Source organism: Psittacula echo (assembly GCF_963264785.1).
Source record: "Psittacula echo genome assembly, chromosome: 7".
Lineage (NCBI taxonomy): Eukaryota > Metazoa > Chordata > Aves > Psittaciformes > Psittacidae > Psittacula > Psittacula echo.
The window spans coordinates 55,586,234-55,874,591 of record NC_137740.1 but is presented as its reverse complement, the minus strand read 5'-3'; the positions used below and the strand labels follow the sequence as shown (position 1 = coordinate 55,874,591).

Here is a 288,358-nt window from a genome sequence, read left to right as displayed (position 1 = left end):
GTCAAACCTCTAAAACTGCAGAACATCCACGGAAAGGCTATGGTGATGTTTTTTCCTTCTGAAAGCATCATCAGCTCTCAGGACTTCATTTGATGCAGTTGTACCTTGGACAGCTCTTGCTCACATCTGAGCTCAAGGGTCTTCCATTTATTACCCAGTTTAGTTTTTGCAGAATTGAGGATCTAAGACATGTAAATCTGATATGGCCTTTACTTACCAGTGACCAGTTGACTCATAGGATCTTGATACACAGCTAGACTGATCTTGACATTGTCATCACCAATACAACTGATATCCAGCTCAAACCACTATATTCTTCCACACTAACTTCCCACTGCTGTTTGTCCTGGACACAGTAAAGTCTTGTAGAGCTTCAAGCATTTTCAAACTGGCCCATCTCACCTAGAGAAGCACTGAAAATGATACCTTGACAGAGAGACAGTAAAGTCTGATTTATATCAGATTTTGAAAATGTGGCACCACTATCATTAACCGTGTCTGTGCATTTCGAGTCAATAAATTGTAGCCTGGTCCTGGTCAGAGGTAAGACATGGCTAATGTAGGATGATTGCTTTTGTATTTCTAATGCTTTGCCTACAAGCTCACCTTCAGGCATAGCCAGAAATGGCAACCATCTATGGCACCACACTGGCAAAACCATGGTCACCCATTAAAATTACTCCTTGCCAGTACATGACTGCCCTACAGCAGACACTTGGATATATGTGATTGTGCAGCTACTGCCACCAAAGGAAACACTCGACTGTGTGGTGTCTGGAATGCTTCTGGAGGACACAGCTCAGTTCTGCTCCTTCTTTGCCCTTCTCTCCATCCCATGGGATGCAGGGCTGTGCTTCTGCCTTGACCTCAACCCCTCATTCTTGGGGTGACAACATTCAGGTTTGCTCAGCTTGCTGAGGAGCCTTGAGCCAGCTCTGGTTGGCACAGAGTGTCAGAATGTGAGATAAAACTTCAGCCCTGTTCATCTCTGATTCCTGTTTACAAAGATTCCACCACCAGTTGTTTCAACAGAACTCACAGGTCACCAAAACCACCAAATCTTGAAATCAATTACATCTCAACATAAAATAGTCCTCATGCTTCAAATATATGCTTGGAGGCTGCCAGAAAAGCAACATGATCTGAATGTATTATTTACTATTGTGGTTTTCACCAGGAAAGTTCATTCTGTCTTCAGAGGGACAGTAAGAACAATTACTGAACAGGGTACACAGATCTCTAAGTTAGTATTCAATAGCTGACAAGCGAAATGGGAATTGCTGACCACACTAGGTCACACAAAAGTCATTTTGGTAGACTTCTGCTTCCCTCTGACAAGTAATACATTGAATAAGTATGGTCCCACACAATGTCTACCCATGCGAAAACTTGGTTTCTTATTATTGTTGAACACAGCAGAAATCTGCCGGCTCAGTTTGAGCAACTGTTTCTCAATCAATAATTAAGTAACTTTAAGGCCTAGATCTATACAAAGATATTGATATTTTCACTGAAAATGAATCAATATGAACAGGGTAAAGCATCTGAGTAAGCCTGTTTAATGGCAGTGTTTTGGCTGTGAGAAGTAAATTAATTGATTAAAAGAATGACAAATATTGGACAACCAAAGTAAGTCTTTTCACACTTTCACAAACCTTTTAAGCAACTCATCTCAATTCTTTTCTTTGTATCCCATCTTTACTCCAACTTTGTATTTTTTATAGGATTCGCAGGCCTTCCTGTGAGGATGCAAGTTCTATCTTTTTTATTTTACATTAATAAGGTGAATTGTGGCAAAGGAGCGGAGCAGGACGAGACCTATAGAGAGAAGGGTGATAAACTTTAAGGGATCCTGCTGGAAAGGCCATAGTGGGAGAAAGGCGATCTACTGGGACACTGTAAGGGAAAAATCTACTGAGGGATGGGAAATGATAAGGGAGAGGAAAATACATTCATGCTTGTGGCTTGGTGGACAAGGAATAGTTCTAGATAGGTCAATAGGTAATGAGCTAAAACTGAAACAAGGGAAGATCACATTAGATATAAGGAAGAAGTTCTTTACTGGAACAGGTTGCCCAGAGAAGTAGTGAATACTCTCCATCCTTGGCGCTGTTCAAGGCCAGGTTGGACAGAGCTTTGGGCAACATGGTTTAGTGTGAGGTGTCCCTGCCCATGCCAGGGGGGTTGGAACTGGATGATCTCAAGGTCCTTTCCAACCCAAACCATTCTATGATTCTATGATCTTAAGAAACAGACCCAGGATATCCAAAGTAGTTGAACTGGACACAAGGGCAAAAGCAGCTCCCACAGAGATGCCTCTACTTACAAACTAGCTCCCACAAGCCTTCTGGGCTTATAGCACCCTGTTACACGCACACCAATATTGATTCATGTGGAAGCTGTGCTCACACAAAACCAGAGGTGCTCCATCTTCTGTGGGTGAATTTGGAGCTGTTTGCTGAAGTTTTGGCCCTATGGCTCAGCGCTGATTCCCTCCTAGGCTCTGACATCTTTACAGCTCTCACTAGAAACAACAGCAGAAGCTCCTGGCCAACAAGCCCACTCCAATGACTCACATAACACGGTAAGGCCGCAGTAGACACTGGAGCTCCAGGGTTGGCTCTGCTCTTGGTGGCAGCGAGCATTGTGCAATTTCTTGAAGCAGGACTGTGTATCTGGAGGGCCACTGGTCTGAAGAACTCCCCAGCGGTGGGAAACCACTATCAGTGGAGGTCACTGAGGCTAGGGAAGTCGTTCATGACACCAGGAATGGAGAAGCAGGAGGAGCAACAGTGAAGAGGCCAGTGGAAAGTAAAGTAATTCCTTCCTTCCACTCACACTTCTTTCTCATGTTCTGAGCTAACAAACTTGGTTCAAGGCAACGATATTCCAGCTGTTGGAAGCAGGTACAATATAGACTCACCCCCAGAGCAAGAGGGAATAGGCATTAAAGTTAGGGCACCTCTATTCAGTTATATATATATACTGTGCAAAGGGAGAAGAGAAATGTAGATGGTAAGTGGGACATTAGAAATGTATTTGTCCAAACATCTTTCTAGTGGAAGAGAAAGCTAGCTTTCCTAATCTTCCTAGCCTTTCTTCTTCCCTTCTTGTTCCCTTTTACCCTTTTCTCTGTTTTATTAAAGTTCACAGGTTTTTTTACCATAAGCAGCGATTTCTTTTATTGTAAAGAAGCAGGTCAAAGAAACCTAAGCCTTGCACTGGCCCTTTGTGTGTGTGCAGCTATCAAGTGGCAGCACAGGTTCTTGGGCCATTGTTGTTGCTGGTCATAGAGTAATTCTCTGGTGTCTTATACTTCCTGTGAGCTATTGTTGGGACTTCAATTTTCTGACACTATTTTTGAGTTGAGGTGGGTTTTTTTAATATTATTAAATGGACACACATTTTCCTCTGTAAAGATTGAAACTCCACTTTTCCATCTGCCTCTGCCCTTTTTGGAATTGTATGTCCCCTGTGGTGCGCAGCTCAGAAGTGTTCACTTACGTAGAGGTAAGAAGAAAACAAACCAAGAAACAAAAAGAATGGATGTGTGACAGCATGGGAAACACTGAACTACAGAAATGACCTCAAAAGTGCACAAAGAACTTGCATGACACAGGCAGACCCCACTCATAAATAAAGATCAATCTGCCTTGCATGTAAGATTGAAAGTTAATGCTGGAGAGGGCACGCAACCCACTTTTCAGTGTAAAAGTGTTTTCCCCTTTCTTTTTTTAATCAACACTCAGCACTTGGAAATCACATCTCCCATTTTAAGCACTTAAGATGTGACCGGTTTAGTTATTTTTTAAAAAATCCTATTTAATATTTATGTAACAAAATCTGATGATTCCTGATGTGCTTCAGTTTTAATCATAATCGAGTTTTATGAAGCTAGTAACAAAAGTGTGCTTTTTTAGCTGTTCAGCATGGCACGTAGGCTGTCTAGCAGAGTAGATGTGACTTCCCTATCTCCAAAATGGTACAAAAATCACATTGCCTGACACTGATAAAACTTTGTGGCTGGAATATTATTTCACAGACATCCAGATCTCCAAAAACAGCAGAGAAGAAAATAAAACCTCAAAGCATGAAGCAGAGGGAGAAAATCAAGATGAAACATGAGATGGTGCTTCTTAATCCTGGCTGGGGGAATTTTGTCCTGCACAAGGTCTGCTCCTGCACTATGCATGCATCTAACACAGGGTGAGCATGAGATCCTTTCTGCCCCCTTCCTAACATAGAACCTCAGCCTTCAGCTGCAATGCTAAATTCAGAAAGGATGAATGTACAGTTCAGGTTAGGTTCCCTTGGTGACCTGGTGTGAGTCTTGATAGGCAAAAGATGCAACTCCTCCAAGCACATTAGCTCAGCTGAGGAGGCCACATATATTGCAAGAAGCCCTTTGAATGTACTCTGTGGCTGCCTGTATACCACTCTGGTAGGACAGCCTTGGTATCCCTACTGAACCCTTAGGGCAGCCTGAGCTCAGCCTCTGTAGCAGGAAACAACTGTATCCTCCTAGGGACCTCTAAGTCCTCTCTTCTGTTTTCAGTTCTGGAACTGCAGAGGCAGCTAAAATGCTGGAGACTGCATAGGAAAACACACATTGGACAGTTCCTACATGACGTTGGCTCCTAAGCAGGGTGATAATGACATGACATACTAGGTAAATGGCAGTTACATCCTTTTACTATCACAGATAAGCAAGAAAGAAGGAATATGAGTAGACGTAAAAGACATGTTGAGGGGCATGAAAGAAAAAGTATTGCCCTGTATTCTATCTAGACATTCTTGAACTTACCTCCATGGGAGATTTCTGGTCATCTCAGTTATGTCCTTCTCAGCTATACACAAGTCCTTCTCACCACGTGTCCCCCATCCTGTGTGTGAACAGTATTAGAAAGGACAAATGAATTATCTGGTCATTTTTCCCTGTTTTCCTTTTTGGAGAACAGAAAACAGTATGGTATGAGTGAAAAACCAATTCTATAGTTGTTGCAAAACTCATTAAAACAATGCTTCTCCACTGTACTTCAAGCATGGTTCTCACAGTTTTGAAACGCTTTTGTTATTAGTCAAATGAAACACAGTGAAGTAATCCTTTAACTCTCTTGTACCAGATTATCAGTTATTTCAAGCAACTGTTAAAATCTCCATCACTAGCAAAACTGAATTATGTTTGCTTTGTCAAACTTGCCTCAGCATGCCCATCAAGCTGAGCTGGGAAAGACTCTTTAACAGTACAGTGTAGGTGCTGCTGTTTGTGATTGCGAATGCACCTGAATCTATATTTTGAAGCTATAGGGATCTCCCTCTCTCTCTGCAAAGGGTTTCTAATTTTCAGCCAGATTTTTAGAATAGCTTGCCACATCACAAATATGCTCTAAATAAAATGTAGACACTAAATGAAATTTCATACATTTAAGTCCTTTCTTCTCAATTCTGCTAACTAGTAAATCTGAGACAGCAATTTGATAATCATGACTTATCATGTTTTCTATTTACTCTCACTTCTGTGGCTTTCAAAATACTCAAGCAATTACAGCTATACACTAAAGGCTGGAATACAACAAGTAGAGTTCATCCTTTTTGGGGGAAGTAAAGTGGATTAGTTTATATCTTCAGGGGAATTCAGGACTCACTGTGTGATGAGAAAAGGTTTCCTCCATCACCTGCAAAAATACAATAAGACACTGATACAAAGTCCTTAAACATCAGTAATTTCACAAAGCATTTGGGAGAAGCATAGTGACCACTCATGTACTGTTTTCTGCTTTATAAACAAGGAGGACTCATTCCTCTATAGGTTGTAGCTGTTGCTTCAGATGTGGGAAGAGTATTCTAGAAAAGACGGTTCTGCCTATAAATGAGAAAGACCAACTATCAGCAAGATCCTTTACAGGAGCTGGTGTTAATCCTTGCTACAAGAATGTACTTACTTTCAGTAGTCTGTAATGGGCGAAAGAAATGTGGCATTAAGATGTCTCATGTATAGAGATAGATCAAACTCTGTCCGGTTCATTTCTGTCTAACCTAAAGAAATAGACAAGCAAATACATCACATAAATTTCACTGATGAATGTCAGGACTCTGATACAATACAAACCCGTAGAAAGCACTGTAAACAACATCAATCTTTCTGAGGGCAATGCTGAGACAAAATTATTATTACCATATCCAAGGATGGAGACAGTATATGTGCTTAATAACACAGAAGAGCCATCCCAACCCAATTGTAGTGGGAAATCAAAACTCTTCTAAACACTTTTTTTCCAAGGTCCCTAAAGGAAAAACATTAATTAACTACTATTTGGCAAGAGAGAGCATGCTGGCAATCTGGAGGAAAAAGAAGACAGTTTGGGATGACAACTGACCTGAGAGGGAGCTGCATGTGTATAGTGCCCGAGGTGGTGAACAGAGCTTGTTCCCAGAGCTGGATTCCAGTGCTGCTGTGGGAACATCTCAGCTATACCCAGGACAAAGCCTCCACCCCACAGCCAGTGACAAACTGGAGCTGTGGTTTTGTCTCATGGCCCTAATTTATCCAGGTAAATAAAACATTAGCTCAGAACACCTAGAAACATCTCATTTCTGTTTAGTCATTAAAGAAGTACCAGACAAATCCAGACACTGCTCCTGCAATCACAGGTGACTGAATACTTCAGAACCAGAGAAAATGATGTTAAATCAAATGACAACACAACCAGCCATGAGGTCTGGAGAAAAAGGCCAAATCATGGGGAATGATGTAGTGAAATCAGTGCTTTCAAGGTACTCATTGCTATGGAGGCATGAACTCACTCACTTGAACCACGAGGCTTCCGAGAATACTCTGAGCATGGATGAATACAAAGGACTCTGAAATTCATCCTGAAAGATGGTAACAAAACTGTTAGACCAGATTGCCTACTCATCCGCACTAAGACCACAGAGATTTCATGAAGCCAAGCTCAGCTTCTGCCTTGAGATGTTCATATACATCTCAGTTGAAGATATATACATACATACACAGTTGAAGAGTCTTGGACCAAAAAGATCTGTTTAAAACAGCCTGTGGAACACAAATAAATAGAACTATTAAAATCAGGGAAGAAATGTTATGCTGCCTGTTAGAAAATCATAAGGTGGGAATACCAGTTTGCCATTAAGTCATTATTGCTGTAATAATTCCTGAGTTTACTTATAATCATAGCGTGACTCAGACATAAACACATTTCCCCTTTTCAGCTAAATGATGTACTCCATTGTGGTAGACCTTGACAGAGGTATTATTTCATCTAGCTTCCCTGGTATCTGAGTTCTCCCCTGCATGAAGCTCCCACTAATGTGGAATCATGGAATGGCAAAGTGATTTACTTGGGAAAATACAAGGCAAAAATTTACCTGAAGTTTTGAAATAAATGAAGCCCTTCTTTAGAAGATAGAACATGGATGAGAGCTGAGAGTTTAGAAGAACAAGGTCAGAAGCATGTACCCCCTGTACCTTATTTTAAACTTCCAGGCATAGGGTTAAGTGTATCTAGACTGTACATAGTCTCCAGATGCTCTCAGACATTTCACTTTGCTTTTCCATCTCTGTGGACTTCAGTTTTGATCTTCTTTGAAGTGAATGGCAAAACTTCTACTGTATTTTAGCAGAGTAGAATCAGGATGAAGCTTTTATACTGAGCTGCTTGGGACAAAACCTCTGCTAAATCTCCACCACCACCTGCAAACAGGAAACTCTGCTTTTCAAAGTTATTTAATCCAGCTCTGAGGTTTTGGCACAGATTTGAGCCTAACATGCTGTTTGATTTCTCTTAACATGACTAGACCCATGAAGTGAGCATGTGCATCTGTGTGTCCCCTCTTGTACCCATTTCTACTGCGTTTCGCAGCCCTGTCAATATAACGTCCAATATTTGAATCCACTGATAGAACAGATGCAGTAATTGCAAACAGCTGTAAAATATTACTCATCTTGCTAATCAAAATGACTTTCTGCTAAATAAACCATGAAAAAAGCTTTTCCACCATCAGTGAAGTGGAGTGGAAACGATACAGACTGTAAAGCGTCCACCACAGAAGTAAAATCAACAGATCGAGCGCTCCTACAACAATGATTCTCATGTGCTAATGCACAGTTCCAAAATTGGTAGAGAAATTCCTCTATGTTTAGAAAAATGAATTTGTGTAAGGACACAAATGTTCCTTCAGGTATTTTACATGATACTTCCAGATACAGCGTGCCTTGAAGAACTGCTTTATGCTTTCTGAAGAGTCATAAGCCAACAGGATATAATTGCCCCATATGGTTTTGCTGGATGTGCATTACATACTTTCTTTTTCTCCCCCAAAACCAGTATACGTTCACATCAAACATGACAAGATGCTTATGGGAAGCATAGAAGAGGCTGGTGAATCTCCAAAAAAAAAGAGAGTTAAAAAAAACATCATTCCCAAATAAAACTCATGGATGATAACTTTAGTCTTTCATTAGTCTGTCCCCTAATGAGAAAGCTCCTTTTCTAGCTCATTGTGCTTCAGTTATCCTATTTTCTGAGTCATATTCTTTAATTCTTAAAAATGCTATTAGAAAAGATATCATCTCTGGTTATATACTCTTCCTCTATTCCCTTATGCCACTTAAGCACTTATTGCTGTGGGCCACTCCAGTATAAAACACTCCAGAGGAAACAACTTAGCCCTGAGTTATTTCTATCACTTCTTTGGGTCACACTGAATTAGGAAGTAAGCAATCTTCTCCCACAGCTTTCTGGTACCATAAACGATTTGCTGGGACCCTCAGCTCTTCTGCTATGAAATGTAACCAGAAGTTAAAAGGCATATAAATTACAGATGTGCTAATTTTGTGGAGCATGATGAACTCCCTACTACCAAGTTTATGTATCTGCAGAGAGGGGAAGAAGAGGGAAGAGTAAGTGAGATACATACCTGATTATAGCGCAGCAGCAGCCAGAGTAAATCTAACTTCCTCTCTGAAACGCTTTTTGCTCTCCAGTACTGGATGCAGTCTGCACCACAGGACCCAGCCAAGTTCTCTAGATAGTTGCCTTTCTGCCCCAGTTTTTGCTTTGTTTTTCCCTTCACAGGTCTTTTCTTTGCCTTGACTCATCTATTACCACAGTCATCTCTCCACATTCAGTGCCATGGCTGTAGCAGCATGAACCAGTCACACCCTGACACCCCAGGGAAGCACTGCAGAACTTCCAACCACAGAATCGCTGCTGCAGGCAAAAGAGACCATAACGGGGCAGGCAAGGTCACTGGCCAGGGTAGCATAGTCTATAGGGTGACATAATCCTCCGTATTGAAAGGGTCACTGCAAGACTATGACAAAGTTATTTCTCCCACAACATTCTTCTTCTTGAGGTTGAGAGAAAGCATCAGAGAAAGCCCTTCACCAACTCTGTGATTCATTCATTTCTCCCTATTGCTTTGCCCGCCTTCCAGACAGTTCTTGGATTCTTGAGCAAGGAGTGTAAAGGGAGAAAATGGGCTTCTGATAAAGCACATAGTATACAGAGGACATTAAGGAATGTCAGCAGCAACAAACAAGGCTCAGACACCTCCACATCTCCAGCTCCCCTCAAGCTCTTGGTAGCAGCATGCATGATTTTCATTTACACATAGACATTTCCACACTACCAGCACCACTTGTGGGTTTCACAGCTGGTGAGTGCATCTTCCCACAATTGCCCGTAGTAGCAGTATGCCTATTTTACGAATAATCAGAGGCTACAAAGACCTTTCTGGCTGAGTCAATTGCTATTCACTGCAGTCATCCTACAATCCCTTTCAAAGAACTGAAGCTGCACCTTGAATATAATAACTGTTCTTGCCCCTCACTACCCCAACTGGAGGCTGTTCCAGAGCCAACATCACTACTCAGATGCACGCTTCTCATTCCAAGCCTACATTTATTCATGTTTTGTTTAGTCTAAGGGTTAACATTGTATGGCCTATTTTTGCAGGCAGCAATGCAGCAGAGCCAAGCCTAGATCTCAGCCTCTCAAGCAGCAGGTTTCAGAGCATTTTATCATCTGCCCTCATGCAGGCTTTCAAGAAAGCCACACACACCTCTAAGAAGTCAGTGCACACTTTCTAAGTCAGCATGAAGCAGCGTAGGGGTAGAGAATTCCTTTTTTCCCATTTTCTTCCATCTACAACTCTCAAAACAGGCACTGTGGCCCTTCTCTTTCCCCTGCCCATTAAATTATACATCTTTCACTCTGTAGCCTCTAAGCAGTCTCCCATTGCTCAGAAAAAGAATTGCAAACTCCATTTCTCACACCTTACAGCTCCTTTCATGGTAATATCCTTACCATGGGCCTCATTCAGGCTCTGTTCCAAATCCAGCAATTTCCTCCCCAGTATCTCAGAGGCTGGGCTTCTCCTACTGGAAGTTTTCAACATGTAACATCCAACTTAAAGTGTGAGAACTGAATGAACAAGCTCAGACCTTCATGGAGAAGTGTGAGACAGTACTGCCAAGAGAGACTAAAGAGCAGAAATGGAGCTTGCTCCTGAGACAGAACTGGAGAGCAGGAAAAAGAAAGGATTTTCTGGGAAAATATTTCTTTTGGGAAAAAATGGAAGCTATAACACATTTCAAAGTGCTTTTGTCTCCTCTTAGTGACATCGAGAGCCCAAGACTGACTGCAAGAAATACAGGAACAGTCAGAATACGACTGTGGTGGTCGTCATTTAGGAAGAGCTCCCTTACTGGGGGGTAAACAACTAGGAACTTTCCTGAACTGAACAAGAAGTGAAGTGTACACATTGCCAGCGTGGTACCGCACAACAAGAAGATGACACAATATGCCCTTGACAGTCGATTAGCAATATTTGTGCTCATTACCAGTGAGATGTGTTTCATGTAAAAGAACCACTTGGGCAGGAGGAGCACTTGAAGTAATTAAGACTGCATTTACATTTTATAGAGCCATTGATGTCCAAGGAAACCATGTTAAAAGTGTGCTCAGGGTATTTTCCCTATCAATAAATATTCAAATGGTTAGCCTGCACTTGGTCTGCGAGCTGTCTGCCATGGCTGCGAGCTGTTAGCGAGCAGTAGGAGACAGACAAAGGAATGTGTCAGACAAGAAACCAATCTCCCAAAGTTTCCTTTTACTATATTATACATTGTCTTACTCTTATGAATGAAAAATAGAATCCAAGAGAAATGGCAAGAGTCTCAAAATTGTGACGGTAAGAAATAAAAAGAGCTCTTGATTTAAATGCACTTTTTACTAAATAATTAGCTTGGAGTGATCTTTCATTCACTCAGCTCTAGAACATTTCCCTATCCTCCTGAAATCACTCTCAATATTATGTGTCAATTTATTTAAGTTCTGCTTATGCCTATACATATTGCTGTCCCACAGAGTTCCTGCTAGACACAAGCCCAATAAGCAGCAATCTAAACTCATCACAAAATCACCTTAAGAAATGCAGAAAGTAACAAGAAATAATCAGCTGAACAGGCTGTCTTCCATTGCAACCCTTGTTATTTAGACAAGTGCAGCTAACATACACAAGGTAGCCATAAATTATTAAGTAAAATAAATTACAGCCCAACAAAGTCCACATTAAACAGGGCAGGCCTCTCTGAAAGCCATGCGGGACTTACTGTGTGAAGATAAGAGTGAAAAATGAAACAGCACAGCTCGCACGATCTGTTGCTCTGATTTTTAAAGATGATACCTTATCATTGTAGAGACTCTTGCCTAAGAGAGCTGGACCATGCTAGAGCTGATCTGAGTCATGGAACAGTGTGAAAATGAAAAATGAGAAAGAAATGAGCATGTACATTCTGCATCATGTGGTAAAACTCTTATTGTCATGACTCACAAACCCAACAGAAAGAAGAAACTCCACCTAGAGCTGTAAATTCTGGTCAGCTCAATTATTTCACATGTTGCAGCCCGACTTAAGTTATTCAGAGCAAAGAAAGGCAGATCCCTGATGTACCCTTCTGTATTGCTGGACAGAGTGAAAATAATAAATTGGTCATTGGGAAACACTCTTATGTTTCCTGGATAAGGAACTGCATATTTCATATTCTTCTCTCATAGCTGCCTCTTGATGGCAGTAAATGGCTTGGCCATAGCTGTCATACCTCAGCAGAGAAGTCCTGTGAGCAAAGCAAAGTCTACTTCCACTTGCTTTTATGTCACCTGCAACCTCTTCTTCATGGCAGCTGATGTTCCACACCCTTCTGGTTCACAAACAGCAACAAACAGCTCTATGACTTTTCAGTTTTTTAAAGACTACTGACAGCCTTTTGCTGGAAACCATCAGGCCACATTGATGTAGCCCTACTGGCAAGTCAATAGTTTGGAAATCATTCTGTTTTCCCTAGATAACTGCACTGCATCCCAGGAGTGGAGATGTGGTATTTCCAGTGCATCAGAGTGCCTTTCCGGAGAATCACATTAGGTTTTGATGTTGCTGAATGTCTGCTTCTCCCCCAAGCACTTGACAATCTTCAAAAAGCCTTTCGATGCTCATGTTTCTAACCCATCTCCCACTTCTATTAAAAAGAAAAGTCAGCAATATCTAACCAGAATAGGATTTGTGACTAATAGAGTGGCAGAACAAATGACACAGGACTCCTCATTTTTTCCATAGAAAGATCCAACCCCCATATCCTTCAGGTTTGTTTGTCTGTTTGTTTTCACCTTGGATTAGTCTGTTGTAAAGAGTCTGTGTCTTGATCTTCAGAAGTGCAGCTCCTGCTGAAAGCAGGCCCTCTGAAAATCCGAGCATTGATATCTTGGTGCCATGGAAAGGACCTGCATGCGGAGAAGAAAGGAGTAATAATTACCAATCTGCTTTCTAAATTAGAAATTATCACCCAAATTGCAGTAATGGAGCCTGCCTGAACTTCTGCCCAGCTGTCACTTAGCTTACTTCATGGATGGTTGGAGGGAAAAACACCGTTTGCACAACGAACATGGTGCTTTCTGAAGATTCTTCAGTCCAAGTAAATGATCTTGCACCAGTTTTGTCTGATGATAATTCAGGACTGCATTGGGCCCAGGAGGTGCAGTCCATAGTGAAAGGCAAAATGGAGCCAACTCAACCCCTACCAAGAAGACAGGAAAGCATTTCTGAACACACATTCAGCATTGCCCATTTCAGAAGGATGCAGAAAGAATCTTCTTCACGTATCTGCCAGCTCTGCTTGTCAGCAGGGCTGTGTGGAGGCAGCAGGAACGCGCCTTCCAGCACAAATCCTGGCACCTTCTGAAGTTCCTGAAGTTTTGGTCACTCTATGGCCACAGGTAGCAGGAAAGCCCTCCCATATTGCACACATATACCATGTGCACGGAGAGTCCTGCACTTGGGATTACATGAGGAGTTTCCCCAAAGTTTAACGGAATGATCCCTTTAGGATTCCTAACCCACTGCTAGCTGCAAGCATGGCTGGGTCAATACCATGCCCAATGTTTCACATGTCATGACAGTGGATATTGCAAATTATTAACAAAAGAACAGTCATTCCAAAGGATGGAGACTAAGGATTTGTCAAGGGGTAACGATGAACTGGGACTGAAGGTACTAAATAAACAAAGATCAGATCGGGAGAAGACTAGTAGGTGAGGCAGCCATTTTTAGTATGGGTATCTTGATTCATGAATATCTCTTGCTAGAGTTTCTGAAACTTGTTATTCTACCTAATAATTCATCTAATGACATGGGTGAGGAGTTGCACAGGATGTATTTTTGCTAGGTACAGTAAAACTGCCAGCCTATCTGCCAGAATTTATGTCCGATTTGTTTTGAGGTTCAAGAAAACCTACCAACCAAAGATTCAAGCCATAGCTCTGTCAAAAGACATTTACATTACCCCTAAGCATTTCAATTATACGCACCAGACAGAACTGTAAATTGTAAGACACACATAGATAAATCAGCTAATATGTGGCAAATAAGGTGTACAGCAGCAACATTAGCTTGCATATCAGAATATTAAAAGCAGACACAATTAAGAGACAAGGCAAAGAAAGAAATATCCCGTGAACCTTGCAAAAGGCCAACCACATCATGTTCATTTTAATATTGTTTAACGGTAACACTTAATAAAGAGAACATCATGATTGTGTGAACTAAATTTTCAGTCATAATGAATGCTACAAACTTAACCTCCCAAGTTTAAATAGGCTACAATGCCTAAGGAGAGATGCCAGAGAAATTATTTGATAAAGGTGACGGTTTTTCACACCTGAAAATAATGTTTTTCTTCCAGGCTCTCTTGATCAACAGTCTGTGGCCACACATTACAGATATAATCTCCAGACTTATGGTGTATACTTGCCACTACTTGCATAACTTACTAGGGATAGAGGATCACAGAGATTTTGAACATAATTTCCTACACTCCAGGAGATTAAATAGACTACACTTGAAGAAGGCAAGAAGCAGCTATCGCCTCTGGATAACAGAAAGTAAACTTCAACCAGTTTCTTCATCATTTATTCAAGAAGTATAGTCTTGTCTCCCACAAAATTTAGGCATAAGTATCCTGTGCAGGAAGGATGTGTATTTGATTTAAACAATTAATTGCACAGGAGTGGATTTCTGACATGGCTTTCCTGGCACAAGCTAAAATCATTACATAAATCAGCTGGAGAGTGGCAATTTTACCTATATAAAGATTGATCGAACATTCACAGCTAGAGTTTGTACTGTTCCCCATACTCGTCAATATAGAAGCAGCTGTGATGTGAAAGCTTTTCTGGGGTAAAAGGCAATACTAAAGAGCATGCTGGAAGAAAACAATCACCATATCAGAGCTATTCCCCAGACCATTCTTCAGTGCTACGGTTCCTTCTTCATCCATCATACTTTCTCTGATTGCTGTTCATTTCCTTATTTAATTAATATTGCAATGAATACAACACATAAAGATGCAGTGTAGATATTTAAAAAAGAAAAGTATGTTTACCAATATATATTCTGAAAAGGAATACTAGCAGCTCTATTAAATGATGTTTTCTTGTTACCGTGATAAATGTGTATTCAGTGATATGCGAAACTCAGTGTACATAACTTACCAACAAATCTAAATCATACATCATCTATTTGAAAACTGCCATCTTCTTTTAAGAGATAGGAAGTATTTTCCCAGTGAATCTGTTGCTTATTATACTCTGCTTGTCAGAGGTACTAGTGACATGGCAGCATTTCCTATAACAAAAGAAAAACGCAAAGTTAGACCCAAAACTTACCCAAAGAAGGAATATTTTTGTTGGCTTCAGTGGTCATTAATGAAGATATTCAGGCTGCAGAAAATCTAAAGCAGTTGTCACCTTTTAATGATTTAGCTGTTTTGTTTGCTTATTACATACACATATTCTTATGTGAAAGCCCTGAATCCTATGCTGTCAGTATAGGGTCACTGGCACCAACCCTACTTTTAGTGGCAAGTGAGGACTTGTTATAAACATGCTTTCTTTCCCATAGAAGATTTCAGTTTGGCTGCCCCTTTCCAAAGCAGTTATATGGGAAAACCCTGTTTGCCCTGATTTAGCACAGACAGCATGCCATTGGACCCTTATCCAGAGAGGCTGGCTTCCTTAAAGGAACAAAACTGCAGGGGGGGTGTGTGCTGAGGATTCTCCCACCTATTCCCCTGATACAGCACAGGTGATAGATTTGCCTTTAGATCTGGATCTCTCTCATAAGGTCATTTAAGAACCCTGACAGCTTGTCCACTGGGAGCACAAAAACACAGAACTGACTCAAGTTGACCTGGAGTAAGGGTTGATTCATATGTGGCTTTCTTTCCTTGCTGAACACATGAGCATCATACAGCTCCCACAGCCATATTGCAACTTGAAGCACAAAGAATTCCTGGGATAATAAATTATGGAGCAGTATTATGCTACCTACCACTCTTTGCCTACCTCTGCGCTGTAGGAGACAATCTACAACACTTTGCTTTCAGGTACAGTACTCGCTGCCCTTCTGGTATAGGAGCAGGGTGGAAGAAGGGCTGAAAGTGGATCTCTACAAGTGAGGGATGCCCCTGCTTCTGTCCACTGAATTACTGCTCTGTGCCTGGAAGGATCAGGGGATCTTTGGAAAGGTGTGAGGATGTGTGCTGGGCCTCTGTTCCAGACAGCAGATGAGAGGCAGATATGCTCTTTCCCCAAACAACTAGCAAGAGGAAGAAGCTTCTTGGCATGCACAAAGGGAGAGACCTGAATCTTTGAGAGTCTCTTAGTGAATTTATAATGAGAAAATAATGACAAAGATTATAGTGCTGTGCTTTTACACTCAGCCTTCAGTACTTTGTGTCAGAAAGAGATGCAGTCCTGCCCAATAAATGTGTTAATAGTCTCTGTCCAAGATACTCAATGCTAGAGATGCTCCTGATCTCCTGATTTAGTTGAAGACTTAGATTACCAGGACATTTAATTTCCGGCTGTAAATGATACAGTTAGGTCTTTGGCCATTTTTAGTTCTTCGAGTGAAACAAATAATAAACCTAAGATAAAATTCTATGCCTAGTCCCGAGGGCTTGACTCTAGCAGAGCTCCCACAGCCCTCAGTGACTGGAGGGTTACTGTGCATGTAAGACCTTCAGAATCTGCATCAGTACACTTAAGAACACGCAAAACTGGTACAATGAGCCAGCTGATCACAGAGGGTGGAACAGAGATATTTTCATCATTAAGGATCAGGAGCTGCCCTATTTTAATGCTTGCTATACCAGTTATTTTTACATCTCAGCGTCTGGATAAGACACATCTGAAAGAGATGATTTTCAAGCAGTGTGAAATACCTCCTTAAAATTCCTTAACTTGGTGATGTGCACCCTCCAGGCACCTCTGAAAATGTTGGGGAGGAATTTGCTTCTATTGAAGTCAGTGAGAGTTTTACTCAGCTCAATAGTGCTGCATCTTGCAGCTTTCTACTGGCTTCAGTCATTTGGAGTCTCTGGTTGGCTGGTTTATTCAAAAGGTGTGGGAGGAAAAAGACTGTCTGAAAACAGTTTTTCTACCAACAAGATGATTAATAACTTATTTTCCATTTTAGACCATGCAGAAGTGTCACAACTCAGTAAAAAGAGTGAGATCATACTTTATTCCTAACATTCTTCATATTTACAATATATACAACAGATCAGGTTTGTAATTTGACTTCTCTATCATTATTATTTATTCTCTATTAATCTCTATTATTATCAGTTATTCTATCTCATTAAGGAAAAGAATTGATGCAATAAAAGATCCCTCCTATAGGAAGGTGCCTGTAATATTCTACCTTAATAGTACAAATCACCACACCTTATAAGGGTAGCACTCCTGTGTCCAGGTTATATCAACTGCTGAACAAAGAGCTGTATAACGTTGTTTGCATTTTCTTCTGGCTTCACTGAACTTTTCTACAAGACTCATTTCAATACATTAAGAAATGGTAGTTCTATATATGCTTATCATTAAGGTAGCTAGTGCACCAAGTATAAAACGATTAAACTAAGCAATATTTTGTAGAACAGTCAGTCAAGCCCTGAAATGCTGACAAATAAAAGACCTAGTGACAGACAACAAAACTATAAGTCTTTTTGACTCTGTCACATAAAATAATTGGTAAGTGTTATGCTTTCATGGTTGTAGAGGAAATAATATGAAGGGGGAAAAACCAACAGGTACAGGGTCAGTAATAGCAACCTCACAGAAATACTGCAACGCTGCTGACATTAATAATTAAATGTACAAGAAATCTCAATAAATATTAAGTTATTTGCTAGAGAAATCTATGCCAATGGCTTTTGTGTGTGTGTGCAAACTGATTTATATCAGAGAAATGGGGAATCTGTTTTAGTCAAGCTTGCTTTTTTCTCCTCAGAGCTGTAGAATTACGAAGTACAAATCTGCTTAAGTTGGGCTTTTTTACATTTATAAAGGGCCACACTTGATTTAGCAATACTATTTTTATGTGTAATGACATAGACACATTTATTATACATTCTGCTAATCTTCAGACTTGCATTTTGACAGGATTAGGAATTTATATAATATGTAGACTTTAGGCTGCACATTAAGACTGAAGCACTTCAATACATTTGGTTTCTTGCAAGCTAAGGCTGAGTAGTTGAAACAATCATTTTGTGTTTCCTGCTCTCTGAACAATGAACCACAGTAATCCTTCTGATAGTAATCATATTATTTTCTCTTTAAGATTCCATTTTGTTTGTACATTTATAGTGTCACTTAAAATCCAGCAGGTTTTCTTCTTAGGTATCTTTTAAGGGGAGCAGAAGTGAATATTTTAAGAAAATGACATAGAAACTGAGTTTTCTAAAAGGTACATACTTCCCACTATGCATTTTATAAATATTTAAATGAAAGATGTTCAGAAATGTATAAATAACTGTGTTAACACTTTAGGAACTGTTACCGTTTTCTACAGCCCAATTAATAGATTTCCATACTGAAGGGATTAAAGGACTTGCTTAGGCTTGGTGAATGCAGAAACTGTTTTCTTCTTTTTCCCGTAAGGCAAGTTGCATTACTGGTTTTGATACACAGACTAGTTACCCATGTCCAGAAGGGATATAATGAAAATTGACAAAATTATTCCATTAAAATACTAATGCACAAATTCACAACACTGGAAAGGTGCAACAGCTTATTTTCCATCTTAGAGAAACTTGTTATTCATTTGCATGAGAATGGCAATTTAGTGTGGCAATAGAGAGCTCCAAATGCATCCCTGCAGTTTATTGCCTTAGGTTTGCAAACTGCTTTAACAGCCTTCAGCCAAGAAATGTACATGTCATCTGCAAATCACAAATCACAGATCTTGACTCGAGTGATTGCACAGGGAGAAGTGCTGAAGGGTTCATAGTGGCCAGAACAAGACTTAAAAGTGATGTGAAACAGGGAGCAAAAAGGGCTGCAATTGCCTTGGAGCCTAAAATAGACTGAGCTTCAATGCCATGGAAAAAATCACCAGCTTCTCCATCATTTCTTTAAAGGTCAGAATTTTTGTAGGTGGATTGGGAGCGCAGTGGATTGCAGATGCGTTTAACAGCAGGGTATTTTCCGCTGCCATGACCAGTTAAGGAAGATTTTCAAAAACACATCTGCTGGTAAACAGTTTGGCCTTACTCTGGGTCATCTGCCTTATCTGTGCTCATTGCTGCATGAATTCTTACCTGGATAAAGTCCCAAACCTCACATCAGCCAAAGTTAGGCTTTCAGTACAGTCCATTACATTTTTTAGAGAGGTACCTCCATGGCTTTCAGTTGGTTTTATGATGTGGGTCTGCTTCTTCACAAATGTATGAAGCAGTGGAAACACAAAGCTTGCTCTTTCCCACTCCTTCATGTTTCACTCGTCAGAAGGCAGAGCACAAGATGAAAGGATAAATGAAGGGAAAACAGATAACTTGAAGAATAACAAGAACAACTCAGGGAGAGGATTTCTCCATGCTGCAAAAGGAGTCTGATTTCCAACACCATTTTGCATCATTGCAGACCACTATTATGCAGAAATTCATGTAAGAGGAATTCAAATAAATTGCCTGCAAACTGATCTAGAAGGCAGTAAATCCATTTTCCTTTTCAATCTCTCTTACTCTGCAGGTGACTAAATGTCCCTGGCTTAGGATTTCTCTTCCTCCACTCTGTTACAATAGAATTTGAAGTTCTGTTTGGAAGTGGAGAGGTTAAAAAATAATCCTCATTAAATGGGTGAACCAAAATGCAATTACACAGACAAAGACCTTTGCACGTTGGGTTTTATGCTGGGGAGTGTCTACACTTTACACATACTTGTATGATACTTAAATATCTGTAAGTAATTTAACTTTTCTAAATGTTTATTAGTCCATGGTGAGTGCACTGGATCCTCTTCTGGGATCAGGATACGAATTCATAAGAAGTGTAAAGTATTTAGATAGTTTCAAACAGATTTCAGAGCACTTGTAACATCTGGGGAATGATATCTACTTGGCTATTCTACTGTTAAGAGAGAAATGTAGGCAGTTTAACCAGCTGGGATTCTTTGTACCAGTGGTAGCCTGTTTGGTTATTATGAAGAGAGTGATGGTTCCTTTGGAATTCCTTCCCTCTGCCACTCATATTATACCATACAGAAATGAGCTTCTTAATTTGTTTAGGAAAATATCCACCCAAAGCATGTGCCATAAGATGAACTGAAAACATTTCCTGACATATCCTCCTGTTTGAGCTGAGATGTTGGGAGAACCTCAGAAAGCAAAATTAGCTTCAGCAGTGAAATTAAATGAGGCTTTTCATGAAATGCTCTGCTTTCATTCTGAAGACATGTAGCTAGGGCAGCCTACATCTATGCAATCACTACACCTAACTCACATGGCTTCTGGTTATGTCTTCCAAAATAGCTCTCAGTGCGCCCAAAAGGTTTGTCTGCACATGTATTATTTGAAGTTTATGCTGTTCACACCTCAGACTTGAATTTGCAGTTTAAAAAGAACAATGCCATATTTTTGTTCAGTTTTTATCTCACCTTGTGTTCACCTCCAGTGGCAACTGCTTTTTCTACTACAGCCCATCACCAGGTGGCTTATAACACTGGTCAAAGCCAATGGGTACCTCAGAAGACTGAACATTAGTTTTTAACATAACTGGCAAGCACTGCAGTAAAGGGAGAAGGGGAAGAAACCAGAGTCCACAGGCACTGTTATTTCAGCAATTAATAGGAAAACTTTATCCCAACAGACTGAAGCCACCAGCTCTCTGATGCAGTCTGGTTTTTCAGCTCAACTAGGGTTTAAGAGCTCCTCACCAGTTTTAAGTGTTCTGTATTTTTTAACAGATGCTGCTGACACACTGAGGAAGAGCTGTGTCTGCACGTTATTAGATCCCCTCCTTTTATTTTCACTTACCAAACCTAGAGATTTTCTTCCCCTTTTTTCAACTCGTCTGACTTTTAAGACTTAAGAAAAACACATGAAATTGTGTTGCTTTTGGTTTTGCAATAAAGCTAGTTGTCATGATCGTGAGCCAAGGATGACTTTCCCACTTAATTCTTACCAAGACAAATCTCCTTTGCTTTATCTGGCCATACTCACTGGCTCTTCTCCACCAAGCTGTCATGAGTCCTGAGGGGAGCACACAGGATGTTCAATGGGGAGGGACAAGAACTGATGTTCTCTTTGTAGAGGCAGCTTTCCTCACATTCTTTGGTTGTACTGTGGTTATCTTTTCAGCACAGAAAGTTCTCTGCACCTGCACAGGGAAGCAGGAGGAGAGAAAAGAGAGCTGGAAGATCTGGAAACACTGGAAGAGATGAACAAAAAACTGTCACAGACATGGGGTAAGAAATGGAGGTAGGGATGGTTGCATCCCAAAAACTGAGTAGGGATGACGAGCCCTCAGTGACATAGGAAGGCAGGAACATTGTGGTTCCAACTAAGCCAGTGACTGACCGTAGCCTGGTCACTGTGAAAGCTTCCTAAATCTTTTACAGCTCATAGTATTTGCGTGTGTATTTTCCAACTCAGTCAAATGGCTTTCTGAAGAGAGAATAATACAGTGTGAAATCAGTCCCACTGCCATTTGATGGCACTTCTGAACCTTTGACTTGCTTCCCCCTCTTTTTCTCAACCTCTTGTTGGCCCAGCCAGCTAATTTCCTCTCAATGTGTTCATTTGTCAACAAGGGAAGGCAGTTCACTTCATGATTTCTTGTGCCTGGTTTGACCTAGATGGTTCCAAAGGGGTAACAGTACCTCAACAGTATCAACTGGTGACCCCCTGTGTTTGAAGGAGGATAGATGTGAGAGGGCAACCTATAAGAAGGGCTGCAATTACTTGGAAAAATGGATGAAATATCTAAGTTGGCTGCTCTTTTCTTCTTTCCCTTCCAACAATTATCTGAGGCAGCTACTGAGACCTAACTACTAAGGATCCATGCAAATATCTGCTGTGCTTGTCTGATCAATGATTCAATAGGCAAAGAGGGGCCTTTTTTCCATGCTCATCTTTGATTTCTGCACAGAACTATGCTAAGCTTGTGTTTCTCAGATGAAAGCAAGTGATACAGTTTATGCTAAAATGACAAAACAATTTGAAAGTGAATGCATATAACGGAGAGAAGAACTTAAGCACATGGTTGACATTATTACGTTTATTTCTCAGTGAGACCTGTCTTTCCATGACACTAATCAAAAAACTGGGTCACCTCACAATGGTAATTTCCTTGGAATCTTGAAATTCATGAGTCAATTTGATCCCTTTTTAGCTGAACATTCACTAAGCACAGTGAGGCTGGTGGAGCTCAGCTAGCTCATCACACTTGTCATCGACTGTACGTGAAGAGTTTATATCCTTAATGGGATCAAAGGTTTTATCAGTGATCCTTCGTAAATGTAAACAGATGAAATATTTTCCTATCAGCATTGATTCCACACCTGACATTTCTTCTGTTGATCAGTTAATGGTTATTGTCCGCTCTAACATCAGAGACAAGGAAGGTTTATTACTTCCTTAACAGCCAAGAACCATGCTAAACAACAGCCCTCACCCCACCTTGTTTGAATCCATCTTGCAACAACTGAATATTAATCACATCATTTGCCATTGCCAAGGACAGATTTTAAATAATGCTAGTCTGGACAATATAAGGAACTTTCTCAAATGTTGCACTGTGTTTTAACACGCAGATCACCCATTAAAGTGAAATAGAAGTCAGTCAGCTAAAATCCCAGTCATCCTGCAGAAATCTAGACCTAGAAAGGGCTTCAGACAAGGATTTGTGAAACTAAAGCATCAGCAGAGAGTGCCGTGCACCTAGATTTTATTGACAACACAAAATGATGCCTTCTTTAGTGTCCTTTAGTGTTAACTCCCGAAATTCCCCTGCAGATCTATGCAATATTCCTGGGAATATGACACATTCCTGAAACATGCTACAGAAATCAATGAATTAAGGCTCATCATATTATTTGGCTGTGGAATATTACCCTTGTTTGGCATAAGGAGGAACTATGTGATGAAAATGACTTGCCTGTAGTACTTGTCATGGTTTAAGCCAGTCGGCAAGTCAGCCACACAGTTTCTACTCCCCACCCCCCACCCCGCCAAGAGGGATGGGGAGGAGAATCCAAAGAATGTAACTCCCATGGGTTGAAATAAAAACAGTCCAGTAACTAAGGTATAACACAAATCACTGCTGCTACCACCAATAATAATAATGACAAGGGAAATAACAAGGGAAGAGAATACGATACTACCCGCCGGAAATGAGCCCGACAGAGAAGAGGACGTGCCCTTCCGGGGAACTCCCAGTTACATCCCCGGGCATGACATGTTGTGGTATGGAATACCTCTTTGGCTAGCTTGGGTCAGGTGTCCTGTCCCTGCTTCCTCCCGGCTTCCCCTCCTCCCTGGCAGAGCATGAGACTCACAAAGTCCTTGGCCAGAGCAAACATTCTGACCAGCAACTGAAAACATCGGCTTTATCAGTATTATTCCCAGGCCGAAAGCCAAAACCACAGCACTGCACCAGCTACTAAGAAGGAGAAAAACTGACTGCTGCTGCTGCACCCAGGACAGTATGGGATTTTATGAATGTTGTGTTTTATGATGACATTTTTTTTGGAAAATAGAAATACTCTTTATGACCAAGAATTGAATCCTAAGTGAAGTTTTGCCTTATGTGAATGTGTTGCCCTTTGCATCATTTACGCCAAAATTATTAGAAAAAGTTTATCTGTATTTTCCAAATATCCTTTCTAATGATACAAGCAAACTGTTGAGGACCCAATCATGATGCTTCCCCTGTGGAATTGAACAGTCTTAGATTCCTAGATCAAGAGAAGCTGAAATCGTTCCCTACTTGTCGCTGGGGGTGGTGTAGCTGCTGTGCTCGGAGCTGGAGTAGCTGCACTGTCTGTTGCTTTGCCCTCAGATCCAGGGACATTTTTTTCCTTTTGAAGGTGCTGGATAGTGTTGAACAAGGCCCTGTAAGCATAGGCCAAGCCCCAGCACGTTGACATGATTTGTCCCTCTCTGGTATGACCAGGATGATGACACACCTCATTTAAGTGTTTTATTAATTCTTCTGGATTTTGCACTTGTTCAGTGGTGAAATTCCAAAACACTGGAGGGGCCCACTGACCTAGATACTTGCCCATACTATCCCACACACCCTGCCACTCATGGCTGTCCAGCCTCGGGGAAAATCTCTCGGTCCCCCTATATTGTCGTCTAACCCCAGACAAGACTCTGGACAAAACCCTACTCTTGAGATCAGACGTAATGGTTGTGGACAAAACACACTCTGTATGCATGCCAACATGGTGATCCCCATCACAATCAGCAAACAGGTCTCAACAATATTAAAAGGCCATTCAAAAACTTCAAAACTCTCAAACGATGCTGTTAACAGTCTGGAGGGGGCTCTGGGAGGGTAAGAGAATGTCTCCTTCATAGGTTGACCACCCAGGAAGGAGAAAAAAGATGTGTAATTGCTAAGCATTTGTATTATATACTTCCCAAAGCATAAAGGTGGTGACCACACTGGGAACATAAGCCAGATCAGTTTGATGATCGATGATTCTATTGTATTACAAGTCATTACCATAAAATACAATGAGACAATAACCTTAGCCCAAGCCCCACACTTGAAAAACACTAACACAGCAAATACCGGCTCTAAGTAAGCTACGGCATATTGAAACTGAGCACCAGCTACTAAGAAGGAGAAAAACTGACTGCTGCTGCTGAACCAGGACATACTACAAAATTATAGTGATGCAGAAAAACAACCCTATTTCAATGAATTATTTTTACTGGGGGAAACCCCCCCCCACAACAAGAACCAGTCCTAGAAATAATTCATACTATTATAGGATGCAGTTCAATTATATTAAAAGGGAAAAATGTTTCAAATCCTATAAAAATAAAGAAGTATCTTGTTTTATGTTAGAATTTTCCATCTGACCTCAAACAAAGGGGTTTTTAGCAAATTTTGATTTACCTAAGATAAAAAATAAATCACTCTGAACTGCATAAATTACCTGCTGCATGAGTGACCAAACCTGGAAACAGTACCAATTTGATAAGAAGAAAGGACATTTTAACCCAGGTAGGACCAGAGCAGTTTCTCTGGGTGGCTCATGAGTAACTCAGGTTCATGCAAGTCAATCATAGCCACAAATGTAGAATTGAACCTCTGGGCTTAATATGCAAGAGTTGATCCCTTGTCCCTAAATCATTATCAGCACTGATAGCTGGATCACCAGGAGTACATCTGAACAGCACAGTACAGGCTGTACAGACATACTGAAAGAACACTGATCTGGGACTGGGATCTCAGCTGATCAGCCAGGCAGAGCAAGAGACATTCAGAGACACTGGACATCCAGCAGGAGTCCTTCAGAGCTAGCTGTGGTTCTCTGCACAGAAGGATGTTTTGCTGTGAAAACTTTCCTGCAGAGATTACTAGTAATCCTTCATGTTGTATTCCATGATTCCTGAGTCCTGCAAAAGACCACTGCATACTTAGCATACCTCAAACCTGCGTTTTCCTCTGCTCTTCTTTTCCTAAACTAATGTCCATCAAAATCTTCACCCATGTTAGCCTGAAAGCACCCAAACCTGCCTGACCTTGGATGCTAACGTTTCTCCCTGGAAACTGATAGTGTGGTAGGAAGGAGTCAGTGAGTCAATGGAATGAGAAATAAAGCTGTATTGTCCTCACTGAGTGATGATGAGCAATGAAAAATAAAACATAAATCAAAATGAGACTGAGGTCAACATATTATTAGAGATCAGATTATCATTAATGTTAAACTGGAATTCAGAGGAGGTCAATATCTCACAGAGCCGATGTAAAGAAAGTAGCTCTCCCCAAATCTCCAGTCGAGATCCACTACTGACAGCCTGACTGTATAAACACTTACTGCATGCACTGATGACTAATGCAAATAAATATTGAGGACACTGGGAGTGTTTCCCCATTTGATGAGTAAACACGGACTACTGCAGGAACAGGTCTCAGGGCTGCAAGCCTCTCAGAGCAGACTCTGCTTCTTCCTCACACACACTGCACAAGGAACAAACGATGTGAAAGGTTTCACGCTTTGCCTTACCAAGTTGTTAACTGAATGAATGCATCAACATTTCTTCATTAATGGGTACGCTTATGATTCCATGCTTTGGAACTAAAAGCCATTTCCCAGAAGGCCTAAATGAACAATGTTTTTCTCACTTCTGCCTTGCAGGAATGGCAGAAGTAGCTGCCTTGCTTGCAATGCTCACACTGCACAACTCCAGCATATGGCTGGTTCCAGGGGAATTATTGCACCCTTTGTTACAAGATGGGAAATTTCAGTTACTACTTTGGGAACAGTTTCCAAACAGCAACATTTAATCCTGAGTTCCACTATGGGATCTTTTTTACTGAGAAGTTACTGGATATAAAAGCCTGTACTGTTTTCTTCCCCCTCCCACTATGTAGCTTAACTTCTGAGGCAGTCACCCTTCTTTGCTTGCTTTCCTTCTCACTCCATGTCTTTTCTGTTCTTACAACCCAGTTGACTCACTGTCAAGAGAGTGGCCATTAAAATCTCCCTTGACTGCTTTACAAGAAATAGCAGTTTATTTCTTTACCACCTTTACTCCCTCCTGGAGCTACTTCCTGTGAAGGCATGGTTATCTAGTTACCTGCACTGGGAGTACTCCAGGCTCTGTATATAGTGTGTATGGAAGAGACCGATGGGAACACAGGTCATGCAAATGCTCCAGCCCGTTTTTCTCTGAGGTTCATTTCCCTGCCATGTTTCAGTGGTGTATTTCTGTTACATACAATTACTCTGATTGTAAAAGTCTGAGGGGTTAAGGAATTATTTCATTATGCTCAAAAGCGGCTACTGGTCTGTAGCCTTGAAAAGTAGCCTGGTGACTACTTTTCAAGAAGGACACATTACTTTAAGGAAGGAGGAAAATAAAGTTTCCATTGCCACACTTCTGGGTCATACTGTGTCTATGCAGAGTTACTAAAAATGCATCAGGTGCTAGTAATGATCTAGGAAAAAAAATATCTATTTGAAATACAGTTTTTGATGGAGGAAATGATAACAAAATCTCATATCCAGAAAGAGCTAGATGAATTCTGGCTTGAAAAGAAGATGCCTGTTTTAAACAGTGAAGGACATTAGTTTACATTGTACGTTATGTTGAGATGTCTTTGTCACCGAGACAAAGGGGTAGCACAGCAAGATAATTCATTAGAACAACACATCCAACCTACATCTCATTTTCGTGGTGGTCTTTCTCCAGGGATGAGAACATTCCTACTTATGTACTTGTGCTATGAACAGATAAACCAGGTCTTCTGAGAAACTCTGCTTACTACAGCTGATCTTTGCACAGACTGACTGCAGTGGCTCTTTTGCTGTGAGAGGGCGAGACCACGTTGTCACTCTTTGTGACTAGACTGGTTGGTCATTCCAGCCGTGTCTCAAGATCAGACAATCTCTCAGGTACAGTGAATCAAGGCATTGCTGGGCATCAAAAAATTCTGTAGACACTTTTGAGCATAAGGTCTCAGCAATAGAGCACGAGATGCGGATTACACTATTCACCTATTCACCTCACGAAGGGGTTTGAAAATAAATCAGTGTTTGCGATTACTCAGCCACTAACTTTTTCAAGGATTAGTTTTCCTGACTTAAGTTGTTTAATGAGACACAATAAATTACAGAATTCAAGAAAGACAGCCAAAATCCCACCTGAAGTAATGAAAGGATTGAAGTTTCATCTGCAGAAGATTATGTTTGACCTTATGACAAATGTGTTTTTACAAATCTCTTTTTCAGTCCTGCCTCCTCCATGACATTATTCTTCCCTTTTAACCCTCTCCCAGGCTAGGACAAAGCTGTCCTTATGTGAGTCTGGAGCCACATAGGACACTCATTTTTATGCAATTATGAAATTCCAGATAAAACAGAGGAGTCACCATTAACATGAAGACCATAATCACCCAGTACTAGCAGCCACGTATTTCCCATGCTCCACATCTGAAGAGCTAATGGTTCTAACACCACTGCTTTGAGTGACAGCAAGCATAACACATCTTTCATCTCATACATACACCTTATACGACATAGTCACCTCCCAAGGAGCTGCAGATGTGTTTGTGGGGATGCAGTGATACAAAAGGCATGCTGAGGAATGGGGATACCCTGGATGGTCTACTCAGCCGCACATGAGGCCAAACTCACATAGTTCTATATTTGCTAAAATGCTGGTGGCTTGAAGGGGAACAGGAACTGCACTAGAATCTCAAATACCTTGTTCTCCAGGATGCTCCCACGATGAAACCTCCCTAGAGCAATTGAATTCTCACTCCAGGACCCAAGTTCAGAACTGCAGGTTTCTGTATAAAGACAGCCAGGAACATGCTAGGCCTGAAACCCAGCAAGGCAATGAGCAAGCTCAGTTCCAACTTAACGAGATAGTAAAATCCCAGTAATGTGCAGGGATGGGTGTTTTGTCCATTATTAAATCAGGAGACATGTAGTATTTCTAATGATTGATCCTGCTTAGGAAGTAGGTGTTGAAAGTGAGAGTCATCTCTTGCAAGGGCCAACACATCTGTGCGTATGCAGCTAATGGCAAAGGAACATTGCAGATCACTGCCTGACTATGGGACTGAAAGCCTATGAACCCTTGTAATGCTCTAGGGAGTTCACAGATAAGCTCTTCTTTAATACATGTCCCTGTGCTGGCTGGAGAACTGCTTGATCTGAAGCATCAGTTCCCCCACATGATAAAGCTGCACTGGGGAGTTGAGAGAAAAGCAGTGTTCTAAGGCTGCATGCTCACAGACACACCAGAAATTATTTCAACACAGAGGAGAAATGACAGAAAGACTGATATAGCATGCAGAACAAGTGCAAAAACTTCATAATATGGAATAATGAGACTCGCAAACCTTGGCACTGTGAAGGGTGTGGGAGAGAAGATGTCAAGAAGGCTAAGACTACTGCAAATGAAAAAAGGTGCACCTATTAGCAAGGTGAAACCAAAACACCCTAGTTTTGTAATCTAAGCGTTGTGTATTAGGAACTTTCTATGTTGAATTCATTTAACATTAGTTGTAATGTCCATGTTCAAAAACATATACAAACTCGGGGGAAAAGAACTTTTGCTATTGTAATTTGTTCTTCTCAGCTTGTTCCCTCAATTTCTTAATTTGGCAGTATACAGTGAGGGAAGAATCAAGATTAACAGTGTTCTGATGAACAGAAAGATCGAGAGCACACATAGGAAGATAGACAGCACATATAACAGTCACAAAAGGGTGACAGTAATTTCATTAGAGCACTGGAAAACTATACTGAATAGCCAGTAGACTGTTCAATCTACTCTATCAATTTCTCATCAGCATTGATCTCAATAAATTCTTGCAACTCCACATGACTGTTTCTTTTGTGAAGTACAGTCAGCACCTCCTGACCCTTGCTTTAATGTACTTACTTTTGAAGTAGATAAAGAAGCACAAAAATGTACTTTCAAAAAGGCAAAATAAACACATTGAGCATCACCAAATTGAGCACTGGAGACTTGACTGCTTCTTAGCTTCGTGCAAGGAAAGAATGTGATTTACCAAGAAGTCAATAATTTCATAAATGAACTCCCAGAGACAACTTCTTTTTCAAAAACAACAAAAAAAGGCACATGCAAATAAATACCTTTATATTGGCTTAGCATTCCACTTCAGTTCAGATAAACATCTGACTGCAAGCAAAATAGTCTTACCCATAGCTCGCTGCTTTGAAAATCAAGCTGCAAATAACTCAAGAACATTTGCTTTCTAGATGTTTCTCCTAAGATTTCCAATTCTTTCATTGATCTAGGCAAAAACTATTGCCAGTGAGACTCCCACACACACTTTGGGGTTTCTTTTTACTTTCCTTTCTTAGCTGAGATCACAAAGTGTGAATATCGTAAAAAAAAAAAAAAAAAAAAAAAAAATTACAAGTAAAAAAAATATTTTTTAACTGAAAAACTAACCCCCAGTTTCTGCAACCAGCAATTCATTGCTTTTTTGTTACAGGAGCTAGTTTTGTCCTAATAATGATGCTGACTTTTCTGTGAATTCATTTACATCTCACATCATAGAACCATTGAACCACTGAATCATTTAGGTTGGAAATGATCAAGTCCAACCATTAACCCAACACTGCCAAGTCCACCACTAAACCACATCCCTAAATGCCACATATACATCTTTCAAATACCTTCAGGGACAGGGACTCAATGGCTTCCCTGGGCAGCCTGTTCCAATGCCTGATCACCCTTCTGGTGAAGGCATTTTTCCTAATGTCCAATCTAAACCTCCCCTGGAGCAACTTGAGGCCTTTTCCTCCTTTTCTATCATCAGCCCATAGTGGAGACAGAGAATCTCAAAAATACACAAACATAAAACTAAGGCATTTTGGTTAGTTTATCACATAGTCAAATAGAAAACATCTCTGCAGTTAGCATGCAGACATATGACAATTACAGATGTGTGACTCACAGACTTCTGTGCGGTTCACTCAGTCATGGCTGTATTACACAAGATAAAACTCACCCTTTCAGGCAGGGCATGCCAGCTCCATGGGTTTTGACCACCACTGGTGCAACACACAGAATAGGTGGGCCCAGAAGAAGCACTTACTGGAACTTCAGAGACATAGAGATGGTTGGAAGGCAGCTGTCAGATTCTGTGTGTGCAAGGGATGTCAGGAAAAACTAGGTTGGTGTCAGTCAAATTATCTTGTCCATCAGTCTTTCATGAAATACACTGAGAAGCCTAAAACAAGATGTTGAAAGAGATGGTGTTATTTCTTCTGTGAAATGAGGGGTTGTTTTATGTAGCAAATCTGACAATGAATTTCCAACATGAAAGAACCCGCTTACTACATCTTAGCTCCCTTACTTGATCCAAGGTTTTAGAATAACCCGAGAGTGTCAATCAGGAAGAAAACAATACAAAAAGACCTGATAAAATCTCAAGAAGTTGTATCAGGCAAAATCAAGTGAAAGCAACCAAAAGAATCAACACATAAAGTTAACAGTTTTTTGCTTCTTCCATCACCTGCTGCAGATCTTCCTTTAAAGTGGCAGCTCTAATTTGACAAGTAATGAACACCCCCAATCCCTCAGTATTGACTCTTAGGTCTTTGCAGAAACCCACCAGTCCAACTGCGTCCACTGCTTTGTCACATGCAGTAACCAATTAAGTAAAATAGCATCAAAGGGTAACTTCCTTCTCTTGGACACAGTAAGAAGGAGGTAGGAATGGGTATTTACTCCTTTCAGCAGCAAGCATCTCACTTGTCAACCTCTTACTTCTGTCTATTGAGCATGCTCCTAAAAAAGCCAGCCAGCCAAAGTATCTACATTTAAAAGATGTATCACTCCTCTGCAGTAAGCTCATCCTTGAATTACACATGATCTGTCCTCAGTTTCATTGGTAGTAACTTTTACTACTTTTTTTTTAGTGACTCTCCTTCTAGTGTCAGCTGGCATCACACTCGCAGTGCAGGTACAAATGATGCTTACAGCCAATGAGAGACCCTAAATATGGAAACTGACTGATAGTTATGACAGATAAAAATGGAGAACTTCCACATAGGGTATGTTTAAGCTGCTGGAGATACTGATATAACTTGTAACACTTACAATAATGACAGGAGCATAATGTCAGTCTCAATAAGAAGCTAAAAAGTCTATAGAAACAAGAGAATGAATTTCAAGACACCTACTATTTTTTAAATACCCTGTTTTGCCAGCATGCAGGATGCCAGAATAAAAGCTTGGCCACACCAAACGTCTTTCCCAGTAGTTCTACTGAGCTCCTTAACCAGGAGTAGCAGTTTCTCCATTTCCCACTTGGAAAAGGAAGTGAAAGTCAACATTTGGGCCACTCCTTATTTCACCATATTTCCTGCTATTTATAAAATAGCAGTTGTTTTGAACTACTATATATTCCTGGATGACTCTTCGGTTTATTACCATCTCCCATGACTGCACTTCCTTTGTATGTCTCATCCCAAACCTTGAGCATGGCATGAAAAAAACCAAAACATGCTGTTCTTGCTGGGTCTAGTATGCATTTATTCACATCAAACCTCACTTGTAATTGCCAAAGCAACTTTCAGAGCAAGATTCTATTCAGCCCAAGTGAAAGGTGCTGGACTGGTGGTAGTGCAGGAGCTCTCATGAATTGCTGCAGGCAGCAAACATGAAAGAGGTAGGACCTTACTGGTGAGTTTAAAGAGCTAGAATACATTGTCATAGGATAGGATGCTCTCTGACCAGTTTCCTTGTAAAGAATACAGCTCAGAATAACTTTATTTTTCTCATTATACAATAATTCTACCACTTCTACAAAACACTTAAACTTTGATTCTTCAGACCAAAGATCAAACTCTTCTCCAAGCTTTCATTTATATTTGTTGGCTTTGGCAAAGTAAAGCAAATGGCAATAAGGAGGCTCAATTCACTGATTCAGCCAGCAGGCCTCAGTCAATCCAAGTAAAGCCTTATTTAAGTTAACAGAGAAATGTGGCATTTGGATCAGGGGCTTATAAACCTGTTCCTGTTCTTGAATGGTGTGTTTAATTTACAACTTGCCTGTAATCTGCAGAATTATCACCATTAGAAAGGTTAATGTTTAAAATTTAAAAGAACTATTAAATTCAAAAATCCACACAAAAAAAAATCCTTCATCTTTCATTGGATAATAATGTTAAGAGGCAATTAAACCACCATAATGCTACCAGTTATTCCATAAGACTTCTCTCATATTATTCATCCTACACTCATTTTTCAGTCCTTCTTTTGTGCTGGCTAATTGTAATAAGGTCTATCATTCCCCTCATTCAATCTTTATTTTTGACATTTATCTTAACTTTTAACATAAAGCATTATAAGAAGGAACTCTTTAGTCTGCTAACACAAACCCAAACCTTTTTTTCCGTTGAAAATTGCACCGTTTATATCTACATACCTTGCAGTAAACCTGCAGAATAAGGTTTGGGAAAGCAGGTTTCCAAGGTCACAACATAGCATTGGTTAAAAAAATATTATACATGCCTACAAGTACATTAACAACTGTGCCCACTTGCCAACCTGGTAAAGGTTATATGCAAAGAGAAACACAACCATGCTCTTTTACTTTAGCACCACCTTAGAGTTTTAAATCACTGCCAAGGAAAGGCTTCCTGAAGACTTTTCACTTAAGTAGTTGTAACTACAACTGCAAAACACTGTTGACTGGTGGGCTCCAGAGACTTGTTCATTACCTGTCATTAAATGTTTTAACGTTTGCATAATTGATCCAGCCAATAAGTCATCATTGATTTATAGGGGTCTGTGCTGAAGAGTTGCTCGTTAAAAATTCATAACACTGCTATGTGTCTTTACAATCCATTAGCTGTTTACGTACCCACAGTCCTAAGATTGATTGACCTTGGACTGAGATTCTCATGGACTCTGCTTTATTTTTTTAACTTCTTTTTTATTCCATATTTCTTTACACAAGTCCACAGTATAGAAAAGCAATACTTCAGCCTTCTCCCTTGACAGCTAGACTTTGATTTTTTTCCTCTCCATCAAAACTGAAACTTTACTTGAAATGATGAATAAATAAAGCATCCTCCATAAACAGCTTTCCACTATTATTTAAGCTTGCGAGCTGTGCTCTGTTAAGTCTCCTTTCCCCACCATCAGATTCAAGTGTGTAAATGTTCTAAAAGGCTTTGAATGTTTTATGATGATTTCAGGGAATGATGGAGTAATAGCTGAAGAGCGAAGCTATTAGTTTTAATATTTATATTGAGTGCTCTGAAACATTAATGTGACAGGATGTAAGATCAGAGCAGCGGGACATATTTACTTCACAACCATTGCCACGTGGCAAAAATATTTATTTTCCAAAGCTCTGAGGCCAAGTCTTTTTCACAAGAATTTCAAGTTCAGATTGACATATATATTAGCTTCTCCTGAACTTGGTATTTATTTTTAGGCACTAAAGATTGGTCATTGTTTTGGATACAACTTACTTCATTTAGGTAGGACCCAAGCGTAATGATGTTGGCAGTGCAACATGGTCTCTTCACAGAAGTTTTCCAAAGCTGAGATTAGTTTACCAACTCATCTCTCCCTGTCTGCTGTGTCTGCTTCCCAAAGAGCACCTTAAAAAGAAAAGAATAATTTGTTAATAAAGAAATGGAATGGGCTCAAAAGCAGAATCATTGTTAAAGGGTTGTTTCATATTATCTTTCAGTATTTCATGCATGAAGTAAATCAACCCTGTAAATGTCCTAAGTCATTGTGCTTGGTTCTGTTCAAACTAGCAAACATATTAAGGTAAGTGATCTTAATTACCAAGGGTCAACTATGTTCACCCGATTTGTGTGGTTCTCATGGTCTTCAGTGAACAAGTAAAGGAAGCAAGATGAGATCCCTGGGGAGAAATCTTCTGATCAGATTTGCAGAGCAGATCTGATATAAGCGGAACAAATGATGACTTATTGCCGCTACATTATGAAAATGTGATTTCTCCAGATGCTTCCACGCTCTATGTAAGGACTCCACAGGCTGACACCACAGCCAGAAAGCAGCTCACAGATCTCCAGCAGGAGAAACAGTTGGGGCTATTGTGTACAATTTAGCCAGATGTAACAAATGTTATATTGAACTACATCACACAGGAATGACAGAGCTGAATAGAAAAAGGAGCATACACCTCCACGAGGCATAAATAGGTAGCCTTAGCTGAAGAAATTATATTACCAGTGTATTATTACATTGTTCCCCAGAGTCCTCTTTATACACCCTTCTCTAGGGTCATGATGTGCAGGAGGCTTAAATGGACTAGAGGGCTAGGGCAGGGGGAAAGTCATAGAAACACCCAATTGCAAAGTTGACTAGAATGGCTTGTCATGTGCTTTCCCAACCTTACCTTGCCAGGAAGACAAAGAAAGCTATCCAAAGGTCTTAGTTTTCTCTCAAACATTTCACTAGCCTAAATCACTCCTGATGCAGTCTTTGGTGACCTCCCTTCCAAAATATCCCCCAACAGAAGCAGCCAATAGAAATGTCTATCAAAGCTTCTTTCTGTCAGTTCCAACAGGGCAGAACACAAAGCATTTTCTTCTGGAAGTGTATTCCACTGACCTTCACGTCTATTGACAAATAAATATCACTTTACCCTCCACCATTATTTAGAATATCCCACTCATTGAGTCAATCTCTATGTTTTACAGACAAGTTCTGACCCACACCTGGTACAGCTTTTTGAAAGGTAGAAGAAAAATGATGAAGTCCAGGTGTTTGCAGTATATCAGGACCTCCCCCCTTGAATTAAACCACATTATCTACCAAGGCAATTCTTCACCTTGTAACAGAGCAGATATCACCATCACAGTGTACAAAAGGGTAAAGAGCAGGAGCTGCTATTTTACAACTAAGACCAAAACAGGGGTCAAGGGAAAGACAGGTTGTGATGAAATCAGCACCCTATGTCTAGCTTGGAATGTTCCTTGGGATCACAGTATGGCAATGCACAGTCTGTAGCAGCAGCACCCAAAGACTCAGTCTTCAACAGCATGGTCTAAGCGTGATCTGTCCCTGCTCATGGTAGGGGAGTTGGAACTAGGTGATCTTAAGGTCCTTTCCAACCCAAACCATCCTGTGATTCTATGATTCTCCTCCCAAAAGAAGACATTTCCAGCAGAAAAGGATCTGACTTACAGTCTCCTTTGGCAGGGGTTTTCCACACAAGTGCTGGAATCACAAACAATACTGTTTTCTCAGCAGGATGCTCACTGACAACTACTGACTCCAAAGTGCCCATTTTAATTTACAAACTTTATGTTCAGCAACATTTCACACTTGGAACATGGTGAAAAGTGCTCATCACCATATGAAGTCTCTGCCTGGGGTATTAAGGGAAATGAGTGCAAATTTTAGTTAAAATGGGTCAAATTCAATCCCTGCTATTACTCCACTGGTATTGTTTGAGTTACACCAGTGATGACTTTTGTTCAGTGTGGTTAATGGGGTCACTGTCAGAAATCCTGCTTAAAAGAACTTGCTTATTTGCCTTTTTTCATAGAGATGAGCATTACAGAGCCCAAATCAGAAGTAATCTTTTGTTATTTACTACACAGCTAGCTAGCAGTAATGTGCACAACAGAGCACTGGCATGTCCCTAATTATCAGGAGTGTGACTTGGTATAGGCTGCATGACATACAAATTATGACAAGTTTGCTTTCAGAGTGTAAACTTTTAAAAACCACCATAAAGACCCCCATAAAAATGCAACTTTGACTAGAAAAAGATGTAAGCCACGTAATGGCTCCATGGGTATTTTTCCTTAGAGATCAGGAGAAATATGACAAGTATGACTGCTATTATAGTTATATAGCATATTCCATTTAGCAGCAATAGAGCAGAACTGTGAAAGCATATCCTAAGGTATTTTCACTTCATGCATTTGACATTGATATTAGTTATTGCATTTAAGATACATTGGGCTGTTTATTGCTGCCTGTTTCCCCTCACTGCAAACGTTAACCACAGCAAGAGGAATATTTGATGTTACAAATTATTTAGCTTGCTACTCCTCATTTTCCTTTTAGTATGCAATTATTTGTTTGGTTTCAGTGAGCAAATGAAATTTCAAGGGCATTTCAAGGAAAATAAAGTACAACCCAAAAGGGGTTGTTTTTTTTTGTTTGTATTCAGGAACAGTACTGAATCATGCATATGTATGAATCAACAAAATCAGGTTAGCTAAGAAATTGGAAATTGCACTCCACACTAGAGCATTTTTCTTGCTCTAGAGATCTTTGCTATGGATTTGAAGGACTAATAAAAAATCAGCAGCATGACTGGAACAGATGTTTTTTATGGACTCGGCTTGTTAATAGTCTTTTTAGCTTCTCCTAAGGACTTAAACCAAGTTCCTCACTTGTCCTGAATATCTGAGATGATGTTAACATTGTCCAAATGTACACTAACAAGCAGCAGTAAAAAGCTACGGTCTTACACATGGTGATGAATAAAAATTCAAAGCATTGCTGTGAATGTGATAAAACCCCAAAGTGGGCAATGTTACAGAACAAAACCCAAAACTTACTGACCGTATCGAACCCTTATAGTGTCATTTTCCTGAAGGGAAGGTAGGTTGGTAAAAAACTTCCATGCACTGTACTACATATATTGTAAAAACAAGGGCTCATTACAACTGAAATTATCTTCATATTTAAATCATGGTTTGCTTCATTATACAATGAGATCTGCAACAAAATGAGCCAGTTCCTCAACCAGTGTAAAACAGCCAGATTTTATTGGCTCCAGTGGCACTGTGTCGATTTATATTTGCCATACAGACTTTGTGTTCTCATTCTAGTTAGTGAATTTCTGCAGGTAGAAAAGAGAAATGAGAATAGTTGGGCATAAATAGAAAGCAGAGTCTGTGTCACAGATGTTTTACTGGTTAACTAATACTCCATTTACCTTGTTGCTGTTTTATCCACTCCTTTTCCTGCCACCTCCTGTGTTCCCCCACAAATATGTATCTGCCTGATACTATATGAGTTGTTCATTATGCCAGGCTCTGAGAGGGAAGGAATCACCGTAGGACTTGCCATCTTATTACACCTTTTAGCTAAGACTCCAGAACAACGGTGATAAACAATAACACCCAAACACAGGATGGGTCCCTCCAAATCCCACTCACTAGGTTAAGAAACTGTGGAGGTATAACTTACTTCTAAAGCTTAAAGGAGAAGAAGGGGAAGCTCCACATCTTTTAGGAAGCACTTGGTTAAATGGTACTTGTGACATGTCACAGTTGCAGCTTTTATTTATGTATTTATTTTAATACAGATGCACCAAACAATAATTGGCACTGAACCCTGAGTATCCTAATGTCATTGATCTGTCAGCTAAAGAGGTGTACGTACCTTCATTCACTTCAGCCAAGTGATACTTCAGCTCAAGCATATGGGATTTCTTTCAGTAAAGGACTGCCTTTTCTCTGAGAAAATTCACATAGAGGAAAACCCAGCTTTTTACTTGACAAGTGACTTAAGCTCAGGACAAAATAAGGACAACTATGCCCACTCTCTTCCCAAGTTTTATTGTGAACGCTGTTCATATTCTCTTGGAGGTGTTCTTGATGCTCCTGAGAATATTCCCACAGGAAGAACTGGGACTGGCCTGGTTCTTTTCTCATTGAATTATTCTAAAACATATGGCGAACTCGTGCCCCTGGAGGGGTCTATTGAGGCCTGGCTTTAACTTATTTATATTAGTAGCTAGTTTTCTACTGTGCATATCTATCTTCATATGTCTTTGCTTGTTGCCACTGTCATTTATGTTGTTAGAACATTCAGCTTTGGTTTGTAACAGCTTTGGTTTGTAAATAGCTTCAATTTGGAATATTTGACGAAACACTTCCCACAAATAGCTGCACACAAACCTGAAAAACATACCAGTTGCTGCCAGAATGTTCTGATCTGATTCAGTAAACCCAAACTAACCTCATGGACCATGCTGGAACTCACCCAGATTTACCCAATCTAACACAAGAACTTGAGCGCACTCATCCCAGGCTATGGGTTGTTTCCATAGAAAAGGCACTGAAAAAGGAAGAAATGCCCTCATTCATATTCTACCCATTAATTGTCTACTTGCAGGCTCTTTGATACAATTTTTAAACACAGTAACCTGCTGCTTCTATTATCTCCTGACTTGTAACTGCTTGAGTCAGCAACTTGAATACTCTAGTACATAATTCATTAAAAAATCCCCAAACAACCTACACAAGACAAAAACCAATGGAACAGGCATGACAAATGCACATACATTTCCTGAGCCCCTCCATGATTTCAGATTTCTCAGGACAGTGAAAAACGTTTGGAAGAAACAGCTGGATTTTGGGGAAGAAGTTCTGACTGTTGGCTAAAAGGAAACTATCCTATAGAACAGAATCCCTCTTTGGATTCACATTTTAGCAGCATTTAACTGAATGAAAATACTAAATCTTTTCTAGTTTGTGAGTCATAACATGATTTCCTTGGCAGCATCTTTTGTAACCGACCACTATCCTTATGCTGCTTCACTATTCTCAGATCACAGTTACAAGCAACAAACTTGGTCTTATTTCTGCACTACCATGGTTTTCTTCCTGACACTATAATAAAGCTAGGCAGTTGTTCTTGCAGCTCCTTTCCCTGTTAATGTGGAACTTGGAAAAATAGCCTTGACCTGAGCTGGAATAACCTCTTGATAAGATTTTATACCAGACAAAACTTTCTTTTATATCATTTAAATAACAATAAATACTCTGTTTCCTTATAGCTCCCCATGAGAGACCCCAACACATATTTTTCTTTCATAAAATTGAAAGTAAGTGTTAGCAGGATCTGCTGATTATCTGATAAGAACACAATTAATTTGTGCCCAGGTTCATTAATCTTTCTTCATATATGTCAGCCCATTACATTCAACCCATGACCTCTGTCCCCAGTCTTGCATGAAAATTTCTCAGGATCAGAATCACATCATGATTTGGCATGAAGCCACCAGCGCCAGCAGTTGACTGCAAAATGCTTCAAAGCCATCAGCAATGGCAGCTGCTGTATTTATGTGCACACGCCTGAATGAGATGTTCACAGCTCCTCTAAGGCAGACTGAAAGAAGCTGGCTGTTTGAAGGCCTGGATCACATTAGAAATACAGCTCTGTCCCTGTTCAGATCAAATGATTACTCATCTTGACTCTTACTTCTCTTCCCACAGACACAAATGTGATATGGGGTACTGAGGCAGCCTAAGCAAGTGCTTTCACATGGCTTTTGTATATAATATTTAATAAATGTGCAGCAGCGCTTTGAAACCAATTGCCCTTTTGCATACGGACATTCATGGATGGAGGATCTAGTTAAAAATTACTCATTCCAGTATACCTGGCTCCTTCCTGCTTTAAAAACTACCTCAAGATAGGGAGGTGTCATTTTTCTGCCATCTCCTATGCTCCTCCACAAATATGTATCTGCCTGATACTATATGAGTTGTTCATTATGCCAGGCTCTGAAAAGGAAGGAGATTCAGGCATTTAGATTGATGAAATCACATGCCTTGATAGAGACACAAACACAGGCCTTTCAGTGCTTTTTGTCAGCCACCAAGTTACTTAACCATCCACAATTAGCAAGCAAAGTCCAAAGGCTCACATTATTAGTATCCTTAGAAAATAATATGTGCATAAGAACAAGCAGTAAATCTCTGATGGCACATCCATACCCTCCTTATCCTGATATATGCAATATTATTTAACTGAAGCTACCATTTCTAAGCTGAACTCTATAAATTTGCAGCCCAGACTCTTCCTTGTTATGAGCCAATGTTCACTGGCAGGAGAGAGGTAAGCACTGAATCTGAGAAGGACAGAAGTTGAACGATCACAAAAACAACTCTATGCAACTTTTAAATGCCATTTTTGATGCCAAATGTCAAAGTTTTGGTTAATGTGAATTTAAATAAAGTGTTCTTTCTCAGCTACATCTAATTCATGTTTGTCACCAATACAGTTTGTGAAAAACACATAACCATTTACTATACAGCAGTAGTCCAGATTGCATCACTCAAAGGGAACAGGATATCTTTTCCTGGTTAGCTGTTTCATTTGGTGCTTAACATGTGAAAGGCACAATGCTGCCATAGCAATAACATATGCCACCAGTGTCTTCGCTCTGTGTATGGCTTTTTACCTTCTCTTGCCTTTCTTTAATCTATGGAAACAGAAAACCTTGCAATATACCAGCCAAAGACAGATCACAGACATAAAGTATGTGGTATTTCAAATACAAGTAACATTTTCCTAAAGTTTCTAAGGAACAACTTATATAATGTATTGATTTATCTGCAACCACAGTACTTCCTGATCATGTCCTAGCAAGCAAATGCTTGTTTTACTCTTGTTAAAATGTCAAACAGGATCTTAATCTTATCTAAGTGATTATACTACAGCTTTGAATTACTCTGTAAAAAAACCTCAGAACCCATTCATTCATTAATCACTACATGCAATGACGAAGGTGGTGAGATCGTGAGATACTTACCATGCCTGATGGACTAATTGTGAAGGGACACAGCTCAGCTGCTTGCCAGCTGCCCACAGTGGTAACTCTCAAGGGGAAGGAAGGAAAGGAACGTTCTCATCTCTGCTCTTGCCCAACAGCAGACTTTTCACATCTTCTAAGGCCATGTAATCTGTGAAGATGCAGGTTAAGCTGATGCTTTCCCACCTCTCTAGCACAACGATGATCAGAGCTGTCCCTCCCTTCCCTCTCTGTCCATAGGGATCAGATTGTGGTCCATCATCTTTAGATACTTGTTTCTAAGAAAAGAACAAAGCATGAGGGAATACATGTGGTTTTCTTCCCAAGCTTCACAGCAGGCACAGTGGAAATATTGCCCACTCGTCTGCTGGGAGCTTTCTCCAGCTTGAAACAGATCCCCACCATAGAGGCTGCCAGACTAAGAGCATGAGGAAATCTGGTCTTTAAAAGAGCAGAACTCACACAGGGATTGTCACAAATGCCACAGAATAAGCAAATTTGGACTCAACTGTCAACCTTATTGCCAGATTGTCAGAAGATCTGAATCAGGAGAATAACTTAAATGTCAATTCAAGACACTGAAAAAGCAAATTCCTGTGATTTACCGTATTGCTCAGAGATAACATGACCTAAGGGTAAAGAGAAGAGCTGGCTGAAAAAAGGGAGTCTGTTTTTTGGGGAGTTACGGAACTTTCTGTTGGAAATCCACCAAAGAAATTGGAATGTGTAGGTTTTTTCTCAAGCACAATGGTACTATAACAAAGCGTTCTCCAAAGGGGCTTTGGATCTTGTCCAGACATACTTGCCTTGACAGATATTTGCTACTGTGAAAATTCATGAACTTACTTTTTGGAAGTGCTCTGCAATCCTTGGGAAGGGGAAGGTTGAAATGCCAATTATTATTATATTGAAATTCAATGTTTTACATGGAATTACAGACACACCATACATACATACATAATTATGCTTCATACATACATACATGCTGGTATTAGCATGGACTATTGCAACACTTTTGATAAAGATTGCATTGGAAACATGAAGACTAAAAGACAAAGATATATTTATAATGATAAACCTTTCTCAATGGCTATCATTGTGTTGATATTCAAGACTTCAGGGAGGCTTTTGCCTGAATAAGGACTGCAGAATAATCCCCATATTGAGGAAACCATTTGAACTGAACTGGAAAGAAAAAAACCCTGGGTTAGGAGCTGTCATTCTAAAACTCATTTTCCCCACCATGAAGATGAACTCTTATTACCTGTGAATATGGAATTCAAATACTATTTTCAAGTTTTAAATGTAGGTAACACTTTACATTATGTGTCAGTGTGGTACCAATTACAGCATAACTCTGATATTGTAAATCTATTGAGAGCGAGGACTGAGCCAAGAAGTTCCACAGTAGCCCAAACTTTAAGTAAAGTTCAAAAAGATTTCAATTTGCTCTTCTTACACAAGCCCATATTTAATATCGTGGGACACAGGGCCTTGGAAAGCAGAACATTATGCTTTTAATGTAAGAAACATGAACACCTTGCACTTCTTTTTCTTCATCATCCACTTTATGGATGCAAATGAGATTCTCATCTACCCACTTTCACACCTTAGTAGATACCGCATTATTTTCTTTACCCCTAATATGGAAGGTGTGCATCCTCTTTTACAGTGTTCTGCAAAAAAAACAGTCTGGGCAAAGGGAAGTTGAATGTTGTCCTGGTTCCACAAATGAACTGTCTTCTGTCACTGTGTTTGAAGCCAGCATTTTCTCTGGCTGACCTATAGTGCTGTAGCTACACTGACAGCTCTTCAGCTAGCCCTCTTTTGACTAGGATAGCATCTACCCCTCACAAAGAGGAAAAACTAGATATGATGGTATCAGGGAAGCTGCTTTAAAGGAAAGAAAGCAAGGCTGTGATTTAATCCCCGAGAGAAAGATCTTATAGGACTGAATATAGAAGTACAACACTGCTGTAGGTTATCTAACTAGTATTTAGTGGTAAGATACATCACTAATTTAGAAGCTGGTAGCAGGAAGCACCATACTTTTCATGAAAACAGCTGGATTTTATAGTCTTCAGAGTAGCCATCAGGGCACAGAGCCATTTTCAGTGCTCAGTGAGGGCAATGGAGAGATTCTGATACTGAGGGGCTGCTCCTTCCTGCTTACTGAAAGCCCAGGTATGAACCCTGGACCTTGCCTGTAGAGCAATAGGGTGACACATCTGGTCTGCTGCCTTGCTGTGAAAATCTAACAGCCACATAGGTGTAAGCTATTGAATCATACAAGCTATGCTGTTCTTGAAGAAAAAGGAAGCAGTTTACGTTTAAACAATACAGTCAATTTTCCTATTACATATTTCAGCTAGATGTGCAATCTTAAGGTCTGTTTGCAGGACTGTGCTTTTACCCAGAATACTAAACACCAGTGTACAGGAAATATTATCTATGCAAGTGATTCAGTATTAGTTAATTAGGTGTGCTAGGCTTTTCCTCCCAGTGAATGGAGCTTGTATACTGGTATCTGCCATTAACACTAAATGGGGCTTACACATGTAAAATCCCTCTGGCACTGAGGGGGGGAAGAAAGCCTTTCAGTTTCATAAATAATGCATCTGTAGCAAAATTAGCATTTCATGAAAAATGTGAAAAACTAGAATGAAAATAGAATACAGTTCCTATTTGATGTGTCCCAGTTTGCCAGTGAATCATGTGATCCAACACACAGGTCATCTGTACAGCTACTAGAGAATCACATCAAAAACTCTCTCCGTTATCTGCAGACTCAACTACTCACCCGTGACCAGTGTCCTTTGTGGCATTATGATAGTAAAGGTGTCCTTCTACCAGAGCACTGCAGCTCTGGGTTAATTTTCTGGTGTGTGAATATATCTGTGGTGTGTTTTATTGAACGGTAACAAATGCCATGACTTTTCTACTGCGATGTTTCTTTTTCTATGTTATGTGACATGCTTACACACAAATTAATAAAGTTTTCTCTGCAGGTGCAAATATAAGCAGCTCTTGCCTTTCTATTCCAATACCCTTTCATATGGAAAAAGCTATAAGCAGAGGTTATTCACGAGGCACACTGCAGCCTGCGTAGGGTACACTAAGCAAATATGCACCTATGCATGACATCAAACATGTTTACTTCCTACTCAGCTCATTTCATCCCCAATGCTTTCCAGGGTGGCCAAGACATGCAGCAATTTCCACTCATTTTAGCTGTACTCCACACTAAACCTGCATCTGAATAGTCGAGTCCTGCCATGAACCTTGGTGGAACAAGGATCGCAGCTTGTTTCTTTTATAACAACATGCTGAAGATCTCACCTAAGCCAGGACTTCCCTGTGAATTTGCCCATGGCAATTAGGAACAGAGCAAGGAATAGCCCTGCTAACTCCCAGGAAGATCTCCAGGAAGGCCTGTGCATGGTGCTGCGATAAAGAAGGGCAAGAAATAATTCACATGTAAAGACAAGCGGGAAAATTATTGGAGCAGACCCAAACAAAAATGGTAAGACAGTGCCTTTCCGTTCTTTTCAGGATTCTGTATCTCAATCCCATGGCTTTAAAATGTGAAGCAAAACCTATTAACATGGGCTTTGTGTTTCCAATGGAATAGAAGTTGTAATGCCAGCAGGAAATCACATTCCGAGAGTCCTGTTTTGGGGTTTTTCCATACTCTGAGCTTCCTCAGTGTTTGTAAATGCACATTTAGAGCAGGCAAATGCAGGTTAATTCTGCAGCCAGGCATACTTACAGATCAGTATTCTTGGTCAGGCAAAGAACAAACAACAAACTTCTTAATTTATAAGCATAAACTCATCAAGCACACTGAGAAAGAAGGAAGAAGTTACAAATAGACTAACCCATGCTCTTATTCCATAACTCCTATCATTAGGAATTCTGCTCAACTGTTCTTTTACAGGACATGTTTAAAGAATTTAATTTTACCTTGTAAACTGTACTTTTTTCCTATGTTTTTGGTGTTTTGATGCTACAAAAATATCAAACAGGGTTCATGGTTACATTTCTTGATTCTTGATGTTGTTATTGGGTTTATCTTTAAAATGAAAACATGATTTCTGTTTTCCCAATGGACCAAACAAACAAGCTGGGAAGTCAAAAAGAGAAAAATAACATCCTCCCTTAGGCTGAGCAATGTGACTCCTATTTTCCTCCTTCCAGCTCTCTGCCTATGGGAGCATTTGTCAAGGCTGAGTCAGCACCTTCCCCAGGAAACCCTCATAAACATGTTAGAAGACATTTCATTTTGTCATCTACCTAGGCACATTGGATTAGTATGCAAATAAGACAGCGCAAGAACAGACCACAGCAGCAGTGCTAATGCTCTAAGTGATCTTTCAGTGTAATTAGAATTTGTTTCATCACACTAATTTGACATGGCAAATTAGTGAAGCTAAGATAAGGGGGTTTAGTAGAGCCAGGGTGCTGGTATGTACACAGAAACTTGTCAGTAAGTCCATTTGCACATGGGAGTTGTGTAACGTTACAGAGAAGTGACAATTAGTAAAAGCTCTAGAAAATATCAGTTTGTTTTATTTTTAATCTGGTAACCTGATAGGTTATATTTTCCTTCTGCTGCTATCTTGTAATAATGGTTTAGAGATCTTAGCCTCTGCTATTGAGAAATCTTTCAAGACTTAGGATAAGCTACTTGATGCTACAATTATGCAAGTTTAGTCAAGTCTGGCCCAGTGGTACACAACAACATGCTGCGTTATCACATGGGAATTCAAGGGGCATCTTGGTGATTCTGTCTCACAGAAGGAGCTAGCTGAAAGCCATTCCATGGCGACAGCAAAACTGAGGACTGGTTGGCTTCTTTTCTGAGCTCCCCTGCCCCATATCATGCAAGCTCAGGAGGGGTCCTGGACCAGAAATGAAAACTGGTCCCTACTGCTGCAAAGTAGTCCTGAAACTCAGATTTTAATGATGGCTAGAGAAGGCGTATGTCCAGCAGAGGTCTGAGGGGAGGCCTGGTTTTAAGAAAGAGAACTTGTTCAGCTTACAGGGAAATAAAATCTTTAACTTCATGATTAAAATGAAGATTCAAGACTGCTCTGAGTTTTTCTAAAGCACTGATCCCTAATATTAGGGTACATAAGTTACCTGACCTTTTATGCAACACCCTGTTTGGATCTGCTCAGATCAAGAGCCAGGTGAGAGCATCTGGCTACAGCTGTGATGACATCTCTCAGCTGAATCACAAACCATCCCCCCCAGAGATGCAGCTTCCATTTGCATCTCACACTCCTGAAGGGTAAACGGCTGCATAAGCCAAAGAGGGGCTGCCCTGAAATGCAGCCTACAGATTGCAGACAGAATTCTTATTCTGTGCCCTGTTGTGTTTTAACTGATTCTTCAATCTGATTATCCATTCATTGAGAGATTAATGACCTTTTCTTTCAATTACATACTTTGGAATCCCTTTGTAATTTGATACAGTCCTGAGGATAACTTAAGTTGCCTTAGGAAATGCTGAAGGAAACAGTCTATTTGACAGCTAGAAGTTAAAAAAGGTACTCAAACCAAAGCAAGCTCCCAGACAGTGTGGAAATTCTCACTATGGAGTGTGGAGAGCATTCAGAAAGGAACAAGCAGAACAGCCAGAAATGGAAGCTGCCCTTCAAACAAGAGACATATGTTGGTATCTTTGAGTTTTGTATATCTCTAAGCTGTAACATTCAAAGCACCAAAACAAAACAGACCTTAGCAAAAGTCAACCAAGGCTACGTCAGAGACTCTGGATATTGACCTTTTCCTTCCTCTTCAGATCACAGTATCACAGTATCACAGTATGTTAGAGATTGGAAGGGACCTCAAAAGATCATCTAGTCCAATCCCCCTGCCAGAGCAGGAACACCTAGATAAGGTTACACAGGAATGTGTCCAGGCGGGTTTTGAATGCCTCCAGAGAAGGAGACTCCACAACCTCCCTAGGCAGCCTGTTCCAATGTTCTGTCACCCTCACTGAGAAGAAGTTTCTTCTCAAGTTTAAGTGGAACCTCTTGTGTTCCAGTTTATACCCATTACCCCTTGTCTTATCATTGTTTGCCATTGAGAAGAGCCTGGCTCCATCCTCATGACACTCCCCCTTTATATATTTATATACACTAATAAGGTCACCCCTCAGTCTCCTCTTCTCCAAACTATAGAGACCCAGCTCCCTCAGCCTTTCCTCATAAGGGAGATGCTCCACTCCCTTAATCATCTTTGTCGCCCTGCGCTGGACTCTCTCCAGCAGGTCCCTGTCCTTCTTGAACTGAGGGGCCCAGAACTGGACACAATATTCCAGATGCGGTCTCACCAGGGAAGAGTAGAGGGGAAGGAGGACCTCTCTCGACCTACTGACCACCCCCCTTCTAATACACCCCAGGATGCCATTGGCCTTCTTGGCCACAAGGGCACAGTGCTGGCTCATGGTCATCCTGCCATCCACTAGGACCCCCAGGTCCCTCTCCCCTAGATCCTCTTGATCCCCTAGATCCCCTTGATCCCTAGATCAAGATGTATGGTTTTTTGGGGGGAACATCAAGAACACCAAACCCTTCCAAACCCAGTTTTTTTGTGCACAGTTGAGAAGTTGCCTGTAAGTACACTCCGGCAGGAAGGCAAAGGAATTCCCTACAGAGAAAACTTCTTTCTCTCCTTGGAATCATGTTTTGGACCTTTTTGGTTTTGTTAAGAATTGGGTCTTGTGCCCAGTAATTCTGGAAGTTGTAGGACAGGGAATTCCCCAGAACCTGCACAGTAGAATTTCACTCCTAAGATACAGCCAAGCAGAACTGCATTGAGAAAGAAAGGTGCTTTTGTGCTCACTCATACTCTGAGACCCCTTCTTGATTGTAAACGCAGGCTACCTATTAGAAGGATTTTTCAGTGTCTTCTCATTATAGGGATCACTCGCTAAGGAAAAAGATTAGCATTTTGATTCTTTATCCCCAGAGAAACTTGGCCAAGCAGTACTCACACCCAGAGGCAGACAGAATCTCGGTTATTTAGGATAAAAATAAGCTAACATCACCTGCTTCTGAAGGTAATCAGATACTGCTCATATTTCACAGCTCAGAAAGTTAATACTAACGCATGTTCTGAAGATATTTAAAAGAAATCTAATTATAGCTAGAAGTTGTGAAGAGATGATGGGAGAAAACACTATTCATCATCATACGTGCCATAAAAATGCCTTTTTTAAAGACAGAGGAAAAGGCCATACTGTAGGGAATATTTCATGGCTAGTGGGAGGGTTAAATAAACAAATGATAATAACACCAATCAGACCTCTTTGCTTAAAGCCTGCAGAGTCAATCTGCTTCTGACTGTGGAGCTACCAACCAGCAAAGGCAAACTAATTAGACACAGTCAAACACTTAGGCAATCACACCTTGTGAATGTAAGCGTCTTCCTGTCATTTGGCAAGTCTCTCAGCTGCCTCCGAGCGTGAGACAACAAATCCCCTGCAAACAAGTTCCTCACTCTCCCTGTTAGTGAGATCTAACAGAGCACAATGGCTGGAGGTGAAAGGTGGCAGTCTAGTCAGGTAATGACATCGTCTTGAACAGCCCACATTAAAATAGTGGCACTTGTTTAGACTAGCCTATTTGCACCTACCTGCAGAGGGCCTTTTTAATGTAATTATTAGCCTCTGCAGCCCTGCTTAGGATTTGAAAATATCATTCATTTTCATCTTGCTTCAACTACCGCTGCTATCTCCTGTTCAATCCCACTCACCTCATCTCCCCACAAGTAAGTGTAGAAACAGAAGCAGATGAGAAGGGTTGAATTAACAAGAAACAAGTTGGCAGGTGAGCTGTGTGACACAACAATGGAAAAAAGAAAAAGCTAAAAGATATGACAATATATTCTAATCACTACCTGACTGTAGCAGGGCTGCAGGCATCGAAATAGCTTTCTGGGGAAAAGAGAAAAGACAGCAGGAGAATGGTCTAAAACCTCCTCCATGAAACCCAAGGGCAGGATCCAATCCTTATGAGCCTTAGAACAAATATGTAATTACTGTCATTCAAAATTGTCTTAATTTCTCAGGATTTAACTATTCCCTATTGACAACATATAACAAGGCATACAGTCATAAGGAGTGAGGTAAGTAACCACTACCCAGTTCTAGGCTGCGAGACCCATACATACAGCTGACTGCAGAAGACACAGGCACAAAGGAAGGAATTGTACTGCCACAGACCAAAGCTCCTGCCCAGTTTCCTAATGAGAATCCATGTTGCACTGGTGAGGTGAAGTGAGTTGTCTTACCTTCTTATATCATTCACGAAAGCAGAAGCTATGTTGGGGTATCTCAGAGCGTAAGCACAGCATTTCCCAGATCAGCAGGCCAAGATGCATTTGAAGAGTACTCCAGCAGTATGTGGCCACTGACAGTCAGAAAGGATGGGGAAAAGAGGGACTGGTCCAAGCAGAGAAGCTGTAATATACATTTCCTCTTGCCAGCGAAGCACAGACCTGTCCAGCATGAGTCCACTGTTCCGGGGAAGCTCTATAAAAACAAAAACTGGATGAAAGATACATAGAGGAGGAAAAAGAAGAATTTCTGCTTCCTCTGTAAAGAGAGTAATTTCAACCTATTTTAAGGTGATGTCAAGAAGGAATAAATGATTTAGTTCTTGCCTTGTCTAGCATCAGCCTTCTCACAGAAAGGATATCTTGTTTACAAGACCCGTGCTAATTCCTGATAAAGAGAAGTCTCTCAAACAGCCCATATGGAAGGTTTGCTAAGTGTGACGTTTTGCCTTTTGGTATAGTTACTTTGAGTCCTAGTATTTACCTTGCAAATATATCACAAGTTGCATCAGTGAATTTAATTTCTCTATCTTTGTGCTGAAAAGATATTCAGATTAATTTCTCCAGGAAACTGCTGTAGTGTAGGTTACCATCTTAACTGGTGCCACTGCCCAGCTTCTTGTGCTGAAGTAGCACCAGAGTGTCACAGTACGTCCCAGGCATTGCTGATACCTACTTTGTTTGTTTGTGTTTTATTTTTCCCTCCATCTGGCTATGATGGATGAGGGTCCTTTAACTACACTTGTTCTGTAAACTGATATTATGCATCTGACCTAAAATGACAGCTGGAATCAGGGCCACACTTAGAGATGATCATGCCCAACACAAAAATATAAGCGACTTCTGGAGGGTGCCAGCCCTGGGTCAGTCTCAGCTTATTTGTCAATCTGCCAGTTCACTGCTCCTCAGTGCTCTCCCTCCCTGAGTAGCAGAAGGCACTGCTTTCAGGGGTAGTAAACGCAGCATGTTGAGAGACAAGCAGTTGGCAGGAGTCCTTATGACAGGGGTGGCAAAAGCAAGACAGGTAGCCAGATGGATCTGGTGCGGCCCAAGGCAAGCACTGAAGCAAAGGGGCGAATCAAAATCAAAGGGTTACTATACCCTGATGGGAATCTCTGATTATAGTGACACTGCATAGGCAAACTACACATACTGCAAGCTCTTATCTGTGCTCTGGTGCTACAGCAGTGTCTTGGGCAAATCTTGCTCCGTACTGACATTCTAAGTCATTTTATATTGCTACTATTATTGCTACTCACGTCACTTTGTCTCTGATCAGTTCGTCCTCCCTTTTCCACTTGGTCTCACTTTAAGACTTGGGGGGGCTTACTGGAATTCACTGATGCTCTGGGCTCTTTATTAATTTTCACTTAAACATTTGTACCACTTCCATCAGAAATTAGGACCTACAGAAAATAAATGTATTGATTAGAAAAGAAGCACCTCTTGCAGACAGAAGCATGATCATTCATTAGATTAGCTGACCTAAGTGGGGAATGGGCAAGCTCTCCAGCCATTGTAACCTGGAGCTAGCTATGATACCCACATCTACACCACAGCCACTATTACTGCAATATGCTTATTAGAAAAGAACATTGTAAAAGAACTTGAGGAATTCAGTTTAAGATTTTCAAGACTAAGAAGCTGAAAATAATTAATTTGGTCTGGATAAATTATTCAGTGCTATTGCACCACTAATACTTGTTTATTTATACTTATATCCACACATACACAAACACTCCCACCCCGACACACTGTTACTTAGCTAAATATTTTAATTGTATAAAATATTAAGTGATGAATACAGCATTATCTTGCAAATAATATGACCTTATTTTTCAAGTGAAGGTGACAGGGTATTGAAGCATCAGTCTGTGTGTGAATCTCTCTAATGACATGCCACACCATGAGAAGCAGCTGCCTCACGATACTGAGACAGCCTCTGCTCACACAAGCCTGTCAAAATTAGGATGTGACTGATCCCTTTACCTGTAACTATTTTCCTCTAGATATTGCATCTCTTTTTGCAGCATATTTTATACTCACACCTACAGGGTCCTCACTTGCCGGTTTAGCTGGGATTCACAGGACAGGCTAAAGGCCACCTGCCCTTTGGGAAGGCCAGTGACAAAATCATTAAAAGCACAATTATCTGCAAAATGGAAGAGACATTGTCATCCCCTTGGCCACAGGACTGAAGTAGGGGTACTGGAGAAAATGAAGGAACCAGGATTTTGCCACAGTTTTCACCCAGGCTCTTCCCATATTTCCCTTCAGCCATCAGACCTGAAAAAAGATAGAAGAGATGCTCATGGCGCAACTAACTTCCTCAGAAGATAGACATCTCCTGGACCTGGCACCAGCTGTCAGGATGCCCAAACAACAGTATGTGTTCTTTCATTTTCTTGCAAACACTATCTTAAAAAAAAACTCCTTCAGAGAGAGAAGACTTTCCACATTGCTCCCTATGAGCAACCAAGAAGATGGCTCAAAAGAGACCTGAGGCAAATTAAAGCCCAATTTAACTTTTCCTCAATAACTTCACTTTATTTGGATGAATCATTTATGAGGTGAAAAACTTCAGCTTACTACACTAGAAAACTCAATTAATAGCCAAAGTGCTCAGAGAATAGGGAAGAGGGAGCATGGAGGTAAAACTCCAGTTACCGAGTTAAGCAGCAGAAGTAAAAGCCTTTTGACTCGGAGCATTAGAAGTATTGAAGAGCTCCTCCCTCCAGTCCACAGCAGGAAGAATGGTGGCACAGCTGGCTTGGTGAACAATAAAGGATAATAAAGCCGGGTGCAGGACTCAGGTATGACTCGTACCACACTGTGCCATTGCAGGTGAGCCCCAACCAACCAACCAAAGGCCACATGGGAAGCCTACAGCGGAGCAGGGACAAGACTGTCAGAGCCCCATCTGCCCCCCTGGCACAGCCATAGCCCTTGCTGCATCCCCAGATGGATCAGAAATAGGGTTTGCCTGCCTGCTCCTTGGATCATGGAAAGGATGTTTTAGATTGGCTCGCAGAAACACCTTCTTGATTGGCCATTAGCATAGAATTTTTCATGACAGGGCATGCTTCTTAGGGGATGCTCTGTCTCTGCTCTCTAGGCAGAAGGTACCAACAGTATTCAGAACAGCAGCATAAAAGGCAAATTTCAGCCTTGCCTTTGCAAGTAAGAGATGAGAAGACAAAAAACCTTTGCTTTTCTTTTGGATCTTTGTGTAACTAAAATACCTCTTAAATACACAGGAAAGTCACATTTACCACACTATCAGATATCCCTTTTCCTCAGTCTTGAATCCAATCCACCAAAGTGTGATAAGCAAGTTGTGGGCAGGAGCAGTCTGTTTAATTACAGCTATTTCAAAAGGGAATGCAGCGAGCACTTTTGTTCACCAGCAAACACAAACTCATCAGCAGAAACCAAGTCCGTAACTAAATTCTTCTGGATCCCTTGTTTGCTTCCTAAATATAAAGGAAGGAATATTAGGTTCAAGTAGTAGCCACAGGAAAGGGGAAAGTGAGTAGCTGAGACTGAATGATAGCTTGATTGCTGTGGTCTCTAAGGTTTTATCACATTAGAATAGGTTTAACCCTTCAAAATCTGGTCACTTCTCATCTGTGTAGGAAAACTGCTTTGTAGAGAGGGAAAAAAAATGCAGTGGTCCATATGGTATACCATTAATAAGTCTCACACCCCATAATAGGAACATTGGTACACAAATGTGGGACTTGGGATGTAGCCAAGAGCAGAGCACCCTAGTGAATCATAATACACAGCTAATGAGTTATTTTTGGTAAATTTGGCACTTGGAGTTAATAGAACTGATTTGTCCCCCAAAAGCTAAATCACTTATCACTTCTTTGGAGGTGCTAAGTGGATCTAGAACTTTGGGATGTTGTCAATAAAAATGAGGCAAACTCATCAATGCTGCCTGTTAATTTGTGCTCCTCTCTACTTCTGTTCAGAACAAAGGCAACATGTACAAGATGCTATAAGAGACAGACAACAGTTTGTTACAGGAAGCAATGGTACAATTTAACTGTGCTCCAGGGCTGACGGTTGTTGTCTGAGGTGGGTGACCACAAAGAAATTAGACTACTATTTTGGGGAAACATGCAATTAAAATGGCTAGACCTGAAGTGCAAAGCTCAGGGAAGATGTTCAATTACCCAAGTCCTCAGCATTCGGAGATGTGGAGTTTTGGTTCAGTTTCCTCCAGACTGCTTAGAAATTCAGATTTGGAATGGTATTTCACATCTTCTTGAAACAGAAAGGTATTCAATTCAAATCGAAATTGAAGGAGAGGCTGGGAGGTTAATATGAGGGTTTGGTTTGGGAATGTCTCTGGTGGCAGGAAAAAAAGTCTAATTATTTTCCATTTAGAGAGTATTTCTCCAACTCAGAAAGTCACTGCCACAGATACAAGCTGTATTTCCTATGGGAAACTCCCCTTAACTCCTCCCTTTCAGGTGTAAGTTGCTATTAATGCCCTTCCTATGTTGAGCAAAGCAGTTGCATATGGATGTGCAAAAGATATCCACTGAAGTTTCCACTTTAATATCCAATGAAAAATGTATTTGGGTAGGGAACTCTAGTTTTGAGTGTATAGCAATTGTCTGCATTAACCAACCAGTCTAAGTGGAGTGCACAGAATAGGAAATGAGAGTAAAGCAAAAGTTAGAGCTATGCCAAAATACCTGAGTGTAATGTGGATAGCAGTGAACTGTGACTCATGTCATGTTGTGTTATGTAGCATCAAATCACTGTAGAGTGTGACACAACGTAAGCAACATGAGTGGCGTGAATGTGACACAGCACAGGCTTTTCTCCTCTCTCCATCTCTTTCCTTTTTTCATTTTAAAGCATTTTACTTTTAATCAGATAGCTGCTGTCAATTCACATAACAGCTGCCTGACCCAAATTTTCAGCTGACTGAAGTGGACGAATAGTGAAGTGTGGACTTTCTATTAGGAAAAGTTAACATTCCAGACTAGCATCTCTGTGCTAAAAATACTCTTATCTCATTCTCTTCCCCCCCATCCACTTCTTCCTCCCCTAACCCTAGTTATGTTTTTCTTACTGATACTGAATCAATAATTTCATTTCTATATTACAAAACTTAAAACAATACTGGTAAAAAAGTATACTGGAATTTTACTTACTGATGTTTAATTATTGATGCAGGCTTCTTTAAACATATTTGGCTCTCTGAAACAGCTCTTTAGAACTGTGTTCCATTTCTTATTGCTTACCTATTCTGTTTGTTCTCTGCCTCCCTGATCCTTTTCGATTTTCTGCAGGTTAGCAAGTGCTGCATTGTCTGCTTTTGAAATGTGTCTTTAGGCATGCTTTTGTTTGACAAGGAATGCCAAGGCTGAGCTGACAAAGTCTGTTTGAAAATCTTTTTCCAGGTATACAAGATCAGTAAGTCTGTTCAATGTATTCTGTGATTAGTATTTTTCTTCAGATATTTATATCAACATTTCAAGTTTAGTGAAAGATGTTTTCCGAGCATACCTGTCAGTGGGAAACCTACTAAAGGTAAGTAACAGTATCATTTATATATTCAAATGTATAAATATATTTATGGTAAATAGTTGACATCTCTCTCCATATAACTTAAAAGAAAATATACCTTTAACAAGCACTCAGCCACTGTTCTTTTCACAGGTTGAAACAAATATCAACTTAGGAAAGCTGTCTTTTAGGTATTTGGGCTCTTTACAACCAGGATCATTTTAAACATAATATTTAGATTTCTGCACCCTTTCCCCTGCAGGGGCAGGGGCACTGGGGGTAATGTTTGTCCTATAAGGCAAACTCTTAGGTGAAGAAAGCCTTTATGTATTCACACACTGCACTCATGAATTCCAAATAGGATTTTTCCTTTCTTTATAAAACACTGAAGACACATCTTTTGCCTTTTACCTCCCCAATTGAAACACAGATATCATGTCCTTGACAAAACAATGTGGTGAAAGCTGTACATAAAACATGGCTAAAAGAGGCAAACTGAACAAAGGTGGCAGAATTAAAGCACATAGACCCCTCTTTTACCAATGCATCTATTTGCACGGGATACAATGGCCTCAAGAGGCACCGTTACCATGCTAGTGACCAGGAAGAATTGTCTGAATCCTTGGGAAAAAATGTACAACAGCCCCAAACCCTTTACCTTTCCTTGCTACCTTCCACAGAGCTGCCATAAGGTAATTCTGTCGTCACTGACTGTCTCCCAGTAAGGGCTGGAGCCTGATACACTCTTTGTCTTTGCATGGGGACAAGTGAGCAAATGACTGCCATATACCAGGCGGTGCCAGGATCCCAGGCAGCTCCCTCTGATGTGGAAATGAAAGCCTGTATGGAACATCTGACACTAAATGTTGATGAGTTAGCAGGGGTAGGAACTGAAAGCAGAACATGAACCTAGCTGAGGGACAGAAATTTTAGTGTAGAACACAATTTACCTTCTGACAACCACAACAAATGCTCGTTGGAAAGCAGAAGGCAAATAAGGGATTTGGGAATCTCTCCTATGGTGAGATTAAACCTGGTCTCCAACGGTGAGATTAGGTCTGCTCTTATCTGAAAGGCTGAAGAAATTCCTCAACAGGAAAGAATGCTCATTTTCTTGTCACCAAAACTCTGGGTAATAGAAATGCCCAACTCTTAATTCTAAAATAGGCTGCACACTATTTTTTAGGGTGCTTTTTTTTGGTTTGTATCTTTTTTTTTCATAGAGGACAAAACCAAACAGCTGAATTTGAATGTGACAATCAAAATCCAGCCTCCAATTTTGTCACCTTAGCTTAAAACTGCTGTACTGAAATTGCAATTTAAGATTGTCTTCTCTATTAAGAAAGTTCACATTTAAATGTCCTGTATCTCCATTAGGCATTCTCCTTTATCAAGCAACATGGAGCCACAAGATAAGCAAACAGATTCCTGTATCTATCAAGTGTATTAAAATGCCACTGTTTCCTCCATTTTCTTCCATATACCACTAATTCTTAAAGCAACATTCAGATAATAATAGGCAGCCCCAATCCTACCAAAGCATGACCTTGTCAAATCATGATCAGAAGAGATGAGAATGCACACTCCATGGTTTTTTCCCTAAGGGCAAGGTATGGAGCTGAGAAAGACCATTGGAGCCAAGATTGGAAACTTTAAAGATGTGTCACTTTAAAACTGTATTTTACTTCCACTTAATTTCAATTACATTAATGCTAATAGCAAAAAATATCCACAGATGTAAGAATGCATTGCATAGTCCTTGCCCAAAGAAAGAAATAATAGGGAATGTCTGGTTTTATGTAAAAATAAAAACCATAAATATTCTAACAGCTTTCTGCTACAGCAAAAGTACTAATCTAGTGCATTTGAAACTGGAAAAGGCTAACAATTGATCTTAACTTTGAAACATGCAAAAGTATTTTCCTTGTGATCTTTTGCCACAGAAAACGAAACCAGTCAATTCAAACGTACAGAAGTTGATCTTGTTTAAAAGGTGCTTGGCTCTCTAATTACATGAGAAGTACCTTGCTTTAATAATTTATTAGAAATATGGGGCAAGATAAAGACAAAGTCTAAAAATACCCACCATGTAAACTGGTGTTGAACTGCTCTCTTAAAATTAAAAGCTGAAATTCTTTGACCGTCTCATTTTCTAGCAGAATACAAGAAAGGAATATTTTAGTTGGTTCTCACCCTGCAGGCAAAGTAGTATAAAACCTCTGGCCTGATTCCAACCCCATTATCAAAGGACCACTCACCTAATCTAAAAAAGCAGCTCTTCATCAATTTATCATTAACAAGAGCATTACAATATAATGTAGGGAAACGGCTTTTCACCAGGGATTCAGTTAATGGGAGTCTAGAGCCACATAACAAGCATGGCAGAAGATATGCCACAGTAGGTGAAGATAATATACATATATTCTATTCAAAGAATACTGCAAATAACCTCTCTGCTGTTGATGAGCTCTCTGCAATAGTTACTTTTTTTAATATTTAATTTAAAAAGTTGAGGTCTCATTGAATTCTACAGCAACATACACAAGTGCAAAATAATGACTTGCTGACTCCTTGTGAAAATGTTTTATACCATTGATTTAGCATCAGTGAAAGCGTGACTCTGGGAGGGTTTTGTGGGATTTCACAAGTCAGTGTTGATTTCTGCTCACTATCCTATTCCCTCTAACCTCATGAGTTCAAAAATCACAGGTCAAGCATCCAAAATTCAGGAGGTGGTTATTTAAGATATCATAAAATACTATGGAAGTGATCTTGCCTTTTTACTCTCCTGTTTCTCCTCAGTCTAAGCCCATAGCTCCATGGGGTGTAAAAAGGACAATTTTTAAGCAGAAGTTGAATTTGGACACGCTCCTGTGAATGCTGCAGCTGAAGCTTTAAGGCAGATGCTGATTGTAAGGCCAGCCACAAAATCACAACTGCTGAGTCTCTTACACATACCTTGGCGGTGGTTCCGTCCTTGGTCATTAATGGCAAATCACTGCTCTACTGCATCCCCCAGCAGGATAAATTCAAGCCGGACTAAGGCAGGTAAATAATTTCTTTGTCCAGGTCACCAAAGCCTGCAATACAGAGTTATTGACACATTTTTGAGCTGACAGCAGCTGGGAGAGAAAAGATTGTATCTGTTCTAGCCTAAAACTTGCCCATCAGGTTAACCCATCAATGATGCTTGAAGAAAGTGGAACCAGCAGAATAAAGACTGTATCAGATCAACACTTTTCTCCATGAGGCTGCAGGTTCTTGGGGACCTTTGGCAGGAGGCACAAAGCTAACTATACCACTGAAGCATGGCCTCATCTGAACTGATGGATAGAGAGAGCGAATTGGAGCTTCACAAGAACACTAGAAGAAAAATCTCACACCATTTATATCTCTAAAAAAAAATAAATCATCTTAACAGAGACAGTGGTTGATATACTCCTAATATTAAGCTTCCCTAACAGATAGGTAAACCTAGCAGATAGGTTTACTGGGCTCTATGACTCTAAGTAATAGAGTTTAAGTAATAGAGTGTAGTATTGCGGACCTAAACAGTACAAATTAACTACTTTCCACCAGCTCTAAGAAATTCATGCATTACAGGCCAAACAAAAATTTCTTGTACTTAAGTGAAGGTAAAAGAAACGAGAGAGGAAAAAAGAGCCACAAAATACCTTCAGTAAATGAACAGGTCTGATGAAGTAGCAAACTGCATGGTGTTTTACGTCACGTCAGCTCAGATCTAGGAGTGAAGTTCTATATCCCCCAAAACCACCAAGTGTTGCTATAGATAACAGTTCATCTGATCAGCAATGCAGGTCACAGCAAACACTTCACCCCAGCGCTCTGGCTCACCGTGCAGGCTCCCTGCAGAGTGGAGACGAGTTCAAGGTCACTACCCTGAAATTTGAAGTGCTCTGCAGGACTGGCCCTACTTACCTGTGAGACCTCCTTCCTCCTCTCTGATCATCACCTCCCATGCCAGCCGTGTTCCTCCAGACAGAGAATCTGACAGCAAACAGGCAAGGCACTCCTGAGAGAAGGAGACGGCTTTTGGAGGAGCTACATATGGACTACGGACTTTCTTCCCTGAGGAGAGAAAAATAAACTCACTTGTGCACTTCAGTGCAAACCTCATCTTTCCAGCTGAACATCCCTCAATAATTTCTTCAAACAAAGCAAAATCCTATAAAATAATCAAACTCTTCTCCCGACAGGCTATGAAGAGACAGAGGGGAGTGCTTCAGACACAAAGATACACTCACGCACAAACACACACTGCTCTTAGTAACAGAAAGTGTTTTGATATTACACTGCATGAGAGTACACAAGAGCATACTGAGACCAAACAACACAGTTACAGTGATATTTCAGGAACAGGATTAGGAGATGTACTACACTGAATCAAATATGTAATGAAGTACTCACACAGATATTTGATGTTATTGCCGTTGGCCTCTATGCATTGCCAAAAGGAACTGCTATCCTGATACACAGCTTAAACACAAAAGCAATCGTCTGTCTTAAAATACTTTTGAGCATGATTGGACTGGGGATACTCACTGCCTTCCAAAGCTACTGGTGGTCTTTGCTAACAGGTTTTGCTTGACAACAGCTTCACATAACACACCAAATCCTTTGCCACAGAAGGAAGGAAGAACAAGACCAGGATGAGGGTGGTTACCCAAAGCCATATCCTGTCAGTATTGTCAGGATTCTCTGCCCCTGCCCTCCTGACCTGAGAGAAAGCGGCAAAACTGAGTGCTGCCCACCACAACAAATGATGTCAGTAGGAACTCCCTAAATATTCAAACTATTTCATCTTTATTTCAGTTTTTGAAAGACATGTTTAGTAATTCTATTCACGAGATATTTCAAACTAGACAAGTGATTTCTGTCTCGCTTCAGACCTGTCAAATCTGAATGCTGAACCCCCAGGAAAATCTTCCAAGAAGTTATTGGCATTTATTCATTCCTAGTAACTGCTTTAATTTCAAGGAACTGACACCTTCCAGGGAAAAACCCATTTTGCCAGAAAACTCCCAGCCAAACCCAAGGTTGACCTGGAAGGTCTCAAGAAGCAGTTTTCCCTGAGGGATCGTTCTGTTAATGTTAGACATTAATTTCCATGTGTGACGATGTCAGGTCAAACCTGTCAAGAAGGTACACAGAGGACTTCCCTCCACACACCACTGCAGAGCCCCCAGGCTGCATCCCACTCCAGAAAGGTGTGTGGGGGACATAGAGTTTGTGGCACCACCCCAGAAAGAGCCCCATTTCAGAAAGCACAGCATCTGTACCAGTTAGATAAGGTATGTGACCAGCGAAACTGCAAAGAGCAGCAGCAAAGGAGGAAGAACCAGGCTGAGAAGCTGTAGGAGCAGCAGTAGGAGACAGGGATAAAGGTTACTGAAGGTCAAGTACAGCCGGCACATTGCTGCTGGCACAAAATTGCTGCTGCATTCCAGGAAATCATTCCCTCTCATCTTCCTGAGCCTGTCACATCCTATTTCACTTGCTGGTTCCTTTTCAAGGTGTTCGTCTTATTTGTCTCCTTGGGTTTGCTGTTTATCTCCATTTATTCTCAGCATAATTTGAGGCTCGTTGTTTGAATCCTGCGACTGGTGGGCAGGCGGGGGAGAGCTAACCTGTGTAATGATCTGGAGAATCTATGTGGGAAGGAGGGAGAGCAAAATTAGTAGAAGTGATTACAGCAGGAATTGTAATGGGAATATCATTCCTTCAGAGCGAGCAGTGGGGGACTAGCAGGCCTGCCTCTCGTCATCTTTGCAGAAAGAACTGAAGGAGCCACATTACTCTGTGTGAGCCGTGTCCAGGAGCTATAAAATCACCTACAGATGAATAAGCTCCAAAGTTGTCTGAAATAAAGTTTAGGAAGCACAAACGTACCTCATGCAATCCCAGCTTCATGGTAATGTATGTTAGATAATTAGCACCAATGGGTAAGAGACATGAATCCTCATACATTGAAAGCCAAGCATTAGCATATACTTAGCAGATTACAGTTAAATTTATCATGAGCTACCTGTCTCTGCTGAAACAGTTCTTACAGCAGGAAACTCGGTCCTCCTTTGGAAAAGAAAAAGGACTTTACATTTGGCTTGCTGGGGGCTCTTTTGGAGAAACCAAAGCTTGCTACTCACAAATGAACTGTGAAAAAACCCCTATCACCAGCTTGCCCCTGCAGCCAGGGCTGCCCTGTGCCAGACACAGCCACTTTCAACTGACCCACCACAACCATAGCTCAGGCCCATAGCCACCCGTGGGGCACCTCTGGGAAGCATACTGATCGAAAGAAATGGCAGAAGATGCCCATGGAGAGAAAATGAGGGAACCCCAAGGTCGGAGGAAGAGATGCTCCATGGCAGAGCAGATACCCACTGCAGCCCATGGAGGACCCTGCACTGGAGCAGACAGACACTCCTGACAGGACTGCAGCCCTTAGAGAGCTCACTGTGGAGCACAGCAAAGCAGAGAAGAACTGTGATGGACTGATTGCAATGCCCATCCCCGATGCACCATCCAGGATGGGTACAGGCAAATCAGAGGTGAAGCTGAGCATGGGGAAGGGGAGAGGTGTTTTGTCTCAAAGAAGGTGTTTGTCTTTGTTTCCCACTACCCAAGTTAATAATTAAATATTTCTTTAATTGGCAATAAATGCATTTTTCCCCAAGTCAAATATTTCTGTGAGATGGGCTCCTAGCTCCTGCATAGCTTAGGACTCAGTGTCTACACCTCCACTGCAGGACAACCTGCCTTCCCTAGAGGCAAGACACCAAGTCAGCTCATCAGCTGTGCCTTTGGCCTGCAAAGAGGGAGCTGAAGTTCCTTTGAACTACATTCAGCATTCATGTGACAGCTCCCACCTTCTCTTGACATCCTGCCCTGGATGAAGAAGTATCTTCTCCGGCCCTAGGCATGATTGATTACAAGAAATTTTTATTTTAGCATTCTCCTTTGCCAATATTTGCGCTATGCAGGGTTTTAATCCTGATGGTAACAATTTACCAGTTAACCAAGTCAAAGCTGTTCTGTGCTAGGACTTTCCTGAGTAAATGCCTTAATTATAATTAAACCTGTTTCCTGGTTGTCTCAGCCATTGTTATGTGTGTATAACAATTCACATGAAGAGTGCCCTGTGTTTTTACACAGCATGCCTGGTTGGTTGGTTTTTTATTTCTTCATCTGCTTGTTTTGGGCAGTTTAAGGAAATACCTTGAAGTTACCATTGAATTAAGGAGAAAATAATCCCTCTACTTGTTCAAACGAGAAAAACCCAGAACCTTAAACCATGCTTTTTCATCTACACAGTCCTAGAAATAATGCTGTGTATTGCAAAGCCTAAGTAAACGCTGCTTGCACCTTCTGAGAACAAAAACGAGGAGTAAGAAAGTAAAAAACAGAAAAACAAGTGTAAATGGAGGTAAGTTACAGCTCAAGTGGCTGTACTCATGGACGGAAATTGAAGAGGTCACGTATCTGACACTGAGAAGCACATCTTCACCTACATAAAACTTACATACTGGTCACAGCAGGATCTTGCAGAAACAAAATAATGAGGATCAGAGGCAACAAAAGAGTTTCTGAATAAATCCAGACAGAAAGGGCCATCCAAGAATACCGCCTTGCCAAGGTGCTCGGGAAACACAAGGAATAAAGTTGAATCTCCTGTTTTCATACAGATTGAACTACATAAAGCCAAGTGACCAGTGAGAAAGACTGGCACAGATCTAACTCCAGAGTAACTGATAGATTTGAGATAAAAAACCCTAACATGAGACATAGAAAAGGCCCTGGTCCCAATCTGGCAAAATATCTTCTTTCCCCCTCTTAATTCCTTAAGGTTTTGGGACATCAGAAGACAGAACAGGAAATGCATTTGCCATCCAGCTGTTCATGCTACCAGGATGAATCTGTGAGCGCGAGTGCTGTAAAAACACATAATAGAGGTGCCTTGAAGGGAAGGAAAAGGTTGCAGATACAGAGTATGGCAGGAGACAAAGAACAGGATCTTTGCATTAATTTTGCAATTTTCACCCTCCTAGAAAGAAAGACAAGCAAACCAGCATAAAGAATAAGTGTATTTTCTGCATTTAAAACACTATTAACATAGGAATTGAAATGCTCTTTTCTTTCTCTGATTCATCTACTTGCACCTGTTTTAGATAGAAAATGCAAACCAAACATGAACATTCTTACTTGCATGATTATTGGTATGAATGGAGAAAAATCCAGCTCAGTGTTTATATGTAACATCTGTTCTATTTTGCTTGCTTTTTTTCTTACGTTTTTTATCACAACAGAAAAATATTACAGATTTATGAAATTGTTTTCCAAACACCTTCAGTACCCACAGGAACTGAATTTTGCTTACTTAGAAACAAGAGCATGAGATATATACTTCAAGAGCTACAACAGGTACATACAGTACAAGTGACTGTATATGCAGAAGATGCTAGGGATAATGGTTAGGCAAGGTTTGAGTATGAGTTATGATACCAAACTAGAACTAGGATTCAAATACAGGCTTGGTACCAGCAAAGTCTAAGTGAGCCCTGGATAACTTTGGAAAAGAACAGGAACTTGGTTGCTTCTGAATAAGTCGCAATTACATGAAGCTGCAGGAGAACAATAACCATGGAAAAGCTAAGCCCAGCTTACTCCAGATGTAAAACAACTTTAACTTTCATTATCAACATCTGTTTGGTCATGTTGCAGGTTTGGCTGCGAAAGTTTAAACCAAAAAACTACAGCCCCCTCCCTCTAATCTACACTTTGTAATAGAACATAGTCTTTACACATTCAATAAATTATTCATGGAGAAGGCAATATTACTATTAGACCCTGGGGTCTTGGGCTCCCCACATGTAAAAGATCTAACTCTACACAATCAATCCAGTAGGATAACTCTGTTATACTCTACTTAACCCAGATTGCCTAATAGGGTTTGAAAACGGATTAGTGGAGGATGAGCCTGTTTTAAAAGCAATATTATCTCCCAGAAAAGCACAGGATAATTCCTACTAGCAGGTTTAAGAAATAAAATGATCCTAGGTTGGAAAGAAACTTTCCACATGTTCTCTTAACTAGCTAGACACTGACACATGCAATGACTAGAGGCACAGGAGAAACTAAGCATCAAAACAGGCATCAATCAATAACATTCCCACTAAGCAATAGTGTTCTTAGACTCTTAAAGAATAGAAAGAATCTAGACTGACAAGATGGTATCAAAACTGGCTTATTCTTGCAAATTCTCTGCATATGATCTGCAGGAGCAAGCAAGATTTCTGGAATGGCTACAACTCTTCATCATTACAGCAACTCCCACAACTAATACTGATAGGCTGAGGATATCCTAATGTCCTTTTAATTACAGGGAGAGGCATAAAGCTGAAAGCATTTCTAGAGATCAGGAGTTTCATTGCTCTCTATTTTTGGTGACTATGGGACATCCAAAAAAACCCCAGCAGAATTTACCATGCATAATGATGGGTTCAATTTTTATTTATCACAAATCTCTGGTTACTATCAAAGCACTGTGGTATGGTCATTTCTTTTACACTTGTATTTTATTTGTTCATAACATGCCCTTGAAATAGAGAAAATTACTTGAAATAGCTCCAGATTGGATCAGACAGAGAAAAGGAAAAGCACAGGGAGACTGACCTCTACATCACGGGTGTTCACCAAGCAGATCTGAGATGTGCTCTTCTGGGAGGTCTATTCGGAAGCCCAGTTCTCTTTCATGTGCTACCAGCCATGTAGCCTCAACAGAGCCAAGATCTGAGTCAGGAGTATTCTGCAGAAGACAACATAGAAATATTCACTCAAACTGAAAAAAAAAAATCATAAAATAAAAGAAATCACATGCTTTTTGCTTGCTATTGAGAAATGTTCTAGATCTGCACTATGGCAGCTTCCCACCAAAGGGTAGTGTTGAAAGAATGCCCATTGAACTGGAGTTCTGATTGCACAACTGCAAGAGCGTGTCTCAAAATCTGATGCTAAGACTAACAATACTCCATGCAGAGAACAGAGCCGTATTCCAAACTTCCTATGCATCTACCGAAAGCAGCTCACATTTTGAATATCAAATCTTCACAGAAAACCATTCCTAGGCAAGCCCTAGGCTGAAAGATGTCCGCATAAAACATTAGTTGAATACATTCAAGCTAACATATTTCCAGATCCAGTGGAGCAATTTGTAAGAGCGTTACCTACCACTGGCATACGTGTGGTCACTCCAGGGTTCTGTGAAAACAGAACTGCAGAACTTAAAACATTTACACTGGTGTAATCTCTCTTGCTAACAAAATGGCAGCATGACAAATACAAGGTACTGCATAACCCCCTCTGCTGAGCATGTTTTCTCTCCTCTTATTCCTCAGTACTTTTCCTCCCTACATGTAGTTTTGTTTTCTGTGTTGCTACCTGGCTCTTCCCTTTCAGACAGCCTCTTCCTGACAGTTATCAGGGTTTAACATACTGTACCAGGAGGCTCGTGAATATTGCTCTTTGATTTCTAGTGCTTTACGATGAATGGCTGGAAATCATTGCTGTAGAAAAGGGGGAAAAAGAAGGAAAAGGAATAAAAAAAGGAAAGAAAAATAGTTTCTGAAAACCTTTGTGCTGTCGAATTCTGCCTGCAAACTCTCCAGCACTGAATCTCTTTGCTACAGAACTGACACTCTGGATGCATTAAACCTTCCCTCCCCACCCCTCAAAAGAGCAAGGTATAACATGGGAAAAATGCGAGTATGAACCTTGATTTGGATGAGTCCTTTCCTGTATTTTTCCTTCTTGATTTTTACCGTCTTGTTTTCTAGATGCCTTCCCAGACGCGTTTAAATTTGAGGGTTTTTGTCTTGAATCCCTCGTCACGTCTCAACAGACCCCAGAAAAGAGAAGAGTAGCTCTAAAACAGAAAGAGGAAAGTCTGTCCAACTGCAGGCTTCTGGGAGGGATCTGATGAAAGGACTCCTACCTCTGTGTTTCTTTAGGAGTCTCATCTTTGACCCAGAAACTTTCCACCACAAATTCAAGGAATTTATAAGCTTTTCCAGGGTTTCAAGAGCACAGAGGTGAAATACATCCCCAGAGGACTGGGTATAGTCCATCACACCCAGGCAGAACACAAGCAGCAGGCTCCACACCTTCTAGAAGCCTTGGCAACATACTTCTACCTGGGAAATTCCAGGCAGGAGGAGGGCCATGCTTGCTGTGTGCTGCCATCATATCCACTCAGCTGGAAATCCAGCCTGGAATCACTGCTGATGACCCTTCCACAGTACCCTGCAAAGCAGCAAAGATGACGATAGTGAGACTAGCTCTTTATGCTACAGTTGTAGGTGACAGATGCTGCTCTCATTCTCCTATGTGGCAACCCCATGGTCCTCGGTGAGAACTGTGGGTACGAAGTATGCTCGGAAGAGCAGACCACTGACTGCTCCATAGGGAATGAACAAACAACTGCATTTTTTCCCCTCTCCCCCTGAAAAACAAGCTTTCTGGCCTCATTGCTTGCTGAGAAAATAGTCCAGAGTTGTGAGTACAAATACCAGGCAGCAAAGTTCATGTTCTGTATTTTTAACTCTTTTTAAGGCAGTAACTCAAAGCATATACCAGGACATACAGCTAGCTCAAATGTGAAAGCAATTTCCTAAGATCCTCAAGAGAAGTCTAACAAGCACTGCTAATGTCAGGGAAGGAATTAAACCTATTTCCATTAACTGAGAACCACGTTCTTAGAGTTGGGTCTCAGTCTTCTCTATTGTTCCCATGACCTTAAAAATACACTTTTTCCTTGAGTTTCCTCCTTCTTCTGTTTCTAAGTGCCCTAATTTCCCAGCCTGGACTAATGAAAAACACAGAAGCTGATGGTCCCTGCCACAGAGGGCCAACAGCCTACAAGCAGTAACAAAGAACACAGTGACAAGTGCCAACAAGGGAAGGAAAAGAAGCATTTCTGAGTGAATTCACTTTAGGATGAAAAAGTTCTAATTTATCACTTTTACCTTGCTTTGCTTCCATGAATGACAAGATTCAACCCCAGTTCAGGATTCATGTGCTTAAAGCACACATAGCAGTAACTTTACAGCATTCAGCCTTCCCAAACTTCCTCCAGCATGAGGGAAAAATACAGAAAAATACATTTCATAGTATGGCTTAGTGTTTGGCAGCTTCTTGCAATTCTCAGTCTCTGATCCAGCAATGCTTCTGTATCTTTCTTACTAACTGCAACACAGCACAAGCTGCACAACTGCACAAGCTCACACATGCCTAGGAACAAGGAAAGGCTATGAGTTAATCTTGAAGGTATACATGATAAACCATTAAACAGGATAAGAAAAAACCTAAACACTTTTTTACTTTAATAACCAACCACCCTGCCCAGAGAACATAGGTATGGACTAAATGGCTATTTACCAGAGGGAACATGAAGTAATACAGGGAACATACCCAGCCTATTAGAGCACCATGCACCAATTACGTTACAGGACTGTCACCATGCGTCTGTGCACATCTATATTCAGACCAGAGCTTGAACAAGAAGATGAGTATCACTTCCCCCAGTGAAACCTGCTGATTTCCCAGGAAGGCTCATAGGAGAGACCCCCATGGGCCCTGCAGATAGTGCTGCTTGGTCGCAAGGCCTTACACAGCTGAAGCTCCTCTGAGGCTGGGTAGGGGACCAGAAGCAGCCACATCGGTCCACGCTCCTCAGTGATACTGTCTGAATGGATACTTCCAGTTTGGTTTGCCAACTTTCAGTGAAGTGGTTCTTTGCATTTCAGCTGTACCTTTTAACATCATGCAGAGATAGATTCTGTCCTCTCATCTGCTGGCTAACAAGTGGAGAAAGCCATCAAAACCAAACAGAGGAACAGCATTCTGTGTTGCATGACCTCCCAGTAGGCACTCCCAGCACACGTGAGTATAGAACCAGCTATACTTGTCTAGTGTTGTGTTTGTAATGGTGCTGATAAAGAGCAAAAGTTAGCTGGAAGATAGATCAGTACTCTCTACTCCTTACTGACTGGTGTGTTAAAAGGCTTCACAGAGAGACATATCATTGCACTAAGAAGTCACTTTGCCCTGTGAAATTAAAGTGTCAGGGTCTCAGGTGAATATATGTCTCTTGGCTAGGTCACGATTTCTTTCTTGCTAAGTCCAACTTCTTTGCTGCGATGTACCAGATCAGCCTGACGGCTTTGACGGGATTCGTGGGATTTTCATTTTTCCTGAGAGCCTGCTATGTTTATAGGCAAGAAATACTGGCTTGCCTCTTTTTCTCCTGTTTCCCCAACAGTTCTGTAAAATAGCTCCACCTTTTAGGGGGCTACGTTAAATCTTTTATCATTACAGAAAATCCTTGATTTGCAAAGGAATGCTCAGACTAGGAGCAGCTTCCATTGCAACAACCCTCTCCCCTTTGGTAAAGTTTGCTTCACAAAGTTCCAAACCACTGTGTTTTAGAAGCAAAGCAATCAGAAAGTTTAACATTAAGGTAAGCTTTTCCCCCTCCCCTTTGTTCTGGAGTGTGCATTTTGGGGCAGGGTGGTTAAGTGAAAAAATAGCAAAAGATCCTCAGCAGAAAAGGTCATTTTCTGGCAGGAGTTTCAGTTCATACCTATTAAATGCTCACATGGAACTTGTTTTATGGTTTGCTTGCTTTAAAACTAGAACAACATTCGGTTCTACATTCAGAATTTTATGTCATGTTTCAGCCTGGAGCATATTTTTATGGTTAATTTCTAAACCCTGAAATTAAGAATTCATCATAAATACACAACAACTCCCTAGCAATAACATTGCCAACATCATCGCTATAATGATAAAAATGATTAAATGCTATCATTCTGTTCGAGCCATCGCCAACAGATTTTGTGTTAAGTGCCTGCAATTAGAGCTCTGTCTTTTGTAATAACAACATATTAATACGAATGCTGCCAGTACCTTTGCAACTTCCACAGTATTATTAAAATAAATAAGTTCAGGGGAAAAAAAAAGAGTAACACAAACAGGGGAAACAGTTTCACAATTATAAAAGCCCTTGTCAATAGACACTTCAGCTTTAATATAGACCTGAATTTCTTAATACAGGTTACCCAGAGCAGGAGACAAGTTCTGTGCTACCCTGATTTACCATGCCTGCCTGGGAGTACTGAGCATTCAGAACATTATACTCTGTAAACCCTAGGAGCATCCTAACGAGCAGGGGGAGTGAGATTAAATTAGAATAAATACATAACTTGATTTTGGTTAAAGTATAACAGAGGGGCAGCAATAAGATTTGTACTAGCAGCAAGTTGCTTTTTCCCCCCAGCCTCCTTATTACTCATTACAAATAAGGTAGTTAATTGTTAAATAACAAAAAAAGAGACACTAATCAGAGTAGTGGCTTTGACATCTGTGAGTATTCAAAGTTAAAACTTAATTAGAAGTTAAAACTATGTTGTTTTATTGATGCATACTTAGCATTTTTAGCCCTTTAAACATTAAATGGAGGTTCACTTAGGAAGGGACATAACAATGAAACATTTAAATCCAGTGCTAGTTTTCTTCTCTAGCTAGTGATACTCCTGACACAGTCATGATCAAAATGAGAGCAAAACAAGAAACCTGCCAAACATGAGCAAATATTTCCATCTTGTTTCCAGAGTAAATTGCCACTGTTCTTACTCCAGTTTTATTCTTTCTTCACTCATCAGCAAGGGAATTCACAGGCACCAGCCTCCCTTTTCCCTCCCAACAATGATACTCCACTAATAAACTCTTACTGCCTTTTTCTATCTATCAAAGCTACGGCATAAATGGCTGCCTAGGAATCCTGGCCACTCAGACACACATACTGCTGACTCCCCTGGGGAACAGGGAGAAGAACCCTGTGCCAAACAGCAATTATAAGATAATGGCACTAAAATACCTAAACCTGGGAGTTATTCTCTGTCAACCCTTGCAGGACTCTTATGTGCTGAGAATTAAGTCATTAACAGACTAATCTATCGTTCAGTATAAAGGATTTCCATCTCTCTATTCAGGTTTGACATCAACAAAATTGACCGCCTCATCAGAAGATATCAATTCTTCATCCTCATTTCCAAAAGGCAGTGAAATCCATTGCTTCATAGCTTGTTTGCTCTGAAAACCAAAACAAATCACTGTCACAGTTTGAATATTGCCCTCTAATGCAAGCTCATATGCCTGATCTTCTATAGTACCCTTGAGTAAAGAGAGACCTAAAGTCACAAGATCTGGAGAAGCCAAAACATAGTTATATTAAAGTAGGCTGTAGATACATTGATGATCTTCAGAGTACAAAGTGAATGGTGAATCTGATTTTAACCTGATGATTAGTTTTACTGACCATCATGCAGCCTACACAGCATAAGTTAGAACATTTTGCTTACAGAAGCTAGACCATTGCTACTAAGAAAGAGTGAATTTTAGCTACTGGTGACAGTGAACATTGCTGCTTTAGCTTACAGTCCAAGCAATAGCCAAGAGATTAGTGCTCAAACATGGTATTACAAGCTGTGTTTTCCAGCTGATACACAGTATTAAGGACTCATCTGCATTACAAAATACATGTTGTGTTTAAACACGAGGAGGAGAGGTTACATTAGTGGAAGTGATGATTGTGATGTTATAGTAGTCAGCATGGTCAAGGGAAAATTGTGTTCAACTTCATGGATTAAATCCTGGTAGAGAACAACTTTCTGCTTCTGAGCTCTAGGTATTTTCCCTCAGCATAAGGAATTCTGCCTGTTGGTCTTTGCAGACTCTGAAGGAAGGAATCAGACAGATTTGCAATGTGGAAAAGGAAAATAAATCCAAGTCAGTTTAGGGAATAAAGTGTGCATTCGAGATGTGAAATCTTCACTGAAGATTTTTTAAGAACAAATAGGGTAAATACCTGCTGGGAACAAGCCAGATATTCCCATTTCTGTCTCAGTACAGGGTTCTGACTAGCTATCCTCTCAAAACCACTCCAACCCTGATGCTTTCAGGATTTTCTTATTTACAATATTGTTCCTGCATCCCTCTTGGTCCAGTCCCATCACTCCAGTCAGTCTCAGCAGCCAAAGTATAAAACATGGCAAAATGATCCCATGACTGTAGGGCTGTTATGGAGCAGGAGAAAGAGTCAGTAGAATACTGCTGGGACTGAGAGGGCTGCTCAGCCTGCAGGGTGGCAAGGACGGTGTACTTACTGAAGAAGAACCTCCCTGGGAGTCTCTGAAGACTAAGCCATGCTTCCCTGGCTTTGACAGAGAACTTCCTTTACACTTCTTGTTGGAGAAGGCAAAAAGGAGCTTAAAGAATGCTGAGTTTGTTAAATCTAAAAAGAAAAGGTATTAAAAGAGAAATGAAAATGCACAACATCACATCGCTAATAAAAACCTGGCTGAAAAGTTGTACTGAAGGCTAGCGCAAAGAAAAATCACAGTATCAATTCATAATACATCATGTGAGTGTTTTTAATGAACTTTCTTTTTCTAGACCCCAGCTCAAATCCTGACATTTGTTATTTCAACGATTCTGGATGCTCTTTCCAGGATTTCTGTGGAAAAAAAAAAAAAAAAAAAGAAGAAGAAAAAAGAAGCCATTTTCAAACCTTGAAAGAAATTGGCTCCCATATGTAAGTTTAAATTATCCATCACCCTGCAGTGGGATTCAAGCAAAATCGAAGGCCATCTTGATGAATAATCAAGGTAAATTTGTCACATATTTTACTGTGCTGCATACATCCAGAGTTTCATAAAAAGAGCCACATAATTAGTTTAGCTTACCAGGGAAAAAAAAAAACTTGAATGACAAGGTCAGGCTCTTGCCCTTTCAGTAAATTAGAGAAGATTGCCATAAATTGCATAATATAATGAAACACCAATTTGCATATTTGCTGCTATATTAAAAGGGATCAGTTTTAGCTCGCAAAGCAGAACAAATAAAAACATGCATTTTAATAACTCAAATTACTCCCAGGAAGTGACCCTCAGCAGAAAGCCTGATTATCACTACTTAATTAGAAAGCCTTGGAAATCTAAATCCTCCTTTAAATCCTATTCTGTGTACAGTGAAAGATGAAGCCGTGAGTTTTGTCTTAGATTCAATATTTACTCTTTACTAATATGTTTGCAGGGGAGACTTTCCAAAGCATGATGAAGACATGCAAAAAAAATTAATATTCAAAGGGAAGAGTGCATCAAACCTGTGTTGGCTTGCAGGTGCAAAGCAATTAACAAGCTGGCATTTGCAGTGCTTTTAATTAATTAATTGAAAATGCAAAGCTGACTTTCATTTCTTTAAATGTTTGAACATTTTATCCATCAATAATGAACCGCTACTTACTCACTGCAGTGGCTACAACAGCTGGGAAATGAAAAACTTAGTCCTGTAGAAAAAGTGCATAGGAATTTCACATTCACATTTCTCCTTGCCACTGAGGAATGCACTACAGTGTGAAACTCTGGATGATGTGGAGGCGAATCTTGTGTGTGTGCTTAGCTATAAAAATAACCTGTGTTCTGTATTACAGCCCAAGCTAGAACAGGAATTAAAATCAAAAGTTACAGCATAAAATGTAGTGGGGCTTAATTTTTAATTTAACTTAAAAAATTAAATGCTGTTTGCTTTGGGAAGTCAAAGGGTTTTTTTTTTCCCTAAGAATAAAACATTCTTCCCTGATCTTCAAAGGTTAAAATTATACTATAAGAAGAGATTGAGCCATTTCTAAGTGCTTGCAAACAATAAATAGTCAAGAGAAATGTGTTGTGATTAAATTTACAAGTTGGTATCACTTGAATGATAAATGTATTGTTTTCAGCAGGCAGATTTTGGTCGGTATGCATTTAAAAGACACGACCATTAATATACTTTAATTAAAGCATAAATACTACATTGCTACTTCACTAGGCATTCACTCAGCTGGAACTAACTGTATTTGCTTAATCTACAATTTTAGATGTATTAGCAAAAATAAATGTTGGTGAATGTAAGAGCCTGATTACATATCTTGGGTAAATTGGTGATAATGAGTCAAGAGACTTTGTGTTCATTCACATATATTAGAATAAGAATCATTATGAAATTAAAGCCAAGATTAATCCTGCTAATGACACCATGGAGCATCTGGGAATAAGATAACCCAGATGTCAAATTCACTGTGATACTGTGCTGCTATTTGATAGAGTAACCCCTTGAAGTGTTCTTCTAAGGCAGCGAGCTGGTACCCCACAGTCCCAGCACTTGAAATGCAAATGAGTGACAAGATAGACTAATAATGAGAGCAGATTCTAGCAGTAAGGAAAATGAATTAATTAAAAAAAAACCCTGAACCAGTGATAAGAACAAGCAGCAGGCAACCCAATGTCCTCAATTAGGGTGGATGACATCTGCAGTGTATTTCTCTCTAATAAAGCCCTCACTCTGTATTCCAAAGCACACGATTCTAACACTGTTAACATTTTAATGTCTTGGGCGTGCATGGTAACATTAATTACAAGATGATTTGGATGACTTCTGAATCTCTTTTATGTCTTCCACTGAGTAAAAATCTGAGTTGCAGCTTTGATATCATAAATAAAATGTAGAGACCTGCCAAGCATTAAAGCTCTCCTGAAGTAACTCAGATCTGCTAAGTTACATTAAACCTTTATAGCTAAGCAAAGAGCATTCTCTATGAATTTAAAGAGGGTCAGTGTCTATACATTTTAATGGCAAAGCTTTACAGATCTCCAGCATTTTTCTTTAGACTGCAGCTGTTGTTGTTTTTAATTACTAATGAATTTAATCTAATGTTTTGTTGAGCTCAATTTACCTTCTCCATAGCATTTGTTCAGAAACTCACACCAGGATTAAGTGACTTGCTTCCTCACTTCCCCAACCCACGATCTTCTCTTTCTTGCTAACTGCTCTGCTCCTTGTCTGGAATGAGCAATTGTTAGCAAAACCACTCCCAAAACAAGACCAAGAAGAACTGAAATTAATTCACTGCAGCCCAAGGCTCAATGGGTAAACCAAGAGCAACACAGGATCCCTGTGCACTTTTCGGATTCCTGATGAAATGCAGTGGCACCCCATCTTCACTGCAGTTATTAGGCATGCTAACAGCACTGCCATCATCCCTGCATCAACAGTATACACACTCTGTTGGTGGGGGTATGGGGGGGTTTGTGGGGCAATGGGAAATGAAAAAGGGTCAACTTTTGTGGATGGAAAGCACACAGCATTCCTGGTTTTGTTCTGCCCTGAAACTCTCCTTGGGAAGGGCTGAGGCAAGATGCTCAACCTTCTTGCCACTTCATCTCATAGAACTCCACAAGAGGTTACACTACACAGGTCAGTAACAGCTTTGTGAGAAACATCACTGTAGGAAAGGCCCACATACACTTGAAAACTAACATTTCTTTGGGGCAAATAAGCAAATGTAAATAATTTGATCTCTTCTTGACACACAAGTTGACCAGAATCTATGTGCCAAAGCTGTAAGACCACAATTGACTCACTTCCATGCATCACTTACAAGAACAAAGCAACCATAATATGTCAATCCCTAGTTAAGATAGTTAAGATCTGTGGTCATAAGATTTGTGATAAGAAGTTGCTCAAACCATTTCATCTAGTTATAAACCTCGTCCCTCAGAATCTCACATCTGTGGCTATTTCTGATGACATTTCTGGGACACCACCACTAGCCCATCTCCTGCTTTTTTGGGTCCCACAGCACATACACTCTTCTCTGTCTCTCCCAGCTGTATATCTATAAACACACATTTTTTTCTCAGGTTCCTCCCCACCCCCAAATGTATTGATACGAGACATTTACTGCTCCAATTAAATTTTGTACACTCTGATACAAGGTAATTGAAGAGGAACGTAGAGGAAAGCAGACTGGCCTTGGGATCCTTGCCTTCAACTACATTTTCAGGTGCATTTTAGAGGGTAATTTATACAAACTCTCATTTAATGCAGATGTTCTTCCCTTTTTCAGCTTTCACAGCCTCAAGAATTAATGAAGCACTGAGAAATTTCAGAGACTATCTTGATGTTAATAAATTTAAACCCTTCATCTGAAGAGCAAGAGCAATTATTTCTACTCTTATTTTGTTGCAACAGATCTCGTCTTCCAGGCAGAGCCAGTGGCACAGTTGTGCTCACTCTTTATGACAGAAATTGAGGGGGAATTTACTATTTAGAATTTGAAAGGTTTTTGTTGGTATAATCAAAAAAAGGGTACCCCTTTAGATACTTTAGTCCATGATTTGCTCTGTCAGGAAAGTAATTCACATAGATAAAGTTGCATAAAAACTCCTTTTCCCTGAACAAAGATATGACAGCACTCACGTCTTCAGCCTTCAATTACCATCCACAGCCCTGGATTTTAATTTCATTTCATTTCATATAAGCTTTTTAGCTTATATGGCTGTTCTCAGCTCAGCTCCTCCAGATCAGCTGTATGGCAAAACGACTTGTAAAGCTGGAGTAATTCACTCATAGCCTCACTCATTTAGAGCACTGAAAATTTGCTCAAGTATCCCCAAAGCTAAGTTCAAACAAAGAGTTCAGCATGTCTACACCTAAAAGCAAATCTGTACAATCAACTGTAGCTATTGGAATGTATGTGTAGCTAGAAGCATGGGTGTTCCAAATAAAATCTTTTCTTATGGTAGGTTCAAGTAGCTGTAAATCATCATCTGCTGTCCTTGACATACATGCCATGTCTTTGTTGGTGGTCTTTGCTAAGAGACAGAGACTGATCTTATCCCAGCCTCCATCCTTTATCCTATTAATCAGTGTCTTAATTTCAAGTGACTTTTGAGCAGGAGTGACTACTGTCTGAGAGCCTTCCCATTTTCTGGACAAGCTCTCTTCCTAAGGCTGGCCTTGCACTAGCCTCTGCCTTGCTGCTTCCCTCTGCTCACCCCTGCAATTCCCCAGCAGTCTGACCTCCTTTGTTTTCCTTCCTTGGAGTTGGCTTGCTGGGGTGCCTTCACAGAGCATTGCATACCTGCAGTGGTTTCACCTTAACCTGCAGTAAACCAAAAACTTCAGTAGAGTTTTAAAACCCCGTAGCCTGTACCTGAAAATAAGACCAGATTCGTTTCTTTCCTTTTATCTATTGCGACATAGCACAATGCACCTCCTCACAAGAACTCAGAGTAAGTATATAACCACTGAAGGTTGCTTGGGTTTGGGTTTTCTTTTAATTTAATTTTAATAGAAGCTTCATTATGGAAAAAAAAACCCACAACAAACCAAACCTGATTAAATATGCATAAAATGTGGCTTTTTCAATAGCTGCAAAAGCTTATAATATAACCACAGGGACAAACCACAGAGATCCAGAGGGGAAAAATCACTGAAGAGTTAATAAAAATACCCCCTTAAAAAGGTAACTAGGATCTACACACTACAGCTTTCAGCAGGTAAGTTTAGTAAATTGCAAGCCAGCATTTTCCATTCCCAAGGACAACTACACAGGGAATTTCTGAGCCAAAAGTTTAAGTCACAGTTACACAGGTCTTGCCTTTCCTTGCGCTTGGGCAAAATTGCCATTAATATTAATGGCAGACAGGCATGCATGTAAAGGAGAGAAACCCCTAATTAGTGTCGTAGCACATGCAACATTCCTAACAGGGAAACCATTTTGTATGCCCTAATTGCTTGAAATTGGCAACAAGTTACCATATGCATCTGTATCAAAGGCTACAGAAGCTCATGAATTCTCCAGTGGTAGGAAAACGTGCCCATACTGCAGAGTTTGGGTGACAAAAGCGGTCTGTGCCTGTGTTATCCTTACAACCTCTGCTACCTAGCCAAGGGGTTCACTGACCACTGTTCCTGCTGCCATCCCTCATCTCTCAGAGGGGAAGCACAAGCACCCGGGTTTTACACCAAGGTAGAGAGATTTTTCAGCATGTTTAAGCAGATCTGACTGATCAGTCTCTGCTGATACGCAGATTTGCAAAACTGCACTAAAAACACACTGTAGCCTTACAAACCTACTTCTGCTGTAGGTTACTAGCAGAATTGCACTGATGATGTTAGAAAGTAGGGTCTTCTCTCACTTACAGATTTCTTCATCCAAATGACAAGAAAGTCCAGTTTGGCTGCAGAAAGACATTCAAGGTCCAAGTCATGCATGCTACAATTTCTACACTGCTGTAAAAGTATTGCAAAACTCTTCTCACTTTTAAGTCAAAGTTACTATTTTTGTCCTAACTAGAACAATACAGACCAATTTGATCTGTCAGAAAATGTAAGTGGAATTCCATGAGCAGCAATAGCGATAGCAAGTTTTTACAGAGAAAAGCCTTAAATTCTCGTAACAACTAAGCCTTAAATTCTCAGAACAACTACCTTTTTAGATTTCTAAATCTTTAAATATACATTACTTAAGCATTTGTGTTTTCCTCTCTCAAAAACATCAGAGCAAGTAATTCCTCAAGTAACTCAGTTAACTTCTCACTGATGCAACAGACCTTGGTTTTGCTCCAGAGATTCAGAGACAGAGAAATCTCCTATTCACCCTTTTTTTAATGTTTAATCTGGAGGAAGGAAACACTGTGTGGAGCATTTGCACCTAAATACTTCACTGGAAGTCAGCATAAATAGAAAACTGGCATCAACCTACTTCACAAGAACCATGACTAGCTCCACTTGGTATTTTCTTTACTAAAAATGCTTTTTGGAAAGAAATTTCCAAGTTCTTTCCTAGACTTTTTTTATTTTAAGCAGCACTCTTCCTTTTTCTAGAACCAACATCTGAAAGTGACCAAAGAAAAGTCTGAGAATGGAGAAGTTTACTCATATAGGAGCTCAGGCAGTAATAACACATCCACCAGTTACAATAAGACAAACCTGCCATGTTGTATTTGTAGATAGTCTGTTTGGCTCCTAATACTCAACTTGGATGAGTTCAGTGTTTCCCTGGCTGGTTTACTGTCATGCCCATCTGTCAGAGTGGCATAGTGCCCATTCACAAGGTAGAATGCCAGTTTCAACCAGAGTATGGATACTAACCAAAGACCAGTTTAGGAGGAAAGCCTATTGGATGTAGCTAATGACACCTTATTTACAGAGATCTTCCTGGTGTCAAGCAGTGCCAAATTAAGAACACATGCTACATTACAAGGATCACATCTGTTAACAAATATTGGCACTTTGTCACTGGCATCTGCCTCTTTTGTTAATCCACTTTGGTAGTGAAAGGGCTGCCTCAGAAGAAGAGGTGTTCAGCCCTCATCCTACCAGCATAATCACAGATTTACCCACCACGAATTCCCCAATAACAGGTCAAAGTCTGTCAACGTTACCTCTGAGTAAATCTCCTCCCAGGGGTTCGGTGATGCCCTGTAAAAAGCTGTGAAATTATAGAACTATAATACCTATTCAAATGAGCTTTTTCATGTGTTTGAGGGTTTATTAAGCCAATTGTCATCCTGTCAGCAACAAGAGAACATGACTGCAGAAAACACTGACAAGTAATAAAAAGGGGAGAAACGACTGTTGTATATTCTCGGTACAGCTGAGCTTGCAATCTAAGTAAAAGAGTGAATTAAATACCTCAGCCCAAAGGAAAAACCAAACCACAGAGTACCAAACATGATGTTCCTTGGGACTCCTTTGCTCTTGTATGTCATGTTTTGCTTTTTGTTTATTAAAATTGAACAGTATGGATGTATTTCGGCATGGACAACATGGGCCAGTACAGAAAGGCCTCTGTACTGAAGGCATGTGATTACACCAGTCTCCATTTTAAGATTATTTCCAGTTCCGCCATAACAACAAACTGGAACATGCTCATCACTTCTAACTACCACTGTAGTCCCTGCCAGAGTCTGGGCTCACAGTCCTGAGCAAGCAGTTTGCCATGAGTCATGCCATGGATAGTAAATCCAGAAGCTGCCAGTGCCTGGCAGCGGTCTCAGCAGTGCTCTTTGTGGCTGGGAAGGAGGGAGGTGGGCTGGCTCCCCACCCAAGCAGATGGGAACATGAGCACTAGGCACTCCTCCCTTTTGGGAACTGCTGCCACATCTCCCATTTTGCTATTGGAAGGCAATGGGATTTGCACTCCTAGCAAGTGTCTTATTTACCCTTAGTCCAGCAGAAGGAGAGGAAGACATATGGGATGTAACAAGAGGGTGAGACTGAAAGGATGCTACTGCTTCCTGCCTTCTAGGGTACAGAGGCAACCAGTTACCAGGGATCACGAGCATTTATGTAAAGGTATCACCATACATCAGCAGCAAGACACTTTTACTAACCTCCTTTCAGGTATCTCACCTTGGTGAAGACACCAGGACTCTATTCGCTTTGCTTCGTTGATGAAATACAACTGCCTGGCGCTGCAGCACGGCACACCACTATGGGTAATTTACAATAGGACAGGAAGCTCTTGGACTGAGTTATCTGGTAACATGCAGCATACACTGGAGGTAGCTTAAAGGACTAGCTGAGTATTCTCGAACAGACACCAAGAACATCAATCCTGAAGAATCTGTTTTGCATTGGCTCTAAAAAGGAGAAATTCCATTTATATTTTGGTGTCTTTCTAGGACACCAAAAGTCTATGAACAGGACGATGTTATGGTGAGGGAGGGCATAGTGCTCCTCAGGAAGTATTGAGGATAAAACTTCAGTCTTCCTGTGATGTTAAGAACAGCTCTGCCCCATACCTCATCAATAAGCACCGATCACTTTGTAGGTTCAACTTCATGCTTCAGAGTGAGCCAGATGAACCATCTAAAATGAAATGAAGGCACAGTGCTGTGTGCCTGTGCCTTTGGTGTACATGTGTACTACTATCTCCCTGCACCACCAAACAGACATTCATCTATGTTCTTACCAAGATTAAGATGTAAAGCAAATGGTTTCTTTTCTTTCTATAAGCATTGAGTTGACTATGCTCTTCAGTGGCACTGCAGTGGTTCACTGGCCAACCAGCAACAGTTTAGCCAGTCAGGATATACAAATAGGGACTGAAGAGTTTATTGAATGACCCCAAGAAGTTATAGTTACCAGAGCTTTTACAGACGGTTCCTTCCTCTTCCTTTATAGCAGCACATCTTAAGCGAAAGCATCACTTCACTAGATAGAAACATGAAACATATAATGATACAAACATCACTGTCCAGCTTGGCTGGTGAATTTATTTTGCTTAAATAGTCTTGAAGCACCAAGTGACATCTGTGATAATGTCACAGGGGAAAAAGTCTTTAACTGCCTCCTGGATTTACCTGGCATGTGAAAGATGTAATTCTAAAGAGAACGATATTCCTTTTATACATCTCCTGTCATCCAAATTAATCCTGTTTGGCTAACTAAACAGGAATATCCTTAACTGTAAAGCTGCAGTCAGTACTGGAGACTAACAGCTTAAAAGAGAAAATCAGAATTTCACCCACTTGGCAGCAACTACAAGAGGCACAGCACAACTAACCACAGCTCAGCTTCTGAGCTGGGGGGGTCCTAGGCATGTTTGATGCATGCTGAGTACTTGCATCCTCAGGATCCAGCTTTCACCTTGCCTGTGCAGCTAGCAATTCCAGCAAAGATGACATGCACAGAGTGCATCTAAGTCAATGCTGAGAAGTCTCTTAAACCACCAGAGCGCTTCTCAGCACACATAATGGTTCCAGTATAAACCCTGGTCATACCTGCTTCTTGCTCACCAGGGAAATGCATTGGAATCACTGTTAAAGTGCATCTGCAGCTGTGGAGTCCAGGTTATGCCACTTAATTTTAGACACATACGAATTAGACGTCTCATCACTCAAATGCTTTCTCTAGAGGATGTGCAACTCCAGAAGGCATTTCAAGTCTTAGGTCAGTTAAACTGCCCTTTTTAACAATCTCTCCTTCCCCCACAACTAAAGAGAAAGCCAAAGGTGACACAGTCTCCTCAGATAGATCTTTAATGCTTGCTGGCAGGAGTCACTTTTCATTTGATGCACCTAGTTCAGAAAAGCAAAAAGGCATTCCTTGGCTACTGATTAATCAGGAAATACCTGCTTATCTAACCCTAAGTATCAAATCACACCTCTTCAAGGGTTTCTGTCTGGTCTGTCCAGGTACGTTGTCTCCAGCCATCTGCACCCCTAGACCTGAGGAGGCTGTGTGGAGCTGCTAGCCTGTTCAAGAGGGCTGGAAGCCCTGGCAAAACCTTACAAACCAGCTACTATCAGGGAACCAACACCAACACAAGAGAAGATTTTGCCTCTAGTACCACAACAGGACTCCACAGGTGCCTGGCCATAAGACCTACTGAGACTGCGGCAACTGAGCTGAATAAAGTAATGATGCTGCCAGGACAGCTGAAAAGCAGTAGTAACAGAAAAAATTAAAGGGAAGGGCTAATAGAAAAGTGAACCTATTCATGTTTTATTCTTTTACATATAAAAACTTAAAATATTAATTTATGTACATTTAAAAGGCTAAAGATAGAAGATAGAGGCTGCAGGGTGTGATGTCTACGAACCTGAAATAATATATCCATCCAAAACCAATTCATATTTAGTAGTGGAATAAATTCTTATAATTCTTTCAGAAAGTCTCATCATAGATTCATAGGATGGTTTGGGTTGGAAAAGAATCATAGAATCATATAAGTGTTTGGGTTGGAAAGGACCCCAAGATCCCCTAGTTCCAACCCCCCTGCCATGGACAGGGACCCTAGACCATGTTGCCCAAAGCTCTGTCAAGCCAAACAATGTTCCAGGTTCTAGCCCAACAATCAGAACTAGAAACTTATGTCAGAGAACATTATTGTAAGTGTTATTAAAGTGATCTGCATGTATTTCCTTCACTTCTGAGGAAAAAGCCTGCTTCTAAACATTTTATCAAATGCTGCCCTCTAGTGAATAGACGGCTTGCAGAGGAACCCAGAGTACAACAGTTGTACAGGTCTAAATGAGAAACTTCACTAAAATAACTGAAGCACCTCCCAGTTGAGACAAAGGAATCAAATAAGATGTCTGAATCATCAGTAGCAATTCTGACTTTGTTATGTTGCTGCTAGTGATGTTTTTCTCCCTTTCTATTTTATAAGCATTCAGTGTATTTAGCCACTAGAATGTATTCTGTATCCTCCACATTTCCAGCATCTTTTCATACTGTAAACCTCCATCAGACATTTATATTTTGTATGCTCTAATTTTATTGATATGTTTCACTATCAGACTTTCCATCATCATGAAGGTAGCCTGCTTAGAATTACATTACATTAGCCTGCAAGATAACAAGAGCTCAACAGCATTGTATATATACCTGTAAGGGAATAAAAGACCAGCGAAAAATGACTACCACTATTCTTTCTCCTCTCACGGAAGGGATATCTCCCATGCTTCACTTGCTTACAGAAAACTTAAGCTTCTCCTTCTCACCATCTGATGAAAGAATTCCTCTGACAGAGTCAGAAAAAAGCATAGAAGTTCTCATAAACCCCAGGTATAATTAAAAAGCCAACACAAACTAAACCTCTCCAGCTCCCATAATAGTATGCATTTAATAGATTCCAACCTGTTAATGTTTACACTAGCTCAATATTTTAACAGTATTGGTTTTATTTCTCCATCAAGTAGCAATTTCACCCATTAAGGTAGAATTAGTTGCCTTCTAGTTTATGAGTAGCATTCAAGTAGAGGGGTTTGTTTTTCATGGGATAATTTCCTTGTAAGTGCACACTGGTAATACACGGTAATGCTTAGCTTTGCTCCTTTTGCATATTGCATATGCTAAACAAGTTCTTTCAGCAATAAAAGAATAACCCACCACTTAATCACTGCAGTCCAAAGGACTCTGTGTAACGGGGTCATAAGGAAACAGTTCTTCAAGTCTGTGCCTCCCAGTATTTTCTTGAAAAATACACCACTTGTATTTGATTAAAGGTATAGCAAATAAAACATGTAACATTACAGATATCTCTTAGTCACTGCTATCAAATAGACACTCTGCCCACTTTGGCGTGGAGGCAGTCATCTGAGTAAGTTTGACGCCTCATCCTTCAATCTATCTTAATAACGTACCGATTCAGAAGATGGGAGGTATCAGCATTGGAACTAGATGATCTTTAAGGTCTCTTCCAACCCAAACCATTCTATGATTCTATGATCACCATTCTGTGCATGGGAAACAGCCAGATCCTGACAGCTGCTGAGATTTCCTATTTGTCTTTTTATAGTTCCACATTACCAGGAAGATTTTCTCTGCAAAGGAAAACAATGCCAAGGAATGGCAAGACTTCAGAAGACCTGGCAAATCTAACAGCACCCAGTTCTGGGAGGCTGCCCTCATACAGCTTTATCAAGCCTTGCTTTTAGAAGATGTTTGGCACTTACCTCTTCAAGGTCTCCTTTCAAGCTTCTCAAATGGAACACTACACAACAGAGATGCATGGTGCCAAGGCACATCTTTGAAACTGCTGGTCTGACTCCTTTGGTTTTATCTTTATACCTACAGCTGAAAAAAACAGAAATGGTAAATAAAACCAAACCAAAACCAAACAAGAAACAAACTGGGAGAGAGGGAGAAGATAATATTTGGTTCTGAAGATAATATGGTTCAGATTCATTCATGGAGAATATAAATCACTACCACTTCTCTTCTAGGTGCATCAAAATCAGGGCTTTATATCACACAAACAGCTGTTGAAGGTGCTGTGCAGAAACGCTGCACTGACAGTGACTGCTCATTCATAACCTGCATGGGCCATCCAGTCCTTAGACCTCTGACGTGACTCCATTGAGGGAATTTTTCATGGGAGTATGTAGGAACACAGCTACATGACTGGAATTAAAGCCAGCAGGACATAAACAAATAAAAATGGACCAAAATACTATCCAAATACAGAAAATGTTCACAATCTATTTTATGTTTCTATAAGAGTGCAAAGCAAATGCAGGAATCATTTTCAGTTTTGACAGAAGATTGTATTTGCCTTCCTTTCATCCTGCCTTCTGGGCAAAAAGACAGTTTTTAATAACGCTCCTTCCCCAAAATGAGTTTGATCCCTCATGGTCATATACACATTCCCCATCAATATGTATATGACCAGGATTCAAGAGATAAAGATGGCTGGCTGGACCATTACCTCTGCTTGGTAAAGACCTAGTACTGGCAGAGAGAGTGAGGGAAACACTGGTCCATTGCTCCCCGAACACCCACCAAAAGGAATCCAGACTGCACGGTACACTTAGACATAATTATGGCATATGAAGATTAATGAACTCCATAATTTGTTTAACGTGGAAAGTACTGGCATGCTGCACAATGAAGCAAATCTGAATAAACAGGGATTTGCTCTTGATGAAAGACTCTCAATGCTATGGGATGGGATGCAAGCAGCCCTGGCTGCATCCTACCCACCATAGCGGCTACGCACAACTTGAGCAACACAATACAGAAGGCAACTAATCCCTAGTGCCAGTTCTTGTGATTTTGTTCCAAATTATATTGTTTCTAGCTTAATTCTAGCCTGTGATTCTCTATCAACATGTGGGGGTCTTATGGAGACTGAATCAGTGGCAAAACAAGGGCTGTGCTGGAAATTATTCTGGCCACTTTGTGAAGTAGCTGAGTCACATCCCTCTCCAGCAAGCTACAGCCCCCTACCACTGTTACCCTTGCTGTGTGACTTACACCTAACTGCTGCCATTCCCCCTGCCCAGTCAGGCATGGATCTGCCACTACCCATGAAACTCATTGCTGTTAGCTCCACAGCAGGGCTGTGGGTAGACCCATGCACCCAGCTCTAACACTCGCCCTCCTCTGAGAGAGTGGAGAACTGGAGAGCAAGCGCCTCTCATTCCTCTGCCCTTTCCTGCACACTTACTGTTTCCTATCTGACCAGTTAAAATCCCAGTTTGTGCAGGGCTTCTGTGCTAGCAAGACTCCTGCTGATTCATTCCATAATGTCCACAGCAACTTCTCTGGACTTAGAGTTTTCCATCCTGTATGGAACCAATTGGAAGTTACACCACTGATCCCAGAAACACTAGTTAGAAGGCACAGAGGAAGTTCCTGTCCCACAACCAAGCATTCAGGTGCTTTGCATGTTTTGAAACAGCACATCACAACAGTACTGGATGCAGTTTAAGTGACCGGTGTTAATGTCACACCAGCAGCCATAAAATAGATTCATTTGTCTGAACATTTCCTTAAGAAGGGTGTCAAATGGATTGTTTCTTCACCTGCATAAAGACAACTTCCATCTTGACAGCTCTGCAGCACAACTCAGTTGAGGTTGAAAGAACTCATTTCCTTCAAGACCGGCTATGCACTTGAATTGCACATTCCAGACCTTCCAAGTTTCATATCTACACAAGACTCCTTAACTCAGCTGTTTATCCCTGGAGATAAAACTTTCTGATCCACACAAGCCTGAGAAAAGAGAGGCCAAATGACGGGTTAAATGCTATCTCCCAAATATCTGGGCCAGAGATCCAAAGTACATTAAAAATTACTTTTTGTATACTATTTCTATTATGCCATTAACCAGTCAATAAACTATCATCCCTTCTTATACATGGTAGATTTGCAGTAATGGCTCATGTAGGCAGACACCTCACACAGTTCATTGCTGACCTTATGCTTCCCCATCTGCTTGGTTGCTGCCTGTTGCCTACTGTTTACAATGGAAATCCATGATGCACCTCACAACTGGCAGCATGCTGGCAGACATCCTACATACTTGGCATAGTTAAGAGCAGAGCTCCTCCCATCAGTGAGGGTCATATGCTTTTCTTCATCTTAATTTACACAAGAGATGGATCAGCTCTATTCAGACTTGGCTTTGGGTTGCACAGATGAAATGCATCTATATACATGTGCTTGTTTATAACACACAGCTCTTTGAGTCATGTAAAAACCCTGTGTCAAGTCTTTTTTTGCTTACAAAAGGATACCTAAATAATAGTCATGCAAATGTCTATTCTGAGATGGTAAAATCACTGCTGTGAAATAGCTGCCAAGCAGAGCACCCAATCCTGCTTCCCCTTGAAAGAGTGCCAAAACTCTACCTGATTTCAGTAGGAGAAACTGACATCTAAAGAGCCACTGCCTGTCCAATATGTTGTCCTGTTAATATTTTGCAATTAAACCCCCTCCCCCCCAAACCACAAAACCAGCAGCTAAATCTTATTAGAGACTTCTCTTGGCTTTGCTTATTAGTCCCCATTGTTTCCTGAGACCTGTGATGAAAATGGAAGTGTTCAAAGCCCATAGCCATATGTTGACTGTTGTCCCATTTTTAGCAGAGACAAATACAGATTTGTTTGCAATTTCCTTAAAATGTGCTCCCAGGTTAAGACCTTGTATGCCAAGTTTCAGCCCAGAGCGAATTTTTATGGCCGAGTTCTAAACCCTTGAAAATAGGAAACTAATACTGCAAGGATTTAAAATAATAGAAAATGTTTCACATAATATAAATCTATAAGCAGAGTGTTATATTTAAGTCTTAATATCTACATAGTTGGATTATCTTCTATCTTGACAATCATACTAAGTAATCTTGCCTCCTTTCCCCTTCCCTTTGATTCAGTGTTTCATTCTTATGCATTAACAATGCTCTGGGCCATAAAATACTGTATTAATATTAGTTTGTCACAGTAGACTAAATTTAGAACAACTCATTAATATGGCAGAGTAAAAGGCATTCTGCCAGGAGTGTGAGTGACTCTATAAGCTCTTAAGGCTATAAGTTATGCAGATATGCCACTTGAACTAGAGAGCTAGCAATTCTTTTTGGTACTAATAAGAGATTCTGTTCGTTGAAGCCGATTCTATTTCTAATTAAGAAATGTGGAAAAAGGCAATTTTACCATTGGATGTCTCTCTGATGTGTAGCTGGAATAAGCCATACACCATCTTTCTCTGCTTTCTCGTCGGGCAAGATTAGTGGCACATGCACAGAATGAATTTTCCCCTGCAGCATACAGGAAAAAAACCCCAACTCCACCAGCCTATTTTCTTTGGTACAATCATAACCTGGGTATCCAGAAGAAAGCCCAGCAATCAGAGCCATTTCAAAACAAGCCTCGTAATGGTTAGAATTGCCCCAGTGAAGAAAGTTTGCCTTTTTCACCCATTCCCGCTTTCATTCGCACAGTTTCATGCAGTAATGGCTGCTCAAAGGTTGTCAAATATTAATTTTTTTAAATTTAGTCCCTTGCTAAGCTACAAATATTCATGTTTAACACCAAGTAGCAGTTCAGGGGCTGACAACAGTATGTACCTTTTGAATGATGCATAGAAAGCAGCAGTTAGCACAAAGACAAAGCCACCAGATTGGTCTCAGGGAAACCCAGTGTCTGAATTTTTCATGATTCCTCTAGCACTTAAAGAATAAGAAACTGGCTACTACTGTTGGGAGATGAGCATTGTGAAGGTCAGAGCCCAAAAACATGCAAGTGAATCAGGTTTTGCCTGGGGAAAGTGAAAAGGGATTTAAGCTGCTTAAGAGAATTATATAGATTTTTTTTAATGTATTTTACAAACACTGTAGTAGCTAAACAATAGCTATAAAAATGAGGAGAGAATCATATCCACCTACTATTCATTGCTTGTAAGTCTCAAACGGCAGAGAAAAGACCATTTCTTTACGTCTGAGGGCTTAAAACTTCCAGAGATCATTCTTTTTCTTCCACACTTCCCATTATCCTTCTCCTGCCTTTTAAGAACTTCAGCAACTTCAGAAGAAAACTGATAAATGGGAAGTATAAAATGAATTCTGTAATTTCTCTATGCTTACAACAATGCAAGTGCATTAAAGGGATGTCTTAATTACTCCACAGCCCAGTGACTTGTGTATGTGTTTATTTTACACAGCAGACAAACTTTACTTAATCTCATGATTATTTCTAGTGAGTATAAATCAATTCCAAGGGGCAAAAAGGGGAGAAAAATAACAGAAACTGCTTGGAAAAAAACATCACGGTGTTTAAGCAACTGATGACTTCACCTGTCATCATCTAGTTAAGCTCTTAATGAGTTATTTTCTATTCTTGGTCACATCTGATTTCTCTTTTCTGTACTATAAGTCCCTTTGAACAGCTGGGAGTTACAGCAGCCTTTGATCACTGTATTCTGCATTTTCAGTCAAAACGAGGACAATTTTTGTCCTTACTTGGGCTATTTTTACAAGTCTATTTTCTTCCAGTGTGTTTTTTGGGCATCACTTTGCAGGCATACAGAGGAAACGGAACAATTAATGTATACATTTTTACGTAAATGTTTATAAATTTAGTAAAGGGAGAAAGCTTTGCCACAAGAAAGCTCAGCTCTTTTGAAGGCAGTTTTCTAATGATGACCCTTGGCATGCTAGCCCACATGGGATTCCTCGGAGAAGAGTCTGATGAAAATTAGTCTATTCTCATTTCAAACAGAATTTTGCTGAAGTCCTGATCAGAGCATCAGCATGGAGTCCAGGGAGACAACACACGCTACTTGATTCACTCCACAGCCTCCCTCTCCTGGTAATTGTTGCAGGAACACATAGTGACAAGACTATAGGATGTGAGGGGTCTGGATGTACTCAGGCTGTTACTCTCTGTTTAAAGATTTAAACCATCAGGGTATGATAAGGCTTTTTGATGTTCATTGAACATGGAGCTTGGGTACAGAAGAAGGGGAAAGGGCTTCACCGGAAGGCAATCATCTTTCAGAGCCACAGTAAGACTGAGAGAGGTGGGAAAATCTCAGTCTCAGCATAGACATGGAACAAAGGGAGATGAAAGGGCTAGGGTGAAGAAGGGGCCAGATCTGGCTGTGAGGCAGAACTTGCACTAAAAGATAGTTCGATGCCTTAAAAAGCAGAAAAAAAACATTTAGTGTTCTGGCTCCATTAACATACACTTTTGGCTACAATTTAACTATTCTGCACATTTTTTGCAGTTTGTGTTGACACTAGGTTTAAACAATGCCTCTGGCTTATTTTGAAATTATTTAATGAATGTACTTTGTCAGATGAACATCATTTCCTAATTATACAGAAAGTATTAAATGATGAGCTACTTTAAAGAGTGGATACAATCATTTCTTTCCTAAGGGACTAACGAAAAACAGGCTGGTGCCATACGTTGCTGTATAATGTGTATGATGTTGGGGGGGGGTGGCAGGCACAGGCATTTCCCTTGTCTTGACAAAGCAGGATCTATGGCCACACACCTAAAGACAAACACGAAGAGATATCACCATCACCAGGTAAGGCTGATAACGCCACCGCTTCATCCCCAGAAGGGAATGACTATTTCCAAGGATAATTAAGGGCCTAATCTTGCACCATGAATGGTGATGAGGACTTTTGACTCTCATTAGCTTTAAAGGGAGATGAGAGGAATCAGTGGGTCACAGGATCAGGCTCTAAAATGAAAAGAGAGATTTGAAGGAGTCATCTGCACAATTTCATACACGACGAGGAGGAGAAAGACAGTTTGATCTGAGCATCCCTTCTACGCTCTGGGAGTTTCACAGCACCTCCACTGCACAGCACTGTAATTTTGTAGGTCCAAAAGGCATTTGCCAGCATTAGCTGCTCTGAAATAAGAGAGAAGGTAAAGGATTCACACAGAAAGCTGAGTGTTAAGCTGATCAAAGTTAGAGATACAGGGATTTATATGCACCTTTCCAGCAAAGGAACACTATCAGCTTTTTTATACTAATCTCAGTGGGCCAAATTTATCCTGATGTAACTCAAAGCACATCAGAAGAATTACTGCACAGATAAAGTGGACCCAGTCTCCCTGTGATGTTATTTATAATCTGTATGTTTTGCTCTATAATAGCATATACAGTCAGAGGGCTGCCTCACTGCAGTCACTTACAAGGGTGCAAAAGTCTACTGACTTCAGCAAAGTTAATTCTGAGTTTGATGAAGGAGATTCACATCAAAGCAGTAACAAAGGCTACTCCTAAAAATCATTCCTATATGCTCACTGATGTGCTTAACTTAGCATTAAGAGCTCTATTAATACCCACATTAGGCTTTACAGTCTCCTTAAAGGAAGGCTGACTCCCTTTTTCTAACAGCTAAATGCCTTACATGCATCTGTTGTGAAACAACTCAGTCCTGCAGTGTGTACTGTGAACAGCCTGCTTCTGTGACAGTGCTTAACACATATGCTTGGAATTCAAGGTTGGCTTTCAAATCTAAGGTTGGCATTTTCAGAAGCATTTAAGAGACTTAAGCGTGTAAGCCCCACTGAAAGTCAATGAGACTTGTTTTCCTAAATCAGTCAGGTTTTCTGAACATTGGATCCTATTGTGTTTCCGTGAGAGGTGGCTGCCTCCCAGCTGAGGCTTTGAAAAATCTAGCCAACAAAACAACACTGCCACAAAATCAGCACAAACAATAGACACAAGTTGTGTAAATGGAGTCTTTCCATGATCAGCCTACTTAGAAAATGGTGAGGCCTCAAAAAACCATTCCTCTCTGCCCAGGATCCTTTCTAGCTTTCATATGAGGAAAGGGACACACTTCTTATAGCCCAGATAAGCCAGCCTTTACCAGCCACTGTTGTGGCCTATTTCCACTCAGAAAGGAAGGGGGTTTTCTTTACTGCCATTATCCATAGAGGTGTATGTCCAAATCTGTGATCACCCTCAATGGTTTGGTATGAGAATTTTGCTTCATTCTGAGAGATAGAGAGGATGTATGTTCATCTTCTGTCATTATTCTGCAGAGCAAGAACTGAACAGCAAACCTAAGTACCTTGCAAGAAGCTACAGACAAGACCAGAAGTTGCTGCTATGCCATTCAAGTCTCTGTAGGCGCATTTGATGGGGTGTTTCCATAATAGCAGTTGCAGGAAAGGGAAGCTGAAGAACAGTTCGGGAGTGTGTGTGTGTGTGTGTGTGTGTGTGTGTTTGTGTGTGTGTTTCTGTTTGTTTGATCTTGTTTTGTTTTGTTGTTTGGGGTTTTTTTTAAGGGAAAATACATTTCCTTCCTTTCATTCCCTTTAGTTGCTGCCACACAACATATTCATCCACAGCCATCAAGGAAATGAAACACGGAGCTGTAGCTCACCCAACCCTCTGTGGCTTCAGCTGACACTTCAGAAGCTGAGACTCAAAATGCAGTCCCAGACCACTGGTATCCTGGTTTGGCATACAGTGCTCCTTCCTCACGCAAGTTACTGTGCGAACTGAGAATCAGCAGCATTGAAACGGGCCAAAGTTTGCATGATTCATTGCAGTCTCCACAGGTACAGAACATACAGGAACCAGAAAAGCCACAGCAGGATTGACAACTGCAGCCCATGGCTGGAGGAAGCAAGTTCTGGAAACACAAATGTAACCTGATTTCTTGTGACAAAGTCAGTTGTGGAATAAGTGCTGGAATAAACACATACCACAACAAAACAAGCATTGCACCAGTTGCTTTTATGTTATTGTACTTCTGGGTGCTCTCACGAAAACTTTCCCCTGCAAATCAATAAAGCAGATTGTGCCCAGCAGTCACCCATTACAGAATTAAATCCATACGCCAACAGAAAACAATGAAGAAAACAAAACTAACAAGGGATCCATTTGGCTTTGTTTGACTTCGCCTGCCAGAGAATGAGAATGCAAGGTTGGGTGTAATTTAATGCAAACCTTGGCCTATCCTGGTCATGCATATAAGTGACCCCCAGTGCAAGACCATCAATTTTCTATTAAAGATCAGAGAGTTGACATATCAAAGTCAACATCGAGCTGAATAACTGCAGTAACTTGATAATAATTCTTTTGTGGATTTCAGAGTGGCTTTTCGGTAAAGTATCAGAAAGGTAGCAGTTTGCAATCCTGACCCAACAAGATCTGAATATGAAATAAAGGATTTGAGCTTGATCTCCCCATGATGTGAGGATGAATGTTCTGGTAAATGTTAACTTAGTGCTCTGAATAGCTCAGTAATAGATGGGTTTAGGCGGTAATAGGTTTAAAATGTCAACTTATTGAATAATAATTTCATGTTGTACAAATACTACGTGTAAGAAGGGATTTGTTTTGCAAATTTTGAAATAAATGAATGGATTTGTGATGTCCTTCACTGTTCTGGACAGAATGTTACACAAGAACAGAAATGAGTTTTGCTTCAATTATATCCCTGATTGTTTCCCTGCATTATTCTGAGTACGTGGCACAACTCACGAGTCTTGTTTACCCCTTACCGTTGTGTAGCTTGATGGATGTTTTGGCCCCTATGACAAAGAACGGTAACTATTCATTGTGCAAATAAATAATAAGATAGAAAAAAATAAACCTGAAGAGATTTTCCTTAAAATACTGCCACCCAAACTAAGGGGGACGGTGTTAAAACATCATTCCATCGCTGACACCCCAACAATCCCTAATCAAGTCTTACAGAAGCGAGCTCCACACAACCATCAGATTCTGAAGGAACGACGAAGCAATGCTGCCTGACTGCTAACACGTGGATGGAAGCATTCAAGCTGCTTCCTTTCTCATATCATGCTATTTCAGCCCTTGCCTCCTGTCTGGGCACTGATATTAAGCAACCTGTAGAGCACTGCTAGCATATTTGGGAAGATGATGCCAAGCAATTGACCATATGGCATTTTGGAACATAAAGGCGTTCTAGGGGCCTTTTTATTCTTTTTAATTATGTTTTTGTTAACTTATTCTCAGCTTGCTTCCATCCAAACCCTGAACTGATCTGCCATCTAGGTACACTTTCACACTTACGTGAGTCTCATTTTAGCTTACATCAGTTTTAACCCAGTACACTTAAATTGATACCCGCTTACCTGAGGTTGAATCCTAGCAGGTTTGTTTTTCTGTCTGACCCTGAAAGCATAGTTGATCTTAACTTATTAATCAGAAAACAAAGATAGAAACTGAGCCAGAACTGCTCAGAAATTCATTCTTTATGAATCAGAAAGAGATGGGATAATGAAGAGGGTTAGCTAAGCTTAGTTATTCCTTCTACTTCCTCTTGATGAGTGCCAATAGCTACGTGGCTCATTCCTCAGCAAGAACCCATGCAGCTTGAAGCTCTGTTTTCCCGACCTGCTGAAGGACTGGCAGTTGCTCTGCTCAATTATTCCATGGCCTATTTTGTACAAATAGCTTCCCGCATTCAGATTTATTTAAATCTCCCAAAGAAGCACCGGACTTTACATCACTGGGCAAATAACCCTGTCCCAGTTTCAGACAGTGATCCACACGTCAGGCAGTCAAGCGATTAGGGCACCCCTCAGTTAAGCATGATGCTGTTCTTTGCTTCTGGACCTCAAATTACTTAGTAGCATGGCCACAAGGTTATATAAATTTCATGTGTAAGCCCACGATAAGCTGCAATTGTGGGCAAAGGGATTGTATCTAAATTGTCCTATGCTGAAAGAACCAAGAGCCTAAATTCTCAATGAGCAGTGCTCCAACCACTCTCCCGTGGAAGCGGCAGCTAGAAAGGCAAGACCCTGCTGGGAGACAAAGGTTGGGAGCATCAAGCCATTTCTATGGGAACTGGCTGTGATACCATAAAACAAAAGGTGATGATTGCTGTATAAGAGCAGGCACAAAGAGGAGGGGAGAGGCTGGGCTGTGGAAAGCAATTCTTCCCTCTAATACAAATATCTTAGAGAACAATATAGGGATTACAGGAAATCATAAGCCAAGTAAACTGCTTTTTGGATAAGTATTTTCCACTTACAAGGCTGCCCCAAGGCAAAAGTTGCTCTTTAAACAGAATCTGATTTTAAGGGCAAATTTACAATTATAATTAGCTGCAACAAGCAGCTAAACCCAGAGGGCAGGCTGCATTCAGGTCCGAAGTACAGCTCCTCATGGTCTGGCAGCATGTTCCAGAGTCCCTGCCTTGTCTCCTGCCCCAAGTAACACCCTCCAGACAACTTGTGGGTCCCGCTGAATGGGGGCACTCCTGCAGTTCCAGAAGGAAAAGAGAGGGGAGCTGGGGACACTGGCTAGAAACAAGTACATAAATAAGTGTTCTAAAGCTGATCACAGGTGAATAAGCTCCTGAAGAAACCAGCAGCACACAGTAACTTGAAAAGTTACCAGGCTGAACCCCCAACTCTTGCTTCAGCTTCACCTAAAGTCTTCTTAAGTCAATTCATATGTATAAGAGAAAAGAAGAAGTGGAGGGAGCATAATCAAAACCCCAAACAACAACACACAAAAAAAGCAGCCCCAAGAGACTCATGGAGGAGTCAATTCTGAGAAGACAACACAATTTTAGGGTAAGGTGTGCCAAGCTACACTTACATTATGACTTTGCAGAGAACAACAAGGTGATACAGGAGCCCAATAAGTATCTTCAGCATGAACCAAAGACTGGAAAGAAGCTGAATAATTAGTGCCATTGGCACTAGGAACTTCAGCACCAGAACAACTTAAGGGAGTTGTTCCAGGAACCAAGATTCTTACTCTGATATCACACCTTCCCAAAATATTGTGGCTTATTTCTGTTCTGTGGCTACATTAAATGCTAAAAATCTAAGACAGTAAAAACAGAGGCTCCTTCCTGTAGGCTCTACATTGGAGCCCTAGTCAGGACTGTGGCAAGATAACATGGTAAACTGAATACTTTAACCCCATCCTGTAAATGGGCTGATAGTTTAGAGAGTTCAAATGGCAAACACACAGTGAAGATCCACCCCCCAAACAGTATGCATCACACAAAGAGCATGTTGTATTTAGGTCAGGAGGCATCATACCTGAATCCAGCCACCGTAACAGCCAAAAACCGTAACGGTATATACTAAACAGGAACAACAGACAAGCAAGTCAAAATCCTCTGTGCTAGTGGCTATTGGCCTGCATATTCAGGTGAACACTTTCTCCCACACTCCACAAAGGAAAACCCAAAGGTTCAGATCTTCCACAAAAAGAGCACTAAGCTGGTGTCATTGGTGGAAATAAAGTCAGTTTCTCCTTCTTTACTTGAACATAGGAAAGTCAAGCTTTTAGGCAGATACTATTACTGAAGAGTCAGGCCAGTGGAAATACTATGCCACAAGAAGCTGAATAGCTGAAGTTGGAGCAGTTGGTGGGTGAACCTTTGGAGCAGGTGTATGAGACCAACACAATTCTGATGCTTCCTGTAGTGGTCACATTAACCTCTGAAAAAGGCCCAGCAGGCTTCAAATTTGGAAGGAACTCATACTCTAGCCAGTGCTTTCTGAGAGCCCAAGCAAAGGGCAAAAGTGTAGTTAAGTACAAAGACTAACTGATCCCCAGCTTTCTCTATCAGGGTGAAAGTAGGCATGGTGCAGATACCTGAGTGCTAACAGTACTTCCTGAGTGCCTGCAGGAGTACCTTCCCTGAAGTCAAAGGCTGCTCTTGGAACTAATGCTACAGCTTGCATTATTTACAGAAGAGGTGGATCTTAAGGCACAATTCACTGCCATTACTTAAAGACTGCTCAAACAATTATCAGCCAAACTTAGGAAAACCTACCCCCCACTGACAAGAACATCGGATAGTGGGATCTGCCTTAGAATAGTACCTTTGATGTGACAGTCCAGCTACTGTACAAAAAACACAGACCCTAGAAGGAGAAGGGAAATCAAATTCACAACAAATCACATCATTAGCTCTCCACAGAATAGTTTTGGGATTTTTCCCCAGGGTTTTGGCTTTAAGTTTTCCTGTCAGAATGTGATTTTTCTTGTTAGCAAATACTTAATTTTCCAAAGACTAAAAAGGACACCCTCCATGTTAGAACAGACTCAAAACAAAATCTTTTAAGACAGCAGAGAAAAAGCTTTGTATGTAAGACAGCCCCAGTAGCACTGTGATGTTGAATTAGGCCATGGACCCTTCCCTGGCTACTCCTCCAACCTCTACAATGATGTGTTTTGCAACAGAGCAGCCTGCCACTTGAAGGTTAGTAATTAGAATCCAAAGCCCTTCCTGTATTGCTCATATTACATATGCAAGTCTCATCCTTTGGCAGAATCTAACCTTTATGTTTTCCACTCTTGAAAATAAAGCTTATGTCAAGGGGGCAAGGCCTGCGGCATCATCTTCCTCCTCTCTGCCTACCATATGCAGAGCCTAGGGCAGCGCTAGAAAGAGTCAAGGATTTGCCCTTACAATGAGAAGGGCTGAACAGCTACAAGGCTAGCCCCAAGGATGTGCATGTGTTGTTACAAATCTGGGTACATCTGCCTGGGCTCTAGGTCAGTGAAGATACAAGGCTAGGATTTAGCCTGTTTCTTTAAACAATCCATGGTCATTAAACAGCATCCTTGATAGTATATGAAAAGCAGGTACCAAGTAACACAGAATTTATAGAGGATGCCACACAGCTACCAAAAGAACATTCAAGATACAGAGGAACATAAATTGCACAGCTGAAATCAAGCCATATATTTAGCTGCAAACTTGCTAAACTCACATTCATTTGCCTCCACCAAAATATTTCATTCTCTTTGATTAACAAATCTTTCTTAAATGAGGCTCAGTCTTATACAAATGTAAAATGGCTGTGTGTTTTTTAAAGCACTGAAACTGATTTACATTTCAGCACATCTATATACCTATAGGACAAGTTGAATAAAAAGGTTCAGCTCTTCCAGATTACTGGGTCTCATTGTTGGCTTTGTTAGTGCATATGAAACTATCTCAAAGAATGAAAGCAAACCAGGGATCCTATAGGTAATCTGAGCAGCACAACATTTATGCTTGTTTCTATCAGTATTTGCAGCTAGTACATATCCATGATTTATTTGCAAACAAATTAATTAATGTTTCAGCAGCTGTTTGCAGCCAGTCTGTGATCTAGTTTAAACAGAGATGACACTCTTTTTTTATTCCACAGGGCAATTTCAAGTACTCATAGATTATATTCTTACTATCAGTCCAAATGATAAAAGAGTAGTGAATCCTGAAACAGCGCCGCTGACTTTATAAGATCAGTGTGCTTCCACATCTCCAGTTATTCCCTAATGCCATCTTTCCTGTGTTATCTTTTAATTAAGGCTGCATAATGCCAGTTTATAAACAAATCTCTAAGTAAGATCAAAACCTGACATATTTTAAATGGTTTTCATTCTCTAGTTTGTGGTCTCCTGGGGGTGTTATTCTAAAATGTACATCTCGGTATGAAATGACTTCTTCATTGCATTGTGTACAATGAAAAGAAATGTTTGAATATTGCTCTGTAACCTGACAATGAACAAACAACTGAAAGAAATGCTGGGGAGCGTAAAAGAGAAGCACAGGATACAGTGGGTAGATCACTGCAGAAAACATTACTATACTTTGTGATTTGATTTCTCTTGTTAACAAAAAAGACAAGACAAAAAATCCCCAAAGCCTTGCGAGGCTAAATTCTTCCTCCTTCTTTGAACAGACTACCCAGATTTTGTTGACTAATTGAGATCAATCCCAGTTGTAAATCACCCTGCTCTCCTACAGCTTTAATTAAGCTACCAGAGGGAGTTGTTTATCAATTAACACTTGTTACAAATTATTAGTAATTATATGGACTTGGTGTATAGACTCCAGCCAGTGAATCCGAAGCCGTGTTTCCCCGTGACAGAAACTAGACAGAGTGGTGAATATTTGCCTTACAAAAAATCCCGAACAGCACCAAAAAATAGATGGAAATGAGATGGGTGTAGGAAGAACTCAAGTAATCCATGGTATTACTTTTAACTAAATGCAACCAATTTTATCATACCTTGAGCATAAACGTAGGCGATGACACGAAGTGAATTAAGTTAGTCAAACTCTTTTGAAACAATGGTAAGTGTTCTTTAATGGGTTGCATGCATTTCTTTTTTGAGTAACAAACATCTTAAATAAGGAGCATTAGGTAAAAGTTGATAATGTATTCAAACATTAAAGCTACCTATTGCTCTGTGCACTACATTCTGTGATAATTTTAATTGGCTTAATTGAGATGCACAAGTCTGATTAATGTTTAATTCCTTTATATTAAAAAAGGGAGAGTCAAGTAGTTAGACATTTCTTCAATTATGTTAGATCTCTCCATACTTCAAAGGAATGTTAGAGCAGACAGCCAGCTACTGGATGAACTGATTAAAGAATAAAGACTGCTCATTATAATCTAAGAGTACAAAATTGGTTTGTGTAGCCTTTGAAAGTTGAAATTAAGAGCTGTTGAGCTAAAACTCAAGCTACAGTAATTAACCCAATTTATAGCCAGCTTCACTTACCTGGTTGACTAAGATTAGTCACTTGAAATGATCCACTGGATTCACTGCCTCATTTATAATTCATTCTATGACCAATGAGATGCAATTTCACCCTACTGAAACCTTCATTTATGAGACAAAGATTTAGTGCTTCTACTTAATTTGGTTTTAATCACTTCGGATAGAATCTCTCTCATTCACATGAGGGAGTAGAGACCTGTTCACAACCTACTTCCCCCCCCCCCCAATATTCTGCTATGTAAGAAGTAAAAGACTACAAAACCTTTTGGAATAACCTAAGTGTTGCATTATAAAAAATAAGCACCTTACAGTAAATTTTATATCAGTACTGCAGTTGTTCTTTGCTAATACAGTTTATTGTCAAGCAAAAAGGGACACTGTTCCTGTAGGACGTGTGTGAATAAAGCAAAGCTACTGGGCATGAAAGGGATATCTGAGCTATATTAAAAGAAGGACATAGCAAAGTTTCTTTCTTTCTAAACTAGCCTGTGCTGACAAGAGTTTTAAAGTTCATCTCTATTGGCAATAAACACTGAATCAACTGATTTTAAAAGATCTTTGTCTTCTGATAAGAAGCAAAGGCACTGCACTTGACTGAAGACAGATTCACCTAGGTCTCAGTGATTTACTCTCTGATTCATAAAGAGAATGAAAATTATCTAATAAATGTTATAATAATGAACAGGCTTATGAATAGAACTACACTGCTAAGTTTTCCACTGAAAGTAGAGTAGGAGCACTAAGAGAGAAGTCAGAAAATAGCAACCTGTTTTGCCAAATGAAATCAAATATATACGTGACAATCAAAGTAATGATTTGATCAAGATCGTTCTACAGCTGGGCTTGCACGGGAGCAACACACAGCAACTGGCCTATGAGCTAAATGAAAGCACTCCCTTAAATAACCAAATTAAGGGTCTGCAAACCCAAGAGTCATAGTAGGGGAAGAAAAGCTTTTCAAATGGAAGCAGTACAGTGACTCAAGGGCATGCCAGAATGCAGTCAAACCTTTGAATACAATATTTTTTGACAATACCTATTAACTGTAACTGGACAGACTGGAAGGATACCAACATCTGACATTTTCTCATCTGAGAAAAACTCTGAATTTTATTGACATTAGTTGGAGCAAAGATCGTTCTCATATTCCTAGAAGATAAACCCGACTATCTGCACCATCTTACCAGCGCTTCGTAACATTAGAAGTTCAATAGTAGAGAAATGCTGCCCTGTAAACACCTATTCACTATAGGCCAGAGAGATTTTGCTTCTTCCCCTTTTCCATACTGAACCAGAAGCTACTTACTGCCCAGATACTGAAGTGGCCTCTTTCTGTAACCCTGTAAGACCACTTTCTCTGGATTATCGGATTTATAGTTGATTAAGAAAAATTAAATGCAAACCATTACAGCATCAAACCTGCAATCGTCTAAGCTGACATTACAATACTGGACTGAATTTGTACAGGAAGGCAAGTGCCAGCTAATATAACTCTCAAAAAGAAGGCTACCTTCCTTTCTAGAGGAAAATGAATTAGCATTGAGGCAGACTGACAGCCCCAACTCTCAACTATTGCAACAAAAAAAGCTACACCATATGATTACTTAGACAAGATGATCCACCAGAGCCAGAAGGAAATATATTTGACAAATTCCTTCAGGTAAGTTTTCTCTAACTTCCGCAGAAACTATCAAATGGAAAATTACTAGAACCCTGTCTTGTGTGCGTCAATCTATGGCAGCACTGAACAAGGAACAGAGCACATTCAGGAACAACCTGTTCATGCTGGAACACTGTCCAAGGTACCACCGCACACTGCTTGAATCTTTGCCTGGACAGCCTGACAGCTTCCCCTTCAAATTTCCACTGCCTGTCACAGCAATAGCAGATACCACCTAAGATACAATTCCAGGATCCAACGTTATGATACCAGAAAAAGGAGACGCTATCAGAGAAGATGTGCTGATTTTCTCCGTATTTACAGCTCTTTTCACAAGTTAGGATAAGAGGAGATTTCCTGCCCTCTTCAGTAACACTATTATCTCACCCCCTCACTAGGGAGACTATCCCCAGGCTCCCCATATCAACTGATGCTTTACAGATAATAAAAGTAGTGGTCAGACGGTAACCTGGAACACAAAGACTTCTCTTAGACAGTTATGTTTTAACCCTGCACTGTGTAGTTCTGCAAATGGAAGCCAGGAAGGTTCTCAAAATCCTTTTCTCCTAATGCGCTTTCTACATATGCAAGGAAAAGATTTTTGTATACATTTTAATGAGTTGTTCCTATGGCATTAATAGGTTCTTATTAAATGACACATGATGGCAGGGTTCATATTTTTGCATAATACTCATTCCTTTGGAGGAATGTGAGAGTTACTGAGGTACAGCAATCCACATTCGCATTCTTTTGTCCTCTGCTGGCCCAGTCCTTCCTTCCCTTTATGTAAGGGCCAGGATCAGGCCTTCACCTAGACACTTTGCTTCAGGTATTACAAACTGAGAAGACCAAGGGGAGCAGTGTTCACATGAGAGACCTCTGTGTCCCAGGGGATAGTGAAAGAATCATAGAATCATCACCGACTGGTTTGGGTTGGAAAGGACCTTACAGATCATCTAGTTCCAAGCCCCCTGCCATGGGCAGGGTCACCTTCCATTGGACCAGGTTGTGAAAGAAGTTATTTCTTAATCCAGAGAAGGCCATCATCTTTTTGCAACAATGCTGCAAACTGCCTTTTAAGAAATTTCTCGTGAGGTCTTTTGGACATAAAGCAGAGCATAAAGACATAAAGGGTGTTTGCCAATTCAGTAAAATGCTTTATATTCCTAAACCCCGACTATCAGTGTATGCTGTTAGAAAGATACCGTCTTTCACCCTAGAGGCAACTACATTTAATTGATGGGTGATATCCAATGCAGTATATTTTTAAAGCACTGGGTATCCCTTGGAATTTAAGATATGATTTAACAGCATCTAGCCCTTATTTTGTCACTGCCGCATCTGCCAAATCATATGTTGCAAGAACAAAAGCAGCAGACAAACTTAAAGCAACTTCCCACCTATCCTGTATGTTCAGTAGATAACAGAAAGTGCTTGCAGCCATAGGAATACTCACCTAGATATAAGTAGGGAACAAGCAGGCTAGGTTACAAGTTCCACACTCACTCACCTGCGGCAGAGAGCTCTAGCAGACTTCACATCTAATTGTGAAGTTTCCTTATCTGCTCAAAAATGTTCCTGAACTACACAGTACCTTTGAATTTCCATTGTTGGCTGAATCTGACAAAACACTCAGTATCATACCTCTCTCTCACTCATGTTGAGCAGATCTTGTTAGTGCAGATTAGAACTTGTTAAAGATTAATTCTTAAAGCATCCTCAAGCTTTCTTTTCCAACAAAGGAAACATCAATTATAGGCTCACACATAAACTTTGCCCCTGTCTTGAATACTTGCTGCCCTTTATAAATCTTAGATTTCTTTCCCTTGTGTGTGTTCAAAGGAGAGATTTTATTGCCTCCAGGGGTTGTTAAACTGATTGCAATACCACGTATTTAGAGCAGTTCAGTGGGAATTAAGCTGGTTCAATGCTGTCAGACCTAGAATATAGCTGTCAAATAGCATTACAAGTAAAACACCCTTGATAAGAAATAATGACCAAATGTCAATCTGTTTTTTACCAGCAGCACTACAGGCTTCGCTTGCCAATGAAAAATGCAATATTTTGCACATTATACTGGCTATGCTTTTGTCATGCTCCATAGTAAAGGGCGACTCAGTCTTTCAATTTAGCTTATTTTTAGATGATACAATTCCATCACAGAAATGTGTGTCTCAGATCTACCTTGGATTCAAAGCAACAAGGCTTAAAGTCTTGCTTTAACCTCCTTGCTCTCTTCTGTAAAAGAAAAACACCCACCAACACCAAATCCAACAACACATGCATTAAAAATTCATTAATCATACTTCCTAATGTTAGCCATGCAGAAATTAAAACAGCCCATTTGTCTTAGAGCTGCTTTATGCTGCTACAGTATAAAGGTTCAAGTTTCAGGTATCTGTAACTTCATACAATGTAACCCGCTTTGTACTGTTATTTTTCTGATGTATGGATTGTTGGGGTTTAATGATTGCATTATGCACAGTGTTACTACATTTCTTACAATTTATTTTGCAGATCCAAGTATTTGTCATTTATATAAAGAATGAACATACAATAAATGTTTTAATACCTAAATACTCACTATTCCTATTTCAGCACTTAAATACTTAACTGCTCCAACACTTAAATCATCAGGTGACAACACAATGTTTGCAAATGTGCATTCATTTTTTATAATGCTAAAAACCGATATGAAATTGTCCCTATAAATAAACAATGAGACTTTAAAACCTAAAATAAAGACATTACCTAGACAAACTTGCTTCATTTATCCAGATGCGATGGGGTTCAAGGTAACATGCCTGAAAACTTGGTTTAGATAAAGCAGGAGATACTTTAAAATGTCTGCAGTAATTTGCGGTCATCATTTCAGCCAGAATGAGCATTTCAAGATTGTGTCAGGGAGAAATGCAAGAGGAATGATATATAAAGGAAGGACAATGAAAACATCATGTCCTTCAAAAAGGCATTTAAGTACAGTATACAGCTTCCTAGGAGCCACTGGTGAATGAACAAATAACAGAGGGAAAGCAAAACACAACCCAAACTCTAAAGCACAGTAAACCTATGAATGTGGAAGCCAAATTTTCCTTTCTGTAGCATTTAAAGAGGGCACCTGTTGACAGCAGTGAAAGTCCCTGCACATCTGAGATAAAATTAACACAGTAGGTCTAAAACACTATTAAGACATTGACAGAGATACACAAAAAAACCAAACACACAAATTAAGAGGAATCCTAATATTGCCTCCCAATATAAGCCTGCAAAATACTTTCAATGTCTTGAATAAGCAAAGGACAGACAGCATCTTTGTGTTCCTACCTGATTTTTCCACGTAAACTTTTCCCCTGCATTTCACTAATCCACTGCATACAAAAAAGCCAAATTAATAGCTACCTGTGGTGGAACAGAAAGAAACTTGCACACGGCTGAAAGTGTGGGTCTCAAACTATCCCCTAAACTCATTGCATACTCACTGTACATAATAAGCAATGCTAGTTTCAGGCAACTATATTAGCTAAACAGTACAATACAATAATAATTCCAAATGATAAAATATAGTTCCAATATATTTAATGAAATAGATTCCACTTTCTGCATTAATGATCAACATTCATTATTAATGTCTAAATAAAGCTAAAGTACTGCATGGGGTACTTACTCCCTTTCAGGTGAATTCATAAGAATTAACTCACATTTTTGTTTAACATTTTCCCTGTTCCTCTTGTGAAATGTTTACAGCTCACACCCTGATGCTGGGGGAGCAACTGATTTCAAACTCAATGCCATCACTTCATAATTGCACTTAAAGAATCACACAGGAACAGAATGTCACCACTGAATAATATGAATACTTTCACACTGTGAGATAAATGAGGCAAAAATGGGGCTTTTATCCAACAATCAATCCAAAGCCACACGCAAGACTCTCTTTCATCGTTTCTTCCCTAAGTGGGAGATAGCTGTGTGCGATTGTAGCTTGTTTTCATTTCTCCATTTCATCTGTAATTACAGATACTGGCATAAACCAGCACAAGTTTTGCACTAGTGATATTGAAAAGCTGTCCTTCAATTGGCTTTGCAAATGCGCTCCGGTTTTGTTTTCCTGTATTGCAGTTACTACCAGTGAAACCACACTGCAGGCAAGATTCTTTTAAGTTTATTTGTATTTTAGTAAAGATTATTTTGCCTTATTGAAAACGTTATATCAATTTGGAATAATTTAGAAAGACCAGCACATCCAACTGATTCTCATTATCTAGTCTGATAAAAAAACCAGTCACTCAAAAACGATTTGAACTTTCCTTTAAAAAATAGGACTTTGCTGCCCTCTACCTTTCAACTTCCAGATTGTGGGAGAAGACAGAAGCAGCAGAACGATGACCCAAGTCTCAGACTTGGATACTAAGAAGAGCTTGGAATTCAGCTACCATTTAATGATCTACCTTGATCAAGCAGAAAACTAAAGTCACAATTATTTTCCTCATTTACTGAGTTTAAATGAAGGAATGCTATAAAACTATCTGGAATATTAAAAAAAAAAAAAAAAAAAAAAAAGCCAACCAGCTCTTTTGCTTACAATTAAACATGGACAGACACAGCCAGCATGAGAATAATAATTGTTACAGGCTTTTATTTATATGCAGCTGGAAGACACTAACCCAAAATCACTCACTTGTTGAATCATCCATTACTGGGGCTATCAGCACATCTTCCCTCAGGCCAAAGCCACTCCGTTTCTTTAAGTATTGTGTTCAGTGCATGCAGGACAACAGCCGTGTTTTACCTATACTTTCTCTCATAAGGGTACACAGTCCCCTTCCTTCCTTTTAGAGGCTACATTTTTCAGTCTGGATTTGTTTTGCTCTGTTACGAAAGGCAAGACCTGCAAAAGAAAGCAGAAGGAATCAGTCTGAGCCCCTGCTTCAGCAGGTTTTCCTCCTGTTGTACTAAATGCTGCACATCTATGACTGAAATCACTGAAACAGATGAAGAAAACCTCTCTTCCTTACTTTCTTCTCCCATCAGAAATTCAAGTCATGTTTGTGCACACAGTTGCACTCTGCGTGACCACAGAATCTGCACAATCATTCCAGCAATTCAAGTCACATGCTGTTAATTTCAGATGGGAACAGTTTTACTCCTCCTTTTTAAACCTGTGGTTTGTTCATTAGTTTCTCTTAATGCCCACTTAATTGAAACACCAGAAGAAAAACAAACTCTCTTTGAATCCCCAGGTGTATAGCCATCTTTCCCTCTCATTGAAGAGTGGTAAAAGCTTCCAAAGAACACTTCCCATATCCTAGTTATTTCTACAAAACATGGAGACCAAGATAGTGTCCTTAATATCATGATGGTTAAAACCAAGTAGGATAAACCAACTTTTTGTTACATGAAATTAAAAGCTAAGGAGACACTTTCCACCCCGTCACCTCACTTTTTGGTAACCGAAGCCATCAGCCAGAAGGCGGCACACATGGAATACAATGAAGGTCCAGTGCATTTTAATGAACTACCAAAAATAAAGACAGATCACTCAGGTTACTTGTACCACACCCCATAGCACACCAGGTCAGATAGCTAGAGTATGACATTAACTTTAAAACATAATGAAGTGTTCACATGTGGGGCATACAAACACACAAGCAAGATCCACATTGTTAGCTCTCTTTGAAAGCAAGTAGAACGAGAGGAAGAGGCACTGCTTCTGCTTTGGATAGCTTATAAAGATATAAGCAGAGCATACGCTACCCAGAGAGTGACAGGAGCAAGAAGGCCTTTTCCCAATCATGGGCTATAGGCTCTACGCCCTGGCAAAGCTAACAAATCAACACTGCTCATCTCAGGATTACACCAGGCTCAGCTGCCTATCACTGCAGAGGATAAAAAGCCTTGAAGTTCACTTGGGATCTCATTTTATTAACCACACTGCCGCATGGAAACTACACCAGTGGGCTCCACTATAAAGCCTTAAGACAGATAGCCAGACAGATTCAGCAATTCAGACTTTGTCAGGATGGGTTTGAGTTTGTCTTAAACAACAAAACTCCTTTTCATGAACAACCTCCCCAAAAAAAGGAAATTAAAAAAAAGGCTTTCCAGAGGAACTGAAATCCAGGTGAGTTTCACATGCCATAAAATAACAGATTTTCAATGGAAAATATTGAGCGCCACCATAGAAACACAAGGACTGAAACACTGAATGAGCTCATCTTTTCCTCATGGAATAGGAATTAAATTAAAGCATCTTCAACAAAAGAACACAGGTATAAAGTAGGCATTTTATTGAAACAGAAGTCCTGGGTTATTACGTCATGGTAGCAATAAAGTATGTGATTCTGTGGTCGGATCTCTCTCCTGGAAGCTCAAAATACTTTCAGCTGCTTTATGAACTTAGCTCTAAGTTCCTTGTTCACGTGAGAAGTTTAACCATTTCTAAATGAATTTCTGTAAGACATCAGAAGTGCTCAGAAGAGGTAAATACAAGAGAATCCTTGACCCCTATTCAGTTACTTCTAAAGCAATACTTCCCTCTTATGCCACCATTTATTCAAGGAAGTTTTGTGGGGCGGTTCTTCTTTGGTTTTGTTTTGTTAATCATCAGTGCTCCCAAAAAAAAAAAAAAGAAGAAATGAGAAGTACCACAACAAAAACTCTTCGAAGCAATCCTTTCCCAGCCCACAGAAGCTCTCCAAATTGAGAGGTCAACATAATGGACCTAACCCCTGTGATTTTTAAAAAGTATTCTATCTCCACCGATAGAATCAGAGCAACCTGAAGTCTGTTCTGTGAAGGGCTTGTGCTATTTTCTGACCCATGCAGAGGACAGGAACAGATACAAGCAGTTTATGAGCATGGTTAGGGATTTTAGAGTAGTATCGCCACAGCTGTATTCCATCATGCAAATTCAACAAAACTAAAAGCAGAAATGCAACACTGCTAGGGAATATCACTAGAGAAACATCGCACAAACATCCTGCAGTTGTACACTTTTACTGTCATGTCAAAAAAGGCTGATCAACTTGGCTTTCTGAGTCTGCCAATAAAGCAAGTTACAGCCAAGCTCCATTTGGAAAGATAATACCGGTCCCAGGAACTAAACAGCTTGAAGTCTTATATGAAGGGAGTAGAAGCATGAAATGCAAAGAAAGTGCTCATGCAACCTTGCATTCTTGTTTTGCATTCCAAGTGTCTTATTTTAGTCACCTAAAATCTCAGGCACCTTAGTTTCTGTAATATGAAAGATACACTGAAGTTGTATCTGTCTGGACTTGTGTTGCACACTATACTTGCATCTGGGTTAGATATAGTTTCTCCATGAAAAATACTAGAAACAAGTTGAAGAAGATTGAGGAGCTGAAGAATGGATAACTCCTTTTGTGTGTTCCTTCAAAGATTAATACTTGGCTCTCCATTCATACTTATGCTTCCAGCACCATTTACCATTGACTCAAAGGATGGAAAAAATAGTGAATGAACAACTGGGGGGAGAGGGAGAAAAAGAAATGAGTCCTGTATTAAATATCCTTATCACTTTGATGAGAAATTCAAGACCATGAGTGGTAAAACAAATGTGATCAGGGAAGAAGGAATCAGAGAGGCAGAAGGGAAAATAAGTCAATCTTGATTTACAATACTAGTATCAACCTAAGAAGTAACGTGTGGTTAACACAGCTAGTATGCAGAAAGAATGATTATCATGGCACCCTACACAGGCTCCAGACACAAAAGAGTCTGAATAGAACAAAAGAGGAAGTGGAAAGATAATTTCCTAACATATATGTACAATTTTGCTGCCTCTGATTTTGCCGTATTGCCTCAGAGCATTTCCAGGGAAATTAAGTAAATATTTATGGCATGGATGAGCAGTAGCAGTGAAAGGCTACAGCATCCAGAGAAGTATCAAGCAAAACTCACCTTCTGACAGCTACAGCTTCTGTAAAGCAGGAAGTTGTTGGTTTCTGCTTGAAGTAATGCCTCTTTGCAAGAGCAAAGCTTTCAGAAAACACCCTACTGCATTTGTAACTTCCTGTGTTAACTGCTTTTACACTTTAAACATCTTCTCATTACGAAATGCTTGACTCTTTTGAAAACCATTCTGAACCATAAAGAAAAATGTTTAGAACATTATTAAATCAGTTTGATAAAGTCTTTGTGAGCATTTTTGGTACAAAAATTGGAAAGCCGATTGACTGAAAAATATCAGTGAAATGGAAGCAACCTAGGTCTGTTTGCCAAAGGTCTTCCCTTATTTTGGCCATATTTAATGTCCCAAAAATCATATTGTCATGAATCTCCAGCTAAAGAATCCTCTTGAGAGCAGCAAGGATAAAAAAAAAAAAACAACAAACCAATGTTGACTCAAAGCTCATTTTAGCTGCTAAGACTACATTAATTACACCATACACTTACATAAATACATAGTGAACCAAGCAATATCCATCTTCAACAAGCACAGTGCTTGGCTCATGTAAAAGGAATTAGCAAACCACAGTGCTTTGGCACAAAACTTTGCGTGTTCTGAACATTGTGTTATGTATGTGTTCTTACATACATTAGGACTTCGTGCTTGCTGAGTTGTGCTGCAATTAAGCAAGACTAAAGAGACAGCGATTATTTTACGTTTACTTTCAGAGCCTGAAATATCCTTTATTTGGATCATTTGGTAACAAAATCCACCTTAATTCAAACAGCCTACTGCAGTTGAATAATACAAGTCCTAGTTTATTAGGGATGAATTCATATGCCTTCATATTCAATTTGGGCAACCAAATCCTTTGTTTAAAATAAAAAATAGACTCTCTATGGACAGTTAAGCTTTAACAGGAATTTCTCTCAGTCTTCCTGAATTCCCACGTAAGGAAGGCCAGGCTAAAGGCCATAATCTAGAGCTATATTTACAAAGGAGACAAATACACGTCAAATATGACTTCAAATTCCCATAGGTTTGTCCTCTATAAGTAAGTTATTCTTAGTTTTGTCTGACAGACCAGTGTCCCATTACCTCTCTGGAGGGGCTGAAGAGAAGACTATCAGTTCTTTAAAAATAAGCAGAAGAAGCTAATGTGAAATGATGGATAAAAAGTTAAATAGTTCTGTTCCATTAACGTTCTGTCTTTTCTTTATGGATTAGCTTTCACAGCGCATGTACGGACTTGTACTTCTGTAATATCAGAACAACTATGGGTTTTGTAAGAGTAGTGTTGATGAAGTGTCCAACACTTGATCTTACTAAACCAGGCTGGGTGCTGCCCTGGCTGTGTCGCTGTCAATGAAAACTTTGCCATTGGCCTCGATGCACTAGGAGCTTCGCACAGAGCATGAGACTGCCATCAAACATGCCACTGTTGTTGTCCATGTAATGAACGTATTTTTCTGGCAAATAACAAATCACTAAACAGAAGCAGTTTTATCTCCTTTAAAGCTGCTGCAGAACATAAAATTATCCTGACAATTGTGTTCATATTAAAACTGCTTAGATGAGCCAAGCATAATCAAAGACTGACAGCATGTGTGAAACACCTATTTAAAAACAGCCCTTTACACTTCATTAATCTCAATGTTTAAAACAGATGATGGAGGTTTATGAGAAAATGAGTACTAGCTTTCAAGCAGATCTTTTCTAAATAATTTATAGTTAAAATATGTATCAGTGCTGCTATACAGACATGAAAGTTGCAAAAATAGTATAGCTGAAGTGAAGGTAACTAGAGATTAGGAGGAGATTGCAAAGGCTGCAGGCCAGGGATCATCCTCTGTCTGTACTCTGAAACGCCTGCCAGGCTTTTGGGTGGTGTGAAAACAGCCAGTATAAAGTAACATTTTCATGAGGCATGTGTAGCATAAAGGTCAGTCAATCAATCACATTTTTCAAACTATATCTCTTTCTGTTACAAGATGAATGTTGCTATTTCACAAGAGTATTTCAAAAACAGCTGTTATTTGAAAAAGTCAGTGTTGTGCTCTCATCATATTCAATAAAAAGCCAGGAAATCCTTGGCATTAGAAAACCTATACAGCTGTCCTCCTTACCTCTTATCCATGTGACATAGAAATGCAGATTGTGACTGCATTGTGCAGATCTCAGCAGTGAATGCAGCCTTACAAGGTGCTTAGATCCAGTCTATTTCTTCTCACTTAAAGTTACATTATGCTAGACTTAAGGCATGCTTTATTTACATGCATTCAATCTCTAGTGGGAGTTTATATACTGTGCACTGGATAATTCTCTAAGTGAACAACAGTCCAGCATTAAGAAGAGTTTCATGCAGAATACAAATAGAGAGCATTAAACGACTACCTCCCAGGGACAGCGAGTTCCCCAGGCTTACGTTGGGGATGAGGATTGGTCAATCTGTTCACCCTCAGGGGCTGTCTGGAATTATAGATCAGGGACCTTATTGTCATACCCCAGCTGCTGAACAAAGACACTAGAAGAAAGGAGATTTACGAGTATTTCAGCAACACTGAACAAGGGATACAGAAGCCATACAACTGGGAGTACAGTGGCTCTAAATCTGTAGGCATTATGCAAAAAGAAAATGCAGAGTTGGGCATCAAGGGAGCTCTCCCAGAGCAATAGGACATCTTTGTAAATTCTCTAAAGAATAAATTTAACAGTTATTAAAGAACAACACCCTGTTATTGCAGTCACTGAACTTTACATCACAAGGGAAGATGCAAGGGATTTTCAGAAAGACATCTGTCATTTAACAGTGACAGTGACCTCAGCACTGATGAGCAATTCAAATCCCCAGTGATGGAAACAACTTAACTCCTTGGTATACAGCGGGTTGAGAACACAAGCATTAGGACTGCTATGCACTACTACTGTACAGCCTACAGAAGGTTTTACCTTCAGACAAGCAGTAGATGGAATGAGGTATAATTTTGCAAATTATAAATGCTATACATAAATAGCACTTGTGACATCATTTAACATTATGATATTGGCAGTCTTAGAATCCTAGGATTGTTTAGGTTGGAAAAGACCCTTAGGGTTATCAAGTCCAACTGTTAACCCAGCACTGCCAAACCCACCACTAAATCCTGTCCCTGAGTGCCACATCTGCACATCTTTTAAATACCTCCAGGATGTTTAAACAGTACACCCATTCAAAACATGAGCAGCTAGTTTCTCCAGCAGAATGCTGGAGGACAGTGTCTGAGGTTTTACTAAAGTCAAAGTAGGAAACATCCACAGCCTTTTCCTTGTCCACTAAGTCATCACCTTGTCATAAGAAGGTCAGGTTAGTAAAGCACGACCAGCCTTTCATAAACCCATGCTGACTGGGCCTGATCCCCTGCCTGTCCTGTACGTATCATGTGATGGCACTCAAGAGGATCTGCTCCACATCCTTCACCAGCAGCAAGGTCAAACTGACAGGTACTTCCCCAGATGCTCCTTTTGGCCCTTCCTGCAGATGGGCATCACATTTGCCTGTCACCAGTCAGCTGAGACCTCCCTGGTTAGCCAGGACTGCTGATAAGTGATGGAAAGGGGCTTAGTGAGCACTTCCACCAGGTCCCTCAGTACCCTTGGGTAGATCATATCTGGCCTCATAAACCTGTGTGTGTCTAAATGGTGTAGCAGGTCACTGACTGTTTCCCTTCGGATTCTGGCAGCTTCATTCTGCTCCCTGTCTCCATTTTCCAGGTCAAAGGCTGGGTATCTGTAGAACAACTGGTCTTACTATTAAGGACTGAAGCAAAGAAGGCATGAAGTACTTCAGCCTTCTCCTCACCATTTGTCACTATTTCCCCCTTCTCCCCACATCCAATAAAGAATGAAAATTCTCCTTAGCTCTCCTTTCATTGCTAGTGTATTTGCTGATGTGTATATATATAATCATTTAGATAGAAACATTCATAGTCTTCAAAAGGTAAGAAGGAATTTCAGTGGCAATAAACCACTCACTGAAAAAAACATTTATAATACAGTATTTAAGGACTGAGCACACAAGTAGGAATGCTAACATTCTTTATAGATACCCATTTCACACGATAGTCATGTTTTACCAAGAGGGTGTTCAATCAGTCAGATTCAGAACTGTGACACTAGAGATCCCGCATAGTCTTTTCACTAGGAACTGCTACAGCATTGACCTGGAAACTGATCTGGCCCTAACTCCTATACACAGTCCTAAGGAAAGACAGGGAAAAATACAGAATCTGCCCATATGTTCTAGATACTCAGCAGATGCCTGCAAGGCAAGAAGAGGGGCAGGCCATAGATTACTCCATGCCAATTACTCTAGTAGCCCCCATGATACTTATGGAGAGTAGGAATGGACAAGAAGCTCTAAGAAGCAATACAGTAAGACCTTCAAGCCCAGCTTGACACCACCTCACATTATGCGCACTGCCGCGTGGGGAACTAAGAGAACACAAGACAAAGTATCCCCCCTTCTGGGAAGGACACCATACCCATTACCAGACAAACCTTCTCAACTAAGGAAGGCAACTACATCTGTCCAATACTGAACTCTAATCAATAGTACTAATAATTGGAACGCTCTTTCCCTCCACAGTCAGCTGCACTTCTTGAACACTGATGAAGACTCACAGCGCCTGAACTGACTATTCACTTTATCCAAAGGAAAACACGAGACACACATGGTGGGAAGCCTATGGTTGAGCCTGGCAGAGAACTCCACACTCATAACTTCTGCCAATCTTTTAGCAGGGAGATGCCCATGTACCACCACAGACTGCTTAGTAGTCAAAAAGGGAGAGGGAGGAACAAACCAATTAAGTTGTTTACTATAGCATGTAACAAGTGTGTTATTTATCACCAAGAGAAGCAAAAAATTACAGCAACAATGCCATATGGAACCCCACACTATACTGAAATCAGTTTTAGGCTTTTAAAATAAAATGTGGTAGAAATTGTGTAAGATTCACCCTTGTCTGAATTATGACACTTAAATTAGCTTTCTAAAATCTATATTCTAGTCTAACAAAGACATTTGATCAGCAAGCAGAACACAGCTGACATTAGCTAGGATGGCTACACAACAGCGCTCCTCTCCAGCCTTATAAATCTATGGCCTCAACAGAGTGTGCCACTGTACTCCCCCGAAACAGTGACTGCATGCTAAACGAACTGCTGATCTGCTATCACAGTACCCTTCCTCAGAGTACTCTGCCTCCAGATGGATGCCTTTAACACACAGTAAAGTACCCACACAACATAAAGCACATTTAGATCTCAAGGCAACTGTAAACTGTCCACTGTCACATGTAGCAGCTACACACTTACCTTAACAACATTCCACGAAACTCAAACAGGCCTCAACATACTCCAGTCACCTCAGTGTGAAGATGAAGAGTGATTCATAGGTACTCTTGAAAGAACCTTATTTGACTGACGGTTTAATGATACAGCAACCTTACAGACTGATAACAAGAGGAAATAAAAGGATCTGGACCACTATAATAACAATTAATATTATAACATTTTATATCACTATATAAATATTAATATTAAATGATAGTAAATTTAATATATAATTATTTAGTATCTTAAATATTATTATAAATGTTACTGATCATTTTTATTATTAATAATATTATTAGCTGTTCATGAAGGATATCTATCTTACGACATTCTGAAGGGAGAAGACTGAAAAGGCTTGTACATTAACCAAGATTCTCTTTTTTAAATAGAGCACATCGCCACTCATGGCTCTTTCCTGAAGTCCATACAGCTGTTCTGCTCTTCATCTTTGACAAATAATTCACTTAAATATGCAGTAGGTTGTGCTTAGTCACAGTAATGAATAAGGAATATATGTATTCCTCCTGCCCCTGTATTATCCATTTTTAGCTTTTTTGGTACCCAACAAAAGCTCCCAACATTCTTGACTTACCTTCACACTTTGGGTATATATAGAACCTTACAAATACACAAAAAGTTTGGAATACACATGGAATACATGTTCTAGAGTCCACGAGGAAGATGTATGGGCTTAAAAGAGGAGTGAGGATGGCAAGTCTCCATAAAAAGCACAGGCACATCTGGTGTGAAGACTCAAATGTCTGACCTGCAGGAGACCACAAAGGCAAGCAGGTTATTTATTCCATGTTCTCCAGTAACAGCTGGTATTCTTGAATCCTGAAAAAAACACAAACCCCAACCACACTTCTGCATACAGGCAGAACTCTGTTTTAAATCAGTATCACAGGGTAGTAGGGGGTCTTGAGGTCTTGTTAAGAAGCCTTCTCTTTTATGTTTTTGCCTCAGCAGGTTTTGATGCACCAGTTCACCCTCCAGGTATTTATTCCTTCTCTTGTGAGCATCAGCTTTGAAGTACCAAAGGATGGGATGAGGAAAGCTTAGATTTGTAGAGTAAGATCAGAAGCTCTTTTGTTTTAGATGTTGGACTTCAGTTTATACACATTTTTATTTATACAGAAAGACTTAGTCATTGGTTAGCTGTATATAAAACTAGTCAAATCTGTTTAAAGGCAGCTGAATTGAGCTGCAGGACTTAGTTACAGGTATTTTAAAAGCAAGCACAATAAAGTAAACCTAAAAACTTGAGACAATTTTTGAAATTAATTTAAAAACAAAATAAAGATATATTACTAATTTTTATGCTTGACTCAGAACAAACTTTCATTGCTAACCTGGTGCCAAATTTCAATCCTTTCACATAATTTGAGGAACACCATTGAAGGCTTTAGACCCAAGAGTATGTGGGACTTGCCAAGCTCTTCCTTGCTTTAAGTTAGGTCTCTAGGGGAGAGATTTTGTCCATTACAATCAGCAGCTGCCCCTTCACCCCCAAATCTAAGTTTAAGCTATCACTGAACACATTTCATGGGTGAGAACTGTCAGTACACAGAAGTCAATTATAGGTTAGATTACCAGTCACGAGTATGAAGTCACAAATGCTTAGAGTCCAAAGCTCCTGAGGTCATAGTGGATAAAACGACCACAGCAATGGAAAAGAAGTACTGAGATCTTAGGTAGAAAACCTTATCTTAGCTGCCTAGAGGCAACTTAATTCTCTCCAACCAGTAAAGGAGCCATAGACAAAGATGAAAAACCCACCACTCGCAGACATTCATGCAGCATCTCAGTTCTCATAACTACTGCAAAAAAGTTCTCATGCTAAAGCTCTTGCCAGTTCCTAGAACACTGATACAGTTCCTGATAAGTTGTCTGGGAAGAGACGAGCATCTTCCTCTTGTAGGGCAAGAGATCTAAGAATAGAACATAAATAGTTGAGTGATCAGCTTGTAAGACAGAAGGGGATATTACACCTTAAACATAATGAAAATATGAATCTTAATCCTAGCCTTAATATGGAGAACAGGAGAATGAGTGTTTACAGATGTAGGGAATACTTTGTTATTTTAAGCTTACATATCCAAAGGAGATACTGTTCAATCAGCTGCAGGCTTAACACATCTTTCTACCAACCCATGCTTTTAAGTCCAAGCTAACACTTACAGGTATAATAATCAAGCCTACATCATGCTGATTTTTTAAAAAGGAAAAATGCAAGCCACAGAGAAAACAAGAGGTCAAAGCACTTAACTCAGTTTCCTCTCTTTCCTCACAATGTTGTATTTTCTACTCTCCAAGTTATATTAAAAGCAATAGATAAATAAGTACAATGCACAGCATTCTTCAGAGCTGACTGCTCCTAGACTTCCTGGTAGCCTAATATCCAAATCAAGTATTCCCCCTTAATACTTGCATTTACCCAATACTTACCCAATTCTACAGCAGACCACTGAAAAAGCAAACTGGTTTACATTTGAGGTTAGAAGTATTTTAATTATACCTAACTTCTCTTCACTCTCTGCTTATATCACCTGTATACAGCAATGGCTGCAAATTAACACAAAGGCTCTCCTACAGAAAGGTGCACAAGCTACATATATGATGAGATTTTGAGCAAACTTGCCCGTAACGACCACAAGAGATTGTACAGTTACTTCTGTTAAGTTACCACATTTAGGGAAAACAGACATTTCCAGTTCTTTTTAGTCAAAAGCTAGATTAGAGGGAACTGTGGAGAAAAACCAAGTGTACTTATACATCATTTCTAAGAAAGACAACAGTGCACAGCATGTAAATATACTGAAAGTATGCTTCCCCTAGGCACACTATGAAGGCTCAAGTCCTTATCTGGCTTGGTAGATGGAGTCTGTATATGTAGGAAAAGTCAGCAATAAATACCACGTGCCACTAGGATGCAATGACAAACTTTAACTCACTTCAATCATAGCATCAATCAAGATTTGATTTCAAAACTAATTTGGTAGTCAGCAGGGAAACATTTAAAGCAGTGAACTATGGACACTTTAAACAGTAACCTTTCTTAAGTGTTTTATTGCTACAAATTGGTACATCGTATCACAAAAAAAGCTACAAGGCATATTATAACACATACTCTATTATACAGAGTGCAATGCAGTCCCCAAAACAGCCACACTCAACAGCACAATTTCTGAAGTTACTCATTCTGTACTAAGAGGTAAATAATGAGCTTATGCCACAGGGCATGTAAGATATTTACCCCACAGACCCGCCTTTCTCGTCAACTGATTAGACCAAAAATTATTATTATATCCAACTTTCAATACACACACAGAAAAAAATAGGATGCTTAAAAAAATATACAACACAGGGTTTTAATCAGCTTTAACAGTCAGTTTTCTACAAAAAGCTCAATTAAAATAATCTTGATTTTGTTTGAAACAAAATCAGAAATACAGAGGAATTACATAAACAAGTTCTCCATGGAATGGAATGCATGCATATGGCGGGGAATCTTCAACAACTTCATTTGAGACTATTAAAAAGTCTGAGCCCTCTTAGAGCAGAAATAAAAAGCTGTTTTGCCCCCCTAATATAGTTTCATTTTCTTGCACTTAGTTATCTTCAGTGTGGTCTAAAGTGAAGTCAGTTTGTTCTTCGTTTTCTTCTTCCTCTTCTTCCTCCTCTTCTTCTTCAGCCTCAGCTGGTTCATCGGCTTTCTCCTCTTCTTCCGTCTGCTGCTCTGGAGCCTGATCATTCACTTCAAAAGGATTTTCACCCTGAAGCAGAAGATGGAAAACAAATACTTTCATATTTATTTGAAACATAAAATACTACTCATTGTTTCAATGAATGAAAAGGTCAGCCACTAAGAAATGCTGTGGTATTTTATACAGCTTTTCAAGAGTTTCCTTTTGGGTGTTTTGGTTGGTTGGTTTTGAGGTTTTTTCCCTCCAAGAAAATAAAAACAGATTTGATTTAAAATAAGCAACACTTCATTGGGTTCCCAATAAACTGTTGTAATGAAAGCAGAAATGGCATTGAGAAAAAGCCGAAGTATGCTACACACAAACTCCAGTCTAACTTGAACATTCAGCCAATTAAAATTACATGGTTAAGTTTCAACATGTTTTTATGAAGAACTGTAACGGCTTCCTTTTTCTCCCCAATTCAAATCAAATCTGAAGAGTTTCATTCTGCTTTTCCTTTTTGATAATCTTTAGTCACTCTGAATAATTCTATCAAAAAAGGCAAACTTCAGCAAACAGAAATCCAGAATTAACTACACCGACTAGCCTGAGATTCATTCCATTGCTGATCTAGACAAATTATCAAGCAGATTTCTCAGAAAGTATTTTAAATACTCTATTTTCATATTTTCTCCATTTCCTACAATAATTCAGTTCAAGACATACCTCAGCTTACCCTTGTTTCAGATATTTAAGAACTATGATTTATCAATAAACAATAAAGAATTACTACATGAAGTATAGAAGAGATCCTTTGCTAAAGCTCCTTTCACATTTAAACAGCTTACAGAGCAAGTCTGATCTGAACAGATCACACCAGCTACACGAGGCTTGGGATTTCAAGAATATCATTTAAAGGAGGATCCAAAAGGAAAAATTGAGTACTAGGCCCTTTGTCCTTTGCTTGCTTTAAATATTTCTGCTTCAGTTACATTTTACAGTTGTTGAGCCCAGTTAACTAATAGCCTAATCAAAGACATAGCTGCCACATGTAAACCTCATGAATAAGGTAGTATTTAAACTTCTCTAAGATGCTAAACTTGGCTTTTGTAGATCCAGATCCTCAGAGATTAGAAGTAGACTCTCACAGGTAAAGGTCAAGTACACAGAAAGCTGGTATCATAACTTGTATGAGCCCCATGAAAAAAAGAAAAGCCCCATCTCATTTAAAACTCATGGTGCTTTTAGATGATCCACTCTGACTGTCTAGCACCATGTGTCTATAGAACAGCAAGGACTATTTCACTGCATAGCTACAGACTCCAACACTGAAATACCAAAAATATTTGCTAGCTCTGTAAACCATTTCATGAAAAAAACACATGAAAAAAAATGATGTTGTAGTTGAAGTGGTTTAGGCACTCAATAGAAAGCATTGTGAAATAACAAAAAGACAGCATCCAAACCTTAATTCAGTAACGATTAGCGCAACTCCCCAAAAATGTACTTTTGTTTTTGGACAGAAGTGTGAAAGACCCCTGACTGCAAAGCTTGTGGTGCCATTTCTATGAGGTTTAGCCAAATACTGTAAATCCCATTCGGGTACTGAAACAAGGATTTCAGAAGCCAGACAGAAATAAGCTAACTACTGAATTAAGATTACTTCACCTGGTCAGCTTCAAAGATGTGTTCACCAGTAGACCTTACAGAGGGAAGACAGGCATATTAAGAGCAAAAGAAAACAAAAAGGTGGCCTTTCTCTATAAACAATACACAAAGAGATCAGAAATCCTTTTACAGGTCTAATACAAAAGGAAAGATTCAAATCCTCTCACGTCTAAATTAGACACAATGATGAACTCTAGCTAAAGAACGCAATTTTAAAAGGACTACTTCCACACTCCTACAGATGACTTCTGATTGTTCCTGATTCTTGGGGACAAACTACAGGAAACTGCTATATTTCACTCCTGCGAAGACAGTATGACTAACCTAGCAGAACTGGATTCAGCACACTACTTCTGCCTGAACATATCTCTACACAATAATAACAAAAAGAATAAGGTTGCTCTCCCCAGCTATTTTTTTCTGAGAAAAAATGCATGTTTCAAGTACTCAAACTAAGGAAAAAGTTACTGTCCTCAAGGGGAAGATCCTAACGACTGCGCTCTTTTCCAGTGATGTACCAGAGGCATCCAGCACAGGATGCAGAGTCAATTTTGATGGTAGTTGATTCTGACAGTCACACTGGTCCCATCTTCCCAGATGGCTTTAAAAAAACAAAACGAAACAGAAGCCAAGAACACAGGCAGATCACTGAACTGCTGCAGAAAGACTTTATGATGCCTACAAAGCATAAGAACAGAAGCAGATAAGTAGTTTACTCCCCAGAGATGCATTCTTTGGGTTCCTTGTCTCTAGATTATTTAAACTGCACACAAAGCTTAAGACTGTGAACTGGTATTTACAGCCAAAGCTTTGGAATTTGTATGTCCTCAGAAACCACTCTATATCTATTTATAAAAGGTCTGATAACTTGACCCAAAAAGATTCCAAAGTCCACCTACCTAACTGGCAAACTTCTGAATAGTTTCACTAATATACTATATCCCAGGACTAGCTGATCATGTGTTAGAAAACGTCAAACTTCATGACGCTTTTCTTGAGCAACATCCAAGCAGCTTTTAATCACAGACATCAATCTATCTAGGAAGTTCTAAATGGTCCAGAATTAGAGACAGTCAGGACTTCATCAAGCAATAACGTTTTGACTGAGAAACAAGATGATTTTTTTTTCCTCCTTACTATAAATGGAGTTGCTACAGGTTCATAGATCTTCTAAGATGACTGTTTCAGACTGGCTAGCAGGTGGGTTGTAGTACATTTCCGCCACTCTTTACAGCATGGATGGAAGAGAATAAGAAGTGAAGAACTTCAAAAACATCTAACCATACAGAGAGTACACTGGAAGCATAAAAGGGTACCATACAAGACCAACACTAGGGAAACAGAGGGCTCTTTAATAGAATGGCCAAGGTAAGAGAAACCTTTCAAAGTTCTTTGATTAAAATACCTGATGAAGAAGATACCAAAGAAGAGATTAAGAGTAAAGGTTCCTTTCATGCAAAGAACACGATGCAAACAATATGCTGTTAACTGAAGCACTGAATTGGACTTTCAAATACAGGAATTGGAAAAAAAAATCATGGACTAACTGTAAAAGATGGTCACCATACAGATCATAAAGATCATGCGCAAGGTTTGACAACTGGAATCCTCAGCTCTGGCACAGTAGTTTTCAGGAAACTTTGTTTTTTTCCTTTCTGTTCCTAACTCTAGTCATTGACTGTAAGCGTAACAAATATCACAATCTTTATAAAAGACCAGGAGCTCCACTAAAGCCACATCATCAAATTTACTAATGCTGTCATCCATGGAGGTTAGACATAAACTGTAACTGACTTGAAACAAACAAAACCCAAGTGATTATCTTAGGCTAATTCCATATAAATCCTTCCATTTTCATTGAACATGACAGGCACCTTTACCGTATTTAAAAACTTCATAATTAAGTGGTAAAAAATGAAAATATTTCATATCTCCGCTTTCCTTCTCACAGTGCAAACTAGAAGCATGTAGTTAAAGAAAAAACATTAGTCAAGTGTTTCTAGAAAACTACATTCCAAGCTGTAAGTTCGTTGAAAATGGCTGCATCTATCTACTTGCTTTCCTTTTGCACAGACAACCACCACCATGTGGAGCAAACAACCTGTGGAACAGGGACGATTAAATAAAAGAGCTAAAAAGGTTTTCCATTAAGCATTGAGTAGAGGAATAAACAACAGGTAGAATGGCATTTTATTCAAATGAAGTGGAAAGGGTGTCCCAAGGAAAACAGCAGCTGTTACTGCTTATCAATTGGCTTACTTCAGACCAGAAGTCATGATCTGCTCCTTCCTTTTCAAACATAAGCCAGACCCTTCAACGTTGAGAAGTCTTATGCAACACTACGCACAGCACATATCCTCAAAATTGACAGTCAGCCAGCCTAAATTACATTCATTAGTCATTCTCCAAGCAGTTACTTGGCAGATTTGTGGGGCAAGTGAAATTACTTAAGCAGAATTTTTCACACAAAACCACAATGGGGGAAGGTGGGTTCAAAATACTGATTGTGGTAGAGATGAAGGACTACTAACTCTCAGCAGAGTGTGGTTCTAAAAGACAGGGCTTCTGCCTCAACAGAAACAGAGCTTTCCCTAATTCAACTTCATCTGGGATACGCACCTCTTCTAGGCCACACAATAAAATAACAAACTTCCCAATACGCACAGAGAAATTTTCAGCAGAAAAATCTTTTATCTTATTTGCTCATGTGAAACTATGTTAATACAGATGCATAAAAAAAATCAGGAGTTACTGACCTGCAATTTTGTTCTCCTTTTCTCAAAGACATTTCTGATGTTGATGACCTGCTCCTGCAATCTGGTACAACTCTATGCAACAGCCTCACAGGTCTTCCCTGCTCTGAATTTCCTCCTTCCATGCTACATATGCAGGATAGACAACACTTTACAAACAAATGTTGGGTTTGGGTGAGTTTGGGTTTGTTTTGGGGGTGGCTGTTTTGTTTGGGTTTGGTTGGGAGGTAGGGAGCCTTTGTTTCCCCAAGCTAGTCTGCCCTTTACCTCAAAGCAAGCTATTTTCAGCTGTAACAAGGATTCCCTACTCTCCTCAAAGACTGCAGGCACCAAATGCATGCACCACATGCTCCTTTTCATCATATGCTGTATAATAAAACTGGACTCCTTCAGTCTGCATTTGATTACACATTTGGATAAGGATGACAGGGATTTGCATAACCAGAAGCCAGATATGTCGTGCTGAGCAGATGCTGCTGAAAGTGCATTAAAAGTCAAGAATCAGCTTCTCCAGGGAATACCAGTTCTGGCAGTGGTCTCCTTGTGAAGGCAATCACAAATTTTATCTGTCCCAGTTTTCCAACTGAAGAATGGCCATTTCCATTCCCCATTTACCAGTCCCCCACTAGGGGGCTGTACGGGATAGCGCACACGCATACCAGGCCATAAGGAACACCAGAAGGGATGGCTGAAAGCATCACACACATGCCAGGCTGTGCTATCTGGTCATTTGCTACCTTTTCTGAATAGATACAGAATAGTTGTTGGGTGTGTGAATCAGTTTCAGATCATACATAATTTTGCAGGACATGACTAATCTGGTATTTTAAGCCACAACTGACTTCCGCACTGGCTCGCACCTTGTCATATTTCTGCAACACAGTTACTGCTTTGTCTGAAAGAGTCTATTGTTTGGGAACAGGCAAAATTATAAATCTATTAATAGTAACTACCAGAAATAGCTAACAATGGTACTACAGAAAAAGTCACTTTGCTGGCCCAACAAGAAACCCACATTTTGATAAAATTAATTCACATTTTTTTCTCAGGCCATGTACCTGCAACATAGGCTGCCATGCCTTTTAAATTCTCTGATCACGACAAACGGCTGTAAGCTTTCATCTTTCGTATGCTCCCACAAATCCTAGAAATTCTACAGAATACAAAGTAGCTGAGTAGTGTGTGCACTGTTCTTTAGTACAAAACCACATGCTGGAGCCTTTGCTTCTAAATATAAAGACTGACTCACCTGTAAAGTGGCTTGTGCTCCACAGCTAGTATTATGTACACAGTTATAGATACTGCTGACGCTTTCTTTAAGCTTGATTTTCTTAATAAGAGCATCGAATTAAAAAATGACTAGATATAAATACAAATGTTAAACCGAAAGTTGTTAAATCCAATCTTGGCTGCAAACAATCTGAAATTACCTGAGTCAACAATCTGAGACTGGCAAAATAAGTTACAAGTATATTTGATCTGTGAGCTACCTAGTAGGCAAAAACAGAAGACAGAGCACTGAGGTTAAACTCTTACCAGGATGGAAGAAATAGTGGTATAGCAAACATTACTGATTACGTTTTTTCCTGTTGGGGTCTTACCTTCACATACAGCTCGTATCGTGCCTTGACTATAGGATTATTCAAGATGCTAGTGGCAGTAAGGACACTCTCTCTTTTTATTTGTTCTCTGTAGGCCTAGGAAACAATTTTTACAGTGAATAATTATCATACCCCTATTACAACTGTCACACAAATTTGAATTCATGGTCATTATGTTTACAAAGTGTAACAAGGACATTCTACCTTTCTAGAGAACAATATCAACAAGAACTTAGAAGTTACTTGCACTGAGTTCCATTAACACTTCTCACCTACTGTTAGATTATGCTTGCCTTTAAAAAGCGTCATATCTTACTTGTTTTCCTTTTGTGTGATCAGGAGATTTTAAGTGCTGCTGAACAGAACTGTGTAATGCAGGAACATACACACTGCAAGCACTGCAGTGAACAGTCTCAACTTTCATCATATGGTCATCAGCAGTAACCCCTGCCAAAGAAGATTCAACAAATTAACACAAAATGTGTTGTTATTCTAGGTAAGCAGAGGAGGTTTTGTACTATAAAACCAGAGCTCTCAGTTGTTAATCACGTCAAACTGAACCACATGAGAATGTTCATCTAAATTCAGGCATCAAAACTAGGCTCTCTGAAAGCAATGCTAAAGGAGGAAGTTTTGCGCTTGGATACTCCAACCCCTCTCCACAGACTACATATGAGACTCAGGCATTATGTTTGCTGTCTGTGATTATATGAACTCCTAACTGTCCAAAGAGGGAAATTAAAATCATACAACAATCAGATTGAACTATTTAAACTACAAAAATGCCATCTATTAAAAAAATCAACAATAACTATTATCCTTAGTAATACACATCTTGACACAAGAAACAATCAGAGGTTCACCAAAGCAGCTGGATTTACTTTCCCTTTGTAAGAGCTAACTTAATTCCTTGCCTCCCCTCACCACCAGGAGGTGCATGAATCCAATTCCTCTCGCAAAGAGTATTGCCATGCCAACAAAACAGTCTGATCATGAAAGCAAACAGGCCCTCCAGTTCTTAAGGAAACTACTGTACCAAAAGGAGTGTAACCAGCAGGTCAAAGGAGGTGATCCTCCCCCTCTACTCTGCTCTCATGCAACCTCACTTGGAGTATTGTGCATAGTTCCGATGTCCTCTACATAAAAAGGACATGGAACTGTCGAAACAAGTCCAGAGGAGGCCATGAGGCTGATCTCCCGTATGAAGATAGGCTGAGAAAGTTGGGGCTGTTCAGCCTGGAGAAGAGAAGGCTGCATGGAGACCTCATAGCACCTTTCCAGTATCTGAAGGGGGTCTATAAGGATGCTGGGGAGGGACTCTTCATTAGGGACTGTAGTGATAGGACAAGGGTTAATGGGTTAAAACTTAGGCAGGGGAAGTTTAGATTGGATATAAGGAGGAAGTTCTTCACTGTGAGGGTGGTGAGGCACTGGAATGGGTTGCCCAAGGAAGTGGTGAATGCTCCATCCCTGACAGTGCTCAAGGCCAGGCTGGACAGAGACTGGGGTGGCATGGTTTAGTGGGACGTGTCCCTGCCCATGGCAGGGGGGTTGGAACTAGACGATCTTAAGGTCCTTCCCAACCCTAACTATTCTATGATTCTACTCAAAAAGGATTTGAAAGTTTGTTAAGATATAGACTATACCATTTTTTAAGTAGCTTTTAGAATTCAAATTCCAATTAAAGTAATATCCAAACACAGTTATTGCCTAAAGTAAAGTACTCAAACAGTGTCCCCTATGGCACTAGCACATCTTTTAAAATCCTCAAAGCAAAGGATTAGGCGGAATGACACGGCATAGAAAGGCAGGGACATACAAAATGCTCTAGAAAACTGCCTGTAGGGCAAGCAAGGGGGAGGAAAAAAAAAAAAAAATCAGGCCAAGATGCATCTCGGGTAGCCAAGAAATTAATCAAGCTCCTTTTTTTGTCAGTGTCCCTCAAAACCACTATTGTACTTACACTATTCAGATTCCTGCCATCATATTTGACTATTATGACCTTACTGCTTTATTACACTCTCTCACAATCTATCTGCATTCACCTGTTGCCACTCCTCATGCATTATACTGAGTAAGATGATGGCAAAGTCCACATAATTTTGTTTGCCAAGTACTTAGTACATTGTCTTACCTTCTGACATCACTACCTGGACAGCAAATATAAATGAGGTTTGCCATCTCCCATTGTGCTGACATTCCACATTGTATCACAAACAAAGCAAGGAATCCCCACCAGGTAACAGGAAAGGTGCGAAAACTCATCATTTTGATTTTCTCAAAGAAGAATGGAAGGACAAAAGGACAAGCAGAGCTCCACAGTATGCATTTTCACATAAAAACCATTACTCACCTTCCATTATATCTTTCTCAGCAGCTTGAGCATTTTCTGTTTGGTTACTTGTCTGCTGCTTACGCAGAGCTGTCTTCTTGAATTTATTCACCATACACTCCTACAAGAGTTGGATAAAAAAAACTTTAGCATGTTTCATGTATGATGGTTTATATTCCAGTAGGAATCTATACTTAAAACAGAATAGCTCTGTAATAAATAGCAATTAATCGCTTTAACTTCTTAAGGCATTACTTTTAATTGTCAAAGTAACACTATTTTACAGACTGAATTTGCTTCAGTTTTTAATAATGTGTGTTGTGCCAAAAGTCATCTGCAATGATAAATTAAGCACTGGTAAATTTTAAGGACATTCTAATGAAGAAGTATTATATAGATCAAAAAGCAGTTGTCTTACATGAAGAAATTCCATCACAACTTTGTCAAATTTGGTTTGCTTCTGGATATGATCCAATGTTTCCTGGTGGGCTGCACTCTCCAGATGTGCCTCAATTTCTTTCTCCTCAAACGTTCGAAACTTGCAAAACGAGCAAGTAAATGCCATTCTAGGAAGAGGAAAACAGCAAACGGTATTACTATTACAGAAACATCCCTTCCTCTTTCAGCAAAACTATGAAGATTTGACAAACCTAATCAGAAAAGGGAAGGGAAAACGTTCATTAAAGAAGCCTAAGTGAAAAAGCAAAACTGCAGTATTTCACACAAAGGGTAACTGCTACAAGAACCAAACATAAATGAGGCTAGTCTCAGATGAATTATCTATGCAGAAGATGAAAACTGCTGAAATCAGAAACTAACCATTTAAAAGCCACATTATTATGTGAGTTTATCTATCACAGCTCTCTAGTTTGTGTCACCTTTCGCAGGACTTCACAGAGCCAAGCCCAGTCCACAAGTTCTTAACTACAAATAATAAAAATAATTCACTTAAAGCTCATTTTAAAATTAAAAAATATATAATCTATTTTAAAGAAATATGGCCACCTTAGTACGATGGCACTAACACTATGATCATACACTGAACTGATACAGAAGACTTTTGTACAGTGCTGACCATTAGCCTGCTTGGCTGTGGAAAGACTAAGAAAAGTTAACAGAACAATCTACTTATTTTTGCTAGACAATAGCTCACCTTACATAGGAAACCAGAATAAAGTCAATTTTTAACAGCTTATTAAATCAGCATGAATTTATATTTGACTGAAATACATACTTCAAAAGCAGTATCATTCTAATCTGCTTCTCAAGTGTGCACTGATGCATATTTTGTATTTTCTGATACAGCAGAGGTCTAGTGAAACATCCAGTCTTCTAAGTTGCAGGATTTGGGTGCTGGGTTTTGGTTCAAGATATTTTTCTTTGTTTAGGTTAGTTTCTGGATTTTGTTTTGGGGTGGCGACTTTGGGGGGGGGGTTTTTTGCTCTTCATTTCATTTTGATAAAATCAGTCCAAAGGGGCCTTGAGGAAATAAGACATATGCTAACAGAAAGATAAAGGGGAAGAAAAACACTGCCCACAAGACAGAAGTGTAGGGATTGGCGCACGGAAGATCACGTGATGTGACAGGAAGTTGCCAGGAGGGACAGGAACCAGCTGACTCTGGGGAGGTGCTTAAGCAACATATATAAGGAATTGTAACTGCGCAATAAATCGTTGTTGACCCGCATTCCGTGAATGCTCTATGTCTCAGCCCTAGTTCGGAGGGAACTAGCGCTTCCATCCCTCACCACACGAGTAGCGAGAAACTACAAGTGGTGACCCCGACGTGAGAGCGATGGATGTGAGCCACGTGGTACAGGTACTGAAGGCCCTTGCACAGCAAGCTGGGTTGCCGAAGGCGATACATTCCGGGCCAGTGGGCCACTGCATCCAATGGCTGCAAGGCCGGGGGGCGGTGGAGGCTCCCGTGGACGTATTAGACACCTCCTGATGGGGACGAATCCACCAAGAGCTTTTGGAAGCGGTCTTGGCTGGGGAAAAGAAAGCAGGAGATCTAGGGGAGACATGGGGTGCCATCGAAAATATTGTCTCCAAGAGTCATGAAGAACATGAGGCCGTTTTTGCGGCTCGTATAGCATTGTATGGTACACCACACACTGACGCCGCTGGACTGGCGGCGGCGGAAGGTTGCCGGACCGGCAGCGGTGGAAGGTTGCCGGACCGGCACCTCCCTTCTCGGCGAATCGAACTGGCCACCCGTGGGGGAGATGCCCGACACTGCCTGCAATTCCGGTAGGGGAGGAAAGTTTGGTATGCCCGTTAAGGGAACCGGTGGAGGGGGGGGAGAGGGGGGCGCTACACAGAAGGTAACACCAACCTGTATCCATCACCATATTTTTCACTGTTCTTTTCCCTTCTACGCCTTTGCTTCTCTCTTCTGGCCTCAATTCGGCGCTTTTCTTCCTCCTCACTTTTAGCTTCTCCTTTGCCATCTTAACATACAGCAGAAGGATTTAAAAGTTTTATGTTAAAAAAAAAACAAACCAAAACAACAACATACAAAATAACCGCACACCAAAAAAACCCCAAACAGTAAAAGTCTCCATCTTCCCTGTCTCCTCCAGAAACACATTAGAATGCAGAGAAAGATCCTATACTGACATGGTTCAATGGCATATTTAGATGCCATAGAAGCTTCAGTTTGGTTTCCTCCTCTAAAGACAAACAATTTAAACTTAACTTAGTAGTTAAGGGGTGACACTATAGATTGCACTCATGAAATTAAGGGAATTCAGAGTTAAAGCAAAACCTACCCTCTTGTGCCTAGTTATTAGAGGCCTCTTCAAGGAAGTGACCAGAAAAGGATACTTGGGGATGAATGGTGAGAAACACATCATTTAAAACTCTCCATGATTTTAGAGCACCATTGCTACAATCCCCTTACATAAAAAGAAAGTATCTAAAGCCATTCTCTTCTGCTGAAAAGGCAGTTTCCAAAAACAAAAGCAAAGGTTCTCATAAAGAAGACGAGGCGGTGTTTAATTAAGGTATGGTACCCAACCTGAACTTCAGCAACTTTATTATGTTTCCCCACTAGACTTCACAGAAAAACGTTCCAAAGATTTTGAGTTGAAGAAATAAACCAGTGAAGAAAGAGCCAGAGGAGGTGAAAACAAATAAGGACATTGACTTTTGCCTAAGTGTACTTATGCCTTTCCTATGTCTGCTTTAAAAGCCTATGGATAAAGGGAAACAATCAGAACATTACTCAGATAGTAGTTTTAGAGCGGGAAACAGAGGGTGCAGTTCTACCTTAGGAGAGAGGTCAGCCTCCATCCAAATAGTGACAGAAAGGAACATATAGCATCATAATGCAAAAAAAGCCTCGCAAAAAGCTCTGTGGCTTTAGAAGTGTCACCGAGTACTGAGAACGTTTCCACTGACTGACAGCTTTTGCTCCATTCCTGATTACCCCAAGGTTTTTCATTTTGTACAGAGTTTCAAAAACTATTCTAATCCGGAGAGGAGGAAAAACTCCTATCCCAAAGACAGAGCCAATTCCCACTACCGATTTCAGGCTTTAAGTTTCACTTAGTGTCTTACCACCATTCATGGAAATATGCAAAGGATCTCATTTTACTGCTGTAAAAAGCATCTGTATGACATTCAGTGGAGCGAAATGGCCTATATGCCTTGCCCCTCAAGCTCACAATTCCAAGTGCCCATTCTGTTACAAGCTGAGAAATGGATGGCCTGAATCTACAGGTAAATTAGGACTCCACAGTGGGGCTCCCACTTCAGTATTTCAGGAAGAGAGACTCTGATCAGCTGGCTGCAAACTTCCAGCAGTCTTCAGCATCAGATTAGACTACACGTGCAATAGGGCAGCTCACAAAGGGAAAGGGGACTAAAGATAGTTTCAGCATTAACACTAGGTTTCTTTGTATACTTGTTTGAGATTGCTACAGTTAACACACTTCCAACTGATTTCATGTAAACTAAATAGATACTTCAACTGATTTTATGCAGACTAATAACTAACCTGTTTCATTAAGACAGCACATGAAACAGACCAGGTGTTCCTGAGAGCAGCTCTCCAAGTTAACTAATCCACTTATAAAAATGACTCACCTACAATTTAAGGGTGAGGTTGATCAGCTAGTGGGATAAATAATAGGATATGGGTGAAGAACTGGTGGGATTAACAACATTTAAGCAATAGAATGGCAGTAAGTATGGAAGACCATTACATTAATTTAAGAAAAAACAAATCGAACAATGATATATAGAGATGATCAGAAAACAGAGAAAATAAGCATGTAAGAAACAAAAAAAGTGATGGATGGAGGGATGGATGGTACAAACAGTCATCTTCTCCATGGCCTACATGTATAAACTCTTAAAAAAAGAAAGTAATGCTATTTAGCAACAATTAGAGGACATACATACAGGCTTACCAAATCTAATCAGTCACACAAATACAATACCTATCATACTTTACTGGACAAAGCAAACTGACTTACCTCCAAAAGTCTGATATCCAAGATCATAAGCATCTCTTGTAAAGTCTTCATATATAACAACTGCACCACTTGTGTCCACTTCAATTTCCTAATAAAGTCAAATCCATAAACTTGTTAAGAAAAAAACCCCAACAAAACAATGCAATTCTAAATCCAGAAAAAGACAGTGCTAATTGTTTCCAGTAATCTCCTACTTGATTTTTATTATCAAATGAAACAATGGAAGAAACAGAACTGATTATCTAGTTACTCAATGTATAAACACTTCAAGCTATGCATTTCTCCATAACACCTTAAAGTCTTAGAGGATTAGTTTCACAATCAAAAATCTGTCTTCCACATAAATACTTTGACTTCCAATTCAGACATTCACATACTTGGCTGAGAATACATTAATACCTCCACGCAAAAGGGAAAATATCATCCCAGTCTTTCAGCATGGAACTAGGATGTATATCCACACACTTAGCTTACTGATCACATTCCTAGATATCACTGCAACTGATCTTTCTGTATGTAGGAACTAATCTTTGTACTTTATCAAAGAACATCTGTTAACACTGGTTCCTTTTTCATTCACCCCCTCTCCTTGATGTGTCTTATGTCTTACTGTAAGTATTCATGTGACAGCTCTTTGTGCATTACAAGAACAGGTAGGGTCTACAAATAGACATTAAAATTCCTTTTCCAGGCTATGTGCACAAGTTGTATCTTTCACTAGAAATCAGTAAGGATTTCAGACTGACACCGAAATAAGACACGTTTAAAAACAGTGAAGAAAAAGTTTAGAACACACTTATATAGTTACGTGCTCAATTCTTATAACTGTAGTTTAATGATTATTCATCCTTAGGTATATTGTGAAAACTGCTGAAACAATAACAAACATTTTCCAACTCTGTGAACCTTTACCTCTATCGTAGAGTCCTGGAAAGATGACTTCCTGCCTATAAGCAAAGCAAGGAAGAAATAAATAATGCGATAGTGCTGTCACTGTCAGTTCATTTTAAGGCAATAAGATACTTCGGAAAAAGAACAGGTCTACATCTACAATTTATCATATTTTAGTAATAATACTAAACATATACTCAGTTATCCTCAGGCATATAAACTAATCAATCTTCTAGAAGCAATCATCTATATCTAACATCACAAAACAAGAAAGCCATGACAGAAAGGACAATATAATTTTGAGATATATTTTCACACATATATTGTATAGAAATTGTATCCAATTTTCTGTTAGTTGTCACCCACTTAGTTTTCACATACACAACACTGCTTAGAGCATCTTCCAGTTCAAGTTCCAAAAAACTGTGTAAAGCCACCCAACAGTTTCTTCCTCCCAGCCTCCACAGGACAGGCTGATTAAAAGTGCACCATCTAGTGGGTACCATCTACTCTACTTCTTAAAGGTAACTTCAATATTAAATAGTACATTGGTCCCTGGATTGTGGAAATCGGTGACAGGAAGCATAATAAACTAGAACTGCTCTGTCTGAAGGTAGTTCAGAAAAGGAGAAAGTACAAAAGTACTGAAAGAAGAAGAGCTACAAGGGAGAATTCTGAGATGCCCATCTTTGATATACCTGGATGTGTATTTTACAGACCCATTTAATCACAACAAAGCCGGCAAGTCCAGCAATATTATTCCCTATATAAAAACCAGAGGAACATGTTCTACACACCTAGTGCCTGGAACTTTTACAGTAGTCTTGAAATTAAAGAGAACAGTTTTGTAATACACAGTAGTGTAACTACAATTTTCACATAGAAGTTTCTGCCCAGTCTGTACCTTTACCATGTAAGCTCCAAGCTAAAGTAATTTTGAACATGTTTCATGTGTGATTCGAAACCAAATTATATAAAACACTTCAGATCCAAATAACTGAGGATATTAGAAGCCCCTCCCCCCAAAAAAAATCTGACTGCTGTACATGCCATTCATAATATTTAAGACTCAAGTTGAAATTCCCTCAAATCAAGTAATTTATTCCAATCTCAGTGATACTCTTCTCCCTCTTTGCCTGCTACATGAAAATTATTAGATCTGTAGAACACCTTTAGGGAAGCTAAACAAACCAAGCACTACTAATACTTTGCAATTTGTATTTCCAGTGTATCCATCATATTTCCAGTTCTTCTTGTCATTATGGCATTTCATTTACAAGAAGGAACAATCTCCCTTTACCATTCAGAAATCATTCTGCAGCAGTTTTCACTGTGTTCTCAGTTTGTCTCCCTTCCCCTCTCCTCCACATCCACAGCTTATACTTTTATTTTAGCTGCATTGCAGTTGATGCACTACATTTTACATCGAAGTATTTGGGCAGCAGGGCCCAGCCTCATGCAAAGGCACGTGTTAATATTTGTCAGGCATCATCACTTCAGGCAACTTGAGATCTGAAATTATTTTCTGTAGTGAATGTATGTCTACAGGAAGCATTATTAAATCTGAATTAAATAGTCTTCAGCAGTACATACATAAACACATCAAAATATTATATTTCATTCAGCAAATTATCTTTGCAGTAGAAGAGTAAACTCATAGAATTACCAACCAGCACATATAAGAATTTTGGCATTTGTTACTTACTTGGTGATTTTTTCTGGCTCAGCTTCAAAATAGGTTTTGTCATTTTGGGCTTCTTGACAAATGTCCCAGCAGGTTTGTTATATGACTGCGGTACCATTTTTCTTTTTACTCCTCTTGCAGCAACTGCTGCAGGACTGGGTTTGTTGTGATAGTCAACAACAATTCCAGGTCTGTGCATTCCTCCAAAGTCTCCCATATGCTGAAAGTTTGTGAAATCAAGAGAAAGGTATTAGTATATTAAATCAATAGAAATATAACATTTACTCGGTACAATAAAACCATGAACAACGTAAAATCTGCATTCTAGAGCAAAATGCAGGGGAAATAAAGCTCCCAGCTCAATGTTGTGTTGAGTAATGGCTTTGTGGATGTTTGTCCAGTAGAATGAATACAGATGTATAAACTGCGTTTCTGCTTATTCAGAACCATTGTCCAGACAATGAACATGTCTAACAGGGTTCGTATCTCAGCCTAATACCTTGGCTCTTCTCTTCAGATTCCCTAGATGATAAACGACCTCTCTTTGGGGAAAAAAGCAGAGCTAACCAACCTACTTCAGAGAGCAGCCATTAAAAATAAAGTTCCAAAAAAAAGGAAGAAAAAGCTTCTTTATGCCAAATGATTGGCAGTGATTAAAAAATGAAGTAAAGAAGATTGGCCAGTGTGGAACAGTGATTAATTGACAGAAGCTCATTCTTTCTTTTACTTATCTTTCCACTGAATTCAGTAAATTCATAGTGTAAAAGCTTGGCCTGGAGGGAGCGATACAAAAACATGGCAGCAGTAGAAATGAAAATTCAGTTGAAAGACAAAACCTTTCTACTATTCCTAGTAGAATTCCTGTGGACTTTTCTAAAAGTGCTGTGGATGCCTGTTTATGAAAGTTATCTCTCTGAAAGCACGGAATAACTGCGCAATCTGAAGAGGGAGAATATAGCTGGCTGCAGTGTTTACAAAAGCTCTAACATACTACTTAATTTTAACAATTATTGAATTAATAAAGGGCAGAAGAGCGCCTGCTGACTGGATGGGTGACTTGGATAAGCAGAAATATTTCTACTGACATGAAAAGAGAATTAGTATTACACTATCAAAGTTAAAAGAACATAAAAATAACTTCAACATACTTTGTGAAAATCATGACTTGTTTTTTTAAGCAAATTTTAAATGACAGAATGTACCAAACCGGAAGCTTTTCTTAATGAGTCCATGCACAAGATCGCCATGTTAATTTATTTAGTTGAGATAGTTACAGAACTACCTAACATGTACACTTACACTGTATGCATAAATTTGACATGAAGTATGCACTTGGATAATTTCAATTTCAATCCCTGTTTTTTAACAGTCTATCTTTTAAAGGTGCAATGCATTTTACATCTGGCAAGTAGTTTAGCCTTTACATTCTATTACATAAAAGACTAAAGAGATACATTTCAAAAGCAGAACGAAAAAGAAATAAGGCTACTTGGTTGTAACCGCACAAAACTTTCAGATCTAAATGAGTTCTGAAAGGACGGCATTCAAGCTTAAGAACCTAATGCTTTCAGCTTCACCAGCAGAGAAACATAAAGGTTAGAATCTATTTCTCATACCATGCTACATGCTAGCTAGCAGCCATGTGCAAATCTGAGCTAAAATTTTCATATGGCAACTAGAGTACTCAAGAATGCTGTGTATAAGACTTTCTGGAACAAAACCACCACACAATTAGGCACTTAAAGGACCCAGTGAAAATAACCTTCCTCTACACTTCAAGCTACAAACAAGTTGCATGGCTGAACATTAAAGAATTGCTTCCCAAAGAAATATGGTACGCTTAAGAGTTTAAAAGATAAGTTACACCTAGAGGCACAGGCAGAAAAGTGTTCACTGAACATTTTGTGCTTGAAACAATCATAATTGGGATTATAAAACCAAGATAAAGGGACACCATCAACTTAAAGTTAGTACTTCTGTCCGGATTTCTTTTATTCTCTTCTGTTGTATTCTCCCCCATCTCCCCAGCCCATTTCACATCAAACATTACTACTCCAAACTGTGACCCACTATTTTGTGTACAGTTAATCTTCCTGTTTCTTGGTCATAAAGGTTTTACATCCTACACTGGAAAGGAATCCACTGAAAAGGAGTTAGAACATAAGTCTTCAAAACAAAATGAATACAACTAACACGACTAGGCACATTATTTGGAAATTAATCTTAATTCTGTGAAAGGACCTGATTTCAAGTTGATGGTGTCCCTTTAACCATGCTTTAGTTTTGAGAAAGAACCACTGTATCTGCTAACCACCCACCTTTGCCATTTCCTTCCCATCACCCTTCCAACACACAAGTCAGTGTAAGAATTAAGTTAAAAAGAAGACTTGATGTTTGATAAAGCACATGTTCAACATTAAAGAATTAACTAAGATTTTCCTTTACAGGAAGCAAAAACTACTCTAGCATTCACAACTTCGGTTTTATTTTTTGCTTATACATTGCACCTTTAACCTACTCAAAACTTCAACAGACTTTGAATTAAACTTTTACAATATCCAAGAATTTCCCCACCAGCAGCAAAGATGCTAGTGTTTACAAGGAAAAATGCAAGTCCTTTTAATCCCTTTTAGACCAAACCTATTATCTTCACCTTTCAAACAAAAGGAGAGATTTAACAAACCTTATCAACTAGTCTTCTATTACTCATTACTTTCAACAGAAAGAGGGACTGGGTTCTACTTGAAGACAGCTTCAAGGGGTAAACAACATTGTCAACCATGACAGTTTGCTTAGACAAAAAAACCCCACACTGTACCGAACAGTGCATTCATTTTAAAGCAGTGGTCTTGAAAGGGTTTAAAAGAGTGTCTAGTGAAAAGAATCTGAAAAGATTCTGTACTTACTCCTCGGCCTCGGCCTCTGCCTGTTGATGGTCCTCCAAAAGCATCATAGTTTCTGCTTCCAAATCCACTTTCAGGATAAGCAGGCGTTCCTCTCCCCCGAGAGCCTACAGGTGCAGGCTTCATATGGGGTGAAGAAAAACTGCTGTAGGAAGAGTAACTCTCTCTTCCTCTGTCCTCCATAAACCCAGGCCTCAATTTTGAACGGGAGTAAGGTGCTTCCCAGCTAGACCCGCCCTGGTTTCTACCTCCGAAAGAGTCAAGGCTATTCCGGTAGGAGTTGTCAAATCGACCACCATAACTACCTCCGAAGCGGCTTTGTTCGGGTTCATTATAACCATAGCCAGATCTGTACAGATCTCGCCCACCCAGAGAAGACCCGGAGTCGTAAGACTCATAAGGTCCAAACCTGGAAAAGTTGCACAGTGAGGAGAAAAAAAAGTAAGCTTACTAATGTTATACATTTCAAAAGACAAGTTATCAGTTGGCATTTATCAACTAAAATCAATTTATTACTATACTGGTCCGTACAATTGTGTTATTGTTTAAATCTTGATTAGGGCTGGGCAAATCACACTATGACCAGATAGAAAGCTATCTGAGCCATTTTTGCTAGGAACAATTCTAAAGTTCAGTATGCCTGAACTTTGTTGACTTAAAATTTTCAGCAACATTCATATACTAAAACATTAGAGCCCAGCCCTAGTCTCACAAAAATAATCACCTGCAGACATTCATAGGCTAGTCAAGCTCTCCTTTCTTCAAAATCATGCCCTTGTATTCTAACAGTTAAACAGCAGTTAAAAGGCGGCTTAGCTCTGAACTGAGAAAGAAAAGAATATGTTTTTAGTGGTACAGACGTGAGTCTTAAACACCCCACAGTTCTAGTTTTAAAGGAAAAATACACATGCTCTCCCATTCATAGCTGTACTTTTTGGAAATCTTCCCTATAAAATTCAGTCTCCCAGTCAAAAGAGCTCATGACCGTCAGTGTATCCTTCTTTCACTTACAGCCCATTAGCAACTCAGGATTTTGAAAGTCTACCAATGCATGCACAGTGGATGTGAAAACAGTTCTTGGAATTTCGGAGTAGAGTAACAAGGAGCTGAAATCTTTAGCTACTGACCCAGAGTTTGCTTTGCCTGGTGAAGAAGGGGAGAATTGTCAGGCTAGAAATCATCAGTATTTGTAACAACTGGGAAGGGAAACACATTAGTGTCCCTGCAGCGTTAAAATAGAGTGATTCATTAGGAGCTGGGAAAGACAACCCCTTGACTGATAAAATATAAACTAGAAGAGACTCAAATTAATAACGGTATCTACAGTAAACTGAACGTTTTCACTTTAGAACATGTTAGTCTCAGAAGACCCAAAGCTACACAGAAAATTACACTATCTACAAATACGGCCCATGCACAATATTAAAGTTACACGGCAAGAAACGTTTTGGTGTTCAAATAGTCATTCAACCTCAATCATATGCAGATTACTATATGGTAGGTACAGCTCATTCCTGAATCTCTGCTCAGACTTTTAAGTTGATCTTGTTGTTCATCATTAAACAAATTATACTTAACTAGAAAGTTTAACAGAACCGTGCAGCAAAACAACACTTCTTGAGCCTCCCTACTTAGTACTGTCCTTGCCCAGTGGCACCACAGTGACTACAGACAAGAACCATATGGTAGTCTGGCTACAGCCAAACAAGCATTCAAGGGCGCACACAAGAAAACCATCAGATTGTCTAAGTTTTCTTCACATTTTATTTCCTCCAAGATAGAATCACTACTCTGAAAAGCATGCTTCTTGAAATACAATATTAAGACCTAAATCAAATCAGCTGCTCCCTACTGTTTTTATCTGAAAGAGCAACAGTAGTAGTATCCTAGAATTAAATACGCAACTTTAAAACCACTGCATCAGAATTTACGAGACCAATCCATCTTACAAAGCAGCCTAGAACATGCACACTGTTTTGAGTATAATCAGTACCTTCCAATGAAATAATCTGGACATGACTTTCAGATTCAATACCAAGAACATTTGAGCACTGCACATTCAAACCAAAGAACATATACCCTAAATGTTCCTTGAAAACGGAATGTTGATAGATTCAGTCTAAGGCACTAAACCAGATAGGTCTAGTTGGCTATGTCAGAAATGGTATGTGAGGCCAATCAGTTACTAATTGCCAGCCATTACTGAAAACGAACACTTTTTCCATTTTCATTCAAAGACGCATTGTTTCACTGTCAAACTTTTCCACAAGATGCTGATTATGACAAGAATCTAGCTCTTATACTTTAGTGTTTGCCAGTATTTACTGAAGATGAAGACTCAGAACGGAAGTGTTCATACAAAATCGTAACAACATGCCTCAGGAACACTTAAGTTAGAAGACAACGGTTTCAACTTAAATTGGATTTGATCAATTCTTGGGACAATCGAGGGATTATTTTACCTGTTACCACCACCACCACCTCCTCCGCCTCCACCTCCATGACTCTCCATCCCATAGGATTGGTTAAGGTAAGAGTCCATGGATCGTGGGCCACCATAGCCTCCATGCCCATAATCACGGTCCATGTCTAAAAAAAGAGCAGAAAAATGTTTATAAAGAAAGAAAGCAAGAAGTCTTATTAAGTAAATTAGTTTAAATTCTTCACAATGCTTACAAACAAAATACAAAACTGCCAGTTGCAAACCAATTTTGACACTGTGCTTAGGGAAGCTGTGCGTCTGTCATAATCTGAGCACCTCTTAAATGAAATCAAGTTCGTATTTTTTTTCCCAGTAGTGGGTAACTCATGATTATTGTTCTATCAGCTGGAATTCAGACACAAGTTAATTTAAGAGAATTAAATGAAGCAGCACAACATAGATTATGTCAGAAGTTAGTGGAGAATTAACACCATTCCCACCCTTTAACAATACACACAGCTCACAGGCATCTGCTTTCACTGTCCAATATCACAAGAAACCTTCACCTGCACTGAGAGAGACCCTGGGTCAAGGTTACAAGATGTCATGCTGCAGTGCAGACTGTATATAGGCTACAGCCAAACAAAAGAATTTTCTCCACGTAGCACAAACAAAAATCCACCCAAATCAGCACTGAGTCGTAGCTCACTAACTGCACTAAGATGTTGGTATTTCGTAGCTGAACTGATGTCACTGCATGACACCATTATATCTGGTAATGAAGCCTGGTAAAAGAACCAACTTCTTTCTCAACACTGGAAGCCCTATGTAGAAGTTCTGGTTAACTAACCACAATTCAAAACACTGAAACAGTGCCACAGATATGCATAATGATTATTATCCACTGTCTTCCTTAACAAACACAATTTGCACTTCACTGGCATACAAGTAACCAAAACTGCTTCCCAGTACCAACCAACAATAACTTTTAGATAACACAAAGAAAGCCTGGCAAGTCAAGCCTCACAGTAAAGGGGTAACACAGAGAAGGAAAACACAGTGAACACAGGAAGAATAAAAACAAAACCACACACACTTGTCCACTCTAACCAGAGAGTATTTATATATTTCAAAATCTCCAACTGTAAACCACTGACTTTTCCAGAAGACAACAGGCCAAGAAGCTCACTTGAAGTCAGAAGAAAATGTTCCCGTTTAAAGAAACACAGTCATTCCCTGCATATCATTCCATGAAAATCACTGTACTGATGAAAATAAGTACACATTCTAGTTCCTGTTTGTACCAGCTTCTTGTCAGCACCAGGTAGCCATTGTAATTTACTTTCTTACATCTGTCAACAAGAATTCTGCACATTCTGTATTGGAGCTGACTGTATCACTTTTACACAGATGTCCTTAGCATGTCTGAATGCTATGAAACTCCAGCAAAGTAAGATCTGCTGACTTTTTTTTTTTTCCTTCTAATGATTATAGATACTTTCTAAAACCATCTAAAATATTTCTAGAAACCTTTGAATATATGGAAGTCACATCACAACTTTGCATATTCTGAACATACAATAAAGACTCTGCAGCAAAGTAAGGTAATCAATAAAATTCAGTTTCACAGAAACTAAGGCTGGATGATCCCATGGTCAATCTCTGATCCAAAGAGGGTTTTGTTTGATTGTTTGAGTTTGTTTTGTTGGTTGTTTTTTGTTTTGTTTTAATGATACAGTATATATATTCAAAAGACACTGACATTCTGAAAACTGAAATATCTGACCTGCAAGCACCCAATAGTTTACCCTTTGTTTCACCTGCTCTATTTCTTTACTAGTTTGCTCTTTGTTTCACCTGCTCTTTATTATCTACAGACCCTGAGATGAAACAAAAGTAACTAGGTTAAGTGCTGAAAAGGTGAAACAAATCATTCAACAAGGAAGAACATGACATACTGTCAAGATCCCTGCCACTGCAACCCAATTCTATTACAGTGTAGTAAACTACACTGCAATAGAACAGCGACAAGTACTCTTCATATGCTAGAAGTTCACCAGTGGGGAAAAACCAAAAACATTCACACACAAAGAACTCTTCCAAAGACAGATTTGAAGCACAGCTTTGAAATTAATTGTTAGTCTAAAAGTTTTAGCATGACAGCAATACTAAAATATGTTTTACAATCACAGGCTAACTTCCGACATCCAACATCCACTTTTGCTCAACATTCTCCTTACTCATCCATGTTCATGTTATTCAACACCAGCAGTCTTGCTGTAAAGCTATGCCAGCCCCCAAATCCTTAAACCACTGCCTTTAGAACACCACCACTACCACCACAGAGGGTCCTTTCCAGACCCACTGCGCTACATTTAACCAAATTATAATACACTCACATTTGAAAAGGTTTAACAGGGACACAAAAGATACTGAGAAATGAAGAGGGTGGATCACTTGCATCATTTTCTGTTACAAGAAACTGGAACAAATGAAACTTAATAAGCTAAAAACTTAATTGGATCCTTTTTCACAGAACAGATACTAAGCCCTGAAACTGCTCTGTGACAAGAAGTTACTAAAAATTTACATGTATTCAAGAGAAATTGGATAAATCCACTGACAACAAATTCAGAGGATGTTGAACACAGACTACAACTCTGGTTCAGAAAGTCTCCAAGCTGCAAACTAGTGAAGGCACATAAATATACCAAAGGGGTACTTGTACTATTCCTTCCACATGTACAGACAGCAACATACAGGATATTGGTGAGGTGGGACAGACACAACTTTGACCTGACTTAACAAAGGTGATGTTATGAACTCCTCGTGACTATTGCATTAATTGTTCCAGATTGCTGAACAGTTAACCTATCATTCCAACCACTGGTCTCCTGGTTCAGTAATTCTGTCAGCTGTAAACTTGGCTGAAGATTTATAAATTTTATACTTCATGCCCAGAGCTTGACGAAGATACTACATTCAAATAAAGAAGTACAGCACTTCTTTGGGAATTAAGCTTTTCTTTGCTCTACAGTCTGTTCTCCAGATAGGCTTTATCCTAAAAAGGGGGGAAACATAAAAGCAGACAGTAAATATTCACCTAGGTGAACCAAAATAAAAGTATTTCTATTTTCAAATGTGGTAGCTGAATAATAATCATTCACACAGCTTTAATTATTACAATCTCAAGGTAAACAGCTTATTAGTTGACAAACCTCCCAACCACAGACCTCAAAATCCATTCATACTGGCATCTTTCACACTTGATTTTTATTCTACTAACTAAAGCAAGACAGATAGACATTAAAAAAGCTTTATCTGCACTGAACAATTTCCTCTGCTTGTAGCCTGCTCCCTGCACACTCTTATGTTAGCTCTGGCAGTTACCATCAGTGGAGATACAGAGAAGCTGCCTGTCTGCGCAAACTACTCAGAGTAAACGTGAAACTGTTTCACATGCTAACAGAACATGTGCTTAAGCACTAGAGAAAAAGCACTAGGAATTGTACTACAATGTCTCAAACAAAAAATTCAGAAGTGTAGTACTTAAGTTTAAACAGCAAATACGTATCAAAGAAAACTTTGATGAAATATTGTATCTGCGTATCTATGAATGCTACAGAGGGAAAAAGAAGAAAATAAAGAAGTGGTTCATATTTACCCCTGAACTGATATTTATTTCTGAACTGATGAAGGCACTGACAAAGTTTCTGAAAAAAATAGTTTGCTGAATGAATAGACCAGGCTTTGGTATCTGTAGCTCTTGCATAAATAGTGTGGATGAACAAGCTGCTAAAGTACAGAAACAGAACTGTAAAGAATGATTTCATTTTTCATTTCAAGACCATACTTAAAAGTACTGGGGTAAGGGAGAGGGGATAAGAGTTGTGTCAAAGAGGAAAAAAAATGTATTACTTCTAAAATAAAAAAAAGAACAGGACACTAAAAGACAAGTTCAATTTACATATTAAAACATTAATATGAACATATTCCTTCAGGGAAAGAAAAAAAAAAAAAAAAGCCAGCCATATCTAGTAAAGAGATCCTTTAAATTTTTCCTTAGGAAGACTACTAGGAAGTTAAACATGTAGCAGGTAAGACTCAGAATCCTTTGGTACAAAGAACTCTATTCAAAAGATTCAGATCAGAAAATGTTGAAATAATACTAACAGCACAAAGCAACAAAATCATTTTCAACAGTGTTCTCCATGTGGAGCATATGAAAAGGCTAAGAAGAAATGAAGAACATCTTGCATCTTTAACTTAATAAATATTAACTTAAAAAAGAAACTTTAATAAAATAAAAATAACATTGAAACAATAAAAAAAACAGAAGTACCAGCTTGAAACAAGCTGTATTTCCTATATTTTGTAACCATAATCCACAATGACCACAACAAGCTTAAGGATCCATTGTGTAATAGGAAGCAACATTTTTTCCAGGCATATTGCATTTTTCAGAACACCATGCCTGCTTTAGAATCACCACCTCATCATTAGTTAGAAAAGTTTTAACACATCATTGAATCCTATGCAAAACAAGGAAGCAATCCAACAAAGCAGATGAATTTTAGGAATAGCAGCAAAAGCCCTTTCCCCTTCCAGATTAAAAGGACAACAGTTACAGTAATCAAAATATTAACATGCTATTAACAGAATTTATTCTACAGGCCATGTCATCTCTGTCTCAAACCAAGTCATCCACCAGCAAGGAACAGTGGAACTACAGCAGTCATCATCCATCCAATAAAAAGCGCTTCACACTGGCTAGAAGTTTCCAACAGGAAGAACCGTGCCAACAACTCAAAAACAGGCAAAGATGAAAACTCAACATCCATCCTCTATTGCCATCTAATGGACCCCTGCAAAACAGCCTTTAGCCCACTGTACAGAATGGAAGCAAGACAAAGCTTTATGCATGCCTTACTGACATACATACAATGCATAAACATTAACGTGAGACATTAAGCGGCATACATCATAATTAAACTGGTTTAATAGTTATGAATAATAGAAAGCTTAATTATCACAATGAAAACTATTATTACAGAGGTGCGCAAAAAGAACAATCTAACTGTACAACATGCATTTGATTGGTTACTTCCCATAGGATGAGCCAGGATTCAGTTTAATACTATTGTCATCAGATCTCAGAAAAGCAGGTTCTGTTTAACGGCTACAGTGAATATTCCAATAAGATAATTAGACTGCAACTTAAGGAAAATCTTTTCTACTAAAAAGCTAGAGGATATTTAAGTAGGAATCAATACAGAAGATTAAAAAAGCAGGGCCACAGCATTCATTTCTTTATTTTACTACGAAGAAAAGTAAATGCAAAATAACATGATCGGCAAAAAAAAAAGCAGCAAGCTAAGACTCAAGGAATGTATCATCAAAATGATCATACTGCAATCAAAGGTGCATCTGTAATCCAATTTGTTATTTCTGTGTAACAGTCAGCAAGAGTATCAAGAGATACAACAGCAAACACTTATTTGATGACATGAGTAAATGAAGCTTATGATCAAGTTTTTATATTAACATTCTTTTAGTATCTGCTTGCATCCTAGCAGGAGATGTCAAAGCATTTCTTGAGTCTTACTAACTCATAACCTTAATAAACCTTACAAATATATATGCATTTGTTTTTGTTGGATCTATGTGGTATTTTTGTTAGTATAAAAATAAGAGCTAGCATCTGCTGTATCACATTTCATATGAAATATTAAAATAGTTCATATTCATGTAAAAATATTTCATATATGAAATATGAACATTTCGTGTTCATATGCTATGTTAAACTTAACAAAAATGGCAAAAAAACCCCAAACCACATATCAAGCAGCTTCAAGTTCTGCTTTTCCACATCTGTATGAACAGAAACAATAAAAATCAAATGCAGTAGTCTGTAAGACTTGCTTTTCTTTTTCCACAAAAAAACAAAACACTGATTTATGCAAAAAGCATAATCATGAGAAAAGTCTGTATTCCCCCTCCCATCCCCACTCCTTGATATCACTATTTTGATTTGGAATGCGCAGGAGTTCATGTTGACATGCCCAAGATGAAAATCAAGTCTCGCTCCCAGCCAGTTATAACTCCTCCAGAAAACAACATGTTCAGTCAAACCACATTACGTACTTTTAATAACCCGTTTGATTATTTTTTTATTATTATTATTATTTTTTAATTTTTTTTTTTTATTTTAGTTTTGCTTTTGTCAACACTGACTGTTTAGCCCCAACTCTTTTTACAGGTTAGACGTATTTATAGCTCATACCTGAGACTGACCCACTGGGCATGTTCACACCACAATGCATGGGGGTATCTGGGAATCTCCAATCTCTGTCTTCAGCTGGAGAGGATGGGTCAGTGAGAATGACTTAGTTCTTAGCAAGAGCCGGAGGGGAGAGACAGGGAGCCGCACCAAGAGGCGGCTCTCTCTCCTGTCGGATCTCCAGTCTCCTGACACGACCCCCTCACGGAGCTCGCCCCTACCTCCCCCCGCCCGCCTCCGGCCCTCTCCCGCCGCTCGCCCCGCCGAGGGCCACCCACTCCCGCGCAGCCCATCCCGCCCGCGCCGCCCCCCGGGAGGGCCCTCGTCCCGCGCAGCCCTCCCGCCGCCGGCCGCCACTCTCCCGAACCCGGGAGGGGCGGCGAGGAGGAGGGTGGATGAAGGGGGGGTCCTGCGCGGAACAAAGCGGCCGCTGCCATTTTGAGACACGGCCAGGCCCCGCGGCAGCAGCAGGGGCAGCGGCCGGGCACTACCCTTGCTCTGACGAGTGCGCCCTCACCTTCCCCGTAGTCCATGGCGGCGGCGGGCCTGGCTCTCCCAGACGGCTAACAACGACGACAGCGGCGGCGGCACCAGCCCCAGCTTCCCTCAATGGCGCCTTCCACCACACTGAGGAGAGGCGGAACCGGCGTGCGACACAGAAGCCACGGCGGGCGGCGATTGGCCTGGGGCCACGTCACGTGAGCAGGTCGACCAATGAGGAGACGGGACCGGCGGCAACGCCACGTGAGGCGCGGGGTGCCTGCATCGTCCCGGTCACGAGGGGCGGCCTGCGTGGCGGCCATCTTGGGACCTGGCAGCCGCCATTTTGCGTTCTGGCAGCGGGGCCTGTCAGACGTGACCCGGGATTATTAGTGGCGAAACATCCAAACCTTTATCCTTACACTCACACCCCGTTGCGCCCTGGTGAAGTAACCACTGCAGAAAACACTCCCCTCTTTGCACAAGGACTAAAATCCGCCCTTGGGCAGAGCTAAGAGTCAGGTAGTGCCTGGCGGGAGTGAGCATGAGGTGGTTCCCTGCATCCCCACAGCCCTGGGTGTGAGAAGTCCTTGACAGCTCCCAAGGCGTGCTGCTGCGCTGTGCAAGCCGGGTTATGAAATAAAACACTTATTTAAGCAATGCCACCCTTGTACTGTCCCCCTTCAGTGAACCTAAAACGTGTGTGTAACGGCGGTTTATCTGTCACTCCTAAGACAAAATGTTTCAGCACCTGTAACAGGCTGCATTGAAACACTGAAACAGGCTAAGGGTAAACACAGACTTGCATTTAAACTTGTGAGGTAACACTGCGCTCCTTTGTGCAGCCAGGGATTTGAGGGCAAAACTGACTTTGCCCCTGACACCGCTGGGGGGGGGGGGGTGGGTGGAAGGGAGGAAGAAGCAAAGCCCTGCATGAAGATTGCATGCAGAGTATTTATTTCCTTATAGTTTTAAGCTGGGAACATGTCTCTGACAACAAGCTGCAGGTGAACTTTCAGGTTGTAAGGGTGGGCAAAGCCACTGTCTGCTGGGGTTTGATTTTGTTGTTAAAACAGGGCTTCTGTTGGTCTTGGGTGGCATCAAAACCCTCCTATTTCCGACCACCTGAAAAGTAATAAAATCCCCATGGCAGGACAGGAAGATTGCACTACTCCTCTGGAGTCGTAGTTCTGTATTAAGGGAAAAGCTAGCTGAGGGAGAGCAGCCAGTTTCCCTCCCCGAGCTCTGGATGGCAGCAGACGCGAATGTACTCGAGCCTCAGGCTCGCTATCAGCGAGGGGAGAGCCCGGCAGCCGGCAGTGTTCGCTCCTGGTCCCTCTCCTTTGGGAGCTCTGCTGCCTTCTCTCCCCCAGCATTGCGGAGAAATACATGCAGAGAAGTTTATTCCTTGCCAAAGGGAATCTTCCCTTCAGCTTTACCACTGGTACGTCATGCTCTCCAAGTCTAAACAGCCCTCATGGAGACCTGTTTGTGACCCATCCCTTTACACGTGCACCTTTCCAAGGGCCAGACAAGTTTCTTGCGTTGAAAGTGAGATTTATACAACAGACATTCCCCTATACGTTCAGGGCTGTATGCCTCATGTTTGCAGTGTAGCAGCCTTTTTTGCATTGCTTGGTGTAGCTGTACCCTTCTTGTGAACCAGAACACATTTTGCTGCATGCAAAATAAAAGATACATGGAATTAAAAGAAATAGCATATACATGCACAGTATCCAAAGGCTATCCTAGGTAGCCACTCAGTACAAATGTACTGGGAATAAACTGGCTTTCCCAAGTAGCCTGAAAGACGCAGCAGTCAGAACTGTAAAGTTCATCTCAATGCACACTGCAGGATAAGTTGCTGAGGAACGCACTAAAGTGGATTCTCACCCCTTTCCAATGCATTTGGCTGGGCCAAATGAGATGGCTAACGACAATGCTATTGAATAAGCAGTTCTGAAGGGAGGAAATCATGCAGAATGGATAGATAGATTTGTGATCACGGTAAGAATATCTGGCTAATCGTTTTTCAAAATAAACACAAAGACCCAGGATACGTGATTCATCTGAATCAGCTGCCAAGGGGACTATCAGAAGTGAAGATCTGCAAACCCTATGGAAGGAACCAACAGATGAAACTCTCTGGTGCAACCTGAGGGGACTATTGAATAAAGGAAACAGGATTTATAATGCAGTGTCTGAGAGGGAAACACCGAGGTTGAACAGGAGGCTGCTAAGATGATACAGGATTATTGTGAAATCTTTGGGAGAAAGGCCAAAGACAAGGAAGGGAAGAACAAAACAGACTGAAGTGGACCGGAGAAGGGGAATAAAAACAACTGCTTTGCATATAAGCAGGCTGCTGGTCAATATGCTTGTGTGGCTGAGCCCTGTGACTTACTGCCACTGCCTGTCTCGTGTTTTTAAGTTCAGGGTTTAGCTGTTTTCCATGTGACCATGTTCACAGTTCCGTGTCTGTGCATGTGATCTGCTCGTGAACTCTACCCAGCCTAGCTGGTGAGTTGAATGAGCAGTCTGGCAAACAGGTACTGGAGACACTTGAAGGGGGGGTTCCCTGAGCTCTCACCCATAGAACAAAGATCAAGCTGTGCATGCTGCCTGCATGTGCAGTGTGGGTCTTTAAAGACAGGGCAGAAGCAGGACCAAGGCACCTCACACTCGTAGGGTAAAGGACTTGATGCCAAAAAGTCATCTTTTTTTTTGTGTGTGTGAATCTCCTGTTCTCCTAAACCACATTCATTTTGTGACTAATTCATCAGAATATCTACTTCTTAAAGCATACTAGACTACCGAGAGGTTAAGCCTTTATGTTTTGTCATATTAAAACTCTCACTGCAAAAGGTTGGAAGCAGCCCCTGAAGAAACCAATGACAGTTTAAATCAGCGGAGAGGTTCAGACAGCATTCAGGAAGCTCCTAACTGGGCCCGCGCACAACATGGAACGGTTACTTACAATTCGTATGTCATGATGAGAATTATTGCTATCCTGTGTGTCGTTTCCCCAATCTGACAAAGTTACTGACAGCAGAGGTGGCTGTTACGGGGACAGCAGTCTGTCAAAGAGAAGAGGGTATGTGACAAAGAGAACAACCAGTTATGAAGAATTTGCTGTCATACCAACACACACTTCAGGCACCAGACAGAAGAGGAAGTGCTTTCACATGCAGCCTTGCAAACACACAGAGCATTTTTGGGCTTTTAAAGTATACTGTCCCAGAATCATAAACTCAGGGAGAAGAAACTGGATCCTGGAGGCAGACCAGGGCTCTAGCAGGTACAATATACCATTTTTTGGATTCAATACAAACAGGTCAGCTAAACGTATTATTTTAGACTTAATTATGATCAATGGGCCACTGTTGGTTTCAGGCTTTTTAAAACAAAGGCTCCTTCTTTCCTCCCTGCAGGGCTCCTAAAAGGAAAAAAAAACTAAGCTAAGCAAAGCAAAACAAAATGGAGACATAAGAAGAGAAAGGGAACAACCAGTATTGTACCTCATTTGTTCTCGATGATCCAAAACATGGATGTTTCCCCTTAGTGTAGAATCACGCTGTGCAATCCAGTTCTGCTCTTGAATGCACCTTCTGCTGCTTCCTTGGGCTTGTTTTCTTCTTTTTGTAAATCCTTCAGGGCAGTACAGGGATAAGAGAACAATCAGTGATTTCTCTGAGCACACATTTCACATTGTGAAATACAGCTCTTCTGTAGTTCGGTACCGTAACTACTCACACCCTCTCCTCCTCTTTCCAAGTGCTGCGTTTTCTGCTACTCTTTCATTTAAAACATTGTCTAAAACCTGAAGAAATTCTGTAAAATGACTCTCAATTGCTGCTAATGGTGGTTAGCAACCAGGTAATAGCAACTGCAGAGGCCTAACACTAACAAATCCTGTGTATTTCATCGCATTAGAGGTGATTTATCTCATTGACAGTAAGAGGGAAAGGGGATCTTCTGGCCTTTGATGAAATCTCTCTGTCCCTTAACTCTGTTTAGAGCAGCAGTGATTGACATAATATTTAAATCTATAGGAACCCACTTCTCCAACAGCACATCTCTCCACTGCCATTAAAACAGCAATCACAGCAGTGGTATATATAATTTTTAACATACATCTCCACTGACACTTGACGTTTTCAGGACGTAACTTTCTTTGCATTTTAGGATGATGGAGAGCAGGGCAGGAACATGAAAACTGCATGGATTCTTTCTAGAATATGGATTCTAATTCCTTTTGTTTCTTCTTAGATATTAACACAGGAGCAGATCATTCCCGCTGAGACTCGCAGAAGAACCATGGTAACCACCAAGAGCCATGCTGATTTCAGTGGGCTCTTATGTCTGTCATATCAGCATAAATCAGAGCTGTCACAAGGGATTTCCACATCTGAAGTGTTATGGCCTTTGGATATATATATTGTACAACACAAATAAAAAATGCCTTAAAATTCAGCACAAGGGAGTGGAAACATCCTAATGCAGAAACATACTAATCACATTATCCTTTCCTGCAGGGAAAAAACCCCAAAACAAACCAAACCAACCACCACCCCCCAACAACACTGAGAATACAGATTGAGTCAATCAAACTTGACAAACTTCTTCATATAGCTCCTTTACAGGAAAGACCAGGAGCTTTCAGATGTGCCATAGCACAGACTTGCTGGAGATTGTGTGTTGCTATGGCCCTGCTGGAGCCCCATCAGCATCAAGCATCATGACAAGCAGCAGTGGGCTCTTGCTGGACAGAGTAATTGCTGTGACTTTTGGGTCACCATGGAACACAGAAGTGAGAGTAGCAGAACTCATTTCAGGCTTTGGCCTGGGTTTTGGCATGATTTTTAACTGCTGTTTGGTTGGGAATAGAGAGAGAATATCAGCTTCAGTATTACACAACCTTAGAGCGAAAAGGATCTTTGCAGAGCAATTTATTGGTAATTGGCAAATTATCAGTGAAGTGTCTCACTTTTCATGCATGCAAACACTTATGAGCAATTATGCTTATTGCTTTTTAGCTTTACAACTTATTTTTACTTTACAATCCTTGGAGGCCAGGTGCAGGGACGATGTGATCTTGCAGGGAAGTGCTGCTGGAGGTGTGTAGGGCTGTTTGCCTCCACACTGGGCGAGTCAGAGCTGTGCAGGTGCCCTGAACAAAGACTGAACTAGACTTACTGCTCATTGCCCTTCTGCTGTCAATCAGCTCACCGATGTCCTGGAGCACTTCCTCTAGCTGTTTATTACGTGCCCATTTGCTTCCATGTTAGAGATGTCTGTGCCAAACCCCTGCCTAACCTTCACTGTCCTTAAAGACAAAAAGCCAAACGACGTGTAACACAAACATACGTATTCATTGCCAATATTTTTCAACCCTTCTGTATAGGTGCTTAGAAAAGGAAAGAAAAAAAAAAAGGCATAAACCCAGAAACTTGGTATTTAAGTAGATTTTATGCGGATGCCGTCTCTCATGCAGACAAAGTAGCTGAAATAGCAACATGCTGCTCAGAGCAAGGGTCTATTCACACTATTTTCCTAGAAAGTTTGGCCAGTGCATGTACGTCTGAAACACTTTTTAGATAGAAGCAGCATGTCTGAGAAACTGTGAGGTTCCATGATAAAAACCCATGAAGATAAACAACACTTGCCGCACACAGCAGTAGTCAGGCAACTTATCTCAGAGTATAGAGTCATGTTCGTATACGTGCCCCTTGAAAATAAAAGTCACCATTAACGAGGATACTGTTACTGTGACTGAAAACAAGAAGGTCCAACCAGAGACATGTGAAAAAGCATTCCATCTTCTAGGGAAAAAATAACTAACTGGGTGATTTACTTCATACAGCTCAAGTGACTGAGGACTTCTAAGGCCAAAGATCTTGGTCTCTAGTCCTCCTTGTGACTATGGTTTGTACAGATAAATCCATGGGGTTGATACAGAAAGAGAAGCCTGAAAAGGAGAGCCCCAGATGGGAGAGGATCTACTCCAGGCAATCCCTTCAGAAACAGAACATTCATCCCTGCCATAGGAGCAGAAAAATACACACAGCAGGCTGCCACGTCCACTCTGACATGGGGCCACCTCTCTCTGTACAGTTAGTGGGACATAGCAGCACATTTGTTAACGCTTTCCTAGAGAAAACGGTAGAAGAGGGCACATCTCCTTTTGCTCCAGTAAGCTTTAGAAGAGTTTCGGATGTGAGCTTCATATGAGAACTGTTTAGAAAGGCAGGAATTCTGCCCATGCTTCTCTGCTCCATCTTCAAAGCTACTGTGAGCTCACACAGAATTCAAGTGAAAAGAGGGGGGAAAAATAAAGTTGAGGGTATATTTATTTGCATTTGCAGGCCCCTTTCTGAGCCTTTTCTCTTGGCCTTTAGTCTTGAACTTTTCAGTGTGACCCTGAGCAATGCTTTTTCTAATTTGTAACTTACTGTTATTTAAAGCTCAGGTTTCCATGCTCTCGAGTCAGACTGCAGAGGTGTAGAGCAAACACTGCTACAAGTTGTGTGATAGAATCACCAGAAGGTCAACATATGGTTTGACATAACATTGCACATATTTTTTTTACTATGTTTCCAAAGTAGTTCATTCCGGGAACAAATTCCACATGGCCCAATACATCCTGCCATGAGAGTGCCCTGCATTTTCCCCCTTACTTTGTGGTATGCTGGTGAATATTACATCTGCAGAAGGCATTTTCCCATAGTGCAGGAAGGGAAAATCGTCATCTGATGTTGCTGGGTCTATGATGTAGTGTGTACGCCATGGCACACAATCAAACTTCCATGCAACAGCTTATTTCCAGGTTACTGACATTTTATAGGGGAATCACTGCATAGTTTTGTGAAGGAACATATGCAGGATCCTTTAAATTGTATAAGAGAAGAAAATAGCTACATTCCCTTTCTCAGTCTGCATGCATGCTACTTCCCATGCACTTCAAGGGGTTCAGAAGTCTCAGCAAACATTTTAGGATTCCAGACTCATCAAACCTGCACATGCTGCATGTTTCTGAATCAGGTTTGTGCATGCAGTGTGTGCTTTGTACAATCTGAAAACATAATGCTGCAATTAATGCTTCTCTGTGCTTTCCATTTGTTGTGCTTTCCATTTGTTGTGCTTTGATTTAATCCTCACTGAGGGGCCTCACATCCAAACATTCCAGTTTCTGTGAAGCATGTGATAATTACACACACTGTTAGCTCAGTAATTGCAGTGTTAAACCTGCTTTAGAGCCTTGGTCTGGAGTCAGGGGTAGGTTTATGCACTGCAAAAGGCGAGTGCCACAGAGAGACAAGTGGCTTGGCATTGGAGATCTCGCAGCCCTCCAGCTCTGCCCTGGGAAGCTCACTCCAGGGTCAGAAAAGTGACTTCTTGCCCTGGTAACTGCCTGCTCTGCTCCTCTGCCCTACCAGGAGAGAGCTGCTTCTGCTGAGCCCAACGCAGCTCACCCAGAAAATGACAGAAAGCATCTGCTCAGTATCAGCTTTTGCCTCCTCCTCCTCCTCCTTTTCCATTACACTTGTTACTCCAGGTCTCGCGTTCTGGCATGAAAGTGGAGATGCTCTCCACATCTTGAGCACATTCATCAGTGTGAGGATCGCAGCGTCTGTCAACATCTCCTCTGCTATACTTGAAAGCACTTTGAAACCCACACTGGCTGCCTCTCAAAAATCCCACTGAAACACAGATTCACTCAATTCCATGCTCCAGGGTCAGGCACCTCTGGGCACGCAGTTCCAGCACACCTCATTGTCTGTGGTCCCAATCCAGGACCACTTTAAGTGCAGATAACCTCATCTAACCACAACTATAGATCTTAATAGAGATGCACAACACAGGTTTTCTGCACAGGGTGAACAATCCCCCCCACCTTTTAAGGGCTTTTTAAAATCTCATTCTTTCATCCAGTTCATGTGCAGCCACGCAGATGTCTGAATCAGGGCAGAAATGAGCATTGGGGCATGATGGGGACTTCGAAGGCAGCTTTTCTCACCTATTTTTGCTACCAAGGGACACGTAACCTCAGCTCCTGCCAGGTTAATGGATTCACCCCCTGCACTGCTGAGACTCCCCTGCACAAAGCCCAGGAGTATCTGGGGTAGCTACAGGAGTAAGATAGGAAGATTTGTATTCTTCCCTTCTAAGTGATATATGTTCAGCATTCTGGGACGGAAAGGTCAGAATCAGGATTCAAACTCAACAAATTCATACATTTCCCCTTTTTTGCTGACATTTACCACTCAGCTCAGTCACCTCCAGCCTTGGACACTGGCAAACTGGCTTTGTTACAGGCTCTGATCCAGATCTTCCCTGTGGCTGAGATATATCTCTCTTCCTTTTTCTCTCTCTTCTCCCAATTACATCTCCAGCAGCTACAGAGAGCTACAGCATGAGGGACATGTGCTTATGTATTTTAATATGAGAGGCAAAAATCAAATACAAACATGCATCTGGCATTATGTTATGCCCACATACACAGGGCCAGCTTCTGAGTGCCAGGATTAGTGTTCCACAAAGCCATCGGTCTGCCTTGCCTCCTGTCACATTCCTGCATGCAAAACACTGGGGTCTGGAAACGGATACACCATAGATAAAGCCTGAACCTGGCTCTAGCTTTCTCCTTGTATTACGTACAGTGAATTTCTCCTGCGCTGTGCTTGCTCAGTGGAATTCAGATATGGAGCCAAAGGTTGCTCCACAACCACCCCAGAAGAGCATGATTCATCTGATGGCATTTGCAAGGGGCCACCCCAGTGCCTGTCCCCTGGAAAACCCCCGGCTACACCAGAACTCTCTCTGGGTCCCACTCAGGTGGGTCTTCCTAGCAGACACTCATACACTTATGTTGTCTTTTCAGCGTATGACTGCAAATAATTCCAATTTACTCACCTAGAACAGACTTTCTGGGCTACAGACAAAAATAAGATGGTTTCCATGTTATTTCTGGAAGCTGATGTATTTTTTTCCCCCTCACTTTCTCCTTTCCTTTGGGCAACGCCTCCCCTTCGCATAATTTGATTAAGATGTATGAACTCTCCAAGATACATACCAGCAAAAGGAGAAGGAAAGCAGCAATCACAGAAAAATCTACCAAAATACCACTTTCCATCCAATTTAAGCAAGAAAAAAAACCAGGGCAAAATTCCTCAGCACTGGAAGCATAGGGAGTCAGAGCGCCCTACCAGCAAGTGAAGGTGGGGATCTGTGTGTGCAGAGCAACATTAGGAAAGGTATTGCTGCAGACACTTGAAGCAGAGGGTCTCAACACCCCTCGCTGACATCTGTGTCACTACCAGTCAGGCCAGCCAAAGCCAAGGCTGCACTGGAACATCAGCCTGTGCTGCGATCGTACCCTCCTTTGGCACATACATCACCTCAAGTGAAAAGGTCAGAGATCCCCACGTATTTAAAACGTAAAAACCAGAGTGCTGGTAAACAGGATGTGGGGTTTGAATCAGAGTTTCACAGCTGCTCAGACTGTGTTCACCTGAGGATCTGAGGAAGGACAGGGAAAAGGAGAATGACAGCTGTTGAAAATGACCCTGTCAGGCCTGATTTCTTCAGCAAGTTAAACAGATCTATAAACTGATCACAACAACCAAGGTAACATCCCATCTGCCCAGGATCCCATGAGCCTAGCAAGGGCTGCACCACAGCAACTGTCTCTCCATGGAGCTTCACCATCTCCTTCCTTGAGGACAACACTCAAGCTATCCATTTAAAGCCACTTCCCAGGTGCTTCCAGTCACAAGAAAAGCAAAGCTATATATCAGCAACCGTTAATATGGCTCTGTCAATTCTAGCTCTCTGCTTAAATCAATACTCTGGCCATCTAACTGATGTACAGGGAATGAAAATTAATTGATGGTCTTGGATCTTTTCCCAGCAGGCTACTGTGTGCTTCTCAGTGCCACTAGAATGAGTGTCACCGGCTGGTTCTCCTCTACGGAGAGCTTCAGCAAAGCACTCAGAGCAGACACAAGGAGCAACCTGCCTCCTCAGCCTTACACCCTCTCCCTGCCTACTTCTGGATCTGGGCACACTCACTGCTATTCCCTGGCTGAACCACATGGACAAAGACAGAAACAACATAAAGCTTGGGAATTTTTCAGCCACAAGCATGTTCCTTTGCCTGTTACTCATGTCCTCGTATACATTAATCCCCAAATGGCACCTGAAGAGCCACATTCTATACTGGATTTGTATTTGCTCTTGTGTATGCCTCTCAGACAGTGAAAGTAAAGGCAGTTTCACTTGCAGGAGTCTGAAGCTATGGCACTGGCCCAGTAAACATCCCATACACACAGTCCTTCACGGCTACAGAGAACAGCACCAAAGTGAAATGTCACAGATACTTCTCCTGATCTTAGAGCTTGTAAAGGGATATTCCTAGAGGAGCTGAAGAGCTGGATTGTGCAACCCTCACAGCTCTGAGCACCTACCTGCACAAGCAGCCCATTGAGAAGCTCTGGCATGGAAATGTTCCCACAAGTCTGTGGTTTCAGTAAACCACCAAATTAATGAAGATGGCAGCATCTCCAAAACAGCCCTGAGCTTTAGAGGGTGCCTTTTTTTGCTAAAGTTAGCATAAACTGACAGTAAACTCCTTTCAGGAAGAAAACAGTCCCCACATACTGATAGGGTACCGCAGTAGAGTGATTCCTCCAAGGGAGTGGAAGTTTTGCACCAGATTTTGTTAGGGAGGAAGGATTTAGCCAGACATCTTACAGTTTCAAACTGGCAGCACTTCACCCCCAGTGATTCATTTCAGCAGCTCCAGGACAGGCTGTAGTTTCTTACAGGGAAATAACTGGGATTCAGAAACACAGAAAAGACCGCTCCGAATGCCATATGCCTGTTATGCCTACAAGTGATGTTGTAGGCCTCTGTCAGCCTGACTGTGACAAAGAAGCTTCTGCTAGGAAAAAAACACTCAAACCCTAAGCCCAGGGAAGAGAAAGACTGCAGAGATTGTTGTCAACCTTTCAGCAGGTTGAAACCAGAGCTGCCGGGCACAATGGCTCAAGTGTTCTGCTCTCAAAGGAGGCATCTAGAAAAACAAGCTTCAAATCACTTTGGATGTGAAGCCAAAGGAATCAAAACTAACCTTTCCTTCTGGTAACAGAAAGAAGGCCATGAAGAGGGGTCAGGGCAGAAACAGTTCAACTCTACCCCAGCTAGTGAGCATACTCGGAGATGTATCATCAGCTTTCTGGAGGATGGTTTCACTGCAGTTCATATAACTTTATATAACCCTTTATATGAGAGAGCTTTGAAAGCTGAGCCTTGCAGAGGCACAACAGCCCTGCGAACAGTCAGCACGTTCAACTGCAGGATTTCTTTGCTCTTTGTGATGTGTTAGGACCAGTTCCAACCTCCTCCTAATCATCACATTCATCTCACAAGCTGTGTCTGACTGCAATGTTAGGAACAGATTTCCTCCAACCCAGCCTTTGACAGCTACTTAGCCACTGCCTTTGCACATGAACTCATAGAAGGGAACAAGACCCACATCTCCAAACGTGGCAAATGCAGGAGAGAGCAAGAGCTGCTCCGCTTAAGCTAGAAACACCTTTGCAAAGCTCCAGAGAGCTCCAAACTGCTCATCTCACTCTGGCTGAAAAGGCAGCACAACCCCAGCACGCAGGCAGTGGAGGAGCACCATCTGTGTCCTTTTGCACCAGTGCTCTGGAGACACAAGATCAGCAAAAGCAAGGCAGAGGAAGACAGAGGAGCTATCTATCACAGAATCTATCCAGCAGCCTGTAATAAGGCTGTCTCGATGGAGGACTCACAGCCGTGCCCGTGGCTAGCTGCTGTGCTCCAGGGCAGGAGCAGATGCTGCTGTTGCAGTGCATCCCAAGGGGAGGAAGGAGGCCTCCACAGCACACAGCAGCCCTTCGCTCTCCACCAGACCATTCTGTGGGAGAGCCTACTGTTTTGACAGCAGAGGAGGTGCTGCAGAACATAGGAAAAGCAGGGCAAAAGGCAGGGCCATGCCATGGCAGAGGTGGTTTCCATGTATTCAGTAATGCTCCTTGGAGCTCTCTCCCGTGAACTTCCTTTGCATCCTCTTGAGACCATGAAATCTCATCGCATCCCTAAGATCCTGTACTGAGGAGTTCCAGCCCCACTGCACATCCCAGTGCCTCCCAGCCACCCTTGGCCTGCTCCACTCTCATGCACCAAGGAGCAGTAACTTAGTAACAGAGGCCAGTTAGCTGCCATGCATAGTGAGGTAAGAAAGGGAAAACCAGCATCTACACACCTTGTCCGACATCACATAGGACTGCCATAGGTTTATGATGCTTAAGTCCAGTCTCCATCTGTTCATCCTTTAAGCTTCTTTGAACTGAAGTCTTGCACAGAGCTAATCATACTGCCAACGTTTTGCTAATAATAGCAGCAGCTTTCAGGCTTTCAGAGCACTGATTACAGCCTAACCAAACTGGATCTCCGAGGTCTCCTCCAAGCCAGCCGTTTCGCACCCTGGTGAGGAGGGAGCAGCAGACTGTAAAGCTGCAATGCTCACTTTGGGACACTGCGAGTCCCACCCAGGCTGTTCACTGGTGTTTCACACCCCACATCATCTGCTGCCAAGCTCCTCTGGGGAAGTCCGCAATTAACAGCCTCATAATGAATGCTAAAAGCATTTAATTAAATGAATATATTCAGAGTTAAACATGTTGCTAAGGCTGATCAGTGCAAGCAGAAAGATAAACAAAGCCCTACAGGCACAAGGACTTGGTCTATGTGCACTTAACCTTTCACAGTGGATGTAACTCCCACAGTGACATCCATTGGGATCCTACCTGCTCTGCCCAGGAAGAGGAGGCCAAGCTTACCTGACTGCCTGGTGAGGAGGAGCAAGGCGGGTTTCCAACCATGGCGCAGCACTGCTGTCTATACGATCATTTTGCAGTTTTTTAATTACTTCAGAAAAGTGATTTAATTAAGGCCTCTTCAGTGCATTTCTAGTTCCAAACTGCAGCCTGGCAGCTCTACTGGTCCTAAACTGGAAGCAGAATGGTCCCCAAGAGAGGACGTGCTAAGGCTCCTTATGTGATGCCAGTGTGGACTCCTGGAGCTGACCTGTCCAGCAAGGGTGGCACTGGATCACTGTGGTTCCAGATCACCAGCACCCAGGGAGAACACCCATGCCCTGAGTGAAGGCTGATGTTTGCAGTGAGAGGGGTACACACCCAGCCATAAACAGCCCTGAAGGTCTGAGGAACTTTCCCAAGTACTAAGAGTATTAACTCACCTACACTAATGCTGCTCACAGGGACACTGCCACCTCACACCCATTGCACACATCCCATTTTAAAGCCCATCTACTTCAGTAGATTTTAGTATGAAAGTAGCTAGAAACATCTCATCCTCCTGGGTCAGATCACGCTGGCATTCTCTTAGGTCTCAAATACACATAAACATCAACACTGACAGCAACCAACTTGCAACCCAGCTGGCCTTTGCCTTTTGTTAAGCATGCTTCCCAGTTTTAATAGGTTAATACTTGAGGTCCTGAGAGGCATCTGTTTCCTGCTCTATTGTGTATTACAGCCCTCCAGACCTGGTTGTATACTTGGAGCCTCCAGTTGCCCAGCATTTCACATCCATAGGACATCCTTGTAGCTACCCTGCAGCATGGGAAGAAGTCCATGGCAAACCTCTCATGATAACAGTTCAGAGGGCTGGAGACCAACCACTGCCTTCAGATACATCCCCTGGACCTCAGAGATGCTGAACAGCAACCAAGGGCAGCAGAGTTGCCTGCCCTTGCGACTCAAGAGCAGAGGCACTCTGAGGCCATGCCTGAGTTCGGATCCCACATCCCATTACAGACACCACTAATGCTACCACACTTGAGAGGATTGAGAGCAACAGGAGTTACAAACCAAACACACCCAAACACCACATGATGAAAGGCTGAAGGAAGGGGTTTAATCTAGGGCAGAGACAAAAATACAGGGGCCATGAAGAAGCACTCACTGCAGAGGGGGATGTGACAATCCTCAGGTGCCCTCTGCATCCTTTATGAACAGGGCAAGAAACACATAGCCCCACTCCCACCAGAGATAAGGGAGGCTGTAAAGACACAGGAGCTGCAGGGATGCCTATGGAAACTGCAATTTAAGGATGCTGTGGAAACCCTCTCCTCAGAGCACAGCAGGAAGTATGTAGTTCCCCCAAGCTTTGTGAGAGCTGCAGGTGAACCAGTCCCAGCATCACTCCCATATGGCTGCCCTGGAATGGGAGGTCAAGAGCCAGGATGGAGCGTCAGCCTCCACTGGGGTATCAGCTGCCAGCTGGAGAAGGGAGAATCCCATCACAAGGGGAAGCTGCAGCCCCAAGATTAGACTCTGACCCTGATAGCGCCTGGGGTTTCCCTGCAGAGCTTTGCCAAGCACACAGCCAGGACAGGGGCTGCCCTGGGTATGTCTGTGCTGGGATAAGGGGTAACGGTGCTGCAGGGACCAGCTTATCACAGATACTTGCACGAGAGCAGGAGGAGAGCACACAGCAGCCACACAGGCACCCTGAGGCCTGTCTGAGACAGGAGGACAGCAGCATAGAAATGAGCAAGAGTCAGGGTGCTCCAAGGAGTTGAGCTTGGCTCTAGGCAGGAGCAGCTGTAACTCGCACTCCACATTCTACACCATCTTTCTGTAACTTCTGACATTTCAAGCTGGGGATGCGGGTTCCACCTCCTTTTAGCACCCTCAACACCCCACCCCCCACCCCCTTATTCTGCATTTCCTCCCATTATCATGGTCCCCATCTTTCAGACATATTGCTTGGCAATAGGTCATATTCAACCACGCTCCCTTTATTTTGCAGCTATGTAACCTCATGTGACATCTCCCATAGGTGATGCCTCAGGAGGAGCAGGATAAATCCAGTCACTCCAGCAGATGGGGGCCTCCATGGGGTGCTGACAGCAGGAGCCAGGCCTTCTCCCACCCCAGCTCTGCTCTGCTGTCTGGGGCAAACCAGCCACGCTGCAGGATGGTGTTAGGGAAAAGGTCTTAAATCTGCCTTTACAATCACCCGGAGCACCAAAACTACCCAGAACTGGCTGGCAGAACAGCAACGTGTTCATGCATTTGCTCTTAATGGCCTGGGCAACCCAGTCCCAACTCAAGATAGTGCTGCTTATGGGCACAGCATGTTCGTTTTATGGGAACAGACCTGCTCAGTGCTGGAAGACATTCTGCAAGCCACTGTGGTGATAATTTAGAAGATGGCATTCTTCCCAAACAGCCATCATTAAACCAATAACCCCACATTACCTCCAGCATCAAGGGGCAACGTGCTGTTGGAGGCAAGACAGAACAAAGGTCCTACTGGTAGTAATTGCAAAAGGGCTTAGGGGCTGTTCTCTTCAGGGAAGGCAGAGAGATGCAGCCTGGCCCCACTCCAGTGCGTGTGGTTTGAAAGCTCCTCACTGGAGTCATATTGTGTTGATGTGCAGTGCTGAAGAGCTGCCACTTTTGCACCCATGCGTGGATGAGTTACAGGCACTGTTTTCAGAATCTCTGCCAGAAACACGCCATCTCTCATGACTTTTATCGTGGAATGGGTTGCGTGTTTGTAATCAGCTCAGAAAATCTGCTTCCGAGCTTAATTCTAAAGCTTCATCTTTGCTACAGAAACAACTGTATTCAGTAACGCAGCTTTCCCCCCCTTCAGCAGCATGGGGAATGATTTGCTGGCCTGGGAAACTGGTCACAGCATAAGCCCTCAGGGCTTTGCAACATCAGTGTTGGATGCATTTGGTTTAAGTGCTGAACACATTGTACAAGCACAAGTGGAGTGCCTGAACTGAGAACTCTTCTCTAGTGCTAAAATGAGCAATCGTTAGGAGAACCCTGTCAATTCAGCAGCAGTTCATGCAGCAACTCCATCAGTTCACAGCTGGAGGCAAGGGGCTGATGCCAAGATTGAAGACACTGAGAATGTCTCAGTTCTTTCAGTTCTGGTAACCTTTAGGATCACCTTGCATGTTCCTAAAGCTAACTTGCTTGAAAAGCTTTCATTTAAATGCCTTCACAAAATGCTCTCCTGAACATGCCGAACACCCAGGCTTTGCAAGGCCAAGGATGCCAACCACCAGCCTACAATGAGACAGAGCAGCCCCTTGGCTGCAAATGGCCATCACTAGAATATGCAGCTTTTTGCCCCTGTCTGTAACCAAACTGATGCTAGCTTTCCCTTAGAGCTCTTTTCAAAGGAATCCCAAACCTGAGTCACCTCAAGCAATGCATCCACACAGAAGTCTGTATCCATCTGTACTTCTGCAAGCAAATAGATTAATACCTTTCTAGTCATTTGGCTTGGCCTAAACAGAGCATCAGCAGCTGTTGTTTGACTAAGATTCCAGCTGCACACATTGATAGGGCTCTGCCATGCAGCTAATGATGAGACTGCCTCTGTGCCTCTTGCATCTTTCTACGAGACCTCAATTCTACAGGCTTTGTGTTTTTCACAGTCATTCATGCATTTAACTTCCATTAAAGAATCCCCAGCTTAGAGACAGGAAATGTGAATCTTAAATGTCCTTTCCCCCTGTTCTCACCTTTAGCACCTCACATCCCACAGACCCGACAGCGGCCTCATTTTTCATGTGGAAGGGTTACACTCGGGACTGTCAACCTCCTGCACAACTCCCTGTCTAGAGAACTGAGAACTCTGAAAGCCAAAGTCTGCTCCTGCAAGAAATCAGATTGATGGTCAACACCACAGCTATAGGAGCGCCTCATCTGCTTAACATGACTTTGAAGTAAAGGAAACACAGTCCAGCCCCTTGTCTTCACATGGCCGTACACCACTGATCTCTGTGCACATCCATGGAAGCAAAATATATAGAACAGCTATTTCTATAAGGTTTTGATTAAAAATACAGGCCACAAAGCAGGTCCCCTGTAACCAGACACGATACACCGGTGTCTGGGCATCCCTCTTTGCTATGAGAGAGGGCAGCTCAGAGCTTCAAAGCCACTTATTTAGCAGCAAAGAGCCTTTCATGAGTGTCAGCATCCTCCCCCACACCAAGAAGCCTGATGCCTGCTCAGGACAGGCACAGCACCACAGGAAGCATCTTCCAAAAGGACAAGCTATTGGAAAACGGAAGGATCTTCACAGAAATGCGTTACAGTGGCAGGAGCAAACAGAATGAGCAATTTCCTACTTCCTCTCATTTGAATGAGCAGAGTCATTTTTCTTCCACGGCCATACATGTATTCTGCTAAACTCCACTAGCCAAATCAAAGTGTTAGGTCATTTAGATTATGTACATGGAAGAGAATAAAAACGCTATCCTGAAGTATTATAGTTAGAAACCACACCTACAGAATTTATTAGGAGCAGCAACTCATACCTCTTCCTTCTTAGATCATAGTTCTTAGTATAAGATACGTGAAATCAGAGATTTTACTATGCCAACACACTTTTTCCCCATTAAAAGAATAGATTAGAGGAAGATATAAACATCTTATTTATTAAATCACATAAGAAATGCAAAATATATTTCACATGCCTTACACGGAAAGGAGATGAACTTCCAAAACTTTAAAGCAAGACTGTGTCAGTTGACACACAGCAAATGGGAACATTATGAACAGTCACAACAAGGAGGAAGGACTGGGGGGAGGCAGCGTGGGGATGATGGGCAGTTCTTCCCCACGCTGAGAAAGCTCTCCTGAAAACAAGAATGGAGTTTATGCTGAGCAAGCACTGCAAGCCTGAAATTAACTTTAACACATACTTGTTTTGGAGGAAGTTGTCCAGAGAAGTACAATTGACTAATAACTAGTTGGAACAGTGGTGTCAATCATGTGTACCACACTTCTATGAAGTTGAGATGGGCTTAGTTTTGAACATCAGTAGGAGAATGTGAAAACACCAAAGCTGGGTCAATGCACGGCCACATTCTGTGCGACTCCACTATCAAAATAAGGGGAAAAGGATGAAAAATAAAACTATTTTTGTAAATATTTTAATTACTTTGTCATCCTCCAACTCTTCCTCCCTCTACACACAACGTCTTGGAAGCTGAAATGACACTCAACAGCAAATACAAAGCGCACACCAATGGTATGTTCCACAGGTTTTCTAAAGGGTCAATAGTCCAGCAATTTTAAAGTGATCTATGTGCAAGAAATAAACACATGAAAGAGGGTCTTAATAAAGGAAAAGGGAAAGAAAAGAGTCCACAGCAGCCTCAGCTTCTGCTTGAAACACAGACTCTGAGGATCAGTTAGCAGTGGATTCCCCAGTGGATCAGTAACTCCAAGTATGCTGCCAAACCCATAATTTGATGTTGCAGGACTGTCAACATCTCAGGTTTACTACCTGCTGGCAAGTGGAAAACAGGCTGTATCCCCAAAAGAAGTGAGAAAACCACTATTCATAAATGAGTCTTCTGATATACACAAACATACAGTGCAGGTGTGTATTCATACATACATAGGGACTGCTACCTACAGCTTAGAACAGTCATCCCAGCATAACTAACAGTAAATGATTAACAACAAGCCTCGTAAGAGCAGTATTTGAAGTGCTCCTGACTGCTCAATGCCCTCAGGCCCAAACTATCCCCTCATTAACAGTGGTGTAAGTCAGGGCAGCTCAGGGGATGGTACAGTAGAAATCACTGTGCATGAGGATTTCTGTGTGAGAACAGTCCCTTGAATCACAGACTAGTTCAGTCCTGACCGCACCACAATAGGGAATTGTGTTTAAACCATGAGTAATCACGTAATCATCTCCCAGCATAGTACTTCTTTTCTGCACGCATGGAATGTAAATGGGCAAGATTTACAACTGATGATTTTGCAGATTTAATGGATTATATTTCTTTAATGTTCTGGCAATGCAAACTCAGTTATAAACCAAAAACATACCACCACCAAAGAAAACAGCCAAAGAGAAATCCCACGCTCACTGCTGTCTGCTTTTTCCTTTATTTGATGACTTATGTGGCACACAGTTAGGCTTTTCTAACAGTACTTCAGTGTTCAAAATCATCAAACTACTTGGGATGGGGTGGGGGAGAAAGGTGGTCCTATGGTGGTGGTCCTACGGTTGAAGTCCAGGTGTGGGAGACACACCACAATAGGTGGTAAAGCTAAATCATGTTTGGGTAAATCACAACTCTAATGCCTCTGTCACTGGTCTAGGAAATGGAGCAGACACCCCAGTTCCTAAGCAAGGCCTGTGAAACAACAATCACCAACTCATAAAATGCCTTGAGTTGAAAACTCAGAAGAGGAGCAAACCGTAAGCAGTAAAGTGGTGTTTGACAGCTTTGGAGTTGCCTTGCAAACCAGTTCAAATACCAAAACTATCCCCAACTTGGAAGCCAAGTGTCAGTATTCTCCCTTTTACCACCCACTGATAGTGGGACAGAGGAGCCTTATGGAAACTGAGGGAGAGACCAGTGGCAGGAATGTGACCAGTCTTTGCCACTGTAAAGGAACAGACACTGGACCACAGCAGAAATCTTACCCAACAACATGAGGTGTTGAGGATGAAGGCGGCAAACACACTTGGCCTGATGCAAGCCACATACCTTAATGCAGGTAAATGGTGGTTCTGGTGCAGCTCAAAGCACAGCCAAGCTGGTTTAACTGGAGGATGGCTAAACACTGACAATACACATCAACATGTGTTTTGAGTGCTGTTAGGACCATACCGTATACAGGTATCATTGTGTTTTCCATCCCATAATGCACTAAAGTAAATCCAGACCTTAAGGAACAACTTGCATAGTAAGAAAAGGTCATCAATTTAATCATTTACTTTAAGCAGGCAAGCAAATCTGTAAACATTCAAAAGCGGCAGCATCCATGTTACAAACAATTTAAGGGGAGAGAAAAAAAAAAAGAAGGAATTGAGATTTCAGGTTCGTTATCCTCTCCAAAATCTTGGAAATAATCTTTCAAAACACTGCAAACATTGAACACTCGGTTACACCTCTTCTAACCCTGCTAGAGTAGTCCTGCCTCCGCATGGTCTTGCAATCGCCATACTGTTTAGCATGTGCCATTTGTAAGTCAGCTACCAGAGAGCACTTCACCTCTGCCTAGATCCCGTTAGCAAAGGGAATGCTTGTGTCTTGGTTCAACACCTCTTTAACTTCCAAGGGCAGCGCATCAAAGAGGTGATCCTCCACCACGAGCCCGCTTTTCCTGAGAAGCTGACACTGCCCCAGCGTGGCTGGCAGGCGGTCCAAGCAGTTTCCCTTCAGTTCCAGGTGAGTCAGCTGCAGCAGTTGACTGACTTTATCTGGGATTGAGGTAATGCAGTTCTGTCCCAGACTCAAAGTCCTCAACTTAACACATTTAAACAACTGTTTAGGCAAAACATCGACTTTGTTGCCCGTGATGTGGAAATGCTGCAGGTTTTGAAGCAAACCTATTTCCACTGGAATCGACGCGATGGAGTTGTAGCTCACGTCTAAACACCTTAGTTTCTGTAAACTGAACACTGCAGCTGGTAAGGATTCGAGTTTGTTATTGGAGAGATAAAGAGACTCCAAATTCTTTATGTGGGTAATGGAGGAAGGAATGTTGACTATTTTGTTGTGCCACAGCTTTAAACAAGTCAATCTTTTTAAGTGCTGGAAACTGATGATTTCTTCAATTGTGCGTATGCTGTTTGACTTTAAATCCAGTTCCTGTAAGTTAGAGAGGCTGAAGATGGCATGGGGAATTCTCTCCAGTTCACAGTTCTGCAGTTCCAACTCTGCGACATTAGTCATTTTCTTAAGGCTATTGAGTACCACGAGCTTAGTGCCATCATTATGAATGACTAGCTTTGTCAGATGTGGGGCCACGTCTGTGATGTTGGGGGGGATTTTGGTCAGATTGCTCTTCACGTGAAGAATCTTCAGGTGCCTCAACTCTCTGAGGGATTCGAGCCCTATCATTTTGTTATTTTCAGAGTTCAAGTTGCCTATCAAGTACAGCTCCCGGAGGTTTTTGAGCAGATACACCCATGCAGGAATCTCTGCAACATCTGTGAATTTCACGTGAAGGCATCTCAAGTGGTCCCGCAGGAAGCTGAAGGCAGTCTGCTCGACCTTGGCAGGGCAGTGGCACAGGTGAAGCTCCTGGAGATTCGTCATCTGGGAGATTTTTGCTGGGATTTTAGCCTCAGGAATCAGCTCCAGTTTCAACACATCCAGATCCGTCAGGTCAAACACGGCATCGGGGACCCCCGACAGCATGAAGAGGTGCAACTCCTGCTTGTCCTGGGCGTTGCGGGAAACGTGCTGCCGTAGCTTCTCAAAAGTCCACTCATGGTTTAAACTGATTTCCCGTAGCTTATTCTCACTTACCTCTGACAGAAAGACACCAAAGCGCTTGGAATACAACTGGTCGTACTGATCTACCATGTGCAAGAGAAATGCAAAGTCGTTCTTGACATCAGGGATGTCACTGAAGCTACTCTCTTCTCGGACCTTCTCAAAGGAATATTCTTTCAAAGGTATTCGGAACAGCCAGAAAAGGGTGTAGAGGCAGATAAAGCCATAGACACAAATGAGGGAAATATAGCTGATGAGCAGCTTCTTCAACATGTAAGCCATGTTGTGTGTGCACTCAAACTGGGTGTAACCAATCAGGTGTTCCACTTTCGGGTTGCAGATGTGTTCAAAGCTGATGGTGTTGACAAAGTTTGCAGTATAGCAAAGAATAAATATGAACTTGACAGTCTTGATGACAGTCTGGCCAACATAGAGCTTGTAAATCAGATCACTGTCCTCCACGTGAGCCCGGAACTTACGCACTTTCTCAAACAGTGCTTTGGCTTGCTCGCCGTCTTTCTTATCTAAGATAGTGACGCTGGGAACCTCAATCATTGGCTTGTCAGCTGAAAACTTGAAGCCAGACTTTGTTATCATGGGAGTGCTGGCACTCGGGCTTCCTTCATCACTGCTAGTGGAAACATACTTGGGTAGGGACTGGGCACCAGTTAACCGCTGTTTGTTCTCCTCTGAGTCCTCACATGCTGTTTCAGACAAGGCTTTGGTAGTCCAAGGGGACTCAAAGCACTTCCCTAATATAGACACAAAATGCTCAATTTTTGAGCAAGTCTTGGGATACTTGAACCAAAAGTTGCTACTGACTATTAAAATGATAGTATGGATGAGAACAAGATAGGGAAAATACTTGGAATACCAAGGAAGAGCCAAATGATAGCACATCTGGTTAATAAATACGTATTGCTGAAAATCCAAATTGGTTTTACGGCCTGAGGAATCTTTCTGCTCCTTTTTCAGCTCCTGGCCTGATTCAGTGGGTTGATACTGAGAAGAGGTAGCTCTGCTCAGAAGTACATCAGGTGTTACAGTAGGGGCACTTCCAAAGGAAACCGTTCCCATTGATGTTACTTCTCCTTGGCCAGTGGTTGTTTCAACAGTGGTGAAGTCAGCCTTCCCTGACATGCCGGGTTGTGGCTTTGTATTTACAGTAGACTGCAGAACTGGCAAGCAGACCACCTGGTCTTTGGTCAGCTGCATGGTTCCAGCAAAAATGGCAACCATTAACATGACAACAGCTAGATAATCCATAAATACATCCCACCATGGTTTCAGGATCCGGTAAGTTGGCTGGATGTCATTGAGCGATGCAACTTCTGCAAGGGTGAACATTCCTACAAGGGAACAGAGACAAAAAAATCAGGATGGTTGACTGGTGAGTGGGTTATTTCACCATGGAATAACAATCACACCGTGACACACAGACCCTCAGAAGGTTCCCACTTCTTGGTACTGAGCATCCACATTGCTTACCAGATTGATTAGCTCCTTTCCCTTCAGTACCACTGCACAAGTCTTGTAGCTACTACATGAATATTTGGCATAACTTTTAATGTGGAAGCTTTACAGTGAGAAAAAGTTATCAATTCATTGGGCCTGTATCATTTTTTCCCTATTTAATTAAGAAATACTCCTTCCTTAGAAAGATCCATCCCAGCCAACCAACAAAAAAAAACCTCCCACAACTTTCTATTAACGTAATGGAGGAAAATTGATACAGTACCACTAAAAGAATTCTTTTTTTCAGGTTACCATCACTGCCTGGTGATTACAGGAAGCTGGTTATTCCAGGTAACACAGGAGCAGGTTGCAAGGGTTTCACTTTAAGTTAATGCACTATAATTCCCTTGAAGTTAATTCACTTTAAGCATGTACTGTAAGACAAAGTGGCAAAGCGATCATGTGACAATCCAATAGCTTCATTTGCTCCTTGTTTTGACAAAATCTAGAGGATTCAACTTATCAGCTTTTTAAGAAAGCAGCTTCCTGTGCAAGCAGGATGTGGTAAAATCATCATTTAGCTGCTGAACTTGTGACCCAAATTTGCCATTTCTAAAGTAAAATATGCAGCTTGTGTGTATACATGGAGAGGGGAGGAGACAGGATGTACATGATCACACAAAGCCTGACTCCCTTTGGCTGGGAGAAGACCGGCTTAGCAGAGCACAAGGAGATCAAAGCAGGCTGTATAAAGATGTATCAGATCCATGCACCATACCGACTGGTACAGACCAGCACCTTACAAACCCTAAAGGACAGTGTCACAGGCAAGGAATACACAACATGATAGATTACTTCTAGCCTATTTTCTCTGAAGATATCAGACATTTCTACATGCAGAACTCAAGTATCAGCCACTGCCCCTATGGTCAGAGGCACACATCAGCCTCTCTCCTGCCCTGCAGCAGCTCCCATGGCATTGGTGTGCAGGAAAGGCCAGCAGTCACTGCTGGAGAGCCCAGCATGGAGTTCAGGACGAAGGCATCTCCTCCACCACAGGGAGGAATCCAGCCCTGGCTTCCCAAGATCCCCCCCCCCCCCCAGCTTTCACAGGGAGGATACTGCATACCTAGCCCAGGATTTGGGAAAGACAACCAGAGACAGAGGGTTTACCTCACTGCATCACTCATCCCAACTTGTACTTTGGGCAGAGTTACCAAAATGTGAAAGTTCAGGCTCAGTTCCTCAGGGAATGGGCAGAAGGAACTCCCACCTCTCTATTTTCCAGTGAACATCAAATCCTCCTCCCTCATCAGTAACACAAGCTGTCAGGGTCCTACAGCACTCCCAGCTCCACAAGAGCAGTCTCCTAGCAGCATGGTTCCCAAGCCTTTCCCCACACACCACCCCAGGGCTGTAGTGGGTACAGGAGGTGCTAAAGGACACAGAGCAGTAACACACCCCACAGCTACCAAAGCCAGACAGTGCTTCACTCCAAGTTAGCTACAAACTCCCATGTTCTTTACCAGTCCCAGTGCTTACCTAGGCTGCGTCACAGCATGACTGCTTGCCCTAGAATTAACATTTAAATAACATCCATGTGAAGAAGAATAGCATTAGTCATTTGTACTAATGTGAACAGACAGATCCCTCCTTAGTCCTAAGGCACAACCACCACTGGCCCAGGGCAGGAGAACCACACAACCAGATGATCTTAAGGTCCTTTCCAATCCAAACCATTCTATGATTCTGTAACAGCAGCAGAGGTGGAAGTTTTTCCCGCATGGATGGGAAGGAGGAATAAGATCACTGCTGGACAAAGATGGGTAGCTGCTACTGCTATTTCTTCTGGGGCCAGCCTTTCCCTCAATTTTGTACTAGCTGATTACATAGGAAGTTACTTCACTGTGGCTTGGGGCACAACCTGCAGAATTCCTTCACAGTCTGAAGGTGATGGTGCCTTTTTGCTTCTGCCACCAGAACACATGGATAAAGCACAGAAACCCAAGGGCGGCAGACGTGGCTATTCTAAGCAACTGAAATAGTGGAAAAGAAATGAGAGAGCACAAAGTGGTTCCAGGTAGAGACTTAGAAATATCAGTAGAAAATCTAAAGCTAAAAATCACCTCTATGAGACCTCTTGTCTTTTACAGACACAGAATGATTTCAAAGAGGTTAGGAGGCACAACAGAGCCCATGTAATCCTCTTTGTGAGAGCTGTAGGCAGGGTGGTGTAACAGGAGCTTTACACCGAGAAGTACCACATTCAATGCTCTAAACACGTCTTTTCTTTCAAGTTACTGATACTCACAGAAGAGCTGCTGTTTTGGCAGAGATTAGCAGTTACAAAACACAAAAACCCCTCTGTGGTATTACTAACACTTTGTCTCACAAAACAGAGGCAGACTCTTTTTTCTAGCTAGTGAAAATCAATTCCAGGAGCTGAAAACAGGTTTCTGTCCTCACATGTCTAAAACATTTAACTGCTCTGAGTCTTAAGAAACAAAGGGCAAGAATGTAAGCCTACACACAGTATAAGACATCCTGACTGATGGGCTGCAAATGGATGTGCTATTTTGTGTCTTAAATCCATTGTTACATGTATTGATGTTTGATTTTACTAAATTAATAATCATAGAAGTTAACTTACTTTGGTTTTGCCAATGCTTAGAACTCAAACTATTAAGGATTACTCAGAACAACAGTATTGTAGTGGGTTTGGGTTTTCTTTATTCCATAGTTAAATTTAAGCTATTTAAAGGTAGTAAGGAAAAGGAATAAAAAGAAAAATAGATGAAATAAAAAGAATGTTTTCTTATGGTGAAGACATACATTTTCAGCCCTTTTCAGGGCTTACAGGGCACTGCAAGGACCTTGATAAGGCTCACTAGAACATGGGGTTTTGCTAGTTTAGATCTCAGTGTGTCAAACTGTGGTTCTTGAACAGAAGTGAGTTTTAATTCCCAATATGGAATTTCAGGACACAGTCTCCTTCTTAAACCAGCATATTTTAGTTTAGTTTTAATAAGCACAGATTTTAATTCAAGCCTGTTGCAGTATGATCTTTTGGGCTTTTCCCTCCCAAAACCCTTTGTCTCCAGTTCTGTAACTTGGTAACATTAACCTTTCCCAGCTCTATCCATTACTTCCAGCAGTCTACTGGGTGCAGTCTGTCTTCTAGGGAAAAGTAGATAATTCTTTAACCTAGACAAATAAACTGTTCTAAGCACAACTGCTTCTTTCTTAGATTTTAGGTAGAAAAACTTGACATTCTGAAAGCAGTGTAGTACCACCTCCCTTTTCATTGCTATTTGATATGGAGCTGTAGAACTAAAACCACTTTATTTTGCACTCATGTAAGTTACAATGAAAACAGAATCTAAGAAGAAAACACTGACATCGACAATACAATTGTTCTAAGTTACAGCCCCACATTAAAACATCAAGGGTTAACAACCAATTTCAGAAGTCATACTTAGCGAAATGTAATCCTCTCATTAGTCTCAAAGAAAAGCTATAATGGGAAGAGCTCAGAATGTGACTAACCTAGTGAATTCTCCTGACATATTTCAGGCTATAAATGCTGAGATACAGAGTGGACATACTGGGGTTATTTCCTAAGAAACTAGCTTAAATACAGAAGTTAGAGGAAAAGGAAGCAGCAGATTGGTATGTCACTAATGTTTATTTACATCCCACTTCTTCCTGTACTTACTGATAAAACATGTCTGCCCCTGTAACTCGCTGGCCCCTCCTGTTTTAAAAGCATATTTCAACTTAAAGCAAATCCAAAGTTAGAACAAACAAATAAAACCGGAACTGTAGCACATAAACCTCTCATTTCACTTGCAGGTTCCCAAGACTCGGAACAAGCCCACTTTGTTTCAGGAAACAAAAAGATTCTTGCATCAGCCTTGTCACCACAACTGGTCAAGAATTTCCTAATAATAGAGAAAACATTTCTAGTTAAAAAGAAAAAGTGTTGCCGTGGACAAAATGGTTTTCTCCCTTCCCACAGGAAAGTAAGGAGAAAAGAAGTTTTCCCATAACTAAAAGGCTTTGCTAGCTTGCTTTTGATCAAGTGACCATAGGTTTATTTCCACTATATAGTCTACTCTCTTCTTTCCACCAACCATTTATGCTTCCTTTGTTTTTCTACTTCTGCACCATCCCTATTAAGGCAGGCAATTAGACCTTAATGTGATAAGAACGGATTATGAGATTCCTCTTAGCCAGGATGCTGCAAACATCAATTGTTCCACAAACAATCTGCAAAGATCAAAGAGATGGCACCATCCCTTTTTCTTTCTTCCCCACAGAACCACATGTAAGGAGCCCCAGAGCCCTTGTCAAATAATGCATAAAGACATTCAGAGAAAAGCCTATGAATGGATTTATGCATTCTGAGCATACAGACATATTCGTCGCCTGCTTTGGTTATTCAGTTTCTGAGATTAAGTTTAAGACAAGCTGAAGGTGGTTTAACCAGGACACCAGTAGGTTTCAGGATCTAGTAATAGAGGGAAATTGTCCTTGCTAATAAGGCTGGAAATACTACCATTATTCCTAGCCCAGTTTGCAGCTCCTATTGTGTTGGCTGAGGCACTGCCCCTGGATAGCTGTCAAGAAGCAGCAGCCCATGCACCAAGAGCCTGAAAAGCCCAGGAAACATTTCACAGTAACACACAACGCAGGTATAGTGTTGCTGTACTATATGAAATGTTTTGCTGCTTCTTCAGCAGCAGAAGGTACTGCAGAACATTAACTACCATCAGAACACAAGGACTATGTGTACTTAGTACAGCTTACAGTATCGGAAACTTCCTGATTAGTGCTTTTTTCTAGGAAGATCCAAACCAGATTCAACATAAGGACCTGCATGACAATTCCCATTCACTGTTTCTTCCCTGAATATGTGACAGCGACCAAATCTGCCAGTCTTAGACCAATCTGCAAGATCTGAGTAAGTTTAATTTTGCCTGGCTCCCCTTGACTGAGCAAATTGTTATTTGTTTGGCCTATTTGATATTCCAGGCTAAGCAAATGCCTATGGGATGGGATATTTATCTGCATGATTTGACTTAAAATTAATTGTGTGTCACCCAGAAGGGAGCATTCTAATGATGGTGTGAGTGTAATGGATAAGTGAAACTAAATAAGGAGAAAGCAACAAACGCAAAACTGAAAGGAGATTTCCTATAGAGAAAAACATTTCAACTAAGGAACAACAGTTCCACAATAGCTTTTCATTTTAACTAAATATCATTATATAAATATATATGGAAACTACGAAGCTATTATTTGATATCACACTTAAATGATTAAGGAGGGTTCATTAACACCACTCACATACTCATTATTTAGGAAACAAAACCAAAACCAAACAAAAAACAAAACCCCCAAAACCTCCAAACTAAAACCCCCACAACTAACGCATCTCCCCAGTTCATCCATCCCACTGCCCAAATGCACAGCTATGATTTTGGACCCCCCCTTAAAGGGAATACATAATCTCTGATAGAGACTGTAAATCAACTCCCCAGCTAAGGGATCACCATCTGGATGAACAACATTAATCTGACTGACAGTAATTGGGTAAACAAAAAAGTATTAAAATCTGATTTCTCTTAGACTGCATACAGAAGTATTAGGCTTCTGTAAGTTAGAGAAGGAAATACAAATCTTGATTTCTATGATCAATGTCAGATTAGAATCCAGTTACAAAAATTCAATCTATTTTTATTATTATTATTATTTTATTTTCAAAAATTCTGCCCTTCCAAGGTGGGCTTTTCCAGGTTGTGTAACAAACACTCTAACCTACTTTGGGATGCTGCTATTTAAGTGTTTACACTGATTCTTCCCTTGTTTACCAGCTCTTTGAAGGTCTAGTGCTATCTGCCACTCCTACGCAGATGGTTTTGTAATCGATGTGATGCGTAAAAAGCAGTGTTAGTGACCATAATTTCCCTAACAATAAACTCCAAACCATACCTCATTCGTGCCCTGCTGTAAGTGACCAGCGAGGTCTGTTTAAAGATGACTTTCAAAACAGGAGCCCAATGTTGTACTGACTAGCTCCCCAAAGCACCCAAAGATTAATACCACCATTAACTCCGTGTTCACCACATGAGAGTTCTGAGCCTGCAGAGCACAAAAAATGAGCAACTGCAGTACTGCTGAGCCATGCTCTTACAAGAAGGCTGCTTTGACTGAAAGTACAAGCTTCAGGTTTTATTCACATTTATCCCCAGGCACTCAGCATCTTTCAGAATATAACTTGTCAGCTTTTGACCTTGAAGACCTCAAAGAGATTCTATGCTGAATGTTCAGCAGTGCTGCTCCGTGCTCACTTCACACAAGATGGTAGCACTGGCGATTATAAACAGCATGAGAGAAGAGACGGTAGAGGGAAGCAAGAGTGGAGAGGAGAGTGGTCCTTCAGCATCCCTCTGCATGGGTCTCTGAAGAGGTCAGTGTTATAAAATTGTATGTGTCACAGTTCACCACATGTGATTTTACAGTTATAAAACACGCCAGGTAGCAAGGCAACATGTAAGAAACCAGAAGAGATGACTAATGAGGCCAGAGCTCAGCAGGGGAGGATACTAAACTTATGTTTGTAAGAGTCCATGAATGCCCAGGCATTTGACTGGCAATTTCTCTGGTGAAGAACATGAGTCTTGCACAGCACAGCTGCCTGAAGAGAAGCCCTACAGTAGAGTACCATGGATCTTTCAGATGAAGGCAAAGAACATGCCTTGGTCTGCCCCAGCACATGCACTCCAAACCTTACACCGCTGGTACCACCACCACCATGTACACAATACCTTCTTTAACCCAAGGCAGCACATCACCAGTGATCAAAGCAGTGACTCTAAGGCTGAACGATCAGATTTCCAACAGCATTTTCTGGTTTACTAGCCAGACTAGAGTAAAACCAGTGAGCAAACACTTGGTATCTCATGTCACAGAACTCCCAAAATATTACCACACCAGAACTCTTGAATAGACAGCCCAACTTGTGTGTGCAAGACCCCCAGCTTAACACTAAGTACTTTTACCCAAGTACAAACACAACCGAGTTACTGCAGTTGATTTAACCTGTGCTGCCAGAGACGTACAATGCAATTAGTTTATTGGATGGCGTAAGTCTCAGCAGCTGCTTGCATCCAAGTGTTAAACATTTAATCCCCTTGCCATTTCCAAATCTGCAGTTCCCCATCCTTTAGCCAGTGATGTTTCTGCAGTGTTTTCATGACCGCTATCAGAAATACAGGAACACACAGTAAACATCTGGTGCTTCTACTGACCAGAGCACTTTGGGAATTTATCGAGACGCGAAAGCAAGCTGCACCAGAATAAAAGCACATCTGGTAACCCTAGTCCCTACAGGCTGCTTTTTATCACTAAAAAAAAATATCCCAGTGATGCAATATAAATTAAAAAGTAATTAAAAGGATTGGAAGAGAAAAAAAAATAAATAATATTTCCCTTTCAGTTTAGAAATCTGAAAAACATAACAGTTAAAAATGCTTTAGACCTTGAGATGTTGTGTTTAAATTTGCTTCTACATGAGAAAGAATCATAGAATCAACCAGGTTGGAAAAGACCTGTGAAGTCTGCATGGCTGCAAGGTTTGTTACATGAAATAGCTTGATCTCAGGTAGAGATGGCACTTAGCAACTCACGCAATTCCTCCAAGTCCTCCTTCCTGATCCACAGCCACACACGCTGCCAGTCTCTGTCTCATCTTGTTCTGGATTCACTTGGAACTGGGGCAACTTCAAAAGCGGCAAGAAATTGAATTTGGCACAGAGCTGCCAGTTGAGTGATTTTAAGCCACAGAATGTAAAGATAGAAATCTTATTAGAGGATATATTAGTACTTTTAACTACACACCCTAAACACACCTAAAGAATAGGAAGGAGTACCTACCAAAGACAAAGAAACACGTTGCTGAAGTTCATATTACTGTAGATTTCAATATAGCCTCTCCTAAGGGCAAAATGACCTCTCCACTGTAACTCGTGGTGCTAAAGTTTAGGTTTACTTAATTTCTAAACTGTATCCCCATCAGAATGGGAGCAGGTTTACTGAGTAACTAAAGTAAGTTGTTTTCAATGCATACTTTCCTTCTTTGTATTTTTAATGGATATGCCAGCAACCTTGCACTGGAACATTTACAGCATCCTCGTGGAGATGTAGAGCCAAGAACAGACAACATTCCTTTAACTAAAGAACAGGCTCCATTGTTCCCTACCTGAGCTGGTTCATTCCTTTAGACAGAAGAGCAAACACTGACTCTCACTAGGTTACATGTTCAACAGAAGTTTCCTATACCAGATTTGCACACATACAAGGTGCTGTATTTCCAAGTACCCGCAGTGACAGTTCCATTATATCCATTAGCTAAAAGCCATCTAGGAAAGGTCACACAAATCCAAAAGTTAAAACAACAAAAGCAAATTAAACACACATATTAAAACACAACAAAAAGCACCCAGCAACACATGAAGCTATATGTAAGCACCTGCACATCACAGCTCCTCTATTTCTGCCAAGACCTTTTCTGTGGCAAGAGCAGTAGGAAGGCTCATCAAGCTCAGCCAAGAATCAGGATATGGAAAAGCACACTTTAATTCCACCTTTCCTTTTGCCCACGATGCCAACACAGAGCTACCCTGGTAAAAATAAAAAGTAAATACAAAAGGGTAAGTTTACAGCCCAACAAATAGGCTGCACCCTCAGTTTTCAAACACATGGTCTCTCCAACTCTTTACAGACAATAGTCAAACTATGTTCCTACTTAAATGTCACCCAGCTTCTTTGCTCCCCAGGGAGAAAAGGACACTTCCTCACTCAAGCCAAGGATTAGCTCTAAAGCCATGTAACAAAAACCACTTGAGGTAAGTGCTAAGCAGCTTCCAACACCCCTGTCACCATCCTGTGTCCCCACACCCTGGGTAGACACTGCACAACACACAGCCTGCTCCCGACCTGCTACCTACCTGCTCTATAGCAAGCAAAGATATCTTCTATGCTTCAGACATCCTGCCCGATGGGTAACAATGAGGACTTCTCAGGTAAAGCTCTGATCAACAGATGAAGTATGACTTATTAATGTTACCGCATTCCTGCCAAGCTTCCACTAGCAGAATCTCCACTGGTCTCATGCCAGGAAAAATGCCTGCAGCTGAAGCGTTTATCCTGAAAGGGATTTATTGAAGTTTAACTGCATTTCTTTTTCCTTTTCCAAACTTAAGCTGTTTTCTGTAAGAGGTAAGCTATTTACTTAGTCCATCTAGTCTCCTAATTGTTCAGTTCAGGGTGTGTACTTCAATCTCAGTACTTCAGCATAAAGAGGAATTATGCCACAATGCATGTTTTGCAGGCTGCTGTGTTGAAATCCTGCTGATGGCTTCACATCACCTCCTTCCTTTTCAGGCTTTATTTTCTCAAAACTGCATTCAAAATCCTGCCTTAAGAATAACGTCCCAAAAGACTTGAGACCACAGCATTCCTGCTCTAACAAGCAAACTTCCAGCTCTGCCAAAAGGTTCGGAGAGGCTCAGCTGTGTTGTTTGCTGCCATTCACCAACACATCTATACAGCCCCCACTATAAGTATTTACTATTGCTAAATTTGTATCACAATTTGACCCAAATGCTCCAGCTGGAATTGTAACCTCTGCACCGAGGGCTCTCTCCAGCCAGACAACCCTTGCCCCTGAAGGCTTGCAATCTCAAAGTGATTATTTATTAGACAATGACAAGCATGTTTGTGGCTGTAAAATTCAAAGCAAAACACCAAAACCCATCAGGCTTCCAGAAGGAAAATGGGATCACAGTGTGATTAAAAGTATAATCAAACTTAACATGTTGATGCACCGCTATCTTTGAAAAGGCTTAACATTATGTCCAGATAAACCTATTTGCAGTTACAGCATCCCTATATACTGAGCCATACTCCTTCCCACTGGTTTGGGCATGATGATATCTTAAAAGTAAGGCACTAAATATTAACAGCTCTTGAAGCCTTTCTTTCCAGTGAAACACACAATGAAGCTTCCCTTTCCAGCCAGATATGTTTTGAAATAGACAATGAAACCTTCTGAGTATGTACTTCAACCCAAAGGAAATAAAAACCAGTAAGGAGACATCTTATTCTATCTCATCAATGGACAAGATGCCACTCCAGCAATTACCACCTCACCACCATTACTACAGCCTTCCCCATGCACTCGCAACAACACTTTTAGCAGCCACATTCATAGACATGCAGTCATGTACCATGTCACTGTCTGACTTTTGCAGCCAACGTGCTATCTGTTTGGATGGCCAAATGGGGAAATAGGGCCAGAGGCACCTTTTCTTATCCAGCAGGCAGCCTCCCCTTGCCCCAGGTGCTTGCCATTTGAGCTTGCTTTGGCAAGTTACTCATCACTTAGAGCAGCACAAACACCACTCCTCAGCTGCTACAGAAATAAGAGTTGCCCTCTAACTGCAGGAAAACAAAGCAGTCAGGTTTCCTTGTTGCCACTGCTTCACACAAGTAATGTTCACATCCTCCAGCAGGCCACAGCCAGGTCTCCAGGAGGTTCTGTGTAAGCACAGGTAACCAGCAAGGAGAGTTCAGGATGCAGCACTAGGTTCACACTGATCTGAGAGAAGGGTCCTTTCCTGATAAATCATCTTCTATCCCTTCCAACAGCATGCCAAAAACCTCAGGGGAAACAAAGTGTGAGCTTGTGCAAGTACACACCACTGATTTCAGAGTCCTGGCTCTTATTGTAGCTCCTCCAGGTAAGGCTTTAATAGGTGCAGTCCAGCTCCCTTTGCTGCCCTGGTGTCCTGTGCAGAACAAGGTGAAGATGCAGGACTTGTCCTAAGGCAAACTGTCCTTTACCTTCATTTCCAGCAGTCTTTCTACGGGCACATGTGATGGACGGGGCATTGCTTACACAAGATGAAACAGAACAAGGGAGCAACTGTTGCTTTCATCTTGTAACAGCACCAGAAAACACCAGTTCCAGTGCAGTGGTGGTGGTCTCCCACAGGCATGTGAAGACCTCATCATGCTCCAGAGAATCAAGTCCTATGTGTCTGCAAACACCCCTCTCCTGGAACAGGGTAGTCTGGAGGCAACCTGCAGCTCTCAGAGGACAGCAGGGATTACTTCAGCTCTCAGTTTGCGTTTCAAACTGTTGACTCAACACCAAACAACAACACAGGATGGCCACAAAATGCCCCCACGCAGTGACCTGTATCACGTCATAGCTGAATGCGACTAATCTCTGATACACCAGATCTATTCATAAGTTTGACTGGCACTGTTTTAACAAGGATCTACTCAACAACCTCAGGACAACTAGCCAACCACTTTATTTATATGTTCCTGCTATCTCATCTGCACACTTGGACTACTGCCTGTGCATGTGGGTGTACAGCAATAATATACATATGACTACATTCCCATAAGAGTTCAGGATTTGTCATGGCCAGACCAAAACATGAACGAAACCAGCCATTTAATTCATTACAAAGATTTGTAACAGCCTGTCTCTGACCAAGCATTCTGCTTGCCAAATTATGCCTTGAGTACATTTTCTAAACTAAAAAGTTATGAAAGCCCCAAAATCCATAATACCTTTTGTTCCCCTTTAGGCTAAACAGCAATTCTAATCTCCATTTCAAGTTCCTCAAAGGCTAACAGTAAAAACCCTTCCTCTTAGATATAAAACCACCAAGCAATTTTGGATTAACAAAATTTAACTAAATCATTCCTTTAATCCTTCACTGGTTGCAGTTTCCCCAGAACAGACTTGCTTCAGAAAACCAAATGGAAAGCCCATTCTCTATCCCTGTCACAAAGCTTGGGACCAATTAACCTTGCAGAACAGACCCAAAATGGTGACTTTAGGGAAGCAGGTGATGTGCTCTAAGCTCTTGCTCTAAGCTCTTGCCCATGGACACAGCCACATCCACAGCAAAGCAGCCCTGGATCACAAGGACTCCCCAGAAATAGGGTCAGATCCTTGCTCATCACGCATAAACAGGCATGAGATGGCTGTTATGAGAGGTTTGAAGGGAAGGGCCAGCCAGACATCATTCTTTAGGCTCCATGGAAAGTTGCAGCCTTCTCACAAAATGAGGCTAAAGGCTTACTGTGCTGCCTGCTCTGTCATGAGAGGCAGAGCTACTCTTGGGTTAAAACATTCTTTATGTGACAGACCATTGTGGCAATCCTGCTCCTGACTCATCCTTTCTCTGCCTCATCATGCCATGCATCAAATACCATTATGCTTCACAATACTTGCATTATATGCTCTCTGCTACTTGTATAGCGCTGAGTTCCTGGGTCTTGGTCAGAGTTCCTTCATATTCAAACAAAGAAAGTGATTTTTTGGACAAAAAGCTAGATTCTGCTAGCACTTAATATTTATATTGCATAAAAGGTTCCATTTCCTACTTTATATCAAAGCCTTACAGCCTTATACATTATACATCGTGTAATCCTGTCTCAAAAAGATTACAGCCCAAAAAACCCCAGCTGAATTGCATAGGATTTCATACTGTATAACACAGCAGAGTGTTTGAGGAAGGCAAAGATTTGAGCTTGACCAGTTATACAAGTAAGAACCTTTAAGTCTATGCCATGGGCTAAACCAGTAATATATCTCCTTCTATCTTTTACATTAGCAACACTACGACCACAGCAAAAGTCACAGAGTAAAGGCATCCTAAAAAAGTCTGCAAGTATTAGTAGTGTGTTGGAATTATTCCTTAATCTGGGCCTCTATTCTGAAAAGTGATTTAACAAAGATATCATTGAAAGATATGTTAGCAGGAAATTTTGCTATTTCCATATGGGTGCACAATTCACAAATAAGATTATTTCTCTCTTTATATTAGAACTTTTCCTTAGGGAGTGTAGCTGAGGTTTCCACATAGAGTTAATCTGCAGATAACACTTCTTAATGCTCTGCATAGGCTTACTTGCTGAAGCTCGACATATTCACCGATACTTGCTTTGTCAAGTCAAGAGAAGCAAGTTGTAATAAAACTTTACTTCCATGCCTAAAGGGAGAAGATACAACCAGCTGTATATGTACAAGAAAAACAAAATGAATAATCATTAAGTGGCTTTAAAACAAAACCAAAAACCCCATCAAGAATTGAAACACGGAGGTAAAGGCCAACAGGCTTAGACAAGATCTCAAGTTGTATAAATCCAAGCAATAATGCTATTGTGACTCATTTATTAGGGAATCTTTACTGCCTTCAGTTAATAAAACACAAAACACAATTGTGTGATGATGGCACACTTGAAGTTTTCCTGTTACATAAAATAACTTCTTATTTTCTGGATTGCTGTTTGTAAGTAGCTGCAATTTGAACAGAAATCTGAATAAAGATCCTTCTACTCCCTCACTGTAACACGGACTCAAAAGTTTACTAGCAATGAGCAAAAGCATAAGCAAGTGAATATGAAATAGTCAAGCTTTCCAGGTTTGACTTACCTTTTAAGCTTTTTAATTAGGAACTCTACACCTCTATAGTCCAAGGCAAAGGTGAGCAAGGGACAACCAATCAGCTTATGTCACCACCAGCTATTAGTCTTCTCCAGTCCTCCTCTGAGGCAGCCGTCACTGTTAAAGCCACAACAGACTACAGGCCTGATTCTCCTAGAAAAGGTTCCCCTGTCAACTGTAGCACCATCTCACCAGCCACTTCAGGACAAACTGTTTCTTCTTAGTAATTTAAGTCACTGAAAACCCACAGGATATGAACCTCTAAACTACCACAACCAAACACGGCCAAAACATAGCAGCAAAGCACAGTTATTTCTCTATAGACATAAGCCAAGGGATTTTCTACTGTTTTCTTTATCCTCTAATGCACAAAACCAAAATGCCACCAGCATGTTCCTTGGTAGAAGCCCAAAGACCACTTAAAAGTCTCCATTTTCAAAATGTCTTATTTCATTACTTCCCCCCCTTCAAACGAAGTACAAAAGCAGCTTTAGTTTCCTCTATGATCCCTTCTGACTCTCGGAACTCCTGCGGGCAGACAAGAACACCAAGAGCTTGTATCTGGCATTAACTAAACGTATTTAACTTATGATTTACAGTTAACATTACAAAACACATATAACACAAACACATCTTACAGATCAAGCCATCTTTCCACAGTTAGCAGATGATGCAATTTACTCAGTCACCACAGTCCAGATCAGACCAGTGACACAAGCAATACAATAGCATGTACTGAAGAACTACTGAAAACTCCCTAAGCAAATAAAATCAGTCTCATAAAAAATTCCAAAGAAGTCTTTTGCTGCAATATATCATCTGTATTTCAGACTCTGCAGTCCAAAATATTTAGCTTCTTCTACAACAAAGTATTTAACTTGTGTTGGAATGACTGCATGCAGGTGAGAACATGGCATTCACACAAGAGCCACACTTAACATTGCTTCTTGATGCCATTCTTATATGAGCTAATTCATAGCACCTATGATTTTAACGCTGTGTTTAACTCTGTTCAAAGATCCAGTATCCCTACTTGATGCTTTGCTAGATTAGTGCTGTATTAAGCCAGACAGGCAGTCCGGAAGGTACAACTGAGCTGTTACTTTTATCCTTGCTCAGAGCTTCAAAGGAAGTCCACTCACTGGTCCCATCTTAGGGCCATGAATGGCTTGACCACAAAATAACCATTCCCACCTACAAAGACAAAGATGCTAAAATGCTTGATCTTTTGCTCAAGTTTTATAACTTTTATTGCATTACATTGTGATGCTCTTGTAAAAAGAGGGAGAGAGAAGTCTTAAAACAATTCTGCAGATGCCTTTCCACCAAAACTCTTGGACAATGCAAAGACATGGGTCACAAGACACATTCAGGAGCTGACTGGTTTTCTTTGAGCACATACACGTGTTTTTGCGTGGACACAAACAGTGACAAACACAGAAGAGCTCTGCTCTTCAAGTGACATCTCAGGAGCATACTCAAGTAGACACAGCTGAGCAGCTATCCCAGTGCCTGGAGACAATGAAAGGGAAGCAGCAGTGAAACAACCCTCACAGTCATGCATGTACCTATACCTCTTCCTCTGTCCATCAGTATCCATCCAATACAACTGTCATACACACACAGAAGCTGTGAGCGTGCCTGTGTATGTAAAGCAATGGAGATTGAAACATTTGTAACTCTCAGTTTGAGAACACAGAGAAGCTTTCTCCAAAAGGAGTGCCAGGAGGTAGTTAATAAAGAAAATTGGAGACTTTTGCTTGATAAAGAACACAGCTAGGCTTTCTTCCTCCCACATCTTCCATCTTGCTCCATTCCATTCCTCTCCCCACTTCTGACGACATCAACCCTCAGATAAAGACCATACATTTTCTCTGCAGATCAATTCAAGGAGAGAAAACACTCAAGTACGAACACTGAAAAGCTGAATGCTCAAAACCAGTTTGTTACTGATCCGTGTTTATTCTGTTAGCAGATCAGCTTGTATGCCCTGCAATCAGAGGCACAATGGCACATTTTAGCATGCAGGGTGCATTCTCCCTTTATCACCACCTCCATTTCGTATACACCCTCTCAGTGTTCCTTCAGCCGGCACTACGCTCCTTCTCACATTAAATATAGAAACAGATCTCTGAATCACCAGTTCCTGTTGTTGAAAGTAGCTAGAAACAGATGTTACAGCAAAAGAAGTTTCCTAGTAAACAATTATAGAACCATCTGCCCACCATGTTAGACCCCATTGCTACAAAATGTATTTAAATCCTAGAACCAGAGGTTTTATAGATTTATATGGAGCTACTCTGATTCCCTGGGTATCCTAGAAACACATTAATTCTTACCCATAATGGTATCATGCAGCAGCAAGTTCCAGAGATTAACTGTCCACTACAAGAAAACCCCCCACAAAGTGATGCTCAGAAACTCCTTGCTTGTGAGCCTCCTGCTGCACGTAGTCCATTCCACTCTGCTTTTCCTTGACATTTCCTTAGATGCTCCTTCAAGAAGAGGAACAGAAAGATCTGAGCTTTGCAAGAGAAGAGCAGCACAAAGACTCCAAAACTGATTAGAGGCAAGAAAGATCAGTTCCAGACAGAGGAGAGCAGAGTTCAGACAAGCTAATCCACCCTGCAGGGAGGAATCACTTCCTAACATAAGCAGAGTGGAAATGCACCCATGTTTTCCAGTTTGAGACCATGCATGGTTGAGAAACTCTCAGCAGCCACTTGCTGACTCCAATTTCTTCTGTTGCTCTCAAAATACTTAAGAGAGGAGATACATATCTCACACCAAGAGGCAACATCCATATATATGTCTCACATGTATGTATGTATATATATACATGCAATATATACTTTCTATCAGAGAGGCCAGTTAGTGCTCAATAAGTCAGCACCTGAGGAACACTTTGATCTGCAGGTTTATATAGCCCCATGTATGAATCACTGAAGCCAGAGGGATGCTACAGACCACTCTACTCAATTATTCCTGTATTCAGCCCAGAGGATCACATAAAACTATAAGCCAAACCTTTGTTTGCCTAACATAACACTTTCAGACCAGCTTTCAGCCCTGGGAACATTCTGTGTGGAATCTACCACTTTCCTTTGTAATTTATTTGTTCCAGCACTTATGCTCTCTCACCGTTACAAATGAATGTCTTATTTCCAATTGCCTGATTTCAGCTCCCAGCCATCAGGGCTGTGCTACGCCTGTTTCTGTCAGCCTTACAGCCCCAAAATTCTCTCCTTCAGAAGGTGCTTCCCACCAATTATCAAGTCACATCATTTATCTATCAAGAAACAACAGATCCAGCAACAGAATGAGCTTTTCAGACTCTCCTTGTGCTACCTGAACACCACCCTGCCTTCAGCTATCTCCTCTGACTCTTTTTTGAGCCCACATTTTCAACAGGCTGTTCAACACCCCACAATCATACACAATTCACCTTCTTTTGCCTACTGCCCCTCTTTACACACCCAGACTTACGCACCCTTGCTGTCCTGTGAGAGAGGAGTCCAACTGATTCCTCAAGGTATCCCCAAAACAGTCTTTTCCCTAATTCTGTCAACTACATTGAAGTACAATGCCTGCAGGCACCATGATCTTGCACCAGCCTGGATGCAAGTGCACTTTGGGTTGATACCAGCTCAACAGGATACTCGGATTTCCCTGCACAAGCTGCCTTATCCTTGCTTACCATTGCTGCTTAGCATGATATGGCCTGCTAACTGTATCAGCACAGACCCTGCCCTTGTCTCCAGGCACTTGATGAAAAGGTCCAATGGAATCCAGCCTCACTTCAACCCTTAAACCAGATTTCTAGAAGCATTCCCATTTGATAATGATTCACCATCAGTGACTAACTCTTAAATATCAGTTAGTCAGTTCTTAATGCATTTACTTTTGCAATACCACATAGCACTTACGTGTCAGTACATGAGACCCAAAGGGGTATTGTCAAAGTCCTAACTGACTGCCTCTGCTCTTGCCAACAAAGGGAACTATAGGCAATATGTGAAAGGAGATAGATAGCAGTAGGTGTCTGCAACGGTTGGACTGTCTCCCTGCCCCTGCACCAAATGCCATTTGAAGACACAGCTTTACTACATCTCATGCAGGTCCTTTGCTCAAGTAAAACTTCCAGCATGTCACCATGTTTGCTATGACACATCTCTCTTGAAGTGATACAGACTGATATTAGTGTCTAATGTTTTATCAATTGAATATTGCATTAAGTTGTCTAGTGTTTTGATGAGGATTGTCAAGCTAGCTGGAATATGATTAAATCAGTTATCCCACCCCTGTCTACTCTGGCACAGTTAGTTTTAAGACCCTCAATACCAACAGTTACTAAAAACTGCCTGCAAGCCTGCAGACTTGTCAGCAAGCTCTTTAAAACAATCCAGTCATAACACTGCTGATTTACACAGGTCTAGCCCTAGAAGGTAATAAACCTTTATTCATTAAGATGGATTTAATTCTCTGTTGGAAGGGCATTCATGGTATCACATTCTGCACCTCCACTAACAGTGAACGGTATTAACAACTATTTCTACTTTTCCTGCATGAGCTACTTTATAATCTCCATCTAGTAACTGGAACTCTTTGTTTCCCAACATACTTCAGCTGTAGAGAGTTAACTGCATATTTTCTAACTTACTTCTTAACTTCACGTGTTCTAATTCTCAGGTATTCACTGTCCCCTTAATCACTGTTTTTTGCTTTGAAATGTCTACATGTGTCCTGAAGCCAAAGGGCTGTTAGTGTACTTGTCTCTTTAAACCAGAATTTCAGCTTTTGGGCTATTTGGTATCTTCAGCATATCCATTTCCCATTCACATTTTTCTTCCTATAGTAACATTGAGCTCTTTGTGACAACAAAGAAGCTCTTTTGAAGCATCAAGTATAATTTTCTTTGGAGCTCTTCTCTGTTTGTCCATCCTGTATGTAACTGGGTCACAATCAATAGTCCCATGGCAACCACCAGCTGTGTGATACCAAAGTCCATAGTAGCTGTCTCAGCTGAAGAGCTAAAACAAAAGCTGATCTGCAATGGGCTGAATTTCCAAGACTTTGAACAACCTACCAATGATGCCAACAGCATTTTCAGCACCTCAGAAGCAACAGAACAATGGGAAACAGACCCATATGTTTGCTGATCAGCCATTCCGGACATTTCCAACAGGCATTTAAACAAAAATCTGTATTAATTCCTCCTATTCCTTAACTGTAAAAGTAAGGCATTTACAAAGTCACCAAAACTTGGTGAGTCAACCAGGCTGGACAACCAACACATTCAGGCTCCTCCTCATCAGCCTGACCCTCACCCAGGTAAACAGCTTCTGCAACTACCAGCCATCTACTGCTTGTTTGATGAACAAGGCAAAATAAACTGACCTCAGTCCTATCCCAGTGCGGCACTACTACAGAAACTGCAGGGCTCCTCAGCAGTACGAAGCACATGCACTCCAAGCATAGACACAACTTAGACATAGACATAGACATTCCTTATCTGCCCAAGGTGGAAGCACCTATGCTCTACCTGGATTTGCACATGCAGTCGATTAAACTTTAGTACAGAATCAATCTGAGACAGATTCTTTCACAGGGCAATAAAACTTACATATTCAGCAAGAAAAACACATTTGTCTTGGTAACTGCCCCAATAGTAGGAAAAACATCCAGAAACTTCCAGCTTCACAACTTCAATAAATATGCTAACTATTTACACACGGTGACCTTTTAAGTATCCTAGAAGCATGGTGGTAGCAGTCTAGGGATGCAATTCTGCAGTTCAACACACATGGACTTTCCCACGTAACCAGGAGTCCCACATGGCTCCTGAAGCATATACCTGCATGCATTCAGTTAGAGTAGAAACTCCTTATACTAAGCCTAAATTCAGTAGGTGAAAAGGAAATAACCCAGATTCTTGCTGTACATTAAGCCACTGCGACTTATTTTGCACAACCAAAAATGACTAAGGGAAAACACATGCAGTGGTTCAGTCATTCTTCCTTATTTAAACAGCAAAGTGGGAACTGAAGCAGTACATTAAGAAGCAAAACGCAGAGCCCTACCCATACCTTCTACAAATTCCCCCTAAATTAGGCAGCAAATATTCAAAACCACCACTCTTCACAGACAGTTCAGCCTCAAGTGTATACTCCCCATGCTGGATTGCTCTGTCCCCTCCTCTCAGGGTTGAGGTAAACATTAACTATGCAGGCTGCCAAAAGCCTCAGGTACTAAAACATTCTGCCTTTTCCTACTACCCAGATTTTACCCAAATTCTACCTTTCGTGCACATACACCTAAAAAAGCTTTGTATGGGATGGGAAGAATCTCAGTTTGGGCTGAAAGCCCAAGATTTGCTGGGAGGGCTCTTACTCCTCTAACTTCTTTGATCCTTCCCCCCATCACCTTAGACATATCTCACAAGAAATCACAGTTTTATCCACCTAAGTGCATTCCATCCACTACAAAAGATTAAATATGTGAACTAGAAGTTTCTTAGTCATCACACAGTTAATGACAGCTTTAAGATGCCACAGCAGTGTTTCAAAGGTCTACTGCAAAGACCAAAGTCAGTTCACATTCCTCTAGTAACTTCTGCTTAAGGTTAGCAGAGTTTGAATATTAAATTCAGATGAAAGTACAAAGTGACTTTAAAATGCAAGTGCTATTCCTGACAAGTAATATATCTGCAGCCACATAAACCCTCCCAAATCCTTAAGAACCGCTTTCCTATATAACATAATCCACTTTGAGGCTTTGTCTGCATAAGGCCCTTTGGATTGCTCTTTAAGAGACAAAACCCATACAAATTAAAGAATTGATTGATTAAACTGCTTGAGACCCTCTTCAGACACTATTTGCCAAAACCAGAGTGACTCTCAATTACTCTGCCTCACAGACATAAGGCAATTGAAGCAATCCACTTTAAAGTCATATCTTTATGACTCAAATAATTTCTCAATGACATGTGAAGACAAGCCCTTAACTCCAGAACCACACAGAGGATTTACTCAGGAATAACTGTCCAAAATATCTCCCTCAAGAGACAGGCCCAGGCAACACAACAAATCAGGATGCTGGTTCAGCACCAAACCATCCCAAGAAGAATGCAAGAAACCACACAATCAGAAAAGCTTGAATGCTGGTAAATAAATTCAGGATTGTGTATTTGCCAGGCTTGTTTTAGAGAAGGATTTTCAACAGGCACCTCAGCATCAGGTTGAAAAGCCTCTTATTCTGACACAGTTTTCCAAGACTCCTCTCCATTCCCGCCCTCCCTGTCCCTACCATTTCTCCTCAAGCTCTTTCCCAAACCCCAACCTGCTGACACGGGGCACAGTCTAACATAAAGTGTGAAAGTCTCTTGCTGTAAGAGTTCAAGCATCACCTGAATACAACACAAAGCAGCCTGGAACAGGAATGACAGGTTCAGATCCAGCAGAGAGATGCCTTACTGTGGATAAGCTCGGCTCTCATTGTTTTTTCCTGGGGATACATTTTCGTATCAGAGCCACGGCCTGCTGCAGATACAGATCTGCTTTGCTCATCCCACAGTTTTGTCACTGACAAAAAATAGCTCTGGAGGGAGAGGAGGAGGTTTTCAGCTGTTTTCTTCTCCAGTCCTCTCTAGCTGTTTCCTCTCTCTTTGTCCTTCCAGCTTTTATACCTTGCAATTAGAGATAAGTCATTTTCTCATGTGCATAGCTTGATGTTGGAGTAACTGATTTCTTATTCTGTGGAGCCACTAAATCCCTCAATTCCCAAATTTAATAGTAGCCACAATGCTCCTGCAGCACCCTTCAACAATATGATCACCAGGCTTTCCATGGAAGAGCTGAAAGAAGCTGGCATCTTGTTTCTCTACCAAAGGCATCCCAGAGAAGCAGCTGGAGCCAAACAGGACTGGTCTGGATAGATGCTTCTACTCGGCATCACTGATACTCTAGGATTCAGAATAACCACAGGAGAGTGACATTTTCCTAGACATGATCAGAAATAGATGGCTTTAAGATGGCTGGAAAGCATGTAATTTACTATTCTCCAATTTTCTCATAAACAGTAACTTTATTCTTCCTGAAACATTGATTGACATTTGATCCTGTTATGAACAATTTCAAGGCCTCCCCCACAGAGCATCTAAGCTGCATCACATTAAAGCTGTTCCTTTCTCCTTGCCTCTAGCATATTCCTAACATGTAAACAACTCTGCTGTGCACACAAGCAAAGGCACAGCTAGCTAGTGAAAGCTGCAGCACTGAGGGCACTGTAGGAATCCATCCAATCCTTATAACCCATTATTTTCATAGGGCACTGTATTTATTAACTAGAAGACAACTGCTATTAATGCAAGTGTACACATGCAAAATGACCCCATTAGAAAAGCTGGAAGAATACTGCAGAGCATTCTTTTTCATGGATAGTCATGTTTCACAGGCTTTGTTACTCCCCATAACCAAAACGTACAAGAGAAGTCAGTCTAATGATGGAAGGACTGTGACAAGATTAGGAGAAAGGCAAGTGTCAGAAAAGCCAAGCAGGCTTACTGACTAAAGAGCCCTCAGCTGATGTGACACCACATGACAAGTAATGTTCTTGTGGCCAAGCCTGAAAACCTAGAGTGATTACTTCCAGTTCAGCTTAACAGAAAGGGAAAAACACCTCCAAACAATCTCACATCTCAGCTATCCAGCAGTCAAGCCATTAGCAGCAGATATACACTCTTACAAAGTTTAATACAAAAGCATTGCCTAGCCACATACTTTGTGTATGCTAACTCTTGCTTTACACACTCTGGACCAAGGATAGGAGGTTAGCCCTGCTCCTTGGGGTAAGTTTCAAACAACCAGATCCACCCACTTTGCCACAGAATCCCCTTACAGCATCAATGCTCACCCCACAAGTCTTCCTCTACAGGCAAGTCCATGAGTAGGCAGAACTAACTCCTGCAGGAAACAGGTCATCTCTGACCCCTATCTCACCCATCCAGGGCTTCTGCAGTGATCCCACAGGAAAAGCAAATGTAACTGCAACTATTTCTGGTTAGGCCCTTCTCTACGTTAGGAGGTTTCCTTCCAATGGCAGGAATTCAGAGCAGCAGTTCTGGAGCTGTGAACTGAATACAGCGACACTGCCAGGACACAGAATAAGGCCAGGGTGCCTTGGGACATTTCCCTCTGACCAGTACAGCTGCACAATTTTTTTCCTGTCATGTTAAACCAGAGCCCAATGATTTTTTGCTGTCTTTCTGTCCACACCTACTCTACAAACTAGAGCAAATCAGTCATGTCTCAACACCCACCAGCTTCCTTTGGCTCACTTCACACATCCAAAAATGTCAGGACTATGAATTCCAGACCCTGCTTCTTCCTTCCACAACGTGAAGGATCACCCTAGTCGCATGTATCTTTCTCCCCTCCCACTTCTTGACAAATTCCACTGCCCATACTGCCACCAGAGCAAGTTTCATCTACTTGAAGCCATGAAATCATCCACTTCTTCCCAGCACTCCTCTAGAGCTTGCCTGTTGTCCTTTCTCTACCACCCAGCAGGTGAACACCCACTCCTGCAAATTACATTTACCCAAGGAGGTCTGACTGGAGTAAGACAAGCATTCAGGGAGGTCTAGTTTAACAAACAACATTGCATATCCTTCCCTGCAGTGAGAGTTTCTTCATCATCTCCACACTGCCTACTTTCAATCCTTTTAACACAAATTAAAGAGAAAAAGCATTCCCCTTCCATATTCTGTGCCAAGAGGATTGTTTTATTACAAAGGTCAAGCAATCTTTTTCCCCTCTAAAAGCCCTACTCATAACTCTGCACCACATGGTAAATGTTAAAGAATTTATACAGCAGTTTTAGTGCAACTAAATCTTAACTTCTGAGTAATTAAAGCTCACAGTTAAAGTAGGCCAAAGTGTATCGCTATCTGCAAGCTGGGAAAGTTAGAGAACTCTTCACACGCTCAGGCCTTGAGAAGTGCAAGGTTCAGCTGCTGCACCCTACGCATCTAACAAAACATAGTGTCACAAACACCAACACCAGAAGGTTGTAGCTACAGCTCAGTGCCAAATAGCTGACAGCCATCTCCTTTTCAGAGGAGCCTGATTAGAACACTATAGCCAAGCCATAATTCAGGATTTAATGACTAAGATGACCATCGAGCTGAAAATGTGATGCATTCCAGGTTTAAATTATAAATGATAGTGACAGCTCAAGATAAATTATACATATTCATTCACCCTTCATGCTTATGAATAAATAAGAATGAAAGAAAGGTTAGTGGCTTTTTGCACACTGTCAGCAAACAAATGCTGTGACATATATTCACAATGCACTGAACAGTCAAGATTCAGCACAAAAAAAATGCACAGGGCTGCACGTAGCATGGTTTTAAATAACAAAAAGACAAAACTGTTTATTACCTCTTCTAGGATCAGAGCCACAGGACCTACCTTGTATCAAAGATCTGCCCCAGAGAGGAGAACTCAGAGGGTAGCTATTTACATATTAAAGGATTTCAAAAGGTTGCTGAAGCTTCCATGTCTTTCATGAGCTGGTTTTGATTGATCTCCTGTCTTGGGCCTACTGCAGTTGAAAAACTCCTCAAACAGAGATCATTTATGCTAATTTAACTGAATTCAGAGGGCCGGTTTTGAGTCATCACTTCAGAGCCACACTGCAGTCTGCAGCATTCTTCACTTCCAACACTACCCCAGCATAAAGGCAAAAAGGTACCACGGACCTCGCGGTTCCAGTTGGACACCCAGCTCAAACACAGACCTGTAGAAATAAAAGGCCTTGACTGCCAAACACCTATTGAGGAAAAGCAAATGAACATGCACGCACCAGCACACAAACACTGGAAAACTGGAATACTTTTACCCATGAAGCATCTAGTAAACCAGTACAACTCAAAAAGGTTACGAAGCAACTATAATTACCACTAACACCCACACCAAAATAATGGGAACATTTGGCTCTTTCCAAGTGCTGTAACCTCATCAAAACGCTTGAGCCAAATTTGACATTTATATCTCTATAAATAACATGTAAGCAAAAGCAAAGCGGGGGGGGGGGAAGGCAACATTTGCAGTTCAGGGAAAGATATCAAAACAAACATGTCCATAGTACTAAAATGCTACGCTACATGTGGGAATCTGATGATCTTTTGAATGGCTGTAAGCTGGGGCACAGAGGATAGGCCTTCTTGTTTTCAAATTAATTATTAATCAATCTTTTCAGCCATCAACCCCCTGCAATGACTCATCCACTTTCTTTACCAAAGTCTAAATTGTTATGAGAAGACTACAATTCCACTGGAACATCACACTCCTGAGTGCAATACTTAACCCTGCCTATGAGAAAGGATTTAGTAGGGGTTCATTTCTCTCTCCCACCAGATCATGTCTCACTGAGCCTGAAAGAAAATCACAAAACCAACCCCACTTAAGGCAAAACAGTATTTAGAACTTTTACACTGAGAGAAACAAAAGGTAAAGCCCACCCCAGTTACTCTTAGCAAAGCCAGTATTTTCCTAGTGACATACACACTGCAAGCAAATGAGAGAATTCACATCATCAATCCTCAATAATCATGCCATCAAACAGTCAAATTCTGTTATAACGATACAGACAGTTCCTATGGTCTATAAGGTACTGACAGTAACGGAATTTAGTTTTATGGAAGCATGGCTTGCTTTGTAAGCTTACAAAATTAAGAACTTGATCCTATACCCCACATCCCTGTAAACCTCTTCCCAGAGTTAACAGCTCTATTAAAGCACCTAAGCTGCAAGACTGGAGCTCGGCTGGCAATACCCATGTACAGAGCTTGCTCTTTTCCTGCGCTAAAATTATATCAGAACATTACAACACATTTACATATCTCCCACACATGCAGCTTTCTGCCAGCAGTAACAAGAGGACGACATCAAGGCTTAGAACACGTACCAGACTGAGATAGAACAAGAGGGTGGAGTTTCCTGCAGGAACACCCAGGCTGAAGTCCAGCAGCTCCCAGGGAAGGTGCTGCCTTTCTACCAACCCCATGCCTTCCTATCAGGCTCCCACTTAACCAGTGTCATATGTGAAACTCCACCTAGGAAAGCTTCCTATTGTTTCTCTCCTTTCCACAACCTCCTGGCTACTGTCACAAAAAGTGGGATCATTCCACCTTTTCCCATGAAAACGGTGTCCATTTTCCCATATGTTCAGCCTTAGACCTACAGTGGAATAGGAAGAACAGGGAAAAAACAAACAAACAAACAAAAAAACCCCCAGTCTTCACTGGGTTGTCTCTCCCATATGGTTTTCATGGGAATATTTCTAGCGGCAGCCCACACTGCTGCCCTTGATTTTAATCACGCAGAAGTAACATGAAATTCACATGACTCTTGTCAGTTTTCCAGCCACAGGGGTGTTGCAAAAGCATCAATTAAAACAACCAGACCTTCCAACTTTAACCTGGCAGAGCCATAAAGAAATGCCAGGTAAGCCTCTCGGAAGAGTTTGATTTACACATTGGTTTCACAGTTATTTTCAGCAAAGCTTTTAGTTAGAAAATAAGAACGACGACAGTGCTGGATTTCTGGCACTTCACCTCCTCCTAAGCTGCCAGTTAGAAAAACATGAAGTAAAAATGGATCCAAGTCAAAGAAAGTAATTAAAAGTTACTCTCAATCGCAGGGAAATGCCTGACCTGCCACAACTAAAACGTTACTAAGGTGTGAGAGTAAGTTTAAGTGATTCTGAAAGTCAGCTGTGGAATACGGCGTCAGTATTCAAGGTGTGCTGCATATTAGGAAGTTGAATGCTCAAGTTGTATGGAGCTGTGGCCTTCCCTCTGATCATTTCCAGCGGGCCATTCTTCCCAGTCCTACCCTACCATGGCATTCCAATAGCAAAGCTCAGTTAAAACGCAAATAGAACAAGTAAATTAATCCGGAACTCAGGAAAGTCTCAAATATTGTGTAGGAAAAGAACTGAAAACAAGCCCATACAAGTGAGACAGTAAAACAAGACTAAATACAATACCTCAAATAACCATTTATTAACGCTCGTGTTACACAGCTGCATGGAAAGTGCCTTTGTGCCATAATTCAATGAAAACCCAACTAGAAAAAAATGAAACTGTCAAAAATGATGTTTGCTAGTGTCAAATCAAGCCAAGTACGCACCATGCACATGGGAGTAAGATACTACTCAAGGAAGCAGGCTTTCTGACACCAGCATACTTGGGATCTAAATTACCATGGATTAGGGAACGGAAAAATGCAGAACCGCATGAAAGGAAGGCAAACCCAGCTTACAAAATAGCAGTGAGTCAGCTCCTGAGGACTGGTCTGTGATTGCTCTGAAAACAAGATGCACATTCCTCATGTGCCCTCCGGTTGTTCAGAATGAAAACATGCCCATCTCCTAACTATGCTTTTAATATGGGAGACGATAGTCCAAAAGAAAGTGCCAAGAAACATCAGTTTAACCCATTCAAACTTCAGAAAACATTCTCAACCAGTGCTAATCCACATAACCTTTTAACCCTACCCACATCTATCTAATGTTTGGTGCAAGAATAAGCAAGAAACACTCATATCTCTGGCCTCTCTGATCACTCAGAAACAGCTTATCTTGGGGGTACCTCCAACACTAAAAGGTCATTGAGTTATTTTTAAGAGAACCTTTCTAAAACACCATGACCCTTTAGCCTGCCTAGTTCCATCATCTGTCATCAGACTAACCAGAAAGCCAAGAATAAGCTCCAAGGCCTTTTGTGACAAGCTGTGAAACTCAGCCATTTAATATTATAAGGAATACTAAGTAACTACACTCAGCATTTACTTGGAGAACACAATATTTGTCCTCATTCAAAAAAATCAAAGATCACTGTCAGGTTTTCAGAACCCTTCTTCCCCTTACCAAGCACATTGGCTGCAAGCATTTCAATCCTTGTCCACAATATAGCTCATTTTGTTGCTGTTTAGAGACTATCTTTCTGGTCTGCTCTTTTTTTGTTGTTTTCAGATGTTAGAGGTGAGTGCGGCTTTTCCTGCTATATTGACTATTTCTGAAAACAAAAAGATAAATAATACATATACCCAAAGAATTACTGCAGCACACATACAGTGAAAAGCAGGTCAAATAAATCAGCTCTATCAATATCACTTTGCTGATGAGTATTAAAACAAAGTGCTGGCCACCGACTAGCATGCCAGCATACACTGACCAGAAGCACCATGTCAACCCCTCCCAAAAGTACAGAAACCTTGACACTGGCTCATTTTAGGGAAAGGATTAAAAGTTCCTATTTTCAGGTGTTGCTCTTGCATGCTGAAGCCAGACACTGCAGTTTATCATTGTCAACACTTACATTACAGAAATACCTAGAGGCCTCAAGTAGGTCAGGGCTTCAGTATGCAAGGTAGAGGATATATCCATAATACTTGACAGCCTTTGACTCATCATATTTTTCTATTTCAAGTGTTTGTCTTCCCACTGAAACAGCTATGTGAGCAACCCACACAAGCAAAAGAAACTCAATGACACTGCAGAAAAATCCCACCCGAGTTCTACCAGTGATGTGCTTGGATACAAGGAAAACAGAAGTAGCTCTACCTCATTAAAATATTACATGTAAAAATCTAGCTGAAGTCAAAGCAAAGCAAGTTCGGGGCTTTTCAGTCTGGCACAGCTTCAGCTATTATAACAAAGACAAAAGTGACTGTTGAAATAAGCTTTAGTGAGTGGTTATGGATGAGCGCTCCATTTCTCATTTTCCCATCCCCTACAACCTAGACATACCCTTTTAGTGAAAGAGTATGTTTCTCAGTTGTTGCCTTCAGACTGAAGCCTGGTTGAGACAGCAGGAACGCAAAACCAAACCAAACCCATTTACATGAGCTGTAGGGAGAGAGACTACAGGCAGAGTGCTAAAAAGCATGTTTGCATACCTTAAATTAGCCACATTAAAGGTGGAAAAATGTGTCATAAATCTGAAATGATCTTTAGATGATGGAGTTCTTGGCAACCTAATCATTTTACCAAGCTCACAGCCAGTTAGGCCAGACTGTCTCAGTCTAAATACACATACCAAGACAGCACAATCCAGGAGTGGACCAATACATTCCCATAACATTAACCCATTAACCATGCTTTTTGTTCCTCACTGCTGTCCCTTCCAATATCTCTCTGCTCCACCATCACCCACTTCTGCCTTCCCAAACACTCATCCACGCCCTGCAGAGCTTCTCTGCAACTTCTCATCCCGTTCCCTCAGCTGGAAAAGGAAATATCAGTGTTGCTGTGGATCTTGACTATAAGTTATCACCAATCAACATTTTTTTTTTTCCCCAGATCCTGCAGAACATAAGAGTTAAGGGAACAGGAATGAGACTGATGCCTTATTGATCAAATCAATTCTAATTACACACAGAAAACTTTTCCACAGTTTCCAATAATACACTGAGCAAGAGCTACTTCATGAAATGCAAAGTCAGATAAGTAGAAAGTTTGGGAGCTCAGCAACAAAGGCCAGAATTTTATATATTCAGTCACCAGAGGAAGCGGAATGTTATAATTGCAAGCAAACTCTAACACTTGATATAATAAATACAACTAGAGAAATGTATTATTTATTGAAATTCAAAATTTTTGTAGGAGAGGCTCATAAAAAGCTGAGGACAGAGTAACACAATATTACAGCTAAACCACAGCAGCACTAAAATAATTGGGCAACAAAGAGCTATTTGTTCGTTTTTTCCTTCCAAATCTCACTCTTCCACACATACACAGACACACACCCATCTTGACTGTCTGAGGCATCGGGCAATAATGTCACCTACTTCTTAGGGTATGTTCTTTTCATACTGTGGTACAAATACTAGACAATGTTAGGCCTATCTACACAAGGAAAACCAGGTCTTGGAATGGTGAACTTATCCTAATTCAAGCCTAATCCCTTCTGTGGTTCCCAATTGCTGGAAGTGTTTCATCTCCCTGTGAAACCAAATCAGGTACGGTCAAGGATGGGCATACCTTACCCTTTAATGCTGAACCTCACTATGCTGATCCGGTGCTCTGGCATTCACAGCCAGGCTCTAAGAGAACAAGTACACTGTGACGGTGCTACTTTATTCAAGAGGGCATCACCTACTGAAGACAATGTACAAAGCTTGAGGGAGTGACCATACACTGAGAATCAATTCCCATGTATCCAAAACATACTTTGAGATTTCAGTCAAGAACTGAGCACAGGTAAATAGTTCAAAACAACATCATATTGTGTCAAAACACATAGCTAAGATTACCACAGCCTACTGAATTTGGTACACATCCAGTAGGAAACAGGTCTATACACATGGAAACGTGCCCTGTGCCATTACTCCACTGACGGCTCAAAGAGAGCACTGAATTTTGACTGGGGTCAGGCTCACAGGAGGACAAGCTGGCTAGAAGCAACGATGCTCATGGACATGTGAATGTGGGGATTGGCTTTTGGGACAAGTCTCCTGTCCAGGCAATGAAATATCGGAGCAAAAACAGTGGAGAAATATAACACCAAAGTAGGGCTGTTTTCCAGCTTCTGTATCTAAAGTTAACACTAAAAATTCTGCTGGGAGGACAGGAAGGAAGGGAAGATAGGCTGACATTAAAACTGTAACACTGGAGCGAGGCACACAGAAGTCCTTTTCGTTGCGAAAGAGTAGTCAAAATGCCATCTATGCCTACATCTAAGCAAAAACCTATTTCTGCCTTGAGGCAGCCTTGGCAATAACACTGTTGCAAGCAAAAAAATAACTGGTTTATTGGTTTGGGGAGGATTGAAATGAATTTTAATTTATTGTCAATTAATAAACTTCTAATTACTGTGCCTGGCATTGGAACGCACAGGGGTGAGCCAGCCCTTGCTCTCCAACCCCACCACCATACGTGGCATCCCATTGCTGCTTATTATGTGCACATAGTAAGCAAATAGCTTATACAGACAAGTTGCTCTTAAAACAAACCAAAAGCACATCAGTGAAACATGATCTAAAATAAACCAGCTCTGTTTGAGGATATCACTATTTCCCCTGGCGCTTCAGGGTTCTGCAGCTGCAGAAATTCCTCTAAACAAATCAAAAGAGCTTAAAGCTTATGCTCCCACAAAAAAGGTTTCCAGGCAAATATTATATACATACACATGCATATACACACACACACACACACACACACACACACACACACATACACTCACTCCATCACAGCAACCAGGCCAGAACACTTGCCTGGGAAAGCCCCTATCCACACTTTTAACATTTTGCTGATATAGCTGCATCAGCCAAGATCAGTGTGTTTTCTTGTTTCCAAACCACACCAGCAGAAAACTCACTGCAGAAGCCCTTTGAGTGGCTGCTAAATCTTTGTGCCTGCATAAAATGTTTCTTTCTTAGAACCCAGTTTAAGCAGCACCAAGCAGAAAAATTCCTGCTGTAGTTGTAGCAGCACCCCAGAAGGAATTGGTGAGACTGGGCAACTGGGCATACAGGAGGAGTGAAGGCAAAGCAGAGCATTGCATCAGTCTAGCTTACGTCTACAGCAAAAAGGAGGAAGCAGTAACTGCCATCACACCAGATTTGTGCCAGCAGAAACTAAACTGCAAAGTCACAATCCTATTACAAGAAGTAACAGCAGTAGAATTCAGTGGTAGGACTGACCAGATGTAGTTGGACGCATGTGGCATAGCATCTTCTGTTTGAGTTTTTACACATTGTTTTGTGTGTGATGTATAATCTTAAGAAACAGACTGCCTGAAAACATTATGTGCTGGCAATGCCATTTATATCAACTAGATACTAATCCTATTCCCCCCACAAGAGATGACTGTCAGCCAGGTTAACTGTTTCACTACTGATAAGATAGGTTTTAGCAAAGAAATGGTGATACCTATCTCTCAACTACAAAACATCTGTAAAAGCCTCTCTGAGTAAAACCACTCATGTATTTCCCCATCTAGAAGTAAACAACCCCTCCACTCTTCTTGGTGAGTCTGCATTATAAGGATGCTCATCCTGACTACATGAAAAGTATACAAGAATAGCAAAATGTGGGTAGAAAACAACAAAAAAAAGATTAAGAAAGAGTCAGTACAGTTATAAAGACTGCCCAGTCTGTGCTTCTACTCAAATATGAATTTTCTCTGTCCCATCCAACAAAGCAAAACAGATCTGGCTGCAGGTTATCTGGCCTGCCACATCACATCAATGCAGAAACCAGTAAGGTCTGGCTGCAGAATTTAGGTCAGCTTGTCTGTGGAGTCCATAAGGTCTTGCACACAGCCATGAATTTCCTAGTAATGCTTCATTAATCCCTCTTCATCCTACTGTGCTGTATTTTACTAGCAGCTGCTAGCTTTCCTTTAATTCCCCAGCAAACACTCTCCACAGGAGGGATGTTTGCAGGTGAATGAGCCACTATCTCTTCCCTGGGAAGCAGGAAGCTAGTTGTTCAATCAAATAAATGCCAATTCCTATTTCTAAAGACAAAGAAGTGAAGGGTTCTCAATCCAAGCTAGAAAAAGACTTCCCTTTTATAACCACACAAGGAAAGGTCGAATCAGAGCTGGAAATTTCCCCTATAATGTAAGGAATATTTTTCTGAACATATCATGTGCACAAACCCCCACTGTTTCCACCTGGGTCAGTAAATAAAAAATAACATAAATATGTGACTAATAAACTCAGACAGATGCTGGTACTTCTGGAGAGAAAGCATCACTTGAGGTGAAAGATACTGTGCCTCTTCAAAGAATGCTTTCCTCTAGAAATGAACTGTGGGCCACTACCAACCCCAGTGTTACATGAGCACTCAACGTAAGTAGTAGCCCTGTTTTCATTAATGTATCAAAGTGCATAAAAGTCTTCTCAAGACATGGTCCTTGGAGCAGGAGTTCCACATAAACTGGAAAGTATAGTTATGTAGGAAAAAAAACCCCAATAAATCAAATACAGTAAAGCAAAACCTTGAACTTGTCTGAGTGTCTTCATACAACCAGACTAAGTAAGTCTTCTTAAGTATGACAACCTGAAAGATGTGAGTGCAAGAATAAATACCTGTTTCTAGGAAGAGGCTATGGAAATCTCAGCAAACAAAAACATAGCTACTAAGCTGACAGCTGGTTTTGTCTTAAAACCCATTAGTCTGTTACTTCTCTGTGCTCTTACGGTTGCCACATAAGAACGTGCCCCTCAAAAGCTGGCACTTATATCTCCCTGCTAGAAGAAACAATAAAGCTGAGGAAAAACTCTTTCCTCAAGACATCAAATTGCTCTTTGATATTGAAACATTTGTTAAGAGTATTCCTAGTCCATTCCTTCCAACTCACATGGAGCCTGGATACAGGTATTAGCAAACACAGACTCAGCTGTACTGCACATTACATGTGTAAATCAAATACCCTAGAAAACACAGAACTGCATGTATGTTTACCTCAGATAAGTCACGTAACTCAACCATACAGTATGCACCCATACCAGGCCACAGATGATGCTGTTGTCATTACTGGCCCACCATCCTATCACACATGCTAGCAAGGCCCTGTAAGGAACAGAACCCTATTTTTATAACTAATTTACAGCTTCCCATCAACTCTGCATCAGACAATCCCCACTCCTGGCTCAGTACCTGATCAGGCTGTGCTTCTCTTCCTTCCTCCTCCGGCTTCAGCTGGGCTGAGTGCTGGCTCCAGGTGGCTCTGGAATACCAAGCCAGGCGCTGATGGTCACTTTCTCATTTTGACAAGCACCATGCACTCTTCCTGTATAAAAACAAACTGCTGTGAGTCAAAGCAGCCAAATAAAATGTTGATGCTAGCGGGGTGTGAGAGAAATGCCACTCTGCGACATAGAAGCAGAATGTCAGTCCTCTTTTCGCCACTGATCTCTGAGGAGGGCTGAGCACACCCTGATTTTAGTAGTTTCAGAAACACTCTAAATGAGCTGCCCTGTTCTTGAAGAGCAGAGATTCCTCAAACTACCAATTTGCCATTTCCCACATATTTTCTTAAATATACTGGCTCATCCAAACTTAACGAAGGGCACTGCTATTTCTATGCTACTGCTCCCCTGTTATCACCATGAAAGGTAGATCAGATCCCAATGACGTGGTAGCTGCACATTGTGCGTGCTCCACATAACCACTTTGACGACACTTGAATTGCTGCATTACAGCAGTATGCCAGGCAAGCAGCCCACTTTGACTCACTGAGCTGCCTGGAAAACCTCTGGAACACACCTCTACCCCGAGGATGGACAAAATGGGGAAGAACTGGGATTCCTCCCCCTCCTCCTTTAGCCTAACACTTCCACCAGCCAAGACCACAGCGTGGCTGCCTTCACCTCCAGTGACTCAAAGGCTCCAGGGCAGAGCAGAGCTCAAAGATGCAAAGCAACCACTCAGCAAAAGGAACAGCCAGACTCCAGCAGGTAATTCACGAGTATTTATTTTAGTTTGCTGCTTATTAAGTATGCCTCCTTACAGATCAAGTATTCCACAGTAATTGCCTCCAATCAACAAACACCCAGAAAGCCACTATGTAGACCAGTGCTGCTTCATAGCTGAAACTAGTCCCCTAGCAACAGGCATGACTCCACAGGACTCTTCTGTGCACAGCAGCCTGGCCAGCACTGCCTCACTGCCCTTTCCATGCCTCTCCTGCCCTGGCTGTGCCCCAAGCCATTCCTAGCATCACCAAGGAACCGCTGCACGCTGCTGCCAGCGTGGGGATGCTCCACAGCCAAGGCTCAAAGCAGCAACAACGGGCTGCATCCCCTGCTTAGCACCAGCACATTGCCTCCACACCAGCATCGAGCTGCTCTGCCATAATGGTCAGTGCCTAGTGCCAAGCACCACCTGAGCTGCTCTCAAAGCACTCCACAATAAAAGGCAAATGGACTGCCCCAGCACATACAGACAATTCCCTCCTAATTTATTTCCCAAGGCTTTTTCAGGGCTGGCCCCTGCTGGCATTCAGAAGCCCACAGAAGCAAGCCCTGTGTCATGCTTTCCACTGAGAACACTTTAAAGGTCAGCAGGAACCTGCTGTGCCAGGTTTCTTATCCTGGGTGTCTACTGCTAAAAGGAAGATAGGGAAGACACTGACTAATACACAGATAAAACATGTATCTTAAAGAATTTCTGCCTTCAAACGGGTTGGGGTGGTCAAGTATTCAAGAAAACTAAATCTCTTTTTGCAGCATGTATCACCAGAGCTGTAGTTTTCAGAGTCTGTTGTCTTTTAAATACACAAGAAGGGGGAAAAAAACCTTCTGCCCAGGTATTTTACATAGGTCTATCGCACACAGGTTTCAAACAGACCTTTGGATGTTCCAGACCCTGACAGAAAACACACTCAATAGCCACAGGGCCAATCACCCTGGGTGTTTCTGTAATCATTATCCACGAGGTCAGAGACCCAGGTAAGAAGGGCTTAAGCAGAGGTCACCATGCCCTCCAAGCCCTCCTTTGGCAGCCACCCCAAAGGCAACAAGCAGCTTTTAAAAGCAGAAGGCAAAGGCAGCTCCCACCTCCAGAGGAGGAGGACTGTGCTTTTTGAAAATGCATCAGCATTTAAGGAAAGGTGTCTGCAGAGGCCAAACAGCACCACCACCACGCTTGGTAAGGCATAAAAGAACAGGAGAACCTGTTTCCAAGAGTTGTATCACAGTCTGAAGGACTGATGACGTTCATCACCACCACCCTTCCCTTCCCAGAACAGACTGACCACATGAGTTGGCTCATACCTGGAGGAGAGATGGAGGGAAACAAACAAACTCGCAAGATACTGGTTAAAAACAACCCAAACCAACCCACAAATAAACAAACAAAACCCTACCTAAAGCAGAGATTCTCATATAAAACATAATAGCGCACAAGTAGGTTCTTGGGCAGAGCGAAGACCGGTGAAGGTATCCTCCCCACAGCTCTTGCTACTGAAACGTTCCTGGATTATGTTCCAAATCCCGTTTGGATTCTCTTTATGCTTCATCCTTCAGCTCTCCCTCCCATTTCTGAAGTGACAACCTCAATTTATTAAAACAAAGCAATGTCTCCAGAAACATCTGCTCTGACACAAGAATACACACTCACTGTTACAGAGCCAGTGTGGGGCACAGAGGGTACAAAGGAGATTAAATAAGGAGCACATGTACTGCTTCTCCTATAACCTTGTCCCTCCTGGCACTCATTCCCTTTCATCCTCTATTTTTGAGGCCACTTCAGCATAAGGAAAGATTTACACCCCATTTACACTGGGGTGTTGGCATCACCCAGCTCCAATTTTATGTGAATCACAGCCAGGCACTTGGCACATAACACGTGCAACCTCCAAATGCCACGTCCTATATGCTGTAGCCTACATGTGGTCATCTTCATTTGTACAGTCACTTGACCAAACGTCTTTTCCATTAAGGAAAGCGCTATTTCTGCTGTGCTTAACTGAGGCTGCATTTAACATGGAAACAATCATTGGTCACAGAGTGAAAAAAATCAGATGATGCACTAACAGAGCAAATTATTATAAAGAATGGAGGAAGGAAATCACAGTATTTTGGGGAAGAAGTGGAGATTTTGGAAAAAAACTTCATGTAATAAGTGAGGCAGTTCCAATCATTAGAGGTTTAGCATAACTCAGTTTTACATGTATCTCCAAGTACCCAGCCAACAGTAGACTTTTGACAATCACTTTGGTTAAATGCCTTTTTGCTGCATAACAACAACAAACCACCACACGGGGAAAATGTCATGCTATCAAAAGAGAAGAAAAACCCCAAACCAGCCCAGAAACCTACTGCAGAAGCATTGTCAAGAGTAGCAATGTAACATAACCATATAAACACCAGATTTTGCTGCTATCTGAGTGAGGTTTTGCAATCAGCTTAAGCTGATTTGTGGCCACCCTGCTGCTTAACACTCCCACTCTGTCCCCTGGTGTGTGCTTGGGAGAAGCCTCCTGCCTGACAAAGGCAGAGGCGGGTGGGCAGGGAGGCAGAACTTCCCCTTTCATCAGTAGGGTGAGCTCAAATCTGCTCCAGCTGGTCTTAAAACCACACTCCCTTTGGAAAGCACCTTAGGCATTGCTCCTACTCCATGGGAGCCCACAGGATCCCACTGGTGCTCCCTGCAGAGCTCATTGTCCATGCTAAAGCCTCACTGCAGCTTTTCACATGCTACCCAACAAGCCCTTTATTTCAGCAGCTCCCTGTAATTCTTTCCTTCCCTTTGTGGCCACCTCCTCTTCTCCCCTCCTCTCCATGAGCTATTTGCAAGCTTCTCCCCACTTCCTCTCTTCTGTTGCAGACAGCAAGAATCTAACCAGGACATTAACAACTTGAACCTTGCTGGGCAAGCAGGCACAATTTCCCAGTGCTATAGGTAACCTGTTGTTTGATCCACAAGCAATAAGAGGGGGGACTACTGCTGGTAGCATTGGTATTGCATTCCTTAGCAGATAGCAAGCCAAAAATGCAAAATCTTACAAGCTCAGACAGCAAGCAGGTAAATAATCAGACATTAACATGGAGAAGGTGACCGAAGTCAGTAGTTATCAGAGCATTGAAGGCCACCACCCTCTCTTCACTCACAAGAGACAGCAGAAGAGCACTGTGCTCCTCACATTGCCCAGCTACATACCGGTTGTGACCAGGCTGCTGTGCACGTGGACAGACCGTGGTTTTTACAACGCAAATTAGACAGGTGCAAAACCATGTGGCTAAAACCACACTTGTACCAGTTCAACCTGTAAAGTTTATAGGTGCCTGTAATGCATACTTAAGTTCACACAGGGGTCTATATTTGCAACATGCATTCAAGCTGACTGCAAACCTGGCCATTCATCTATAACCATTATAGCCCTGCTTCTGGAGATGTCAAACAAAGAAAATTCATACCCTTTCCACATGCAGAACAGTACATACAGCTTCATGCTTTTAAGATTTTCTTCTGTATTTACTCACACTTATCTCCATCTTGTTACCTCCTTTCCTCTGCCACACTGTTATTCTCTTCTTTTGCACTGTTGCATGCCTCTCATGGTTTTATTTTCTGGCTTTTCTACATGTTCTACTACTTTTGTTCTCCTGCAACTCTGGCCCCAGCAGCTCCTTTCTTTAAAGTCTGCTCTGGTTACTCTGATTGAAAGGTGAATTTAAGACTGTCCTTGTTAACGCCAATCTAGGTACATCTTAAATCAAATTACACAATAAATAAACAAACTGTAACCACAAATTTTAACCACTAGAAATAGTCTTGTCCAAACCACTGCATTATTCATTTTTGTGATTTATTATTAGTACAATTCTGTCTCATTCTCAGTCCACTCTTCTCTCATTCTCCTGTTAAGACTCTTTCCTACCCACTTTCCAGGGGGGCACTAGCACTGACCCAACTCAATTTCTGCAGCACCCACGAGCATTTGTGTATTTGCATTCCTTCACTTCCTTGTTTCAAGAGCCAACAGATTTGTTGTCAGAGACATAAGGACTGAAGCAAAAATCACCAAGCCAGTCTTCCCTTTCTGCCTGCTTATAACACTAATGAGGTAAAAACAGCAAAGAAATTAGTATGGGTTATGAAACAGCAAACATGAAACTTTAAAAGAATTAAGTATATGAAAAGTTTCATTTCCCTTTGTCAGTTCCTCTTCTAAGCTAGGTAGTTTAGGCTTTATTTCTTAATTTAATTAGACAGAAAGCAAGTCCATGAAAGTTTCTGGATGGCAGCCACTGAGAGGAATCCTGTATGGAGACTTCTCAGTTTGTATTTTTAAGCACCAGTCAGATTAAGCATGAAGTCTGGTTCCACTGTGCATCTCTGATGAAGGCAATTGTTAATGCATGCGGAAAGTGTCTGTAACCATAGTTGTGCTTAAACAACAAAGCAAGCTAGTGCACTGCCTTTCACACTTCTCACTACAAGTTTCAATGAACAGGCTGCCAGACCAAAGTAATTCCAATCCTCCCTCTCCACAAAGCGTACACAAACCACTATGTACAAATATGCAAGATAGACATTTTTGAATCATTCACTGACATTTGCATTGGTTTAGTGGACAAAGTTATACTGAACAATCCAAATGACATCAGCTTAACTCCATGTTCCTCTGTGCAGGACTGCAAAGGCGACAAAACGCCTATTGCATAATACTTCTGTAAAAAGTATTCATATTCACAGAGGAAGCTTTTGCACTGAAAGGTTATTTTCAGTCATTAGCAAATCAGCACTGTATAAGCGTGGGTTTTCAATCAGAGCATTTGAAACAGGCAACAGGCTATATTTTCTGTTGACAAAATAGGACAAAATCAACTTTGCATGTGCGCTCACCAAGACATAAGAAAGATCTCCCCAGGGTTACCAGCTTTTCTCTTGACCTTAAGGTACTGCAAGGTTATAGAACTGCCTCCATCTCCAGCACACACAGCTTCAGCAAGCCTGCACTAAGGTAGCTCTTTATGCAAGTTCTCACACCAGCTCAAAGTGCGTAAGTTTTCTCTCCTTCATACCCTGCAATAGCCAAAGAACAGGCAGATATTCAGGCTTCATACCCACACACATATCCTATGCACTTGTTTTCTACTTAAAAGCCAAATTTGAAAAATCATTGCAGCAAGAGTAAAGTGCTTCAAACAAAGTCCACCAAAAAAACAATGCTGCTTTTAGCAGGCATGTTGGTAGCTGTGGCATTGGCCAGACTTGAAAACACTAGAGGCGTGGCAGCACTGGCTCCTGTAGAACCCAAGGGCAATCAGGAACACCTTTTATAGAGAAACTTATCTCAGTGCTGACTTGTAAAGAATGAAGTCCAAGTGAGAAAGAAACCCAAACAAAAAAAAAAAAAAAAACCAACCCTGCACCTTGGCTGTGGCTTTGAAGCCACTGGGCTGCATGGAGGCGGGTAGGAGCCTGCCTCACTGCTTCACTGCAAGTGCCATAAAAAGCCTTTGTGCTTGGCTTTTTTTTTTGTTCCTGTGCGTATCCTTACATAATGAATCTAGGGAAGGGGTCCTGTTGCTGTAGGTCTCATCCTATTTACTAGCTCCATGTCAGATAAGACACCTAGAAAAGCAATAGACACCTGCATTTAGGCAGCCTCACACATGGTCTCGACATACAGGGGAAATCATCAGGAGATGGGACTCAGACAAATACCGCGCTAGTGAACAGAGAGGGATTTTAAAACTCTTAACAAGTAGCAAGGCAGGTCACAAGAACCAGGCAATTTCTTTGCTATTGATCACACAATACAAAATGCAGGACCATGGTGAATGAAGGTGATTGCTATTCTCACCCACTGCTGGCTGCCAGACGCTTTCAGCCTGGTTATTATTTCTGCTTCTTAACCAGTTACCTTCACCAAGAAAAGGATCTCTGAAACAAAAAAATCTGAGCAACAGACAACTTTCCTCTTCCTCTAACAGTGGCTGTATTTTACACCATCACTGTTCCTGAAGTCTCGAGTATCGCCAACTCCTTCAGTCTTGGAACAAATCACTTCTGAGGAAAGAGCTCAAGTGGAAAGAAGTAAAATTATAGGTAGCAACATTTTTGAGACTACATGAACAGCGTGTTGTCATATCCTGATTTATACTTGAGGGGGAGGAAGAAGGGAAGGTATTTCTTCTAAAACAGTGCCAACAAACAGGTCCTTGGTGCAGCCACACTCTTCTCCCACACCACTGCTTGCCTTCAAGTGTTGGGCAAAAGTGGCATTTTGCTGGCTTGATCCCAAGAACACAAACTTCCTCCTCCCAAGGATATCTCCCTGAACACTCTGGCAGCTGCTACATGAAGGTCTTTGAGCTTCTCTTCCTATCCATTTCCTGAAGGGGGACAGGAACCTGTTCTTGCAAGACTGGAAGAACGGAGCTGAAGAAAATACAGAAGTAAGTGAAGAGAGCTTCAATTCTTTTAATTACAGATATTTGTGGTGAGACAAAGATTGAAGCAGCGTCAGTTAAAATTGATGATGTGGAAATTAGTATTACTGATGGTACTAGAAAGTGCCAACTAGTGACGCACTTTCCTTTTTTACATGCCAAAACCCAAGATGATTCTCAAGAAGTCAAGCACTAGAAATACCGGCTTTGTTCTTTCCTAAATTTGTTTGGAATCTCTGAGGGGAAAAAGTGTTTGGCAAGCAATCAGTACCTATTCTTTGTTACACGGTTAAAAGAAAATTGCACTCAATTTGCTTAGACTAAGAGATTTTGGGCCAACCTATCCCCAATACAAGCCAGTCAAACTTCAGGGAAAAAAACGGTAGCTCAAAGTGTTCTCAAGGTAAGAGGCACAGAAGCTTTGAAACACTAATTTTACACACTTATACAGATGATATTTACACACTTTTACAAATGTAATGCTGGTAGCTGCTAGAAAACTGCATTTCACAAACATCCTTCTCCATATTTCAGTCCTTGTTTGGCAAAATACATGTTTAGGCCCACAGCACCTCAACATCACAGCCAAGAATAAACCCTTTCAAGACTGAGCAGCTTTACTGTGACACCAGAGAGCCTTATGCATGGCGTGCACACTCATGAGACTATACATGTGAGGAAAATCAGTCATGTACACAAGTCTTCGCATGGTGAAGTCCACAGACTTTTCACTGCTTGTAATAAAAAAGCATTTTAAATGTCAGTTATGCAATAGAACACACAAGTCTTAAAGTATAAGGTTTCTGGGGGAAATTATCTCCATTTTTCTTAATAGCTTTTTGGGGGTTTATTTGGTTTTGTTGGTTTGGTTTTTCTCCTAGGATATAATCTTTCCAGCACCAAGAGACAAGAAATAAAAAAAATAAAATAGTAAGAAAGGAAAAAAACAAACTGAACCAAAACCAACTGTGTAGTCTCATTTCAACTAGCAAGAAAGGGAGAATTCTAAACAACAGGAACTGAAACAATGCATTTTGTTTTTTCCTCTTTACGGAGGAAGGTTTGAGTATCATGTAAATACTGCTAGTTATGTTTTGTGAATATTTAGGGATCTACAGCGATTTTATGAATTAATTGGAAGACATAGATTGCTTTTTTTGAAAACAAATGAAAAACATTTTGAGCTTATTATTTTGTAAAATACTAACTCTGGAACTCCCTTTTGTTTGCATCCAGTTGAGAAACTACTTTACTGGGTTCCCTGCATGACATTTATGACTCAAACTACTTCTCAGTATAACAGCCATCACCAGCCCCACACTGATTAAAAGCCTCAGGACACTGATTCATCCCCAGTGATTGCAGTGCCCATGTACCTCTACCAAAACTTCCCTCTGACTCTTAGCGGTGCAGGAAAAAGCAAAGGGACAAAGGGAGACTTTGGGCTGAGGCACCGAGTCAGCATTCTGTCTGCAAAACATCCCAAGCAGTGAAAGGGAGAACTGACACAGCAACCAGTGCCATCAGAAAAACACAAGGAGGGGAAGAAACTCAGCCACGGGTACAGGACCCGATTCAAAATCCACTTACTACATGGGCTGCAGCAGACTCTGAATGGCACCTTAATACACAGAAGGAACAGGAAGACCTGGAGAAATTAAAACAGCTGACTTCGAGATGGGATATTTCAGCACAAAACTGCACCAAGCCACAACACACATGGTTGCAAGTGCTTTTGACCACAGGGATGTACATACCCTTTATTTTCCTATCCTCCTGTCGCTGGCAGGACCTATTACAAGCATATCACCAACAGCATCGTTTTTTTTCCTCACTCTTCAGACATACAATCAAGGAAGCTGTCCACATACAGGACACTGTGGAATCTCCATACCACCAGCCACCCACTGCTACTGAAGAGTGACTTGTCAGAGGTAACAGGAACACAGGATTAGGAAAGAACTGGAACACAAGAACTCTGTTTCAGGCGTGCAGCTATGTGTGTTCATGCAATGTACGCTTGGTGATCTTTCCACAGCAAGTATCCAAGTGCTTTCGTTCTCTTTGCATTGTTATCACACAGGTCTGTTCCCATTAATAATTACCTTCCTGTGATGGCAGCGTGCAGACTTTCTCCATTGCTGGTGCTGCTGCTTCAGAATTCCTCCTCCAGGTCTGAACAGCTGGACAGATTACTGTCCCCCCCAGGATGTCAGGACTGGTATGGATATCTATTGTGCATATCTGCATCTTACATTAGTGCTTAATGCTGCTCGCTTCCCCACGTTACCTCATTTAGCCTTTGTAAACTTTGGATCTTTATCAAAGTGATCTTGATTACAAATAACAGTACCTATTTAAATATTCCCTGCTTATATATGTGCAAGAAATTAGATAAAGCAAACATAACAGACAAGTGTTGTTCACATTAAGCAAGATACAGGCAAAGCACCTAATGAGTTTACTATACACGTAATGCTTGCTCAGAAACACAGGAGAAAATGGTGTGGAGCACCAAAAAAATAGCCACAGTAGCATATTCCTAGATCAGGACCTCATAAATCAGTTTCAACTAACAATAAAAGGGTTTATAGGGGATTTGTAAATCACAAAGAATGAATAGGATCCTGGCTTCTGAGGAAGGCTTGGTGAATTAATTTAAGATGGCAATCAAGAGCAAATAACATAACACCAACCTTCTATACTACCAATCCTTGCCCTAAGCTGGAAGAAAGGGGGTTTCTTCTGCCACCACAAAAAGGGGAGGGGAAAAAAATGAAAGGAAGGAAAAAAAGACACAGAGAAAGGGACTTTGCTATCCCATCTGGGATGAGAGTGGGTTTTTTGATAGCTCAGAGCCGTGGGACTGAAATCTCAGCGCTATTCCTGCAAATTTCTCACATCCTAAAGCCCTCTCCCCCAGACAAGGGGGCATGGCTATTCCCCATCTCCATTTTTAGAGGCAGAAAAGATGATCCTTTCCCATCACGGCTGACAGACATCATGTTGAAAAAGAAAACCAACAAATACTTCCCTACACTGTTTCTTTTTCTTAAAGCTGAAACTGACAATGCTTATGAGCAGCAGGTACCCCAAAGCCAGCACTGAAGATGCTCCACTCTCCACCCCAGCAGCTAAGCCAAGTAAGACATCACTTTCAGCACCACCATTACAGGAAGCACTGCTGAGACTTATTCCACCAAACAACAGGCTGGTTACCACTACCGTCCTCCATTTTCAAGTCTGAGTAACCTACCTCATGGCTCTTACACACTGAAAGCGCCCAAAAGGAGAAGCTGCCACGGGCTGCTGGTGTGCTGCGAATGCACAGCCTGCATCCCCCCACTGACCACAGACCAGCTTCCCTAAAGGATGCTGGGCAAGACATAAGCTTTCTGTGCCTCAAATCGTGTTAAATATCAGTGGCAGCACTTGTAACAGGGGAAATGGAGGCTGCAAGACAGAAGAGCTGCTGTGCCAAACTCAGGAATCCTCGAGGAGCAGGAGTCGGTGTTGCCACGTCCTGGGGAGCAGGGGGAAGGGAAAAGACGTGCCTCCCTGAACCACACATGATTCTCTGTGACAACGGTTGTTTTCCTCCTGAAGATGTGGTTTATTTACCGCTTCAGGCCCTCCGATCTGCGTGTGGTGCAGCGCCAGAGCAGTTGACCCCATACAAAAGGCACACAGCCGGCGGTCCCAACATGCATTTAATACCACCGGCCTCGGAAGGGGGGCTCGGCGCCGGCCTTTCCCGATAGCACACCTCACTCCCGGCCCCGCAGCCGTGGCTGGCCGCTCGCCCCGCACACCGGGCGCGTTCGGACACCCCGAAGAGGAGACACCGCGACCGGCTACTATCGCTACACGGGGCCCGCCTGCAGCTCCGCCGGGCACACCGGCGCGGTAGCAACGCAGCGAACCAACCGTTTCTGAGGTCAAGAAAGGGGGTAAAAGAAAGCCAAAAGCGCACGAAGGGAGAAACGGTGGTGCCGGTGTTGGTGTCGATGCCACCCCTTCCCCGGCCGCCGGCCCCTCGCCCGCCTCACCTCACCTCAGGGACGGCCTCATGGGCTGAGAGACCCCGAGCGCCGCCCGTCCAAGGGACGCGGACCTTCTCCGAGACGGTCACCGCCGCAGCACTGCCATGCGGGCGTGGAGGGGAGCGGAGGGGGAGGCCGGGCCGGGCGGGCTCGGCTCCTAGCAGCGCCCTGCAGCACACACCCGCATGGCTCGGCACACGGACAGCACCGGCTGCCGGCGGCGAGGCCCAGCCCCGCGACCCACAGCACCGCCCGCAGCCCGGCAGCGCCCAATGGCTCCCGCGGCGACGCGCATGTGAGGGCCGGGCCTGACCCCGCCCGCTCGCCCCCCACGCAGCCGTCGCTCTCAGGTGCCCCCGGGAGAGGGGGGGTCCTGCGGGTTGCCGCCAGTACGGTGCTGGGCCTCAGGCTGTGCGGAGCGCCGGGCTATGGTGCCAAGGCCACCCCTTCGCGCTGAGGGCCTCGTCTATACGGTGTGTGAACACTTCCAGGGACGGTGACTGCAGCACTGCCCTCGGCAGCCTGTTCCAATGCCTGAGCAGACATTAGGAAGGAATTGTGCTTAATCTTCATTTAAACCTCCCCTGGTGCGGCTTGAGGCCGTTTCCTCTTGTCCTATACTAGTTCGCCGGGAGCTGAGCCCAGTCCCCTCCTGGCTCCACCCTCCTGTCAGACAGCCGTAGGGAGCGATCATGTGCCCCCTGAGCCTTCTCTTCTCCAGACTAAACCCCACAGGTCCCTCAGCCGTTCCTCATCACACTTGGGCTCCAGGCCCTGCCCCAGCACCTCAGTGTCTCTCTTGCAGTGAGGGGCCCAGAACTGAACGCAGGATTCGAGGTGCAGCCTCACCGCTGCCCTGGCCTTGCTGTACAGGGGGAAGATCACTGCCCTGGCCCTGCTGCCACGCTATTGCTGATAGAGGCCAGGATGCTGGTGGCTGCTTGGCTGCCTTGGCACAAGCTGCTCATGTTCAGCTCCATCAATCAGCATGCCCAGGTCCTTTTCCATGAGCAGCTTTCCAGCCACTCTTCCCCAAGCCTGGAGCATTCAATGGGGTTATTGGGGCCCACGTGCAGGACCTGGCGCTTTGCCTTGTTGAACCTCATCCCATTGGCCAGGGCTCATGGTATGTCCAGATCCCTCTGCAGAGCCTCCGTGTCCTTCAGCAGATCAACACTCCCACCCATGTGGTGTCATCCACAAGTTTACTGAGGGTGCACACAATCCCCTCATCCAGATCATCCATAAAGATATTAAACAGCACTGGCCCTAATATGGAAACATCTGGTAGCAAAGCCGTGGCTTGTTCACTTTGTGTGGGTAAATGAACTGTAGTACATGAGGTAAATAAAACAGCGACAAGTTCAAACTCTGTGTTTTGATTATTCAAGTGTTATCTGAGAAAAGAAAGGGAAAAGTTAGTTTTATTGTTTTATTGCATCTGTACTGAGCCCTTGAGGGAACTGGGACATCGGGTTTTCCTTCTGTAAGTGAAAAGGCACCGATATCCCGAAGTCCTTGTTGAACAATGACCTGGCAAGTGGGTCATCCTCCTAATTTTGCTTCATTCCCATGATTTCTAGGAACAGGAGAACTTGGGAAGTGATCTGAGGTGCTTATTCAGATTAGCTTTATGGCCCTTTAAAAGCTCAAGAATCTCCCCTTTGTATTTTTAGATGCATTTTTAATCAGACCTTCTGGTCTAAATGACTGTAAGATGTATCTAAGGTTACAAATGAAAGCACTTAGCAGCAATTCAGGTTCTGAGACCAGAGGAAATCAGGCCAGCTTGTCCTGCTCTCAGCTGTTCAGCACTGTTTTCATACCAGAGTTGTCATCTGGTGGAGAATTTTAGCAGAGTTCAGATTTAGTCTAATGAGCTGTCAGTTATTTTAAGCTTTGATTTTTTAATACCTTCATTTGGCCTTTTAGTTATTTTCTTCCCTGAGATCACCAACACTTGTGTTATTTTTGGCCAGCATTTTAGACATCGCTCTTTCCTCAAGAAGGTGAATTTATTGTCTGTTTATTTACTTGTGCTCTGACCCAGTGGCCAAGCCGCACAGGGGTGTGCAACACTGGAGCAGTGATGTAGGGTTAATAGAGGTAAAAGCAGTCCAATCTGGTAAGCATCAAGGCAACTGAAAACAGATAATAACAAGAGCTGCTGGCTGGGAACTCCTGACTCACAGGCAGCTGGCAGAGAGATTCAAGCAGAAGAAAAGAGATCTTTTCAGATGCCAGAGCTGGTCAGAGCTAGCTGAATCCACATTCACTTGGCAATCAAGACACCTTGCCAAGCTGAGGCACTCCAGCAAATAGCTCTGGAGGACCCGAGGCAGAAGACACCTGGAACTGGGTAGATCCAGATCCAATTAGAGTCCCTTTCTGATTGGGCAAACACAAGTGTGAAAGACTTACTTCCTATAGAACTTATGCTGGGTTGCTTGGTTTGCCTTCCCTCCCTTTGCCTTGTTGTGATGTATATTTAAAAGTAATTCAAATAGTCTTAATTTAATACCCTTTGCATTCCTTCCTTTAAAGCTTCTCTAGCAGAGACCTCTGCTACTTTTTCAGGCTTGGTCTTCTCTGGGTTCACATCTCGGTGCTTGGCAGCTCTTTCTAGACCACTGTTTCTGGCTCTGGCCACCCAGGAGATGCTGAGGTGAGATAAGACAGGAGGAGAGCTAAAAACCTGACACAGCTCTGTTTGGGGCAGATATGCTTCCCAGCTGTTCTGTTGTTCTGCTATAGGGTTGTTTCAGAAGCACAAGTCAGCCAGCCCCAAGTTACTCCATGTGATAGAAGAGGTGCCAGAAAAATGGGGACAGCAGAGAAAAAATGGCTTCTTTCCACTTGCACTGTTTTGATGTTGGCCCTTTATAATTAAAATAAATGAGTATTGTCAATTTAATCTGTGGCTTAGAGGCCTGAATTAGTGATTACATTGACAAGCAATAGCGATGCATCCATGTGCCTCATAGGATGAATTCAGCCTATTTGGTTTTATGACTGATTTTTAGCTTACATCTTTCAAATTCCCTTGACCAAACAAAAGAGGTCAGACTTTTCCACCTTAACATCAACCCCATCCTTATAACATTACAAATACCTGGTAAATACCTGTCCTCCAAGAGAGTTATGGTTTTGGCCAGATTGAAAAGCTGACAATTTATTCCAGGATGTTTTCTAATTCTTTCTTTCTTTCACTCAAATGGCCATCCTGTGCATTCCCAGATATGCCTGCCTGACATTGTCCAGCAGATCTCCAAGCTCAGTTCAAGGAAATCAGGTGCAGGAAGGACACCAGCAGAAGGTGAACATAAGGAAGAGTTGGTGCCAAAACCAGCAAGTACCAGTGGTTCCTCAGAAGAGCCTACTGAAAAGTATTTCTGTCCTGGCTTTTCTCTCAAGCGAATTTAAGATGAAGAAGAATATTAAGAGGTAGATGAGGTAGTTACTTGGGAAGAAGTACAGATGTTAACATCAAAGAGAGATACAGGCAGGGAATTGGCTTTCCCCTCTCCTGAAACACAGCAATTTGGCTCCATGGAATGGGCAAAGCTTGAAAGGGAAGACTCCAATTTAAATAAGGATAAGGATCCATATGAGTCACTTCACTTGAATACTGGCCACCTCTTCCCAAGAAATCAGTTTCTATGTGCTGAACAGTTCAGCCACTGGTGCTCACACAGGACACGTGGGCAGGAAGGTGAGGTTCGGGATGCAGTCACCCTCCTCAGTCCTCATCCACCACCACTTGCCACTCACCTACCCATTAGTACCACCTCTACCCCATGCTTTCCGCAGCAGCTTCCCAGGCAGAATTAAGCAATGTGCTGGCGGCTCTTCTATAGCCCTGCAATCAGATGATGTTGGCAAGGGCCCACTTTTGCTTGTGCCTGCAGCTGGCTGTGGAGATGCCGTTGCTTGGAGAGCCAGCCCAGGGGTGATGGACTCCAGAGAGGAGAGGGAAACCTGTCACCCATGGGCTGCACTTCTGCACTGAGCTGTAGCTCAGTGTGCCACATGACCAGGACACCATGGCGAAGCCTTCAGAAAGTCTAACTAGATTATGTCAGACAATCCTCCATTAGCTACAGTCTTACTGACAACCCCAACAAAACCAAAGCAGCACATTTTCTCACTGTAAAAAGCATTGCAAAACATTGTCCCTACCATGCTAGTTTCATATATCATTCCTTTTTGATTTAAATTCCTGCCAACCAACTTTCTTTACTGCTTTATAACTCTGTCTTAAATAATTATCCAGACCAACATTACCATGGTTTTCTGAAGACGCTTCACTATTCTTCTTGTCTTCAAACACGCGGCACAGCAGCCTCTATGTTAAAAGACCTATGGAAGCCTTGTGAGCCAGTCTGTTCTGCTCCAGAGCCACAACTCTTTCCCAGTCTCTGAACTTCCTGGTTGGAAAAAATCCCTCTCTCCTTATCTTGTCCTTGTGCTGAAAAAAAGGAGGAGTGTCTCTGTCTTACCACATCAAAATGACTGTTGTAGATAAAAAGCACTTCTAATTATATCCAGAGCTCCACAATGTGCTCACCAATTCTTTTATTCTGTTTGCTATAATGCAAAGTCAGTCACTCAACATGCAATGAAGCCATCTAAAATTGGAATGGAGATTTGGGGGATGAGGCCAAATTCTTAGCAAGTAACTTTGTATTATGAAACAAGAAGAGGAGCAGCCATCATGGCGAGTACAGTAAGCAGCGTGTGTTGTCACACTGCAGCTTAGCACAGTTTTCAAGTGATGGCAGGAACATCAGAACAACTCCTGCTGGCTGCTTCTGATTATACAGGAGGTCTAGTTTTCATGAGATATCACTTTTCATCCAATGGATATATCAGCAGATGGCCAGCCTGTTTCATTCTGTACTTATCAATAAAGGACTATAAATTCCCAAAGCACACAGCATCATCTGAGGTGGAAGGGTTGGCAGAAAGACAGGAAGCTCTGCTGCAGGCAAACATCATCACCTGCCCTTCACCCTGGCTGCTTGCCTGACCGGGGCTTTAATTTGGCAGAAACAGGGATAAGCTTGCACGTTGCTTTGTCAACCTGAGATAGAGCCTTTGTCAGTCCAATGTAGAGCCTGGTAACATGGCATCTTCATACTCGGATCCCAGCTCAGCAGCACATCAGGTGATGTGGATGATTTTCTGGCAAAGAACGGCCATGTGCCCAGATCAGCAAGTGCTTACGTGAAGGTCGACATGAACCAAGGAACAACAAAAGATGAAGGAGGATGGGAGCGAAACATTGGGAGTGAGAATCCCAGCAAGATAAGAAGGAGCTGGAATTTACTGAGTTGCTAATTGAGGACTGTTGGAAAACTTTGAAGGTCAGGTTCTCACACCTGTGCTTAACCAATTATATGTTAGTTGTTAAGGGCCTCACAGATATGTATCCAATCACAATGTGCCAAGTTAGTGAAAACAACTTTAAGAAATAGTATATAAAGAGTTAGTTTTTGATAATAAAGGGCTTTGTCTGATCACATTGATCTCCGACTGAGTCCATTCCGTGACAAGGTACTACTTTCAGATCTTTAAAACCAGAGAGCTGGGGGCAGTCTGGAACTGAGTTAGTCCATTTCATCTACTTAGCTCTTCTCATTTTCTTGCACTTTGCTACTTCTGTAATCTCCACCTCTTATGCTTACCCTGCTTTCCACAAGTACTAAGCATGCTAAGCCTGGAGGCTGAATAGGAAATAAAGATTAAACACCTGTCATAGCCAGAATTAGCAGAGTAAGACAAAAAGAAGCTTTCAGCCATCATGGTTTGTCCAGCCCAGCTCCCTGGAATGATTTCTCTGCCTCCCCCCGGGACATTTGGTCTGTTATCTCCTCATTCAAACCAAGCCTGAAAGCCCTTGTTGCCTTTTCAAGTCTTGATTGGCTTCTTAGTGAAATGGCTCTCGGAGCATGACACAAGCCCTAAGTGCCCTACCTGAACCTATAAATGGTGGTCTTTAAAGAAATGGCAAGCCAGTTACCTTGAGAGTGCTTAGCTGTACCTGTGCTAGCACTCAACCTTCACTTCCCCAATCCCACAGTTACAACAGTTAGAGCTTGCTGATTTTGTTACTCCTTTAGAAGAAGTTCCCTTAAAATAGCCTAGCCACGAGGGCATAATGAGGTGCACAGCTGGACAGAGCTTTCTGAGCAGCAAAAGGGAAAAGAAAGAACATATGTGGGACCAGAATGCTCCAAGCCTGGAAATGGCTGATCCTCGGTCATTCAACTGGCTGAAGATTAAGGACTTGCACAGCTGGACCATTAAAAATAAAATAAAAATAAAATAAAATTGAGGCAGACCAGCAAAAACAGCAGAAAAAGGGGGCAAGGGACTAATATATCATTTATTTTTTACAAGCTGCATCTTCTCTCTGCTTTCCTGTTTTCCCATGGAACAAAGAAAGCACCAGTCGTTCTGTAGGAGAGTAGAGAAAGCTTGTTTTAAAATGCGGATCCTTAATAAGAGACTTGGAGCTCTTTTCCTACCTCAAAACTGCAACAGGGCTGCTGTGTTTGTGCCTGGGAGCCTACAGAACCTGGGCTTGCCCACACAGCACTAAGGGGATTTGATTTTGCTTGAAATGGCTTGATTAATCTTTACACTTTAACTGCAGCACCTTTTTTACGTGCACATATTATAGACAAACCAAAATCAATTGCTCCATTCTAGAAACTCTACCCAAGGGAAAACATACCAACAACATGATAAAACTCCACCTCTGAGGTCCTCATCCCAGTGCTTTTTCAAATACAATGACAATAAACCAAAGCATTCCATTCCCTTGAGCTTCTACAGTCTGATATCTACCATCAGTTTAGCATCACACTACCCACACAGCTACACATGACACACCTGAAAGATCCCAAGTATCCCTACCCACAACCAGCATGCTCACTTGAAACCTGCTTCATCTCCTGCTCCAAAGACATACAAGGGAGGAGTATTGCACATATATGCAGCAGTAGAGAAGCAGGTTGCCGTAATCTCCAAATCGTTCCATTTTCTCTGTGCTTACCTCAAATGGAAATTAACTGGAGAAAGCACTGGAGCTATTTTTATGTATTACACAGCAGTGAATTCACTGCCAACACTGTATAGACACAACTAAACCTATACCTCCCCCAGGTCTCCCAAACACCTCCAAACTTATTGCCACACAGAAACAGGTAGCAGGAGAAGGAAGGTCTGATCATGCCTTAGCCCAAAATAACGTTTTACTTTGTCAGGTTAATTATACGTTCTGACATCAGGAACTGAAATTAGCAGGCAGTTTCCCCTTGGGTTGCACAGAGACCGTAGGATGAATCATGCCTGCTCTTGTGCTGCACCTCGGACCACAAGGAATGAGGGATGGGAAAACCAGGATCTTTATTTTCCTGCTCAGATGTCTGTGGCTAGAGAGTCATAGCCAAGCTCTGGCTTTGTAGGCACTGTGATGTGGCTGGTTGGCATTGCTGTCATCCCACATGTGGCAGAAATGGCCATCATCTTCTAATGGCTGCATTTACGCAGCCACAAAAGGATATTCACCACGGGGCTTTGATCCTGATGGGAATTGATGGCACTGTAACTTCTCAAAACTACTGAAACTTGCTGAAATTCCTGTGACCTGAGAACAGTGCTCAACACAGAGCAGTCTCGTCAGAAAAAAACCCCATAAGTGTAACCAGACCTTTTCAACATTTAAATACAGAGAAAACACTCCCTGAGTTACCAAGATACCCTCCTCTCCCTTATAGCTATTTAGCGCCAGACACCCTGAAGTTAGCAGAAGTCTTAAATCTTGCAAGAGAAATTGCACCCAGACACTTCTTTTGCTTGCCTCTTGCATGTCTTTACATACCTAAAGTCCTTCTGGCGTTTTGTTTCCATGGTCGTTGCTTTCCAACCACTTCTCCCTCTCTCAGGCCCCTTTTTTTTCTCATTCCTTTACACTGTTTAAATGGTCCCTACCTGACGCAGCAAAGCTGCCTGCAGTTGCCCTGCCAACCCCTGCCTGCCTCCATCCTTCCCAGGGCTTCCTGTGCTCCTCTTCCTCTCCCAGAGCTCCCTCTGCTGCTGGATGCAGCTGCGCTTGGAAACGCTGCTCTAAATCAGTGGAACCCCCAAGCATCTCTTGATGCTTGAGTGATTGATGCTTGATGCAAAGCTGATGCAGCCCACGCAGGAGCAGGGCTGCTCTGGGGTGCCTGAGCAAGGCCAAGGTGCCTCCTGAAGGCAAAAAGAACAGCATCCCTGCTCAGCACCCTGCAGGTATGTCCTGTCTGTTGGGGGTGTCGGTGCTTTGGGAAACACTGCTTCTCTGCACAGAAAAACTGGCTTTTGTGCTCTGCTTCCAGCTATTTAGTGTAGAACATCAGCATATGAGGTGTAGCTGCACACCTAAAGCGCTGGTTGGTTACAGGAGATACAGTGGGAGAGGAAGGCAAAAATCTGCAAAAATTACTGAGGAGGGAAGAATAAGGCCCCAGCCTGTGAAATACTTACAGGAGGCAGGAACAGGGTACTACTTCTGCCTTCTGTAAGCACACTATGGCACTGCACTGGAAGGCAGCTACCCAGTGTAGGTGCCTGGAGGTATGTGCCATTGCAGTAGGGCACTGGAGATGGTGCATGGTCATGAGGGACCTGCCGGAGGGATGGATGCTCACCGTTCCCTTGCCCTCTCCAGGAGTATTGAGCTGCAGAGCTGCCTCCTCGCCTTACAGCACACACACGCTGTTGACAAGATGCTCAGCAGCTCTCACTGTGCTGGGCTTCTGGGTGCCAGGCCTGAGGAGAAAGAACACAAGAAATCTGTTTCTCAGCAGTGAGGGGGACTGGCCTCAAAACATGCCTGTATCTTGTGCTGGTTTGCAGAGTGGCAGCATCCTGGTACTCAGGGATGGCACCCGGCTCTGCTCCCACCCGGAGAAGCGCGACATGGGAACGTGCCAAGCTGTGCCCTGCTCACACCACCATGTTTGCACACTTGTTGCTCACACTCACCTGCACATGTTGCCATAGGAACTGCAGCCCCAGCATCCCCTGTGCCCAGCATGCTCACCCATCTCTGCTTACGCCTCCTCAGTCACCAGCTCCACGCCTCATCCTCTCAGTTTGGGTGACAATCAGATTGCTGCTGTAGCAGCTAATTATTGCATTAGTTATAATTAACCTGTCCATTTGTCTCTCCCCCTCCCTCCTACCTTGGAATATTTCCACATCTCCATCCTTTTCCACCTTCATGCTAGCTCTGCTCTCTGACTCCCATCCCCTTTTCTTTTGCACTCCTCAGCCTCACAAAGCCTTGTTTGCACTGCTGTACCCTTTGCTTCCTCTTCACCTCACTGCTACTCACATCTCCTGTGCTCTTACCTGTGCCTCTTCCTCCACTGTCACTCTTGATCATTCTTCTCCAGTTTCTTTCTCCTTAGACCCACTGTCCACTACATCAGCCTACTCCTTCACACAGTCCTCCTTTCTTCTACCCCTGTGCCAGCTTCTCTGAGGTCTGAGCCAGGCTTGCTTCTCTCCTGCACTCTCTCTGGTTCTTATACAGCATTTCTCATTCTCTGCTCTTGTCTATCCAATACCCCAGAAACAGAATCTCCTCTCACTTCCTAATAGCTTGTACCTCTAGCCTTACTCCACCTTTTACCCCTTGGAATCCTCACTTTCCTCCAGGGTCCTTCATCAAGCCCACCAAGGTAAGCACATTATAATCTCTTATTGTCCCCAAATTCCTCCCTGACCCATCTTTCTTCTTTGTTGTCCTCTGAATGGGAAATTCCAGCCAGCACCACAGCCAACTCCACCTTCACCCGAGCACTACACCTTTATTCCAGCGCTCATGCCATCAAGTTTCACAGCCTCTCATTCCTCCATCCCCATTCCCCTGGCTGTCTTCCCAATTTTGATGCCATTGACTGCAAATTCCCTTTGAAGTCCTATTCCTTCCCTAGGAGTCGCTTTTCCTCTTTGCCACCTTCTCCCTTTCCACATAGCCCGCTGGATCAGGACCCCAGTGTCTTCCCTCCATCACCACCTCAGGCACACTTTGTGCCCTGCCCAGTGAACCTGGGATTCTCCAGCACCCATGCCCTCTCCTTTCTCTCACGTGAAGGACACAGATGTCTCCTGGGTCTCCTTCTGGAGACCATCTCATCTGCCTAGAGGGCTTCTGCTGCCATCTATAGCTGTGCTGGTCCCCACTCCCAATGGCTGTCTCCCCATCTTGCACTTCAGCCAACCTCTACCCCTTCCTAGATATGCTGAGTGCTGCTACCACCACCTTCACTGATCCCTTGCTTTTCCTTGCAAGTCCCTTGCATTTCCACACTCCATTTTCATACTGGGAACACCACTCTTTCTTGCTTGGTTTCTTCTTCTTCTTCCACTTCTCCAGCCTTGCGTCACCTCCACTGGGGAAGAAATCATTACATTTAGACTTGCTGCGGGACACGCAGAAGGTGTGCATGTGAGAGAGCACATAAGGATGCTCCAAGTCAGACAAGGAATTTTCTACTTGTGTTCTATTTTCATACATACTTCAGACCATCTGTGGAAAGCTGACAAATGACTAGCTGGAAACATATTATAAAATCTTGCTATTTGACTTAAAACATTAATTTAGCAGGCTCGGATCTGAGAACTCAGCAAAACGCTAACACTTTCCTTGTGCTTCCCCATTTTGCTCTCTTGTTTTACAACAAGAAGGTCTCACAGCTGAACATGGCCTGGAGTCTTCCCCCAGCCCTGCTACCCTTGAGCCCATTTGGCTCCTAGCTTGGCATGTGTTATGCATTGTTGGAGTCTCGGGTCCACATGTGCTTGTTAATACAGCCTGGAGTAATTTGCGTGTGTGTTCTCAAGTCAGCAGAAGTGAGACAGCACTTCATTATTTCATAGTGGCACCTCTGGACCCGAGATCAGCACATTTCTTAAGCCTGTTTGCAGTGTTCTTTTAGGTGCTTTTGTACACTGCATCGTCCTGTTATTCATAGAATCCTTAGGGTTGGAAAGGACCTCAAGATCACCCAGTTCTAACTCCCCTGCCATGGGCAGGGACGCCTCACAGTAAATCATGTCACCCAAGGCTCTGTCCATCCTGAACTTGAACACTGCCGGGGATGGAGCATTCACAACTTCCTTGGGCAACCCATTCCAGTGCCTCACCACCCTCACAGGATGTGAACTCCAAGTTTCCAGCTGTGTATCCTCAATGTCCCTTTGAGCAGCATCCTGGATACAACTGGTATGTGTCTAGTTTCCAAATACCAAATGTGATGATATTGGCCTGGAAGAGACTGGCAGCACTATACTCCTGGATTTCCCTTTATCATATTTCTATTTTAGTTCCAAACCTCTGGAAAAATACCTCTTTCTGTGCTGCCTTTTATACTCTCAGCTCCCCTGTATAGAACAGCTTGTCTCAGCTGTGCTTACTGCAGAATTTCTTCTTCACATCTGAACACCTGTTGTTGAACCCACCTTTAATCTGTCCTTGCACTCCCATTCTAGCGTGTTTGTGCCTTTGTTATCATACTATCAACTAGTTCTTCTGTCTTTCCTCTTCAAAAACAGCCACACAGATGTATCCTGTATGCATTCCTCTGCAAAACAAATTCAAGTCAGTGCAACAGAGGGCTGGAGACAAGTACCCACACTTCTAACTCGTGTAAACCTGTGCTTGTTGCTGCTGGGATGAAGCTCTGGCCGGTCTTTCATACCTTGTCCTCCTCATCTGCAGTTGATTCCATTGCAAACACCTTTGCTTGGATGACTGACTGGTAATTCTGAATACATATAAAATAACAATTACTAAATCTACAGTAAATGCACTAAAACCAAGGTGACTTTTCCAATTTACACCCACCGACCATGGAACATTCTGGAGGCTTCCTGCACTAACAGTGGTCCATCACAATACTTTTAGGAGATGTAACCTTCACATACACTGAATCAGTGACTGGTACCCTGCCCTACCTGAGCCCAAAACCCCTTCAGCTTTAGGGGTGGGAATTTACTCAGAAAGGCTGATTCCAAACAGAACTGGAGCATGCACCAAAGGAGCAGGTAGGTCCTTAAAAGCACAGGTCTAATCCCTGCCATTTTCCATCCTAAGTTCAATATTTCTATGTGTGTTGGCCAGCCCTTTGCAGTAACATCAGACATCAGGCAAATGTTTTCTTCTGTTGTCTCTGCATCTCCCCAAAGACCTTTGGCTTGAGTGTCTTTGACAACACGTAAGAGGCAGCAAAAGCAGTTGACAGATGGAGATGGGTGATGATGGTAGGAACGAGCTGCCTGTGATGCTGGTTGCTGTTTATTCTTCCAAACAAAGTACAACCAGCTTGCACAGGGCTGCTTGAACAGAAAGGAAGAACTGATCTCTGCTCTGCCTGGCTAAGCATGTAATGATCTGGGATGAAATCCCAGCTTGAGCAACCTGGGATTGGGGGAAGCTGAAGAACCCTTTATTTCAACCCCGTTTCACCCTTTTTGTATTATCTATTGTGTGGAGTTCCTAAATCTGAACGAGCAGAAAGTGGCTCAGAAATATTGGCTTATTTGCTGGGTTTGTGGAGGGAGAAAGGGTGAGCTTCACACTGCTGGGGCCATGGCCATGTGAGACGTAAGCAGGAGAGTGGTCTCCTCCCCTTTTCGCTTGCCTTTACACAGGAGATGGGCTATGCCCTCACCTCCTCCTCTTGGGCCTGGAGAGAGCAAGAGGAGTAGAAGCAGAGGGGTGATGGTCTTTCCACTCAACTTAATTAGCAGAGCCATTAAGTACAAGTCCCCAAATTCCTAAGCTCACATTGATGTGGGACCCTTATATTTTTCTTTCCCAGAGCTGGACCATTTGGAAAAGAGCTACAAGCAACCTTACCCATAGAGCTCTTCGTGTTCTCAGGAACAGACCTGTGGCTGGATTATAGTTTGTCTCAAATCCAAACTGTGCTGCTGAAGTGCAGTGTGTGGACTTCTGGGATGCCAACCCACCAGGTATCACCTGGTTTGGACACCACAGCCGTGTCTTTGCTCAATGCAGTTTTAGGACTACTCCAAGATAGCGTGGTTGATAGCACATGGAAAAGGCAGAATGGATCAGACACATTTCATGGATCTCCACTTTGCTCTTCCAAGATATTTCCCCAGTCCCTTCATCCGAGTTTGATGGATGTTCTCTTTCTGTTCCCATTCAAGTGTGTGCAGGCTTGGAAAAATGCTGATGCAGGACTTGGAAATCCCTGAATGCAGCCAATGGAGAGGACTGAGCTCTCCCATCTACACAGGCAAGTTTGTGTGTTGACACCTGCAGGCCAAAGCTTATGAATTAGCTTTCTGTCTTTAGGAATTTTAAGGTAAGATGCAGCATTTTACTGCACCTTTCTGATAAAGCAGTGCCTGGCACAACTTCACAAAGGGCAGGGTTCCACAGCCAGAAGGGCCTGCAGATGTGACATAGGACCATGAGAGACCTCTTCATTGCTGGGATAGCAATGGGAGGTGAAGCTGGATATTGTCAACAGCAAGACTTTCACAACCTCTGTGGAAGTGGAGCAGACCTCGACAACGTTGTTTATGAACTGCATTTGCAGAAGCTCTACCTTTAAAAACACAACAATACTTTTATTACTAGCCTGTAAAACCTGGTGCTCTGAAAGAATAGCTCCTTCTATGTCAAGAAAGCAGGAAACTCTTACTTCACTCAGTGGGTAGCTGTATACAAAAGAACCACGGAAACCTGCATGGGTACACAATCCAGATAGATCACATGCGGAGTGCCAAAGGGAAATGTAGGCCTCCCTTTCTTCCCATCATTGTGTTAGGAATATGTTTCCAATTGCCCTAGGCACAAAGCAATCAAAGAAACTTGTCCACATTGGCAATTTGAAGATGTCCTATCAGATCACATTACAGGGAGCTACACACTACTAAATCCTTAGTTACATCAACAAAACCAACATCCACATGGCTGCAGGACACAATGCAGTCAATTTCCATATGCCTTAGCAGAAAAGGGAGACCAGATCCTTAAAGAAAATGAACTTGGTCTTTGGAAGATGCCCACTAATATGTTCTTTCCCTACCCAGCATCCCACCTTCCCTCACAGCACCCAGGAGGCAGTGAGCTCATCCAGCCTGGCACCCTCAGCACATCCCAGGCTCCCCAGCACCCCCACCCCATCCATTACCTGTGCTAGTGGTGTTCCCAGGGCACAGGGATAAGCAAGTGCCCTGCTGCTTTGCTTGTCGGGTTTTGATTGTGCCACGTGTTGCATTCCCAGCCTTGTCTCCTGCTCACCTGACACCATCTTCTGCTTTTAACAGCCCTACAAAGGAAGACAAAACAAAGTTGAACACCCCTGTCATGGCCACATGGCAATACAATAGTTGGGACTGGCCACTGTTACAGGGAGCAGCCTGAACTAAGCAGGCTCAGGGCTGAGTTATAGATAACTTTGCTGGAAGAGCAAAGAGAACCAGCAAGAGCCTTTCTGTTGTGCTCTGAAACACTCAGAGATAACTGCAGCCTTTGACTGGTATCTTCCAATAGTTGTTATAAAACCACTGCTTTATTCTAGCCCTAAGAAAGCTTTCTTGTTTCATAAGGCCACTGAATTGGAATAAATAGAATCACAGAATGGTTTGGGTTGGAAAGGACATTAAGATCATCCAGTTCCAACCTCCTGCCATGGGCAGGGATGCCTCACACTAGACTAAGTTGCTTCATGCCCCATCCAGCCTGGCCTTGAACACTGTCAAAGATGGAGCATTTACCACTTCTTTGGGCAGCCTGTTCCCATGCTTCACCATCCTCACAGTAAAGAACTTCTTCCTCATTTTCAACCTAAATCCCCCCTGTTTAAGCTTGAACCCGTTACCCCTTGTCCTATTGCTACAGTCCCTGATGAAGAGTCCCTCTCTGGCATCCTTGTAGCCCCCTTCAGACACTGGAAGGCTGCTATGAGGTCTCTACGCAGCCTTCTCTTCTCCAGGCTGAACAGCCCCAGCTTTCTCAGCCTATCTTCATACAGGAGGTGCTCCAACCCCTGATCATCCTCATGGCCTCCTCTGGACTTGCTCCGTCAGCTCCATGTCCTTCTTATGTTGTGGAAGTAAAAACTGCAAAGCAGAAATACTTACTTTGATTATCACTGCAGAGATACTTTGGAGATGCTTTGGAAGCAAACTCTTCTCAAGCTACAACTGTTTTCTGATGTGGGTCAGGGCTCCATGCAAAGCATCCCAGTGATCTGTTGCCATCCATCAAATGTGTGTGGTAAGAAGGTGTTTCTGCATCCATTTGACCCTTCAATTAATGGTTCAGATCCTCAGGCAGGCAAAACTCCGACTGAAACCAAGGAATTCGGTCGGAAACCCAGCCTGAAACCTGCAGCATCTGCAGGGAGGAGCGAACCAAACCGGTCCCTGTCAGTGCAAAGGGGTTACAAAGGAGGTGCCGAGCAGAGCAGTGGCACTGCCGGTCCCCGACAGTAGGTGACACCGCGACACCAGCCACTGCTGGGACTGCGGTGCTATCCCAGTGAGCTACAGCTCCTGGATCCTGTGCTCTCTTTCTATAGCATCTCTCCATACGGATGCCTTCCCAAGCTCCAGGTGAAAGCTGGGTGCTATCAAAGGCAGGTTTGCTGTGACTCAATAGCCTTACCTGCTCTGGTGCTGTGTGAAGGATCCAAGAGGCAGCACTCGCCTGCTTAGCAGGAGCATTTGGGGATGGAGCGCTACCTGCCTACAGCTTTTTATCACGGTGTTTTATTAACAGCACTCTGTGCTGCTGGCCTGGTCTCCCCAAGGGCATTGCTGTGCCTGGGCTGTCACTCACCTCAGCTGTGTTTTCTGCCCATCAGTGACAGTACATCCTGTACTTCTGGATGTCTTCCTTGGGGTTGCACAAGGCTCCAGTGTCAGTATCACCGGGTGCTCTCAATAAAGGGAGCAGCACAAGCAGCCTCCACTGGACACACATAACCAGGAGTCCCTTCACTTTCCCCAGCACCCAGCCTGGGGAAACAAGCCCCACATCCCCCCAGATTCCCATCAGCTTGTCAGCTCCCCTCTCTATACAAGGGGCCGACGGCAGCACTGCTTCATAAAAGGCCTTTGCTCTGAGCAGCACAATCTGCTAGCAGGAGACACAAGAAATCTGGCCTCAAAGTACTGCTTTAAGCCAGCTAACTCTGAACCTGATGTGTACTGAATCCAGGTAACATTAACTGGGTTTAACTTGCTCCTTACATCCATGAAGACAAGCTAAATAGATGGGAATCTCTGCAGCTGATGCAAGCGCATCCACATGAGGGTTTGCATCAGTAAACCATAGAGCTCTGACAGAGTGCTGCAGCATAAGCCTCCTGTGGGCCTTCCAGTCATTCAGATGCTTTGTCTCCAGGCCTTCCTGGACATCACCAACATACACACACGCTCTCCAGAGCAAGTGGGTTTTTCCTTTGTAGAGCTCTAACCTGATTTACAAGCACTGCTGCTGGAAAGCCATACATCTCTCTGTATCAAGAGTTTCACCTCACACTAGTTTCTTCTTAGCAGCAATGAAAACCAATAGAAGATGCCCATATGATATAATTGTATGCCATAAAAGATGCCCATATGATATGCCTGTATGTACTAATGACATGTAACTACTCAATGACACAGCTCCCACTTACTGAAGCTGCACAGCCTTAGTAACATAGGAGGAGCAGCCACAGTTAGGGGACAACTGCCTTGTCCCTTGTTCTTCCAGGGCAGTATAACTATCTCTGCCTGCCTTGGCCACATGTTAGGTTTGCCCTCCGGGATCTGCTCATGTACATTACCCAGCTGAGAGACTTTCTGCTGGCGCTGGTTCAACCAGATTCCTCTCACTGCTTTGGAAGGCCTCTGAGGTCAAGCTGAGCAAGAGCAAAGTTGTTTTCTCAGACAGTTCTGTCTTTGTCCTCCTTCCAGAAAGGTTTGCTGCTGGTGAAATGCTTCCAGTTTCCCATCGGGCTCACATTAGAATTCCTACTGTTCTCTGCTGACTGCTCAGTTACACTCCAAGTCTTCCTGCAATTCAGCTATCTGAGAACCCAGGTCACTGTTTCGGTCAGAGCTGCTTCCTCCTCCACCTTCACCTCTCAGCTCTTCTTCCTCTGTGCTTCTCAGGCTGCAGGCTCAGTACATCCCTCCTGCTCCATGCACCCTATCTCAGCTCCTGTCATGGTTTTCCTCCCTGCATTACAGACAACAGCCACGACCCGGGGTTAAGTCACACAGTTCCTGCCAGAAGCTTTTCCTTGCTGCCTACAGTTCAGAAAAGCATCTCAGTGTCCTGGCTCTCCAGGTCATGGAGCCATGGGAGCTTCATGGGGTGGCAGGGCAGGACCCAGCAAGCAGGATGTGTCCCACCACCCCAGACAGGGAGCAGGGCAGGCCAGAAGGCACCAGGCACCTTCCCAGGGCTGGGCCAGGACATCAGGAATCACTGTGACCATAAGTGGAGGCTTTGTGGATTGGTGGGATCACTTCCCATCCTGCTTCCTCCACTGTGGCAGCAAAGCAGCCCTGACATCTCTCCTGGGTCCTTAAACAGCAGTTGTTGACAAGTTCTGTGCATGGACGGGAAAAGCCACCCAGCACATCTCATCCATTCACACACATTCCACGTAACAGACTGATTCTTTACACCATCCCTCCTGCTGCTTGTGTCAAGGTTGGTGATGCACCCAGAGTCATCACTGCCTCACCACCCACCCCAAACACACAGCTTCTGGGTGCTTTGCTAGTCCACTAACACGCTGCTCCTCAGGGTCGGTGCCCCCACCTCAAGCATTGTCAGCAGCAACGTCCATTGGATTGCCTTCTGCCACCACAGCACCAGTGCCCCATCACAGCACCTATACTGCACTGGGACAGCTGCTGCACACTTACATCTACCCCGTTCTATATAAGCCTTCACATCTTCAACCTCCCTGCATTTCCAAGGGCAGGAAGGACCTTACCTCTCGCAATTCATCTGTTGAGTGCTGTGTAATAAAAGCCAGTTCCTCAAGGAGTCTGCTCTACAGGCCTGCCCATGCAGAGATCTCCTTTAATAATTCCTCAGGCTGTCAGATTTGTGTTGTGTTGGTTCTACCTACAGAATGTTTCTGTGTCTTTCCTCCTCCTCTCTGGTTTTAATGTGATGGCACACACAGGCTGTGCTGTGAACAAGTGAAAATGCATGTTCAGACTTCGATAGGAACCACTGACAGGCTCTGGGTTTTATGATTCAAAGGTATTTATAATTCAGCAGGAGGCTTTCAAAGTGCATACATATGTACATACATCCTCCTTTTCCTTTGATTTAGTACTTTCCCTGCTTTTCAGAGAAAGTAGCTGCTCATCACACACCTGAACCATCACTTTCAAAGAACTGGGAGCCTGGTAATATTTGCATTGCTGTTCCCTTTTCCTACTCGCCTGTTTTCCACGTCACATTCCAAGGAGTCTGTTTTGAATTCCTTCTTCTATTCTTTAAAGACTCCTGGACATCTTTCTTTCGCTCCTGCTGCATTACCTGTATCCCCTTACTGATGTCTGGAGTCCTACTCTCTCTTTCCATAGTCCAAAGTCACTGTAAACTAGGTCTGACCTCTCTGTTCTTTAATCGCATTAGAGACATCTGATCCGTCTTTATAGATGTAGGTAACTGCACTGTGCTGCCATCCTAACTACCCCTTTTCCATATGCCTTTTCTAATAAAGGCTTGCAGTAATGCACCTGAAAAAGAACTGTCCACTAGACCTCATTCCCTGCCATTTACAGACAATTCCCATTAGCCTCTTTTTCCCTTGTGTCCCAAAAAACTCCATCAGGAGGACTTTTCTGGGCTTGCTCTCCTTACAGGTGGGCATCTCAACAGGCCTGAAGAAAGTCATTCCCAGTGTCCAACAGCAACAGGACAAAGGAAAAAACCCAAACCCATATTTGCCTTTCATAAAGCAAAACAAACCCATAAACACAGCAACTCCAATCACTTGATCTGGCTTCCATCACCTCATCTATTCCACTCCTGCCTGCGGGAGTCCAGCTCACTCCTGACCACCTTTGCTTCCCCACTGGGTGCCCAAAGCCCATGATGTCCCACAACTTTCTCATTCCAAAGGGTCTTTCCCAGATCTCAAAACCAGCCTGTTGCTCTGGAATGATACCCTGTCCCTGAGCAGGCCCCAGGCCAACCCTGATGCTACATTGCCTGGCAAGGCAAGGGGAATCTTGGGCACCCTTCGCTGTACCATGGACAAATCCAGCACACAGGGTGGAGGGAAGGCTGAGGATGGTCTAAAAACCTCTGCAGCTTCCTGTATTCCAGTTCCCAGTGTAAGAAGCTGGCATGGTCTGGGACTGCCTGGGATGCTTGCGTCAATAACACAGCCCCTGGCTGCCTCTGTACTTGCCATTGTTCCAGTGGACTTGCCATGAATCCATAGGGAGGGGAAGGAACTGTCCTGAGCCACACTTACACCATGGGTGTGCCTTGTGGGCTGTGGGTTTCCAGGAGCTGTAATCCTCATGCCATGATAGCTGCCACATTAGGACTCCTGTTCCAGCCAGGGAGAGCTGCTCAGGAAGAAGGTTTCCCCATGCCGAGCCCTCACTATCTCTCCTCCTGGCCTCTCACACATAGCACTGGAGCCCATCACACTGAGCCTCAATGGCTGAGCTGAGCGATTGCCCTGGAGAAGGGGCCAGAAAGAGCACAGAATGGATTTCATTCTGCAGCCAAGGACATCCCATTATCTCCAGAGCACAGCACCACTCCATCCTTTTTCTTCTAAGTATATAACCAAAAGCAGTGCACTGCGGAAAACTTGGTTGCTGCTTTTATAATCATCAAGATAAAGAGAAAAATGTGCAGGACTGTTCTTATAGCAGGGCTGCTCGAACGACTGCTCATCCAGGGCTGCTTTTGAGCCACATTATTTGAGGAGTCCCTTTACCCCATGCTGCCAGCACTTGGAAGGGTGGTTCTGATAGCCTGCAGGTACCCGTTTTTGTCACTTTGGCCAAGCACAAACCTCATCAGAGGAGAGCAGCATTTCTCCCTGCTGAAACACTCTTCACTATGTGCAGAGCTGCAGCACAGCAGCTGGAACCTCGAGCAGCTGGATAAAGCCACATGCCACTTGATAAAGCCACATGCTTTCTGTGTGCTCACTGCTGTCACTTGGGCTGCACCTGGCATCCCTCTGTGGGATGTCTCCAGTCCATTCCCTGGCTTGAGGGCAGCTGGGGAGTCCCAGTTGACAGCACCATAGGCCTGTGTAAGCATAGTGCTCTTAGGAACTGCCCTAAGCAGTTAGGAAAGGGATGTCTAGCCTTAAAAACCAGATGTGGACTCTTACATCTACATGTGGGAGGCATCAGAGCTGCCTCACAGACCTTCTAGGAGGAGCAGCGATGTGGCTTCTCACAGCCACATCCCTGCTCCACAGCACAGGCAGATGGAACACAAGCACCCAGGATACAGCCCTGGGATTAGAGACACTGCTGGCACCATGCATGGGTCCTAGTGGCAGCTCCCAAACCACCATGAGTGAGTCTGACATGCTTTACCATTGCATTACTATTGCAACCACTGTGTCTTCCTGTTCTGAGCCTACCTACATCCTCGAGATGAGAAAGGAAAATGCCACTCAACAGTCAGATATCCATTTCCTTGGATCCTGTCTCTGCTTCCAGACTTACATGTGCCCAAGTAATTCGCAGTCATGTCTAGGTTTTGCATTGCCACTAACTCCATTAGTAAATGGATTTCTCCTCCCACGGAGTTACTGCAGCTGCTGATGTCTTGCCAGTTAATTTCTCATATATTTCCTTTCAGATCTGAATCTAATTAGTGAGCAAACGTAATGAGGCACAGTAGGAACTAAAAAGGCAGATAAAAGCTGACACAGATCAGATGCCTCTTTCAGCCACTGCAACACCAACAGAGTGTGTGGGTAAACATCAGATGGATGAGAGAAGCCAGGACATGGACCAACAATTCACCAGGATTTGATCATCAGCTACTTACACGGGGGGCTTGAAACCCCCTGCCCTCAGGGCATCAGCATTTCTCTGAGCTTCCCAGTGTTGTGCAGCCCAAGGAAGACATTGAGAAGGAAAGCATAGGATAGTGTGGGGAGCAATGGTTGAAGGAAGACCAGCAGCAATGACCATCCTAAGGGAGCATGCACACGCACACACAGAGTTCCCCTTCACCTCCAGTCAGACACTGTGTCTATCTCCGAGGCTGCTCAATCTGTTACACACACCTTCATCCGTTAGTGCCTCTCAGCACTGCAGCACACACACCCCAAGCACACTGTGCCCAAGAGATGCTAACTTTCTTCATCAACACCACCACAAGCTTATAACTGTTCCCTCCATTTTCTGCTCAGGCTCCCTATAAGAAATGAAAGCCAAAGCCCTTATACTCAATGCAGCCAGTGGCAGGGACTCAGGGACTGCAGAAAGCAATGAAAGGCTATAGGAAAGAGCCTGTGAATGAGAGGTGGGATCCACAGATAGGGGAAGAAAGTGTCCAGCAGCAAGGACGTGAGATCCAGAAGAAGATGGAGACCTAAAGCTCACCATGAGAGCACAACTACCTCCACAGAAACACTCACCAGACACTAAGGGACCATGTACATGGGCTACACCATGTCCTGCAGGACAGAGAGCTTGATGCCCAGCTGCAGTGAAGCCATTTGAACACAGCACTGATCTGAAGCCAATGCCTTACACCTGCCCCTTTGGCTTTCTGATTGAACCTGCATCAACACAGCTGGTCCTATATCTTGCCCTAGTACAGAATAAGCAATACCACAGCCCCCAATGCCTTTAGTGCAAAATCCCTTGTTCCTTGTAAGACTTATTGTGGAGTATATGAGAAGGAAAATGTGTGCACTACTCATGTTCATGGTAGAAGCATATAGCACTTCAAACCCTACTCGTCCTCTTCCTTGCTTCTAAGGCTCAAAGTCCTGCATACATTTCACATATTACATTTCAATATACATTTTCAATATACATTTCAAGGCCAGGTTGGATGGACATAGGTGACACGGTTTAGTGTGTGGTGTTCCTGCCCATGACGGGGGGCTGGAACTGAATGATCTTGAGGTCCTTTCCTACCCAAACTATTCTCTGATTGTAAATCACAGAATGTGCACGTAAATACACGTAAATGTGCACATAAATAAATGCACGTCTTTATCCCAGGTGGTTTTCCCTAAGGAGTGCACTGCAGCAGGTGCTCCAGTGGGCACAGGTCCCTTTGTGCAACCCAGAGGTGATGAAGGACAATTAAGTGATGACAGTCACCCCACTGCCGACCTGCTGCCTGCAAACCATGCTCCTGCCCCTTATGCCTTGCACTGCCAGGCTACCAGCACGGCTGGACCTCTTGGGTACCGTCAGCTGTGGTTTAATGACAGGAAATAAGGCATAAAATGTTTATTCACAGAGGTTTTATTTGTGTGTTTTCAACTCTCCCTTGCTGGTCTCCAGGGTGAGCGGAGCCTGCAGTTTACGTCTTGCTAAAGAAGTGAAAACATGCATTTTTTTACACAAGTGGTTTTATTACCTCAGTTTGCCAGATATTTTAGTAAGTGTTAGGAAAATAAGCAAATGAAACCTCCCACTGGTTGTGTTATAAATAGACCAGACTCTCAGAGCCCTTCGGTCACTTGCAATTTGTTTCGCAAAAAAACCAAGCTGCCTTTCAGTTCTGATGCTCTTCCTGAGTAATGAAGGAGGAGGAAGGCACAACCCTTTGGTCCTGATTTGTACTTTGCTATTTAGATTCCCCTTCTTCCTTCTGTGTGACTTTGGCAGCTGACAGAGATATCTTCTTCTCTGTGCACCAAGGGAGAGGCTTGCGTGAGATGTCCCCAGCATCCCTTGGTCCCCATGGCCAAGCCCTCCTCCGGCTGCCGCCCGTGTCCCTGGTCCCTCTGTGCATTGTTTCACACCTGTGCTATCCCCAGCCTCATCCAAGCTGAATTTCCTACAAGCACTGTGTACTGTAGGCTTTGCAGGAGGCTTTTCTTTCCAGCTCAGGGGTGGAGGGAAGATGATGCTGTCAATCCCATTTGCCTTCAAGGCTTTCTCACAGTCCCTCAGGGAGCTAAAAGGAAACGACTGTTTATTAACAGAGGACCCAAACACAGAAGAGCTGCAGGAAGCAATCAGAGTGAGGCGTTCACTGGGTGAGCCATGGTAATCCTGCCTAAAGTACTGGTTTTGCAGGAAAAAGAAGCTGAAAGCAGGAAAAAGCACCGAGGAACTGCCAGGGAAAGAGAGCACTTCCTCATCTGACCTGAGAACTGCTCACTTTTATCAGCCTATGGATTCAACACACCCATTAAGGTGATGTGATCCTGGGCTGCTTTTATGGCATTGTCTTTGGGTGCTCTGATTTGCTGAACGTTTGGATTACTGCTCGTGTACTTCTCATGTACTGTGCTCGCATGAGGCTTTCCTTTGTGCTCCTGCTCATGTACTCTGCTCACATGAGTTTTCCCTGGTCTTTGCCTTGTAACAGCAGCAATAATCCCCCTTTCTCCATTTCCTGGAGGAAGCACCTTGACCAGTGGAGGAGGCAGCAAGGTGAGGGTGCCCCTGGTACCCTTGGCACCATAACCCTATCTCCAACCCTGACCCTAAGCCCTCCAGATGTGCCTCTGGATGGACCCGAGCCTGGAGGTGGATGGCAGAAAACAGTGGCCATTGAAGGAACCAGAAATAAAGCTGGAGAGAGGAAGTTCAAAACTAGCCCAGCTTTTCCTGTACGTCTGGGTTATTTATTTAGCTCATTGCTGCTGTTTGTGGATTGAGGAATTATCCTTTTTTCCCCTCAATGACAGAGGGATGAGGAAAGGGAGAAGCTTTGGGGAACAGGCAAGGGGATAAAAATCTCTTTCAATCCAAATGGAGGGGAGAAAGAGAAGGATTTAAGAGGAATGATGGCAAGGATAAGAGCTTCCCCTGGGTACTTGTCAGATTTTAACTCTGAACAAAGAGCAGAAACAGAGAACAGCAGAAAAACCCCCTTCCTCTTCCACCCTGGCTGTCATCTCTGGTGTTTACAGTGGGTCCCTGTAGCTCTCCCCAGTTCACACCCTGGCACTGGGATTGTTGTGCTCCCCATAGCCAGGTGTCCTGGGTTCAGCAGTAGCAGTCAGTTTTTCTCCTTCTTAGTAGCTGTTGCAGCACTGTGTTTTTGACTTTCGGCCTGGGAACGGAGCTGATAACAGTGATGTTTAGACTGACCAAGGACTTTGTGAGTCTCATGCTCTGCCAGGGAGGAGGGGAAGCCGGGAGGAAGCAGAGACAGGACACCTGACCCAAACTAGCCAAAGAGGTATTCCATACCACAGCACGTCATGCCCAGGATGTAGAACTGAGAGTTCCCGGAAGGGCTGGAACTCTGCTGGGGTGGGGTCAAGGTACCGGTTGGTGAGCGGTTGTGTTCTCTTCCTTGTTATTTCCTTTATCATTATTATTATTGGTGGTAGTGATTTGTGTTATACCTTAGTTATTAAACTGTTCTTATCTCAACCCGTGGGAGTTGCATTCTTTTGATTCTCCTCCCCGTCCTTCCAGAAGCGGAGGTAAGAAAGGTGGGGGGGGAAGTGGACTGCGTGGTTCTGATTTACAGCCGGGGCTTAAACCACGACACCAGGGACAACCAGAAACCACACATCTGCTGCCTTGGAACTCACTCAGTGCCCTGTTCAGCCTGGGGAGCCAGGGGAGCCTGTCTCCCATCACTGAGATGAGCCACCACAGTGTGAACACATCATCTGTGCTGCTGTTAATGTATAAAGAGTAGAGAAGGAGCTGAGGTTATCTTTACACCAGGAATGGAACTACATTTCCTAACACAGTGTGTCAGATTAGTTACTATCTGGTGTATACGCAACTACCACTTGGATCAGATCAGGATCTGTCACACGTAGGAGGTGGAAAGACCCCCTTACCAATACTGCTTTCTGCATTACTGCACATGGAGTTGAGAGAGGGATTTTCAGGGACTTCTGCTGAGACACAGAGCTAGAACAGGCTATTCCAGCATTGGGCTTCACCTGAGGATCTCGGAGTGTTGTATATCAGCTTGATAAACTCATTTAAATGCCCCCCCATGTCAAAAGTGGGGATGGAGATGGCAGAGAGTCATAAGGTGTAATAAATCTGGCATCTATTGAGTTACCTGTGCACCCATGGCAAGTAATACATCACAGACCCAAAAACAAAGTGCTGGGGGACACCATGTTATTAAACCCCAGGGAATCAGTCCCGATGGTTGGAAGGCAGCCAAAGCATCCAAGGCACATGTACAGATGGGATCAAAACCCAGCGGGAGAGCTGCAGGACCAGTAGCAGCACAGCATCTATGGAATTCACTTCAAAGGCTCCTAAAGTTGGAAACACCCTTTATCCAATGAGAGATGGTTTAATGCGGGATGCCCTCGGAGGCCTGAAGCACAACCCTGCACTTCAGAGCATCAGAAGAGGGACAAACAGCAGTAAATGAGGTTGCAGATCCCATCAGCACTGATCCTGATTATATTTACTCCTGGCACATCAGCTTCCCGAAGTTACTCTTTGCAGGGGGAACTGCTTTGCCCTGTTCTGGACTTGTAAGAATCTCTTTTAGGCTCTAGCTGTAGCCAACCACTTGTTCCTAAGGCTAACCTCGCACTGAAATTCTGTGCCTCTTTAAGTACTCTCTTCTCTCTGCTTACAGCAAAGAAACAGGATGCTTTGCCAAAATATGTTACTAAATAAATAGAGCTGCAGGCAGTCTCCACATGACCCCACTGGCAAAAGGCACTTGAATTCCATTTTAACTCAGCAAAATATCATCACTTATTTACCGCAGCCCGTAAAATTTATGTGACAAAATACCTCTGACAGACAGCTCAGCAGCCCTCTTATTCCAGCAATGTAAGAGCACAGCAGACAAGTCAGCCCTAAATCAGCTCAGTGCATGTGGCAGCCCTACATTCCCTTGCCTGCTCTATCTGGTTCCAGCTGCCTGAAGTAGCTCAGGGTTCACCTTGAGCATAAGCTAATTGCCACACTGTAAAGGGACATGGCCTGTTTGGCCTGTCGACATTGGTTTAGAAGGAAGCACAATCTTGCCATTACTATTCTCAATGTCACTGCCACCTTGCTACATCAAAGGTGCTGCTGGATGTGCTACCCAGACCCCCCAGTTTAGGTGCAACTTCATAAGGCTTGGCAGCAGAGGAAACGGTGGGCTGATAAAATAGTGCTTTATAACAGGATGGTTTGAGCTTGCCTGCAGTGTAGGTGTTTCACTCCATGCCCTGGGATCCCACACCTTGCCAGAGCTGGGAATCTGGCCCTGGCCAAAAGCCACCACTGGCCATGGTGATTGCACTCCTTGTATTTGTTTTCCCATTGGAAGCACAGCCTCTGGCACACTCAGTCTTTTCTCAGCCTGGGACACATGGAGGAAGCTCTGCTCTGTAAACCAGCCCCATTTCAGCCTGTTCACCTGCAGACAGCCCATGTTTACCTGCCTGAGCCAAAGCCATGAGCCACAGCCCAGTCACAACACAGCTTATTTCATATCCAGACAGCGACAAAAACACAGCTTCTCTGCCAGCACAAGCCTTTGCCTGTGGGCCATTGCTCCCATGTGGCTCATGGGGATGGAGGCAGCAGTGGGGAAGACCTGCACCCTTGGCATGAAAAAGAAGAGAAACAGAAACTGCTTCATCTTCATCTGAATCTTTAGAGCTTCATGTTCTCGTTCCAAAGGAGGACAGACATGCAGTTGTCTTCCCATCGCCCACACTATCAAATGCAATATATGAAGTCATACAAGCAAACCGTCACAGTCATTGAGAATTCCCGGTAGCTATTTGAAGGACAAACTGGCCCTGGCTTACTGGCAAGCAGATGATATAGCTGCTGGCACTTGGAGACCCCAGGGAGGGGTTTCTCAGGACATGGTCAACTCCTGCTCCCCAGCACACATATTTGGGAATCTGACAGGTTTGTTGGAGCTCACTTTACTGGGACCATGAACTTCTCCTGCCACCAGCGCACTCATAGAATCATAGACTGGTTTGGCTTGGAAAGGACCTTAAGATCATCCAGTTCCAACCCCCTGCTATGGGCAGGGACACTTCTCACTAGACCACGACGCCCAAGGCTCTGTCCAACCTGGCGTTGAGCAGTGTCAGGGATGGAGCAGCCACAGCTTCTCTGGGCAACCTGTGCCAGCGCCTCAGCACCTTCACAGTAAAGAGCATCTTCCTTATATCTAACCTGAACTTCCCCTGTTTCAGTTTGAACCCATCACCCCGTGTCCTATCTCTACAGCCCCTGATGAAGAGTTCCTCTCCAGCATCCAATCCGCTCCATAAACAGGTCGCATCTGCTCCAGCTCCGTGTTCTCATTGCCCCGGGGATTGCTGCGGCAGCGTTGCCCGCTCCTCCACCCCGGTGGTCTCTCCGGAGAGGCTGGTGGGAAGGAGCGGGGCTGCGAGGGGTGGCCCAGCTGCATCTTCGCAGGGAGCAGCCTGGGGTCCAAGAGCAGGCGCTGTCAGCACGGCTCCCTCTGCTCCTGCCTGAAGCCTGCCGTGCCCCAGGGGCAGCGTGTCCCTGGTGCCAGCTCCCTGCCAGGGCTCATCCAGAGGCAAAGCTGCCTCCGGCTGCTGTGCTTATTGCTCCCCTCTCGAACACAGTGACCAGAGAGGAGCATTGCTCTGTCTCATCAGGACAGCGTTGTCTTGGTATAAAAACCCTAAACTGAAACATATGATAGCTTCCAACTTATATAGGGAAACAAGGAACAATTCTTGTGCCAGATGCAGGCAGCACATGCCCATTGCCTTTGGTTGGGAGATTTATAGGGGGTTACGTCAGATGCAAGGGCTAACATCATTAATTCGCTTAGCAGTGCAGGGTAAGGCAACCCCCGCGAGCCCTGGCACAGCACAGGGATCAGAGCAGGGGAGCTGCTCCCACTGGGACAGCTTCTTTTTTGGCTGCTGGAGCACAGGAAGCGAGACTATGCAGCTATAAATCCTGTCGAGTCTCATGATCTTGTTTCAAGTATATTTTCTTGATTTCCCTCCCAAGGGAATCAAACCCAAAAGATGGTTATGTCTGATCTTCAGGTAACCCAGGAACAAAACGCTCCCCAAACAAATAATCACATTGCAGCCTGACAACGTTCGTTATTACAAAAGAGCATTTTATTTCCATTTCTTCTGGGTGTACTATATTGCAGCGTAATACTACACAGGTCTATCAGATCAAGAGTCTTGCGATAGAATTAAGGAGTTTGTTCACTTGGTCAAATTCCAAAGGTTTTCCTTGGCATTCTTACAGGATTCATCACCACTTAAGCACATGAATTATTGGAAGTGCTAGAAATGTGGCATGAGACTTGGAGCAGGTGCTTTCCAATCAGAATTTGCGTTAGCTGCTGGGCTGGCTGGATGCAAAAATACCCATCCTAACTCTGACAAAAGGGGAGATGCATATCTCCATATTTTGATCACAAAGCAGATTTGGTTTTCAGGCTTAATGTACTATTTAAGGTTGCCTTCTTATTTTTTGATGCACTCTTTGTCGTCTCTTCTTCCATTACCAAGGAAGATTTGTGTTATTTTTGAGCAATTATGTAAAATGCCTTGCTTATATCCTGGAATTGCACTTGTTAGGCACCAGCTTAATGTACGTAGTTACATAAACCCTGTTTATATATAAACCGTGCCTAAAGTATTATCCAGAAAATGCCCCAAGTCAAATACTGTAGGTGACAGAAAAGTCCAGTATGTGTTGCATGTGACTGTACATATAAGCAGTAAATGAATCACTGAGTAAATATGGCAGTTGCACATATTTTCCTGGATGTCATACAGAGCTAGGAAACAATTTCTGAGCTGACACACCTCTAAAACACTGCAGCATGGGTTTGGAAAATACACCCCACAGACCAGACAGGAAGAAGTGTAGAAAAGTCAGCAGCGCAGCTACCTGAGTTGGTTTCATTAAGTTGAAGCAATCAACAGTAATGTGATAGTTTATCATTCGCTGCAAGCCTGAGGGCTGTCTGCCCACAGAAGCCATGCTGCCCAGCCCTGCAGAAGATAAAGCAGCACAGCCTTCCAAGCACATGGCTTGGCAAGATGATAGGGCTGACCTTGCAGCTCAGCACCTCCAGAGTGACTTGTCTCACCTTCTCCTTGGCCAGACCCTGGCTGCAGAGTCCTGTTCCTTTGCTTCTCGCAGCCTTGTGTCCATCTGATCCTTTGGAGAGCTGATCAAGCAGAAAAAGAGTCCCTTTCTTAAACCAGCTTAGTTTTCCCACTGGATTCACAAGATATTTATCCTGTGGAGGGATCAGACCAGCACCAGACCAGTAAAGGTAAAAAAAGAAGCAGCTGGAACATACTGGCAGGAATAGGGAGCATGGGAGGAGGAAAAACCTGCCCCTTTTGGTGGCAGTGAGCTGTTAGTTCAACGAAGCTGTCTCAGTAGACCAACCATTGGAGATGATAGTTATTCCTGTGAAAGTGCTTAGACCGGTATAGTTTATTCCTTTCAATGTGAATAAAGATATGCCAGCACAAGGCACTTCATACTCACCTGTGTCCACAGGAGGGGTTGTACTGGTATGACTATAATCAGTAACAACCAAACCCCCCCACACCCCCTAAGTGGTGTATTTACAAAAATGGCATAGAACAGGTCTCCAACCTTCAGTTTTGCGGTGTGCATAACTTCCATTCAGAAAACAGACCACAAATTACACGTGAAACAACATTAGACACAAAATAAATCAGGGACTTAAAATGCTGCATCTAGGAATAGAAAGATTTCTTTAAAAAACCTTTAAATGTAATCCCATATTTCAAACGTAAGTCAGAGAACTATGCAGCTCCACTGATTACTTGGACATTTTAAACAGTTCACATTCATCAGGGACAAGCACTTTGGTTTACATAATTAGGTTAACATGAGCAATGGATCATTTCTCTTCCTCACATTACATCAAAGTGAAATATATTTGGAATACACATACTGCCGTGCTGTTCCAATACGTGCATTGCATACACAAGTAAGAGTAGCTCTCCTAACAGCTACAGCAGCTTTAGGTCTTTAAGAGAACTAAATCAAACCCCTTTAAAAAAGCTCGCTTTGATTCCTTCATGCCTGACCCATTTCTGGTTAATCAGGTGGATCTTCTCCAGAACGTAGCCAAGCACAGAAAATCAGGCTGACTCGGTCGTGTGGCAAGCCCTCATACCAGATTGCATAGCACACCCTGGATTAATGAGGAAACTCTCATTTCAGTCTGTCTCCCCACCTTTATAAGTCAGACTCTTAAAACAACAGCGTGCTTTTGTAGCAAGCTCAAGAACTCAGTTCAACTGTAGCCTCTGTTTTCTTGAGCTGTTGACTCTAAGGTGTTCTGCATGAAGCAGAAGGTTCAGCCAATATTCTCCAGATGGGACTGCCAGGCTTGAATCAGGGTTGGGTTGGTTTATCCTCTCTCTCAGTACAGTAATGAACCTCTGTGCTAAGCTGCCTTTTCAAGTGTCTGAAGGAGCTGTATTCCCATAACATGTTCCTTCAAGGTCTTCTGAAAACAACTGCCTTCAGTCACTAGTAGCCAGAGCGGCTTCCTGCGACGCAGCTGTAACTCTGCTGTGCTGTGTCAGTGACTGTTGTGAGCCTCTGGTCTCCCCTGTCAGCACAGAGCTCTTGTTTGCAGGCAGCCAGAGACAAAGTGCAAGGGCACGACCTCTCCATCTCTCCCACGTGCCATGAGGAAGAGTGTCCTGCATGGAAATCAGCCTTCCGCACTGCAGGTCACCTCCCCACCAGGTCCTATCCAGTTGTAGTTACACTGAACAGGAAGCAGAAACGCAGCACAGCCCAAATGCTGCTCCAGGCCCTGCTGCTGTCTGTCTGCAGCATCTGAGCCCTGGGAAGGTTGGGTCTGCAGGGCCCTGGCACTGCTCCACAAATCTAGAAGACCGTCCTTGCTGTGGCAGGGTGGAAGCCCACCAGAGAACGCAAGAGAAGAGATTCCAAGAGATTCTAAGAGATTCCAAGAGATTTTAAGATATTTTAAGAGAATCTAAGATAAGAGAATGTAAGAGAATACAAGAGAAAAGAATCTAAGAGAATCAAAGAAAAGAGAAGAGAAATTACAAGAGAAGAGGTTCTAAGAGAGTCTAAGAGATTCTAAGAGAAGAGCATTTAAGAGAATACAAGAGAAGAGATTCTGAGAGAATCTAAGAAATTCTAAGAGAATCTAAGAAAGGAGACTGTAAGAGAATACAAGAGAAGAGAAGAGAATCAAAGAGAATATAAGAGACTATAACAGTAGAGAAGAGAATCTAAGCGAAGAGAACATAGGAAAAGAGAATATCAGAGAATTGAAGAGATGAAAATATAGGGGATGTGAATATCAGAGAACATAAAAGAACAGAATCTAAGAGATTATAATAGTAGATAAGAGAATGTAAGAGAAAAGAATGCAATAGAAGGGAAGGGAATATAAGAAAAGAAAAGGGAAGAGACTAAGAGGAGACTCTAAGAGAATACAGGAGAATATAAGAGAAGAGAATGTAAGAGAAGGGAAGGGAATACAAAAGAAGAAAAGTGAAAAGACTAAGAGACTAAGAATATAAGAGAATACAGGAGAATATAAAAGAAGAGGAGAGAATGTAAGAGAAGAGAAGAGGAAAGAATGTAAGAGAAGAGGAGAGAATGTAAGAAAGGAGAAGAGAATGTAAGAGAAGGGAGAGGAATACAAAGAAAGAAAAGGACTCTAAATATAGAATCATAGAATAGTTAGGGTTCGAAAGGACCTTAAGATCATCTAGTCCCAACATCCCTGCCATGGACAGGGACACAATATAAGAGAATATAGGAGAATATAAAAGATCCTGGGCATCAGCCATGCAAGAAAAGACATGTGCCTCATGCAGTTAGAGCATAACGATGTGGCAGCTGCAGCCTCTGATGTAAGCTATTTCCCTACTGCTGCTTCCTGTAGTTCAGAGAGGTTTTCCTCAGGTGACAATTTCCTTCCAGGGTGCAGGCAGCGAGCAGTGAGCCTCTGTTGGGAAATCCAGACCTGAGCACACAAGAATTGGAGAGAGCTCTCAGCAGGAGTCACGTTAGTGCCTGTGAGTGCCCAAGATGCTTACATATCCCCCAGCAATTGTGTGTTTATCAGTTACTGACATCTAATATTGCAGGCTGTGCTCTTACCAACTGACCACAGGGAGGTTTGTGTTGCTTGCAGAGGCAAATAACTGCTTAACGAGGCATGTTCAGTTATGGTGTCCCTTCTGAAATCTCTGAAAGCTGCAGGGTTTCACCATTTCAGTCTCCTGTAAGAATGGCAAAAAACCATATTTCAAACTAAAAGGTTAAATTCTTTCCAAAGGGCATTGAAATTCAGTGACGTATACACAGAATCACCAGCTGAGAACTGTTCCTTCTGCAGGCCACATAGAGCCACTGTACACAGGATGGGGTCTGATAAAAGCTGATTTTTATCAGCCCATGAACTCACACTCTTCACATAACCAATTTCTTGCAGAACAGCCTGCAGCCAGTGTGACACAGACTCAGTAGCTACTACTTACATCTGATGGACCTCGCAGGGTGGCAGAATGCCTGCCCTGAGCAGGAGCCATCTCATGCAGCCCTTAATGGCAAGTACCTTGTTTTGCACTGGTGTTCCCTCTTTCAGGTGTGTCTGTCTGCTTTACATCCACAGAATCGTACTCTCTCCTGGAATGCACGAGCTTAAAATCAGGTTAATCCTTCCACCCCAAATTCCCCTTCCATGGAGGTGGACAGCTACATGCCTCACCCACTCACTTAGGATTTAAAACCTGCCTTTGGGATGCAGGAACTCAGAGTCAGCTCTTTTCCTCAGCTTTGAGCAGGAGCTCCAGGTTTGCAAGGCAGCTTAAAGGCTCAGAAACCTGCCCAGTTAGAACCAGAGCACGAGCATGTCCACCAAGTGACATCTGCTATGCCCTTTCAGGCCTTCACACCACTCCTCTGTCTCCCAAGCCAGCAGACCTGACAGAAGAACTTTTGCTCATGGGTTGTGCAGAGCTTTAGGTTTGGTTGCTGCAATCCCTGCCTAGCTCATAATCAAGCTAAGCGTAATCTTACCTCATTTGCACAGCGGGGCTTAAGGAATCCCACTGTCACAGGATGCCCTCACTATCTATGGGGGCTCTTCTCAGTGCTACTCCACCCCTCCATTCAAGATACCACAATTTAATAAAGACTGTCTGCCATGTCCTATTGGAAGTGTGCTTTGAGACATTTACACCTAAACTGGCGGAAGTCATTGCTAGACCACTCTCCATCATCTTTACCAAGTCTTGGGAAACGGGAGAGGTGCCTGAGGACTGGAGGAAAGCAAATGTCACTCCAGTCTTCAAAAAGGGCAAGAAGGAGGACCCGGGTAACTATAAACTGGTCAGCCTCACCTCCATCCCTGGGAAAGTGATGGAACACCTTATCCTTGGTGCCATCTTAAGGCATGTCAAGGATAGGAGGGTTATGAGGGGCAGTCAACATGGCTTTACCAAGGGGAAGTCATGCTTGACCAACCTCATAGCCTTTTATGAGGAAATAACACGGTGGATGGATGATGGCAGAGCGGTGGACGTGGTCTACCTTGACTTCAGCAAAGCATTTAACACAGTCTCCCACAGCATCCTCATAGCTAAATTGAGGAAGTGTGGCCTGGATGATCAGGTAGTGAGGTGGACCACGAACTGGCTGAAGGACAGAAGCCAGAGAGTTGTAGTCTATGGGGCGGAGTCCAGTTGGAGGCCTGTATCTAGTGGAGTGCCTCAAGGGTCAGTACTGGGACCAGTATTATTTAATATCTTCATCAATGATTTAGATGAGGGAATTGAGTGTACTGTCAGCAAGTTTGCTGATGACACTAAGCTGGGAGGAGTGGCTGACACGCCAGAAGGCTGTGCTGCCATCCAGCGAGACCTGGACAGGCTGGAGAGTTGGGCAGGGAATAACTTGATGAAATATAACAAGGGAAAGTGTAGAGTCCTGCATCTGGGCAGGAACAACCCCAGGTTCCAGTATAGGTTGGGGAACGACCTGTTAGAGAGCAGTGTAGGGGAGAGGGACCTGGGGGTCCTAGTGGACAGCAGGATGACCATGAGCCAACACTGTGCCCTTGTGGCCAAGAAGGCCAATGGCATCCTGGGGTGTATTAGAAGGGGGGTGGTCAGTAGGTCGAGAGAGGTCCTCCTTCCCCTCTACTCTGCCCTGGTGAGACCGCATCTGGGATATTGTGTCCAGTTCTGGGCCCCTCAGTTCAAGGACAGGGACCTGCTGGAGAGAGTCCAGCGCAGGGCAACGAAGATGATTAAGGGAGTGGAGCATCTCCCTTATGAGGAAAGGCTGAGGGAGCTGGGTCTCTATAGTTTGGAGAAGAGGAGACTGAGGGGTGACCTTATTAGTGTATATAAATATATAAAGGAGGAGTGTCATGAGGATGGAGCCAGGCTCTTCTCAATGGCAAATAATGGTAAGACAAGGGGTAATGGGTACAAACTGGAACACAAGAGGTTCCACTTAAACTTGAGAAGAAACTTCTTCTCAGTGAGGGTGACAGAACACTGGAACAGGCTGCCCAGGGGGGTTGTGGAGTCTCCTTCTCTGGAGACATTCAAAACCCACCTGGACACATTCCTATGTAACCTTATTTAGGTGTTCCTGCTCTGGCAGGGGGATTGGACTAGATGATCTTTTGAGGTCCCTTCCAATCTCTAACATACTGTGATACTGTGATACTGAGTAAACATAAAGCTTGACAAAGGCTGCATCCCAGTTAGAGGCTGGCTGAGAAGGCCAGCTTTGTAGACTCAAATTCACATTTGTGATGGGCAAAGTACATAGTTACTTAAAAACCCTTTTTTTTTTTTTTATAGGACATTCATCTATTAAGAGGTAGCATGTCTTTTCCTATTTCAGGTCTCAGAACATCACACAACATCTACACAACAGGACAAGGAATGTGCCCAGCAATTGCAGTATCACAAGTCTAGAACTTTATCACGATGTCTGCCTCATTCAATTTGCTCTGTATAATTTCATTTTCTTTTCTGGAGCGTTATTTAATGCCCTTGCCCTCTGGGTGTTCTTCTGCAAGATAAAGAAGTGGACAGAAACAAGGGTGTATGTAATCAGCTTAGTCTTTGCAGACTGTTTTGTCATCTGCACCTTGCCTTTCATGGCTTATTTGCTCTGGAATAAGTCAACCCAAGGTGAACTCTGCCAGTTTATAGAAACAATCTATTTCATCAACATGTTAGTGAGCATCTACATAATTTCATTCATCTCTATTGATTGATACATTGCTATAAAGCACCCCTTGAAAGCCAGGACCTTCAGGTCTCCATCAAAGGCAGCCCTTCTCTATGGGCTTCTGTGGGTCTCCATTATAACTAGTGCCACTGTACAGATTTGGCAGAGCCAACCCACCCTCTGCTTCCAGAAGGATACCACCATGCCTGCTGCTCTGAGCCTGCTTTTCATGTTCTTTTTTATTCTTCCATTAGTAATTCTGACTTCTTGCTTCACAGAAGTGATCAGGAGCTTCAAGAGATGCCTGAACAGCAATTCACCAGAGGAGAAATCAATCAAGAAAGCTGTTCACGTTATTTATGCTAATCTGATTGTATTTCTAGTATGTTTTCTGCCAGACTTCTTTGGGTTACTTGCCAGGTTCGTAATGGATAACATTGGAGATACCTGTTTCATGCTCCAGGTTATGAAGCACATCTCCTCCATGACAAGCTGTGGTGCAATATTTAACTGCTGCCTGGATAGTGTCTGCTACTACTTTGTGACCAGATTGTTCCATGAAGCCCTTCTACCACCCAAAACCAGCAGTGAAAAAACAGATCAAACCCACCCCTTGCAGACACACACTTGCTAAAGGAAAGAGCGATGTGGAAGGAGGGAGGCAAGAGGGATGAAAAACAGCACCCCTCAACATCAAGAGAAGACACATCTTCAGTGTTACTGGGATAACTGTTGCTCTTTCTCTCTGGAGAGATGATAGAATCATAGAATGGTTTGGGTTGGAAAGGACCTTCAAAGCTCATCCAGTCCAACTCCCCTGCAATGAGCAGAGAAATCTTAAACCAGATTTCAAGGCTCAGAAGCCTGGCCTTGAATGTCTCCAGGGATGGTGCAAGATCTTTGTTAGGTTTAGCATTTCTAAGTTAATCGCAATTTAAACCCTACGCTTCTATTAATTTCACAGAGCCCTGTAAAAGGGTGTATGAAATCACTGGTCATTAACATGTCTCCATTCCACCCTCTAGTTACTCTTACAAGAATTACTTCTAACAAGAAGTTACTCTTACAAGAGACCCATGTATGTCTCCCTGTTTTAGCTCATTTTGCAGCTAAAGTCTATTGATCCTTATTGTCAACACATACAAAAGAATACATCGTGTTTACCTCATTGTGTGTTTCAGGTTATTTGCATTATTAAAATAATACAGTTTATTTCTTTCATATTCCTTTGGAGGGCAGCAGGAGGGTTCAGGCAGTAACAGCATATTATTAAGTACCTGGCCCTACAAAACAGCCTAGACTCTGGTGACTGCCCTTCACCTTCAAGTCAATGCATCATATAGATGTGAAGGATGACAGCAGGACTTACCCAGTGCCATAAAGGCTCAAAGTCCAGGAGGTATCAGGTCTGAGCCCTGGCACAGACACCTCCCCAATGGGCTACTGCTCCCACCCCTGAGGAAGCCCTTTCAACTCTGTCTAGACCTTTGCCACCCATGCATGTGATCTGCATCTGCCTTCAGGGAGTCCATGGCTGCTGCTCAATCTGCTATTGTCACCTATGGAACTGTGAGTTCAGAAGACACAAACTAATGGCACATCCTAAGGAAGCTAGAACCTGGCTCTCACAGATAGGATTGCAACTGCTGCAGCCAACAGACAACAAAACGCATCAAAATGACTGCAAGGTCCCACTGGAGCATGCTCTTAAACAAGTTTCTAAAGGTCCCAATAGTGTGCTCACTCCCTCACCAGTATCTCTGACCAGTGACTGTCATTTCCAGCTCAGGCTTTGCAGTGATGCTGATGAGCAGTGTTAGATGCCTTCACAGAGGGTGACCCAGCCCATAACGTCTGTCACCCTTCTTGTAAAGACACTGAAGAGAAGCACGCTGGGACCTCTCACCCTGGGCTCACTGCACAAGCACTGATGTGTCCCCTCAGAAAGGCTGTCAGCCCCCCACTGCAGACACTCTGCAACCACACCGGAGGCTGCCCAGCCTGCTGTGCCCCCTTTTGCTGCCAGAAGGACAATTTGCAACCATTATGGGTTGTATTTCAGAAATTATTTGTTTTTCCACGACGGAAAACATTAAATTTTAATTGCTGGGGTTTGTGTGAGGCGAGCGGGGGAGCACAGGCTGGGTGGGTAAGGATGATGGTGAAGCATCCAGCTGATGCGAGCAGAACAACAGAGGGCACCAAAGACTCGACTGTCCCAAAACCTAAGTGATAAATGAAGCACTTCGGGGGAACAAGAGCTCATTGCTGTGTTTCAGCTGCCGGCAGCAGGCTCTTGGGCAGCTGTGCCCTGCATGGAGTAGCATGCTGCACTGGTACCCACAGCCCTGGCACATCCTCTCTCCTGCCACAACGCCTGCATCCTCGCTGCAGCCTTTCTGAGGATTAAACCACCCTGACAGCCCCACAAGCAGCAGGTAATGGCTTTTACTTCTTCCCACACCGGTGTGTGCTCTGCTCAATACATACTTTGGGGTGTGCTTTCTCACCTCATAATAGAAGCGCTAGTCTGATTGTTCACATACATGCATGAGACCAAAGATTATTGTAACAAACCTCTCCTATGAAGACCGGCTGAGAGAATCAGCCTGGAGAAGAGAGGGCTCCAGGGAAACCTTAGAGCAGCTTTCTAGTACCTACAAGAAATCGGGAGAGGGGCTTTTGGCAAGGCCATGTAGTGACAGGACAGGGGGGGAATGACTTTAACCTGACAGAGGGGAGATTTAGATTAGATATTAGGCAGAAGTTCTTCCCTGTGAGGGTGCTGAGGTCCTGGCACAGGGTGCCCAGAGAAGCTGTGGCTGCCGCATCCCTGGCAATGTTCAAGGTCAGGCTGGACAGGGCTTGGAGCAACCTGGTCTAGTGGAAGGTGTCCATGCCCGTGGCAGGGGTTGGAACTGGGTGAGCTTTAATGTCCCCTCCAACTCAAACCATTCTAATTCAGTCCTCACCTGCACACAGATGCTTTGGTGTCCTCCCTCTTTGCAGCCGCCTGTGTTGTTCCGGGGGTCTTCATCCCTAGCTTTGCTTTCACACCAGTTCCTCTTCCATGCGCACGGAGATACCCAGCTCCAGGCACGCTGCAGCACAGAACATGGGGAACTTCCGCTGGCTCTGTGCTTACATAGGGGGTTTGATGGGGCTGGGATGCCCAGCCCCAGCCCCATAGGGCTCAGCTGCTCCTCAAAGCAGTGCTATGCATGCAGAAAGTGGCTTTTTCACTACGGGATGACCACAGTTGGCTGGCAGGGAACGGCTGCAAGGTAGGTGGTACCACAATGCAGCCAAGGACCTATGAGGCTGGAAGCCCAAAAGAGCCAGGACACCCGCTGTATATTAGTTCCTCCATAAATTCCACCCTAAAAATGACTGCATCCCTGTGGTTCAGTAATGACACATCAGTTCTGGTGCTAGTGCAGGTGCTGTGCTTTCCTCTGTGGCTGCCAGATCCATCTCCCAGTCTCCAACACTAAACCCAGTTCACTTAGTTCATGCAATTGGGCGTTTTCACTGCAGTTTAACTTCTAAGTTGATGCTTACAAGCTGCTGACTTATAAGGCAATCTATTTGTAAGAGATTGTAAGAATCTGGGTGCTTTCTCTACCTGCCTCAATGTAAACGCTTCCTTTACAAACTGCAGACTAAATGTGATTCATTTTCCACAGCCTCCTTGATGGTAGCAGATGCCCTGAATATCTAAAGGAATACCAGGAGATAGTCTACGTTCTTGGATTTGTGCTTTCTGCTCTAGCAACATTTTGGTTTCCTGTCTTCGAAGGTTGAGATCAGACATGTGCACACATTCCCTTCTCTCTTTGGAGATCCGTTATCTGCTGGGGCTGGTGGTACTTTTGCTGAGCAATTCCTCCCCAGCATCCTGCAGAGAGAGGAGTGGGTTCGTGACAGCATGATATGAGCCAGCTTGTGCCTAGGCAGCCAAGAAGGGCAACAGCATCTTGGCCTGTATCAGCAACATGTCCGGCAGAGCCAGGGCAGTGATCACCCGCACTGGTGAGGCTGCACCTCGAATCCTGTGTTCAGTTCTGGGCCTCTCACTACAAGAGAGACACTGAGGTGCTGGAGCAGGGCCAGAGAAGGCCAACAGAGCTGGTGCAGGGCCTGGAGCACAAGCGTGGCGGGGAATGGCTGAGGGACCTGGGGGGATTCAGTCTGGAGAAGGCTCAGGGGGGACCTTATCACTCTCTACAACTACCTGAAAGGAGGATGAAGCCAGGAGGGGCTGGGCTGTGCTCCCAAGGAACAAGCAATAGGTCAAGAGGAAACAGCCTCAAGCTGCACCAGGGGAGGTTTAGACTGGAGATCAGGAACAATTCCTTCCCCAAAGGGTGCTCAGGCATTGGAAGAGGCTGCCCAGGGCAGGGCTGGAGTCACCGTCCCTGGAAGTGTTCACAAACCGTGTAGACAAGGCCCTCAGAGCCATGGGTTAGTGGTGGCCTTGGCAGTGCTGGGGAATGGCTGGACTTGATCTTAATGGTCTTTTCCAACCAGGCTGATTCTCTGCTTCCATGGTTGGACACAGCCTGCCCACAGCACTCACCTGTCTCCACCCAGCAGCCTGCAGCAGCATTCCTACCACCCCAGGGATATATAAAGCCACCTGAGCTACCCCCACACCTGGAAGGACTCAAGTCTGTGGAGTTTCACAAGCCTGGCAACAGCCAGAGCAAAGGGTGGCTTCAGCAACAAAGCGGGAATGATGCCCAGCTCTGCTTTGAGCTGCCTTAAAGCCAGTGGCTCTCAGATAACTACAGCAGCTGCAAAGATAAGGGACCACTGAAATGATCATTCTGCTTTGCAGACCCTTTGCTATTAGTCAAGCTGTGCAAACTAGGACTGGATGAAGGACAAGGCAGGGCTAACCCTGTAATAGCTGCAAGAGACAATTGCCTTTGTGGCTTTGTGTTAGCTGCTGGCAAGTTGCTTTGACAGCTGAGGGATAGACAGTGCTGATGAGCCTACATCTGCAGTGCAGGGGCATGAGCAGACGCAGAGCCATGAGAGCGAGGCACTGCAGCAGGACCCAGCCCAGACAACCTGTCCCCAAGCTCAGTCTCATGCCTGCCCCCTTTTCTTGCAGAGACAACCTAACATGGAGAACTGCACCGAAGATGACGACATGCAGAATGGCATTGCACTGTTCCAACTTACAGTCTACATCCCAGTGCTCTCTTTGGGGATCCCACTGAACATGATTGCCTTCTGGGTCTTCTGTTTCAAACTCAAGAGATGGACCGAGACCAGGGTGTACATGATCAACCTCATAGTCGCAGTTTCCTGCTCTTTGCCCTGCCTTTCTTGATGTATTTTACCAGGTACGAGCATCCCATAGACAACCTGTGTTTCACCATACAGAATATCTGCTTTACAAATATGCCTATGAGCATCCTGATCATCACCCTGATTGTAACTGATCGATACATTGCAATCAAGTTCCCCCTAAAAGCAAAGATTCTTCAATCCCCACTGAGATCAGCTTCTATCTGTGGGGTTCTTTGGATAATACTAATCATTTATTCCTACTTTCATCCACAATTTCTTGACAAAAAGGAAAAATTCTGCTTTCGGAAGCTACCCACTCAACCTGATTATCCATTGTTAGTGTCCATCATTTTTGGCTATTTTATTCCCTTAGTGATTGTGACTTTTTGCTCAGTACAAGTTATCAGATGTCTCAAGAAGAAGATGGTCATGAAACAAAATTAATCCAGAAAGCAATCTGCATTATTTCTGTGAACCTGTGCATGTTTGTTGTATGTTTTTCACCCTTCTTCATTGCCTTGCTCTTGCGGTTTGCAGTAGATGTTGCTGGAGCTTGTTCTCTGCTCTTGAAAGTTACAGCCTGTGTTCAGATCTGTGCATGCTTAGCAAACTCTAACTGCTGTTTGGATGCATTTTGCTATTACTTTGTAGCTAAGGAATTCCAAGAATTTCCTTCTCTGTTCCCCACCTGTATGTCAATGAGGTCCAAGAAAAACCAAAGCCAAGAATCCCACCCAGCCAGACATCAAGTCATGATATAACCAAGGTGTAGCACACTACATGTGTTAAGAGCCACCAATGCTGCTAAAGTGTGGAGGCAGAAGGAATGGGACCTTCTACAGTATTTGCAATCCTTGTAGCTATAGGTATACTGCAAAAGGGGCAACCGTCTCCAAGGGGTCTGATATTAACTTGAATTTTGTCCTTCTGTCCTCAGTGACTTGACTCCAGCTTTGACCATAGTCTTAGACTATTGTATCACAGCTTCAAGAGGGAGAACCATGTGGGGTGGAGAATAGACGATAAGGCCACTGTTTCCACCATGCACCTCTTGGTACATAACATGCAACTAAACATAGGAAACTCATCACCCATACAGCAGTACACAAATCCACTTCTGGTACTGCTATATATGTGGTCACCTAACACCAAGAAAAAACCCACGTACTACAATGCCAAACCTAATACATCTGTGCTGCTCACACCAAACCATATGCTGGTAGTGCCCTGCCAACATATATAATTTCAAAGCTTGCAGTTATCACCAAGACACAGTTATTGCTGTTCATGGAGTAAAGGCAGTGGCCTGAGACTATTGCCTCATTTCTGTCATGTAACACTTGTATGAGCCTGTGGCAACACCCTGGCATTTGTGAGAGTAAAATCATTGTGGGTATAAATAAAGCCATTACTGCATGGAAAAACAGAGCCACGCAAAAGATTGTAGGCCTCAGAACAGAGCTTTAGCATTGTGTCTATCAGGTACAAATCTGTGAAGATCTGATCTCACCCAAGCGACTGCTGTAAGCCCTGGTGACAGGTCTGCTGTACTTCAATGGGATCAACTCTTCAGTGGGTGTCCTGTCTGGTGAGAAGTGACTGCATCTGTGCAAGTGGTCACAGCCCCACGCTGAGCGAGCGCTGATGCCCAGAAAACAGCAGTGAGCAACATGAAGCAGACACAGCCCTAATCCCTCTCTTGCAATCCATGAGCAGTTTTCAGTGGAGGTTTGATGAGAGTGAGGCATGTGAAGCCCTTCTGCACAGATAGGGCAGACCCACAGCTGAGGACTTCTCGGCATTGCCCTGTGTGATGAAGCACTGCTTTGGATTTGGCACTTTTTCTCTTCCAGGTGCTTGACAATGCACAGTGGGGGTTCAACAGCTTTCCTGCACTTCATTTTGAGACATTTAACCCTGAAGGTGTCCTTGCTCATGGCAGGAAGGTTGGAAATAGATGATCTTTATCTATTTTTACCTGTAAGGTTTTTGTTCTGAACAGCAAGGTGTGTGTGTGGGGCCTCTGTCCACCCCCTTTCCCACCCTGCCACCCCCCCTCACCCCCCTTTCCATCCCACTCCCCCAAACCCTCCCACCTACCCTAACTCCTCCTACCCCTATGTTCCCTGTCTCTATGGACATGTCCCACCCCCACAAACCCTCCCTCCTATCCTAACTCTTCTTACCCCTATGTTACCATGTCTCTATGAGTGCCATTTATGATACTCAACCTAACACCTATGGTTCCCTAAGTACCACTCATGATACCCAAGCTAACACCTGTGGTAATCAAAGTGTCACCTATGATACGCAACCTAACACCTATGGTTACCTAAGTGCCACCTATGATAGCCAAACTAACACCTATAGTAGGCTAAGAACCACTTATGATATCCAACCTAACAGCTATGGTACCCAAAGTCTCACCTATGATAACCAGCCTACACCTATGGTCCCTAAGTGCCACCTATGATATCCAACCTAACACGTATTGTTCCCTAAGTACCACTTATGATAGGCAACCTAACACCTACAGTATGCAAAGTGCCACCTCTGATACCCACCTAACACCTACACTTCCCAAAGTGCCACCTATGCTACCCAACCTAACACCTATGGTTACCTAAGTGCCACCTATGATAGCCAACCTAACACCTATGGTACCCAAAGTGCCACCTATGATACCCAAATTAACACCTATGGTTCCCTAAGTGCCACCTATGATGCCCAACATAACACCTATGGTCCCTAACTGCAACCTATGATACCCACCTAACACCTATGGTTCCCTAAGTGCCATCTATGATACCCAACCTAATACCAATGATACCCAAAGTGCCACCTATGATACCCAAATTAACACCTATGGTTCCCTAAGTGCCACCTATGATGCCTAACCTAACACCTATGGTCCCTAACTGCAACCTATGATACCCACCTAACACCTATGGTTCCCTAAGTGTCACCTATGATGCCCAACCTAACACCTATAGTATGCAAAGTGCTCCCTATGGTACCCAACCTTACACCTATGGTCCCTAAATGCCACCTATGATATGCAACCTAACATCTATGGTACGCAAAGTGCCACCTATGATGCCCAACCTAACACCTATGGTTCTCTAAGTACCTCTTATGATACCTAACTTAACACCTGCGCTTCCCAAAGTAACACTGAGACTACCCAACCTAACACCTCTGATATCCAACCTAACGCCAGCTCAAGTGCCACCAACATTATCTAAAGCGCCACCTCCGCTACCAGGCCTGACTCCTACAATACCTCAAGTGCCACCTACACCACCCAGCCGGACACCTGTGATACCCAACTTGACACCTACACCGCTTGACACCTACACTTCCCAACCTGCCACTGCCTGTGCCCCTTAACTACTGCCTGTACCCCTCTCAATAGGACAACCTGCAAATACCCTACACTGTGTCCCCAGAGCGTAGCCTTACCTGCATGGGGCCTCTCCTCGGGCCTGTGTTCCAACGATGTTCTGTCTGTCTCTTCACCGTCCGCTGCTCATCCCTAAACACCCAAGGTGACCGCCACCGCCCACTGCCAAGCAGTGCCCTCCTGCATGGGCCAAGGCAGGTCTCCTCCTCATCCTCTGGTGTATCCTCACCACTCAGAGCTCGTGCTGTTTGGCACCTTGCTGGGTTGGCATCACTAAATAAAACCCACACCCTTCCATCGCTGGCCACTCATCATCATCCTCTTCATCCTCCTCTTCTCCTTCTTCCTGGCACCTTGCTGGGTTGGCATCACTAAATAAAACCCACACCCTTCCATCGCTGGCCACTCATCATCATCCTCTTCATCCTCCTCTTCTCCTTCTTCCTCCTCCTCACTTCACCTTGCTGCAAAAAGAAACCAGGGCACCTACTGTACAGGATGATGCTGGCATTGGTGTTGCGCAGCTTGTTCGTGGCCACACACCAGTGTAGCTGCCACATTCCTTCTCTGAGACAGATGGCCCTTGTTCTCCATCTGCACACCCTTCAGCCCGTGGGTAACCTGCAGGGTTCAAAGACACATGATGATGCTTAGAGTGCAATATGCTGTGGTCCCTGCCCTTCCCAACAGCCATGTCCCACACATCCCCATGTCCCTCCAAGACAAGCCCTGACACACTCGCCATTCCTTAACCAGTCTCCCCGCCTGACCTACGTGGTCCACATCAACCCTGCCAGCCATTGCCATTGTCTCTGAGAGAAACAAAACACTTAGACTCAGCACAAGGCGTTAACCAACTCTTCCTCCACACAAGGCCCTTGACCGCCTTGGCTCTCAATCTGTGTCCTCACTGAACCACTGAAACTCCCCCACACGAATAGGGAGGAGAATTACAGAAGTATAATACCCACAGGTAGAGATAAGAACCTTGTAATAACTACTGCATAATCACAGGACCACAGCACCAACCAGCTTGGAAAAGACCTTTAACATCAGCTAGCCCAGCCATTCCCCAGCATTCTCCGCTGACCCACAAAGCAGCTCCCTAAACCGCAAACATCCAGACCTTGCTCCTAAGCCCAAAGTGTTAGGACAGAAACCAGGAGCTGGGCATTTACTACACGGGGTGCCCTCCAGAACAGTGCCACCAATATGGATGTGCTCAATTACTTACACACCTAAAACTCCATCTGTGTAAAGCCTCACTGGACAGCACTCTCAGGTAACAGAGACACCAGCTCCCTATGTGCAAATGTCCAGACCACGCTCCAAAGAAAAATGGTTTAGGTCAAACCATGATTTTGGCACGTCCTACACACGGTGCCCTCTGGAACAGTGCCACCAACATGGATATCATCACTTACTTACACAACTAAAACTCCATCTGTGTAAACCTCACTGGAACACACACTTTGCTGACGCACAAACCACCTTTCTAGATTCCAGTGTCCAGACCCTGGTGCTAAGCCTAAGTTGCCAGGAAAAAGCTGGTGCTGGGCTTTGCAATCCACCCTTTAAATCACCCTTAGTGACATAAAACTCCGTCTGTGTATGAGCTCACAGGGCAGTGCTCTCAGGCACCCCATAAACCAGCTCCGTAAGTGTGAATGTCCGGACTCTGCGCCTAAAGCTAATGTGTAAAGGACCTAAGCAATTAACTGGTCAGGTTCTACACAGGGTACCCTCCAGAAGGGTGCCACCAACAGGTATATCCTCACTTACTTACACACCTAAACCTCCATCTGTGTCAAGCCTCACTGGACAGCACTCTCAGGTAACAGAGATACTAACAAGTGCGAATGTCCAAATCCTGATGCTAAGCCTGCGGTGCCAGGACATAAAGCTTGTGCTGGCCATCACCTACACGTGGTGCCCTCCGCAACACTGACGCCAAGAAGGAAATCCACCCTTGCTTAGCCACGTAAATCTCCATCTGTGTACAACTTTGCAGGGCAGCGCTCTCAGACACCCCATAAACCAGCTCCCTACGTGTGAATGTCCAAACCCTGTACCTAAACCTAATGTGCAAGGACAAACACAAACAGCTGGCCAGGTTCTACACAGGGTGCCCTCCAGAATGGTGCCAACAATACGGATATCCTCACTTACTTACACACCTAAATCTCCATCTGTGTAAAGCCTCACAGGAAAGCACTCTCTGGTGAATCACAAACCAGCTCCCTAAGTGCGTATGTCCAGAAGCTACTCCTAAGCCTAATGTGTTAGGCCAAAAACAAATAGTTGGGCATTTCCTACACATGCTCCCTTCCAGAACAGTCCCATTAATATGGATGTCCTCACTTACAAACCTAAAGCTCCATGTGTTTAAAGCCTCACTGGACAGCACTCTCCACTCACTCACAAACCAGCTCCCTAAGTGACAGTATCCACACCCTGCTCCTAAGCCTAATGTGTTAGAACAGAAAGCTGGTGCTGGCCATCACCTACACGTGGTGCTCTCCAACACCGTGCCACCAACACGGCAATCCACCCTTGCTTAGCCACGTAAAACTCCATCTGTGTATGACCTTGCAGGGCAGCGCTCTCAGACACCCCATAAACCAGCTCCGTAAGTGTGAGTGTCCAGACACTGTGCCTAAACCTAATGTGTAAGGACAAAAGCAAATAGCTGGTCAGGTTCTACACAGGGTGCCCTCCAGAAGGGTGCCGACACCGTGGATATCCTCACTTACTTACACACCTAAAACTGCCCCTGTGTAAAGCCTCACTGGAAAGCATTCTCCCGTGAATCATAAACCAGCTCCCTAAATGCAAACGGCCTGACTCTCCTCCTAAGCCTAAGGTGTTAGGACAGAAAGCAGGAGCTGGGCATTTCCTACACTTTACCCTCCAGAACAGTCCCACCAATATGGGGATCCTCACTTACTTACACCCCTAAAACTACTTCTGTGTAAAGCCTCACTGGAAAGCACTCTCTGCTCACCCACAAACCAGCTCTCTAAATGCAAACGGCCAAATCCTCATGGCTAAGCCTAAGGTGTCAGGTCAGAAAGCTGGGGCTGGCCATCAGCTACACAGGGTGTCCTCCGTAACAGTGACACCAACACGGCAATCCACCCTTGCTTAGTCACGGAAAACTCCCCCTGTGTCAAGCCTCACTGGACAGCACTTTCCGGTAACAGAGACACCAGCTCCCTAAGTGCAAATTTCCAGACCCTCCTCCTAAGACCAATGTGTTGGGTCAGAAACCATGATTTGGGCATGCCCTACGCATGGTACCCTACAGAACAGTCCCACCCATATGGATGTGCCCACTTACTTGCACACCTAAAACTGCCCCTGTGTAAAGCCTCACTGGACAGCACTCTGGGGTGACCCACAAACCAGCTCCTCAAGTGTGAACTTCAAGCGAAGCACAAAGTTCAGCCATGGCATCCGCTAAGAGTACTCCGTGCCCAGTGCTCATTGCTATGCTAGGAGATTGCTGTAACTGGGGGCTGCCCTATGCCCTGCCACCACCCCAACCAGAGCTGCTCCAGTTGGAGGGGACTGTAACGGGTTCACACTCGGGGTATGGACATTGAGGAATAATTTGGGGCTCGCTTAATGCAAAGGGGTTGACTTGGGGTTGCACGGACCTGGCACATCAAGCAGTCCCAGCACTCTCTTGATCACGGTGTTATTTCCACATCCAGCCTATGGTGCTGCAATTACTTCCATCTAACTGGTCCATCCTTGCCTGTTTTACTGTCATTATACCAGACCAGATGCTACGTTATTCCCCCTAATCCCAGTTCTGACATCCACAAATGAAACTGATGGCAAGAAACAAGATGCCAGCCTGAAAATCATTTCACTTTATTCACCTTTTTATAATTTTTCACCCCATATGCTCATATTCTATAGATTTCCATGTTGCTGGTTAATAGCCAGAGGTAATGGGGGGCGGGGGGGGGAATAACTCTGAAGCATTTGCTTCCATGCGCTTTTCCCCCTTTCCTCAGCGCTGCACAGATGTGTCACGCCTCAGGGTCTCTTGACAAAAGTGGCCTTTTTCCGCTGGGGAAAAGCTGCTGGGAAGGAAACCTTCCTCCGAGCTCTAATCCCAAATTTCTTCAGGCTTCCCACAGCTCTTTCCGTGCTAGAGCACAAGAGAGAGGGTGTTCTCCAGGCTATCCCAGCACGCCGGTCTGCCTTGAGCAGTCACCCAGCCTTGCACATCTACAAAAATGGCACAGTAATGGAAATTGCCATTAAAAGGAGGAAATAACTCGCAGTGACTGCAAAAGCAAATGTCCTGTGAGGTGGAAGAAGCCCACAGTTAAAGCCAAAATGCAGCATTAGACCTAGGGGAGGATGTAACCCTGCTAAAACACTGTGGGCAAACCACACGTAGACTCCATGGAAGGCACAAAACCTGAAGTGCCAGGGATCACAGACCATTAGCTCCTGGACACAGGGCAAGGAGAAAGGAGCTACCTTCAGCCATCACCTCAAAGAGGCATCCCAGCCAAAACAGCACAAGCCCAGGACTCAGCACTAGGATATGTGGCTATTTTTTGGCTCTCTGTGCTTGTTTTCTCCCTGGGCCTCAACTGATACATGTGAGAAATGGGGATGATAATAGCCACCTGACAGCAGCAGTCTCAGAACTATTAGCTCTGCTCAAGCAGGTGAGCTGTCTCAAGCTTACAGAAGCAGCCCTGCTGCCATTTCTTGCGCCTGAGGTCTGTTTGTCTGCCCTTAACACTGAATCCCCAGCTTGTTTCTGCTCTCTGACAGTCAGGGAGCCAGGGGAGCAGTCAGCTAGCAAATGCCCCCTCAAGCATCAACTGCAGCGCTGGGAGAGGAGGAGAGGTCTAGGGCTGGCTCTGCCACCTCAGGACAGGAAACTGGTGCTTGGAATCACCTCCACACGGTGAGCTCCACTACAGTGCCACCACCATCGTGGCAATCCGCCCTTGCTCTGCCACCTAACACCCCCATCTGCGTCCTTCCCCTCTGCCCAGGGCACTTGGGTGTCCTGGAGCACAGCTCCGGAGCGCAAACATCCAGAACCTGCTCCCAGACCCAATGTGCCAGGACAGAAAATTGGTGCTGGGCAGCACCTGCACACGGAGACCTTCAGAACAGTGCCACCAACACGGCAATCTGCCCTTCCTTTGCCACCTTAAACCCCATCTGACTACTGCCCCTCTGCTCAGTGCCCTCCGCCGTCCTAGAGCACAGCTACAGGACGCAAACGTCCAGCCGTTGTTTCCCACGCCCATAGCGCCAGGACAGAAAGCTATGGCTGACCTGCCTGGGTCAGTGCCACCAGCATGGCCATGCGCCCTTGTTTGCCACTTAAAACACCGCATGCGACCTGCCCCTCTGTTCAACAGAGCACATGACAAGACTGAATTCGGGGTCCAGAGCTCCCTAAATGGTCAGTCTGTGGGAGCCTTTTAATGCTCTTCTACACTTCCCACACTGAAAGACTACGGAGAAGAAATCAAGCGCTGAGATTTTAAACACCCCAATGAGAAACTCTCACCAAACCACGGAGAACCTGTATGCAAAACACCACTGCGCTGCAAACACAAAGCCCCAGAGCTAACTAAATGAGTAAAGAACAGCTCAGATTGAAGCCAGGCAGCATCCCAGATGCTAGCTAGTGAGGTGACACTTGATCATCTTTCATACCCTTCTAAAACACACCCGGCTGAAGTCTCTGCTAACCTAAAGGGGATCATGGCCTTGCAACAAAGCAGACAGCTGGAACAGCTACAAAATCACCCTGCTTCTCTGCCCCAGATCAGCTCCTCACCAGTCAGTTTTTCCACCCCTTTTTGTTAACTCTCATGTTAACGCTTTCCACCACAAGAAGGGCTCCCACTCACTGAGAAACCTCAACTTACACCCTTGGTTTTAATGACCTCTGTTGCCATGCGAGCACATGCGCCTCCTCCCTGGACTGCAGCCCCATCGCTCTGCCAGGAAGGCTCAATTACAGTTTGCTCTTTCATTCTTACTTTTAACAATTAAATTGCTTCCATTTCAAGGGAAACGCTCTGGAAACTCCCACAACCAACAGGGTACAGTCACACACTCAACCAGTGTATTGCAGGGTTACAGACACCTCAACCCCAGCTGATTCTCCCTCTCCACACCACCACACCACAGCATCCACACCCATTCCCATCATCCGCCACTTGCTTATTCCTTTTCATCTTTGCAAAACTGACTATGGCATTTGGATAGTGCTGTCAAATTTCAAGCTCTGGGAGGAATTCTAAGGGTGTTTAAGTTCTTTTCTCTTTTTGAAGGGTGGGGGAAGAACAAGAAAGCCCTAACTTCCTTCCCCAGTGCATCCATTTAATTGCTCTGTTCAAAACTGCGCTGGTTTTCATCTCACAGCTTGACTACTCCAGAGAAGTACATTCCTTCCCAATCTGTTCCATTCCCCCTCACGATGTGTCTCCAATCCTGACATGCTCAGTAAAATCCAGTGTTAAGTCAGTCATTTAAACAGTTTAGGAAAGAGCATAATCCTTCCTGTTTCATTACCCTGCATGTGCTGTGGAAACAGCATGACACAAACTGCTACAACTACAGCAGAGGAAGCCTCAAAAAAGTACAGCATCAAACCCAAAGCAACACAACAGGCTGCCATCAATAGCACCCCAACATTCCTCAGCTTGTCTGCAACATCTTTAACAGCAGATATTATCAGCCCTTTCCTTGCTCACAAGTAATCAATCATCCATTTGCCTCCTCCCAACTCAGCCTCCAACTGACCTGGACAAAATGCATCTTGCCAAGGCAACCCTTAGAACCTGCAGTGGCCTCTCCTCTGCATGTCCAGTTTAGAGAGAAACCACGGCAAGGCAGACTGGGCATTTCTGGACATCACTCGCAAATCCCAGGATAAAGCCTGACCGCAACAAACAGATTAACTGCTAGGAAAGGGAAGGCAGACAGGGGCCACGCTTCAAACCACTGCCTTGCCAGCTCATATTTAGAAATGCTTTTCCCAGGCCAGCAGAAACCTGCCTTTTAACCAAAGAGAGCAACGACACTTCCTTCATAACACACTTTAAGCACTCAAAGTTACTAAGCACCTATCTCACTCGCTTCAGCTCATGCAACTACATGACTGCTTCTTTCTTGTTTTCCTTCCATCACAAGCTTTCAAGTGCCAGGAAACATCAGCAAAGCCCTTTACACCTCCCATCAGATTCCCAGCACACTGGTGTGCTGCTTCAGAAGCCTTCCCAGCCAATAAAAAGGGCCCAAACTAATAATCCTTGTTATTTAGACAGAGCCACCCTTGCTTGGGATCTCTTCCAAACAGACTTCAGCAGGAGCATAAGGAACAACATCTTCTCCAGATAGATTTGAGTCTCATCTAAACACAGGTATTTTCTACAGAAAGACATGCTTTAGATTCCTCATCTGTACCTGTGTACAAAGCTAACTCCAAATTTCTCAGTTGCTTCTGGGTAATATCCGATGGTAACTTGGAAACAAAGCAGTTTTACAGGTTGTGTACAATGTACAAAAGCACACAGACATTACTTACTGTCGGATGATCCAGCTTCTGGTACGCAGGGAGCAGATGGAAGGCATCCCAGCAGTCTTCCTCGGATTTCCCCTGGTCTTGGTCTGGATGATCACATGAAGACAAGAGCAGTGACAAGGCTGAAGAAAAACAAACAAGAACTGACAATGTTAGCCCAGCAAAAGCATTACTGGAGTGCTCTGAGCCTATTTGCTAATATAATCCAGCAGCATCAGAGCTCTGCAAAATATCAGGGAGTGCCAAAAGATGCAACCACTTTGGAGAAGGTGCTGGAACCCTGAAAAATGGCTTTAGGCTTTTCTGTTCCCCCTGTTTTCCTTTGAACCCTTTGCTTACTGCCCATGGAGGGCTGATGCCACCAGCACACTCTTTTTGCTGCAGCACAGTATGGTCAATACCTGTGTAACTGACTCAAACCTGAGGCCAACAAGAACTATTTAGTGCTTACTGGTGGCAGCTGCCTTCCAAAGCAACATAGAGGAGGATTAAATAAAAACAGCAATCTGGAAAACGCAGAGCAGCAGGGGAAAATCGCTGTTCTTCCTGGTTTACAGGTGGGGAAACTGAGCCACAGACCACTGAAATCTGTCCAGAGAAGCTCTAAGAGGAGAGGTGGAGAGCTTGAAAAAGACCCGGAGCAGGGCTTTACAAAGACACAACCTGAACCTGCCTTCGATCTAAAGACCTCGCTGTGCCACCTAAAGCTCCACTGACATTGAAAACATGACTCCTGCTGCCACCTCCTTGTCACTGCTCCACTTTGGGTCTCCTAGCGATAACAATTTCAGCTAACAGCCCAATGCAGAACACAAGTGGTAAAAAGCAGCCTCTAAACTCTGCTCCCTGTAAAGAAAACATCCAGAGTCCAATAAAAAAACCAGCAGAACGCACCAAGAAGTGACCTTAGGAAACCTAAACCCCTCCTACAAATATAACACCTCTGAAATCAAAACCTTACAGAAACACTTGTTAATGCACACACTGGGAAACCTGGACTCGTCCTGGAGCTCTTCACTCAGCTGATTCCATTGCAGCAAACATCAAAACACACCAGCACAAAGCACCGCAAGACTCCAAAGCGACAAAAGACAAAACAAACCCCGGAGAACTCACCCAGCCGAAGCCCGAGAGCAGAATGAGCTCCTCCCTTCAGCACTGTGCCTTTATATCCCAGGCAGCACCCACAGCCCCTCCCTCAATGCCCTGGGGCAGGGGTGGGGCAAACCACCACCTGGGATAAAAGAGGTAGGATGAGCAGTGCTTGGCTTTTGGGCTGGTGTCTGTAGCTCAGAAGGGGACCCAGAGAGAAAAGGGCTCTTCAATAGGGCAAATCCCGGTGTGCTTTCTCCAGGAGCACATCCCCGCTCCTAGATGCCGGAGAGGGGGCACCAGAGAGGCCGTGCGCGGACGGAGCTTTAGGTAGCGAAGCGAGGGCAGGAGCTCTGTGTGTGTAGGTGATGCCTGCGAGAGAATCGCTGTTGGGTTTCCAAAAACACAAAAACTGCTCCAAGGAGCGCTCCCTGGAGCATGGAGACTCGGCAGGGAGCAACAGTTTCGGAGCCCGTTGCCTGTGCAGCCCAGAAGAAGTGAGCGTGTGCTGCCACCGTGTGTCCAAACGTCGGTACTGCAGGTGGTGGGGAACGCGAGAGAGAAGCAGCTCCGGGCGCCGCTCGCTGCTGCCATCATGTGTCGGAATCTCGGTGCTGATGGGAGGGGGGCGCCGCGCTATGGCCCCGGGCACCGCCCGCTGCTCCCATTTTCTGTCGAAAATTCAGTATAGCAGTGGGTGGGGAAGGGGGAAAGCGGCTAAGAGCCGCTTTCCGGTGCTACCGTGTGTCCAAAACGCGGCACGGCAGGCGGGGAAACAGAAGTATGGCGGCATGAAACGAATGCTGCTGCCATCATGTGGCCAATATTCGGTACTTCACCCGGTGTAGAAAGGCGGCTGCCCGTGTGGGACTGAACCAATCACAGCGGAGGGAGGGCCGGGCTACGAGTGATAGACAAGCGCAGCAGCCAATGGAGAAGGAGGAGAGCGGGGATATAGGAGAACGCAGGGGGCGGTGCTAGGAGTGATTGACAGGCACCTCAGCCAATGGCGGCCGCGTGGGGCGGTCTGCTCGGGGGTCTCACTAGGGTCTCATTTGTGATCGTAGGGTCTGCTTGGAGGACTTTGTGTATTATTTGTCATCTTAGGGTGTGCTTGGAGGGCTTAGTGTCTGGGCTGTGATCTTAGTGTCTGAGCTGTGGACTTAGTGTCTAATTTGTTTTCTTAGAGTCTAATTTGTGTTCTTAGGGTCTGCTTGGAGGACTTACTGTAAAATTTGTGATCTCAGTGTGTTCATGGTGGACTTTGTGTCTAATTTGTGAGCTTAGTGTCTGTTTGAAGGACTTAGTGTCTAATTTGTGATCTTAGGGTTTGCTTGGAGGACTTAGTGTCTAATTTGTTTTCTTAGGGTCTAATTTGTGTTCTTAGGGTCTGCTTGGAGGACTTAGGGTCTAATTTGTGACCTTAGTGTCTAATTTGTGACCTTAGAGGCTAATTTGTGACCTTAGTTTCTGCTTGGAGGACTTGGTGTTTAAGTTGTGGACTTGGTTTCTAATTTGTGATGTTAGTGTCTGCTTGGAGCACTTAGTGTCTAATTTGTGATCTTAGTGTCTTCATGGTGGATTTAGGGTCTAAGTTGTGATCTTAGGGTCTAAGTTGTGATCTTAGTGTCTGCTTGGAGGTCTTAGTGTCTCATTTGAGATCTTAGGGTCTGCTTGGAGGACTTAGGGTCTAAGTTGTGATCTTAGTGTCTACTTGGATGACTTAGTCTCTAATTTGTGTGCTTAGAGTCTAATTCTTGAGCTTAAGTTCTAATTTGTGAGCTTGGTGTCTCATTCGTGTTCTTAGGGTCTAAGTTGTGACCTTAGGGTCTAATTTGTGACCTGGGGTTTAAGATGTAATCTCAGGGTCTGCTTGGAGGACTTAAGGTCTAATGTGTGAGCTTAGGGTCTGCTTGGAGTACTTAGTGTCTAATTTGTGATCTCAGGGTCTGCTTAGAGGGCTTCTTGTCTAGTGTATGATCTCAGGGTTTGCTAGGAGGACTTGGCATCTAATTTGTGACATTAGTGTCTGCTTGGAGGACTTAGTGTATAATTTGTGAGGTTAGGGTCTGTTTGGAGGTCTAAGGATCCAATATGTGAGCTCAGGGTCAAATATGTGAGCTTAGGGTTTAATTTGTGAGCTCAGGGTCTGCTTGGTGGACTGAGTGTCTAATTTGTGAGGTTAGGGTATCCTTGGAGGACTTAGTGTCTAATTTGTGATCTTAGGACCAGCTTGGAGGTCTTAGTGTGTAATTTGTGATCTTAGTGTCTGCTTGGAGGACTTAGTGTCTAATTTGTGTTCTTAGGGTCTAATTTGTCATCTTAGGGTCTGCTTGGAGGACTTAGGATCTGATTTGTGAGCTCAGGGTCTGGTTTGTGCTCTTAGTGCCTAATTGGTGGCCTTAGTGCCTAATTGGTGGCCTTAGTGCCTAATTGGTGGCCTTAGTGCCTGCTGGGAGGACTTGGTGTCAAATTTGTTATCTTAGGTCTAATTTGTGATCTTAGAGTCATTGTTTGTCATGTTAGAGTCATTGTGATCTTTGTCATGTTAGGGTCTGCTGGGAGGAATTAGGGTCTGCTGGGAGGACTTAGGGTCTGCTTGGTGATCTTAGGGTCTGCTTGGAGGTCTTAGTGTCTAATTTTTGATCATAGTTTCTGCTTGGAGGACTTAGTGTCTAATTGGTGATCTTACCGTCTCCTTGGAGGACTTAGGGTCTCATTTGTGATCTTAGGGTCTCATTTGTCATCTTAGGGTATGCTTGGAGGTTTTTGTGTCTTATTTGTGATCTTAGGGTCTGCTTGGAGGACTTTGTGTATTATTTGTCATCTTAGGGTGTGCTTGGAGGGCTCTGAGCTGTGATCTTAGTGTCTGAGCTGTGGGCTTAGTGTTTAATTTGTGATCTTAGGGTCTTATTTGTGATCTTAGGGTTTGCTTGGAGGACTTAGGGTCTAAGTGGCGATCTTAGTGTCTACTTGGATGACTTAGTCTCTAATTTGTGTGCTTAGTGTCTAATTTTTGAGCTTAAGTTCTAATTTGTGAGCTTGGTGTCTCATTTGTGTTCTTAGTGTCTGCTTGGAGGACTTAGGGTCTAAATTGTGATCTTAGGGTCTGCTTGGAGGACTTAGGGTCTAAATTGTGATCTTAGGGTCTAAGTTGTGATCTTAGGGTCTGCTTGCCCTTGCAGGTCTTAGTGTCTCATTTGAGATCTTAAGGTGTGCTTGGAGGACTTAGGGTCTAATTTGTGTTCTCAGGGTCTAATTTGGGATCTTCGGGTCTGCTTGGCGCACTTGGTGTGCGCTTGGCGTGCTTGGTGAGGGTGCAGCTTTGAGCCCTCTCTGAGCATGTATTTGTTTCTGTTTATTTTTCAGTTGGTGCAGCCAAGCCGGGAGAGGTGATGGCGCAAACTGCGGAGAGCTGTGAGGAGGTAAGGGGTGTGTGTGTGTGTGTGTGTGGTGGCTGGGTGTTGAGGAGAACGTGGCAAAGGGGCTCAGTATTTGTGTTTGGGATTGCAGGGCCTGCCCTCTACCTTTGGAGTCAGATGAGCGCTGGAGGTGAGTCAGTGAGGTAAGGAGAAGGATGGTGGAGTCGGTCCCTTTTTGCAAACACTGTGGTCATTTCCCTCTGTTGTACTCCTAAGGCACGGAGGGCAGGGGAGGCCCGGTGTCACACTCTGGAACCGGTTTGGGATAGGCAAGGCGAGCACAATGTTGAGGAGCTTTGGAGGAGGCAGAAGGTTTTCATGGGACAGGCCGGTGTGGTCAGGTGGAGTGATGGTGATTGCGGCCAGCATGGCGAGTTCCAGTTTGTTTGTTTGTTTGTTTGTTTTCTGGCAGATGATGAAGAGGAACTTGGCAACGGCCGCAACATGACTGGAGTCTGCTGCAGGAGTTCTGAGCAGTGAGGCTGCCTCGGGACCCATGGCACTCTGCATGCTAAGTAGAGGGACTCCTTTACAGAGTGGGGGGGTGGGGGACAATGTCAGAATGGCGGGAATTGAAATGTAGCGGTCCGATGTAGTATCTGAGCCGGAATGTCAGAACATCGGAGAACGCCCTAGGAGGTGCCTGGGAGGGGAAGGGTCAGCTCTAGAGAAGGTAGTGACTCAGAGTGAAATGCCAGGATGAAAAGGTGACGTTTGTGGGGCTTAAGTCCGGGGTGTTGCGTGAGGGACAATAGGTAAGGGTCCGTGGCGAAACACACAAAGCTGGGAAAGTACCGTTGGTCCCCTTTGGCTCCTCCCGGAGCGTTCTGCTTTGGCTGCTTCCTGAGAAGTCCAGCTTTGGTTCCTACCCAGAAAGTTCTGCTTTAGAAGTGCCTGGAAAAGTTCTGACCCTTGGAGACCTTCCCAGCTCTCGGTAGCCGCTCCTTCCAACGTGGGCTGGCCCCCTGCGTCGCAATGAGTGTGCATTTTTGTGAGTCTGGAAGCCTGAGCCTCATGCTATGTGAGGGAAGCAGAAGCTCATCCCACCGAGGTGAACGTTGCCTGCGCGGGGACGCCCGCTGAGGTTGAGCCTGCCGCCTCGCACTGCCGTGATGATGATTCTTGGAGCTGGTTTGCTGATGGTCTTCACAGGGTCCTTGGGGTTGGGAAGATAAGCAAACATGTTGAGAAGTAGCCTTTACTATCTCTGTAGTTTCCACTATTAGTAAACTAGTTGAGAGTTGTATGTTTGTCTCTGGTTTTCTCTCCCCTGGATTTCTTGAACTCTGGAATATATGTGGTGGGGTTTTATCATCCCAGTGTAGCTCTCTACTCTTGATGATCTGTGTGAATGGCCAAAAGAGCTCTGGGAAGAAGCTTGTAATGAATGAGTCAGGGCCCAAGAGTCTGCTTGGGAGTGTGTGTGGGATTGTATTTAGAGTTAGTGTCTGAGGCAGAGCATCTGAGTATCTGTGTTCAGAGTGTCTGCATGTCAGTCTGCGTATGGTTGTCAACCTAAGTCTCAGAGCGAGTCTGGCCTGAGACTTAGAGGCAGAAGCAGCTTTTGTTTGGGGTTGTGGTGAATCATGCCAGGTTGTTCTTGCAGATGGCAAGATGGTTAGCCACATGTCAGAGGCTGATGTAGGAGGCTTGAGAGGAGTGATGGTACCAGGTGGGTGAACTTGTTGTGTCGGAAGGAAGTTCCAGCTTATTCTCCTGGCTGGCTTAGGACTTGCTGTATGTTTTTCATTTGCAGGTGCGGAGCGAGGAGCAAAGGGAGATGGGTGCCCCGGGGCTGACTTGGGCCACGTGAGCTCTGCTTAGCTGACTGAAGCAGCAAGTGATTCTGTGTCTTGTAATTTTTCGTGGAATTTGAAACATCCCTTTTGTTGTGTTTTGTAGGCGATCCACGATCTCAAAGCGGAGAACTGAAGACCTGCAAAGGCCAGCAAAGGAGCAGTAGAGTGATGGGAGAGGGAGATGTCACTTTGTGAGGGAAGGGTGCAGCTTTGAGTCCTCTCTGAGTGTTTGTCTGCTTTTGTTTCTTTTCCAGGTGCCACAGCTGAGTCGGGAGAGCTGATATGGTGCAAACCGGACGGCTGTGAGGAGGTAACGGGGCCCTGTGTCTGCATGGTGATAGAGAATGTGAGCCGGAGGGTCTCAGCAAGAATGTCTCAGTCATAGTGTCTTAGGCAGAGTTTGAGTCAATGTGTTTGAGCCAGAGACTCTGAAGACACAGATTCTCATCCACAGTCTGAGCCATAGTCTGAGGCGGAGAGTTGAAGTCAGACAGTCTGAATCAGATAGAGTCTGTGTGTATCTAATGTGAGATTTCAGTCCATCTGTGAACCAATCTCTACGCAAGTGAGCCCGAGTGAGTCTCTTTCGTAGTGTCTGCATGGGGTGAATGTAAGCCTGAGTGTGAGCCGATCTGTTTGCGAGTGAGATTGCATGCTCTCTGAGATTTGAATGTGGGTCTGAGCCAGCAAATGAGAGCCAGAAAATGAAAGGCAGAGAGCGAGAGGCAGATAGGCAAAAGAGCAGGTTGTGGCTTATCAGGCTGCTTCTGTCCCAGCTGGTGGTGTGCCCCACCTGGACCCAGGGCATTGAGGGAGGAGTTGTGGGTGGGGCGTGGGGTATATGAAGGCCAGCCATCCACCAGGGAGCTCATTTAGTGACTGGCTTTCATCAGGGTAAGTTTTGTAGTGGTGTTTTGGGTTTTGTGGCTTTAGGGCTTTATGGTTTATTTCTGTTGTTGGGGTTTTTTGGGGGTTTTTTGAAAGGGTCTGGTCTGAATTAAGACCTTGAGGCTATGTCAAGACTTACTAGGGCATACGTTAGTAAATGTCTTTGTGTAGTGGTTTTTTTTGTTGTTGTTTTTTGTTTTGTTTTTTACCTTTTCTCTTTGTTGATGGTGATGAGCTAAGTGGAAGCCTGTGGCTGTTCTCAGGAGGAGGAGTTGTGGCAAAGGCCAAGTGTGGTCAAGGTACTGATAAGCTATGTAGTGTTCCTGTTTGATTTTGCAGATGAGGAAGAGGAATGTGGCTACTGAAGGAATATCCCAGTTAGGTGAGAAGAGGTTTTTCTCAAGGATGGCTTTGGACCTCTGCCCCTCTGAAAGCTAAGGTAGAAGACTGGGCTTGGGGAGGGGCTGGAAAGAGATGTAAGGTGGGTGTGGGAGAGAAGCTCTTCAAGACCTGGTCTCTGGGCAGGGAAGGGGAGCAGGTTACTGTTCAGCTTGAGCTTTTCTTGCTTTAGAAATCTGAAGTGTAGATGAGGCTTGTGGCTCAGAGTCTTCAGGTCAGTTGTCTTTTGAGGCATGGCTCCAGATTGCCTCTGCAGCTCTGTTGTCTCTGTCCATTTGCACAGACCTGACTCTTGTGTGCCCAACTTGCTGATTACTGGGAGAACTGACTAGGTGGCTGAAGCGGGAGCTGTATGTGAAAAGGCTTTAAGTAGCCGAAGGCAACATTTGTTTGTGTTTTCCAGGTGCTATCCAGGCCTGGTTGTAGCTAGCAGAAATGTGGGAGGCCTGGCGATTGAGCAGCCAATGTCTTGAAGTGGGAGATGGGTATTGCACAGGTTGGGAAGATAAGGAAACAGCAGAAGTATCCTTAAGTGCATCCTGTACTATCTCTATGGTTTCCTGTATGAATCAACTGGTGGAGAGTTCTCTGTTTGTCTTTGGTTTTCTCCCACCTGGAATCCTCAAAGCCTGGAACAGCTGTGATGGGTTTTTATCATCCCAGTGTAACTCTCTACTCTTGGTGATCTGTGTGAATGGATAGAAGAGCTCTGGAAATCAGCTTGCATGTAATGTGTCAAGGCCAGAGAGTCTGCTTGGGAGTGGGTGTGATAGTTTATCTAGAGTAAATGGAGTCATGCTATTTAAGGGAGGCAGAAGCTCATCCCACCCAGGTGAACATTGCCTGCGAGGGGACACCTGCTGAGGTTGAGCCTGCCGCCTTGCACTGCTGTGATGATTATTCTTGGAGCTGGTTTGCTGATGGTCTTCACAGGGTCCTTGAGGCTGGGAAGATAAGCAAACATTATGAGAAATAGCTTTTACTGTCTCCATAGTTTCCGATATTAGTAAACTACTTGAGAGTTGTACGTTTGTCTCTGGTTTTCTCTCCCATGCGGTTCTTGAACTCGTGTGGTGGGATTTTACGATCCCAGTGTAGCCCTCTGCTCTTGATGATGTGTGTGACAGATGCCTTTTGTCATCACCTTTGTTTGACTAACAGTTGGTGCAGGGACGGAGTTTTGGCGGCCAGGGCGTTTAAGAAGTTCTCGGGAACACGTTTGCCGCGGATTTATTCGCAGTGATTCAAGGGTAGGTGCAGGCAGGGACGAGCGGAGGCGGTGTTTTGGCCCGCGTGGCAGGTGGCAGAGGGATGTGTTTGGTTCCCGTGTGAGCATATATAGATGCGTGGAAGTGTGTGTGGGCAGTGGTAGGCTTAAGGCTTGTGTCTATGCGTGGGACGTGGGTTGTAGATTTCAAATATTTTTCATTTTCAGGGTTTTAGATGTTTAGAAACAAAAGTTGCAGATGGTGGTGGTTTTTTTTTTGTTGTTGTTTTGTTTTATTTTCCTCCCCTGGTTGACATTTTTTTCCCCGGTCCAGGCCTGTCCGCGAGGTGACATTCGTCAATGTCTACGTTTGAGCAGTGGTGGGTGCAGGGATGAGGTTTTCAGGCCGGGCAATTTGGAAGCTTCAGGGAATTTCGTTCCTGAGGATTCCTGAAGCCTGCCTAGGGTGATGTTGCTGTGTATTAGGAAAGAAAATGGGAGAGTTGGTATGGCAGCCCTTAAGTTGCTGTCTCATCGATGGGTGTAGGTAGTTGGTAAGTATGTTTAGGTCTAGTGAGTGTTGTCTGTTGGGTGCAATTAGTTAGCTTTGCAGACATAGAAAAAATTAAAGCGAGGGGAGGATGTTTGGAGTTCATATTGTAAGGATATCGATTGGAAAGTATTTTTGTCTGCAGGTTAGTATGCAGAGAACCTGTGGAGTCAAGAAGAGCTCCGTCTGTTTCTGGATGGCGATACCCAGGATGTAGAAGATTTCAGTCAGGCGCGTGAAAGCGGTCCATGTCACGTGGAAGGCTGCGTTGCCGTATGTAAAAGGATGTCTGATGATGGTGACGTGAGCAAGCGTGCGACCTGTCGAGCGTCTTGTGTAAGTAGTGAAGTGTTATTGGATTGCTAAGGAAGAATTGTAAATTGTGAAGAATGTCATTTATGTATGTAAATGCATTTAAATGAAATGCATGATGTTAGTAATATATGAAGTTTATGCAAAGTAAATGTTAGTGGTATTGGTCTTAGAAGGCTACTGGTGGTGTTCGAATGTAGGTCTTAGGCTTGGAATGCTGGTGTTAGTTTTGGAATGTTGCTGTTCGCCTTAAAATGCATGTCAGTCTTCGAATGCTGGTATTAGTCTTAAAATGAGCGTGTGAGTCTTAAAACGCCAGTGTTAGTCTTAAAGTGCACGTCAGTCTTAGAATGCATGACTTAGTGTTAGAATGCTGCTCTTAGTCTCAGAATGGTGGTGTTCGTTTTACAATGCACGTCAAAGTGAGTGTGTGGATGGCTGCAGGCTTAGGCCTTGTCTGTATGCGTGGGACGTGGGTTGTCGATTTAAAAGGTTTTTAGAACTTGGGTGTTTCTGGAACTTAGATGTTTTTAGAACGAAAATGGTTTAGAAATAAGTGTCTGCTTGGAAAACGTAGCGTTTAAAAGGCGACCGTAGCGTTTCAAAGGCGACCGTAGCATTTCAATTCAGGTGTATGTTTTTCGTTGGCGACCGTAGCGTTTCAATTCAGGTGTATGTTTTTCATTGGCGACCGTAGCGTTTCAGTTCAGGTGTATGTTTTTCATTGGCGACCGTAGGGTTTCAATTCAGGTGTATGTTTTTCATTGGCGACCGTAGCGTTTCGAAGGAGAATTTCGTGTTTCAATGAGAACTTAGCTTTTAAATTTAGATCTATGTTGTTCAATTCAAGAACTTAGCTTTTAAATTTAGATCTATGTTGTTCAATTGAAGAACTTAGCTTTTAAATTTAGATCTATGTTGTTCAATTGAAGAACTTAGCTTTTAAATTTAGATCTGTGTTGTTCAAGGGATTGCTCAGCGTGTCAGCGGAGAGCTCAGCGCTTCAATTTAGATCTTTGTTTTTCAGTGGAGAGCTCAGCATGTCTGTGGGGAGCTCAGTGTTTCAATATAGAACTTACCTTTTCAATTTAGATCTTTGTTTTTCAGTGGAGAGCTGAGCGTTTCAGTGGAGAGCTGAGCGTTTCAGTGGAGAGCTGAGCGTTTCAGTGGAGAGCTGAGCGTTTCAGTGGAGAGCTGAGCGTTTCAGTGGAGAGCTGAGCGTTTCAGTGGAGAGCTGAGCGTTTCAGTGGAGAGCTGAGCGTTTCAGTGGAGAGCTGAGCGTTTCAGTGGAGAGCTGAGCGTTTCAGTGGAGAGCTGAGCGTTTCAGTGGAGAGCTGAGCGTTTCAGTGGAGAGCTGAGCGTTTCAGTGGAGAGCTGAGCGTTTCAGTGGAGAGCTGAGCGTTTCAGTGGAGAGCTGAGCGTTTCAGTGGAGAGCTGAGCGTTTCAGTGGAGAGCTGAGCGTTTCAGTGGAGAGCTGAGCGTTTCAGTGGAGAGCTGAGCGTTTCAGTGGAGAGCTGAGCGTTTCAGTGGAGAGCTGAGCGTTTCAATTTAGATCTCTGTTTCTCGGTGGAGAGCTGAGTGTGTCGGTGGAGAGCTCAGCGTTTCAATATAGAACTTACCTTTTCAATTTAGGTCTTTGTTTTTCGGTGGAGAGCTGAGTGTCGGTGGAGAGCTGAGCATTTCAATTTAGATCTTTGTTTCTCGGTGGAGAGCTGAGCGTGTCGGGGGAGAGCTGAGCGTTTCAATATTGAACTTAGAGTTTCAATTTAAATCTCTGTATTTCGGTGGGGAGCTGGGCGTCGCGGTGGGGAGCTGGGCGTCGCGGTGGGGAGCTGGGCGTCGCGGTGGGGAGCTGGGCGTCGCGGTGGGGAGCTGGGCGTCGCGGTGGGGAGCTGGGCGTCGCGGTGGGGAGCTGGGCGTCGCGGTGGGGAGCTGGGCGTCGCGGTGGGGAGCTGGGCGTCGCGGTGGGGAGCTGGGCGTTGCAATTTAGATCTTTGTTTTTCAGTGGAGGAGTTAGCGTTTCAGTGGAGGAGTTAGGGTTTCAATTCAGATCTGTGTTTTTCGTTGGAGAACTTAGCAATTCAGTGCAACAGTTAGGGTTTCAGTGAAGAACTTAGCGTTTCAATTCAGATCTATGTTTTCATTGGAGAACTTACCGTTTGAGTGGAGATCTTTGCGGTTCAATGACAACTTAGCATTTCAATTTTTATCTATGTTGTTCAATTGACAGCTTTTAAGATTAGATCTAGAATTTTTAGGGGAGAGCTCAGGGTTTCAGTGGAGAGGTTAGCGTTTCTGTGGAGAGCTCAGCTTTTCAATACAGAGCTTGTCGTTTCAATGCAGAATTAACATTTCAATATAGAACTTAGCTTTTCAATTTAGATGTCTGTTTTTCAGTGGAGAGCCTAGCATTTCAGTGGTAAAGTTAGTGTTCCAGTACAGAAGTTAACGTTTCAATGGAGAGCTGGGCGTTTCAATGCAGAGTTAACGTTTCAATATAGATCTGAGCTTTTCAATTTAGACCTCTGTTTTTCGGGGGAGAGCTGAGCGCGTCGGGGGAGAGCTGAGCGCGTCGGGGGAGAGCTGAGCGCGTCGGGGGAGAGCTGAGCGCGTCGGGGGAGAGCTTATCTCTTTTTTGGGTACCTTAGCGTTTCAGCGGCGAGCTTAGCGTTTCAGCGGCGAGCTTAGCGTTTCAGCGGCGAGCTTAGCGTTTCAGCGGCGAGCTTAGCGTTTCAGCGGCGAGCTTAGCGTTTCAGCGGCGAGCTTAGCGTTTCAGCGGCGAGCTTAGCGTTTCAGCGGCGAGCTTAGCGTTTCAGCGGCGAGCTTAGCGTTTCAGCGGCGAGCTTAGCGTTTCAGCGGCGAGCTTAGCGTTTCAGCGGCGAGCTTAGCGTTTCAGCGCAGAATTAAGGTTTCATTATAGAACTTAGCATTTCAATATGTACCTCTGTTTTTCAATGTAGTTCTTAGCGTTTCAGCGGGGAGCTTAGCGTTTCAGCAGGGAGCTTAGCGTTTTAGCGGGGAGCTTAGCGTTTCAGCGCAGAATTAAGGTTTCAATATAGAACTTAGCATTTCAATATGTACCTCTGTTTTTCAATGTAGTTCTTAGCGTTTCAGTGGAGAGCTCAGCTTTTCAATGGAGAGCTTAGTGTTTCACTGGCGAGCTTAGCATTTCAGTGGAGGGCTTATTGTTTCAGTGGAGAGCTCTGAATTTCAATATAGAACTTAGCTTTTCAATTTAGATATCTGTTTTTCGGAGGAGAGCTTGGCGTTGCGGTGGAGAGCTTGGCGTTGCGGTGGAGAGCTTGGCGTTGCGGTGGAGAGCTTGGCGTTGCGGTGGAGAGCTTGGCGTTGCGGTGGAGAGCTTGGCGTTGCGGTGGAGAGCTTGGCGTTGCGGTGGAGAGCTTGGCGTTGCGGTGGAGAGCTTGGCGTTGCGGTGGAGAGCTTGGCGTTGCGGTGGAGAGCTTGGCGTTGCGGTGGAGAGCTTGGCGTTGCGGTGGAGAGCTTGGCGTTGCGGTGGAGAGCTTGGCGTTGCGGTGGAGAGCTTGGCGTTGCGGTGGAGAGCTTGGCGTTGCGGTGGAGAGCTTGGCGTTGCGGTGGAGAGCTTGGCGTTGCGGTGGAGAGCTTGGCGTTGCGGTGGAGAGCTTGGCGTTGCGGTGGAGAGCTTGGCGTTGCGGTGGAGAGCTTGGCGTTGCGGTGGAGAGCTTGGCGTTGCGGTGGAGAGCTTGGCGTTGCGGTGGAGAGCTTGGCGTTGCGGTGGAGAGCTTGGCGTTGCGGTGGAGAGCTTGGCGTTGCGGTGGAGAGCTTGGCGTTGCGGTGGAGAGCTTGGCGTTGCGGTGGAGAGCTTGGCGTTGCGGTGGAGAGCTTGGCGTTGCGGTGGAGAGCTTGGCGTTGCGGTGGAGAGCTTGGCGTTGCGGTGGAGAGCTTGGCGTTGCGGTGGAGAGCTTGGCGTTGCGGTGGAGAGCTTGGCGTTGCGGTGGAGAGCTTGGCGTTGCGGTGGAGAGCTTGGCGTTGCGGTGGAGAGCTTGGCGTTGCGGTGGAGAGCTTGGCGTTGCGGTGGAGAGCTTGGCGTTGCGGTGGAGAGCTTGGCGTTGCGGTGGAGAGCTTGGCGTTGCAATTTAGATCTATGTCTTTCAGTGGAGGAGTTAGCGTTTCAGTGGAGGAGTTAGCGTTTCAATTCAGATCTGTGTTTTTCGTTGGAGAACTTAGCCTTTCAGTGGAACAGTTAGGATTTCAGTGACCAACATAGCGTTTCAATTCAGATCTATGTTTTCATTGGAGAACTTACCGTTTGAGTGGAGATCTTTGTGGTTCAATGACAGCTTAGCATTTCAATTTTTATCTATGTTGTTCAATTGACAGCTTTTAAGATTAGATCTAGAATATTTAGGGGAGAGCTTAGCGTTTCAGCGGCGAGCTTAGCGTTTCAGCGGCGAGCTTAGCGTTTCAGCGGGGAGCTTAGCGTTTCTGCGGCGAGCTTAGCGTTTCAGCGGCGAGCTTAGCGTTTCAGCGGCGAGCTTAGCGTTTCAGCGGCGAGCTTAGCGTTTCAGCGGCGAGCTTAGCGTTTCAGCGGCGAGCTTAGCGTTTCAGCGCAGAATTAAGGTTTCATTATAGAACTTAGCATTTCAATATGTACCTCTGTTTTTCAATGTAGTTCTTAGCGTTTCAGCGGGGAGCTTAGCGTTTTAGCGGAGAGCTTAGCGTTTCAGCGCAGAATTAAGGTTTCAATATAGAACTTAGCATTTCAATATGTACCTCTGTTTTTCAATGTAGTTCTTAGCGTTTCAGTGGAGAGCTCAGCTTTTCAATGGAGAGCTTAGTGTTTCACTGGCGAGCTTAGCATTTCAGTGGAGGGCTTATTGTTTCAGTGGAGAGCTCTGAATTTCAATATAGAACTTAGGTTTTCAATTTAGATATCTGTTTTTCGGTGGAGAGCTGGGCGTTGCGGTGGAGAGCTGGGCGTTGCGGTGGAGAGCTGGGCGTTGCAATTTAGATCTTTATTTTTCAGTGGAGGAGTTAGCGTTTCAGTGGAGGAGTTAGCGTTTCAATTCAGATCTTTGTTTTTCGTTGGAGAACTTAGCCTTTCAGTGGAACAGTTAGGTTTTCAGTGAAGAACTTAGCGTTTCAATTCAGATCTATGTTTTCATTGGAGAACTTACCGTTTGAGTGGAGATCTTTGCGGTTCAATGACAACTTAGCATTTCAATTTTTATCTATGTTGTTCAATTGACAGCTTTTAAGATTAGATCTAGAATTTTTAGGGGAGAGCTCAGGGTTTCAGTGGAGAGGTTAGCGTTTCTGTGGAGAGCTCAGCTTTTCAATACAGAGCTTGTCGTTTCAATGCAGAATTAACATTTCAATATAGAACTTAGCTTTTCAATTTAGATGTCTGTTTTTCAGTGGAGAGCTTAGCATTTCAGTGGTAAAGTTAGTGTTCCAGTGCAGAAGTTAACGTTTCAATGGAGAGCTGGGCGTTTCAATGCAGAGTTAACGTTTCAATATAGATCTGAGCTTTTCAATTTAGACCTCTGTTTTTCGGGGGAGAGCTGAGCGTGTCGGGGGAGAGCTCATCTCTTTTTTGGGTACCTTAGCGTTTTAGCGGGGAGCTTAGCGTTTCAGCGTAGAATTAAGGTTTCAATATAGAACTTAGCATTTCAATATGTACCTCTGTTTTTCAGTGTAGTTCTTAGCGTTTCAGTGGAGAGCTCAGCTTTTCACTGGAGAGCTTAGCATTTCAGTGGAGGGCTTATTGTTTCAGTGGAGAGCTCTGAATTTCAATATAGAACTTAGCTTTTCAATTTAGATATCTGTTTTTCGGTGGAGAGCTGGGCGTTGCGGTGGAGAGCTGGGCGTTGCGGTGGAGAGCTTGGCGTTGCGGTGGAGAGCTGGGCGTTGCGGTGGAGAGCTGGGCGTTGCGGTGGAGAGCTGGGCGTTGCGGTGGAGAGCTTGGCGTTGCAATTTAGATCTTTATTTTTCAGTGGAGGAGTTAGCGTTTCAGTGGAGGAGTTAGCGTTTCAATTCGGATCTGTGTTTTTCGTTGGAGAACTTAGCCTTTCAGTGGTACAGTTAGGTTTTCAGTGAAGAACTTAGCGTTTCAATTCAGATCTATGTTTTCATTGGAGAACTTACCGTTTGAGTGGAGATCTTTGCGGTTCAATGACAGCTTAGCATTTCAATTTTTATCTATGTTGTTCAATTGACAGCTTTTAAGATTAGATCTAGAATTTTTAGGGGAGAGCTCAGTGTTTCAGTGGAGAGGTTAGCGTTTCTGTGGAGAGCTCAGTTTTTCAATACAGAGCTTTTCGTTTCAATGCAGAATTAACATTTCAATATAGAACTTAGCTTTTCAATTTAGATGTCTGTTTTTCAGTGGAGAGCTTAGCATTTCAGTGGTAAAGTTAGTGTTCCAGTACAGAAGTTAACGTTTCAATGGAGAGCTGGGCGTTTCAATGCAGAGTTAACGTTTCAATATAGATCTGGGCTTTTCAATTTAGACCTCTGTTTTTCGGGGGAGAGCTGAGCGTGTCGGGGGAGAGCTCATCTCTTTTTTGGGTACCTTAGCGTTTTAGCGGGGAGCTTAGCGTTTCAGCGTAGAATTAAGGTTTCAATATAGAACTTAGCGCTTCAATATGTACCTCTGTTTTTCAATGTAGTTCTTAGCGTTTCAGTGGAGAGCTCAGCTTTTCAATAGAGAGTTAAGTGTTTCACTGGAGAGCTTAGCATTTCAGTGGAGGGCTTATTGTTTCAGTGGAGAGCTCTGAATTTCAATATAGAACTTAGCTTTTCAATTTAGATATCTGTTTTTCGGAGGAGAGCTGGGCGTTGCGGTGGAGAGCTGGGCGTTGCGGTGGAGAGCTGGGCGTTTCAATTTAGATCTTTGTTTTTCAGTGGAGGAGTTAGCGTATCAGTGGAGGAGTTAGCGTTTCAATTCAGATCTGTGTTTTTCGTTGGAGAACTTAGCCTTTCAGTGGAACAGTTAGGATTTCAGTGAAGAACTTAGCGTTTCAATTCAGATCTATGTTTTCATTGGAGAACTTACCGTTTGAGTGGAGATCTTTGCAGTTCAATGACAGCTTAGCATTTCAATTTTTATCTATGTTGTTCAATTGACAGCTTTTAAGATTAGATCTAGAATTTTTAGGGGAGAGCTCAGGGTTTCAGTGGAGAGGTTAGCGTTTCTGTGGAGAGCTCAGCTTTTCAATACAGAGCTTGTCGTTTCAATGCAGAAATAACATTTCAATATAGAACTTAGCTTTTCAATTTAGATGTCTGTTTTTCAGTGGAGAGCTTAGCATTTCAGTGGTAAAGTTAGTGTTCCAGTACAGAAGTTAACGTTTCAATGGAGAGCTGGGCGTTTCAATGCAGAGTTAACGTTTCAATATAGATCTGAGCTTTTCAATTTAGACCTCTGTTTTTCGGGGGAGAGCTGAGCGCGTCGGGGGAGAGCTGAGCGCGTCGGGGGAGAGCTGAGCGCGTCGGGGGAGAGCTGAGCGCGTCGGGGGAGAGTTTATCTCTTTTTTGGGTACCTTAGCGTTTCAGCGGCGAGCTTAGCGTTTCAGCGGCGAGCTTAGCGTTTCAGCGGCGAGCTTAGCGTTTCAGCGGCGAGCTTAGCGTTTCAGCGGCGAGCTTAGCGTTTCAGCGGCGAGCTTAGCGTTTCAGCGGCGAGCTTAGCGTTTCAGCGGCGAGCTTAGCGTTTCAGCGGCGAGCTTAGCGTTTCAGCGGCGAGCTTAGCGTTTCAGCGGCGAGCTTAGCGTTTCAGCGGCGAGCTTAGCGTTTCAGCGGCGAGCTTAGCGTTTCAGCGGCGAGCTTAGCGTTTCAGCGGCGAGCTTAGCGTTTCAGCGGCGAGCTTAGCGTTTCAGCGGCGAGCTTAGCGTTTCAGCGGCGAGCTTAGCGTTTCAGCGGCGAGCTTAGCGTTTCAGCGGCGAGCTTAGCGTTTCAGCGGCGAGCTTAGCGTTTCAGCGGCGAGCTTAGCGTTTCAGCGGCGAGCTTAGCGTTTCAGCGGCGAGCTTAGCGTTTCAGCGGCGAGCTTAGCGTTTCAGCGCAGAATTAAGGCTTCATTATAGAACTTAGCATTTCAATATGTACCTCTGTTTTTCAATGTAGTTCTTAGCGTTTCAGTGGAGAGCTCAGCTTTTCAATGGAGAGCTTAGTGTTTCACTGGCGAGCTTAGCATTTCAGTGGAGGGCTTATTGTTTCAGTGGAGAGCTCTGAATTTCAATATAGAACTTAGCTTTTCAATTTAGATATCTGTTTTTCGGTGGAGAGCTGGGCGTTGCGGTGGAGAGCTGGGCGTTGCGGTGGAGAGCTGGGCGTTGCGGTGGAGAGCTGGGCGTTGCAATTTAGATCTTTATTTTTCAGTGGAGGAGTTAGCGTTTCAGTGGAGGAGTTAGCGTTTCAATTCAGATCCGTGTTTTTCGTTGGAGAACTTAGCCTTTCAGTGGAACAGTTAGGTTTTCAGTGAAGAACTTAGCGTTTCAATTCAGATCTATGTTTTCATTGGAGAACTTACCGTTTGAGTGGAGATCTTTGTGGTTCAATGACAGCTTAGCATTTCAATTTTTATCTATGTTGTTCAATTGACAGCTTTTAAGATTAGATCTAGAATTTTTAGGGGAGAGCTCAGGGTTTCAGTGGAGAGGTTAGCGTTTCTGTGGAGAGCTCAGCTTTTCAATACAGAGCTTGTCGTTTCAATGCAGAATTAACATTTCAATATAGAACTTAGCTTTTCAATTTAGATGTCTGTTTTTCAGTGGAGAGCTTAGCATTTCAGTGGTAAAGTCAGTGTTCCAGTACAGAAGTTAACGTTTCAATGGAGAGCTGGGCGTTTCAATGCAGAGTTAACGTTTCAATATAGATCTGAGCTTTTCAACTTAGACCTCTGTTTTTCGGGGGAGAGCTGAGCGTGTCGGAGGAGAGCTGAGCGTGTCGGGGGAGAGCTCATCTCTTTTTTGGGTACCTTAGCGTTTTAGCGGGGAGCTTAGCGTTTCAGCGTAGAATTAAGGTTTCAATATAGAACTTAGCATTTCAATATGTACGTCTGTTTTTCAATGTAGTTCTTAGCGTTTCAGTGGAGAGCTCAGCTTTTCAATGGAGAGCTCAGCTTTTCAATGGAGAGCTTAGTGTTTCACTGGAGAGCTTAGCATTTCAGTGGAGGGCTTATTGTTTCAGTGGAGAGCTCTGAATTTCAATATAGAACTTAGCTTTTCAATTTAGATATCTGTTTTTCGGAGGAGAGCTGGGCGTTGCGGTGGAGAGCTGGGCGTTGCGGTGGAGAGCTGGGCGTTGCGGTGGAGAGCTGGGCGTTGCGGTGGAGAGCTGGGCGTTGCGGTGGAGAGCTGGGCGTTGCGGTGGAGAGCTGGGCGTTGCGGTGGAGAGCTGGGCGTTGCGGTGGAGAGCTGGGCGTTGCGGTGGAGAGCTGGGCGTTGCGGTGGAGAGCTGGGCGTTGCGGTGGAGAGCTGGGCGTTGCGGTGGAGAGCTGGGCGTTGCGGTGGAGAGCTGGGCGTTGCAATTTAGATCTATGTCTTTCAGTGGAGGAGTTAGCTTTTCAGTGGAGGAGTTAGCGTTTCAATTCGGATCTGTGTTTTTCATTGGAGAACTTAGCCTTTCAGTGGAACAATTAGGATTTCAGTGACAAACTTAGCGTTTCAATTCAGATCTATGTTTTCATTGGAGAACTTACCGTTTGAGTGGAGATCTTTGCTGTTCAATGACAGCTTAGCATTTCAATTTTTATCTATGTTGTTCAATTGACAGCTTTTAAGATTAGATCTAGTATTTTTAGGGGAGAGCTCAGTGTTTCAGTGGAGAGGTTAGCGTTTCCGTGGAGAGCTCAGCTTTTCAATACAGAGCTTGTCGTTTCAATGCAGAATTAACATTTCAATATAGAACTTAGCTTTTCAATTTAGATGTCTGTTTTTCAGTGGAGAGCTTAGCATTTCAGTGGTAAAGTTAGTGTTCCAGTACAGAAGTTAACGTTTCAATGGAGAGCTGGGCGTTTCAATGCAGAGTTAATGTTTCAATATAGATCTGAGCTTTTCAATTTAGACCTCTGTTTTTCGGGGGAGAGCTGAGCGTGTCGGGGGAGAGCTTATCTCTTTTTTGGGTACCTTAGCGTTTCAGCGGCGAGCTTAGCGTTTCAGCGGCGAGCTTAGCGTTTCAGCGGCGAGCTTAGCGTTTCAGCGGCGAGCTTAGCGTTTCAGCGGCGAGCTTAGCGTTTCAGCGGCGAGCTTAGCGTTTCAGCGCAGAATTAAGGTTTCATTATAGAACTTAGCATTTCAATATGTACCTCTGTTTTTCAATGTAGTTCTTAGCGTTTCAGCGGGGAGCTTAGCGTTTTAGCGGAGAGCTTAGCGTTTCAGCGCAGAATTAAGGTTTCAATATAGAACTTAGCATTTCAATATGTACCTCTGTTTTTCAATGTAGTTCTTAGCGTTTCAGTGGAGAGCTCAGCTTTTCAATGGAGAGCTTAGTGTTTCACTGGCGAGCTTAGCATTTCAGTGGAGGGCTTATTGTTTCAGTAGAGAGCTCTGAATTTCAATATAGAACTTAGGTTTTCAATTTAGATATCTGTTTTTCGTTGGAGAGCTGGGCGTTGCGGTGGAGAGCTGGGCGTTGCAATTTAGATCTTTATTTTTCAGTGGAGGAGTTAGCGTTTCAGTGGAGGAGTTAGCGTTTCAATTCAGATCTTTGTTTTTCGTTGGAGAACTTAGCCTTTCAGTGGAACAGTTAGGTTTTCAGTGAAGAACTTAGCGTTTCAATTCAGATCTATGTTTTCATTGGAGAACTTACCGTTTGAGTGGAGATCTTTGCGGTTCAATGACAACTTAGCATTTCAATTTTTATCTATGTTGTTCAATTGACAGCTTTTAAGATTAGATCTAGAATTTTTAGGGGAGAGCTCAGGGTTTCAGTGGAGAGGTTAGCGTTTCTGTGGAGAGCTCAGCTTTTCAATACAGAGCTTGTCGTTTCAATGCAGAATTAACATTTCAATATAGAACTTAGCTTTTCAATTTAGATGTCTGTTTTTCAGTGGAGAGCTTAGCATTTCAGTGGTAAAGTTAGTGTTCCAGTGCAGAAGTTAACGTTTCAATGGAGAGCTGGGCGTTTCAATGCAGAGTTAACGTTTCAATATAGATCTGAGCTTTTCAATTTAGACCTCTGTTTTTCGGGGGAGAGCTGAGCGTGTCGGGGGAGAGCTCATCTCTTTTTTGGGTACCTTAGCGTTTTAGCAGGGAGCTTAGCGTTTCAGCGTAGAATTAAGGTTTCAATATAGAACTTAGCATTTCAATATGTACCTCTGTTTTTCAGTGTAGTTCTTAGCGTTTCAGTGGAGAGCTCAGCTTTTCACTGGAGAGCTTAGCATTTCAGTAGAGGGCTTATTGTTTATAGTGGAGAGCTCTGAATTTCAATATAGAACTTAGCTTTTCAATTTAGATATCTGTTTTTCGGTGGAGAGCTGGGCGTTGCGGTGGAGAGCTGGGCGTTGCGGTGGAGAGCTGGGCGTTGCGGTGGAGAGCTGGGCGTTGCGGTGGAGAGCTGGGCGTTGCGGTGGAGAGCTGGGCGTTGCGGTGGAGAGCTGGGCGTTGCGGTGGAGAGCTGGGCGTTGCGGTGGAGAGCTGGGCGTTGCGGTGGAGAGCTGGGCGTTGCGGTGGAGAGCTGGGCGTTGCGGTGGAGAGCTGGGCGTTGCAATTTAGATCTTTATTTTTCAGTGGAGGAGTTAGCGTTTCAGTGGAGGAGTTAGCGTTTCAATTCGGATCTGTGTTTTTCGTTGGAGAACTTAGCCTTTCAGTGGTACAGTTAGGTTTTCAGTGAAGAACTTAGCGTTTCAATTCAGATCTATGTTTTCATTGGAGAACTTACCGTTTGAGTGGAGATCTTTGTGGTTCAATGACAGCTTAGCATTTCAATTTTTATCTATGTTGTTCAATTGACAGCTTTTAAGATTAGATCTAGAATTTTTAGGGGAGAGCTCAGTGTTTCAGTGGAGAGGTTAGCGTTTCTGTGGAGAGCTCAGTTTTTCAATACAGAGCTTTTCGTTTCAATGCAGAATTAACATTTCAATATAGAACTTAGCTTTTCAATTTAGATGTCTGTTTTTCAGTGGAGAGCTTAGCATTTCAGTGGTAAAGTTAGTGTTCCAGTACAGAAGTTAACGTTTCAATGGAGAGCTGGGCGTTTCAATGCAGAGTTAACGTTTCAATATAGATCTGAGCTTTTCAATTTAGACCTCTGTTTTTCGGGGGAGAGCTGAGCGTGTCGGGGGAGAGCTCATCTCTTTTTTGGGTACCTTAGCGTTTTAGCGGGGAGCTTAGCGTTTCAGCGTAGAATTAAGGTTTCAATATAGAACTTAGCATTTCAATATGTACCTCTGTTTTTCAATGTAGTTCTTAGCGTTTCAGTGGAGAGCTCAGCTTTTCAATAGAGAGTTAAGTGTTTCACTGGAGAGCTTAGCATTTCAGTGGAGGGCTTATTGTTTCAGTGGAGAGCTCTGAATTTCAATATAGAACTTAGCTTTTCAATTTAGATATCTGTTTTTCGGAGGAGAGCTGGGCGTTGCGGTGGAGAGCTGGGCGTTGCGGTGGAGAGCTGGGCGTTGCGGTGGAGAGCTGGGCGTTTCAATTTAGATCTTTGTTTTTCAGTGGAGGAGTTAGCGTATCAGTGGAGGAGTTAGCGTTTCAATTCAGATCTGTGTTTTTCGTTGGAGAACTTAGCCTTTCAGTGGAACAGTTAGGATTTCAGTGAAGAACTTAGCGTTTCAATTCAGATCTATGTTTTCATTGGAGAACTTACCGTTTGAGTGGAGATCTTTGCAGTTCAATGACAGCTTAGCATTTCAATTTTTATCTATGTTGTTCAATTGACAGCTTTTAAGATTAGATCTAGAATTTTTAGGGGAGAGCTCAGGGTTTCAGTGGAGAGGTTAGCGTTTCTGTGGAGAGCTCAGCTTTTCAATACAGAGCTTGTCGTTTCAATGCAGAAATAACATTTCAATATAGAACTTAGCTTTTCAATTTAGATGTCTGTTTTTCAGTGGAGAGCTTAGCATTTCAGTGGTAAAGTTAGTGTTCCAGTACAGAAGTTAACGTTTCAATGGAGAGCTGGGCGTTTCAATGCAGAGTTAACGTTTCAATATAGATCTGAGCTTTTCAATTTAGACCTCTGTTTTTCGGGGGAGAGCTGAGCGCGTCGGGGGAGAGCTGAGCGCGTCGGGGGAGAGCTGAGCGCGTCGGGGAGAGCTGAGCGCGTCGGGGGAGAGTTTATCTCTTTTTTGGGTACCTTAGCGTTTCAGCGGCGAGCTTAGCGTTTCAGCGGCGAGCTTAGCGTTTCAGCGGCGAGCTTAGCGTTTCAGCGGCGAGCTTAGCGTTTCAGCGGCGAGCTTAGCGTTTCAGCGGCGAGCTTAGCGTTTCAGCGGCGAGCTTAGCGTTTCAGCGGCGAGCTTAGCGTTTCAGCGGCGAGCTTAGCGTTTCAGCGGCGAGCTTAGCGTTTCAGCGGCGAGCTTAGCGTTTCAGCGGCGAGCTTAGCGTTTCAGCGGCGAGCTTAGCGTTTCAGCGGCGAGCTTAGCGTTTCAGCGGCGAGCTTAGCGTTTCAGCGGCGAGCTTAGCGTTTCAGCGGCGAGCTTAGCGTTTCAGCGGCGAGCTTAGCGTTTCAGCGGCGAGCTTAGCGTTTCAGCGGCGAGCTTAGCGTTTCAGCGGCGAGCTTAGCGTTTCAGCGGCGAGCTTAGCGTTTCAGCGGCGAGCTTAGCGTTTCAGCGGCGAGCTTAGCGTTTCAGCGGCGAGCTTAGCGTTTCAGCGGCGAGCTTAGCGTTTCAGCGGCGAGCTTAGCGTTTCAGCGGCGAGCTTAGCGTTTCAGCGGCGAGCTTAGCGTTTCAGCGGCGAGCTTAGCGTTTCAGCGGCGAGCTTAGCGTTTCAGCGGCGAGCTTAGCGTTTCAGCGGCGAGCTTAGCGTTTCAGCGGCGAGCTTAGCGTTTCAGCGGCGAGCTTAGCGTTTCAGCGGCGAGCTTAGCGTTTCAGCGGCGAGCTTAGCGTTTCAGCGGCGAGCTTAGCGTTTCAGCGGCGAGCTTAGCGTTTCAGCGGCGAGCTTAGCGTTTCAGCGGCGAGCTTAGCGTTTCAGCGGCGAGCTTAGCGTTTCAGCGGCGAGCTTAGCGTTTCAGCGGCGAGCTTAGCGTTTCAGCGGCGAGCTTAGCGTTTCAGCGGCGAGCTTAGCGTTTCAGCGGCGAGCTTAGCGTTTCAGCGGCGAGCTTAGCGTTTCAGCGGCGAGCTTAGCGTTTCAGCGGCGAGCTTAGCGTTTCAGCGGCGAGCTTAGCGTTTCAGCGGCGAGCTTAGCGTTTCAGCGGCGAGCTTAGCGTTTCAGCGGCGAGCTTAGCGTTTCAGCGGCGAGCTTAGCGTTTCAGCGGCGAGCTTAGCGTTTCAGCGGCGAGCTTAGCGTTTCAGCGGCGAGCTTAGCGTTTCAGCGGCGAGCTTAGCGTTTCAGCGGCGAGCTTAGCGTTTCAGCGGCGAGCTTAGCGTTTCAGCGGCGAGCTTAGCGTTTCAGCGGCGAGCTTAGCGTTTCAGCGGCGAGCTTAGCGTTTCAGCGGCGAGCTTAGCGTTTCAGCGGCGAGCTTAGCGTTTCAGCGGCGAGCTTAGCGTTTCAGCGGCGAGCTTAGCGTTTCAGCGGCGAGCTTAGCGTTTCAGCGGCGAGCTTAGCGTTTCAGCGGCGAGCTTAGCGTTTCAGCGGCGAGCTTAGCGTTTCAGCGGCGAGCTTAGCGTTTCAGCGGCGAGCTTAGCGTTTCAGCGGCGAGCTTAGCGTTTCAGCGGCGAGCTTAGCGTTTCAGCGGCGAGCTTAGCGTTTCAGCGGCGAGCTTAGCGTTTCAGCGGCGAGCTTAGCGTTTCAGCGGCGAGCTTAGCGTTTCAGCGGCGAGCTTAGCGTTTCAGCGGCGAGCTTAGCGTTTCAGCGGCGAGCTTAGCGTTTCAGCGGCGAGCTTAGCGTTTCAATGCAGAATTAAGGCTTCATTATAGAACTTAGCATTTCAATATGTACCTCTGTTTTTCAATGTAGTTCTTAGCGTTTCAGTGGAGAGCTCAGCTTTTCAATGGAGAGCTTAGCGTTTCACTGGAGAGCTTAGCATTTCAGTGGAGGGCTTATTGTTTCAGTGGAGAGCTCTGAATTTCAATATAGAACTTAGCTTTTCAATTTAGATATCTGTTTTTCGGAGGAGAGCTGGGCGTTGCGGTGGAGAGCTGGGCGTTGCGGTGGAGAGCTGGGCGTTGCGGTGGAGAGCTGGGCGTTGCGGTGGAGAGCTGGGCGTTGCAATTTAGATCTTTATTTTTCAGTGGAGGAGTTAGCGTTTCAGTGGAGGAGTTAGCGTTTCAATTCAGATCCGTGTTTTTCGTTGGAGAACTT

At 42.9% G+C, this 288,358-nt stretch overlaps 4 protein-coding genes and 1 long non-coding RNA gene across 7 annotated transcripts; 2 read left to right on the top strand and 3 right to left on the bottom strand.

The window, feature by feature from the left end:
• Window positions 1–103,440: 103,440 nt before the first annotated feature.
• Window positions 103,441–115,105, bottom strand: LOC308224013. The gene is made up of 4 exons (XR_013957446.1): window positions 114,908–115,105; window positions 113,721–113,894; window positions 113,111–113,247; window positions 103,441–104,734 (listed from the first exon to the last, which is right to left on the bottom strand). It is a non-coding gene; the product is annotated as an uncharacterized lncRNA (long non-coding RNA).
• A 1,063-nt stretch (window positions 115,106–116,168) lies between these two features.
• ZNF326 (zinc finger protein 326) lies at window positions 116,169–144,572 on the bottom strand. Of its 2 annotated transcripts, XM_080623558.1 has the most exons (13): window positions 144,350–144,572; window positions 143,836–143,910; window positions 137,593–137,719; window positions 135,134–135,539; window positions 132,249–132,447; window positions 130,565–130,599; window positions 129,653–129,740; window positions 127,507–127,621; window positions 125,587–125,734; window positions 125,190–125,289; window positions 123,153–123,283; window positions 122,837–122,932; window positions 116,169–116,904 (listed from the first exon to the last, which is right to left on the bottom strand). In XM_080623558.1, exons 1-13 carry the CDS (start codon window positions 144,363–144,365, stop codon window positions 116,740–116,742), a joined length of 1,701 nt encoding a protein of 566 aa, XP_080479684.1. In that variant the 5' UTR covers window positions 144,366–144,572; the 3' UTR covers window positions 116,169–116,739. The 2 variants fall into 2 exon arrangements, with proteins under 2 accessions (XP_080479684.1, XP_080479685.1); XM_080623559.1 differs by lacking the exon at window positions 143,836–143,910 and having other exon boundaries at window positions 144,350–144,570.
• Window positions 144,573–162,975: 18,403 nt separating this feature from the next.
• Window positions 162,976–211,781, bottom strand: LRRC8D (leucine rich repeat containing 8 VRAC subunit D). 2 transcript variants are annotated; one of them, XM_080623922.1, is made up of 3 exons: window positions 211,609–211,781; window positions 200,313–200,445; window positions 162,976–166,995 (listed from the first exon to the last, which is right to left on the bottom strand). In XM_080623922.1, exon 3 carries the CDS (start codon window positions 166,991–166,993, stop codon window positions 164,423–164,425), a length of 2,571 nt encoding a protein of 856 aa, XP_080480048.1. In that variant the 5' UTR covers window positions 166,994–166,995; window positions 200,313–200,445; window positions 211,609–211,781; the 3' UTR covers window positions 162,976–164,422. The 2 variants fall into 2 exon arrangements, with proteins under 2 accessions (XP_080480048.1, XP_080480049.1); XM_080623923.1 differs by having other exon boundaries at window positions 211,614–211,781.
• On the top strand, window positions 211,567–247,663 carry LOC308224288 (G-protein coupled receptor 35-like; the record flags this gene model as incomplete). Its single annotated transcript, XM_080624043.1, is given in 5 exon segments — window positions 211,567–211,897; window positions 228,024–228,091; window positions 228,601–228,738; window positions 246,677–247,072; window positions 247,076–247,663. Coding segments are annotated over 5 exon segments (1,521 nt in total).
• A 4,497-nt stretch (window positions 247,664–252,160) lies between these two features.
• On the top strand, window positions 252,161–253,091 carry LOC308223845 (G-protein coupled receptor 35-like; the record flags this gene model as incomplete). Its single annotated transcript, XM_080623314.1, is given in 3 exon segments — window positions 252,161–252,335; window positions 252,338–252,754; window positions 252,757–253,091. Coding segments are annotated over 3 exon segments (927 nt in total).
• Window positions 253,092–288,358: the final 35,267 nt, after the last annotated feature.

Excerpts from the sequence above, each read along its gene's own strand:
- ZNF326 (XM_080623558.1), bottom strand. Across the intron at positions 137,720-143,835 it reads GCCCAGTGGGTCAGTCTCAG|ACATGGACCGTGATTATGGG; the intron begins GTATGAGCTATA and ends CTCTTTTTTTAG. Across the intron at positions 129,741-130,564 it reads TCCAGGACTCTACGATAGAG|GAAATTGAAGTGGACACAAG; the intron begins GTAAAGGTTCAC and ends TGACTTTATTAG.
- LRRC8D (XM_080623922.1), bottom strand. The coding sequence starts at position 166,993 with ATGTTCACCCTTGCAGAAGTTGCATCGCTCAATGACATCCAGCCAACT.